The sequence below is a fragment of the Astyanax mexicanus genome, chromosome 1 (assembly GCF_023375975.1).
Source record: "Astyanax mexicanus isolate ESR-SI-001 chromosome 1, AstMex3_surface, whole genome shotgun sequence".
In the NCBI taxonomy this organism is placed as follows: domain Eukaryota; kingdom Metazoa; phylum Chordata; class Actinopteri; order Characiformes; family Acestrorhamphidae; genus Astyanax; species Astyanax mexicanus.
Genome location: NC_064408.1, coordinates 110,775,746 through 111,064,103, shown reverse-complemented (window position 1 = coordinate 111,064,103; position 288,358 = coordinate 110,775,746). Strand labels below are relative to the sequence as shown.

Sequence of the window (288,358 nt, the reverse complement as noted above, 5' to 3'; positions counted from 1 at the left end):
TCACTTTTTGTACTTGTACTTTTTGTGTTCAAACTGATCATGCTGGTTCACCAGCTGGGTCAAGCTGGTCTTACAAGTTGACTAATGTGGTTGTGTTGGTTGGGCAGTGTGTTCATACTGATCTGACTGTTTAAGGCATAGACTGTATATAAGTATGGACAGCACGACATGGGTAAAAATGTGAAGCCACTAACATCTCTTACGCCCTCTGGTGGCTGGCTCCAGTATAACTTTTAACCCCGCCTATTTACATGTAACTGAATGAAAGATGGCGGAATATTAAAATTACACATTCAGTTTTTGTTTTTCTTTGGAAGTTGGGTTCTGTACATTCTGCAAGCCCCCCTCCTGTGTTAATAACCCCCCAGTGTTTTTCTTTACAGTTAATATGTTTTATAGGAGTTATTTTTGCTTCACTTATCTTGAGACTTTGAGTTTGCTTTTTTTAAAAGACATTTTACTAAGAATTACTTATTGGCAGATTTTTTCGTCTATTTTTTTCTGGATTTTTTAAAGTGTGTCAATGTTTTCAGTGGTTTATTTATTTATTTGTTTGTTTTAGGGATGTTGTTATTTTTAACATTTCCATAATGTTAGTGTTCGTCCAGCTGGAAATACTGTGTGAGAAACATTCTAATAACCTTGTGATGCAAATCATTAACATGATATATTACAAATTTTTAAGACTGTCTCTGGAAATGTATTTCTATATTGTTACAGACTAATATTCCTGAAACCTTTTTTTAAATATTGTTATTTTTTTTATAAAGTTCTCTATTGGGTGGGGTGGTTGCATCTTAATACTGATCAGGCTGATTGAATACCTTGATCATGTGGGTGAAACTGGTCGACTATCTTGGCCATGCTGGCCATACTGGCTGTGCTGGTTGACTAAATTGAGTATGCTGGTTGAACAGCATGGTAATATTGGCTAGTTAAAAATCTTAAGCATGCTGGACATACAGTACTGGTCCATTAGCTGAGCCATGCGTCCAGAAACCCCAAAAGTGTCTCCTTTTTTCTACCTATCCTCCTGCTGTCCTCCGTGACCCGGAAACGGATTTTGTGACGCCATCTTGCCGCCTGTCTGAATACCAGAGGAGATGAAAGAAGCTGCTTAAAATCCTCCTGTAGGAGGCTTCCAACAGAGCGTACATAAAAGCATCCTACTCCTGAAGACTTTTAAGGATTTTTAATGACATCACTGCATCCACGCCCACAGAGCATGCGAAAACGGATGAATTAATGAGTTAATGAACTAGGTTCCTTATCTAATTAAACAGCCAGTAAAGCAGTAATATAATTTATAAGTTAGATAAGCTGTATGTTCAGTAAAACTATATTAGTGACCCTATTTGTAACATGCTATACATAAACATACATATATTATTTATATTATATATATAATTTTTATTTATCTATTTTTTAATTTATTTTTTACTTAGGGACTGATGAGGAAACTGAAACCCTCAGAAGGCTGAGGTCAGACAGGGCTGCCAGCTTCACTGGCCGGAAATGCGACCAAAAATGCGGCTGGGAGTAAACATGATTTTATTGGAATATCTGAATTTTGTGATAGTAATGTTCTAAAACATCTGCTGAAAGTGAGCATTGTGATTGGCTCAGTTCAACGGTAGTCAACTTCCTATCTAAAAGGGATCAGGGATCAGACCTACCCCGGAAAAAGGTGGAGGAATGGAGGAGAGGAGAGGAGAGGAGAAGAGGAGGAGAGAAGAGGAGGAGGAGTAATTGAGGGAAGGAGCTGTAATTGGGGAAATGGTACAGCTGATCCCATTTAGATAGGATGTTGACTACCGATAAACAGAGCCAATCACAACCCTCACTTTCAGCACATGCCGGATACTGCCCAGCCAATCACAGCTTCTGGATAGAGCTCCCCATACAAAAATAAAAATGAGAAATCAATAAACACAATTCCAAATTCTAGAGATCATAACTTTGACAAGCATATTAAGCTTCAAAGTACAGCCTGATTAGCTATTGATGAAGGTTGCATATGTAAATATTAAATTATTTTAAAAGTGAAATATGATTTCATTGAATATAATAAAACCAAAAACAAATATGAATAAATAATAAATATTATATTTCGCATACATGTCGAAGTGATGTGTACATGTACAACATGTTACACACTGTAAAAAGTGTAGCCCTGCTCAAATTAAAAAAATTGATGTCCATTTGTTGCATCTAAACTATTTGACTTCACTCAATCTAAATAAAGTCAATTGTTACAACCTGATTATTTTATTTTGACATAAACCATATTACTTCACTCGACCCAATATTAATTATTCACCTTGATCCAAGTTAAATTCTTTACATTTCAGTTTCGGAACCAAACTAATACATTTAAATTGAACCGAACTTAAAAAAAAAAAACATGGCAGCATATTCAGAAGTTCCAGAAGTTACTGTGGCGTGGAAGAGGACGGATTACCAGCGAGATTCGTTTCAGTGCTCTTTTACTCTTTTTATTTTGCTCTGAGGACACTAAGAGCTGGATTTACATGGGATTCCACTTTTGAAAGTGAAACTAACTACAGCTCCAACGCAGCTAACCCCACTCCCACACACAGAAAACACACAAAGGGTGAGGCACAAAACAACCACATAACTGATAACTACATGAATAATACTAGAACAGTGATAATAAAACATGACATGAAACTCTGGGATAAACAGTAACATAAACACGCAGAAAAACACCCACTTCCCCCAACAGGGTGAGCTCCCATAATTCCTTCCGCCCCCCCCTCCAGTCCCGACGCCACAATACCATAAGTATGCGTTGCTATCTCGCGAGCGCGTTCAGGCACTTTCTCCCTCTCTCATTCTCTCTCTCGCGAGCGCGTTCAGGCACTTTCTCCCTCTCTCATTCTCTCTCTCGCGAGCGCGTTCAGGCACTTTCTCCCTCTCTCCCTCAGTGCTCTGAAGCACTTCTCTACAACTTCTCCCGTACTCCACAGTGCGCATGCGCAATTCATGTTTGATTCAAATTAAAAATATTACATCCTTATCTCTTTTCTTCGAGTATGATTTCAGTGGAACCAAAACATTTGGTTTATTTCCTTCAGAATTGTAATTAATTTAGTCTGAATCAAAATTGACACATCAAAATTCAAAAAGGTTGAGTTTCACAATAAAGTCAATAATTGTACTATGTGTTCAATCATATTTATTAGCTTGAATGAACAGCTCCATGCTTCACTTTTTACAGTGCATATAAGGTCATTAATCTAGTTTTACTGAACATACAGCTTACCTAAACTAAACATTATATTACTGCTTTACTGGCTGTTTAATTAGATAAGGAACCTAGTTAATTAATATGTTTGTGACGTATATTTGTGCGTTGCCTTCTCCATTTTCACGTGCTCTGTGGACGTGGCTGCAGTGATGTCATTCGAAAATCCCTAAAAGTCTTAGAGAGTAGGATGCTCTCATGTATCCTCTGTTGGAAGCCTATTCAAGGAGGATTTTAAGCAGCTTCTTTCGTCTCCTCTGGTATTCGGATAGGCGGCAAGATGGCGTCATGAAATCAGTTTCCGGGTCACGGAGGAGAGGAGGAGGATCGGTAGGAAAGCGGAGACACTTTTGGGGTTTCTGGACACAGCCGAGGAGTAGGAGAGGAGGAGTAGAAAAAGTTTCTGGACGCAGCAATGCTGGTTATGCTGGTCAACCATCTTGATCATTCTGGTCATGGTCTGATGATATTTATAACATACTCTATGGTGGTCAAAAGCTAAGCTGGTCAACCAATTAAATCAGTTTTACCAGGTGATTCTTTTTCTTAAGTTTTAAACAGAGCTTACATTTGCAATAAACATGTGTTGGCTTTAATTCAGCATGTAAAACAAACATGTTACTATATGTTCTGTCAGAATGGATAGTGCACTATTGCAGCATGTGTCATCACTTATTCTCTCAGGGGTTTGTGTGTATCTGTTATTCCTCGTGTGTATGAATATGCTTTCCTGCCTGAGTACTTGTACACTAATGGATAATTAGCGTTTCTCTAAACCGCGTCCAAAAAGCAGCACATTTAAACCACGTTTAGTGACACCCAGCCATATGCTGTGCTTGTTTGAAGCCTTCCAGCATCTGGGATTTCACACTTCTACAGCATGTAGTTCAGCCCGATAACACAGCTGAGCCAAAGAACATATGTAAATTTGCTGGATCTGCTGAATCAAATCGCTTGTGAAATTCTTCTCTCAAGATGGTCTAGAATTTCCCCACGCCCTTGACTGAAAGAGAAGGAAAAGAGGAAGGGGGTGGAGTTCGGGGCAGCTTCGCTGGAAAAGCGTGAAACTGAAGCAGGTCTAGATTTTTTTGGGGTTTTTTTTATTTACATTTACATTTATGGTATTTAGCAGACGCCTTTATCCAGAGCGACTTACAACAATGCTTTAATGTTACTTCAAATATCCAAAGCTAGTTTGAAGACTAGGATCCAGAGATACACAGAGCTTGATCATGTTTAGAACCCTAGGAACCCTTTTTTTGGGATTTGTTTAGACAATTTTTGAAAAGATGTGTCTTCAGTCGACGTTTGAAGACCGCGAGTGACTCTGCTGTTCTGACAACCAGTGGAAGTTCATTCCACCACCTTGGTCCTGCAGCACAGAGAAGAGTCTAGATGTTTGTTTTCTGTGGGTTTTGAGGGATGGAGGTTCGAGCCGAGCTGTACTGGAAGCTCTAAGGGCTCTTGGTGCAGATCTGGCTTTGAATTGGATAAAATCCCCACCTGCTGAAAACTGTAGCTCAAGATTTGCTTTTGCTGGTAGCTGGTTTAGATGGTCTAAGTTTGTCTCGTAAGGCAGACTTCCCAATGCTCCTGAAAGTCGCAGAAGCTCATGCAAAAGAGAAAGGGTTCTGATTGGCCTGTTCTGTGCAAAGAGTCTGTGAGTCAGCCAACCAGTTTTTAGTGTGGGCGGGCAGTGTTTAAGGGAAGCATCATGGCTCACATTTAACTCATTTCTCCTCTGACTACTCTAAAGTATATCCATGTCTGGTAAAAGTATACTAAATTATTTCAAAATGCATGTACCTTAATGTGACAGGGGTTGGGGACTTGGGCCAAGTCCAGGTCTGGGGTGCCTCCCTGAAATTATTTTTTGCAGCTTGGGATATCTGTGTGAGGTAAGCAACCCCTTTTGATGCACGGACTTATTGCCCCCCCTCCCTCCCCCATTTAAAAAAAAAAAAAGGTTTAACTTCTTTTCCCTTCTCCCTTTTAATGTATTTTTCTTTAGTATATGTTGGTGTTGTTCAGGGTAAGTAATTTGTAAGAAAATAATATTAATAATTATTGTAATTGTATTGTTTTTGTGTGTGATATTGTAAGTGTGAATATTTCTCAAATAAAGGCTTTTTTCAAAAAAAAAAAAAAAAAGTAAGCTGGTTAACCAGCTCTTCACCACCATAGTATATGTTGCATTATATTTAGGTCTTGTAAGGTCTTGGCTGGTGAACCATTGTGATCTTTATCCCTTAGAATGAAACAGGTTCTCTGGGGCAAACTTTTAAGCCTGACATATGTTTAAATTATCTTTGCTTTGATTGGTTGTCTTGTATTGTGTCTTATTCAACAAAATTGGGGGCTAAACAGTGAATATACAGTATGTGAAGTATTGTATTGACATACACTTATAATACATATAATATTAAACATTTAAGACTAGTTACCATATATGGAGTCAACTCTTCAAACTCGTTTTAAAGTGAAGGAAACTTGCTTTCTATTACATGGGCTCTCAAAACTCCAGAGTCACCGATGGTCATCAATAGAAAACAGTTATTTTTTACGTTATTCCAGACTCCAACTGAATATGTATCCCAACAGAAGCATCTCCACAGTTATTCAAACATATTGAAATGAGATATTGTGATTCTCCTTCTCTACCCTGAAAGGGCACATATGCGCATCACCTACTGGGAACAAATTTCATGCCATCAAAAAATAAGTCAAGGTGAGAGATATTTATTGTATTTGTCAATTTTAGCTTGGAATGGGCTCCACATTTCCATCGAATACCTGCTGCCTTGAAATTCAGCATATAAAACAGATAGAGTCATAATTTAAACTGCCCGACAAGATGGATCCTGCAGCATTGCTGAATATGTCATCACTCAATTCTTGAAGAATGTTTTTCTCTTATTTCCTGACAGTGAAAATATGGGCGAGAAGGGACCATGACTCGGTTGAGGGTACAGCACGTGCATGTGGATGTGCATGTAATTCTAGAGCCATTACAGCCACACAGCTCGACAAACGAGGAGATGACTGTGCGTGGGTGTATGTGCCAAGGACATAACAATAATGGCTATGACCTGAACCCAGTCCATTAAAAAGTGGAGTGTGTAATGCACATGGAGACCAATTTGCTACATTTGCATCATTGCTTTCAAACCATTCAATCAATAAAAGCATCATAGTTTAGTTTACGTGAATTAACTGCTAATAGGATTAAGCTGTGTTAGTTAACTCCATCATCCCAGTAGGCCAATTCATTTAACAATGGCACATTACTTTAGCGAAACGTCTAAGTGACTTTGCTAAGCGACTGTTTGCTTGCTAAGTTATTTCAGTTAATTACTTGTGCATGCAAGTATTTGTGAGCTAGTAACTTTGGCTGTGTTCAGATTGCAGGCAAACTGGATATGCACTGCAAAAAATCCACTGGCAAAAACTAGATAAAATCTACTTAAATTGAGACATAAATGCTTAAATTAAGCAAAACAATCTGCCAATGGGGTAAGCTAAATTTCTTATAAAGTATCCTTAAAATAAGCAATGACAACGCCTCAAAATGAGTGAAGTAAGACTCAAATCAAGCAAACAAATTTCTACACAAGTATCAGAATAACTTGACTGGTGAATTTTTGTGTTCATTTTGAGTTCAAATGACTTAAAATAAGGTGAAAAGTCTAAGTAAGACTAAATAAGCTAATTATTCCTAAAACAATCTTACATTTACAATGCTTAGTAAGACTAAAACATTTTATCAGAGCAAGAAATAAAATTTATTGCTTTAAAACTAGGTAATTTCACTTGCGAAGATTTCATTTTTTGCAGTGTGTTTCTTAAATCAGCTCAGTTAGGTTAGAGATAATCCTTCTGCTAACTACAAATTCATATATCGTCGCTGTCCAATGAAAAACACTTATCTCCAAAACAGCAACTTTACAGGAGAGAGAAAAAACTTTGTCAACGTTTAATATAAAAAGTCAATGTAAAAAGAGTTTATTTCAGGTCATTTTCAAGAGTTTGTATTGGTTCGTTCATCAATAAATTTTGGCACAGTGTAAGGGACAGAGTTTGTCTGTTCAAATTATGTAGTAAACTAAAAATCAACAAAAATGGAGATAAGTGTTTGTCATTGGACAGCGACGATATGCATGATGTCTGAGCGTTGGTTGTGCGCATCCTCAGGAATTAACGCAGATTAACAAATACCAGTGGACATTTGTTGCTGCCCAGATTATCAAAAATCAATCTGTATATAATCTGGATAATCAAGTCTGGATTTGGGCTGGCAGTCTAAACCACTGTGATTTTTCTAAGTGGCTTATTTACTGTTTCTCTTGTCAATTGTGATTTTGTTTGCTAAAGTAACTGGTTAGATAAGTGATGTATTATTTACCACTTCACTATTATTTGCCAGGTGATTACTTGGTGAATTACTTATCCAAGTAACTATTTATCAGCTAATGATATTTTTTGCTTTTTTTTATTTTTTTGATTTGGTGGGGCAGATTACGATAAAAGTTGGGATCAAAGTTGGTGACACAATTAATTTCCATAAACAATAATAACATGTTACTGATTTCTAATTAAGTCCATGCGTAGTTGCTTTAACATTGACAGCCCTACATATTTATTCTGTTTCTCTACTGTTTTTTTTTTTTTTTTTTACAATATATGTTTTTAAGTGGCAGAGAAGTTTGTTTGTAAGATCAAAACAAATTTATATATGTTTTTTTACAGAATTCCAGAAAGCAACAGAACAGAAAACATGTAACCCCAGGAAAGCAGAAGTAAAAAAAACTCCTGTAATGCTGAGGGGAAGTAACCTTGGGAGGAATCGAGACTCTCAAGAGGGGCTCACATCCTCCTCTGGTCAAAATCACTTATAAATCAATAATGAATGGTGTAAATTCACCTGCACTCCACAGAAGTCTATTTGTGTGTTTTGGGTGTACTGATCAAATTGTACATACACCTAACAGTAGTCATGGTTGCTACTATTAATAATATGGTACCACTTTAAAATAAGACTACCTTTATAAAGCATTTATAAAGGGTTTACAATTAGTTTATTAATGGTTACTAATTAGGCTGTAAATGCCTTAAAAATCATTAATAATCAGTTATAACCCATACATGGAAAGGGCAACAATATAGATGGCTGTGAGTTTACTATTTGTCAAACAACTGATTATGAATGATTTCTGATTTATGATAAACTAATTGAAAACCATTTATAAACCCTTTATAAAGGTTTATAAGGTCTTATTTTAAAGTGGTACCGATAATATTAATATCAGGAATTAGCTGCTGGTGTGTGGTAGGTGCACAGACATGTGGGCAATCATTAACTTGGAAATGAGTAAATAGATTAATTTTGTATTTTTTTAATTATTTGTATTTATAATTATCAGGAGTAAATAATAATTCAGACAGATCTGACTATTACAGTATAAGTAAATAAAAGGGCCAGAAGGTAACATCCATCTACTCTACCATCCTTCATTACATGAAATGCTAAACCTCCCCCAGCACTCTTGCATGGCATGCATTTATTATTTCTCTTCGCTATTTGGGCTAATTGAAACCTGATTAGTGTAAAAAGAAATAATTATCTTTTTACATGATGTAGTTTCTGAGAAACATTATGTCCACATATGAGGACTTTAGTTCTATATTTCCACAGAACACAATGAAGTTGCAATTAGTAATGATGTGAAAAACATTTATTTTGTGCTTAAACACAGCAGCATTTTTTGTTGTTGTTGCATGAGTGCAAAACAAAAGTAGAAACAATGATTGTGCCCCTTTGATCAATATGGCTCATTTTAAGTGCTACTTCAACATGAAGATATAAGAAAGTAAAAATACATAAACGTTTATTGTATTAACTTTTCATTTAAAATTCTCAATAAAATTAACAAAACTGTAACAGGTTTAACTCTTTTGCCACCACTAGATGGCAGTACATTGGCCTCATAAGAGGACACCAGGCCCTTGTAGAGCAAAATGTAGTGTTGTGGTCTAGACAAAACAAAATGTGAGGTCCACACATGTGGACACCAGGTCCTACACTGAAAAAAATTATGAGTAAAATTTATTTTAAAAAAAAGTTTTGCAACTTTCTGCATTTGCTTTTTTTAAAGTAATTTTAATTTCAGATAAATTTAAGTAACTACAACTTGGTTTTAAGACTTAAATGTTACATAGAGTAAATAAGTGAACTGAACTTCACTCAATCCTTTCTTTTATTAAACTTTACTTAATTTCTGCATACAATATTACCTTATTACAATTACTTAATTTATACAATATTACTTAAATAATTTATGATACATAATATATTATAATTCCTGAATTTTAAAAATACTGTCTCAACACGTGGACTTATCATTTTTTTCAGTGAGACTTGGTCTGTTTACAAAATAAATGTGAATGTGTGTTTTAACTAAAAATATTTAAATTTCAGGAATTTTAGTGAGTCTTGAAACCGAGTTGAAGTTACTTTTTACATTTATCTGAAATTAAATTTACTTAACAAAAGCAAACGCAGAAAGTTGCGAATTTTACTCATTATTTTCAGTGTAGGAGGTTAAAGGAAGTACTGGCAGTCTAATAAGATAAGGTACCTAATGTGTTTAACAATCTTATATTTAAGAATATTAAAACAGAAACAAGATCATTTTTCTTTGCATTTCCAAACTTTCATGATATTCTTGTTTTTATCAGCGTTGCTTCCACCTGTGCTTTAAAGAAAGACTTTATTTTTTTTTTACACTTGATTATTTTTATGGGTTTGTGCTGCAGATTCTCCGCTGGTCTCACAGCTTACTTGATAACCGCTTTCCTGCTACAGCTCCCCTGAACATTCAGTAAATGGTCCAGTGGCTGAAGGTTGCTTAGAATTGAGAGGGTTAGAGGTACAAATCCTTCTGTCTGCGGGAGAGCAGCTTCCTAGCACAAAAGAGTGAGCCACAGAGGACACAAATTGAGCTTCTCTGCTCCGACCGTATTGTTCAAACGCTGAGCTAAAGGTGCAGTTATTCTCCTTCACTTGAGACCTCTCTCCTTTTTTACCTTTTGTGCTTTCGTTGTTGCTTTTCTTGCCTTTCGCTCTTCTCTGGTATCAAAGAATTGCAGGAGCACTCAGAACTCGAACTAAGCTGAGTGTCGGCAAAATTTTCTACATTTTTGGCATCAAAGTTCTCTCTCCCTCTTTCTCTCTCTCTCTTCCTCTCTCTCACTCTTTCTGTGCCAGGTGTCTGCTTGGAAGACATGCGGTGAAAAGCATTCTTACAGGATTAGTGTTCTCGATTAAAGTCGTCTGCCATTCTCTGAGTGATTTCCCCAGTGTGTGGTTCTCGCAGCGTCCTAACGAGCGCTCTAGAAAGTTCACTGTTCAGACAGATGTTTGGGCTGTGAGGGGATTAAGGAGAGGAGACAGGTGCCAGCCGGCCGACCAAACATATGGGTTACGGACTCAACCGCACCAACAGATCCCCCTGCCAAGCAGCATTTGTAGAGGCAGCAAAGTTTACAGCACAAGACAAATGTTTTAGCTAATCTCTAGAACATGTTATATTGTTGGTGCCAGCGCTCTCAGTCAAACCAGGTTTCTCCTTCTGTCTGTTCTTCTCGAGTACATACAGTTCACGAAAAGGACGTGAACTTAAAATGAGACGTTTGTTAACTGCCGGATTGTCTTTCATGTCCTTTGAACTATTCAGTTAATGCTTTGAAATGCTTTGAAACAAGCAAAATCACTTGCATGCACAATTTCTCTGAAAAAAAAAAAGAGTAACAGTGTTGCACGACCTTTTAGTACTTTTAGTTTTGTCATCTGAACAATTTAGTGGTGTGCAGTGAATATAGTGGGTACCCCTTCTGCAACCACCCCCCCCCCCATAACCCCCATACCCTCCCAGCCGACCGACACATAGATAAATATTACAATAACTACATATTCTCTGTCTTGACTTAGTTATATTAACTTAATACACATCAACACTCATTTGTATGTCTACAGTACGCCAGGGCAGCCAAAACATTAAGTACACACAAAAACTCACCAGTCAAGGTGGCCTTTTATTGTGAATAAGTTTCACATTGAAGGACAGCCTTTAAAAAATTTAAATTTTAATTAGATAAGACACAATATCTGTCTCATTTAACTACTGAATTAATCCAGCGTGAGCTCAGTTTATGACTAAGCAACGCATAGCACCTTCAACACAGCGCTCAGAAGGGGTTAGACAGCCATGGCCCTGCCCCCGCAGTGAAATTCATGAATCTGATTGGTTAGGCTGTCCTTCGACTTTGTTAATAGACTCATTACTTCACACTTCTCAAAATCAGCAGAAGGGGCACGCAGTCACGTGGGGGCAGAAGCCATTTTAAAAAGCTTTGATTGGTTAAAACCGCTGTCAGTCAGATAAGAGTCCCGTAGCAACTAAAAAAACACAGACCAATGCTTTGAATTAGTTGCTGTTCTTTTATTTTAGCTAATTTATCAAATAAATCCTTACACTTACAATAATTATAATATACAATTCCTGATGAAAAATTATGTTATTATTTACATGCATTTATTGTCACCCCTTCTTCACTGCTGAAACTGAGACTTAGTTCGATGTTGAGCTGAGCTAGAGGAACTTTTGCCATGTGGGTCAGCCAGACCTGACTCTACCTGTACCGGTTGGTTTTTACCAGTTTACAAAAGAGTCTTTTAAAGGTGTAGGAAACAGTAATTTCTCTAATTTCTCTAAAGGAAAGACATAATTCTAATAGTTACAGAGTTCTCTGTGTTTCTGTGTCTTTTTCTAGCTATTATGATGGGTGTGAATTTGCTGTGTGTAAGTGTGTAAATGCTGCAGTGGAGAGTTTAGCAACACAATCTGTTCCAGCTCTGCTTTATTACAGATAATTGACATTTTTGCATCCATTTCCAAAGCATAGGCCAGCTTTAAGTTGTTAACTAATGACTTGTATTCTAAAAAGCAACCCTTACACTTTATTCATTTTTATATTATTATGTTACAGAGGCCCTAGACAAGAAAACTCTCATCATCAGTGAGTCTTACTATCCAGTGCCCCTGCCCCTAACCAAAGTGCTGGACAAACCTCACTGAAAACTCATCCTTAGACATTATATTGGGAATTTAAGCTTACTGTAAATAAACGGAAGCGTTTTACTCACACAAATAAAACGTTTTCAGGAGAGAAATCTGTGTAGATTAACATCCAGCACTTGTTTGACTTTGAAAGAAACTGTTTGGTTTTTTTAGAATTACCGTTTTTTTTACTCAGTTGTTTCCCACAGCTCCCCCATCAGAAGGGAAACATGGTAACACCCTTTCTCACTTCAATAATAATAATAATTTAATAATAATAATACATTTTATTTGTAATGCACATTACATTTCAAAAACAACCAATTTCAATGTAGACAACCTTACTAGTGTCACTTAAAATGTGTCTTATAATCTTATGTATAAAAATAGACCAGAAAATAAACAGTCAATGAGTGCACAGAGTATTTTAATAGAGTGCACACTGGTGAGGTAAGTAATAAGATAAAAGGAATACTGCAAAACATCACAGTTTGTCAGTAAATCCAATTAATTCATTTAAATAAGCTTGGGTAATAAAAAAAAATGAGAAAACAAGTGAATATTGGTTTACACAGTTTACATGAGCCAGGCAAAAATCAATTTTTTGCTTTTCAACCAACCAATAAACTCACGGAATAAGACGTAATGTAAACATCATGTATTACACATAGAGCTGCAGTCTGAACATACAGAGGTTTAACTGATTTAAGTCCTTTAGTTTCAGCATTGCTACAAATCTGACAGGTGCTGTTTTATTAATTTTTTTGGGTTGTTTTTTTTTATTTTATTTCAAATTTTCTCTTGTTTTTCTCCCCAATTTAGCTAGGCCAATTTTCCATTTATCCATCCATTTATCAGCTGCTACTCAGCTGTATATCTCTCATCACTAGAGCTGCCTCAACACCAGGAGGGTGAAGACTTGCACATGCCTCCTCCGATACATGTGAAGTCAGACTCCGCCTCTTTTTGAGCTGCTGCTGATGCAGCATTGCCGAGTAGCATCACAGCACACTCGGAGAAAAGTGCAGCGACTCGGTTCTGATACATCAGTTCACAGCTGTTTTTTGCTAATCGACATCACCCTAGGAGTGATATGAGGAGAGAGCGCCATCTACCCACCCAGAGAGAGCAAGACTAATTGTGCTCTCTCGGAGCTCCAGCAGCTCAAGGCGAGCTGCATGACTGGAATTCGAACCAGTGATCTCTTGATAACTGCCCCAACAGGTGCTGTTTTTTAAACACTGTTTGCTTTTTCCCTTTTACTGAGCTAAAATCCAGCTCTCTTTATCTTTTTACATTACATTACATTTGGCAGACGCTTTTGTCCAAAGCGACTTACAATATTGAAGTGCAAATAATAGAAGAGGTTAAGTACAAAAATAATAGAAGTTAAAAATAAAGCATCTATAGACAGGGCCTTAAGGAGGTCAGAGGGAAATAATGGGATAGAGGAGTAGAGAAGAGGAAGAAGGAGATGAGGTTAGAATTAGTTAGTTAGTTAGAGGTGTTAGGAGAGTAGGTGCTCTTTGAAGAGCTCTGTCTTCAGGAGTTTCTTAAAGATAGCGAGAGATTCTCCTGATCTGGTAGTAGAAGGTAGTTAGTTAGAGGTGTTAAGAGAGTAAGTGCTCTTTGAAGAGCTCTGTCTTCAGGAGTTTCTTAAAGATAGCGAGAGATTCTCCTGATCTGGTAGTGGAAGGTAGTTTGTTCCACCATTGGGGAACTCTGTATGAGAACAGTCTGGATTGCTTTGTGTGAATGTTTGGCAAAGCGAGGCGGCGTTCATTGGAGGAGAGCAGCGGCCGGGAGGTAGCGTAAGCCTTCAGGAGCGAGTGCAGGTAGGAAGGAGCCTGTACTGTCATCACCTTGTAGGCGATTGTAAGCGCTTTGAATTTGATGCGAGCATCAACTGGTAGCCAATGGAGCTCAATGAGCAGCGGGGTGACATGTGCCCGTTTTGGTTGGTTGAAGACCAGACGTGCTGCTGCATTCTGAATCATCTGTAGTGGTTTTACTACACAGGCCGGGAGGCCAGTTAGTACGGCATTGCAGTAGTCGAGGCGTGAGATTACCACAGCTTGTACCAGGAGTTGGGTGGCCTGTTGCGTCAGAAACGGTCGAATTTTTCCGATGTTGTAAAGCGCAAAGCGGCAGGATCAAGCAACTGAGGCCACATGGTGCGTGAAGAGAAGCTGGTCATCAACCATGACACCCAGGTTCCTAGCAACCTTTGTCGGTGAGAGAGAGAGAGAGTCGATGGTTATGGCAAAGTTGTGTTGAATAGAAGGTTTTGCTGGTATGACCAGAAGTTCAGTCTTTGAGAGGTTTAGTTGGAGGTGATTGATGCGGATATGTCTGAGAGACACTGTGATATCCGTGCAGAGATTGAGTGATCATCTGGTGAGAACGACAGGTATAGCTGAGTGTCGTCAGCAAAGCAGTGGTAGGAAAAACCATGTGAGCGGATAACCCGACCTAGAGAGGTGGTGTATATTGAGAAGAGAAGAGGTCCCAGTACCGAACCCTGGGGAACCCCAGTGGGTAACGAGTGGGCTGGGGACAGCCGTCCTTGCCATGACACCCTGAACGAGCGCCCAGTGAGGTACGATCTGAACCATGACAGCGCATTGTCTGAGATCCCCATGTTCGAGAGTATAGTTAGGAGGAAGTCGTGGTTGACTGTGTCGAAAGCAGCCGAGAGGTCCAGCAGAATGAGCACTGAGGACTGTCCTGCAGCTCTAGCAGTTTTTAACGCTTCCGTCACAGACAACAGAGCCGTCTCAGTAGAGTGTCCTTTCTTGAAACCAGATTGGTTCTGGTCCAGGAGGTCATTTTGGGTGAGGAAGCCAGAGACTTGATTGAGAGCTGCTCTTTCTAATGTTTTAGAAAGAAAAGGCAGTAGTGAGACCGGTCTGTAGTTATCAACCTGGGCGGGGTTGAGAGAAGGCTTTTTAAGCAGTGGTGTGACCTGTGCTTGTTTAAAAGCAGTCGGGAACACACCAGATGTTAAAGAGGCATTAATTGTGTGAGTAATCTATCTGATTTATCTGATTTCTTAATCAGATTTTTAGACTTTACTCTTATCTAAGAATTCAGAGTGTACATACTGTTTAAATACTAACTGAATAATCAGATAACTGCAGTAATTAGATTATGAACATGCATTTAAACACACTCACTGTCCTACCAGCCTTAACCCTAATATCCCTGTTAATAAATTCAACAGATCCAGGTGTCAGTTCCTAACAGTGGTGGTGTAGCACTTCCCCTCAGGCAGGAAGCAATGTCCTTGTGGTGTCAGGATGACAGAAGTGAAGCGTGGTGCTGTAGAGGAAACCTGAGAGGGTAATGACACAGACCTACACCTCCACATTATTTACTGTACACAAACAAACAGTCAGGGCACAAGAACACGACCTTCAGCAGGAGATGGGAATTCTCTGCATGGTTACTCTTCAGAAGTTTGGGGGTGAGAGGATTCAACATTTTAATATGAGGACAGAAAGTGATGATTAAACTGCTGGAGGAGTTAAAAACATATTTAAAAACTTGTTTATATATATATATATATATATATATTTTTTTAACATTTAGCTATACTATTTGTTGCATAGCTCATTTAATGGTATTCATTTCTTACATAATATTCTTCCACACAGAAAACACATCTAAAAAAAAAGGAAAAACTACAAAATTAAGATTATTTTAATATTATTATAACATAACATTATGTCCTGGTATTTTGTATTTTAATGCAAAAGACTGAAAGAACAAAATGCATTTGTTTAAAGCTGTTTTAAAGCTATTATTTAAATTTTGAATTGCCTAAATTAAACCCTTTTTATTACTTCACGATTCAGTGTTTGCACACCTCCACAGTTTTAAACATCATTTAAAAAAGAATATATAATATTCAGTGCCATTCCGAAGGTGAACTTGCTGGTGTATTTCGGATCATTGTCCTGCTGCAGAACCCAAGTTCGCTTAAGCTTAAGGCCATATACTAATGGACAGACAGACAAAGAATTCATGGTTCTTTTGATTTAGTTCTTGGTTGTTTTGTGACCTCCAGGATGAGTTGTGCATGCCCTTTTGGAGTAAATTCGAAATGCCAGTCACTCCTTTGAAGGTTCACCACTGTTCCATGTTTTCTCTCTCTTCATTAATATTATAATAATATTAACAGCTCCCACCGTGGTCTGCTGGAATCCCAAAACTTTAGAAATTACTTTGTTACCTTTTTCAGACTGATATATGCCAATGACTTTTTAGTTGTTTATAGATTCTTCTATTTAACTGCTCAGTTGATTCTTCATGTCTCTTTTGTGGCAAGTGAAGTTATTTTTTTTTTCACACAGGGCCAGGTTGGTTTGCATAGCTTTTTTTTCCTTTTTCCCTTAACAAATGAAACCATCATTTAAAAACTTGCATTTTGTATGTACACAAGTTACCTCTGTCTGATATAAAACAATTTAATATTTGTTTAATATTTTAATTAAAAAAATTAAAACCAAAACAAATAAGTGAAAGGAATCTGCAAGGGGCAAACAGCACTGTACACGTCTGATGTACAGTAAGTGTCAAAAACTGTATAAAACTTTTGTACAAATTATGTAAATGCTCTGACGTTTGTAGACCTATGGCTCCACTGATTGTAACTATTTGTAAAGAAACCACTGAATGTATACTGTGGTGGTTTGTGTTGTTGGTGTGGTGCAGTGGGTAACACCACTAACTGCTAGTGCGCTACCCTGCGGGAGACTGGGGTTCACTTCCTGGTCTGGGTGACTGAGTGCTGCACCATTACACCAATTAGAGTCCTTGAGCAAAACTCTTAACACTACAGTGGTCCACCTCTGTAATAGAAATAACATTGTAAGTCAGTCTGGATAAGAGTGTCAGCTAACTGCCAAAAATGTAAATGTACTGCACATTATGATACTCTTTATATACCATGCATATGTCCATGACAATAGACATCATAGAGTCCCCTTAAAGAAGCTCATGTGACTGTGATGGTAATACAATAATGTAGCCTCTCATATAGCATCTTTAGCATTGAGCACCTTTAGCATTTCCAATGGAACTTATTAGATCAATATGTAGTGGATTAAACAGAGGATTCCTGCATCGCTTGGACACACACACACACACACACATACACACACACACATACTACCCCCACTTTATGGTCTATAAGGAACTTCAACCCCCAGAACACTCTAAAAGCCTTGGAGTTATCTTTTCCAAACAGCCTTAAATTTCAAAATGACATTTCCTGACTATTTCTTCACTCAGCCTCGCTCGAGAACCCTAAATGCAAGTCAGGGTAAACATTTTTAAATTCTTTTTTGACATTCCTTCAGACGCTGTCAGTCGTAAATCTGGATTTAGGACCGTTAATGTTTAAACATCTGGAACTGTGCACAATTGTGGTTTTGCCAACAGCACAATCACCAGGACAAGGACGGGACTACGGGACTTGAGAGAGGGTTCAAAACTTAATGAATGCCTTGGAAATTGTAAATTCACCAAATATATTATACCAATTTAGGGGTTTGTGCTTTCTGCAACCACTTAGAAATAAGATTCATGAAGTTAAAATGAATGCTCTTAGCTTGGAAATTACATTCCCAACACCAACTTCACCAACTTCCCCCACGGTCGTAAATTCCGACGACAGCCGCTTATCTAAACACAGCAGAGGGGAGGAATTTCTCACTAAGAAGATTTTGCTTAAAATACATATATATTGACTATATAAAAAAGGTGTTTTATAGAATGTTTACTAAATAATGGTATATGTGTCTGGTATATGGTATATGTGTTTGGATGTGTCCTGATTGAATTCTCCTACACATTCAAGTCTGAATCAACAAGGTTTAATTAGCATTTGATAATATAGCTTTATTTGGTTATCAGTGGTTTAATCATGTATTTTCTTTTAAGTGATTTAATTGGGTTTAAATAATATCATGACTCTTGATCTCTTTCTGACAGAGTACCATCCATCATTGTATTTCTAAGATTATCTTGAGTATTACAAAACTGTTTGTGGGCAATATATATATATTACATTTATTGTGATTCAATTGTAAGATTGTGTTTCCTGAATTTATCATCACAAACTGATATGCTGAAAAATGTATTTTGATCCACTGTTTAATTGAGTTTTCTTTTGGTTTGATCTATTAGAAAAATTCTGAAGCATGCTGACCATGTGAGCGAGGGGGGGTTTTATGGCCCTTTGTGAATCCCCACCAAAGTTTGAAATTGCTCCTAGACCAATCAAAACACAGACACTTGGGCCACAGAGCCAATCGGAGCTCAAGGGCCAAACAGGCCACAGAGTCTAATAGTAAACTGGGCAGACACAGTTTCCAGTTTAGAGTTGGAGGAGTTTGCAGTTCAGTTCAGTTTGGAGTTGAGGAAAACAGTTAGAGGAGAGAGGTTAGGGAGCCAGAGATGGAGAAAGGATAGACCGTTAGTTTAGTCATCTTAAGTTAGTTTTCTTAGACTAGTGCATTTAATCTTCAAGTATATTAATATTAGCTATCCTAGTTAAAATATCTAAGGTTATTTTACAATCTACGAAGCCAAGCATTATTCCATCTAAGTTTAGCTAAAGTACAGCTGAAAAGGAGATCCGCCAGATCCAACCCAGAAACCTGCGGTCCGGAGGCCACCAGCAAGCCACCTGAGAGCGAAGGGATTTCCCTGTGGGTTCTACTGGGGCTCCGTGCTGACACAGGAAGTCCACCCACCCTGCAGACAGGCTCACGTGATCCTTTTTCGGGGTGAAGCAGCAGACGACCAACCCAGGCGGACGTCACCAAGGCTCACTTCAACAACTCAGAGTAAGGCAGAGCTGGGTTTAATCTTTCGGCAGATGGTGTCTGTTGGTCATGGTTTGGTCGGGTCTTTAATAGAGCGTCTTTAGTATAGATGACTCATTTTGAGTGGCTTGGTTGGAAATAAGAATTGGTTTCGTAGACTTAAAATGCCTTAGACCCTTATTTAGAAATACTCACTTAATAGTTATATTAATCTTTATTCCTTTCATATCAGCATTATAACGTGTTTGTTGTTTATTTCTCATTTATCATTCTACACTATGATTTGATATCTAATGGCTACATTTATGACTTTTTAATGAATTATTTACTCATATATGTGTGATTTAATAAATACTTTTATTTTACAAAACCTGTCATTTCAGTGTGTTTTTCTGGATAACTTGGTTATGAAAATTTCTGTCACCTGTAGAAACCACACCCTGAGATGTCTTGTGTTATTAATTAATTTGATTAATTAATTAATTAATTAATTAATTAATCTAATTAAATTAATTTAATAACTGGCGCCCAATTAAAAAATATTTCAACATCTCAATTAGCACCAGGTATTAAACCACTGAGCCGCTACATAATTGGCTCGCCAACGTGGGGCAGGATTATATTCTTATTGGTTCTCCGCCGCGAGACCAGAATATATACACATTTCATAACCAGTTCCAGAAAATAGCGCTGTAAGTTGCAGAATAAAGTGTATTTTGTTGTTATTATTAAATGCGTTAGCTGCTGGCTAGCTGGCCTAGTTGGAGTTAACTGCATAAACCCAGCGTGTTAGAAACACACGCACATGTTCTACACGTGTTTTTGTTTACAATTCAGGACTGGCCAGTCCCCCGCTGTGTGTGGTATGCGAGCGCTCTTGAAAACATTACGCTTATTTGTAAAATAAGCTTGGTTGACACACCGCCGTGTGTGGGTAACCTTAAACCCGGGTGTATATACGTGTATATACGTGTGTACTTACATAAAGTTCGAACTGTTTCCGGTAAAATAGACATATTTTGCCAGTGTTGATCTGATAAGGCCTTCGCGCAGGTCTGAGTCGCGGATCTCCGGCTCATCGACTCCGCGCTCCAGTTAAAACTGCCGGTTTTTGCGCGAAATCCGTAAAATCCTGCAGTACTGGACACTTCCACGTGCGTAAAAGAGTAGCTAACTTTTACGTAACACCACCCTGAGTGGCAGGAAGTCTATTGTGTGCGTGATTAAACTAACCACGCCAGGATGTAAATCCTCTTTGCTCATCTTGTGAAGTGTGTTGCTGCTGTGTTAAACTTTAGGACAGCCGTGCCCTTCTCCTCTGCTATTCACAGTCGACTGAGTCAGTCAAATCTGCTGACCAGGTCCCAGACCCAAGGGGCGGTCCTTAACGTGGCATCATCAGTGGGCGTGACCACTCCCACCAGTCGGCCTCTGCCACCATCTGGTGGACAGCCTGACTATTTACACTCAAACTCAAAGGGTGTTTTACTACCCCTCACCACTAGGGGGGGTACACTGCCACATCGCCATCTGGTGTTTGATTTGGTTAACTGCATACAGTGCAGAAAGGTGCATTTCATTTGTTTGACCACCAGAGGGAGCCACTTAGCCATATAGCTGTGTCGCCACCTGGTGTTGTACTTGTGTAATTGCTATCATCCTGTAGAGTGCATTTAGAGTTTCTGTCGCCAGAGGGTGCCAATTTCAAACAAACTTTTCGTTAAGTTAATAAAGGGAATTTGCATTGTGGTTTGGTTAAATGGTTTCTAAATAAGTAAACAAATAACTGCATTCATTTAATCGGTTAATATTAAATAGTTAAATTTAAGTTTCAGGTCTGCTCTCTCAAACATTACTCTTTATGTTACATTGAACCAAGCTAAATAGCTATCTCCATTGAGTAACTAATCACAACATAAAATAATTAACTGGTCATTTTAATCAATTTGATTAAGTAAAGTTAATTAAATTTTTGTTAATTAATTATTTTCAATTTAATTCAACCATCTTCAAATAAATTAAGCTTAATTATTGATCGATTAAGATCAATTATTAATAACTGATTGAAATTAATTAATTAATTAACCATTAAAAAAAAAAAAAAAAAAAAAAAAAAACCTATCCAGTTATCAGTTACTCAACCATATACCCAGCACACCTGTGCTTAATACATAGTTAAATTCTCCCATCCTGTACATAGTTAATAACTATACCCATATTTAGATTTAGACATTGTGTATAGTGCCCTACAGTTATTAAACTGTTCACTAGCATCACTGACAACAAATCTAACTATTCTTTTAAAATTAATCTACTAATTGTAACCTTAGGTCGCCCACTTTTAACAGATTTTCTTCTTAGAAAAGGCACAATGCTAATTGACTCGAACATAAAATAAACTTGTTTGTCATCAAAATTGTTTGATTCCACGTGCTTTACGTAAATCAAAATGTGTGCCACCGAAAAAGCTCTTTTAGAGCTTACAGCTGGTCTACCCCCAGGACTTACCATCCCAGTCCAACAAATGGACAGTGGGGGTCTCCATGCGCTAATTGCCAAAAGCCTCAATGAGTGTGTATCTAAAATCCTTGAGGGCAAGCAACAAGTGGATCCGATTTCCCTAATACTGTGGAAACAACTGCTGTTGTCACAGGATCAACTTGCTGCTTCCTCCAAAACCATTCAAAATCTCCAAGCAGAGATTGTGACTTTAAATGATAGAGTTGCAGACCTAGAGAACAAAACTGTACAGTCTGAAATTAACCAAAGAGACCTCAAAACCGAAGTGCAGCTGCTTCAAAAGGAAGCCAACATAGCTACCCAACTTGCAGCTCAGTCACAGGAAAAACTAAAACATGCTATTGCAAGACAGGTTGAGCTACAAACTGAATTAGCACATGCTAACAATGCAGTCAAATTAACTCAAGACCAAACAGAGTTAACATTTGAGCTGATGATGGAGGGAGACTCCCCCATCAATCTAGCTGGTAAATCAGGAACCCCTGGGGTTCCGGATCCTAAGCAACAACCATCCACAAATACAATCCCTCTAATCTCCCTTAAAGGTGCTGAAGCGCCAGTAGAACCAAGGTTCACTCAGCGTTCCCAGCCACATGGGACCTCTGTGCAACCTCAAGCACCCTCTGATAGAGATTTGGACAAAATTGCGCGTAACATCCCACGCTTTGAACCAGAACCGGACGGTTCTAATGATGTCCACCAGTATCTTCGCGACATTGACTTCTTCTTACGCCGTTTCCCCAAGGCCACGGTAAATGATAAAATCTACCTCATTAAGGTGTCCTCTAGTCGGGAAGTTGGACGTTTCATTGAGCGCCAACCACCCCAGGTTAAGAGAGATTATCCTGCTCTTTGCAAGGCTTTGGAGAATGAGTTCTCCAACCACCTTGTTCAAACCGGCCTTGCTGCAGCTCTTGCAATTAAGCAGAGACGCCAGGAAACACCCCTACAGTACTATCACCGCCTCAGGCTAGCTTATTTCGGCTATAGAAATGAGCCTGGAATGGAGGAAGAGGAAGTTTTCAAAACATTGTTCGTGAGAAACCTCCATCCCTCCACCAGTCACTCTTTTGGAGTCGCAGCCTGCCCTCGTACGCTAACAAGCCGGCAGCTGCGTGATTTGGCTCTCAGAGGATTTGCTAAGTTCCAACAAAACATTAATAAAAAATCAGAGTCAAATGACATCCTGATAATTAATGAGCAGTCCTCCCACGTCAAGCAAAAAGGGGCACACAAGGCTCCGATGCCACCTAAGACCCAGTTAAACCACAAAAACCAGAGAGTGTTCCACTCTTGGCGTCGCTCGTCCCTACATTGGGCCAAGCAAAGTGACCAAAAGCCCTCCTATCGAAAGAAAGGTAGGATAAAACGCAGTTGGAATGGCAAACACTCACAGCACCATGCTCGAGCACAGAGCTCCAGCAAACTTCAATCTCCGCTCAGGAGAAGGAGCCCAAAGCACCACAAACGTTGGTGTCCACCTAAAGGGCACAAGCATGAGACATATCCAACTAACCTGAGCACTAAAGACGGCAGTCTGCTCAGACAATTTCGTAACGAAATACGCAAGCAGGACAATGCTGAATCTGAATTCTTGCCAATTGTCCATGCTCCAGATCAACCTGCTTGGGGGGGTGCGAAATCCATCCACTCCAATGCAGCCTTGGTTGTACAGCCAGACGCTGAAAACAACCACACTGAGGAAGCTTCTTTCCTCAGCCTGGAGGATCCACCACCTAAACAATTCTTGGGTTTCTTAACCGAGAAAGGTTCAACACCAAAATTCTACCTAGCCACCTGGCTGGAAGATGTGTTCGGGTATGAAGCTCTTTTGGACACGGGGTCAGACATTTCTCTGATGTCAAATTCACTTTTTGACCAGGTGAGGGCGACAGCCCGCCGAAACAACAAAAAGATACCTCTGAAAAAGTGTGCTCTTCACCTTCAACCATATTCGCACACTGGTATCACTCTGCATTCTGCAGCCCTGGTGCACGTTGCCATCGGTCCAATGAGCCTCACCCATCCAATTCACATTTCTCCATTGGAGAACGTCCCATTGCTCTTTGGCAAAGACCTCCTTGACCGGTTCAAACCATTGATTGACTTTCAGCATCGTAGAATCTGGGCACAGGTTTGCGAACCCCTGCCCTGTCCTAAGGCACAGGATAGAGTTCAATGCTATCATGTTGCTAGCAACATTGAGCCACACAAGCTCATTGAACCTTCAAATTCCACGGGAATCAATGAGAAGCTCACTGTCAGGGTTCTGAAACCACCATCCTCAGAATCCCCTACCATGATTCTAAAACAAAACACCTGTTCATGGGCATTGACTCCCTCTACGGCTGTAGATGAGTACAACCCAAAAGCTGGAAAGTCATTCACTCTTAACACAACGGTCAACGGTGAAATCTTTGTTCCATGGGCTGACAAGTCAGCTGTTCACAGACCACCTGCAGGTTCCTTGCCACGGACTAACTGTGATCCTCTGTTCGTGCACCAAAAGGATTGTTCTCTTCTTGTTCCTGCACCAGTGGTTCCAGACAAACACAGTCCCTTGGATTCTTATGAATGTAAAAACATTCCCACCATCTACACAGATGGATGTGCTTTTCGGAATGCTCAGATCAAATGGAAAGTTAACATGACAATTGGTGCATGTGACAACACTTCTTTCAGAACACTGGCATTTCACCTTGATCCACTTGCCACTTACTGTGCGTCTTTCAGGATGCTCAAGGGCCTGTTTGTTTATGCCCCAGATACACACGCTTCATCTTCATTCGTGGTGCCTCAGAGCCATGGGGGGGAGAGCCTAGCCCAGGCCCTCGATCACCCATGGGTGGACCACAAAATGATGGGGAAAACACACCGAGCATTCCCACAATTGACATATCTGCCACTTGTTGGAAAAAGGCTAGTGTGTTTTCAGCCCCAATCTTCAGAAGATCTGTGTGGTGTATGGCCAATTCCACAAATGGATTGGGTCGAAAGACTCATGAAATTTGTTCGAAGGAACAAACATCTCATCACCGTGGCAGGTGCATTTGCCAGATGGGGGGGACGTCCCCCAGACCCTATTGAAATGGCTCAGGCCACAACTTTTTCGCTGAACCACACTTTCTCAGGTGTTGGTATATCTCACCGTTCTAGGGGTGAACTGCGGAAACACCCAAAACTGGGAAAAAGCACGCTTGGATACCAACCATTGTGCTACACTGCTGACAAGCTACTGGTGAGGTCCCAGCACAGCACTGGCAAAACAATTCGCGAGCTCAGGTCTCATTGGTTTGGTCCTCATGCAGGGGCAGACAAACTGCCTCGCATCTGGAACCAAATCCCGCATCGTCAGTGTTTTATTAAACCGATTCTCAAACAAGTTCACTGTAACCCAATTAAACTATGCAAAAGCCCCATGGGACAAGTCGGGACCAATAATGCCCTAGGTTAAATCATAATACGGGGCTAAATACCTAGACACACTGAGTGTTCATTGTCCACCATATTCTGACCTGACGCAATTGTTAAATTGAGAACGTACCACACATTCACTGTCTGGAACTCACCTATCCAAGTAGCATAACTCACAACAAATTGGATATTTTGTTAAACCTAGTGTTTGAATCACCATTTCAAACCATTAGCATAGCAGTATAATAAATACATGGAGAAGGGGGGGTGCCAATTTTTTTTTTTCTCTTCTCTTCAGGTGCCCAAAACATATTTTGTTTCCCTTCTGACTACGTTTGCTCCGCTATATTGTTCTCAATTGTTGACTAAGTAGTGGCTAATTATTGAAGCATACCTTATGGGTAGGTTGTCTTGATAAAGTTATAAAGGAACAAATAGCTAGCAAACTATTTGTGACCCTTTCATATGCTTGTTGCCACACTATCACATTAAATCAACTATTCTATTCAGAACCAAAAGCCAATAGCTACAACAAAAAAAAAAACTGATCATCAGAGAAATTGTATATCCATTAGACCAAAAACTCTGTCAGCGACCTTGTAGTAGATTGTCTTAAGAAAGCATGACCAACAGGACACCAATTGCATGAAAGATGTACCCTACCATGCTCTGTCTACAGAAATCCACGTTGACATCGACCGATGACCCAACGTCCAGTGGCCCATCGATCGATGGGGGGGGAATGTAGTGGATTAAACAGAGGATTCCTGCATCGCTTGGACACACACACACACACACACATACACACACACACATACTACCCCCACTTTATGGTCTATAAGGAACTTCAACCCCCAGAACACTCTAAAAGCCTTGGAGTTATCTTTTTCAAACAGCCTTAAATTTCAAAATGACATTTCCTGACTATTTCTTCACTCAGCCTCGCTCGAGAACCCTAAATGCAAGTCAGGGTAAACATTTTTAAATTCTTTTTTGACATTCCTTCAGACGCTGTCAGTCGTAAATCTGGATTTAGGACCGTTAATGTTTAAACATCTGGAACTGTGCACAATTGTGGTTTTGCCAACAGCACAATCACCAGGACAAGGACGGGACTACGGGACTTGAGAGAGGGTTCAAAACTTAATGAATGCCTTGGAAATTGTAAATTCACCAAATATATTATACCAATTTAGGGGTTTGTGCTTTCTGCAACCACTTAGAAATAAGATTCATGAAGTTAAAATGAATGCTCTTAGCTTGGAAATTACATTCCCAACACCAACTTCACCAACTTCCCCCACGGTCGTAAATTCCGACGACAGCCGCTTATCTAAACACAGCAGAGGGGAGGAATTTCTCACTAAGAAGATTTTGCTTAAAATACATATATATTGACTATATAAAAAAGGTGTTTTATAGAATGTTTACTAAATAATGGTATATGTGTCTGGTATATGGTATATGTGTTTGGATGTGTCCTGATTGAATTCTCCTACACATTCAAGTCTGAATCAACAAGGTTTAATTAGCATTTGATAATATAGCTTTATTTGGTTATCAGTGGTTTAATCATGTATTTTCTTTTAAGTGATTTAATTGGGTTTAAATAATATCATGACTCTTGATCTCTTTCTGACAGAGTACCATCCATCATTGTATTTCTAAGATTATCTTGAGTATTACAAAACTGTTTGTGGGCAATATATATATATTACATTTATTGTGATTCAATTGTAAGATTGTGTTTCCTGAATTTATCATCACAAACTGATATGCTGAAAAATGTATTTTGATCCACTGTTTAATTGAGTTTTCTTTTGGTTTGATCTATTAGAAAAATTCTGAAGCATGCTGACCATGTGAGCGAGGGGGGGTTTTATGGCCCTTTGTGAATCCCCACCAAAGTTTGAAATTGCTCCTAGACCAATCAAAACACAGACACTTGGGCCACAGAGCCAATCGGAGCTCAAGGGCCAAACAGGCCACAGAGTCTAATAGTAAACTGGGCAGACACAGTTTCCAGTTTAGAGTTGGAGGAGTTTGCAGTTCAGTTCAGTTTGGAGTTGAGGAAAACAGTTAGAGGAGAGAGGTTAGGGAGCCAGAGATGGAGAAAGGATAGACCGTTAGTTTAGTCATCTTAAGTTAGTTTTCTTAGACTAGTGCATTTAATCTTCAAGTATATTAATATTAGCTATCCTAGTTAAAATATCTAAGGTTATTTTACAATCTACGAAGCCAAGCATTATTCCATCTAAGTTTAGCTAAAGTACAGCTGAAAAGGAGATCCGCCAGATCCAACCCAGAAACCTGCGGTCCGGAGGCCACCAGCAAGCCACCTGAGAGCGAAGGGATTTCCCTGTGGGTTCTACTGGGGCTCCGTGCTGACACAGGAAGTCCACCCACCCTGCAGACAGGCTCACGTGATCCTTTTTCGGGGTGAAGCAGCAGACGACCAACCCAGGCGGACGTCACCAAGGCTCACTTCAACAACTCAGAGTAAGGCAGAGCTGGGTTTAATCTTTCGGCAGATGGTGTCTGTTGGTCATGGTTTGGTCGGGTCTTTAATAGAGCGTCTTTAGTATAGATGACTCATTTTGAGTGGCTTGGTTGGAAATAAGAATTGGTTTCGTAGACTTAAAATGCCTTAGACCCTTATTTAGAAATACTCACTTAATAGTTATATTAATCTTTATTCCTTTCATATCAGCATTATAACGTGTTTGTTGTTTATTTCTCATTTATCATTCTACACTATGATTTGATATCTAATGGCTACATTTATGACTTTTTAATGAATTATTTACTCATATATGTGTGATTTAATAAATACTTTTATTTTACAAAACCTGTCATTTCAGTGTGTTTTTCTGGATAACTTGGTTATGAAAATTTCTGTCACCTGTAGAAACCACACCCTGAGATGTCTTGTGTTATTAATTAATTTGATTAATTAATTAATTAATTAATTAATTAATTAATCTAATTAAATTAATTTAATAACTGGCGCCCAATTAAAAAATATTTCAACATCTCAATTAGCACCAGGTATTAAACCACTGAGCCGCTACAAATAACAGTCTGAAAGTATAGGATTTGCAATTTGACAGATTGTCTGTGTTTGTTTGATTGATTTGTGAGTGAGAAATCATACTGAATTATTTGAAGCTTTTATAGCGAGGTTCTGAAGACAGTGAGCTACAATGGAAACACGTCTTATTGAGTCTTGTGAGATGCTAATCACGAGTGAGCGGCAGTGAAAAGGGTGGCTATAATTTGTTGAAGTAGTGTGTCTATAAGTACCTTCGGAAGTGCTGCTATAATTCTAAGAAGCACACCTTCTCTCTCTCTCACACACACACACACACAGACACACACACACACAGACACACACACACACAGACACACAAACATTCATGTCTAAAAGTGGCTCTCCCATGGCGCTGGCATTGATTTCATGACCGCTTAGGGCAGATTTACATGATTATAGTATTGAACATGTCCTGCCCCCTCAAACGTCCTCTCTCTTCTTTTAAGTATTCCTCCCATAATTCCTTTCCCCTCTGAGAGAACCTATTAGTTATACAGCCTCTGAGCTGCCTTCTGTAAAGATGGGATATGAATTATTCATTTGTTTAATTTCTGGCAGTGTGTGTGTGTGTGTGTGTGTGCGCGCGCGCACGTGTGTGCAATACAGGAAGCTAAAGGCTTAATATTTGACGGATACAATACATTTGATCTTCTCAGTGACTATTTGTCTTGTTTATCTGTGTCCCGTGACATACAGAGTTGCATCAAGTAGGAAATCAATTTATTACTATTTTTATTTTGTGTGTGTGTGTGTGAGAGAGAGAGTGTGTTTCTAAAGGGATAGCTTACTACATTCATCTTGTATTTTATTTATTTATTTTTTATATTTTTATTATTTTCCCTGTGGTAATATTCTAATAGTATTTTTGTTTTTCTACAGTTGCTCTCTCTGTCTCTCTGTCTCTCTGTGTCTCTCTAATTAACAGCCTGTTTTCTGATGCTTTGGATTCTAATTAAATTGCTTTATTTATGTTGTTTTGTTTCCCATCACCACCACAGTAAAAAAGGTCTGTACTGTAATGAGTTAGTGAAGAAACTGGTAGAGGTGGGTGGATCGATCCAAATATCGGTAATATCGATACCAACGCTGGTATTGATATTGATCAATGTTTGTGTAAAAAGGTCGATACTCAAGCTTTTTTTTTCGTAGCACTGACTGCTCTGCTGCACACGCAGATTCATCAAAGTCTACTGTCTGGAGGACTAGGGTGAAGTCAAAAAGCCATGCAGGTAGGCTCAGCCTGGCCCCGCCCACTCAGCGCTCTCCTCCAGTCCACACGTCACAGTATGGAGAGAGACACCACCGGAGTATTTTTTATATATATATATTTTTTTTTTAACTGTTTCTACACTCTGTTTATAACAAAAAAACAGAATTGCACAAATTTTTTACTGTTTTTCATGATAACAATTCTATTTGAAAAAATAAACAAAAAAATAGAAAAGATAGGAAGTAGTGAGGTGAGAATTTGTATTTTATTTTTGTATTGTGGCTGCTTCTTTTCTACCTCAAAAATATTTATTTTCCTAATGTTAAGGCAAAGTTTGGTCTAAACAAATATGTTGATTGTGATAAAGTATTTTGTTGTCATGTATAATGTTTGGCAAAATTTTATCGTAGGCCTTTTGGATTCTTTGGATCTATTAAGCTTAAAAAAATTTAAAATATTGGTATCAGTATCGATATCGGCAATATAGGCTCTGCATTTACTTGGTATCGGATTGATACCAAAATTCCAAGTATCGCCCACCTCTAAAAACTGGTATAAACTGGATAAAAAGAACACTTTTCAAAGCAGGTACAAAGAGCAAGCATGGGGGCAGATTTTATTATAAACAAACTGAAGCACGCCTAAATTCACTTGTTTAATCAGTTGGCCAGTCTTTAACCCCTTAACAGGCCTTGGGTTCTTTACACTTTTTGAAGCTTTGAGGGCTTTGGAGACTCTTCCTACAAGAACATTGGAGAAGCTGCTTGTTTACTCTCTACTCCACTTAATAATTTCAGATCAATAACAGGAATCAACCCAAATTCTGCATGTTTAAAAGTAAACATAGAAACTAAACTATGGAATGAAAGGATTGGAGAATATAACCTGTTTGATTTGTATTTACTAAAATATTGAATTTATTTTTTTTGTATAATTTTCTCCCAATTTAGCTAAGTCAATGGTCCCACTCATTCGGCTACTACTCAGCTGTATACCCCCATCACTAGTAATGTCACAACACCAGAAGGGTGAACACTAGAACATGCCTCCTCCAATACATGTGAGGTCAACCACCGCCTCTTTTTGAACTGCTGCTGCTACTGAGCATTGTCGAGTAGCATCACAGCGCACTCAGAGAAAAGCGCAGCGACTCGGTTCAGCTCACAGACGCCCTGTGCTGATCGACATCACCCTTTGGAGTGATGTGGGGAAAGAGCGCCATCTACCCACCCAGAGAGAGCAAGGCCAATTGTGCTCTCTCAGGACTCTGGCAGCTGATGGCAAGCTGCATGACCAGGATTCACACCAGCAATCTTCTGATCATAGTGGCAGTGCCTAAGTCCTAATTCCTACTAGTGGCATCATTACAAGATTTTATATGTTTTTTGTAATGTAAGTAGATAATAGGGCTTTACTGATTCACAGTTTTTTAATATGACAAGAAGGTTTACCAATAACAAGCTTGTGCAAAAAACTGAAAATAAGAGCAACACAGTAACAGATGTTTGTCCGAACTAAAACAGAAACCATAGAGCAGACCAAAGACCAAAGCTATTCTTTTGATCAAATACAAATATGAGGCAACCAAAGCAAAGGGACAACCTAATAGGTCTAAACTGAGAGATAAAACAGACCAAAAAACCTGGACAGACGAACAGAAGAACTCAGAATGCAATAGGAATAGTTGGCAATACTTTGCAAAGATATAGCAATACAGGTTTATATACACAATGATACGTGACTCGTTATTATATATACATGATCATAAATGGCTACATTACAAATGGCTACACAAGAAAACCATAAAAAGTGCCCTTAATAAATCTCAATCAAACAATTATGATCTAAAATCATATTTAAGGACTTGTTATTCTAAGGGTTTGTTGTGTTTAACATCATTTGTATGTTTGTTTTTGTTTTTATCTTAAGATTATTTACAAGTTTTTCCAAGACAAGTGTTTGGGAACCCATCCACTCATTGACATATGTAAATCAAAACATATGTAAGTTTTGATTGGCTGCTCTGTTGTAATCTTGACACTACTCAATAAATCTCTAATTGTCATATATTATATATGAAGTTGATTATATTTAAAGATCTCATTCCATCGTTTTTTTATGATTTAAAATGTCTAGTTTTGGTTTCTAGTTATGAATAACTGCCATGTGAGCCGTTGTTTTTTGTGAAAAAAAAAGTGCTCAGGTGTTTCTGTATAGCCCTGCTTTACTTCACTCAATTAGTGGTCTCTGAAGAAAGACTTTGGGAAGTTTTTGGCTCTTGCTAATGAATATTCATACATGCAAACATATCGCCTCTGATTGGCTAAGAGCACTACAGCGGAGAGTGCCTGCCTGCCTTCCCCCACAGTCAATTTTACAGCTCTAAAACTTAAAGGACAAAATGTTTTCAGAGATACAGCCTTAGTTATAAAGATATATAACTGAGAACTAGGTGAAGTTATTCCTTAAACTTCGCTAAACATCAGACACTCAGCATCGCTAAGCGCGGAACGGCCCGTGGCCGTGCTTCCCTAGTGTATATTTAAGGTCTCGATGAAACGGAGAATCAACCGGAGATCCGATTTAAACCGACAGTTACTTACACAAGATAGCTAACGCTAACCATCTGTGTAAACAGAGCTGTAAGCTCCACCTCGGATCAAGACCGCCTGTGGGCAGCCCCGAGTCGAGGCCATGAAGTCACTGGTTGACGTAGACACCTAACATCTCTCTGATCAACTTGTTTTTCTGAGGATTTTCTTTTCTTAGCTACTGCAGACAATGGAGGCTGAGGAACAGTTTCATGTGCAGCATGCATATATATATATATATATATATATACACACAACTCAGAAAGACCTATTGTATTATACAAAGAACAAGAATAAGGGGATTTTAGTGGAAGGAGACTTTTAATATATGTGGTGAAACAGTATGTGATAATTTTGCAGAAAGACAATGAGGAACAATTGTGGCTGCCTTCATGGATTACCACATTATATCTTATCTTTTCTCATCAAATCTCATTGTCTCAATTGTCTCATCTTCTAAAACATTTCCTTCTCTTTCGCTCCTATACTTCTTTTTTATTTCTTTTTTTTTAACAAAAAAGGACATTTCAGTTATCTGTGAGAAATAATGAGACTCTAGACACGGTAACAGCTCTAAATCATTCTGTCTGCATTTAACGTTTAATGTCTCACTACAAAGGGCATTGAATGAATACCTGTCAGCAGAAAGAATGAAATCAAATGAGCATTAATAATTTTGGAGAGGAGGCTCTTGCTCAGGGTCGTTACAATGACAGAAAGATTGGGAATAGAAGAGGAACTGCAAAATTGAGTGGGCATGGAAAACATCAACAGCCACATCTCTCCGAGCGATGAGTAAAAACTGTCGGCGTAAAGATGAGGCTGAAGACATCGTGGAAAGAAGTTTTAATCAAAACCCCTGCAGCACTAAAAGATGCTTCTCATCACTTGATGTCTATATGTCACAGATACTGTATGATACATGCTCATCTTAGCCAGACCCAGGTGGGGTAAATTAAGTTTGCTGACGGAGTGCTTGGTTTCATGTACTTGTAACATACAAAAATCACACTCACACTCAGAGCTCCCCATTACAGCATTAATGGGATCATAAAGTTTTGATTGTTCTGATTGTACAATTTTCATTGGAAATGTGATGTCTCATGCCAGTTATATACACAAACTGCTGATCAATTGAAGAAAAAAATCAACATTTACATTTACTTCAATTGCATTTAGCATATTCTCTTATCCATAGCATTTTATTCAAGTTGGTAGTCATTCAGAACATCCATAGCTACTATCAACAGCTGCACACAGGCTTGTTGCAACCAGGTAAGCAAACCAATCAAATATCTAGAGTCATAACTACTTCATAGCCATAACCAATGCAACAACAAACTGCGTGAGCACCCCTTTAAATTCTGTGGTGGTCAACATCACAGGAAAAATACACAAACATACGGGACATTCCAGGATTTTGGTACATTTCAGGGGTGGTCACTTCTGAAAATTTGATCTTCAATTTGAACATTTTTAGTCATATATTTTTTAAATACAGGTAATAGACTTTCAAAAAGATTAATTCATCAAGCTCAGGTATCAGAGCAGTTTTTTAATTAGATTATGCAATATATTTGGTAATTTACAGTAACAGGGTTGCGAGTAACAGGGTTGCAAATCTAAGCTAAGTTGTGGTTTACCCCAGGAACAGATGCTAACTGTGAAATTTAGCTATGTATACAAGATCAAGGACAAACATGGTTATATAAGTATATAAAGTAAATTTTGACTCAATATTAGTCTTACATTATGAGTAACAGGGTTGCGCTCACTGAGTGACACACACAACTTGGACAAACATATTTGGGAAAAAAACTTGAAAATTGTTAGAGCACTTACTCTTGGTCTTGCCATGTGGGCAGAAAATGTCCTTGTGATGTAACTTCCTTTGTGCCAGTAGACAAATATTTTTAACTCTTTCTCTGCCAGGTAAAATTCCTTATGGTAACAGGGTTCAGCGCATGTTGTGGGACACAACTTAATAGCATAAAAACTGTAACATGCAGTACAATGTAGACCAAAGAAGTTGTTTTCATAAGTAAAGGAGATGCATATCAACAATATACAAGAGGAAGTCATTTATTTAGAGCTTATTTTAATTGTTAAATTTGCCAAAGGAGCTGGTCACCCAATGTGTGGGACAAGAGAAAACGGCCATTTTTTGAGGTGCTTATTTATTTATTAAGGAGTTTATTTTTCCACCATATTTTACAGTTTGTCTTATAACAAGTAATTTTTTTTTACAAAAAAATAGTCATTTAGATATTTTGGATATATGCACATTTGAAATTTAAGTGGTGGGACAGGAAATGTACCAAAATCCTGGAATGTCCCTCACACATTCTTCCATGTCTCACAGCTTCTCCTAACTTATAGTTGAGTTTTGGCACAAGGCTGGTTCTTTTTCTTCTTCTATTGTTTAATAGGTGATTATAGTCTGACTCAGCTTGGTGTAATTGATCCAAAAGTCTATAGTGTTTTCACACTTCCAAAAAACAATCTGTGATTTAGTTGCTCCAGACAGAGACCACCTCTGTCCTTTATTCTGGACTGTGGTTTGTGTCAACTTTCATACATGCATACATTTGGTTTGAACCAAACAGAAAAGTCTGTTTTATTTATAATTATTTATATATTTTACAGAGAATGGGGGTGTGTGTCAATTGATTAATGATTGATCTAAAACAGTGGTCACCAACCAACCCTGCTGCCCTTCCCAATTCCAAATAATACACCCAGTTCAACTCAACTCAACTTCAGCTCAAGCTCAAACTCAAGCGCATCTGGAGGCATTAATTAGAGCAATATATTCATAATGATTTCTAGTCATGCGTTCTGTTTTTCTTTTCCTTTATCTCCCATCTGTCCATTCTTTGTTCTGATCAGAGACTGTAAAAAAGAAGGACGCCGTGTCGCTGTTCCCATTCATTCAATGAATATGAAGCCAAAATCTTCCTCCATGTTGGTGATCCTGAAACCCGAGTCTGCGCAGTGGAGACCAGAGGAGGGAGAATGACTGTGGAGAGACAGCCTACTCATTTAAATAACCCCGCCCCTGAGAGCTGCCTCTACAGAGCTATACACACAGTCTATGATCCCACCCATACATTCATTGGTCCCATCCGGCTAGGTGTAGCCCAGCCCTTATACAATAACCACACCTTTTTAAATAGAGCTGAATAAGAGCTAAATTTGACAATATAAGCAGAGGTTACACTAGCTGTTGCATTTAAATAAAGGAGGTAGAATTACAGTATATTGGGGGGAAAAATGTGATTGAAAGTTGTCTGTTTTGCCATTGAAACCTATGGGAATGGGTGGGGTTACACAGCTTTCTGCAACCGAACAACAGGGGGCGCACGACCTGTGGTAGCTTCACTTTTGAGAGACTCTCGATGCTCTGTCCAGCTATACACAGTCTATGCTTCTTCTCTACTCTTCTCAGAAGAGTTTGCCTCCAATGTCAGTGACAAAGACATCATCATCATCATCCAGATCAAATGCATCGCTGAGATTACACTCCTCCTTTGGCTTCTTTGTTCTTCTGTCTCTGGTTTCAGCATCCCCCCATCTCTTCATTTCCGTCACTTCCTTCGAATCCTGCACGTCCGTCAAGCGACTTGTTCTGCTGTCAGCAATCAGCTCTTCGATCTTCTCCAGGAGCTCCGTGACCTGAGTGCAGCTCCTCTGGTTCTTGTTGTTGAGGACGTGGTACCTGTTTCCGCACTTCTCAAGGAGCCACTTCAGAGCCTCGCCTTCACTCTCAATGTTCAGCTCCAGGCTTCTGTCGCCCAACCAGTCTCCACAAGTGAACAGCACCATGGTCTGGTCCCAGACTCGTGGGCCAAAAAGCTTCAGATGGTCCTCCACACTTCTTCGTTCCTCCTCCTGGAAAGATGCGTCCAATCGCAGGACCAGAAGGAACGCGATTGGACCCGAGGAGGTCAGCTGCACGCTCTGGGCGATCTCCTGTTTGTTCGGTTGCGGGGTGTGTTCAGCTGCCAAGCGCTTCCACCATCCTGGCGTGTCCACCACAGTCAGCAGTCGTCCTGCTACCTCTCCTTGTCTCTTCACACACTGGGAGGTTCTTTTCCATCCAAACTCCGCTGTGCCCAGGATGGTGTTTCCTGTCGATGTTTTTCCAGCTTCGCCATAACCCAGCAGTACAAGCCCAAGCTCGGAGAGATGCTGTTCAGCACCTATCAAAAGAGATATCACTGAAACAGTAAATTCATAGAAGATTGAGAGGAAAACAAATCATCTTGTTTGTTTATTATGTTGTCAGGTTGTGTTGTGTTCTGTAGCACAGCATGCTACATCCCTCAGCCTGGCTGGTTTGACAGAATGTATGATTTTCTATAATTTCCATTTCACCATGTTTCCATTCACCATAATTGTCATGTTCACCCACAACAATACCCAGCATGTGTTACACAATCATACAGCTACATATGGTAAATACATTCACAGCTATAAATGGAATCCCTGTGGTGTAGCCACTAATCTGTAAGTGAATAAATACAATAAACTAAGCAACACTACTGCATAACACATTACATTAATTAACAGTACTTATGGCAGTATGTCTCAACTAATTGTTCATTGACTCTAGTAAAGACATTACTGATCATTATGCCACAGTAAGTTCCGACCCTGCAATGTGATTAGCTGAGAGGTGTTCTATGAGTGCCGTTAGCAGCCGGTAATGCACTGTAACCGAAGCTCTCCGTGTATTACTCCACCACATACAGATAACCTAGCAACGATGCAGCGCTTACAAACCAAACAGAGAAGCAATGGAACTATTTTAACGTGCGAGTGTTTATAACCCAATCAATTTTGGTGTATTTTCTTGTCCTTTAACTCAAAATTTATTGCTGATTGTGTCTTTAAGACATTATTAAACAAATAATTAATGCTTGAAAAATAATGATAATAAATAAATAAATAATAAGAAATTCAGACATTAGTTTAAAATGTAGTAATTAAGCAATATATAATAATACACAAGAGGGAGTGCTATGACATGTATAGCACGATCTATGACCGCAGCACAGCAGTGCCACTGTTAGATGTTACAGCACAAACATTAACATTTATTAAAAGATTTTGAGTTAACTCAAAATCTTTTAATAAATGTTAATGTTTGTACTGGCACATACTCACAGCCGAGTATCTGGTTCTGTCTGTCTATAAAAAGCGTTTTTCTTGCTTGTGTCTTGTTTATTCTGTGTTTGACCATTTTTTTGTTTTTCAACTTTAATTTTGCCATGTCCTTCTACACTCCCTTACCTTGTTATTGACCTGGACTGTCTCACCATTTTTGGTGTGTTCTCTGCCTTTTGCGTTTGTTTTCTGGTTGTGACCTTTGGATTACCTTTATCCACTCTTGTCTGACCCCAGCCAGGCCCCAACAAAACTCTTGTTCTCATGTTGAACAATGTCAACTACACACTCGTTACCTACACTAACGAAGCAATAGAACACACCTAAGTAATCATAAACACATGTAAAGCCTGTCCCAAATATTATGGAGGGCGCCTAAAGTTTGTACTGTAAGTAATATCGTTTTTCTACATTAATTTAAAGCCCTGTCTAGACGGGATTAGTTTCTCAGGGGGTCCTGGGGTAATTTTCTCTTTTATGGGGGGTCCTCTGGTATTTAATTCCCGTCCAGATTGACCATAGATGTCCTCTGAGAAAATTACAGGCAGAATTATCTACTGTTTTTTGCTGAACTCCGTGGTCCTCCGATAATTTTAGTCCTGTCCGGATCCACATATCTGAGTTTCATCTCCTCACATTTAATAAAATAGCTATTTATCCACTGCCATGCACTGCAATTACACGTTGGAGATCCATGTAAACACAACAGCGAGTGAAAATGGAGGAGCTACTGAACGTGATGTCTTGTGACTGAGAAAGCCTAAACACTCACTTGTCCTTCTGTTTTATTTATTTCATTTATTAATGCAGGAGTTTTATCATTGAGTAGAAGTGCGAAATATTTTTCGCAGACATCCCCCTGAGAAACTAATCCCATCCAGATAGGGCTTTGGATTTACCTCTTTTTGAGCTCATAATCCCCAGTCGTTTCTTCATCTTCCTCCTCATCTTGGCCTTTTTCTCCACCAGCTTCCATTTTCGCATCATGTCTTTAGAAGTTCTTTGGTCTATTTCGTAATGAAAGCCCCCATTTTCTGCTACCATCTCCTCCACCTTCTCCAAAAGCTGTGTGACCTGAGTGGCATCAACCAAATTGTTGTTGTTGAGAACGTGATACCGGTTCCTGCATTTAGCAACAAGCAGCTGCAGGTCTTTCCCCTCACTCTCAATATGCTGCTCAATAGTTACGTCCCCCAGCAAGTCGCCATGGGTGAAGAGAAGAACAGTGTGCTTCCACACTCCCTCGCCCAGCAGATCCATGTGCTCCTCCACCGATTTCCTCTCCTCCTCTGTGAATGCTATATCAGAGCGTAAAGCCAGAAGTACGGCATGTGGTCCCGGGGGACACAGAGTCACGCTGAGCAATATCTCTTGTTTATCCAGCTCTGGAGTGTCTCTTGCTGGAACGGTCCTCCACCAGCCTGGTGTGTCCATCACAGTGATCAGCTTCCCTGCCATCTCGTCCTGAATCTTCACACACTGAGCGGTTCTCCTGAAGCCACAGATCTCTCTTCCAAATATAGTGTTGATAGCTGAACTCTTTCCAGACCTCCGGGAGCCCAACAGCAGCAGCCGTACGCTGGACATGGAGCAGCTGTGGCCTGAAAAACAAACAACATACAACCTTTACTGCTATATAAAAGCTTTAGATAATTAACTAATATAGGTTTTTTATTAGATAATGATGTATCACTTTATTTTGGATGGTACATTACAAATGATGCCTGTACAAATGTTACCCTGACATTCAACTAACATTCAACAGAATGTCTATTAAAAGCAACTGACTTCTGAGTTGAATGTAAATGATTTTCTGTCAAATCTAACCCTACCCCTAAACCTAACCCTAAACCTAACCTTAACCATTAATTAATCCTAAAACCAAATCCTAAAAGTTACATTAAATTTAAGTTTAAATCTTACCCTAAACCTAACTATTAATCAACCCTAAAACCAAATATTAATGATAACCTTAACCATAACTTTAAATCTTACCCTAAAATTAACCTCAATCATTAATCAACCCTAAAACCAAATACTAATAATAACCTTAAAGTTAAGTTTAAATATTACCCTAAACCTAACCCTAAACTTTACCCTTGTGTGGTGTTCATATTTTTGTTACTTGTATTTAATTCAGCAAAATTAAGCAATTTTACATTAAAATGCTTTACACATGCTTGCTTCACCTAAATTGCAAGCAATATAAACAGCTTACATGGTTAATATTTGCCCTTTACCTTTCTTATGTTACATTTCTTTCAAAAAGTGCTACTCTTTTTTTATTAGTTTTTAATAAAATGTAAAAGAAAATGAATTTAACTCAAGATATGAGTAAAAAATTTGTTTAGTTTCAAATTTACAAATGAAGCAAAGTTTATTAGCCCTTGGCCAAACATACTGTATGTAATATAAATGTGTAGGAGGGGTGTACAGTGTGTGTTTATCGAAAATGTGTTTTGATATGTGTTTTTCACAAAAAATGAGCCAATGCCAATGAGTTTGAGTTAGAAAAAATATTTTTTTTAGTATCATTTGATGAAAAATGAAAACGGGTCCCACAGACCCGAACACCACATAAGGGTTAACCTCAACCATTAATTAACCATATAACCAAATTCTAAAAACAACCTTAAATTTAACTTTAAGTCTTACCCTAAAACCTAAATGTGTTGGTTAATGTTGGATATACAGGGGTTGGACAATGAAACTGAAAAACCTGTCATTTTAATGTGGGAGGTTTCATGGGTAAATTGGAGCAGCCTGGTGGCCAATCTTCATTAATTACACATTATTGCACCAGTAAGAGCAGAGTGTGAAGGTTCAATTAGCAGGGTAGGAGCACAGTTTTACTCAAAATATTGCAATACACACAACATTATGGGTGACATACCAGAGTTCAAAAGAGGACAAATTGTTGGGGCACGTCTTGCTGGAGCATCTGTGACCAAGACAGCAAGTCTTTGTGATTCATCAAGAGCCACGGTATCCAGGGTAATGTCAGCATACCACCAAGAAGAACCAACCACATCCAACAGGATTAACTGTGGACGCTGTAAGAGGAAGCTGTCTGAAAGGGATGTTCGGGTGCTAACCCAGATTGTATCCAAAAAACATAAAACCACAGCTGAATTCAATGTGCACCTCAACTCTCCTGTTTCCACCAGAACTAAATTATTGTGGTCTTTCAGTTTCATTGTCCAAACCCCTGTATAACAGTTTATAATAATCAGAATCAGTTTATTTATTGGCAAACTTTTAAAATCCTGATAAAACCTTACCTTCATGAATTCCTCTTTGTTCCTCCACCATCATCCTCCTCTTGTTCGCTCTCTCCTCCGCCACCTTCCTCACCTCTTTCACTTCATGAAGGCGCTTTCTGCCCATTTCAAAATGGCACCCACCGTTCACAGCCACCACCTCCTCAATCTTCTCGATCAGCTCTTTGACCTGGGAGCTGCTGTAGCTCTCGATGTCCAGAACATGATACCTGCTCCCACATTTACCCACAAGCCACTGCAGCGCAGCCTCGCCCTCACCTCCGGCGTACTGCTCCACCACCTGATCCTGTAGATGATCGCCGTAGGTGAAGATGACTATGGTGTGCCTCCAGACGTTCTCCCCAAGCAGCTCCAGGTGTTCCTGGGCTGATCTTCTGTTTCTGTCTCTGTATAAAGTGTCCACACGTACGACTAAAAGCAGAACATGAGGTCCAGGAGAACAGTGAGCAGCGCTGAGCACCAGCTCCTGTTTCTGATACTCTGGAGTCTCATTAGTGCTGTAGTTCTTCCACCAGCCTGGCGTGTCTACCACAGTGACCAGCCGCCCGGCCGCGACTCCGCGGATCCTCGCGCACTGAGCCGTCCTCCTGGGGGACATTGTCGTCGGTCTAGACAGGATCATGTTTGCTACAGAGGTTTTACCAGCTCCTCTGTTCCCCACCACCACAATCCTGAACTCAGAGATGAACTGCAGACCTGCTAAAACAACATTCTAAATTACTGTCTGCTGAAAAAAAGGAGCTGCCACGGTTCAAAACAGAACACTTCACCCCATGTCTTCTTACACTTCTGCAGACTTTTACTCTGAAAAAGCTTTAATCGCAGTAATAAAATCCAACTCACAGCCCAATTCTTTAGTCATTCCAACAAAGACTTTGAAAAATGGTCATTTTAGTCCAGAACATGGAGGATATTTAGATTTCAGAGGCGAGGATTAACTGCTTGAACAGTGCAATGATATCTAACCTACACCTCAAAGCAATATGAAGTTCAAAATTCATATAAAACTACAGCCTACAGGCTTTTAAATACAAAGTTGTTATAGACAGAAATTTCACAGACATACGTTTACAAAAAAATAAACATTTGATAAACTCATAAAACGTAAACTCCACTCCAAAGTCCAAAGTCCACTGTGTTTTCTTCTAGTTTTCTATTGTTACTTTTAAGTCCACTGTTCTTCTTCCACTTCCCTATTGTTACTTTTAAGTCCATGGTTCTTCTTTTAGTTTTCTATTGTTACTTTTCAGTCCACGGTTCTGTTTCAAGTTTTCTATTGTTATGTTTTTAGTATACTGTTCTTCTTCTACTGATCTATTGTTACTATTAAGTCCACTGGTGTCTTTGTGGTTTAACTGGTTGTACAGCATGTAGCATGAAATTATCACCTTGTTTCTCTCTGACTCACCAATTTTACACTTGTTTTTCACTTACATAAAATTATACTTCATTTCTAAATGACAAATAAACAGATTTAAAAAAATATTTTTGACATTAAGTTCCCATGGTAAAGTTCAAATAAAATAAAATAGTCCAAATAAATAAAAAAACACTAGATGCTTAATTAATCAGCATTCATTTTTAACATATTATGTTTTCTGCGATTAATGAATTGTGTTAAAGTTATAGCTCTACTAAAAAATAGTAAAATACCGTGCATCACTATAAACAACGTAAAACAATAAGTATTTTTGTAATATCCAATCTGTTAAACACTGTATTGTTGGACAGGTAAAGGCTCCTGAGTGAAACCTGTTTCAGGAATTCACCTCATCATCAGGGGGTCATGTGCTGTGTTCAAATCCCTGTAAATAATAACTAAAAATGCTCTCCTTATCTGAGATTCCAGAACTGTAAATATGTGTCGGCTCCACACAGATTATCCCTCATATTATGTTTACAAATCAGTGAGATTACTGCTGGAGATGTTTAAGATAAATCACCTCAAATCAATCAAAGAACAAATAGGACTGTCATAGTTTTATCGTTTTTAGACGTAATTGTACAAATCTCAAGTTTAAAAGTGTATCTGTCATGTACACAGTGGATCACTATACAATATGTTTGAGTAAAATGAACATTGTTGTTTTATTCTATAAACTACGGACAACATTTCTCCCAAATTCAAAATAAAAATATTGTAATTTAGAGCATTTATTTAAAATGAGAAATGGCTGAAATGACAAAAAAGCTGCAGAGCTTTTAGACCTCAAATAATGCAAAGAAAACAAGTACATATTTATAAAGTTTTAAGAGTTCAGAAATAATTTGTGGAATAATCCTGTTTATTAATCACAGTTTTCATGCATCTTGGCATGTTCCCCTCCACCAGTCTTACATGCTGCTTTTGGATAACTTTATGCCTTTACTCCTGGTGCAAAACTTCAAGCAGTTCAGCTTGGTTTGATGGCTTGTGATCATCCATCTCCCTCTTGATTATTTTCCAGAGCTTTTCAATTTGGTAAAATCAAAGAAACTCATCATTTTTAAGTGGTCTCTTATTTTTTACCCAGAGCTGCATATAATAATAAAAATAGGCTGTTTTTATTATTATTTGAAACATAAAAGAGGCATTAGTTTTAAGAACAAAATATATTTTATAGCATTTTGTTTTTTTATTTGGAATGTGTATGTAGGATTAATATATCACATTTACTATTATCTTATTTTGGCATTATTTTGTCACAGTTTATGTTACACGTCAGAAATTAACATTTTAGTACTAATCACAGTAAGAATCGTGTTTATGTAAAAGAAAAAGGCAAATAATGTGTCTATACTCACCATGCTGTACCATAACTTGCATTTTATGTCTATTTTACTCAATTTTCCCATACAAGCCAAATATTGTGATTATAAAGATTATATTTATACTATGGTCTTGGTTTTCTCTAGGCTGCTTTTGACCTCAGTCTCGACTTGGACTCAACTAACTACATCATTTTGATCTTTTTATTTGTAGCTATTTTTTTTTTGTTTTGCAAAACATATACACACATAAGAAAGAAAGAAAAAAACTCATAAAGTCTTGCATTTAAACAAATCAATATACAGAACAAAAAGGTATAGGCTGAAGCGTAAGCTTAATTTTAACTTAGTCTTGTTGTGTATGATCAGTCCATATTTCAGTCTGGACTAAAACACTGATTTAAAGTGTAACCTTATACATAATTAGACTGCTAAAAGCAAAATATAGCATTTGGAACCAATTTTGTCTGCAAAAAAATCTTAAAAAAAAAAATAATAATAATAATAATAAAAGGGTATTTGAACTTACCATAGGGAGAACTTGAACCACATGTAGCCATGGCTGCTCTCTGATCAGGTATCTTTAATTATCTCACAAATCTGCACAAGATGAATATTATAAATAGAGATAAAAACAGCTGTGTTTATTTTAACATAGGAGGCTGTACATAATGGATAGGTAAGAAAAAAGCTTGTTACCTGTGTTTGTCGCTGCTCTACACTGTATGTAGGTGTGAAGTGAAGCTCACAGTGCTTCAGCACAGACTGGTTAGACGACATGTGACTGTGTGTTTATGCTGGACTCATTTGACCATTGCCAAGGTCAGTACAGGTCAGACTTGTTTATAGCTGTAACAAAGTGCCTCAGCCATTACAATACAAACTGTGATTATTACTGCTCTGTTTGTTGACATGTAGGCATTCAGGTGTAAGTATGAGGTTTGTTTTTCATTCAAATTTGCATATTTTATTTATTTTTTATTTTCCCCTTGAGGTTCACTTATGACATTGGTGTAGTTCTATAACAAAAACAAATTAGAAAAAGATGTAATTTTTGTCTAATTAACCCTCTGGGGTCCAAAGAATTGCCAGTGCATTAACTTTGCTTCAAATGTTTCCCGCTGTTTCTTTTAATAAAACATTTGCAATAATACAGCACAGGTGAGAAACCCCCTAAAAAATTATACTGCAGAAAAAGCAAAATTGTTTAAAAATAAACTTTTATTTTGAAAGCGTGCCAAAATCTGCACCCCCGCCATGAAAAGCACCCACTCTTTGGAGCACGTTTCTAAGACGTGGGTGTGCGCTCCCGAGAGGGGGTGCTACTTTCGGCACAACACTGACTTTACATGCAGTGATGAGAGCAATGAATTGTAACAATAACAATAAACAGCAATAAAAAACAACTTTGAGTAATGTCTTGTTCTGCTAACAGACTAGAGGGTTTGGGTTATCTAACGTTTATATTAATTTCTGCCAAAAATCTCTATGAAATGTAAAGTTACATTCTTTTAATACAAGAACTCCATTGTAAGCAATGCAAACAATTAAAAACACAGTTAAAAACAGCTTTATTGTTGGAGTCAGCCTCCCCAGCACCACGAACATCTACACCTCCAGATGCAGGAAAAGGGCCACCTGCATCAAGAAGGATCCCACCCACACACCACACACACTTTTTGTCCCGCTCCCTTCAGGCCGTAGGCTGCGGAGCATCAAGTGCAAAACAACCAGACTGAGAAACAGCTTCATTCCGGAGGCTGTAAGACTCTTAAACTCCACCTAAACAATACACTGCACTGACACACAAGGACAAATTACTGTTTACCAACACTGTCACTTTAAACCGCACTGAGACACTTTATCTTCTACTGCTCTAATTCCATATCATGCTGCTATAGCAAAACTCACACTCTGGATTTCATATTACTCTATTTCTTTGGTGTATTTTGCTTGATATCTATTTGTTCTATTCTATTTTTATTGTGTTATTTTATTTTGTTATGTATTTTATCTATATGATCTATTTTAACAACTGCACTTGTTTATAATCTGTGCTACTTTCCAAAATGGGTATTACTAATCACAGACCATAATAGACTAGCGGTACCTTTGCTTGAGGCCCTTCGTTTCATATTTAATCAAACCGTAATGCATGGTTATTAAATCAGATAGCATCGCTGAGCACTTGTGGCATTTTGTGCTGTTGTCTCTTTTCGAAATGAAAGGAAAAACACTGTGAATCTGATAGAGTGAGGAGGAGAGACAGTGTGACAGAGAGGGAGAAGATATGAGTGGTGTAATAGATGCATGAGATGATTGTAAAAGTTTGTCTTGTGTTGATGCTCAGCACTCAGATCAGTGCATGTCTGTCAGGAAATGAAATGATCCTATCAGCTTCCAGACAACCAGACTCAGACTGTGGATCCACAACATCAGGCTGTGTTGTGTGTAAGTGTGTGTGTGTGTGTGTGTGTGTGTGTGTGTGTGTGTAATGATAACGCAGAAGGCAGAGTAAGTCATCTGGTGAATGGGCATTACATTTGTATGACAATGTAGGCCAGTTTCAAGTGCCAACAGACTAAAACTGATGTTGCAAAAGGAAATTTCAATGTTTCTCAATCCATTTCTGCTCCAATTCAGCACAAATTCAATAATCTATCCTTCATGCATTCAATATTTATCTGAAAAGCAATCATCAGGCTGATGCTGCATTTTACCAGCATATGTTTTATTGACGAACAAGAGACTGCTCAAGAGTGCAATCCATATGCAATAGACTACAGATGTCCTATAATTACAAGTTTCAATGTAAACTTGTAGCTTGAGTTACTCAGTTAATTTCTTCTACTTTGATTTTATTGTCAATAATGACCAGTGTTAGGCATGTTACTTCGAAAAAATTTTTATTAGTTATAGTTATTAGTTACTTCTCCAAAAAAAAGAGTTACTGAGTTACTCCACTATAAAAGTAACTAGTTTCTAAAGCGCTGCCACTATGAGCGGGAGGTCGCAGGTTCGAACCCCGGCTCATGCAGCTTGGCCATCAAGCTGCTGGCCATGCTCCCTCCGAGTGTGTAGATGGCGCTCTCTCCCCACATCACTCCTAGAGTGATGCCCGCAGCACAGGACGCCTGTGAGCTGATGTATAAGAACCGTGTCGCTGCGATTTCCTCCAAGCGTGCTGGCTTATCGGCAATGCTGCAGCATCAGCAGGTCGAAAAGAAGTGGTGGATGACTTCACATGTTTCAGAGGAAGCATGTGCTAGTCTTCACCCTCCTGGTGTGTTGGGACATTAATAGTGATAGGGGGAGTCCTAGTGAGTGAGTTGGGTAATTGGCTGTGTGAATTGGGAAGAAAATGGGAAAATTTTGAAATAAAATTAGAAAAAAAAGAAAAAAAAGTAACTAGTTACCAGTAAAAGTAACTATTGCATTACTTTTGTGTTACTTGCCACTGTAACCTTCTCAGACTGTTTTTCATAAGCCAGATGAATAGAGTGCACGACAGCAAAGACAACAATCATTGCTTAGGCGGTTATCTCATCCTCCCCCCTTATTAAAAGGTTTATTTAAAGTAACGTGCAGTAACGGGGTGTCGGAAATGGTAACGGCGTTATGAGTCAGAGTAATTAATTAGTTAGATTACTCGTTACTGAAAAAAGTAACGGTGTTAGTAACGCCGTTATTCCCATCACTAACAATGACAATTTTTTAATATATTTTATTTCTTCTTTTTCCTATTTTCTTCCCAATTTACACAGCCAATTACACAACCCACTCAGTAGGACTCCCCCTATCACTAGTAATCACTATCACTAGTAGATCTTTGAGATCTTTCAGCTGGATTGGCCACCTACTCATACCATTAAGACCAGAGCTGGATGTCATGTTTCCAGGAAAACCTGGTTATGCATCATCATGCACGGCTTTTGTGATGTTTTGCAGTGTCTTTCAAAATGAGAAAGATGTGTTTTTTGGAATCAATAACATTAAAACACTTTCAAACTGTGAGTACTTCCTGCAAGAGTCTAGAATTTTTGTGTAGAACTGTACCGTTTGGTCTGGGCTGAGTGATGTACTCTGGAGAGGAGTATCTGGTTAGCTTCCCCTTATAGCTTCCCCTATGAGATACAGTATGTTTACATACTGTGTTTGACAAATATTTGACTTTGTGTCAGATATTAAAATATGTCTGGACCTACTTGACCTCAATTGTTTCTGTCTTTACCTTTCAACATTGACTGTGCTCTAGTTCAATTTAACGTTCACAAAAATTACGAACATGTTCAGCTATGTTTGGACTTTCAGAATTGAATTACCATCATCAAGAGACCATGTTTTTTTCAATGGCAACCTACAACAGTAGTGGACCAACAGTACTGGAAGTATTACAAAGCATTGTCTGCATATCCAAACTTCAGCTCCACATTTCTCCTGTTCTGCAAGTTTAATACTTTTACAACAGTAAAGAACTGGCCATCATATCAGACTGTGCAGCACTGATTCACTAAAACTATTCAAATCCAAAATATAAATTAACATCATCCCTTATAATCTGTCCTCATGATTTGTATGCCTCTATCTGCATTGTATCAGCCACAGAATTTGCATATCAGGCCCCCAGTAACTAGTAAATCAATATTTGCAGCCATATGCTGCGTGATAAAAAGTGTAATTGAGGACAAACTAATGAAGTGATTTGCACAGGAACACCTGGAACTGGTGGATTGGTGGGTTGGTGCTTCATGCCAAGGACTGCACTGTAGTGGACCCAGTGGGTTCATGGCTACATGACGTCCAAGGCTGTTGATGTTGCGCTGGAATTAAAACGTCCTCCAGTTAATCACAGCAGCACCCTTGAGGAAAGCACTTAACCTGAAGCCGATCCAGAGGTGCTGTAACATTTCCCCTTCACCTCTAACCACCATGAATACATTAAATACTTAACCTATAGCAGCAAAATTACAAAATATGTTTTTATTAGAGTGCATAATATACAGGTGGATTTAATATTATTATTTGTATGATACTGGATAAGAATGGTAAATTAAAGTAACCTGATTATTAAATTTAAATTCAAAATAGCAAAAAAGGAAACTGATCCTAAAGTATTGAACTAAAGAAAGGCTTTTGGTTGTGAGGCACTATCTGGTGAGTAAGGCTAAACACTGACCAGTGCGCTTATGGCAAGGAAACAAAAATGATGGAAGTTATGGAAGACCGTGCAGTGGATAGAAATTATCTGGCTAGAATTGTTAATGCAGACAGATTCACATCCACAAAAAATAAAGTTTAGCTTCCCTGGGACACAATGCTCTGAACCTTTAGAGTTAAGTTCTGCAAACTTAAGTAGAGTTAAGTATGCAATTTTTTTTAACGTCATTTTTAATACACTTGAAGTGCATTGTAAATGCTACTGGAAAGACAACAACACATGTATTTTCTATCAACACAACGTACAATTTAAAGCATATTGCTTAAAATAACATTTTATGGAAATACAGAGAAAGTATATTAAATAGAAAATGCACTTTTAGTATTCTTTACCTAAATGAACATACTTTTAATGCTTTTAAGTATACATCTTTTTTTTGGATAAACCTGGTTCATAATCATAGTTTTTATGCCTCTTGGCATGTTCTCCTCCACCAGTCTTACACACTGCTTTGGATAACTCCTGGTGCAAAAATTCAACAAGCAGTTCAGTTTGGTTTGATGGCTTGTGATCATCCATCTTCCTCTTGATTATATTCCAGAGGTTTGAAATGTGGTAAAATCAAATGGAATTGATTATTTAAGTGGTCTAATTTTTTCCAGAGCTATATATAAGAACATACAGGGGTTGGACAATGAAACTGAAACACCTGGTTTTAGACCACAATAATTTATTGTCCTGACGGACAGTTCTGGTGGAAACAGGAGAGTTGAGGTGCTCATTGAATTTTGCTGTGATTTGAGCAGCCGTGGTTTTATGTTTTATGTATACAATCCGGGTTAACACCCGAACATCCCTTTCAGACAGCTTCCTCTTACAGCGTCCACAGTTAATCCTGTTGGATGTGGTTGGTTCTTCTTGTATGCTGACATTACCCTGGATACCGTGGCTCTTGATACATCACAAAGACGTGTACCAACAATTTGTCCTCTTTTGAACTCTTTCTGAATTTGGAGCAAAACTCTTACCCTGCTAATTGAACCTTCACACTCTGCTCTTACTGGTGCAATAATGTGCAATTAATGAAGATTGGCCACCAGGCTGCTCCAATTTAACCATGAAACCTCCCACACTAAAATGACAGGTGTTTCAGTTTCATTGTCCAACCCCTGCACATGTGTTTTTTTAAATGGGCATAAAAAGTAGAAGAAGAGAGATCTGAAACCAGTATCTTTCCAACAAATGAACAGACTCACCACAACAGAGCGAGAGCAAGAGTAAAAGCGAGAGCAATTACGCTGTTCTGAACTCCCAGCCTTGGATTGCTTCCATGCCCTTGTTTAATATTTTATGAAAGACCTTTCCAGTTCTAAATGTTTCTCAAACGTTTCCTCATTGCATTTTGTGCCAAAGTAAGGGAGTCTCTCTCGTTAATTAGCATTTAGCAGCACAGCTTATTTCACATATAGCTCCACACTGAAGTCTGGCCTTAAAGACTGAAGTCAAGCTTAGAGGCTTTCGGGTCTCACAGCGACTATTGGTGTTATCTGCAGCTCTCAGAGGAGTATTACTGCTTGTAAAACATGAAAAGTGAAGGTTAAGAACACAATGAGGAGATTAGCATCAGCTCTTATCTCTAAGCCATCCTGTAGGCATAGCTCAGCGTGTTTATACGCAGCCGTATCAGATAATTGAGAAGTTCTGCTCTGCTGGAACACTTTCAGCCTCTGGGTCTACCGGTCACACGCATTACTCTCGCTGCGGATGAGTGCAGGTTGACCCTGAAGGTGTGAAGTCTTCCAGCGCTGATAAGGGAAGAACAGCCTTTACTTTTTTATAGCACGCAATCTCCAGATCATCATCTGTTTACAGTAAACGCTTCTGAGAACAATCTGAATAGACCATGTTCTCCTCTCTCCTCCTCTTCCTCCTCCTCCTTCAACTTTCAGAACAGCAGTAACCTGGAGCCTAATTCACATCCTCGGATCTTTCCGGTCGAAGACAATTTTCCTGTTCAGCCGACTGTGAATTCTTCAAAGCGGATATTTTCACTTTGTTCCCCATTAAACCGGGGAAGAGCATGAACGTGTGGTTTTAACTTCCACCTTAAACCTCAGTCCTTTCACTCCCTTAAATGTGTTACCATGTGCTAGAAATCCAGATTTTATAAGCTCTTCTGAAATATAAGTTGATATGTAGCTCATGAACAATACCAGCCATTCAATAACATTTCAATTAATGGGGAACAAAAAACAATAAAAAAACTCATTCCAGATTTTTTTTAACCAAATTATTGATTCAATCCTCCCCAAGTCAAAAAAAGTGTCTTCTACATTTTCTTTGTTTTTTTTACTCAATTGCACACAGCAGAAAGTGTTAATATTTAGTACAACCCAAACCAGAAGACACTGGGACAAATGCAAACAAAAATAAAATACAGTGTTTCTTTAATTTTTTGTACTTTTTACTTTATTGCAGATCGTGTGAAGAATTAGTGTTGGTCTCTAGTATGAATTAATGCATTTCAGGCTGTTGTAGTTTGGTAGAAGATTAGTGGGCGGGGAAGAAGGACAGGATTTTGGCTCTTTCTCATGAATATTTATGACATGCAAATGCATCAACTTTGATTGGCAGCACTGTGGTTGCAGCTCCGCAGTTGGGGGTCCAACTGTAGCCAATGTGGGCAAGGCTATGAATTCTAACTTACGGGTTGACATCAGTTGTGGGGGCTTTCTTTGCACTTTATGTGGTCTATTGCTTGTTGTTCCATGTTGCACCATGGTTCTGGAGGGACGTAATTTCAACAATAAAAGCCTCTTGACTCTTGACTTGACTTTTCCTGATTTTTCTCTTAATGCAGGCAATAAAGGTAGAAGAACAGTTTCACATGCAGCATGAATATACAAATAGGAGTGACCTACTGTACTTTACAAAAAAACAGAACTAAATGCTGTCTAGTGAAAAATCAGCTTTAAAGGTACAACCATAATTGGTAAAGACAAGAAGAAATGTATCATACAGTCTCTTTAAACTTGAAGCCGTTCCCCAAAGTCAACCAAATAAAGCAGTAATGGTCTGAGTATGGTTCTACTCTTTAGTTCATTTAGTAGTTAACTCTCAGGAGGACGCTCGCTTTTCCAACAGCTGCAGCGCTGCTAAGATCAGTTGCTGAAAATCGCATTAGACTTTGATTACTTTCCAATTTGACCCCCAAAGCCTCAGCTCTTAATTACATTACGCGGGCTGGAAATCAAAGCCCTATTGTCTTGGCAACCTTTTGAAGAAAAAAAAAATAAAGCAACTCTTTGGAATAGCGAAAGACGGGAGACGATGAATAAACAAAACAAAAAAATAAAAGAATAAACGACAACAATCAGTTAAAAGCAAAGAGCTATTTATTACGTCTCGCTGTTTGTAACAAAACAGAAACAAAAAGGCATCAACTTTCCAAAGGCAAAGAACAAAAGCAGGGAGCAGAGAGGGTGTGATACTCATTAGACTGGATAATTAGACACTCATTTTCCCACAATCACCAGCCCTTTCTCTTTAATTCCTATTGTCGCTCCATTCAAAAACAAAAACAGGGCGCCGCTGTTGTCGGAGGCGGCGGGGTGTTGGTAATTAAATCTCTGGCAGGTCTGCCTCTAAACATTGATCCTTTTTGTTTCCCAAAGATTGAATGGACAACATCATGCTGCTGCCACCTGAATCATCATTTACTGCTTTAAACACGACACAGTGTTATTTACACAACCATTCACCAGCGCTTTTCAAACTGAGGTCTATCAGCCTGAAGATACAAGATAGATAGTAGTCAGGAAACTGAACTTGAACCATACCTCAGGGAACGGCTTTGGGAACACCCACATCTGTATAAGTTGTGTATAAGTTGCGAAGTATCTTGTGAGTAAGATTGTACATTGGCCAGTGTGCTCATGGAAAGTGTGAGGGAGATCTCACTGGAGATAGTAATGTTCCACTGATGCTGTATAAACTAATATTTTCTCACTTCAACATCTATGCAAAATGTGATGTTTCTTATTGTAATCTAAATTACATTCAATAAAAGATAAAACGAATAAAAAACGAGCCTTTTGCTGATGCAGTATGACTGTCTCTTTGTTATCTAAAGCAAGTCAGTTATTAATTGATTCACTTTGGGTCTCCTCTATAAGTTTTTTTTTTTTATCTACATCTTACTGGCAGAATGTTCAGGCTAATCAGGCTGTACTTTGAAGCTTTATATGCTTGTCAAAGTTATGATCTCTAAAATTTGGAATTGTGTTTATTGATTTCTCGTTTTTATTTTTGTATGTGGAGAAGCTGTGATTTGCTGGGCATTATCCAGCATGTGCTAAAAGTGAGCGTAGTAATTGGCTCAGTTCATCGGTAGTCAACATCCTATGTAAAAGAGATCAGCTGTCCTAAAAGAGAAATGGCTGAAATAACAAAACAGAGGCAAAAGCTTTCAGACCTCAAATAATGCAAAGAAAACAAGTTCATATTCATAAAGTTTTAAGAGTTCAAAAATCAATATTTGGTGGAATAACCCTGGTTTTTAATCACAGTTTTTTCATGCATCTTGGCATGTTCTCCTCCACCAGTCTTACACACTGCTTTTGGATAACTTTTTGCCTTTACTCCTGGTGCAAAAAATCAAGCAGGTCAGCTTGGTTTGATGGTTTGTGATCATCCATCTTCCTCTTGATTAAATTCCAGAGGTTTTCAATTTTTTTAAGTGGTCTCTTACTTTTTTTTTTCCAGAGCTGTATACAGAGTATCACAGAATCACAGTATTGTGGGAACACCTATACTGTGCATAATGTATCATTGATACATCAATGATTCAGTGATTCACACCCCAAGTATCGACATGCTTTCTCCTGCTAAACTTTTGTCCACTTCTCCAGCGCCGGATGCCATCTCATTACAAATCCCCCCGGCCTGGTCCTGCTTTATTTAGCCGGTGCTCAGCTCTCCCCATTATGGCCTTATCGCCCAAGAATCACGATAAAAGGTCATTTCATTCAATCTGCAGCCGGCGCTCAGGCACGGTCATTAGTCTTATGGGAATGTTTTTATATGCCAGTGAATTATGAGAACACATTGCCCCCTGTGCGCGCCGTGCCGACCTTGACGTTGTTCCGAATAAATGTTTATCAAAAACACGCTCTTGTTCTGTTTTGTCTCTCTCTCTCTCTCTCTGTCTGTCTCTTGCTCTCTCACACAAACAGCCAGCCCTCTGCCTCAACAATGAAAGTGTCTTCTTAATGGGCATTTATCTCCAGCGGTGCCTTCAGAAAACAAAAGTACCACAAGCACGCTTCGTCTCCTCAGCTTCCACTAATCATCCGTCCTAAACCAGTGCAGGTGTGTGTGAACGTGCCGGCAGTCTTTTGAAGGATGTAAAGAGCAGAGCTGCAGACGGAGAGCACGCAAGCGATTTTGTCTGGCCTCAGAAACGGCCGCCGTTCACCGGGGAATAATAAGCGCGGTTAGGCTGGGTGAATTCAGGCCTTGAGAAAGCTCAGCTTGGAGAATGATAATGAGAGGGATAATACAGCAGTAATTGACTTCCTGCAGGAATTCTCCGCCTGATGATCCCACTGGGTGCGTCCTCTCCATAATTTCAGCTTTCCTTTTTTAGCTTAGGCTTCCCGTGGTCATGCTCGGAATATCTTATAAAAGAAAAGATTTGGTGTGAATTTCTTTATTATGGAAACATTTGAAACACAGTGACACACATGGTGCCCTATCTTATACCCTGTATAAAAAGTCGGCATTGATGATGGTAGAGTCTGAGCTCTGCACAAAGCTCTTCTCCAGCACATCCCAAATATTATCAATGAGGTTAAGATCTGGACTCTGTGGTGAACTCTCTCAATCCATGTGTGAAAATGATGATCTCATGCTCCCTGAATCACGCTTTCACAATTCCAGCCCCATTAATCCTGGTATTGTCTGTATCTTGGAATATGGTCGTGATCATCAGGGAAGAAAAAAATCCATTGATGGAATAACCTGGTCTATATTCAGTAAATTCAGGTAGTCAGCTGACCTCATTCTTTCAGCACATACTGTTGCTGAACCTAAACCTGCAGACCAACTGCAGCATCAACCAACCAACCCCACATCATTTACTTACTTAAATCCAGGTGGAGACTTTTGTTTTGGCCAGGCAGTGTATCGTACATCCCATCAATGCCATTTTTTCTATTTTTAAGCCTTAAGCCTCTGCATCGTTTAAATAGCGATAAATAACGATGCTGGTGAATATATATCAACACTGATGGGCGTGGTGGCCTGGAAGTGAGGTGTGTTCAGGTACATTTCTGGCATGTTGTTGTCAGTTGGCAACGAAAATAAAAACAGGTGCACCACTGACTGATTTGAACCCTGACAACAGTCAAGTCAACAGTCAGATGTTCATAGCTATCTTGGCTGTGCAGGTGCGCTGCACACTATATGCTCAACGTGCACAGAGACTTTTACATCCAATAATAAACAAAACACACAATAAAATAACATTGCTGTTCCCATAAATGACCTGATTGTGCAGCTTCACAGCGTGAACACGTAGGTCAGTTTCCTCTGCTGAGAAGCACATAAGCTCTGCGCTGTTGAAAAAACAATCCGCCAAAGTCAGAGCACACCTGCATCTTAAAGGGAATGTGAGGCAAGTGACTCTCTGATTGGTTTATTTGACGTTACACCCAAAACACACCCATGATTAATTAATAGAATTAGTACAAGACTTTTGCACATTTTGAAACGCACATAGTGTACTTTTCCTGTTGTTACGATAGAAAAGATACACTGATACTGAGACTGATACTGTATTAAAATACTTAAGATACTTCACTACTGTACTTAAGTACTAAAATGCTGTATCTGTATCTACTGGAGTATTATTTTACTTCACTACTGTATTTAAGTACTAAAATTCTGTATCTGTATCTACTGGAGTATTATTTTACTTCACTACTGTATTTAAGTACTAAAATTCTGTATCTGTATCTACTGGAGTATTACTTTAACTCACTACTGTATTTAAGTACTATAATGCTGTAACTGTATCTACTGGAGTATTATTTTTACTTCATTACTGTACTCAAGTACTAAAATTATTTTTTTTCTCCTACTTCTATTTTTAACTTACTATATATTTTGCACACGTTTAATACTTTTACTCTGGTAATTTCTTTTTTATGTGCTGCCATCGTTTCTAACTTTTAACTACATAACACAGTACTGTACTTTTTCTTTTAGTACTTAAGTACTACATTATACAATAAAGTACTCGCAATACTTTTGTACTTCCACTTAAGTGTGGAGTTTAAAGAACACTTCAGCTTTTACTTAAGTCACTTTTTTGAGAGAGTGCTTGTACTTTTATTTTAAGTCTGGGACTTTAGTACTTTATACATGTCTGGCTATTGGTTGGCTAATTTATACAATAATTGTTGGTGCTTCCTGGCACCAGCTTGTGTATTTTACAGTTTTTTCCCCTCACTCTACTCCAGTCAGAAATGTGTTTAGTAATATTAATATTAGTTTAATATTAGTAAATTAATTCACAGCCTTAAAGCATAATATATTGTATAGAGCAGCGGGACTGACACTGTACAACACATTTTCTAGCTCCAAGACTAGAAAAAAAGAACAAGGACTCGACAGCCTGAGATTTAATCCGATATTCACATGAGATATCAGCATATGATGCCGATATTATTAACTTCATGCACACCGCAGAGAGGAATAAGACGACGCTGGCATTTGACTTAAAAGTCATTTTTAATCCCTAATGACATTTCCATCTTATTACATACAGCCCACAGCAATCACATTTATAATATGATTATAAAACACAGGGGGAGTCTGGGGGAGAGGGAGGATAATTGAAAGGCTGAAAGGTCTGGAGCAAAATGTCATATAAACACTCCAATTCTTTTATCAATGGACTGTTGTTAGAGCCGTGTTCTTGTCTTGTTCTCACCGCGAGGACATAAAGCAACATATACACAGCGGGTTCTGGTACAAAGGATAAAAGGCACTTGTTTTGGCCAACAAAACAAACGTATTAAGAAAATGGCTACTGGTTGATCCTGAAAGAGAAAAAAATAACAGAGATAGATGAGAGAAGAATGCAGTGGACAGATGTGCCCTGAAACAGGGTTTTAACCTCAGAAGCCTCTTCTCAAATTATAACCATCAGGACATGATAATAGTGGACTTTGGGTTCGTGTAGCCCTTGAATTTAGGCCCTGGGTTTAAAAAAAAAAAGGAACAAACAAAAAAAACAATAGAAAAAATAGAATAAAGGTTGTGTAGAGAAGGGTGCTTTCAGTGCTCCATGGCTTCATCCTCCTCTTCATCCTCACTGCTCTGAATGAAGTCATCTCCAATGCCGTCTATAGAGGGTCCAGCTTCATCATCACCATCACCTTCAGGCACCAGCTCTCCTCCCAGTTCTCCAAGGAGTTGCTCCGTGTGCTCCATCATGGGCGGGTCCTCGCAGCGCAGCTTCACGTAGAGCTGTAATACAGAAGATAAAACAGTGATGAAGATGAGATTAATAATAATAATGGAAATGAGTTGAAATAACGGTTTCTGCATGTTTAAATCTTAAATCAGACACTTGCCTCAAACCATGTAAAGTTGCTTTACATTCAACCAAACCCTTACATTTATGTACCATATTTTTTGCACTATAAGGCGCAAATAAAATCCTTTAATTTTCCCAAAAAGCATCAGTGTGCCTTGTAATCCAGTGCGCCTTTTGTATGAATTTTACCAGTCAGGTTGTAAGGAGCAGTAAAGCCAAGAACAGAACTGAAGTACATCGTTATACAGGAGATACAGGGCAACACTTACTCGCACCAACCATGGCTAGTGCTAATGCTAATGCTGCTGCACCTAGCCTTAGTGGAAATCTGGAAATCTAAGCTTACTTTAAATAAACTGAAGTGTTCACTCATCCAAATGAACAGTTTTTCTGAGAGAAATCTGTGGAGATTTACATCCAGTGCTCGTTTTACTTAAAAAAAAAATATATATATATATATTTAAATTACAGTTCAATTACAGTTTTGTTTAGCTTTACGTCTTTAGTTAACCATTATCCCCCACCTTCACTCAGCGGCCAGACCTGCTGAATTAGAAGGAAAACATGTCAATACTCTTGTTCCTTACTAGTGTCACATTATGGGTCTTGTAATCTGGTGGCCCTTATGTATGAAAATAGACGTTTATTAATACTGTGCCATATAATGTAAAAAATACGGTAAATAGGCATGCTTGTGTGGATTCTGACACTATGAAATACTGTACCAATGAAAAAATCTCATTAAATGACTGGTTCAGTTGAAAGTCTCTTAGTCTCAGGGATACAAGTGCAAGTTAAATCTCTGCTGAGTATCTATGTCTGAATAAGGTCTTAAGGTTCTGAAGTATTTCAGAAGAGTTAAGTCTTGAGTTTTAGGGGTCTGGGTCTGAGCTGAGTCTCTAGAGTCTAGTCTCTGGGGGGTGAGTCCAAGTCAAATCTCTGGGGTCAATGCCTAAATACAGTCTTGAGTCTCTATCATGTATTCCTGGGTCTTGAGTATAAGTGGAGTCTTGAGTTTCATGGTTCTGAGTCTGAGCAGTGTCTTAATTCGTCTTGAGTTTTTAGTTAATGTGGTGCAAGTCAATATCCAAACTCTGGGGTGCGAGTCAAGTCTTAGGTCTGAATGCAAGTGTAAATTTGTGTCTTATGGACTTTAGGATGTGAGTCTGATCTGAGTCTTGAGTTTCTAGCATATTAGCTTGAATCAAGTCTTGAGCTTTAGGATATGTGTCTTGGTTGTGAGTCAAGGTTAGTTTAGTTTTTGGGTCACCTCGAATTCAGGCTGAATTGGGTTAATTTTACTTCTCTAGAGTGTGGGACTGAGTTGAGTCTAAAATCTGCTGAACTGTAGACCAAGGTTGAGTCTATAAGGTCAAAATCAGAGAAGAACTTTGGGGTGTAAATGAAAAGTCAGGTCTAAAATCTTAGGTTTGAAGGCCAGAGTCAAGAGTCTTGGGTTTTAATCCAAGTAAAGCAAACTAGCAATGCTGTGTAAATTTGAACAAGAAATATTCTATATTTTACTCCATATTTAAGTCCAGTCAAGCTGCCAACTTGATTATTCAATGCTTTGTAACAGGAGCCATTATGAAGCCTAATTTTGTACACCTGTGTGTCTGGTTTCATATATAGCACTATTTTATACAACGTCAGAAATCTAAGAATGTCTATCTGATAGTACTTAATGATTTAGGTGATTCAGGCCAGCATGTGTGAAGCTTTAGGCATGCAATTTGCAAAATTCTACAGAGGTCTAAGAAGCTTCAGTTACGTAATCTGATTAGTCTGATTAGCCTTTCACTTCAGCATAGAAAACTAAAGAAAGAAATTTCAGACTCCTGTTCTGGCTGAAGAGACAGCTGTAAATGAGATTTTTGGCTACACCACTGCGTTAATGTGCATAAACTGAGATTAATCACACATCACCCAAAGACTGCAGTGCTGCAATAGATTAAAACGCACCATCACAATCTCCTCCCATCACACTCTGACACACTTCAGCCGCTCTACACGTCTTTTATCTCATTCTCCTTCTTTCACAGAGTTGCCGGTGGAGCAGAGGAGTTGGCAAATTCCACAAATTAGCCACTACTTCCCCAGCACAAATGAATTGGGTTCCGCATCAGCTGGAAAGTGCACAGTAAGTGACTGAGCTCTTGCCAAAAGAGAGAGTGAATTCATTTCCCCCCCTTTAGTGTCTCCTCCCTTATCACTGTAAAATATACCCTGGAAGAGTGTGATAAAAAAGCAATTCTCAACCAGACACAATACAACCTGTATCGCCCCGGACTGCTGCTGCTTAGTTTATGTTTAAAATATAAAAAAGTTTAGAGGAACTGACTATTCCTCTTTGGGAGTCAATTCACATTAATTCCACATTCCACATATCTCTACACAATTATCAAATACAGAAGTTCCTAATAAAAAGAGAGAGATCTAAAAATCTCTGCTTTAATGATAAATCTGGCCACTGTGTTACTATAATATTAAATAACCTACAGTACTAGCAATATAATATAACACTAGAAAAATACATTTCCTGAAGTAAATGTAGCCAAAATTGCTCCCACTGTTTGCTATAGAGGTTGATACGGTGTTGCCTGGTGGACGCTAATGTGTTGCTATGGTATACATCTTGGTTGCTATGTTGTTTTTAAATGGTTGCTAGGTGGTTGCTAAGATGTTGCTATGGTATCCATGGTGGTTGCTAAGGAAAAGCAGCAACTATTGTACAGCAGCTCAGGAACTCCTTCAAGACATGGGGAAAACTAATTCATAAAGCTGATTATTCTTCTTTGGGAGTCAATTCACATTAATTTCACATTCCAAATATGTCAACATAATTACCAAAGTTCCTAAAAAGAGAGAGATCTAAAAATCTCTGCAGTAACGACAAATCTGGTCTCTGTGTTACTATAATATTAAATTATGCAGGCCAGTCAGGTTCTTACGCACCAAACACCAAACTTGCTTAAAAATAGTCACAAATTGGTGGGATTCACTTTCACGTTCTGTTTTCTTTTCCCCCCTAAATACGGGTATTAATCAAATGTACATGGTAGTGCTGGGTGATATGGGGAAAATCATATATCACGATAACGATATATATCATGATATACCACATTTAAGTATGTTTTCAGTTATTCTTCGGAAACATATGACAAAATAATATCATTGCTTACTTTTTTTTCCAACTTTATTTCAAAGTGACATTAAACCAAACTTTCACAAATGAGAATTCCTATCTTTTAGTGCAGCAATATATATGTATCAAATGAAAACAGATGAGGGAGATGCAGTAGCTAATTTTCTTCAAAATTATACAGGTATTTAAATTGAGTTATTAAAATAAACTCAATTACAATTTTTAAAACTGTCCGTCAAATAACATAAAGCAGCGTCATGTCGCAAAACCACATTATGAAGCTTTTTTTTTTTTTGCGAAGATTACTTTATTATCACTTATATAAACCCAGTTTTTGCAAAGTTACCACGCCAATATATATTTGCATGAATAATTGATGATGAAATTACTGTAGAAACGATAGGGACGATAGAAGGTAAGTATCACGATAGACACTTTTCTATCCATATTCCCCCGCAATATTTATCGTCATATCGCACAGCACTAGTACATGGTATAAAAAACATCACATTTTATACCACGGTATTGTCACGGCCTCGCTCTGTTCCCCTGTGTTTCTCCCGTCACGTGTGTCTAATTTGTAGCTCCGCCTCTTCCCCAGGTGTTCAGTGTTTTATGTTACTATATATAGTACCCTTTTGTCTATGTTTATCCGTCGGTCTTTGCACCTTCCTCTGTCATTTGTCTCGCCACGTTTGCTTAGTTAGTTCACGGTTTTTCGTCACGCTACGTTTATCTCTTGTTTATTTCTAGTTCTCTGTATTTCACGTTTATTTCCTGTCACGTTTAGTTCCTGTCTGTTTCCTTGTTTATTACCTGTATACATTTACGTATTTATTCCTTGTATATATATCCCTAGCCCTGTTTGTTATTATCTGTTTTACGTTACTCCCTGTTTGTTTGTTTATGTACATATATATTTGTTATTCCCTTATTTGTTTATTTGTTATTTATTAAAGTCTTGTACTTACCCGCGTTTAAATCCGCCTCCCGTCTGCTCCCTACGTTAAAGGTATACCTTTACAATTACATACCGCAGCAACTCTAACTGCAACTATTCAGAAGTTCTATTACTCAGAACTTCTGAAAAAGCTGTGAAATTCTCTTGTAAGGTCAAAAGACCCAGCCTGCTTTAACGATGTCCGAGAACAGCCACTTATTTCTGCGGAGAGACTCTGCCCAACTGAGCATCTCCAAGAACTGCATTCACACAGCTCATTCATTAGAAGCTGTAGATGATAGTGACACAACCATTGCAGCATTTCTCCAGCCCTCATTACTGAGATTAAGTACTGGATAATCTTTAACTCCACTGGGAAGACTCCTTACCACTCCGAGTAACCAGGTCATCACACACACAAACAAACACACACACAGGTGTGGTGGGCAGCTTAGCGCCCCTGGATATGGGCTGGAGTGCCGCAGGAGCAGTCGCTAAGCAACAGTGAGCGGTGGCGGCCTTAACTGGGCCACTGGGGAGCTCATTTAAGGACCGGCGAGAAAAGCTCCGGAGAGTCTGAGAGTCCGGGCAGGACTAATGTACACCATATACACACACACACACTCACTCGCACGCTCATCCGCACACACTGGTAGCCTACGCTCACAATCACTTACTGTTTTAGTCACTTACGCATGTACACGTGTACGTATCGCTCAACATATACGCGCCTGGTGGTCAGGTGAGGTCCTGCCCAATAGTCTAGTCCAGGTCTTGAAGGAGATCTTCAGCTGGATTTTGAGACATTGACCCAATTATCCCATAATTCCATTGGAAAACTGGGAAAAAACTCTCTTGGGGTTTTACTGGTGTGGTCAAGACACCCAGGTTGACAGGAAGTGATGGTGGCCTCAAGGCTCGGACAGTCTTCCCTTACTCTAGGATCTCCAGGTGTGAGACAGTCCTACCCAGCCACTATCAAAATGAGTTGGAGCCATGTTACACAGAAGTATAAATTGTTAGAGGTGATGACTCTAAAGTGTCCATGTCTAAGACTGGTGATAAAGTGCAGTAAAGGTGTTTCTAACTCATGTCCACCTCATCAAAGGACATCCTCACAGACGCTTCTATGGCATAGTATGAAACTATTAGAAGGAAGTGAAAAGTTCACAAAGAACTAGCATAGGGTATCCCTATGAATGAAAGAGTAAATGAACGAAGTTTATCCACTGAGAAAAAAAACTAGACAACATACAGCTCTGGAAAAAAAATAAAGAGACCGCTTCAGTTTCTGAATCAGTTTCTCTGATTTTGCTATTTATAGGTTTATGTCTGAGTAAAATGAACATTGTTGTTTTATTCTATAAACTACAGACAACATTTCTCCTAAATTCCAAATTAAAATATTGTTATTTAGAGCATGTATTTGCAGAAAATTAGACATGTTTGAAATAACAAAAAAGATGGAGAGCTTCCAGACCTCAAATAATGCAAAGAAAACAAGTTCATATTCATAAAGTTTTAAGAGTTCAGAATCCCTGGTTTTTAATCACAGTTGTCATGCATCTGGGCATGTTCTCCTCCACCAGTCTAACACACTGCTTTTGGATAATGTTATGCCACTCCTGGTGCAAAAATTCAAGCAGTTCAGTTTGGTTTGATGGCTTCTGACCATCCATCTTCCTCTTGATTATATTCCAGAGGTTTTCAATTTGGTAAAATCAAAGAAACTCATCATTTTCAAGTGGTCTCTTATTTTTTTTTTCCGGGCTGTATATGTAAATTGAGACATATATGCTCATACTAATCATAAAAAATGCCAATGGAGTGAGCAAGTAAGAAATCTAAAAGTCTCAAAATAAGTGAAGACTTCTGAATCTGAATTTTTGGCTTGAATTTGAACTCTTTTTCTGCTTATTTTGAGTTCAAATTACTTATATTAAGGAGATCAATTTTTTTTTTCATAGGGTTTGATATGATGCTGGTCCACGCACGCACGCACGCATTCTTGGGCATTCATAGAAAAATGTTAAAAAATATTTGCTATGCTTCTGTTCTTGACACCATGGGCCATATTTTAGCTTGATTTAAGGTGTGTCAGTGTGTCTTTGCTTGTTAACTATGGGAAAAGGTCACCTTGGGCAGAGTCCCCTTTTTGCCAAGATAGCAATGAACGTCTGACAGTTGACTGTTGCCAGGGTTTAAATCAGTCAGTGGAGTACCTGTGTTTTCTGTTGATATAAATACGCCAAAAATGTACCTAAACACACCTCATTTCCAGACCACCACGGCCATCAGTGTAAGTATATTCACAAGCATTGCTGCTATTTAAACGACGCAGGCGCAAGGCGTGAACATTGACTGTTGGCGGGGTATAAGATAGCAATAAGCATCAAGACATGCCTTCCTCAGGGTGTAAGATGGTTATTATATCAACTGAACCATTCAGATTTTAAAAGCTTCTCTATAACTAACCATTTCACATTAAACTCAAACAATACTTTTCTTACATCTCAACCATTTAATTATCCAGGACGTTTAAACAATCCGAGAAAATCAACTTTAAGGTAAAATTACAAAGAATGTTTTAATGATAGATGAGAACAGCCACTTGCAGAGAGAGATAATCAACTGAACACCTGGAAATAAAATCTCCTTTATTAGACACTGCAGATGATTGTTATCCAACAGTTTCTGAACATTTCTCAAGCCCACATTAAAAAGATTAAATATGGAATGAGTTTTTAAATCTGCTGAGATTTTATCTAAATAATCCCATAAATATCTGAAGATTTCATGGACAGATGGGGGATTGATAACAACTAGCACAGGACTTTATTTGGAATTTCTGCAGGGCCTTTCAAATGCAGCTGGTCAGAAGAAGAACCAGCATAAGAAGAATCAGAAAAAGATGATGAGAAATCCTAAAATGAATCATAAGAAGCATCAGAATAGTAAAAAGAATCAAAATCATAAGAGAAATCTGAATTATATGAGGAATAAGAATAATCAGTACATGAATAAAGAAATCAGAAAAAAAATATGACAGTCAGTCTTTTCTTTTGCACTAATTGAAAACTGTGAATGGTTTCAGCACACATGTATTAGATGTCTTAATCCTTGGATGCACTGCACAGCTTTTACAGTGGGAGCAGATTACATTACATTACATCACATTATATTTGGCAGACGCTTTTGTCCAAAGCTACTTACAATAGTGAAGTACAAAAGTAATAGAAGGTAAAAACATCTTTAGACAGGGCCTAAAGGAGGTCAAAGGGAAATAAAGGGATAGAGAAGTGAAGGAGGGGAAGAAGGAAATGAGGTTAGAAGTAGTTAGTGTGTTAGAGGTGTTAGGAGAGTAAGAGCTCTTTGAAGAGCTGTTGAAGATTTTAAGTAAATCTTCTTCAGAGAAATATTTTATGTAATATTGGTCAACTGCAACTAACAATGCTTAACACTAACACAGGTAGTGACTGATTAACAGCTCAGGCAGATGCTGAGGATGACTTCAGAGGAGTTTATTATGCTTAATATACTTTTTAAGGTTAATTTTCATTGGCTGGTGATGGAGTTGGTTCAGACTCAAATTGGTGAATTGTTTAAACTACCTGTTTCCACCCAAAATCTGGTTAAAAAAAAACAACAAACAAACAAACAAAAAAAAAAAAACGCTTGATTTTATGCGACTGAAGTCAGATGCAAGGTTGAGGCTAAAAATCACTACACAACTTTCGGGCTAAAAGTCGTGTAGTGTTACTCCAGCTTTAGAAAGACTGGGCTCTTAGATTTAACACAGGTAGTGACTGATAAATTCATGGGAGCTTGTTACAAAGAAATATCTGAATATATGAATACACTCAACTATTGTCAGAGCGGGAATTTTTTATGAGGCAATTTCTAAGAGTTTAGTAGTTTATAATTTTATCTTTATGAAGCTAATAAATTGCTGCTTATCAGGATAAAAATAAAATTGGCCCCTCGGAAATTGGCCAAACACCGCAGCTATACCAAGACCAATTTGTAGAGTAATAAACTACCAACTTAACCCTTCTTTTATCATTTCCATGTTAAAAGGTTCTAAAAAAATTGTTTACATTAGTTTTGTGATTCAAGTCAAAGTCAAAGTGTTTTTTATTGTCATTTCAGCTATATACAGAGTACACAGTGAAACGAAACAACGTTCCTCCAGGGACCATGGTGCACATAAACACAGTGTAGACAGAACAATAGTGCAACAGTACAAAAGTGCAGACAGACAATACAACACAATACAGACAAAGAATAATAAATAACAAGACAGTGTGCAAATTATGCAGTGTGCAAAAAAGACCAGGTGAGGTAGTAATTACTCTATTACACAGTGTGCAATAGAGTCCAGTGAGGTAGTAGGGTTTTTAGTGCTTTCCATTTTCTGGGGTAAGTGGGGTAAGAGTGTGTGTGCATGTACAGAAAAACCATCAGTTCAGTCTCTGCAGTTGAGGAGTCTGATGGCTTGGGGGTAGAAGCTGTTGCAGAATCTGGTCGTGCTGGACCGGATGCTGCGGTACCTTCTTCCCGAAGGCAGGAGGGAGAACAGTTCGTGTGAGGGATGGGTGGGGTCATTCACAATGCTGGTTGCTTTGCGGATGCTGCGGGTGGTGTAAATGTCCGTGATGGAGGGGAGAGAGACGCCGATGATCCTCTCAGCTGTCCTCACAATACGCTGGAGGGTCTTGCGGTCAGAGACGGTGCAGGTCCCAAACCAGGGAGTGATGCAGCTGCTCAGGATGCTCTCAATGGTCCCTCTAAAGAAGAGTGTGAGGATGGGTGGAGGGAGACGGGCCTTTCTCAGCTTCCGGAGGAAGTAGAGACGCTGCTGGGCTTTCTTGGCTGTAGAGCTGATGTTCAGGGTCCAGGTGAGGTTATCTGCTAAGTGGACACCAAGGAACTTGGTGCTCTTAACAATCTCCACAGAGGACCCGTCGATGTTGAGTGGAGAGTGGGTGTGTTGTGCTCTCCTGAAGTCAACAACCATTTCCTTTGTCTTGTCCACATTCAGGTGAAGGTTGTTGACTGTACACCAGTCTGTCAGCCGCTGCACCTCCTCTCTGTATGCTGACTCGTCGCCTTTGGTGATGAGACCCAGCACGGTTGTATCATCGGCGAACTTGATAAAGCTGTTAGAACTGTGTTTTGCAGCACAGTCATGAGTCAGCAGGATGAACAGCAGAGGACTCAGGACACTGCCCTGGGGGGCCCCAGTGTTCAGTGTGATGGAGCTGGAGGTGCTGCCCCCGAACCGGACTGACTGGGGTCTCCCCGTCAGAAAGTCCAGGATCCAGTTGCAGAGGGGGGTGTTGAGGCCGAGCGAGCTTAGCTTCCTTATCTTTTTTTAATTTGATAAAAACAATAAATAAAAAATATAATGTTTCAAATGTTTCAACTTTAATGTCTGTTTTATTAGGGCCGTTTTATTGGCATAAAACATAAAAAATATTATTTTTCACATATTTGTGTGGTAATAATGTTAAGGTCACTATTCAACATTCAGTTTTATAATCTTTCTCTAAATGCCCCTTCACTTTAGCCCCTGACTTAACAACACAATATTTCTAATACTTATATAATACTTATAATAATGAACAATGACAGAACCTCTGATAAGTTATCATACAAACATAAAAAACTGGAGACTAAACTTTGCTAACATGTTTATCTTTAATTATCTTTTCATTTAGTTTATTTTTTAATTTCCTAGAGGTTTGAATAGCTGGGATCATATTGAACCAGAGAATAAAAGTTTGTTTTGTTACTAAATTTGAGGATAGCAGGAGAGTTAATTACTAAAGGTCACTGTTTCTTCTTTTACCTCTTGAACTCTGCAGTAGGGGTGGGCGATATGGCTCTAAAATAATATCACGATATTTCAGGGTATTTTTGCGATATCAATATACTTGGCAATATAGGAAAACTAAAATAATTAATTAATTTCAGAAATATAGTATAGTAGTATAACAGTATAATCATAATGTGGCAAAATAAATAATATAGCATAAAATAATATAATGCAGCAAATAATATTGCAGAATATTTACATGCATATAAACTGCAAAACAAAAACTGTAAACCAAAACAATTATACAATAAATACACTTAAAGCTTCACAGTAAATAATAGACTACTTTTAAGACAAACGATATCACGATATGGATTTTTAATATCATGATATTTCTGTGTCACGATATATTGTATACGATATTAAATTGCCCACCCCTACTCTGCTGAACCACTAGAGGTTCTTTCTTAGCTTGGCTAGAGAACAACTCAACAGGCAGTTTGTATTTCTTTGCATGTATTTACTCATTATTAATTCATAGGTTGTAATAACAATAATAATAATAATAATAATAATAATAATAATAATAATAATAATAAAAGTCAAAGAGCGTACGGGGGTTAACACTTATCTCACAACAGCTGAGTTCAGAATGCTTTTTTTTTCTAACTATACTTCAAAACCAACTAAATGTCAAGATTAATAGCTAAGATAAGCTTATTTTTCAGCACTGGGCCCAGAGTGCCTTCCTGGGTAGCAGCTGCAGTAGCTAAAGGATTCGTAAAAGATTTGTTATTTATTGTTAAATGAAAAACTGCAGTCAATAACTGCTGTGGACCCCCCAGAGCAAGTCATTACATAAATCTGCACAAGTTCACTACACAAATTAATAGAGCCATCCATACCGAAGGAACATATTTATAGGGAATGCGCTGTGCTGAAAAGGCTAATTCACTCACCTGCACCGAGAGCCACACACAAACAACACAACGCCCTGCAGCAAACTCACGCAATCGATGAGAAATAGCTCTAATTTAGAGTGTCCGTTAATTCTTTAGCTAGTTTTTATTGGCTGCCGTTCTCTCGAGTCCCACAGTCACCGTTCACGCTCATAGTGTAACGAAAAGATACAGCAAAAGTAAAGTGGGAGAGTAAACGGAATGATAAACACTTGATCACATTATTCCCAGCCTCAGATTGGAGTTTTATGTTTTAATCTGCTCTGCCGTCCACAGAGGATACAGCTTTATCAAGAGGGTGTGTGTAAATGTGTGTGTGTGTGTGTGTGTGTGTGTGTGTGTGTGTGTGTATGGTAACAGGCACCATCTGCAGTTCCCACTCCTGTAATTACTCAGATCTGATCTCCGGTCCTGATAAGATTGTACGCGTCCTGATGCCATCGTGCCCACATGGTTTGGCACTGCGCCAAAAAAAAACACCAGCCACTAACAACATAAACGCCCGAGCCATTATCTCCCCGCCCGCTCCTTCATACCATCATCTTCAGATACAACAGAAATCTGCTGTAAACATATGTGACGAATGATTCGTCCAAATAAACGCTTAAGTGCCCGAACTCCTGCAGGAATTACACTCCTCCCTCACTTCTCCTCTACAGATCCACAGCAAATCTGCAGCTTCTAGATCTGCTTTAGGAATAAAGAAGCTGTGGGTTGGGGGGTAAAGCTGAGAGTTTGGCTGGTTTATAGTAAGAGCAGGGCTGTTTCAAGTCATTTTGGGGGGCCACAAGCAAAATGAGCATTAGTAGGCCCCCACACAGATACCCGCGAACCACAGCAAAACACCCTACATCTCACCATCAGCTCCGCCCAAACCCTACAGCAGGGGTATTTAATTAGAGGTCAGTATGGTGCGGTTAGAGAAAATTTCGGCCACCACTAAGTTTGACCCCAACGTCCTTTAAAATACCTTGTTTAAAAGCGCAGCGGCAAATATTCAGCGTACGGACGGACGGATATTTAACTCCTTTTTTAAATCAATTTATCAATTTTTTTTAATCTATTATCAACTCCTCTCAGCACAGCAAACTGAAGACTCTGTGACACTTTTTCATTCTGGTAACTCTGGCCACACCATGGACACACCCTCAGCTATGGTCACACTCTCTATCTATCCATCCATCCATCCATCCATCCATCCATCCATCCATCCATCCATCCATCCATCCATCCATCCATCCATCCATCCACCCACCCACCCACCCACCTATTTCAGGCAGTTTATAAAAGTGCCGAGCCCTGTTACAACATTCCATCCCAAAAAAGAAAACATGATTATAATGAAGATTCATTGTTATTATGAATATAATAATGGTGAAGTTGTACAGAATGCCCAGCCTCTTTATTTTTACCAAAAACCTACCGAACTGTAGGGTTTATACCGAGGTGTGAAACGAACTGTGAATTTTCTGAAATGTTTCACCCCATAGTGATTATATGTAATTAGTAATTAGATACTACAAGATCATGTATTTACAGTACAGGACAAACTGTGTGTGTGTTCCTTTTTGCCCTCGTTCCCTGCTCTTATCAGTCAGATTATCACCAAGGACTCATCCCCCCCTCTCCTCTCCACCCTAAATCACTCTCTCCAGCCTCTTATCTCTCTCTCTCTCTCTCTCTCTCTCTCTAACGTCCTTCCCCTGCTCTTCTCCTCTCCCTCGCTCCGTCTCTGCCCCTGATCATCCGCAGGCCTGGACCAGCCCCATCCACCACTGACCTTAACGTCCAGCTGACAGATAGTCATTTATATCTGAACACAGCATGCACACACACAGACAAACACCCCCCCACACACACCCTCTCTCCCTGTAAATCACACTATACTGATACTGGAATTTGAAGGAGGGTTATCGTGATGCAGCAAAATTCCACATTCAGTTTAGTGTAATTTACCAGAGTCATAATTCGAGCAAAAATACAAAAATCACTTACAGTGGCTTAGCAAATAGTTGTGAAGTGGAACTAAAATTTAGATCAGAGAATATTCATGTGTTAGAATGACCCAGTCAAAGTCCTGACCTAAATATTACTAAGCTTCTGTGGAGAGACATGAAAATTGCTGTTCACAGACGCTCTTCATCCAACCTGGCTGAGCATGAGCTGTTTTATAAAGAAGAATGAGCAAAAATCTCAGTCTCTAGATGCACAAAAGTAGTAGATATATCACAAAAGACGTGCAGCTGTAAGTGCAGTGAAAGGTGGCTCAACGATGTATTGATACAGGGGGGCTGAATACTTTTACACATCACAATGTTCAGATTTTTACTTAATTACACTTTTTTTATTCTATGTTCGTTCTACAGGGGTTGGACAATGAAACTGAAACACCTGTCATTTTAGTGTGGGAGGTTTCATGACTAAATTGGAGCAGCCTGGTGGCCAATCTTCATTAATTGCACATTATTGCACCAGTAAGAGCAGAGTGTGAAGGTTCATTTAGCAGGGTAAGAGCACAGTTCTGCTCAAAATATTGCAATGCACACAACATTATGGGTGAAATACCAGAGTTCAAAAGAGGACAAATTGTTGGTGCACGTCTTGCTGGCGCATCTGTGACCAAGACAGCAAGTCTTTGTGATGTATCAAGAGCCACGGTATCCAGGGTAATGTCAGCAGACCACCAAGAAGGACCAACCACATCCAACAGGATTAACTGTGGACGCTGTAAGAGGAAGCTGTCTGAAAGGGATGTTCAGGTGCTAACCCGGAATGTATCCAAAAAACATAAAACCACAGCTGCTCAAATCACGGCAGAATTCAATGTGCACCTCAACTCTCCTGTTTCCACCAAAACTGTCCGTCAGGACAATAAATTATTGTGCTCTAAAACCAGGTGTTTCAGTTTAATTGTCCAAACCCTGTAGTTCACAATTGTGTGCTATTTTGTGTTGGTTTTATCACTTAAAATCTTAATAAAATACATTTAAGGTAGTATGAATACTTTTGCAATCCACACACACACACACACACACACACACAGTCAGGGCAGGTTAGAAACAGCCCCCTGTATCAGCACAAAAAGGCACAATTAAGCACTCAGGATGGAGAGATAAGGAAACAAAGGCTTAGTTAAACGACAGCGGGCAGAACGGAGAGCAGAGGACTTTGGTGAAAGAGTCTCTGAGAGCAGATAAACACCGCTCTCTCAACAGCTCACCTTTTTAAAGAAAATGAGTATCTGTGTCCAGACTAAGTGATTCCTCACACTGCGCCGTTAAACCCACCCTCAGCCTCAGGGGATAAGCAGCAAAGCTTAATACCTCACACACCTGCATAAAAGATGCCTCATCCCCGACACTCTGACCTTCAAAGGGCATTTAAATCAATTCACAGCACCGTCACAGGCATTAAGACATGTTAAGATACGGCCCAGAGGTCGCGCATGAGACAGTTCATTCAGTTCAACAGTAAACACTATTAAAAAAGAGAGAGAGGCTACAACGGGTTATTTAAGTGATGCAACAGAAGAAGAAATGTTTATGGCTCTATAAAGAACCAATATTTATGAGTGAAGCACATGTGGAAAAACATACTGTATATATTATTTATATATTATATTAAGGCACACTATCAATGAACATCTATTTTCTGGTCGGATTATAAAGTGCTTAGATTTCCAATAGTTTGTCTAAGGGTGAGTTTTCAGTAAAACAATACTATTAGCATTAGCCGCTAACCGCAGCACTAGCAGAACATAAATGCCACCCGATAGCGCTACACTGAGGAATCCTGAGTGTTCCAGCGAGCGGTTCGTCCCATGTAGCTTGTTTTAACATGGTAAGCACGCAGACTGCAGTCTAATATTCTCATCCCTGAACGGCGAGAAAGCTAGTTAGCGGCTAATGCTGCTGCACCCAGCCATAGTAGTGCTGGAGAAACTTCATGCACCCTTATAACGCTGCACTTCAGCAGAGTGGCTTTACTGTTACTTTTTAGTAACAAGTAATCTAACTAATTACTCTGACTGTAACTATAACGCGTTACCATTTTCGACACCCCGTTACTGCGCGTTACCATAGCCGCTCAATGAACTTTTTTTTTTTACTTTGCGCATACAGACAAAGGCGCACGTGTGTGTGTGTGAGTCACAAGGGAGAGAAGGATGAGATAAACCAGGGTTTCTTAACCGGTGGGTCGCGAAGCACACTCTAGGGGTCCGCAGGCTCATCCTCAGAGGAAGACAGTAGTCTGTAGTGAGCACTTTAAATGAGGAATCTCAAACTCGCCGGCCCGCAGAACAATATTTTGTGGCCGGCGACTTGAAATTAAATTTTAGTGTTAGTGCTGCGCGCCCACACCCTCTCCCCGTCCACCAGCACAGCGTATCCTATTCATTTCAATAGAGAGAGCGGCTGCATATGCGCAGCAATAGTTACTTTTACTGCTAACTAGTTTCTTTTATAGTAGAGTAACTCAGTTAGTAACTACTTTAAGTAATGTGTCCAACACTGTTCATAAATAAGGCGCTCTGGCGCAAATGTTCTACTGGCGTGTGTCAAACCTAGATTAATCCATCAGACAGACAGATAAGATAAAGATAAGTGTGATTCATCACTGTAGAGAACATTCTGTAGAGTTCCTACTGCTCCAGAAGCTTGGAAGTGCAACTAGTGATTTTAGCTTTATTAGCGACTGGTTGATGTTGCATTCAGAGGTTGTTTAGATCTTTATAGTAAAGTAAGAATAGGTGTTTTTATGTTTTATTATTTTTTGCATTTCTATAATGTAATCCATGAAGTTGAAAAGTTTTTGATGCTCCTAGAGGCTTCAGTTTAACAGCAGTACTTACAATTGACTGAGGCAGATCTGGTGGACTCCTCCTTGTTTAAAGAACGGATAAAGCGTGGAGTTCTTCAGTTCTGTTCCTGGGTGGCCATGCTCCAGCACAGTCTGCAGCGTTCCCTGCTCAAACACACCTTCTAAACCTGGCAAACTAACAGAGCAGTTCAAACAGGAGTGTTTGAGCAAGGAAATCTCACAACTGTGCTGGACACCAGCCCTCCAGGACCAGAGATGAAGAGCCCGAGGCTACAGGATGGAGAATGCAAATCGTGCATTACCATTTAGATTGGCTACAGTTTCTAGCTGTGAATCAGCCAGGTGGGCCTACAGAGGGGCTCGGACAGCTTTAGTGGGTGGTGAGTGTATATATATATATATATATATATATATATATATATATATATATATATATATATATATATATATATATATATATATATATATATATATATGTCAGCAGTGTAAATGTTTGTATAGTATTCATCTGTCTCTGTGGTATTTAATATGGGAGTGCGAGCGTTTCCATCACTCTTAAAAAGTCCTAATTGACCATTTGCACATGAGCAATTTGCATGGTAATCTGCAAATCAGTGCCAAGCAATCATCTCTAGGTAATACGTCCTTCAACAAGCTGTGGAAATGTGTGATACAGGGTGGCTCCGTGCCAACGGTACTTTAAATGATGAGCTGTGAATGTTAAATGAAAAGCTCACCTTGTAGAGAGAATCAGTTATTGCTGCTTTAACTGTTTTAACTTGTAATAAAAAAAATAAATAAATAAAAAAAATCTCATGTCTGTGTGGGATGACTGGAAATGGACATGAACCTGATTCTACCTGTTTTTTTATGCCGAATGACTTATTTATTGTGTATATATAACATAAATAATTAAGCCATGAGAGACCATGCGTCACACTGATTTTACCATGGCAGGTACCCTGAGATGCTGCATGATGCAAACTGTGGCAAATGCAGTTTGATACATTTATATTCACAAAAATTCAATTAATTATTTACTTCAGAGTTTTGGAATGATCACAATAAACAAGTCCTACACCAAGCAATGTAATTTCATAGGATACTGTTGCTAGGAGACAAAATGATGGAAGCATCTATCTATCTATCTATCTATAGCACAAACTCATTAGAATATCTATAAACATACCGGTTAACGGTATTTATGGACAAATATAGCTCCCTGAAGACGACCTATTTCTTTTTTGTGGAGTCAACTAACAAATAAATGTGTGGAGACACTGTACTGTGGTCGGCGCCAGAATTAACAGTTTATTGTCACATGTCACATGTCTAAATCATGGTGTCAATTTTGTACGATGCTGGATCACCTTTAGGCCCAATCCCATTTCACCCCTTGGCCCTACAACATACCCTTACCCCTTCTTTTCAATGGGAAGGGGTAAAATCCTGCCCCTAAAAATTGGGACAAACCTTCAAGCATCTGATACGTCATCAGGAGTGCTAAAGTTCAGTAACCTAGCTAGTAGCTGGTTAAATAGTGAACTTTAGGGTTTATTGTATGTCTTTAGAAAGGGGGGAGATGGTGCAGAAATGAATTATTATTTTCCATTCCTTAATTCCTCTGTGATAGGGAGCTGAAATCAGCTTTTTGTTTTTTTTTTTATTTACATTTAGATTTAAAGTATTTAGCAGACGCCCTTATCCATAGCAACTTACAACAGTGCTTCGATGTTTCTTCAAATATCCAAAGCCAGTTTGTAGACTAGGATCAAGAGATATACAGAGCTTGATCGTGTTTAGAACCCTAGGAACCTTTTTTTTTTTTTTGGATTAGTTTAGGAACTCTTTGAAAGGTTCACAGCGTTTGAAGACCATGAGTGACTCTGCTGTCCTGACAACCAGCGGAAGTTCATTCGACCACCTTGGTGCCAGCACAGAGAAGAGTCTGGATGTTTGTTTCCTGTGGGTTTTGAGGGATAGAGGTTCGAGCCTCTTGGTGCAAATCTGGCTTTTGATCTGGGTTTTAAATCGGATGCGAGCGCAAACGGGAAGCCAGTGGGGGGAACGCAGCAATAGAGTCACATGACTGAACATCGAAAGATTGAAGACGAGTCGTGCTGCCGCATTCTGAATTAATTGTAGTGGTTTGGTGGCAACTTTACAACTGATGCTCTTAAACACATTAAGAGACAAGAGATTCATGTAATTAACTCTTGATGAGTTCAGAGCACAGTTGTTAACTGAAAGCCTAAATTCCAGGTGACTCTACCTCATTAAACTGACTAAGAAAATTCAGCCAAAATGTGTAAAACTGTCATATAAGCAAGAGATGCTACTTTAAAGTCATAGTTTGGATGACTTTAGTATTAATCTACAATACAGAAAATTGTATTATAATGAAAAACACTGAATTTAATATGTGACCAAACTTTTGACTGGTACTATGGACAAACACCCTACATTACGTACCTATTTATTTGAGAAATGATGGAAAGAATACTCACAAAATACATTATAAGCAAATTATTCACTTTATTTTCACTTTATGGAGCTGAATCTGTAATTCCAGCAGCTGTGTTTCTGAAGCCACCTGGACTCAAGAGAAGGTGGCAAGTGTCCAGTTTTACCTACATTATGCACAGTCTGGACCAAGAGTTTACTCTCCTGGATGCTTTTAATGTAAATATATGCTTTAAGGAGTTTTAATAGCTCATGAAATTTGAACATAGTTTCTCACAGAAGAGTTCTGCTTATTTTTGCTTCTTCCCACAGTTTAAAACGTGTCTGATTCCATCAAAATATGAAACATGACGTGTGGAATTATACAGGGAACAAAATAAACCTAAACTATTTTCACTACTTCAAAGTTACCCCGCTTTTGCCCTGGAGCGTCTTTACCCACTCTCAGCATCATTCTCTCAGGCAGCTTCAGGAGAAACCACATGGGATTCTACTCCAACCGGATTGAAGAAGATACACATCAGAGACAGGGACCTGAGCATGTGACTCGAATTTGAGTGATATGTTGACTGACCTGTGAATCACTGCCTCCTCGAAAAACTAGAGATTTAATCAGCCAAAAAATCAATCAACTTTACTGCAATAAATTAATACAACCTTCTAATATTGCAAGTAAGTTTAGCACTGACATGGGGAACTATTTTGGATATTGTTATGCAATAGCAACTCACTGGTCACAGTCACTGGTGTAAAAGCAACCGGCTTTTATACATTTTTTTTAGTTTCTCAATTCTGCATATTATTTGCTTTATAAATCAATCAATCAAGCACATGAAATATATGCCAAGTAATTAAACACTACATGTTACTGTATTTTTCACACTATAAGATGCACATAAAATGCTACATTTTTTTGCAAAAATCCTCAGCTTTTCAATCTGGTGTGCCTTATATATGAATTTTACCTGTCAGGTTGTAAGGAGCAGTAAAAAAGCCAGTGCGCTGAAGTACAGAGTTATACAGGAGTTTCAGTTTAGATCTCCAGCATTCGAGAGACTTCAGATTACAGTATTATTAGAATTAGTCGCTAACAACGCTAAGCGCTAGCTCTTTCGCTGTTCAGAGTTAAGTATTTTCGGCCTGCAGCTTTCTGCTAACTGTGGCTAGCAATGCCAGAGAAGCATTAGCATTACCCACTAACCACGTTAAGTGCTAGCTCTTTCCCCGTTCTGAGGTGAGTATATCGGACTAAAGTCTGCGTGTTTACCATTTTAAAACAAGCTATGTGGGACAAACCGCTAATGCTAATAATGGCCCTAGCTAACTGGAACACTCAGCGTTCCTCAGTGTAGCACTGTCGGGCAGCGTTAGCCACTAACCGCAGCTAGTCTAAGTGGAAATTTAAGCTTTGAGTTTACTTTAAGTTTACTTTAAATCTAAGTTTTGTTTACTTAACTCAGCTTAGCTTTACAGGTCTACAGACCTGCTGAATTAGAAGGGAAACATGGCAACACAACTGTTCCTTACTAGTGCCGAATAAAATGCGCCTTATGATTATTGATAGTGAGCCTTATAATCTGGTGGGCCTTATAGTGTGAAAAATAAGATCAATTATTGTCAAAAAAAGAAAAAGTTTTATTTAGATTTAGAAAGTTTTTTTTTTAGGGTGGTGCAGAGTAGTGGATAACACCATCACTTTTCTAATGGAAGACTAGGGTCTGATTCCCCTGCTGTTTAGTTTTACCATGGTCCACTTATAAAATACACTTCTAAGTAACATGATTCAAATGTTAAAAACTGTCATTTTGGATAAGAGTATTACCTATATATTTCATTATAAATTAAACCAAAATCATATTGTCTACAGGAAAAAAGAAATAGTCTGAATCAAACATCTACACCCAGTAAACACAGTGCTTTAAACTGAGGCAAACAGCTTAGAAAAGCTGCTACTCAAGGTGATTGGGTACAAATTATTGGGTACACAATCTTACAGTTTGTTCCAAAATATGAAGATAAAATAAACACTGCAGGTACAGTGTGTAGCACTATTCCACTCTGTTCCACTGTGACTGCAGAGGCTCAAAACAACACAAAATGCTTCCCAAAAAATTACACCCTAAACGCGTAAGACTCAACTGAAATTGGACTCCCCTTAAGTCAATTATAAAAAAAAAATACATGTTTTCCATTGACACAAACACTAAAATCTGCAGTATAGGGGTGGGCGATATGGCTCTAAAATAGTATCACAATATTTCATTTTAGGGTATTTACACAACAACGATACTCTTGGCAATATGACAAAACTGTGAATTAAAAAAAGGAAAAATGTAGAATACACTACTGCAACAAAATGGAATTTAAATTATATGATATGGCACACCCTTTACTAAGATATAAAAAAAATAAAATAAAATAATTTTATCAGATTTGTAACAGAATAATAATGCACTCCAAATATCTCCATATATCCAGGATTAAAGTAAAATAAATGATACTGGACAGATATAATCTGTCTCTAGTAGATTAGATGAGAACAGTGTGAATTTTTCTTTTGCTAAAAACATTTTTAAAAAGTAGTACTCAATGTGATTATAAGGGGTGGGTGATATGGCACAATATTTCAGGATATAATATTGTTCACGATATTACAAAATGTTGGTGATATTATTGTGTACAATACGATATGGCACACGCCTGCTGCAGTTTATAATTAATAATTGTAATTTTAGAATACTTACAGATGCATGAACATAGCTGGGGAAGACCTGGTCCAGTTCGTTACTGTAAAACACCAACTAAAGGATGCTCTAGAGTCTAGACCTAAGAACCCTAGATTTAATATTCAGTTATAGCTCCTAATGCAATAGCCGTTATGTATAACTGGATAACAAATTAGTATAGCACATCTTGTGGAATCCCACAGGGTTCTGCTTTAGGGTTGGTAAAATTCTATAAAATACTAATTTTGTCAGTATTGCACTCTTGACAGTAGGGGTGTGCCATATCATATCGTACGCAATAATATCGCCAACATTTTGGAATATCGTGAACGATATTGTACCCTGAAATATGGTGCCATATCACCCACCTCTAATTAACACATCAGGGTACTACTTTTTTACAGTTTTTATCAAAAGAAAAATTCACTCTGCTCTAAAATTTTATTTTGTTGCAAATAATGTATTCTTGATTTTTTTTGTAATTCAGTGTTTTGTTATATCGTCAAGAATATCGCTATAGCGAAAATATCGCCCACCTCTACTTGACAGTGCACTAATTGAGGTCTGGGCCTACACAGAGTTTAACAGGTTAAACATGAAACTTTTCTTTTTATTTTAAGAAAAATACTGTGTGTATCTATTACAGTTTCAAAAAAAAAAAAATAACAAAAAATGTTGCATCCTAGAAGATACAGTACATAATAACGCCCCACTTGGCTAACATCACAGCCTGTAAACACTTTTTGTAGAAGCCGACAGTCTTTTAGTCCTAGTATGTTTGGTCTTATAAAAAGCATCTCTTTTTAATTTGAACTTCTGATGCTGAAATTTTTGGCGAGGACATAGGAAAGGTTTTTTTTCTCAAGACTGTTCCACTACATTGAAATGGGGGGTATTGATTTGATCCATGTCAAAACAAAGTGTACTACATAGAGCAGAAAAAAGTCATTTGGGATAGTGCCATTAGCCTGTGGTCGTAAAAAAATATATGCAAACACTGTTCTGGCCAATGTTCTAATAAAAAAAAAACAAAAAAACAAAAAAAAAAAACAGGTGCAAGTTGTCACAGGAACATTTGGAGACATTAATGATGACTGCTGATGGCCATAGAAAGAAAAGAGATGTTGTTATGTCTTTAGGACACAAAAACAGTCCATGATGGAACAGCAAAGACCTGCTCAGAAATTACTCTTCTAATAAGGTCTATGTTTGATCATTTAGGGAATTTTTACATCTGAAAGTCTGGAACAGAGTCCGCACCAAGGTTTGTGTCTTTGTCTTATACATATATATATATATAAAGGTCGAATCATCAGGGGTCACGGTTTGCTTAGCGTAAACGCACACAGAATACAAGGTACACAGGCAGTCTGTAGGAGACTTGTGGAACCAATGAATGTAATGAGGAAATAATGATCACAGGAGCGTTGCACCTGTCGCTGCGCTGAAATTGGACCCTGCCATAGGAAATGAATGGTCACCTGTTGGCTTCCAGTGTGAACACAGGGTTAGGCGCTCGTACTGTCTCGCTCTTTCTCTGTCTTGCTCTCTCCCTTGTGCACTCTCTCTCTCTCTCTTCAAGCATTCAATAAAAGAGCTCGAGCTCTGTTACAACATTCCATCCCAAAAAACAGAACATGGTTATAATGAAGATTCAGTGTTATTATGAAGTTAATAATAACTTGGCTTTTGTCAGTCAGGAAATCACAGTTTAACTAAAGCTACTGGAGCTCCATTTCTGACCACACTGCATTTATATGACATGAACCCCAGCTTCACAAGTAAATCTATACAGACAGAAAGCAACAGAGACATCAACCGGAGAGAGAGAGGCTGGAGAGGTGCAGGCTGGGGTATGGAACGCTGGATGTGGAGGGGAGGGCAGGAAATCAATGGCGAATCGCAGCTGAAGTGGGATTTGAACTGTGCCCAGAGCCACAGAGTGTGACAAAGAGCACAGAGAGCACAGAGAGAGAGAGAGAGTGAAGGCAGGAAGAGAGGGAGGAAAAGCAGAGTCAGGTGCAGTGATATGTGGGGGGGTGCTGGGTGAGATAGAGGGGTTATTAGAAGCCGTAGGAGAGAAAAAAGAAAGAAGAACAACAGAGAGGAGTGATGGACAGAGGGCCTGCTGTTATTTGGTGGGGGGCCGGAGAGTCAGCTGGTGCACACAGCAGGCAAACATGAGGAGAGTCAATATATTCAAAGAATACAGACATTGTTACCACACACACACACACACACACACACACACACACCAACAATATATATACGTGGACAGTATTGTTGATACCCCTCCATTAATGAAAGAAAAACTCACAATGGTCACAGAATTACTTGAATCTGACAAAAGTAATAATAAATTAAAAATGTATGAAAATGAACAAATGTAATCCGTCAAATCTGTAATTCCATCAGTATCAGAATTTCAGCTCGCACCATCCGTCGTTGTTTAAAGGAGAACTTTGATGTAAAATGGACTTTTGGTGTAGTAAAACATGATGAAATGTACTTACCTTTGTTGAATAGCACACCTCCACTTTCCTGCAGCTTTCTGAGATCCAGTAATTTTGTGCTTTTTGCCTAGCACTCTGTACGATCATATCAGGGCATAGTTTGCTCAGATAAATCACTTTTTCCACAGGTATCCAGGCCTAAAGTAGCTCCACACCTCATTGGTAGAATCCAGTGAGCTCTGACATTTAAATCGAGACAATAATATCTTTGTAAGTGCACAAGAAGCTTAATAAAAAACGCTGTTTACATCCCATGCCGCTAGCTGGGCAAAAAGCACAAAATTACTGGACCTCAGAAAGCTGTGGGAGAATGGCGGTGGGCTTTTTAACAAAGATAAATGCTTTTTATTGTCTTTTACTACACCAAAAGTCCATTTATACCAGAGTTCTCCTTTAAGCCAAAGTAGACCTAATGGGCCAAATGACATGTTGACAAGCCACAATGCACTACAAAAGTTATTTCTGTGATCATTGTGGGCTTTTTTTCTTTCTTTGTTGGCGTCCCAACAATTGTGTCCACGTGTGTACAAAAATGCATACATACAAAAGTCATGGAATAGCAGTGCATTAACTGATCATGAGGTGCTACCTCACGAAATAGCATGGAAACACCCTAGACTGTTGTATACAGTTGTGAGGTGCTATCTTGTGAGTGATGTTGAACACAGGACAGCATGCTCATGGCAAGGCAATGTCAATCATTAATCTAGGGCTGGTAGTGGGTGCCACATGGATGAAGCATTTGATTTCAGAAGTTCTTCAGGCATCTAACATTCCCATAGTGTGGACAGTGGATAGCGCAGTATGTGGTAATGATCATGACTGGAAGCATCTGGCTAGAATTACTAATGCAGCTCTAGAATTAACTATGTCCAGTGTTTATCATCAACATTAGCTTTGCATCTCCCCTTCTGAACTCAGACAGCAGACATCACTCAGCAGACATCCCAGTGATGTTTTGACTGATAAACTGCATCTGCAGTAAATGACAAATCAATTAAACTTCAATTTAAACTTCTCCCATATTCAAAGCGATGAATGTGGACTAATAACAAATAAAGAAAGTCCACAAGGCCTTATTTATGTGTAATATCCTGTGACAAATGTATTATTTATCCAAACACATGCTGATGAAAACACTTAGGAGAGATATTTTAAATATCTAATGTATTTAATACGCAGGCTGTACTCTGCAGTTCTTGTGATCTGTAAGAAATATATTGTCGCTGTCCAATAATCACAAGCATCTTCAAAACAGCAACTTTTGAGGAGAAGGATTAAGCCATCCTAAATTTGAATGGAAGTCATTGTATAGAGAATTTATTTCATGACCATCATGACCACAGAGAATTTTTATTAGTCCATTGATCAAGAAATTAGGACTGTATTTTTGGCACTATAAGGCGCACTAACAATGAATATCTATTTTTTTTTGTGGTATTTACAATAAGCTTAGATTTCCAGATTTCCACTAAGGCTTGGTGCAGCAGCATTAGAATTAGCAGCTAACAGCTAGCGCTAGTAAATCCTGCCCGACAGAGCTACACTGAGGAACCGGTGAGTGGTCCGGTAAGACAGGGAGATATTAGCTAGCGGTTTGTCCCACGTACTTTGTTTTAACATGGTAAACACGCAGACTACAGTCCAATAATACTGAAGGAGCTTTATGACAACATCAGCTCGCTTCAGAACATGCATCCGGACGCGTTCTACGTGGTAGCGGGGGATTTTAACCACATAGAACTGAAGAACACGCTGCCGAGGTTTTACCAACACGTGAACATTCCAACGCGAGGTAATAACACGCTGGACCTTGTTTACTCCTCAGTGAAAGACGCTTACAAAGCCTTCCCCCGCCCCCACCTCGGGCTATCGGACCACATCTCCATCATGCTGGTCCCCGCATACCACCCCCCACTGCGACGCTCAAAACCCACACAGAAAACCATCACGGTGTGGCCCAGTGACAGCGCCGCTGTGCTGCAGGACTGCTTCTGCTGCACAGACTGGCAGGTCTTCAGGGAGGCTGCTGAGTGTGAGGGGGAGCTGGATCTGGAGGAATACACATCTGCTGTTCTCGGGTACATCAGCAAGTGTGTGGAGGATGTCACTACTACCAAGACTGTGACTTGCTACCCGAACCAGAAGCCCTGGCTGAACGCAGAGGTGCATTCCCTGCTGAAAGCCAGGGATGCTGCCTTCAGATCTGGAGACTCGGATGAACTCAGGAGGGCTAGAAGAGAGCTGACTGCTGGAGTTAAGAGGGCAAAAGCTGCATATACTCAGAAAATCCAGGGACACTTTTCCTCCCAGGATCCACAGAGCATGTGGAGGGGCATCAAGTGCACCACGGACCACAAATCTAACGTTGCACAAAGCTCCAAAGACCCATCCCTGCCTGAGGCTCTCAACACGTTCTACGCCCGCTTTGAGAACCCTGACACACCCCCCAGCACCAGACTCCCACACTCACCAGGAGAGGAGCCCCTCAGCGTGACACCAGCAGAAGTAAGGAGGACGCTGAGGAGGATTAACCCCCGGAAAGCTGCCGGCCCGGACAACATCCCCGGACAGGTGCTAAAAGACTGCGCAGACCAGCTCTCGGATGTCCTGGCCGACATTTTCAACGCGTCCCTCATCCAGGCAGCTGTCCCCACTTGCCTGAAGACCGCCACCATCATCCCGGTCCCCAAGAGCTCCACAGTGACAGGTCTGAATGACTACCAGCCAGTAGCCCTCACTCCGATAGTCACAAAGTGCTTTGAAAGACTGGTTCAGACCCACATCAAAGCCACCATCAACATCACTGTGGATCCACACCAGTACGCATACAGGAAGAACCGATCCACAGAGGATGCCATTTCCTCCGTGGTCCACACTGCCCTCACCCACCTGGAGCAGAAGGATTCCTACGTTCGGATGCTCTTTGTGGACTTCACATCTGCTTTCAACACCATGATTCCTCAGACACTGATAACCAAACTCTCCTCACTTGGACTGAGCTCTTCCCTGTGCAACTGGGTCCTAGACTTCCTGACTAACAGGCCGCAGTCTGTGAGGATTCACAACATCTCCTCCCCCTCCATAATCCTCAGCACTGGCTCCCCTCAGGGCTGTGTGCTGAGCCCCCTCCTGTTCACACTGCTCACATATGACTGCACACCTCTCCATCCAGGCTGTCATATTGTGAAGTTTGCGGATGACACGGCAGTGGTTGGATGCATCACGAACAGAGATGAGTCCAGCTACAGGCAGGAGGTGGAACACCTGGAGGATTGGTGCAGAGAAAACAACCTCTGCATCAATGTAAAAAAGACAAAGGAGATGATTGTGGACTTCAGAAGGGGCAAGCATGCCCACCTCCCCCTGCACATTGGAGGATCTGCGGTGGAAGTGGTTGACAGCTACAGGTACTTGGGTGTGCACCTGACCAGCAACCTCACCTGGAGCAACAACACTTCCACTCTGGTCAGGAAGGCACATCAGCGGCTCTACTTCCTCAGGAGGCTGAGACGAGCTGGACTCGGGAGCACAGTCCTCACCTCCTTCTACAGATGTGTGGTGGAGAGCGTCGTGTGCTCCAGCATCAATGTGTGGCATGGAAGCTGCTCTGCTGCAGACAGGAAAGCACTGCAGAGGGTGGTGAAGGCTGCACAGAGGATTGTTGGAGTTAGCTTCCCCAGCACCACAGACATTTACACCTCCAGGTGCAGGAAAAGGACACCTGCATCAGGAAGGATCCCACCCACCCAGCACACGCACTTTTTGTCCCACTCCCCTCAGGCCGGAGGCTGCGGAGCATTAAGTGCAAAACAACAAGACTCAGAAACAGCTTCATTCCGGAAGCTGTAAGACTCTTAAACTCCACTTAACAAACACACTGCACTGACACCAAGGACAAATTACTGTTTACTGTTTACCAACATGGTCACTTTACTTGCACTGAGACACTTTATCTCCACTGCTCTAATTCACATTATCATGCTGCTATAGCACACTTGCACTCTGGACTTCATGTTGCTGAACCTTTTTACTCTCTATTTATTTTTTTTATTCTTTGGGATATTTATCTATCTATTTTGTATATTCTATTTCTTTTATTGTATTCTTTTTTATCTATATATCTATTAATAACAGCTCTTTGGGTGTAAAACACAATTTCGTTCCACCTCATGTACCACATGTGATGCGAATGACAATAAAATCTCCTTGAATCCTTGACTCCTTCAGTCCACAGCTTGGACATTTCGCTCCCATTCCACAGAATGCTTCACATTGCAGAGAGACAGCCTTCCAACAGCCTAATTAATAAATAATTACTGTTTGCCTTTTTATGGCTGTATTAATGGCAGAGCCAACAAAAGCCAGGCCGACACGGGGCACTGATTAAAGAGCCAATGAATAATTGAGACATTTCATGCGACGTTAACGAACATGATTAAATATTCACCAGTCTGGACCTCAGCCAGGAGCCAGGAGCAGGACTTTTTGGGCCTTATTTACATATTTTGTGTGGCTGTGCAGTTTTAATATCCGAAAGTCAACTCAAACTCAATTTTATAGATGAAATAATGATGTTTCTTTGAAGAGGCAAAAAAGAAAACGGCGTCACATGACTTCACATTGAAAGATATAAAGGATATAAAAAGACATGGAGTTCATGTGGCTGAAAAGAAGTGAACTTCAGTCTGAATGATATAAAAGCAGAGGAGCATCAAACTCCTGTACATATCTGATGAAAAGGAAGCAAAAGGAAAAGCCTTAACCCTTCCCAGCCTACTCTGTTATCTAACAGCTAACTTTGTGAAGTTTGCAGATTTGCAGATTGATGCCAACCAGTCTCTGCTAGTTACACTGATCAACAGGGCAAATCATGCATAAGACCTGTACCAGTGCCTGACTGACCCCAGAACCATCCATGCTTAAAACACAAATCAGTGTGTAACTATTCCCAGTACTGCAGCGGCGGAAGAGGCCATTTTATACAGCAGAAGCGCAGAAACTAAGATGGGCACAAGCGTGGAGCATTTTTAGCTTTTTTTTTTTTTTTTTTTTGAATAAAATACAGATATCCATTGTGAATAACCGGGCAAGCAAGATAAACTAAATCTCCCAATTTAATGCCATCTCCCAATTTTATCAGCCCTGCCTAAATTAAAAAAATAAAATTAAAAAATAAATAATATGTAGTCTATGGAGCCCATTATTTCCAGGGTAGAGCAAGAAAATATATATATATATATATATATATTTACTTTTTTTTTTTTTTTACTACTGTTTTATTTTGGTCTGTACTGTCTCATCTTCTCCTCTATTCAAATTATTTGTTTCTAAAATCCATTTTCATGCCTCAATTTTACAATTTTGTTAGTTTTCTCAACATTTCAGAAAGCATAGGGCCATATGTTGCAGTCTGTAGTTACAATTTACATAAAAAAATCACTTATTTTCCAAATTTTAAAAATGCCTACATACTTATATTCTTGACATTATGACTTTCTGACATCTAAAAAAAAAAAAAAAAGCTCCTATGATTTTGACTCACTTAATCTGCATAATCAATTATTTTCTTGGGTTTCAGACCTCATTTATCTACGATTTTGACTAATTGTTTTTTTAGATATGACCTATTTAATTTATCTACCTTTTCTGGAGATTTTCTATTCTTTTTCGTGTGTCATGTGACTGGGTCTATGCAACTGTGCTTTAAGTTATTGGATCCCAACTTTTTCTTTTGGGTCAATACAGTATGTCTCTAAATATCACAAATAATTACTTATTTTGTGGAGATTTTTTACTTAATTTACCAAAAATAATCAAAGTTCTTGGAGATTTTGATTGGTGAACAGTATACCCCTACCAAGAAAGCTAAATCTAGCACATTCAAGTGCTGGAAGTAGACAAATAATACAATTTGCTCTGGTCACCTAGACAATGAAATGAGATAAGAATCTGTATAAAGAGTATTTTTTTTTTAACAAAATGACTGGATATGGTCTGGGAAATCACCACAAAGTCCTGTACCTGTGTACCTGTGTCACTTGATTTATTTACATTTAAATATACTGCATTTAGCTGACACTCTTATTCAGAACGACTTATTGGGTTATTTCTATTTTAGAGTTGGCCCAATGTAGTAGGGGTGCAGGAAAAAATCGATTCGAGCTCGAATCTCGTTTCTAACATTGAACAATTCAAAATCGATTCTCATTTTCAAAAAAACGTGGAGCTCTTTAACTATACCGCGGAGCTCAGCTACTGTCGCACGGAGCTTACATACTTTCGCGCTGAGCTTACCTACTGTCGCGCGGAGCTTTTTAACTGTACCGCGGAGCTCACATACTGTTGCGTGGAGCTTTTAACTGTCATGCGGAACTCAGCTACTGTCACGCGGAGCTTTCTAACTGTACCGTGGAGCTCACATACTGTCGCATGGAGCTTTTTAACTGTACCGTGGGGTTCACCTACTGTCGCGTTGAGCTTTTTAACTGTACCGCGGAGTTCACCTACTGTCGCGTGGTGCTTTTTAACTGTACCGCGAGTTCACCTACTTTCGCACGGAGCTTTTTAACTGTCATGCGGAGCTCACCTACTGTTACGCGGAACTTTTAACTGTACCGCGGAACTCAGCTACTGTCGCACGGAGCTTTCTAACTGTACCGTGGAGCTCACATACTGTCGCATGTAGCTTTTTAACTGTACCGCGGGGTTCACCTACTGTCGCGTGGAGCTTTTTAACTGTACCGCGGAGTTCACCTACTGTCGCGTGGTGCTTTTTAACTGTACCATGAGTTCACCTACTTTTGCACGGAGCTTTTTAACTGTCATGCGGAGCTCACCTACTGTCACGCGGAACTTTTAACTGTACCGTGGAACTCAGCTACTGTCGCGCGGAGCTTTCTAACTGTACTGTGGAGCTCACATACTGTCGCGTGGAGCTTTTTAACTGTACCGCGGGGTTCACCTACTGTCGCGCGGAGCTTTTTAACTGTACCGCAGAGCTCACCTACTGTCGCGCGGAACTTTTTAATTGTACCGCAGAGCTCACATACTGTACCGCGGGGTTCACCTACTGGCGCGTGGAGCTTTTTAACTGTACCGCGGAGTTCACCTACTGTCGCGTGGTGCTTTTTAACTGTACCGCGAGTTCACCTACTGTCACGTGGTGCTTTTTAACTGTACCGCGAGGCTTTTTTACTGTAGCACGGAGCTCAGCTACCGTCGTGCGGAGCTTTTTAACTGTACCGTGGAGCTTAGCTACTGTTGCGCGGAGCTATTTAACTGTTTTTTTTTTTACTGTTTTTTTTAACTGCTATTTAACTGTACCACGACAGTAGCTGAGCACAGTACTACGCGTATTAGTGTAGTACAGCATAGTCACCCAGACCAGGAATTTAACCCTAATCTTCCACATGATCTAGTAGCTCACTGACTGATTCAAATATATTCAAATACCTTTGGGTAAGACCTCAGCTAAATACCATGAAAGTAAATGCAAGAAACAAAAACGTGACATTGATAAATATTTCGGAAAATGAGACATTTCTGCATAAGCTGTACATTTTTATTTTGTTTTAGTTTTTCTTTAGTCTGCTGGTGTGAGCTGAGCTCGAGCGCATTAGTAAAGGGTGTGATATTGTGTGTGAAATCACTGTTTAATTTTACAGAGAGGCTCCTGCATGTTTGGGAAGTGTATGATTTGTGAAGTGGTGAGAGCTTTCTGCTACGCACATCAGAGCATGTCTGTGATCTTCCTGCAACACAAGCCAACAAGCAGCTTTAGAAAAGCAGGGTTTTCACAGCTGGAGACTCAACGTGTGCTTCAATAGCTCTGACAGAAAAACAGTGAAATCATTATTATTCAGAAAAACAATGCTTTTCTTTTTCATATACAGCTCTAGAAAAAAATAAAAGAGCACTTATAAATGATGAGTTTCTTTGATTTTACCAAATTGAAAACCTCTGGAATATAATCAAGAGGAAGATGGATGATCACAAGCCATCAAATCAAGCTGAACTGCTTGAATTTTTGCATCAGGAGTAAAGGCATAAAGTTATCCAAAAGCAGGGTGTAAGACTGGTGGAGGAGAACATGCCAAGATGCATGAAAACTGTGATTAAAAAAAACAGGGTTATTCCACCAAATATTGATTTCTGAACTCTCAAACCTTTATGAATATGAACTTGTTTTCTTTGCATTATTTGCGGTCTGAAAGCTCTGTATCTTTTTGGTTGTTTGAGCCATTTCTCATTTTCTGCAAATAAATGCTCTAAATAACAATATTTTTATTTGGAATTTGGGAGAAATGTTTTCTGTAGTTTATAGAATAAAACAACAATGTTCATTTTACTCAAACATAAACATATAAATAGCATTTGTAGCAAAATTAGCAAAATAAAAAACAGCATGCAGTCAGTTCTTACTATATACATATTTTTATTAATGACCCACTTGTACACCTCATTGTATTGGATTTTGATATGCCTTGCAACATTATATTAAAAATAAAATAAATGGCATGTTAAGGAATTCCATTGAGGATTAACACAAATAACAATCTATTTTAATCCTGTTCAATGCCAGTTGTAATGTGATTATCAGTGAAACAGTCTTTGCGTTCATTCAGTTTTTTTTTCTTTTCTTAGTTAAGCAGCCAAATTGCTTGCCAACCAACTGTGGCTGAATTTGCTCTCCACCATGTATTCATGATCACACCTCAAGAAACACAGGTGGCCCAACAAAAACTGAATCGAGGACTTAAAATTCTGTGTGGTTTAACAGATGATACAAGTTGTAGTCGTGTTTTTTGGTGTGAGAAACTGTGGAAGAAAATATCAGACAGTGCATTGAGTTCAGACTTCAAGGAGAAAGTATAAAAAAAAACAATAAAGTACAAAAACTAAGGACTGCAAAATATTTTCTTTCTCAACTAGGTTACTTATTAAACGTTTGCACAGGAACAAATGTGGGTATATAAATAAGTGTGTGTCACCCGCATACTGATTTAAAAAAAAAATCTTCAAAAGCCACATTTTCAGCCTAATATGATTAAATGCTTCGATTATTATTGATGTGGTTTAGTTTTCTAGTTTCCTTTCTTCTCTGTCCTCATATCCATGTCCCTGTTCTGTGCTGTGCTGGTTGGGTGGTGCTGGTGCTTGCCTACCCACTGGATCAGACTCCCTCACTGTGCAAAGCAATATTTGCCATTATCCATTTCTTTCTTTAATTTTCTGTTTTCCTTTCTCTTTCCCATGTACTGAGATTCCCACTGACACTACTCTGCTGCCCACTGTGATACCACCCTGTTCTTGCTGTTCTACAGAAACTCCATAAGCATTAGTGTCCTCCCTTCCACTGTGAAAAGGTGTGGCTGAAAAGTAGGAGCTGAAAAGCTCAAGGATTCAAGGAGATTTTGTCATTCCCATCACATGTGGTACATGTGGTACATCTCACGATCCAGTTTACACCCAAGAGCTGTTATTAAAATAGATATATATAGATAAAATAGATAAAATAAAAGAATACAATAAAAATAGAATATACAAATAGATAAAGATAAATACCCCCCAAAAATATAAATACCTACTGGGAAAAGCAAACAGACAAAAAGGTAAACTTCTGCAAATCTGAAGTCTCTGCGGCTCTCAGAATCAAGGCCAGACCTCAAGATCAGTAATCATGTTTGGAATGACTTGATGAATGATGAGCAGCAGAATCCAGAGAATTTGAAACTTTAAAGGTATGAAAAAAAAAAGAAAGTGAGTTTCCTGAACGAACATAAGCAGCAATAAAAGTAAGAATGGACTCAAGAAATATTAAAACGTTTAATATTTTATTTAGCTGTTGAAGCTTCTGTGTGATTTAAATTGTAAAATATTGCAGGTTATCTGCATGTTGTATGTAAATGCTGCTGCTGCTGCTACATGCTGTAGAGCACTGTAATTACATATGACTCAGTGCTAAATGCTAAATGGCCGGTTGCCTCTTATTTCCGGTGCAGCTTCTTATTTGAATCATGTTATTTATAAACAGGCAAGTGATTTTTATTTGTCAAGGGTTTAAAAAAATTGTTAAAAATTAAAAATGTGAGACTCATATATTATATAGATGTATTCAACACAGAGTGATCTATTTTAAACATGATTTATTTCTTTTATCGTTGATTAAAGATTATGGCTTACATCCAATGAAAAACCCAAAAAACAGTGTCTCAGAAAATTTGAATATTATATAAGACCAATTGGTACTTTTGGCAGTGTGGGCAGTGTGCCAAGTCCTGCTGGAAAATGAAATCTGCATCTCCATAAAAGTTGTCAGTAGCAGAGGGGAGCATGAAGTGCTGTAAGATTTTGTGGGAAAACAAAACTGCACTGAATTTAGACTTGATAATAAAACACAGTGGATCAAAACCAGCAGATGACATGTCTCTCCAAACCATCACTGATTGTAGAAACTTCACACTAGACCTCAAGCAGTTTGGACTGTGTGTCTCTCCACTCTTCCTCCAGACTCTGCTCCCCTTGATTTACAAATGAAATGTAAAATTTACTGATGATCAGTGATGGTTTAGAGAGACATTTCATCTGCTGGTGTTGATCCACTGTGTTTTCTTATCAAGTCTAAAGTCAGGGCAGTTTTGTTTTCCCACAAAATCTTACAGCACCTCATGCTTCTCTCTGCTGATGACTTTTATGGAGATTAGGATTTTATTTTCCAGCAGGACTGCCCACACTGTCAAAAACACCAATTGTTCTTATATAATATTACAATTTTCTAAAACACAGGTTATTGTTTTTTCTTTGGCTGTAAGCCATAATCATCAACAATAAAATAAATAAACTCTTAAAATAGATCACTCTGTGTGTAATAATACATCTATATAATATATGAGTTTCACATTTCAAACTGAACTACTGAAGTAAAGTAACTTTTCAACGAATATTCTAACTTTTTGAGAAGCACTAGTATGTACTGTATGTGGATACAGTTTAAGACATATTGGTCTAAAGGTATTTAAACAGAGAGAGTAAAAAACTCTGAAAATTGTCCATTAAAACTCATTCATCATTACAGGAAAAGAACTAGGACAGCATTTCAGTAAGTAATGAGGTTCTGTATTAACACAAAGTTCAGGGACGGTGAGAGATTTCTGTGGGCTTGGGCAAGAAAAGGTAGAATTCACACAGGTGACAAATACTCTGTGGCTTCCAGATCAGAGAACGGAACTGTCCCACAGTGTTCACTGACTGGAACTGGAGTAAAATATATTTTTTATTTAATTTCTATGCACATTAAATCCAATTAACAGCACAGTATTCATATTAGAAAGAGAAAACTTTTTTTTTTTTACACATTTTTTGTGTGGTTTAATCAGATCTAGAATGTTAAGTTTCCACAATTCTCCTTACAATGATCAACTTTCTTACTTGAACAGATAAAATATATTAGAACAGACTCACCGATTTAAAGTCTTACTGTGGAATGCAAAAGTTTGAGCAGCCCTGTTCTAAATTACTGTTACTGTAATCAGTTATTGTTTTAAGAAATATCACTTGTGCAACTTTATATTGAAAAAAAGGGAAGGAGTAACTTGCAAAAGTATGGGAACCCTAGGAGATTTAAGCACTCGGATAACTTTGATCGATGTCTCAGACCTTAATTAGCCTGTTAGGTTTCATCACAATCATTGTTACACACTAAGAAAAATAAGTACAGATTTGTACTTAAAAGAGTGTAAAGCTCGTCGCTGGGGCTGTACCTTTTATTGAGGTACAAAAAAAAGTACCTTTCAGTGAAAGTCCTTATTTGTACCCATGTTTTTTTTTATAAACATTATCATCAACTGAATATGTGTCAAGAACCTGATGATCTAAAATTGTCTGGCTTTCAAATAAAAAATGGGAAATTAAAATAAATATTGTTTATTAGTACAGTGATACAGTCTACCAACTACACTACCCAGAACGCACCACCTGCTGACATCACACACACCCCCGATCACATGACACATCACCTGCTTCCTCCAGGAAGTCCTGAATACTGATTACCTGCCGTATAAAAGAGCTCTTCACGCACACACCTGTTCCGAGTATTGTTGGTTTATCCTCATTACAAAGCGTTCTATCTCTAGTCTCTGTTTTTCGTGTATGACCTTGTTCTTTTTTGGCGATTTTTGCCTGCTCCTCTGTTATTGGATTTACCGTGTTTGACCTGGACTGTTTATCATCTCTGCCTTTTTGTCTACCTCTGCTGCTGGCCTTCCTGTGTATGATTCTCTGGACTGTTCCTGTTTATGGTATGGTTTTGTCTACGTGGCTCCTGTCTGCTGGTTATTTACTGCTTCTGTTTTTGACTACTCCTGTACCGCTTTATTCTTTAATAAAGAACCAAATCTGTATCTGCGTGAGTCCTGTCCCAAATATGACAATCTGTACTTATTGCGGTTAGGAAAGACTTCGTACTTCAGAGGGAACAAATCAGACCCTGTATAGACCAATATTATACCTCTAGAGGTACACTTATGAAGAGTGTACCTTTAAGTACTTATATTGTTCCTCTGTTGTTTTTTTAGAGTGTAGAAAAGGCCAGGTAATGTCAATTTCAAAGCTTTATAGACTCCTCTAACAGTGCCTACCAAAAACAGCAGCTACGGGTTCCTCTAAGCAGCTGCCTAGGACTAGCATAAAGATGGGTGAGGACCACATAACAAAATCCACAGTAAACTACCTCAAAAGGCAACACCTTATCTTCTAGAGCTTCTGAATGAAAGACAGCCCAGAACAATCGCACAGAACTGGAAAAAATTTACAAGAATTAAAAGACTCTTATTTGGCTAGCAAAGGTATTTACAAGGTGTGATATTTGCTAAAGGGTTGCTACTACAGTAGGTACTAACCACAGCAGGGTAGCCAAACTTATGCATCTGGTCCCTTTCCTATTTTTTGCTATTTTAAATATGTTTGTGCTTAAAATATAAATGGAACTGTTTCTTTTGGATATCAATTCATCTTCAACTTGCTTAACTGTTCCTTGTTATAGTAATTTTGACAGGGGTGCACAAGAATTTCTAGAATTTTCCCTCGTGGATTAATAAGGTCTGTCTGTCTGTCTGTCTGTCTGTCTGTCTGTCTGTCTGTCTGTCTGTCTGTCTGTCTGTCTGTCTGTCTGTCTGTCTGTCTGTCTGTCTGTCTGTCTGTCTGTCTGTCTGTCTGTCTGTATGTATGTATGTATGTATGTATGTATGTATGTATGTATCTATCTATCTATCTATCTATCTATCTATCTATCTAAATGTTTGTATGCTGCTCTACTATTACAATTTAAGTTTTCTTAAGGTATTTTCATTAATAATAATAATAATAATAATAATAATAATAATAATAATAATAATTTGAGTGAACAGTCTGTGTACCAACTCTTACTTACAGTTTTGCAATTATGTCACATTACTCGCTGCAAAAAAAAACATTAAAACTGGACAATTTTATTTTTTAAGTCAGCTTTTAGGAAATCTGTCATTTTGAGTGAGAAATGTTGTTGTCACAGGTCTGCTAGTGTATGATGTTTGTCATTGTGTGTTGTACTGTTTTTTTTTCCTTCAAGAATCTTTTTCCCTCTTGCCAGGCTGCCATTATAAATAAGAATGTGTTCTTTATAACTGGCTAAATAAAGAACAAATAAAACATATATATATATATATATATATATATATATATATATATATATATATATATATATATATATATATAAACAAACATATAAAGGAAACTTTTTTCTACTTTTCAGTCTTGTGCTGCTTTATGTGCATCAAAACTTCTGATTCGCTTAGAAAACCACATGGCTCCTCAAATCTGGGACAAAGTTTGAGAAGTTAAGGGCATTTATGAAGTTTTGAAATTTGCACAACCTGACCTTTCCTGCTGAAGACTGTGAACAAGCCATAGCGCTAACAAGCTAATTAAGGTTTAAGACCCTGGTGAAAGTCATCCGGGAGCTCAACACCTTGGGGTGCCCCACTGTTTGCTTTATTTCATTCTGAAACTGTGCAAAAGAAGAAAAAAAAAAATACAGCAACCTTAAGCTTAACATGTTAAAAATATTATTATATAATTTTTAACTCTGACTTTTGGATATGAGTTCACCTTTAACTCACATTACTTTTCACAGTCACAGAAATTTTGACCAGAAGTGCAGGACCTATGAGGTGCACTACATGGTAATATAGATTCACTCATGTTGAATATTCGATCCTTTTAACTCAAGCTTTCAAACATCATCAGTCAGTCTTGGGTAGAGCTAAGATTTGGCCCAAAGTATCCAGCCCAAACCGACCCAAGCCTAGGGTTGTGCCGATGGAAGATATCATTGTCCATCGTCATTTATGACCCACCGTAGCGATGGATGGTAACCATTGCGATGCCGCGCCCACTTTTTTGTTTTTCCAGAAACATGAACTGACCTTCTTTAGGTGTTCTTCACCTAAAACTTTAGCAGAGATTGTACAGAAAATGATTAAATCAGGTATATAACTTAAATGAATTAGAGTCAGGGACGAAAATTAAAATACCCTACTGCTACATCCTAATTGGCATATTATTCTATTATTTATTATTATTCTATTATTATTAGGATATTATTATTTATATCTAGGTTACAGCTTGAAAAACTTTGAAAAAGTAATTAGTTATAGTTACTAGTTACTTCACCAAAAAAGTAACTGAGTTACTAATGGAGTTACTAACTCCTGAAGACAGAGCTCTTCAAAGACCACTTACTCTCCTAAAACCTCTAACACACTAACTACTTCTAACCCTTCCGGCCTCTTTCAGGCCCTACATGGGACACAGAAGCCCGCACTCAGCGAAAAGAAAGAGTTTTGCTGCTTAAATCTCTTTATTCTAAGGCGGACATGTTTGAATATGTTAGAATAAAGAGATTTAAGCAGCAAAACTCTTGCTTCTCACTGAGTGCGGGCTTCCGTGTCCCATGAAGAGTTTGTAACTAGTTTGGATGGCCAACGCACCGTTAAGCTTCAGAAAGAGCGCATTTTTGAAGGTTCATTTTTGAATTTGGTCTCTTTCAGGCCCTGACAAGATGTTTTCCTTTAGCCTTGGATTTTTCTGTCCTCTATTGTTTAGATACCTCATCAAAAGTCATAGGTACCTCATCAAAAAGTCACTTTTGATAAAAGAACCAGATAAATACATTGTAATGTATTGTAATGTAAAGAAAATGAAATGATGCTGGCACTGACCATAAAGAGTAATCTCCTCAAAACCGACAATTTTGTGACTTTGGCAAAAATAAACCACACTTACAACAAAGCTGTCAATTATGTAGACTACTTACACACGCTCGCAAAGAATATAAAAACGCACACACTATTTAGCTGTGCATTTTCTAGGCACGGAAGAAGTCAAGTGCCAAGTGCTTCACTGAAGGGTGCTGCTTTAAAACTGTTTTCAATGCCATTTTTGTAGCAGCTCAGGTGAAAATAGCACAGCACTGTTACTCTCGCGCCTCTCCCCTGCCCCGCATTCACAAAGCTAACTGTTTACTTTCTTATTTGCAAAAAGCAAAAAAAAAAAAAAAAAGTTAGCTACAACAGATCAGGCAGCAAAGCAATCCTGCGCGAGTCGGCGCATAACTGTGGTGAGATGGGCTCCTGTGATGCTCTGCCTATTTGGAAACCAAATATAGCTCCCGTGTATGAAATGGAAATGAAAGTGCTTTTACCAAGTCTCAGTGAGAGTCTCGTCTGTGCTTTAGAAGGAGCGCGGCTGAGAAAATCTATCGCTTACGCCACGACGGCTGATTTCACATTCACAACATTACCTCTCCATTATATGGTTTATATGCTGTACGAGGACATTACAAGGCTTTCTCCAAAAGTAGGTATGAAAGCATTAAAGTACTTTGGTTCAAGAGTGACTAAAGCAGGATCACGCTGTCTACAAGAAATTCAGTGGATTTAAAACTGCAGCTCGCACGATGAGGACAGATTTGGGGACAGAGATGAGAGGAATCTGCGTCAATGCAGAGCTAAATGAAGCGTGTTGAAGGTCTCAACAGTGGTAACTACTTAAATTCTGCTCTAATAATGCTCACCGAGGGCTCTTGTGTTAATAACTGTTTGCATTATTGGAACAAAAAGAAATTCAACTAAGGGTGTTTTCACACTAGCCTTTTTTTATTTCCAAATTTGTGAGTTTGGAACTTCAGGTCAAGTGTTAAAGCTGCTTTTAAGCTCAGGAGATATCCAGAGTCCTAATCTTTGGTCTTTATGAAGTACAAGTTATAGGGTTCATGAGGTTCGCTGTAGGTGTGTAAGCTATTCTCTCCCTTTGCTGTGTGTAGGGTTACGTGACTGGTTCATTTTTGTAAACTGTGATGCGTCTCTTTTATCTTATTTCCCTTTCAATCAGTCTTTTCCAATAAACACACACTGTGATAGGACTAATTTGAAGGTACTGTAATAAGCTCAGCTATGTGCTGCACTGGCCTACATTAATCCCAAAAGCTCTATTCCTTGACACTTGAGTGATTGTAGCCAAGAAAAAGTAGCAGTATATCTGTGCAGTGTGAAGCTGCTTTAACACAGAATGCTGAAATATGTGCTGCTGCACTTTTAAACATATTGTTTTTTTAATAGGACGTGCAGCGCAGAGTGGCAGACTGGCAGAGTGGCGTGGCTGTGAGCAGTGAACGCTGCACATACCACGCTCTTAGTGTGTAAACAGCAAGAAGCAGCAGCAGAGACAACTATTGTTCATAGAAGTACATTATCTGGCTGGTGGAAGATAGGATCAAACTTGGTGGTGTAATTAATTTGCGTAAAAAAATATAATAATAACATGTTACTGATTCCCAATTAATGCCATGCATTATAATGCTTTGACGTTGACAGTCCTAGTATAGAGTTTACAAACGTGTGTAGTCATTATTTAAATGTATTTGAGGTTTTTGTTTGTGTAACTCTGATAGTTGGGTTGCTCTTGAAAACTACAGCAGCTAATGTACAAGGCATCTTTAATAATTTGCTGCTGGAATAGGCAGAATGCCTTGTAAAAAAAAAAAAAAAAAGTGCAGTTTTTACATTGATTCTTTGGGCCCGGCACACTGCTAACTGACTATGTAACTTTGGTGAAGCAGGCCAGACAACATTCACAAGAACTGTGTAACGTGGGTCGTATTTGTGCAAAATTATTTTGTAACTTTTAGTGATGACTTTAGGTGATGAGTTCTGTATCTTTTGTAAAATCCACATACCATAAGAGACGAGCTTAAAGCACAGTTTTCTCCACCACAGTAAATTACACTCTTGTTCTTAGGGAAAGTCTATAAGCAAAACAGAACAATTATCCTCAATAAAGCTGCTATTCCAACTCACTGCAGTTGGGTACCTGTTCATAAAGCTTGTCACTCTGTTGCAGCTGGCCCATAATGCACCTGTGAGGCTCCTGATGGCATTTTGCCTGTAAATACCTCGGTGCACTGGCCAGCAGTCATTTCATTGTTTGGTTTCAGAGTTTTAAATGGCATGGCTCTGAGCCATAAACACACCTGTTTATTCTCCCATGCATTCTCCATTGTCTTGACCTGGTTCATCTTCCTATTGTTTCGCTCCTGTCTTTTGTCTTTTTACTGAATGAATATTTGATTATTTGTTTTCTTATTTTTAGTCATTTCATACTTAAGGTCATTTTTGCACTTTTTTTAAGCAAACGGTTTGTCTTTTGCCGTATTAAAATGCATTAATATGCAGAAAATAGTTGTTGATAAATGTTGGTGCTGTAAACATACAGATATAAATTCATATAAAATTTGTTCTTATTGAAAATCATTTGTAGCGTTTTTCATATTCAATTATTTGAAGTGCGAGGTCATGTGGCCCTCCAATGGTCATGCTGAAAAAAATGTGGCCCTCTCATCATGGAAGTTGCCCATCCCTGCACTATATGTTCAATACAGCAAGACACAATAAACATACGTAAGACAATAGTGCAATATTGATGGTGATTGAGATGGAATGACAGTAAAAATAGTAAATAACAGTAGTGCAAATACGGTATATGGTATATAGCTTAAGGCTGGTAAAGTGAATGGGTGCGTAAGTCCTTAAAGTTCACAGTTTAATTAAGTGGAATTAAAGTGCGTATTGACAGTGCAAGTATATCAGTAGTGCAAGTCCGTTTGGTAGGGACCAGTACTTTGTGCATTGTAGTGCAGAGTTTCAGTACTTTATTAGTGGGGGGGTCAGGATGCTGAGTGAGTGTGTGCTGGGGGCAGGATTGGGATGGGGGGTAGAGCAGGAAGAGAGTTCAGCATCCTCACAGCCTGATGGATGGGGCTGTCTCGCAGTCTGCTGGTCCTCGCCACGAGACTCCGCAGTCTCCTCCCTGATGGCAGCAGGATGAAGAAGCTGTGTAGTGGGTGAGAGGGATCTCCTGCCAGACGGAGGGCTTTCCGTGTGAGGCGGGAGCTGTACAAGTCCTGAAGGGAGGGGAGAGAGGTGCCAACAATCTTCTCAGCTGCTCTCACGATGCGCTGGAGGGTCCTGCGGCAGGATGCTGTGCAGGCCCCGTACCACACGGTGAAACAGCTGGTCAGTATGCTCTCGATGGCCCCTCTGTAGAAGGTGGTCATGATGGGGGTGGGGGCTCCAGCTCTTCTCAGCTTGCGGAGAAAGTAGAGACGCTGATTTGCCTTCCTGGCCAGTGACGCTGAGTTGGTGCTCCAGGAGAGGTCCTCTGTGACGTGCACACCCAGGAACTTGGTGCTGCTCACCCTCTCCACAGCAGTTCCGTTGATGAACAGAGGTGTGTGCAGTGTGTGAGTTCTCCTGAAGTCCACAACAATCCCCTTGGTCTTCTCTGTGTTCAGAGAGAGATTGTTGTGTTTGCACCAGGAGGCCAGGTGGCTCACCTCGCTCCTGTAGTGTGACTCATCGTTGTTGCTGATGAGACCCACCACCGTCGTATCATCCGCAAACTTGACGAAGAGGTTGGAGGTGTGTGCTGGTGTGCTATCGTGGGTCAGCAGAGTGAACAGAAGGGGGCTCAGCACACATCCTTGGGGAGCCCCTGTGTTCAGTGTGGTGATGCTGGATGTGCTGCTGCCAACCCGCACTGCCTGTGGTCTTCCAGTCAGGAAGTCTAACAGCCAGTTGCACAGTGAAGTGCTCAGCCCCAGACTGTCCAGTTTGTGTATGAGCTGTTGGGGGACGATTGTGTTGAATGCTGAGCTGAAGTCAACAAACAGCATTCTGACGTAGGTGTTCTTCTTGTCTAGGTGTGTGAGGGCTGAGTGGAGAACAGTGGAGATGGCATCATCGGTCGAGCGATCTGACCGATAAGCAAACTGGTAGGGGTCCAGGGAGGGGGGGGGGAGCAAAGACTTGATGTGATGCATGACTAGTCGTTTGAAGCACTTCATGAGGATGGGGGTGAGTGCAACTGGACGATAGTCATTGAAACAGGATGGCGATGCCTTCTTTGGGACAGGGATGATGGTGGTGGCTTTGAAGCATGTGGGAACCACCGCCTGACTCAGAGAGGTGTTATAAATGTCAGTATAAACCTCTGTGAGTTCCCAGGCACAGTCTCTCAGCACACGGCCAGGAATGTTGTCAGGCCCAGGAGCTTTCCGAGCATTGATCCTGCTGAATGCTCTCCTCACACTGTCTGGGGACAGCGTCAGCACCTGGTCACCAGGAGGAAGGATGGATTTCTAGGCGGGTGTGTTGTTGAGTGGCTCGAACCTTGCGAAGAACCCATTCAGGTCGTTCAGCAGAGATGTGTCACTGTCGCAGGTCTGTGGATGTGGTTTATAGCCTGTGATAGACTGGATACCCTGCCACAGGTTCTGTGTGTCTCTGCTGTCACTGAAGTGTTGGGAAATCTTCTTTGAGTACAGCCTCTTAGCTTTCCAAATCCCGCGGGACAGGTTGGCCCTGGCTGACCTCAGGCCTGCCTGGTCACCTGTTCTGAAGGCTGCATTTCTAGCCTTCAGGAGCTTGTGGACCTCTCCTGTCAGCCATGGTTTCTGATTCGCTAGAACAGTGACGGTCTTGAGGTCGGTTACATCATCAGTGCACTTGGTGATGTAGGCAGAGACAGTTTCTGTGTACTCCTGAATGTCTGTGGAGTTGTTGTGGGTGGCAGCCTCTCTGAACATATTCCAGTCTGTTGTGCTGAAACAGTCCTGAAGTGCCTCTGAGGAACCCTCTGGCCATACTCGTACCTGCTTAAGAACTGGTTTGGTGACTTTAACCAGTGGTCTGTAAGCTGGCATTAGCATAATGGTGAGGTGATCAGAGGCTCCCAGGTGGGGGAGGGGGGGGGGGGGCTCGGTAGGCTCCTCTGTGTGTAGTAAAGACCTGGTCCAATATGTTGTTTCCCCTGGTTGGAAAGTCTATGTGTTTAAAAAGTCCAGAAAACACACTCTTTGGGTCTGCATGGTTGAAATCTCCAGCCAGAATGAGAAAAGCATCTGGGTGCGCTGTCTGCTGTTCACTGATGTACTGGTACAGTTCATTCAGTGCTTCACTCCTCACGCTGTTGTTGGAGGTCGGAGGGATGTAAACAGCAGCGATCAGCACGGCGGAGAAATCTCTCGGTAGATAGAACGGACGGCATTTGATAATCATCAGTTCCACTACCGGTGAGCAGTGTTTACAGACCACAACAACGTTCCGACACCAAGCATCGCTGATGTAAACACAGAGCCTGCCGCCGCGGCTCTTACCTCCGTCAGCTAGCGCGCGGTCCGCCCGATAGCATGTTAGCCGCTCCAGCTGAACGGCGTGGTCCGGGACGCTGTTGTTGAGCCAGGTTTCGGTGAAAACATAAACACAACAGTCTCTCACGGTCTTCTGAGTTGACTGAAGTAAGCGGATGTAATACAGTTTATTGTCCAGAGAGCGTACATTGGCCAAAAGTAGGGTGGGGATAGCTGGCTTGTGTGGGCTAGCCGCTAGCCTCGCTCGGATACCCCCCGCGCTTACCCCGTTTCTGCCTTCTCGCCTGCCGCCTGTGGCGCTTCCATTGTGGGCGAGCTGCAGCGATGGGGGTCGGTGGGGGTGCGGGTGTCCGGAGCACGCCGCAGACTCGCAGTTCTTCTCGGAGTCCGCGGTTTAACTCCAAAAGTGAGTTTCTGCCGACTCCAAGCAGAAACTCACGGCTGTTAGTGCGTTTCAGGACGTGAACGCACGACAAAGACGTACAAAAACACTGCGACTTACGAGACAAAAAACACGAAAACGCTGTTTCCTCGGGGGGGAGAGAAGCCGCAGCGTGTGCACGCGCCGCCATCTTGGATCAGAATACAACACCATACAGACAAAGAATAATAAATAACAAGACAGTGTGCAAATTTTGCAGTGTGCAAAAAGGACCAGGTGAGGTAGTAATTACTCTATTACACAGTGTGCAATAGAGTCCAGTGAGGTAGTAGGGTTTTTAGTGCTTTCCATGTTCTGGGGTAAGTGGGGTAAGAGTGTGTGTGCATGTACAGAAAAACCATCAGTTCAGTCTCTGCAGTTAAGGAGTCTGATGGCTTGGGGGTAGAAGCTGTTGCAGAATCTGGTCGTGCTGGACCGGATGCTGCGGTACCTTCTTCCCGAAGGCAGGAGGGAGAACAGTTCATGTGAGGGATGAGTGGGGTCATTCACAATGCTGGTTGCTTTGCGGATGCTGCGGGTGGTGTAAATGTCCATGATGGAGGGGAGAGAGATGCCGATGATCCTCTCAGCTGTCCTCACAATACGCTGGAGGGTCTTGCGGTCAGAGACGGTGCAGGTCCCAAACCAGGCAGTGATGCAGCTGCTCAGGATGCTCTCAATGGTCCCTCTATAGAAGAGTGTGAGGATGGGTGGAGGGAGACGGGCCTTTCTCAGCTTCCGGAGGAAGTAGAGACGCTGCTGGGCTTTCTTGGCTGTAGAGCTGGTGTTCAGGGTCCAGGTGAGGTTATCTGCTAAGTGGACACCAAGAAACTTGGTGCTCTTAACAATCTCCACAGAGGACCCGTCGATGTTGAGTGGAGAGTGGGTGTGTTGTGCTCTCCTGAAGTCAACAACCATTTCCTTTGTCTTGTCCACATTCAGTTGAAGGTTGTTGACTGTACACCAGTCTGTCAGCCGCTGCACCTCCTCTCTGTATGCTGACTCGTCGCCTTTGGTGATGAGACCGATCATGGTTGTATCATCGGCGAACTTGATAAAGCTGTTAGAACTGTGTTTTGCAGCACAGTCATGAGTCAGCAGGGTGAACAGCAGAGGACTCAGGACACTGCCCTGGGGGGCCCCCGTGTTCAGTGTGATGGTGCTGGAGGTGCTGCCCCCGAACCGGACTAACTGGGTTCTCCCCGTCAGAAAGTCCAGGATCCAGTTGCAGAGGGGGGGTGTTGAGGCCGAGCGAGCTTAGCTTCCTGGTGAGGTTCTGTGGGATGATGGTGTTGAATGCTGAACTGAAGTCTATAAACAGCATTCTGACGTAAGTGTCCTTCTTGTCCAGGTGGGTGAGGGAGAGATGAAGGGTGGTGGTGATGGCATTGTCCGTGGAGCGATTGGGACGATACGCAAACTGCAGGGGGTCCAGTGAAGAGGGCAGTTGTGTCTTGATGTTCTTCATGACTAGCCTCTCGAAGCACTTCATGATGATGGGTGTAAGTGCAACGGGACGGTAGTCATTGAGGCAGGACACTGTGGACTTCTTTGGCATGGGGACGATGGTGGTGGACTTGAGGCACGTTGGGACAGTGGCGCTGCACAGGGAGATGTTGAAGATGTTCGTGAGAACATCTGTCAGCTGGTCTGCGCACTCCCTGAGCACTCTGCCGGGGATGTTGTCTGGTCCTGCAGCTTTTCGTGGGTTGACTCTGCGCAGAGTGTTCCTCACATCCACTGCAGTCAGGCACAACACCTGCTCGTCCGGCTTGGGCATGGTCTTTCTCGCCATCGTGTTGTTTTGTGCCTCAAACCGTGCATAAAAGTTGTTTAGGGCATCAGGGAGGGAGGCATCACGTTCACAGGACGGTGGCATTGTACTGTAGTTGGTGATTGCCTGGATGCCCTGCCACATGCGCCGCGCGTCACCCGTGTCCTTGAAGTGGCTGTGGATTCTCTGGGCGTGTGCACGCTTTGCCACTCTGATAGCTCTTGACAGGTCAGCTCTCGCTTTCCTCAGGGCCACCTTGTCACCCACTCTGAAGGCGGAGTCGCGGGTCCTCAGCAGCGCACGTACCTCAGCAGTCATCCAAGGCTTCTGGTTTGGGCGTGTGGTGATGGTCTTGGAGACAGTGACATCATCAATACACTTGCTGATGTAGCCAGTGACTGATGCTGCATACTCCTCTAAATCAACAGAATCGCCTTCAGTAGCAGCCTCCCTAAACATGTCCCATGCAGTGCACTCAAAACAAAAAGGGCAGAGATGGAGCCTGCCGGCCAGGTTTTCACCTGCTTCTGAACTGGTCTGGAGCGTCTGATGAGTGGTGTGTATGTTGGTGTCAGCCAAACACACATGTGATCTGAGAAAGCGAGGTGGGGGCGGGGCTCCGCCCGGTATGCGCTGGGGATGTTTGTGTAAACAAGATCCAACGCGCTCGCTCCTCTCGTTGCAAAGTTCACATGTTGGTGGAATTTAGGGAGCACTGACTTGAGATTTGCGTGGTTGAAATCTCTGGCGATAATAAACAGTCCGTCTGGGTGTTTGTTTTGCAGATCGCTGATAGTCCGATAGAGTTCACACAGAGCCTCTTTAGCATTAGCACCAATGCTAGCGCTGGGTGGAATGTAGACAGCAGCTATTAGCACGGCGGAGAACTCCCGTACTAAATAAAAAGGTCTGCACTTGACTATCAGGAACTCCACCAGCGGAGAGCAGTGTTTGGCGACAGTCACAGCGTTGTTACACCATTCCGTGTTGATGTAAACACACACGCCTCCACCGCGGGTCTTCCCGGATAGAGTCGCGCTTCTATCGGCTCTGAACGCGGTTAGCCCAGCTAGCTGAATGGCGCTGTCCAGAATGTTGTCGTTAAGCCACGATTCCACAAAAACCAAAACACAGCAGTCTCTGAACTCACACTGGGTAGTTCGCTGGAGTCGGATGTAGTCCAGTTTATTGTCAAGGGAACAGACGTTTGCAAGAAAGAGCGATGGTATAGCCGGCCGGCTAGGACTAGCCATTAGCCTCGCGCGGATCCCGGCTCTCTTTCCACGCTTCTGCTTACGCTCGCACCGCTTGCGATGGCACTTCCGCTGGGCTCCGGCGTCAGGAAACACCGCGGGCTGGCGGCCTGGGTCTCTTAGCAGGCTAAGCTCAAGTAGCGTCTGCAGAACCTCGTCCGGTAGCGTGTTTTCTGGCTGGTTTCTCCACTGTAGCAGGGTCTGGCGGTGGTAGAACATGTGCACGGGTGTTCCGATGCACATATTTGCAGGAAATAAACGGAAAAAACGACAAATAGTAACACAAAAGCACCATTTAACGGACCCGGAGCGGCCGCTGCGTGTTAACGCGCCGCCATGATGTGTAGAGCTGATCTGTGTGCATTGCAATATTTTGAGCAGAACTGTGCTCTTACCCTGATAATTGAACTTTCACAGTCTGCTCTTACTGGTGCAATAATGTGCAATTAATGAAGATTGGCCACCAGGCTGCTCCAATTTAGCCATGAAACCTCCCACACTAAAATGACAGGTGTTTCAGTTTCATTGTCCAACCCCTGTAACTCTGTGTTGACGTATTTGCTATCTCAAAATAGCTTTTCTCTATCGAATGAAATTGCATGACTTTTCCAGGTTTTTCATGACCGTATGAACCCTGTATATATTTCAATCTCTCCTTTTTATGGCAGACAATACTTTGCTTTAGCTATTTATTTAAACAGAATTTGTAAACTCTTTGTGTTTTTCCAGCAGCAGCTTTCAAGAAAGTTCTGCACTCTGAAGGACGAACACCTCTGCTAGCTCGCCAGTGGTTTGTGTTTCCATTAATCACTAAATCTACTTTCTTCGCTTTGCTTTTCACCTGCGATTGGCTTCTTTTTGTGGCTAAACTGCAAAGGCAATTTGGTACGGTTGTGCTGGAGGGTCAGCGCGCAGTAAAGTGTGTTTAGCGGCAGTGTATGGAGAGTTTTAATCTGAAGGCCTTGAGGAGAATGCCAGGATCGATCAGCGTGAGAGCTTAGCAATGCTGCGGCCCGGCCTCTCTATTGGATTGCTATAATTACACATCAATAGTGCATGCTCAAATCAACCATAACTAATGAAGTGCTGTGCTCCAGAGGAGAAACTCCAGCCACGAGACCTTTCAGAGAGAGGAAAAATAAAAATAAAGCAGCGACTAGTAAAGGCGGCTGACTTTGAGTTAGCTGTGCACTGTGAAAGAAGATCTTTTTTTTATTTAAAATCACAAAAAAAATATGTAGGGAAATTTTGATCCAGTTGGCTAATTACAACATTTTGGTTTTTGAGCTTTTTCCTTTTGCATGACCCATTGATTATTTGACCTAACTGATTACAAAATATGTTGACTGCATTAAATTTCTGCCTCAATGTCTCGTTAAATATTAACTGGATCACAATACACAGCCTGCTCGAGGCAGTCTGACACAATTGAGCAGCCTGTAGCTCAGTCAGGCTGATCAGAGAAGGGCTGATCAAATGATTGACCCAGACATCAGGTAACAAGAAAAAAAGAACCAATTCTAAAATTATACTGAAGGAAGGAAAATAATACGGATACTAATCAAAGAAATGAATACGTACATAACATAAAATAATTATAAATAATAAAGGACATTCAGTTTATATTGGACTGTCAACTATTATGAAGTACAATCAGTCTAATTATTATAAAAAAAATCACAATCTTAGACAAGAAAACAGTATTTACCATACGTAAGCTATGCACAAATGAGAGGAAAAAAAGAAAAAAGAGCACAGCCAACTGTGCTCGCTCTGACTCCGGCTGTTGATGGAAAGCAGTATGAACTGGGATTCAGACCAGTGGTCCCTTATTACAGGGGTGTCCAAACTACGGCCCGCGGGCCATTGGCGGCCCGTTTCCTGTTTTGGAGCGGCCCGCGAGGTATTTTAGAAATAGAATGAAAGTTGGCCCGCTGTTAAGCAGGTTTTTATAATATGAGATTCAAAGTTTGAACGCTTGGTGTCAGAAACGGGCCAAAGAGTCTAAAAGTGGAGAGAGTGAAGTTGTAGCGCAAAAAACGGGCCAAAGAGTCTACAAGCGGAGCGAGTGCGCATTTCTGGTGCAAAAAAACGGGCCAAAGAGTCTAAAAGCGGAGAGAGTGCGCATTTTTAGTGCAAAAAAACAGGCCAAAGAGTCTAAAAGCGGAGAGGGTGTGCATTTGTTCTGCAGAAAAAGGGCAAATGAGTCTAAAAGTTGCCGTAATTAAGGAGTTTAATATTAAGAGTCATCATGAAATGAAACATTAATTTGAAAAATCTTAATTTACACAACACTGTCAAAGATAAAGATAGTTAGTCAAGTAAAATGGTGTGTAAATGAAAGTAATCAGTAAAATGTATTATTTAAAGTGGTATATTTCATTATTTGTTTTATTACAGAGTCTTTGGCCCGTGACTTCAAATATATTTCTCCTTCTGGCCCCCAACAAAAAAAGTTTGGACACCCCTGCCTTATTATTTTAACATCCAAACAATTTTTGGATTAATTAAGGTAAATTAAGCCATCAAACCATCCTGCAAACCAGGATGAGTAAGCGGATGAGTATGAGATATCACTGAGTCTAAGACGAGTTCAAGTATACACATCATTGATCCCAACACAAATTCAAGTACATTTAGAGTCTAAGACAAATCTGAGTACACATAAGTACACTGCAAGACAAGATGTACTACAGATACAGAACTAATGAGTCCAATAGAACTTCAAGTATGCATACTATCTACAGCAGGGGTTGGCAATTACTATTATATTTTCCAAGCCATTACATTACATTAAAAAAAATGTTTTGCAAAATGAAGTGTAATGGGATGGAGTGCTACAGACTAGTAGCTCTCCAGCCCAGAGGGTTGTTGAACCCAATTGCAGAACAGCTGATCTCAAAGCAGGTGAACAAAAGAAAAGAGGAAAAATAAATAAATAAACACACCGCTCCTTACAGGGGATCGAACCCGTGTCGTCAGGGTCGCGGTCCAATACACTACCGCTGCCCCGGCTAGTGAATTGGCACATGAATGGGAAAGATGCCCTTATAAGGAGATAGGGAGCCCAAGATCGGGCGGGAAAACAAGAACGGGCGGAAACAAAGTCACGGCGAGCGCGACAGAAAGACAGGGGAGTAAACAAAATGTAAACAAAAGCTCGCCAGAGAACCATTTTATTTTCTTAATTATCGTTCATTATAGTTCAAACAACCTCACCGGCCAGATGTTTCATGCTTGTGGGCTACATCTGGCCCGTGGGCTGCCTATTGCCAACCCCTGATCTAGAGAGTAAAGGTACGATCAAAATCAAGACTAAGTACACATACGATCAAGTACAAGGCAAACTAGAGGTCAGACACTCTCAAGACCAAGCCAAGTCTGAGTGAAGGTCTCAACAGGTGTAAAAATTAAATCAAAACTCATCCATACCTGCAATTTTGGGACAAAAATGAAGAAACATAGAGAGTTGGGTTGATTAGAAATAAAATAAGAGAGAGGACAGAGAGAAAGGCAGCATATACACAAGCTCAAAAAGCTTTAAAAGCTAGAATGACAGTCTCCTTTTAAAGCATGACCTTAATCCAATGCTGTATATGAAGAAAGCTGGAAAAATAAAGCATTCAAATACTTAATAGAGGAGTTTATATCTATATATGTTTAATTAATTAATTTTTAAACATTTCAATGGGTCCATTCATTACAATATAAAATGGGCAGCAGAAAAGTTTAAATGGTATAAAATCAATAGACGTGATTCAAGGTTCTGATGGGACTTTGGTGAAGCGAATAGTAAAATAAGTTCAGACATTCGAGCAGCTGAATTGCCACAGCAATCCCTGGTTGCTAGATCGCCGGAGAGAATGTGTGTGTGAGTGTGTGTGTGTGTGTGTGTGTGGTGCCAAACAATTCATCTTCCATGACCATGCCAAGGACAGAAGGTAACAAATTCTTTAGTCCTCCCTCAAAGGAAAGGACAGGAGCTCATGGGGGTGGGGGCTGTGTGCGGTAGGGGGGGCTGTGAAGGCCAGAGCATAACAATAAGTACAAAGAAAGAGAAAGAGAGAGAGAGAGAAAGAAAAGAAGTAAAAAGGCGAGAAAGAAAAGATTAAAAAAAGAAATGAGAAGTCTGCACACAGTGACCACAGGCGTTCTCCGGGAGGAAGCCGGACTCTAATAACTCGAGCAGTGAAAGGCCACTGGAGATGATGGAAGGAGGAGAAGGAAAAAAAAAGAAGAAAAGGAGAGGACAAAAAGCTGGAGGGAATAAGGAGTAAGACAAAGGAAAGAAGGGAGCGGACAGTGAGGATAGAAGAAGTTAGACACCGTCTCCCCTCCCTCCTCGTGCTGGATGTGCTCTCCTCCCTTTCCCTCGCCTTTCATTTTCCATTTCCACAGACCCTCGACCGCCGGCGGTGTGAGAGAAATTCACCCCGGCGAGAGGAGAGGACATGCTGAGAGAGCGCTGTGCTGATGAAAGAAAGAGTGTGTGTGTGTGTGTGTAGCAAAAGTCCTGGCAAGCACCAGTAACTCCCATACTGAGGAGTAAAAAAAAAAAGTGATGGTGATTTAGAGCTGTGTGTGTGAGTGTGTAGAGTGTGTGTTTGTCTGTGTGTGTGTGTGTGTGTGTGTGATGACTTTGTAGTGAAAGCAGAGACCCGAGAAAAACAGGGTTAACCTACAATGTCAGGACTGTCAACCATCACCAGCACATGTCAAGGCCTGGGATGTGTGTTAGACAGCTGCTGAACAGCTGGTTCTTGTATTTGACATGCTGAACGCTGGTGAAATGGTCTGGTGTGAGAGACTCTGACATGGGCAACAATATTATAACGTCCAGAAAACTGTGCATCAGCAGAGCATCTACAAAACGCTACCGTTTGTTGAGAGCTCCTGGTTTATTATGGTGAATAACTAACGGAAGTAGACCAAGTAAGGGTTTGTTGGGATGCCAAGACTCTTCAATGAAGTAATAAAAGCTGTCAAATCAGGTTGGAACTGACAAAAAGGCTACTGTGGCACTGAAGTGTCTCAGAAATGTTTAAGAATAGAAGAAGTTTGTTCTCAATTGCTCTCTATTGTTTTTGGTCTTTTTTTCATACATAACGCAGTGCGCATTTTAAGTGACAATAGTAAGCAACAGGGGTGTTGCCATGTTGTTAATCTACACAGACTCCTCTCCTAAAAACTGTTTTTTTTTTTTTTCCGGGTGAGTAAAGTGCTTCTGTTTATTTTAAGTAAGCTTAGATTTTAAATATTTTCAACAGCACGGTGATCAGCAGCGCTAGACACAGTTAGCAGCAGCGCTAGCCATGCTTAGCAGCGCTTAGCGCTAATAAATGCTGCCTGAAAGTGTGGAAGCCTAAGGGTTCCGGTAAGCCAGGGCATTATAAGCTAGCGGTTTGTCCCATGTAGCTTGTTTTAACATGGCAAACATGCAGATTTCAGTTTGAAATAATTGCCTCTGAAAGGTGAAAGAGCAAGTGCTGCAGTTAGCAGCTAATGCTAATACTGCTGGAGAACTAAACTGAAACTCCTGTATAACTATGCACTTCAGCAGAGTGGATTTACTGCTTTTTACAACCTGATTGGTAGAATTCATACATAAGGCGCACCAGATTATTAAGCGCATTGTTGATTTTTGGGAAAATGTAAGGATTTGAAGTGCGAAAAATATGTTTTTTATTTTTTGTTTGTTTGTTTTGTGGAGTGTGCCGTATTGCTGCTGCACACTCAAAGCTGATTGGTCACCACCTGGGGGGAACCAGCCTTAAAATGATACAAGAACAGGAGGTGCTGTGGTTTGCTTTGTTTTCAAAATGGTTCCTGTGTGTTCCTGGTTTCCTGCCACATGGTTCTTGTAGTTGACAAACCCAACTCTGGTAAAATGGTCTGGTGTGAGAGACTCTGACATGGGCATTGTAACATCCAGAAAACTGTGCATCAGCAGAGCATCTTCAAAACGCTACCGTTTGTTGAGAGCTCCTGGTCAATTATGGTGAATAACTAACGGAAATAGTCCAAGTAAGGGTTTGTTGGGATCTCAAGACTCTTCAATAAAGCAATAAAGACTATCCAATCAGGTTGGAACTGACAGAAAGGCTACTGTGGCACTGAATTGTCTTAGAAATGTTTAATGATGGAACAACATTGTCCTCTATTGTACAGAACTGGGGTCACTGGGGCTTTTTTTATTTATTTATTTTTTACTTTGCTTCTGAATTAACCACCGTGGAGGACCAGCCTTAAAATGGCACAAGAACAGAAGGTGCTGTGGTGTTCTTTTAGTTGACAAATCAAACACTGGTGAAATGGTCTGATGTGAAAGACTCATGGTTTGTGCCTCGGTTAAAAAAATGTACCTGTACTATACCATTTTCCTTAGAGTGAATGAACATTGAAAAATGTCCAGACAGTCAGGTCCAGACTGTATCCAAAGCTGCAGTAAAAGAAAAACGGCTCTACCCACACATGATTTTATTTGGATATAACCTTGACATTACCTGGACTCTGAGTTACCATGCATGTGTGAAAGTGTCCTTGGATGGTCAATAGACCATTTACATATGGAATGGGCTAGTTTACAACAAATCAGCAATGGATTTAACTGACATCTGACATAAGTTGTTATGATAAAATCCAGTTTTATCTTTAGAGGTCTTGGTGGCGGTTTTATTATTATATACAATATAAGTGTATTTACTGCATTAAAAACATATTTGTATATATGTGTGTGATATTACCTTCTTGGCCTTGGTGAGGTAAGTTCTGGCTGATTTTTTGAGGCTCTCTGGATCCTCAGTGGTCTCTGGTTTGTCCAGTTGTAGATAAAACAGCCACCCCAACAAATACCACACCTGAGGAGACAGAAACACAAGGGCATGAAAAAACTAAATAGATTTACTCTAATGACCTAAAGCTGTAAATGTATTTGCTTTTGATGAATCTGTATAGACATGTGTTAAGTGTTTAAAGCTGTTGTGTAGAGATATGGAATTCTTCTTTAACTGTTTTACCTTTGAGGAGGCTGCACAAGTCTGTCAAAAACCTTGAATCTCCATTTCTGCAGTTTTTTACTTTCTTACATAACGAGAATCGTCCAGTTGCTGCACGTTGCTATTTAATGATGAATGGAGCAATAGAAATGCTTTTATTATTAAAATTTAAATTACTTTTATTATCAAAAATATCTTATACACTGTTTCCAATAAAACTTAAGAAGGTTTCTTTTAACTTAAACAATCATAATCAGTACCTGCCAAAAGTTTGGATACACTTTATCATTCAATGTTTTTACTACATTGTAAATTAAAACTGAAGTCATCCAGACTATGAAGGAACACATAAGGAATCATGCAGTTTCTGAGGCTTTAAACTCTGATGAATATATTTTTGTGCAACAGAGGTGTCTACTTATGAGAGCCAGTTTCATCATAATGTTTCTGATGGTCGTTCTGATTGCACTTGATGATACTTTCAAAGTATACTTTCAAGAACTGCTTGAATTTTTGCACCAGGAGTGGCATAAAGTTATCCAAAAGCAGTGTGTAAGACTGGTGGAGGAGAACATACCAAGATGCATGAAAACTGTGATTAAAAACCAGGGTTATTCCACCAAATATTGATTTCTGAACTCTTAAATCTTAATGAATATTAATATTAAATATAATTATTTGAGGTCTGAAAGCTTTGCATCTTTTTTGTTATTTCAGCCGTTTCTCATTTTCTGCAAATAAATGCTCTAAATGACAATACATTTATTTGAACTTTGGGAGAAATGTTGTCCGTAGTTTATAGAATAAAACAACAATGTTCATTTTACTCAAACATACCTAGATATAGCACAATCAGAGAAACTGATTCAACTAAAACTGAAGTGGTCTCTTGAATTTTTTCAGAGCTGTACATTGAAATGAAAAAATGAGCAAATTAGATTTAGATTAGATTCAGAGTTATATGTCAGTGTGAATCGCTAAGGGAGGAAAAAAATGACCTGATTTCCAAAGGCATGAAGTTAAAGATGACCCATTTCATTAATATTTTAAGCGATATTCCTTTTTTATTTCCATCTATTACATTTTCAATACAACAAAAAATGAAAACAGCCCGAGGCGAACGTCTGGGCACCCTGCTTGGTGGGTACTTAGCAATGCCCTCCTTGGCAGGTATCAGAGTCTGTAAACACTTCTTGTAGCAGCTGAGAGTCAGTCAGGGTTCTTTCTGAGGGGGTTTTGCTGATTTTTAATGCTGAAGACTTGTAGTTGTAGTTTTAGTCTTGTGAGATATATTCCCATATTTACAGGGATGTTTAGGTGGGTGATTGAACTGCCTCCAGATTCCCAAGCTGAAGATTTCATTGTGGATTTTGAGGTGTGTTTAGGATCATTATACTGCTTAGGGAACATTATACTTCCTGCTTCAGGTTTCTTTGGTAAAAAAAAAAAAAAAAGGAAAAAAAAAAGAAAGTGTGATGTTTTCACCCATAATTTGCTGTAATTTAAATGAATCCTACTCTATTCTTTCCTCTTTTATATCATTTTTCCCATACCATTCAAACTGGCGATCTGTGAATCATAGTAAAAGTGGCTTAGCTAACAACTAGTAGACAAGAACATACACTAGTCACGTCAGGAAGGAGCTAATGATTAGTCAGGAGAAGAAAAAAAAACAGCAGCAATTCACTTTATTTGAGCCATACTACACAAAACTATCATCACCCTGCTGTAGAGTGCTCTAAAACTGAGGACCCTATTTTAGCGATCTATAGCAAGATGTCAGCAGTGCACCACAAAGCTTGATAAAGAGTGTGTCGGTGTGTGTTTGCTATCGTAACGACAGGAAGTATGCCTTGCGTGGCTCGAAACATGCAAAAGGCATGTGATAATTGTCTTAATTAATCATGGGTGTGCTTTAGGCATAAAGTGAAATAAACCAATCGGTGTGTGACCTGCCATTCCATGTGATCTGACTTTGGTGGATTAATATTTTAAAGGCGCAGAGCTTCTGCATGTCTCATCAGACGAAAATGACCTGAGCGTTTATGCTGTGACAGTGTGTGATCAGCTCATTTATAGGAACAGCAATGTAATTTTAGTTTCTGTTCAGGGCTGATGTAAAAGTTGGGTTTGTGCACTGCTGTGTGTGTGTGTGCGTGTGTGTGTGAGTGTGTGTGTGTTAATTAGCAAAAGGTGTATGAGCGTTAAGTGCCTGCATTGCCAAGATAGCAATAAACATCTGATGGTTGACTGTTGTTAAGGTTCTAATCAGTCAATGGCACCTGTGTTTTCTGCTGACAAGACAGCAGACTTCTACCTAAAGTGGACACTTAAAAATGATGAGTTTCTTTGATTTTACCAAATTGAAAACCTCTGGAATATAATCAAGAGGAAGATGATGGTCACAAGCCATCAAACCAAGCTGAACTGCTTGAATTTCGCACCTGGAGTGGCATAAAGTCATCCAAAAGCAGTGTGTAAGACTGGTGAAGGAGAACATGCCAAGATGCATGAAAACTGTGATTAAAAACAAAGGGACATTCCACCAAATATTGATTTCTGAACTCTTAAACTTTATAATATGAACTTGTTTTCTTTGCATTATTTGAGGTCTGAAAGCTCTGCATCTTTTTTTTTTGTTATTTCAGCCATTTCTCATTTCCTGCAAATAAACACTGTAAAGGACGTGTTCTTTAAGCTCCACACTTAAGTGGAATTATTAAAATATTCAACATTCTTTTTATTAAGTATTGCAAGTAGTGTCAGTGTGTCTTTGCTTTCATAACGACAGGAAAAGTAGACCTTGTGTAGCTCAAAACACGCAAAGGATGTAGTAATTCTCTTAATTAATCATGGGTGTGTTTTGGGAGTAACATAAAATAAACTTTAGTACACAATTGGGTGGGGGGCACCCTTGATCTCAAAGCATTAGCCTGCTGATACTCAATTAACAAATACAGGACAGGCAATGCAGCATTCTGAAATGCTGAACAATAGACTGAATCCAGGCTAATAAACAAGACTTCACAAGCTAAACGCATGACAAGAAGGAGCTGAGGCAATATTTGTTTTTATATCTTATTCAGATAACTTCACAAACACCGCTTCTTTCTTTACACACAGAAAATGACAGACATAACCACAGTCTCAGTAATAATAAAAAAACACACACAGAGAATAACAGTTCAATCAGGCAGCAGAGGCTGCAGGGAGACGCACGGTGTGTGTAGGTGTGTGGGTAAGTGTGTGTGTGTGTGTGTGTGTGTGTGTGAGTAAGAAAGTGTGTGTGTGTGTGTTGCAAAGTGGTTGTGTTGTCAGGCGTGGGTGTGCGCTGTAGTTTTTCACCTGTAATTACGCTATAAACACAGCACTGAGTTTCCAATAAAGCGTCATCAAAAGTTCATGCGTCAGAAACACTTGCTCGCTTCTCAACTTTTCTCTCTCTCTCTCTCTCTCTCTCTCTCTCTCTCTTTCCCTCTTTCCCTCTCTCTCTCTCTCTCTCTCCTGGACAGAGTTAAAAGTTCAGATGCTCCGTAACTGCTCTCAATCTGTCACACACGAGGCATCGGGGGGTGTATATCGGGGGGAAAGCGGCATCATTCTGTCACCAATAAGAGCAGATGAAGTCTCTAAGGTTGATGCACTCTCCCCCACCCCACCCGTGTCTATCTATTAGTGAGTGCCCCCTCTACTGTTCTTAGCGGGGTGTGTAGTGACTGTACTCCTGCTGTGGAGTGTGTGGGAGGGGTCGAGGTGCGCTACAAGACTCAGAATTAAACAGGTTCAGAAAACATACAGGAAGAAACAAAAGAAATGTATTATTAAGGCATATGACTGGGTGGAATGGTGTCTTGGTGGTTTGCATGTTTGGCCCTCAGCACGGGGGTCTTAGGTTCAAGTCCCTGTCTGTGTGGGATTCCTTCGGGGACTTCTCCTCTGGAGATTGTCCCCCACAGTCCAAAAACATTAAGATCAGGTTAACTGGACACTGTAAACTGCACTAAACTTGGTAGCTCTGAAACTGCTCTTATGTGACAATGTATGTATGTCTATTATATATATATATATATATATATATATATATATATATATATATATATATATATATATATATAGCTCTGGAAAAAATAAGAGACCTGCTATTTTGCTATTAATAGGTATACTTCATGTAACCCAATATTTTAAATATGCTTACAGTAAAATTAGAATACATTTAATGAGTATAGTATCAAATCTGTTTTACTATTATACACCAGGAATATATATATATATATATATAGAGAGAGAGAGAGAGAGAGAGAAATGCACTAAGAATTAATGTTAAATATATTTACATTACAAATATGCTGCTTGTTTCTGTCTTTTGTAAATAGCACACCTCTAGTATAATTCGTTGGGTATAAAAATATAGATTTAAATATGATGTACTACTTTAATATAGATTTAAATATACTGTACTACTAAATATACTTTGTACGTATATGTGTATTACTTCTCTATGCTATAAGGGTGTAGATTAGCTGATTTTGTGTTTTTGTGCTGCTGTCTTGGCCGGGACTCACTTGTAAAAGAGATTTAATCTCAATGTGACTACCCTGGTTAAATACAGGTAAATAAATAAATAAAAGTACTACAATTTTAGTGTGTTGCAAATTTACTTACATTTTTTTATTTGACATTTAAATGTGTTATTTAACATTGTAACCTATAATTTACTAATATTTATATTTTTCTCATTATAATTACAGAGCATTGAAATACATTTTAACTGTCATATTAATGTAATATCTAAATATATTTGTAAAACATTTTACCAAATGTAGTAATTTAATTTATTTTTTTTAAATGTTATATGATACATTGTACTAACAGTTGTTTTTAACACACTTTGCTAAAAATGTATAAAAGTATATTTGGAAATAAGTCTTTTAGAAATATGTTGAATTACATTAAACTAAAAGTTAACTTCATAGTAGTCTTTTTTTTTTTAAATATTACTATATTGTACTATTTAAAAAGTATGATCGGATTTTACTTTCAAACATTTGATGAAAGCATAATATTAAAGCACATAAATCTGTTATATTTCTCAAAATATGTTTTAAGTACAATTAAGTATATACTTTTTTATCAATGAAATTGTAAAGGAGTTAAACTGATTTATTGTAAAGGCACAGTATAACAGAGTTGTCTTAATGCTAATCAGCCGCATATGCGTGAGAACGCAGTGCTGGAACGCTGGAGTTATTAAATCAAAGTTTTTATACAGTTTTAAAAAACACAAGAGGCCTTTTACACCAGCGTTTGAACGCACTTTCTGCTGAGCTGCACATCTTAATTGCCCCTCTAAATGTGTGTTTGTCTGCGTGTGTGGGCAGGCCAGAGTCAGACTAAAGGAAGGAGTTAGAGGAGATGAAATGATGGAGAACAGAGGAAGCTGAGAGGCGCTGGGTATGAACAGAGCGGCTATGGAGAACAGAGGCTGATTTATGAACAGGGTGGATTAGCGGCAGTTAAAGAGGAGGCAGAGACACAGATTTTACAACTTGTTACACATGACCCACATACACACACACACACACACACACACACACACACACAGCCAGACACAAAGCCAGATCAATCACCAAACAGCGGCCCTGGCTAAACTTCTCCCGACAAGAGTGCTGCCTCATTAGCACGACAAAACAGGCGCTCAGGGAGACGCCAGACAGACAACTGACACTTCTAATGCAGCCGTGATTTAGCACAGTGAGCGGCTGAGCCATTCATCAAATCTGCATTAAAGAGGTGGGCTAGGTGTGAACCCCTGACAGCATTAGCATTAGCCTCACATCCAGGACAGCCAAGCTTTTGGCACAGCTCATACAGGGGGCTGCTGAATAATGTTTCTGTTGTCCGTATAAATGTACAGTGGCCTGGATTTAACTAAGCAAACAGGTAAGAGCATCCCATTATATAATTACTGCATGGACGATTAAACAACTCTGGAAAACATTAAGAAACCACTTCAGTTTCTAAATCATTTTCTCTGATTTTGCTATTTATAGGTAAATGTTTGTGCAAAATGAACATTGTTATTTAATTCCATAAACTACAGACAACATTTCTTCCTAATACCAAAAAAGAATATCGTCATTTAGAGCATTTATTTGCAGAAAATGAAAAATGCCTGAAATAACAAAAAAGATGCAGAGCTTTCAGACCTTAAATAACGCAAAAAAAAGTTCATATTCATAAAGTTTTAAGTGTTCAGAAATCAATATTTGGTGGAATAACCATGGTTTTTTATCACAGTTTTCATGCTGCATCTTGGCATGTTCTCCTCCACCAGTCTTACACACTGCTTTTGAATAACTTTATGCCTATACTCCTGGTGCAAAAATTTCAAGCAGTTCAGTTTGGTTTGATGGCTTGTGATCATCCATCTTCCTCTTGATTATATTCCAGAGGTTTTCAATTTGGTAAAATAATAAAAAAAAAAAACACATAATTTTCACATAAAGTTCTACATAGAGCTGTATTTCAGCTGGGAACAAGTTATTTAACCCTAACTGAAGCAGGGAGTAGCTTCTCATTTGTTGAGAAAATATCCAAGGAGATACAGGACAGGACAGGACAAGGCAAGACAAGACAAGGCAAGACAAGGCAAGGCAAGACAAGGCAAGGCAAGGCAAGGCAAGACAAGACAAGATTATATACCATACTGGTAAAACAGACTCATATCCCACAGGTCTGTGGAGCTTTCTTTAGCTTCTATGGGCCATGACAAAAGTCATTGGACACAACACTATGCATTAATGTATCATTTTATGTAGCATTCTTTACCAAACCACTTAATACCAAACTGAACATCACAAAAATCACTATTTAATTGTGTGTTTGGGCTAATCATGTTATGGTAATTGAACCTGTTTTGTCATTCACACATTTCCAAAAGTTATGAAATATGAATCTTCACCCGATTCATGAATCGGTTGGCCTGAAGGAGACACGGTGAATAACAACAGGCTGTTTTGTCATGGTCCTGTGTTACACAAAGCCAGAGAGTGAAGATTTGAATGAAGTGAGCAGAGGGTGAATATGTAAACGAGTTTTGTTTTGCTTAAAAGTGCGTACGTGAATTATTTTAGCATGGTGCGCTGCATAATGTGTCAGCAGAGCTGTCAGCCGCTTCTGGTACAGTATTCATAATTTCCATGGCTGATGAGTTAAAGCGAGGAGCCAGGAGCTTTCACACTAACTCTATTCCAGCAGGTCTCCGTACATACATTATTTATCCAGCCTTCTGCTTCACTGAATGTCAGCACCACTTGTCAAGCTCACTGAAAATAGAGGCCCATTAAAGGAGCGGCTGCCAAACTGCAGCCCCAACAGAACGAGATGACACATATTACTTAATCACAGATTCCTCCATCCCTGATTCCAGCAACTAATCAAACCTGCGCTCGCTAGCACATGCTAACTCACACCCCGTCAGCGTTATTCCGGCCCTCCATCACATATATACATATACGTGCATACGCATACAGCAGGGTGTATGACCAGAGGAAGAAGAGTGATGCGCTGTATCAGTGACACTGTGTGTCATAGTAGTATGGAATATACTGAGTTTTCTTGCTGGATTATTTTTATAAATGGAATAAAATGGAAATTAGATATTGTTATAATGAGAAGAAATATACTGAATAATTCAATCCATCAATATACAAGAGGGGATTGGTACGATCTTGTATCTTCAAACCAGCAACTTTACAGGAGAAGTAATAAATCTTCTTCAATTATAATGGAATTCAATGTAAAGCAATTTTATTACAAGGCATTTTGGAACAAAAGCATTTCTATTGGTTCATTCATCATGGTATTTTGACATATGTTAAACAACCGCCAGATTCAAATTGCCATATTTTTCACACTATAAGGTGCACTTAAACCACTTTAATTTTCCTAAAAATCATCATTGTGCCTTATATATGAATTTTACCAGTCAAGTTATAAGGAGAGGTGGGCGCCCAGTGGTCCAGCGGTCTAAGGCGCTGCCACTATGAGCAGGAGCCTGAAAATTGGCCCTGCTCCCTCTGGGTGGGTAGATGGCGCTCTCTCCTAGGGTGATGTCTGCAGCACAGGGCGTCTGTGAGCTGATGTACCGGAGCCGAGCCGCTGTGCTTTCCTCCAAGCGCGCTGGCTGATCGGCAATGCTGCATCAGCAGCAGCTCGAAAAGAAGCGGTGGCTGACTTCACATGTATCGGAGGAAGCATGTGCTAGTCTTCACCCTCCTGGTGTGTTGTGGCATTACTAGTGATAGGGGGAGTCCTAATGAGTGGGTTGGGTAATTGGCCGTGTAAATTGGGGAGAAAAATGGGAAAAATTAGAAATAAAATGATTAAAAAAAAAAAAAAAGTTATAAGGAGAGGTAAAGCGGTATAAGCATTAGATGCTAACACGTGCTAATCGCTAGCTGTTTCGCTGTTCACAGGTAAGTATTTTGAGCCTGTAGCCTGCTGGTAACCCTGGCTAGCACTGCTGGAGCAGCGTTAGCATTACCCACTAATCGAGCTAAGTACTAGCTCTTTTGTCGTTAAGAGGTGAGTATAACAGACTGTAGCCTGCACGTTTTCCGTGTTAAAAGAAGCTACGGGGGACAAAGCTGTAGCTAATATTGCCCTGGCTTACTGGAACACTTAGGGTTCCTCAGTGTAGAACTGTTGGGCAGCATTTATTTAGTGATTAGCTGCTATTGATAATATTGCTGGTCCCAATTATTTTGGAAATCTGGAAATCTAAGTTTACTGTAAATAAACGGAGGCGCTTTACTCCCTCAAATAAACAGTTTTCAGGAGAGAAATCTGTGTAGATTACCATCTAGCACTCGTTTGACCTTAAAATACATATTCTATTTTTTTATTTTAGTTTTTTTTACTTAATTAAACTTTACAGGTTTACACCTGCTGCATTAGAAGGAAAATATAGCAACACCCCTGTTCCTTACTAGTGTTGCATAATATGCCTTATGATCTGCTATATATATACTGTACCATGTTCAACTTTTAACACTGCTCAATCCCATGTAAGCAAATGGAGCAGAAACAACATTTTCAGTAGATTTATACACTAGATTTATACATCCAGTGTTTATTGTCAGTTTGTCAGGCAGAGAGCTTTTCACTACCAAAAATGGGCAGTTTTAATGGTCACATTCCAACGGCGGCTTTTATTTATCTTTTTTTTTATTTGTTTTAAAATGTCCCAACAGGTGTGAACAGTTTACTGTATGATCAAACCTGACTGCCTCATCTTTTCTCAGAAGAAGCAAAAATGGTTTACTGTAAAAAAAAATACGTTAATTAACAGTTGTACCCAGTGTGTATTGTATTCTTGCAATTGTATGCAATGCTTTATCACTGTATTATTATTAAGGTTTTTAGAACATCAACAATTTGCATTGTTTGCATTCACTTTATTCATTAAATATATTTATTCACTCACCTGAACAACCTCATCATCCTCCTCTAACAGCCCCTCCAGCACCTCTGTGGCCATCTGTAAAAATAAGAAACCACATTTTAGTATCACCATCAAATATACTGTTTACACAAGCATACTAGGACCTATTATTTTTAAAATAAATGTATTTTAACATTTGTTTTCCCCCATTTTTTCCCAATTTACCGATCCCATTCAGTAGTAATTCTACAACACAAGGAGAGTAAAGACTAGCATATGCCTCTTCTGACACATGTGAAGTCAGCTTTCGTCTCTTTTTAAACTGCTGCTGCTGCAGCATTGCTGAGTAGCATCACAGCACAGCGCTCGGAGGAAAGCGCAGCGACTCGGTTCTGATACATCAGCTCACAGACGCAGCCTTGTGCTGATCAACATCACCCTTTAGATTCATGAGGGGATAAGAGAACGCCATTTACCCACTCAGAGAGAGAGCAAGGCCAATCTGGCAAGCTGCATGACCGGGATTCGAACCAGAATTTTCCTGATCAAGACACTGCTCATCAAGGGGATGATGGAATGGGTTGAGGAGTGTAGAAGTTCACACCGATTTAAGCTCCACAGAGGGACTGTGTTGGGAAATGTGTGAGCAAAGTGGAGAAGAAAATATCCACTATAGAAAGTCTGAGAAATGTGTGGGAAGAAGTTTGTTTAGGTTATTTTAGAAAAGCATTACGAAAACATGAAAAGTTCTTTTGGCTGCTGGTGCACAGCTCCAATCCAAGCTGTTCAGGGAAAGTGTGGAAAGCTGGTTGAAGCTCGGACTGCTTCTGCTTATGTAAAACACCCACGAGTACACCCAAGTGAAGTACAAGGAGAAGAGAAGTCAATGCTGCTGTCACTGAACATCGGACAACTCTAATCTATAGCCCTGATCAGTACCACACTTCCACTGTCAACAGCTCCACCGCACCATCAATACCTCACGCGATCAGAACCGTACAGCCCGTCTGTCACACGCTCGATACCACCGATTCTCATTCACCAGTCCCTGAACCTGTAATCCCTCCCTGTCTCAGCCCTCATGTTTTTTCATTTTCATCAACGCCGATGATCCATTTATCTGCGGCGCAGGAGTAAAATCCGTTAGCAGCGAAGGCCGATTGTCAATGTTACACACAGCTTATCACTCCTGTACGAGCCTTGAGATCCAGCTGATCAATTTTAATGATCTCACCGTTGTCGATCGGCTTGTCAGTCTCGCCTATCAGGACCAACCGTCCACTTTTTTTTGCACGTCCACCTGATTAAGAGGCGTCAATAGCACTGCTGACTGGCAGCACATCAGCTAAATTAATTCAGCCAATCAGAAACCAAACCAAGCCAATCCAATGACTTTATACAGAACTCAAATCAAACAAACTCAATCTGTCAACCTACCAAACACACATACATACATACACATACACAGAACCTACAGCCTCCATCTGAGCACACACACACACACACACACACACACACACACACACTCACCTACCACTTATGATTAACTCTGTTTTTACACAGATAATCCCATCTGACTAGTCGTCAGCCTTTCCTGACATTTAAAGGTCACTGTTCATTACGGCTGTGTTTATAATTATGTTTATAAATAAGATTCCTGATCAATTTAAAGTTTCTTCACACACACACACACACTTTTTCACAACCATGATTCTATGATTATAAAAAACTAAAAGCATCCTGAAAAAAAAAACATTTTTAAAACATGAAAAAAAAACTGACTGTGTGGTTTTACTTTATTACGTTACTATCTGTGGGTTGGGAGCAAATTAAGATACAGCAATGATGGTAGAAAGCATGGATGCTGTGGTTCTATTCCTTTGTGTACAATAGAAATGAAGCTACAAGTGTCTGCCATGTTGTCAAATTTGCAAACAGTCTGAGTCTCAGTGCAGTAGAGACCAGAGGTAGAGTCAGATTTAGTCAGGTAGTCAGTACTTAGTTAGACCTGCCTCTTTCTCCCAGAACAAGTGTCTCAGACTGCCTTCATTGAGACTAAATTACCAAAATCCAATCAGATGTTTGTACTGAATAAGCAGTTTGCCCAGTAAGTGTAACGTTCCAACAGTAGAAGTGCAGTTAATGTATTTTACTACCAAACCATGTCCATTTCCATCAAAATGTGCATGAAATGAACCAAATGCCATGACTTTTAGCATGTTAATGTAATAGCCCTTTCTGACAGGAAAAGAAGCAGAAGGAAGCCACTTCAAAACCTTATCAGCTTCCAACCCTGTCTCCTCCATTCCTGCTATCCTACAGAGAGAGAGAGAGAGAGAGAGAGAGAGCTAAGGAAAAAGAGAGCGAGAGAAAGAAAAGCAAAGAGAGCGAGAGAAAGAGAGTAAAGCACAGAGAGAGTGAGTGGGGTAAGAAAAGAGAAAGTGAGATAAAGAGAGAGAGAGATAGAGAGGGAAGGAAAGAGAGAGAGGAAAGGAAAAAGAGAGTGAGAGAAAGAAAAGCAAAGAGAGAGAGAAAGAGTAAAGGACAGAGAGAGTGAGTGGGGTAAGAAAAGAGAGAGCGAGAGGGGTAAGAAAAGAGAAAGCGAGATAAAGAGAAAAGAGAAAGAAAGATGAGATAGAAGGGGGAAAAGAACAGAGTGAGAGAGAAAGAGGGAAGGAAAGAGAGAGATGAAAAGAAAGAAAGAGAGAGATAGAGAGAGAGAGAGGGGGAAGGAAAGAGAGAGAGCGAAAGATAGTAAAGAACAGAGAGAGAGTGAGATGGGTAAGGAGAGACAGAGAGTGAGAGAAAGAGAAAAGGAAAGCGAGGCGAGAGAAAGAGGAAAGGACAAAGAGAGACGGGTAAGGAAAGAGAGAACTAGAAAGAGGTAAGGAAAGAGAGGGTAGGAAAGAGAGAGAGCAAGAGAGAGACAGAGAGCGGCAAGGAAAAAAGAGTGAGAGTGGGAAGGAAAGAAAGAGCAAGAGTGAAGTGGAAGTAAGAGAAAGAGAAGGAAGGAAAGAAAGAGAGAGCAAGAGAGAGAAGGAAGAAAAGAGAGAGCGCGAGAAGGAAAGAGCAAGGGGGAGAGAGAGGGTGGGGGGAGAGTGTAACATACAGCTACAGAGAAAAGCAGAGAGAGAGAGAGTGAATATCAGGGATGAGCTCGAGTTGAAGAGCAATAAAGAACGAAAGCAAGCCAAAAAACTAAAAAACAAGGCAGAGAAAAAGAAAGAGGAGAGAGAGAGAGAGAAAGAAAGTGAGAGTGCAGCGAGCGCATCACTCAACGGACACGTAATTTAAGGAACTGACCAACCAATTTACGATCCTGCGGGGCCATAAAATTCAGCCTGAACTTAATAATAACACATTTAATGTGACACCTCTGACAGTTCCAATCTACCACAACTGCACTCACCTCCACCCCATCCACTCTACACCCCCCCAACCCCCCCGCCCGTGTGTGTGTGTGTGTGTAAGATTTAAGAAAATGTGCACAAGTAAACCGATACGCTGCGGCGGTATGAATTTTATAGCCGCAGAGTTAATCAACGCCAACATGGCTGCCACAGGGAGCTTAAAACTTCACTTAAATTTAGCCTTTTTGGAATGAGGAGGAGCTGAGATAATTACTTTAGGGATTGATGCTGACGTTCAGAGGATGCAGCAGATAAAAGTGAGATAGAACCAAAATGTGTGACTCAAAGGAAGATAAAAAAAGGCAAATGGAATGAGAGAGAGAGAGCTCAAATTGAAAGTTTAAATTTATTTTAAAGTCTTGCAGAAATTCATGTAGTTATACACTCAGCTCTGGATTCAGTGGATGTGGTGGTTAAAGCCAGGCTTAGGTAATTAGAGGGTCATGATTTCTCTAGAATACAGTGCAGTAATATTTACAGGAGGTTTCTGTAGAGAATTTCCCAGTTTTACAGAAGAAGCACATGTAAACCATGGTCTGGAATTATTTTTTAAAATAAAAAATTGTTAAACAAACCAGAAATCACCCATCTCAGTTGGGTTTAGGTCAGGGGATTTTGGAGGACAAACACTTTTTTTCCCCCATACGTTTCCTTTAACTGTAGTTATATTTTATATAATACATTAAATATAGAAAAACACTGAACAAAAAGATGTGTCCAAACTTTTGACTAGTACTGTAACTCCTACAGTCTTTAAGGAAGATAAACATGTGCACTATAACAACATGTGCAGCGTATATTTAATAAATACATTAAACAAACATAGTAGATTAAGATTCATAGCATATAGGTCTCAATGTGATCAGTATTAGTTCACTAAAAACAATATTTACATGTTCTGTAAATGTTGTTCTAGGTTATTTTGTGACCTCCTGGATGAGTTGTCCATGCCCTTTTGGTTTAATTTCGGTTGGCCGGCCACTCCTGGGAAGGTTCACCAGTGTTCTATGTTTTGTCCATTTGTGAATAATAGCTCTCACTGTGGTTCACTGGAGTCGCGAAGATTTAAAAATGACTTTGTAACCTTTTTTTAAACTGATAGATCATCAATGACTTGTTTTCTCATCTGTTTTTAATTTTATTTGGCATAATGTGTTGCTTTTTAAGATAATTTGCTTCATGTTGTCAGTCAGGTTCTATTTAAGTGGTTTCTTAATTCTACACATCTGGGAATAATCAGGCATGGTTGTTTTTAGTAGTGAAACTGAGCTGAGTTTTTCAAAAAATTATGGTAAGAGGCACTTTTTCACAAAGGACTAGATTGGTTTGAATATTTTTTTCTCTCTTAATAAATATTAATATTAAAGTTTGATTGATAATCTGAAAAATGTAAGGATGACCAAAATGCAAAAACAAATACTTTTTTTTTACATTTTTTAATCAGTACAGACAATCACTTGAGAAATCACCAGTGAAGGAACATACTGAAAGAAGAGTTTGTGTTTTATATTGTTGAAGTTGATAGTTTGCTTTATTAAAATGTGTTTGGCATGAATACAGCTCTGGAAAAAAATGAGAGACCACTTATAAATGATGAGTTTCTTTGATTTTACCAAATTAAATTAAAAAGCTCTTGAATATAATCAAGAGGAAGATGGATGATCTCAAGCCATCAAACCAAACTGAACTGCTTGAATTTTTGCACCAGGAGTAAAGGCATAAAGTTATCCAAAAGCAGCATGTAAGACTGGTGGAGGGGAACATGCCAAGATGCATAAAAAAACTGATTTAAAACCAGGGTTATTCCACCAAATATTGATTTCTGAACTCTCAAAACTTTTAAAAGAATATTAACATGTTTTCTTTGCATTATTTGAGTTCTGAAGGCTCTGCATCTGTTTTGTTATTTCAGCCATTTCTTATTTTCTGCTAATAAATGCTCTAAATGACGATATTTTTATTTGGAAGAATTTAGAAGAAATGTTGTCTGTAGTTTACAGAATAAAACAACAATGTTCATTTTATTCAAACATATACCTATAAATAGCATAATCAGAAAAACTGATTCAGAAACTAAATTGCTCTCTTAATTTTTTTTCCAGTTGTATAGCCATAAATAAACATAAATGGTATTGAAAAGGAGTTAAACATTTAAAATCACTTTTTTTTTATCTTTACTATAAAGTATTTTTTTCAGTTTCTATCTGTCTAATGAGTATCTGACTACATTGGAATGACTGCTTGAAGATACATTATGGAGAAGCTACAGCATCTTTAAAGAGACGGATCTAAGGCTCGATATGTTCCTATCCATTATCCTCATCACACCCGCTCTGCTGCTGTGTATATAGTAATGTATTTCACAGAACACACGTTTACATCCAGGTGGGGTTTAAGCAGTCCGCAGACGACTCTTCTTTTAATCTGTGAACACACCGAACTCAAAGAAATGGGATAAAGGAGAAAAGAAAGAAAACACAGCTCTATGGATGTGTAATTTAAGGCACAATAGAACAAGATGGGGAATAAGAGAGAGAGAGAGAAAAAGGAAAAAGGAAGGATAATCGCTTTTCAATAAACAGGCTCCCGCCTGCGTACGAGCGCATTATATTAATGAAAGAGTTCTCTGACTCAAAGCTCAGATACAGCTTCTTTACTCGCCCTAACAATCATAAACACAGTACACCAAGAACTGTGAGCTATTTCACATTTCTGTTCATTTCTTGCTTGGTCACCTTCCATAATGAAGATCCGCAAACTGGGCTTAGAATTTCAACCAGACATTAAGGAGATCAGGTCAGAATGCAGCTCGTATAGTAAGAGATGTATTGAGAAATACATTACATTACATTATCTGAAGGTGTTTATAGCTTACCAAGCTTTTTACACACTCATGCAACATCGTAAGCAGTATAGTATAGCTATAAGGGATGGCTTGGGGGCTCCCACACATGTATGCCCATATTTTTTCACAATATAAGGCGCACTTAAAACAATTAAATTTTGCCAAAAATCATCAGTGCACCTTATAATCCGGTGGGTGTGGGCAGTGTTGTGCATGAATGAGTTCAAAAGATCGCAACACATTTTTTAATAAAGCACTTGAACGTTCACATTATGTATCATGAACGGCAGCATCCCTGTAAATGAACGTTGGCTAGTTAATAACATACTGGCTACTGCACGACGTTACCTGTGATGAATCGCGGAGGGCTGGAGCGCGGAGGGCTGGAGCATGAGGGCGAGGGCGAGAGAGAGAGAGATACAGAGAGAGAGAGAGGGGTACAGAGAGAGAGAGATAGAGATACAGAGAGAGAGAGAGAGAGAGAGAGAGAGAGAGGTACAGAGAGAAAGAGCTGCAATTTAAAAAAATGGCTAGTGGAAGGGATGCACGGAGACAGACACCGATTCTCCTTATGAACATTTTCATCACCTGGTATGAAACCCACAATTGCAGTGTCATGAGCAAATGTCTACAATGAGAAGTTTCAAAGAACGTATAGTGATTTCTAGCTTGTAGTGTGAAAAAAAGTATTTATTTGAAATCGTGCCGACGTGCTTCAAGACGACCACCATCGTCCCTGTGCCGAAGAAGTCTCAAGTGTCCTGCCTTAATGACTACCGTCCCATTGCACTTACTCCCATCATCATGAAGTGCTTTGAGAAGCTGGTCATGAGGCACATCAAAAACCAGCTCCCGTCCTCACTGGACCCTCTGCAGTTTGCGTATCGTCCAAACAGATCAACGGATGATGCCATCTCTACTGCGCTCCACCTGGCTCTCACCCACCTGGACAACAAAGACTGCTATGTTTGAACGCTGTTCATCGACTTCAGTTCAGCATTTAACACCATCATCCCTCAGCATCTGATCGGAAAACTGAGCTTGCTGGGCCTGAACTCCTCCCTCTGCAACTGGGTTTTAGACTTCCTGACTGAGAGACCACAATCAGTCAGGATTGTAAACAACACCTCCAGCACCACCATACTGAGCACCGGCGCCCCCCAGGGCTGTGTGCTCAGCCCACTGCTGTTCACTCTGCTGACTCATGACTGTACTGCAAAGTACAGCTCAAACCACATCATCAAGTTCGCTGATGACACAACTGTAGTTGGCCTCATCAGCAAGAACGACAAGTCAGCATACAGAGAGGAGGTGCAGTGGCTGACGGACTGGTGCAGAACCAACAACCTATCTCTAAACGTGGATAAAACCAAGGAGATGGTTGTTGACTTCAGGAGGAGCTCCAGGTGTCCACCACCCACTGAACATCAACGGCTCTGCTGTGGAAATTGTGGAAAACACCAAGTTCCTTGGTGTTCACATTGCAGAGAACCTCACCTGGTCCCTCAACACCAGCTCCATAACCAAGAAAGCCCAGCAGCGCCTCTACTTCCTGCGGAGACTGAGGAAAGCACATCTCCCACCCCCCATCCTCACCATGTTCTACAGAGGGACTGTAGAAAGCATCCTGAGCACCTGCATTACCGTCTGGTTTGGGAATTGCAACACCTCAGACCGCAAGACCCTACAGCGGATAGTCTCTCTACCCTCCATCTCCGAGATCTACACCACACGCTGCATCCGCAAAGCCACCAGCATTGTGGACGACCCCACCCATCCCTCACACGGACTCTTCGCTCTGATGCAGTCCGGCAGAAGATACAGGAGCATCCTAGCCTCCACTACTAGACTCTGCAACAGCTTCATCCACCAGGCAGTCAGACTTCTCAACGCACAGAGACAGAACTGAACCCCCACCCCACCCACCACTCACCCAACACACTCACACTAACTAAACTGTACACCCCCCTTTACACACACAAAGAACTGAACTTCACCCACACACACACACCCAGTCAGCACACAGAGGCTGACATGACTTTATTCCCTTCAGCAATATTTGCTGCACTCTTAAAAACTATAAACTCTACCTCAGTAACTGCTGTGATTATATTATGTTCTATAGGTCACAGTATGTCACACATCTCTGCACCTTATCCCCACTATACACTTTATTATACCGTATCGGTACTGCACTGTCCTGTCTTTAAATGGTCTCATCTTTTGTATTTATTGTATTTAGTGTTATAATTTTATAATTTTATGTTGCACTGTCGTCACTCCTGCACTTTATGTTGTCTATTGCTTGTTGTTCTATGTTGCACCATGGTTCAAGAGGAACATAATTTCATCACACTGTGTACCTGTACTCAGATGTAATGACAATAAAAGCCTCTTGACTTGTTCTTGACTTGATCTCATGAAAAAAGTAAAATGTTCAGAAAAGCTATGAACTGGCACAACACCGGGTGTGGGTGTTATGTATGAATTCTACCAGTCAGGTTGTAAGGAGCAGTAAAAAGACACTCTGCTGAAGAACAGCGTTATGAAGGAGTTTCTGTGAAGTTTCTCCAGCACTAAGGCTGGAGCAGTGTTAGCATTAGCCGCTAACCGCAGCGCTAGCTCTTTCGGTTCAGAGTTCAGAGGTGAGTCACTGTTCAGTTTTTGCAACATACTTCGGACAAGTTGCTCACTCTCTACTACTGGTTACATTGAAGTTCACATTAACTCTAGATGCTTCTATTAGTGGCGCTGCTAAACTCCTGAATATATTATAGCTATGTGGATGTAAAGGGATTTTTTAAAATTTATTTAAAGGTTATATTCCATTGTTTTTTTCCATTAATTTTAAAAAGTCTAGTTGTGGTCTCTAGAATAAATAAATGTCATGTGAACTGTTTTTTTGTGAAAAAAAAGGAGGGGGCTCTTACTCATGAATATTCTTACTTGCAAACATAGCAGTGAGACAGATAACAGTGAGAAACATTTTAAAAAGAAAGAAATTTACATTTACACTAATAACAGTCTTTGTAATGTTACATGTTACTTTACAACATGTGTAATGCCCTGCTAAGTGCAGTGGAGCCACTGACCTAGTCTTAGAGTCTCTGTAAAACGTAAAATCCACCGGAGATCCTATGTAAACCTATAGTTACTTACACACAGAGGTGGGTAGTCCATTTGTTTCTCAGCTCTGAATTACTGGGTAAAGCATTAAACACTGCTGTGTTATTCGCACAAATAATACAGCAATGAACGGCCATGCTGTTCCTAGTGCTGTTAGTTCCTGTCTGATGAGACGTGTCGCTGCGTGGCTTCGGCGCTGACTGTGGGCGGTCACGAGCCAAGGTGGACAAGGCCATGAATACTAATTCACGGGTTGACAGAGACCTACAGTATTTCACAAAGAACAAAAAATAAGTGGATTTTAGCTTTTTATTTGTGAGTCTTGGTCTTCCTCGAGTTGTGAGGGAGTTTTTATAGCCTCTGTTGCTCACTGAGGGCTCTGTATTCTGTATTTTTATGTTCAACGTTTTGTCTGATTCTCTATCCTGTGATCACATTTCTGTAAAGCTGATTTGTGACAACATCAGTTGTTAAAAGCATTAAACAAATACATTTGATTTGATTTGATCTTTGATCAGACCACACTTATATTCAATCAATCATTCACTACACTTCACGATACATTTACACACTTCTGGCATGTCAGTGCATATATCCAAACCTGTGCAAATCCTGTATAAAAACCAACATAAAATATTAAACACTAAAAAAAACAAACTAAATCTACTGCAATCATTGTGAAGTCTGCGGTTTACTCGTCAACAAGCTGCTCAGCGGTGAGCAGCATCAGGTACACACCTCACACAGGGTGCAGGCAGGTGCACGTCCCTGCAGGCACTGATTAGAGCAGCTTCTGAAGCTGATTTCACTGCGTGCAGCCCTAAAGGAAAGTGGGTGCTATCAGGGGTGCAGGGCTTTAATGAGTGAAAATAACACAAGTGGTCAGTCTGAGGAAGGTGTGTTATAGAGCTAGCAGAGTGGCCTTGAACAACATGCTGTGTGTAAGTGTGTGTAATGAGGCAGCCTGGAAACCAGCAAGTGACAGACAGAAGAATGAAGAAATCCAATGAAAAAGTACGAGAGAAAGAGAGAGAAAGAGAAAAAGGGAGAGAGAGAGTTTAAGCTAGTTATTATGTGGAACTAACCGTTTTTCTTTACAAGATGAATGTAGCGATAGAAATGCTCAAAAATAACCTGCAATACAATCTTTACAACGAATCCATTAAAAAGTTAACTTAGAAAAAATGTTATTAAATTGAAAGCAGTAGTATTCCTGAATAGGGAGGGCCAAAATATTTGAATCAATGGTTTCAGTGTTCTAGCACAATCATCTCTGCAAATGTCTAATATATTCGTTCAAAAAAAAAAAACCAAAATGAACAAAACAGTATACTCAAAAACATTACGCACATTAAGCTGTATTAAAAGTATTCTTCCGCACGGCTCAGTAAAATTACACATTCACATCAGACAGGTTGCCAAAGCCCTAAATCCCCAAAACATACAGACTGTCGCTTTAAGAAGGTTTTTCCCTTCTCCTGTAAAGTTTGTGGATGACCACAACAATATATATGAAGCCAAAATAAAAGTAATCAAACGCCACAAAGCAGGAATTAGCTTCAAAAAGAAAGTTTTCTACAGTGTGGAACGCTTTTAAGAAATGACAGTTTAGAGGAAGTGTGAACGTTAAGATGTCACCAAGAAGACAAAGAGACTTTGGAAAGAAATGCAAACACAAACATTTGCCTTAAAAACCTGCAGGAAGGTTTAGCTGAGTCACCACTTCATTGTACAGCGTTACTTAAACAATTTTACAAAAGAAGGAAACGTTACCTCTAAATCTGTCACAATGCCTAAAACCTTCTAGAAAAGCCAAATGGGTCCATCATGATTTTATCTCATTTTCTCCCAAATTTAGAAGCCCAATCACCCAATCCAGTCATTTTGAATCCCCCATTACCAGCAATGCTCCCATGGCCAGTTGTGATCTCTTGGACTCTGGCTGCTGATGCACATCTGTGCAGTGTGAAGCTGCTTTATCACAGAATGCTGAAAATTTGCCGCTGTGCTTTCAAACATAGTGTTTTCAATGGGATGTGCAGCGCAGATGTAGTAAACACAGTGTAGCAGTTGTGAGCAGTGAACACTGCACATACCCGCGCCCTGTCTCGCGTCCGCAGCGATCAAGAGCTGAGTCCGTGCTGAGCACTCAAAACCCGAGCAAAACAGCAAAACAACAGTAATCGACCCTTTAATCAGGCATTTACATGGATTTTTAGAAGGTAAATAAGAGAGTTTTTCTGCGATTAAAAGTGTGAATTCAGCTGTAACTGGAAACATCTGCACCGCAAAACAGTGCTGGATTGAGGTGCATAGCTTTTGACCAGCCATGTGGATGGAGGCCATGCAGTTATGTCGTGTTTACTCCTAAACAACGTCTTCCAAACAACCCAAGAAAATCTCCAAACTAGATACCTTCTGCAAAGATTAGAGCGAAGAAAAAAACAAGTGCAGGGACTGAAAGAATTTTAGCTGCTACTAAAGTGTTTGTAAGCTGTGAAAAGCTTTTTTACCCCATCCTGACTCCTTACACAAGAGGCCAAAGGTGTCCAAACGTTTCATGGACAACTGTCTACAAAAGCAGAAAAAAAGAAAAGTACAGAGAAAACAGAGAAAGAGGGAAAGAGAGAGTCCATCAGGGAAAGAGAGAGAGCGAGATAGACGAAGAGAGTCTGAGCTGAAGTGAATAAAATGAACACAACCCAGCAGGGTGACAATGAAAGACCTAAAATATGGACCTGCCACAAAAATCCGAGGTAATATTCTAAATTGCGTACTTAACTTTAATACAGCTCTCCCTGCAGTGTGAGCCAGTCTGACCCCAGCAATCAAAGAGCCCACGGCCCCGTTCTGTTTAAAGCTGGCCTGCACAAACCCCCCGTCACCACATCGTTACGGTAGGACAGTCCGTAGTGGCGATAAATGACCTTTAGAACAATAGAGGAGTCTTCAGCCTGTCTAAAAGCCTGTCCAATAGAGACGAGCCAGTCTTCCATTAGCTGCAGAAACCTCCGGAAACGAGAACTTGGAGCGGTAATCAACACGTGAGCTATTGTGTGCTTTTTCTGTCCAGTTGCTAGGAGAGGAAGAATGTATGGACGGATGAATTTAATGTAGTGTATGTCTTTAGAACTATCTGTACTGTGAAGAGATGAACAAAATGAAGAGTATAAATTAGGGATGCAACGGTACAGTGTGGCTACGGTTCGGTTCGTATCGCGGTTCTTGGGCCACTGGATCGGTTAGGTTTCGATATATATTAATATTAAAGCTTAGATTCTCTGCCCGAACCCGTCCCGACCCGAGGTTTGGGCTCCAGGAAATAGTCTGTGACATAGGCATCTGTTTTTAATGCTATTTTTATTTTATATAAAGCTCTGCCGTGATAATCACAATAAAGCCAAGTAACTAAGTATTATCATTAACGAAAAAAAAACGAAATAACGAAAACTGAAAGATAATTTGAAACTAATAAAAACGGTAATTAAAAGAAAAAAGGTAACTAACTGGAACTGTATTGAGAGTTTATAAAACTAACTAAAACTAACTGAAATTACAGATAGAATACCCTTCATTTTTGTCTTTGTTAATTTATTTATAAGCACTGTTTCCACTGCAGCAGTTTTACAGCGGGCGGTGTTGTGCCGAATCTGCTCACGAAGCAGAGTCAGATTCTGCGGGGAGTCGGATTCGGCACAACAGCGCCAACACCTCGTGGTCCGTGGGGTTAGTTCTCATTCATAACGCTCGTGCTAGCTGCAAAATAACGACAGAAAACCCTGAGGAAGCTGCAGAATTATATATGGGATTACAATATGAGCGCGAGGGAGATAAAACAGGAAATACAGTTGTGAGTATCTCATACACCAGAACACCCCATGCGAAGGATAAACTGATAAATCTCTCTCTCTCTGTCTCTCTCTCTCTCTCATAGTTGATCATCTACCCACCCAGAGAGAGCAAGGCCAGTTGTGCTCTCTCAGGGCTCCTGTAGCCGTTGGCAAGATGCATGAACAGAATTCGAACGGGCGATCTCCTGACCATAGTGGCAGTGCTTGTGCCGCTGGACCACTCGGAGTTCCCACCCCTCCCATTTTGTAGCATTTTTCATATTTGGGCTGAGGGTGAGGTCAGCTAAAATCAGGAGGTTTAGTGAGCCTTTAAATGCCATACTTAGCTTTGTTCTATCTAGGTTTATAGGATGAGGCACCTTCAACAAAACCTTCCCCATCTTCCACTCAATGCGATCCTGGCTAATGTAGACGTCTGTTAGCTAGCAACTCAAATGGGCAACAATTAAAATTCTTTCTCTTTGGGATATCTAAACCCTATGCATTGAAAGATGCATTTCTTGGACAAGCAAGGCAGTAAAAAAGCCAAAAAAGCTGTGTTAAAATATGCCAAATAAAACACAGGAGTAAAAAGATCTAGCTATTGCCTTTCCAGCCGACCATGAAGAGGGATTAGAGTGACCGTGAACAATGGCATTTTCTACTGGCCCAAAATTGCTTTCTATTGTGCGTTTACTAAAGCTGAAGATGAGCATTCGCTTTGGAACACATACGTATGAACAGGGCTGATTATTTCTCCAGTGCTTGCGCTGCTTGCTGAGAATCAGAGCGGGCTGTGGTGCTATTGATTTTTTGGCTGAGTCATTGTGAGCGGTGAAGGTCACAGTGTAGGCCTTAAATCAGACAGGGCCGAACCAAAAGTCCTGCAACTCTGGAAACATACTGCACTGTGTCAAACTAGATGACTCGAGGTGCATTCCAAATCGCCCTACAAGTTCCCTGTGACTTTAACAGAGGTTCTAAAGCACAGAGAGAGAAAATGTTAGGCTGGAAGAAAACTTTAAACTAGAAAAAGTTAACCCATCAGTTATTGCATGTCTGTTTCATGATAGTCAAGTTAAATGTGGCCAGTGCTTTGGCTTGTCTAGAAAAAAAAAAATCAGCCACACCGGCAGAAGTCACGTAAGATTGGACAAAAAAGCAAAAAAGCCAAGCAGTCAGCAGATTGCCAAACTGTTCGAATCCTGTTCATGTAGCTTGCCATCGACTACCGGAGCCCCGAGAGAGCACAATTGGCCTTGCTCTCCATGGGTGGATAGATGGCGCTCTCTTCCCACATCACTACAAAAGGTGATGTCGATCAGCACAAGGCTGATGTCTGTGAGCTGATGTATAGGAACTGAGTCGCTAAGGCTGGGCGATATATCGAGATTTAAGAAATATCGATATATTTTCATATGCGATATAAGACGAGACAATATTGTTTATATCGATATAGACTACGCTGCGTTACAGTGAGCCCCGTCAGTTCTCCCGCTGTCTCTCTGTGCAGCTTCACTTAGCCCCGCCTCCCTCACTCACTAAACACACTACCCCTCCCCCACCGCTGTCAGCATCAGGCAGTGAGAGCATGAGAGAGAGAGAGAGCAGGCAACAGAGAAACCTCACGTTACAGCTCATTTCCAGATGGTTTGGATTCAGCGAGTCAGATGAGCAGCAGAATAAGGTATTTTGTAGAGTGGGGCGTCAGTAATAGGCGGACCAGGTCCACTATTGAGAACTAGTTCATTTCGACAGGGTTTATATTTAACTTTACTAGTCGTTGACAGAGATTTTGCAGTGCAGGAAACTCAAAGACCAATCGCCTGAGTTCTAAATAAAGTGTGGCGCGCACAGAGGAGAGATACGAAGCTCATTCTGATGCTGTTCTTTATAAAAACACACTCAGTGACGGCAGAACCCGACTTTTCAGCGAAAAAAAATATTAATTTGAGGAATTGTTTAATATATATATGTCATATGTTTATAATAAGTATAATTTGAAATGACTTTCAGTTGTTGAGGCTACTTTAATATACAGAATACGGCACTGAATTTTACCAATATAAAAATTGGAACATGTAGCTTTGTCTTAAAAGTATCTTTTTGATATTACCTTATGGGATTAAAAAAATATTGAGATATATATTGTATATCGCAATTCAGAAAAAAATATTGAGATAGTTTTTGATCCATATCGCCCAGCCCTACGAGTCGCTATGCTTTCCTCTGAGCGAGCTGTGATACTACTCAGTGGCAGTTTGACAAGAAGTGGTGGCTGACTTTACATGTATTGGAGGAGGCATGTGTTCGTCTTCACTCTCCTGGTGTGTTGGGGCAGCACTAGTTATAGGTGGTGTCCTAATGAGTGGGTTGGGTAATCGGGGGAACAAATTAGAAATAAAATTATTCAAAAAAGCCAAGTAGAACTGAGCAGTGTAGGAAGTGGAACATGTACTGCAACAGCCTGCACTGTAAAAAACGTCAAGCTAAAAAGGTTTTTCCCTGCTTTGTGGTTATCGATCAAATTCATTTTCAGATCTTTAGAAAGTTTCTAAGAGGAGCCAAAGGTTAATGAATATTAGTACAAGATTCAGTATCAATGTCTTCTTGTTCTACTCTTAAATGTGTTACTCAACTTGATTGGAACCACAATCGAGCATGTGTTAAAAAAAAAAAAAAGTACCTGGTTCCAAAGAGCTGATATGGCTGCAGGTTTTCATTCTAAACAACCAGCAGCACACCTGATTAATCACACGTGTTTAATCAATTGGCTAGTCTTCGAAAAACTGATGGCATGAGCTTCTGCTTGTCTAGAATGAAAACCTGCAGCCATGCTGACTGTCTTTACATAAGATTGGAAAAAAAAAAGCAGAGCAGCGCCTCTTATGAGCAGCAGCACAGAGATGCCAATTTTATGGTGACACAGTGGCAAGGAAAAACTCCCTTTAAGAGGAAGAAACCTTGGAAGGAACCAAGACTCAGTCCGAGGAACCCATCCTACTCGGGTTGACCCGCTCAGTACAAACAAACAACAAACAAATAACAGAACAAAAACAGTACAGAGAATTAATGTGAACTATGGCTAATATAACAGGTACTAATTTATGAATATAAGAATGTGATGGGCACAAACTATAGAGCTATGGCTAATACAGAAACAGATACTGAGTGTGCTAATGGTAATCAGTGCAGGGTTGCAGAGCCGGAGAACAACACAGCGGGCAGTGGAGAGCCAGGCTGGGAACATCAGGAACAGGGCATCTCAAACATAAGATTTAAAAGCCATTTAAACGTGCAGATGTTCTTTAAATGTGGAAAGTACTAGTTATTAGTGAGTAAATGTGTAATCTGTTGTGTTTGGGCACTTTTGGAGACAGAGACTAAGTTGAGTGTAAACTGTGTGAATGAGCCATTTACCCATCTTCCATTGCACTTATTATGATTTTTAATTATGATTGGTCAACAATGAAATTTGTAGTTGACAAATAATGAATATTATCGGTTGTATCGACAAATTACTGCAGCCTTAATTGATCAGAGTCTCTGTAAATCAGCAGAGATTGATCATAAAGGACAGGGAAGCCTGAAAACACAATAATCAGCTTTTCTTCTATGCTTTTTTTTTTGATACACTATGTTGAGGACATGTATCAGGCAAACACCTGCTCTCTGATTGGACAGACGTATTGTGTTGCACAGATTTATTTGCATAAAGTTCACCTTGGTTCAACTTTTCAGCGCATCTCATCCCCAAACTCGACGCTCTAGACCCATAATGCACCATGGGACTGTGTCTGACGGAGCTGACGGTTACCAATAAAAATTAATAGGATGCCTTTGCAGTGGATAAGCAGTATAAATATGCAGTATAAACTTTAAATATGTTACTAAACTGCTTTGTTTCCCTCTAAAAATACATCCCAATGCTGTAGGCTGGTGTAAGTTAAGTATTGGACAGTGAGAAGAAGTGATGAATCATGACGTCCAGGAGTATATCTGCTTTGTCTCTATAGAGCAGACCCCTCCACTGCTCAATAAGCAGAAGGCGTGTTTATTATTCTACCTCCCACCAACACCAGCCTGGCACCCCACATGCAGTCTGGGCCTGTATGGGGATTCCATAGAAATCAATACAATATCTTATGTTTAACCTCAAGTGGGAGGAACTGTCTGTTGCTATAACCTTGCAGAAACCGGTATGCTCAGCCACTTCCTCTGCACAAAAAACAGGAGAAAATCCTATACACCTGATAGTTTTTTACCTGATGTAAAAAAAATATCATATATGTCATCACAATTTACAAACGCTGCCATCTTCTCTGAGCCGCAGCTCATTTAAAATGGACTCAGGCAAAATGGAAATGTTGTGTCTGTGTTCTGTGGTCAGATTTATCAAACATTTAAATTATTTTTGGAAACCACAGAAGCCATGTCCTGTGGACTCAAGAGAAGAGCTTAATACCAACACACAGTTAAAACAAAGCCTGCATCTTTAATGGTATGGCGTTGCATTAGTGCCTATGAAATGGGCAGCTTTCAAGCTTGCACATCTGGGAAGGCACCATCAACGCAGAACTGTATATACAGGACTAGTGCATCTCAAAAAATTTAATATCATGGAAAAGTTACTGTTTTTTCAGGAATTCAGTTTAAAATGTGATGTATTACACACAGAGTGATCTATTTTACCCAAAAAAATCAGTGTCTCAGAAAATTAGAATATTATACAAGACCAATTAAAACGTTTGGCAGTGTGCCAAGTCCTGCTGGAAAATGAAATCCGCATCTCCATAAAAGTTACCAGCAAAGGAGAGCATGAAGTGCTGTAAATTTTTCCTGGAAAACTCTGCATTGACTTTAGGACTTGGCACACTGCCCACACAAATATACCAATTGATCTTATATAATAATCAAATTTTCTGAGACATTGATTTTTGGGTATTCATTGGCAGTAAGCCATAATAATAATCAACAATAAAATAAATAAATGCTTAAAACTCTGTGTGTAATACATCTATATAATACGGTGTATTAGTTTCAAAATCTGAACTGAATTACTGAAATAAGGTAACTTTTCAATGATATTCTAATTTTTTTTTAATTACTCTCCCAGAACTCCATGAACTGGTCTCCTTTCTTTCCAGATGTTTACAGACTGTTGTTAACAGAAAAGGAGATGCCACACAATTGCACACATGGTAGAGCTTAGATTCTCTGCCCGAACCCGACCTGACCCGAGGACCGTCCCAAAATCGGGCTCCTATTTTTATTTAATATAAAGCTCTGATGTGATAATCACAATGTTGCTTAGTAACCAATTATTATTGTTCACTAAAGCGAACGAAATAGCGAAAACTGAAAGTGAAAAACATTTGTGTTAACTGAATCTAATAAAAACGGTAATTAAAAGGAAAAAAAACATAACTATCTCGAACTGTATTTTGTGTTTATAAAACTAACTAAAACAAACTGAAATTACTGATAGAATACCCTCATTTTCGTGTTTAATTTATTTATAAGCGCTGTTGTACAGCGGAGTTGTACAGCGGGAGTTGTTGTGCCGAGCGCGCGGCACCTCGTGGTCCGTTAGTTCTTGTGTAAAGCGCTCGCGCTAGCAGCAAAATACGACAGAAAACACTGAGAAACTGCAGAATTATGTATGGGATTACAATATGCGTGTGAGGCAGATGAAAGAGAAACAGGAGATACAGTGTGTGAGAACATTTACCTGTGAGTAGCTTATACCAGAACACGCAAATCTCTCTCTGTCTCTCTCTCTCTCTCTCTGTTTCTCTTTCTCTCTCACGTTTCTTAGATTGATCTCTCTGATGAGATGTGTGAAAACTAATAAAAATTAGCAAGCCCACCCTAAAAACTTACTCAACAGAAAAAAAAAATAATAATAAAATTAAACTATAATAAAAATGAAAAATGTAATCACGTAGCTCTGGGCGCACGTGAACGCCTCCGCGTTTGACTTGCAGCACTGTGTTTAGCTGTTCTTAAAAATCATTTAAATTAAATAATAGTTCTATGCTTTTATGTTACAGTGTTAATTAACATAATTTTGATTATATTTCGCTTATTCAATCAGCCCGAAAACAGAGTTTATGAGGCGGATCGGGTCGGGCTCGGGCTCATAATGACAGTTCATGGTTTGGGCTCAGGCAAAACGTGCACGGGCTCCGGCTGGGTCGGGTCGGATTTTTTGGGCTCGATCTAAGCTCTAACACATGGTCCTGTCTCAACTTTTTTGAGATGTGTTTTTTGTAAAATGGTACTAAAAACTGTTCTATTGTGAATAAAACATGAGTCTATGCGATTCGCAAAGCATTGCAATCTTTATTAATTAACATTTATTTATATTTCACACAGTAGCATATTTTTGTTGGCATTGGGTTTGTAGAATTGTACCCTCAATTGCAACAAATAACAATCTCTCCCCTCTATTAAGAAGATGTTCCACAACATTTTAAAGGTTGTCTGTAGAAATGTGTGCCCTTTTAGACTAAAAAAAACAAAGCAATTGTGAGGTCAAGCATCTGCATTGTCCAGCATATTCCTGAAACTACTGGAACTGGAGTAGAGTTTGTAGAACTAAATGTTAACATGACTCTACAGGTCTATACAGCACTGCTGCCTGTGATTGCACACACACACACACACACAGTCCTTTATAAAGAAATGGGCAAATTGTCAGGCGGCGGCTGTGGCAGCAGGTTATCAGAGGAAGGCATTATTAAACCCCTCATTAGGGCTAAGAGCTTCCGCTCCTCCCCCCACCTCTCCACCTCTCCACCGTCGTCTAATTTCACTCTCTCGCTTCTTTACAGAGTTCTCGCAAACTCCGCTAGACCTGCCGGACCTTAATTAAGACCCACTCGTTAGGACGTCGCTCAGGCCGATAAAGCTGTTGGCATGGCGACCGCCTCCTAAGAGGTGGCACTGACTGAACAAGAAAAAAAAAGCACTTAGTGATGTCACTGCAACACACCACCTATAACCCACACCAGCAGCTGGGCTGAGCCTGATAAAAAAATCTTAATTGAAGAAAAAGAAGAAAAGAAAGGCAACTAATCACTTCATTCCCTTACCTGAAATAAAAAAAGATTATATGTCATTGATGGACTAAAACCAGAAAACACAGACTTGATATTTACTTTACAATATTCTTTTTAGATTATTCATTATCCTAGCTTAAATTTCTTCATAATATCACAAGAATAACAAATCATAAACACAATATCATAAATGGAGTTCAATCAGACCATATCAAGTAGGGTTATTGAACAAAAATATTGGAAAAAAAAATATATATATTGCCATGTTTTTTTTCGACTAATATATATATATAATCAGCACTTTAGAGTCAACAGAGCACTCAAAACTCAAGTAAAACAGCAAAACAACAATAATTGTCTCTAAATCGGGCATTTAAATGGCCGATTTAGCAATGTTAGCAATGCCAAAAGCAATGCTACCCAGCAGCAGTTAGCAGCATTTACCAGCACTGACTAGCAGCATAGCCAGCCCAGGTTAGCAGTGCTAGCCAGCCCCAGTTAGCAACATAGCCAGCTGCAGTCAGCAAAGCTAGCCAGTCCTGATTAGCAATGCTAGCCAGCTATTTTCAGCAGCGCTAGCCAGCCATAGTTAGCAACATAGCCAGCTGCAGTTAACAATGCTAGCCAGCCACGGTTAGCAACATAGCCAGCTGCAGTCAGCAAAGCTAGACAGTCCTGGTTAGCAACGCTAGCCAGCTGTTGTTAGCAGTGCTAGGCAGCCGCAGTTAGTAACATAGCCAGCTGCAGTTAACAACGCTAGCGGCCATGGTTAGCAACACAGTCAGCTGTGGTTAGCACTGCTAGCCAGCCCCAGTTAACAGCGACTCCCAGTCTTGGTTAGCAGCGCTACCCAGCTACGGTTAGAAGTGCTACCCAGCCGAAGTTAGCAGTCCTACCCAGCTGTGGTTAGCAGCAGTAGTCAGCCCCGGTTAGCAGTGATTCCTAGCCCCGGTTAACAGTGCTACCCAGCCGCAGTTAGCAGTGCTAGTCAGCCCCGGTTAGCAGCAATTCCTTGCCCCGGTTAACAGTCCTACCCAGCCATGGTTAGCAGTGTTATTCAGCTCCAGTTAGCAGTGATTCCTAGCCCCGGATAACAGTCCTACCCAGCCATGGTTAGCAGTGCTAGTCAGCCCCGGTTAGCAGCGATTCCTAGCCCCGGAAAACAGTCCTACCCAGCCGCAGTTAGCAGCAATTCCAAGTCACGTTAGCAGCCGTGCTAGCCAGCTGTGGTTAGCAGTGCTAGCCAGCAACGTCTAACAGTGATTCCCAATCTAGGTTAGCAGTGCTTCCCACCTGCGGTTAGCAGCGCTACCAAGCTGCAGTTAGCAGCGCTACCCAGTTGTGGTCAGCAGTGCTAACTCCCTTATACTCTTATATACCCTTATATAATTCATTTGCTCCTCACAACCTGACTGGTAACATTTGTACATAAGAAGCATCGGATTAAAAGGCGCACTGACCATTTTTGGGGAAATTAAAGGATTTTAGGTTTTTATAGCCCAAAAAATATGGTAGCCTTGTTTTTTTTTAAGCTATAAAAATATGCTACAACTAGCTGCTGAGGACATTATCTGATCATCATCATCATCATCATCATCATCATCATCATCATCATCATCATCATCATCAGAAAAAAACACATTCAGAGTGAGCGAGAAACATTGTGAGAGTGAGTAAGAGAGAGGGAAGCATTGTACTGGAAGTCAGCATGATCTACAGCTTCACTCAAAGTGCTGATGTCTCCTGTGGCGCTGTATAACTGAGCCATGGTCAATCAGAAGTTCATGCACTTTAAGTATCTATAGCTACTCAGCAAGAGCTGTGAGACACTGCCATACGCTCCCTCCTGCCAAGCTCCCTACTTCTGTAATGCAGTAGCTGGACTGCAGTCTTAATGGTCATTACAGCCTGACAGGCTGGGCCCAGTGGAAAAATGGAAGTGGACAGTTAAAGAGCTGTTTCTTCCACCGAACACCACATCATTCAGCGTTTCCTCCAGGTACAGAGAGAACGCCTCGCTGGGTGAACTCCAGTTTAACCCGCCATCCCATTACAGCGCTGTAAACACCTAACACATACGCATGTATCCTTTAAACGCGAGTGGAAGACACTTTATGACGCTTTTAACCTTCAATCAGTAGCGCTGTGATTTTTTACGACAGCGGATGTGGATGAAGAGCGCTTCTCGGGGTGCGACTGCGGAGAGAGAGGAGCCCCTCGCAGGGATCAGACACATTAGCATCTGCTTTATGACACAGCCAGGCCCCAAATAAATAAGCACATAAAGAGCCGGGCTACAGCTGAGGAGGCTGACAGGCCCATTAAAGATTAACACAGGGAGCGCTGAGGAATTCAACCGACACAGGCCTTTATAGCAGCCTGACAATATGCTAAATTGCGGATGCGTGCACGCACACGCACGTGTGCCATCTACACATGTACAGTGGCATGAGAATGGAAAATAGGACAAGGACAGAAACATGATGGAACAGATGTACACACAGTAGAAAAAAAAGAAAGAAAAGATATCTATCAATAGACTCATGCCTATTGTTGGAGAGTCGCACAAAAGACATGAAAGTTCTCATCATTTATGCAAAATTTGACACAGCAGAACAAGTTCAACTCAACTTCTCCAACACAGCTCTGTTTTTCTGAACAGCTTTTAGTTTAATAAGAAGATGAGCAGTGTGACAGGTCAGTAGAAACAGTAGAACACAAATAAACTCAATACACACAGTATTATATCAACAGCTAACAACAGATGTAATTACGCTATACCAAGTTTAATTATTATTTATTAAAAAATTACAGATTTTTTTTTTCTTTCTTTCGGTAGAAACAGAACAGATTAAAGGAAAAAACAGAAAAAGAAAGAGAAGACAAAAGAAAAGCGAAGAGAATAAGAAAGAAGAGAACAGAAAAGAGGGGGAGACGGAAGAGAAGAGAAAAGAAGAAAGGAAGCGAGAAGAGAGGAAGAGAAGAGATGAGAGAGAGAGAGAAAAAAAACAAGAGGAGAGAAGAGAAAAGAGAAAAAGATAAGGAAAAGAAGCAGAAGAAAGGATTAAAGACAATAGAAAAGAAAAGAAGAGAGAAGAAAAGAAGGGAAGAGAAAAGGAGAAGAGAAGATAAGAGGAAAACAAGAGAAGAGAAGAGAAGAGAAGAGAGGAAAACAAGAGAAGAGAAAAGAAGAGAGGAAAACAAGAGAAGAGAAAAGAAGAGAAGAGAGGAAAAGAAGAGAAGAGAGGAAAATAAGAGAAGAGAATAAGAAAGAAGAGAATAGAAAAGAGGGGAAGACGGAAGAGAAGAGAAAAGAAGAAAGGAAGCGAGAAGAGAGGAAGAGAAGAGATGAGAGAGAGAGAGAAAAAAACAAGAGGAGAGAAGAGAAAAGAGAAAAAGATAAGGAAAAAGAACAGAAAAGAAGCAGAAGAAAGGATTAAAGACAATAGAAAAGAAAAGAAGAGAGAAGAAAAGAAGGGAAGAGAAAAGGAGAAGAGAAGATAAGAGGAAAACAAGAGAAGAGAAAAGAGAGGAAAACAAGAGAAGAGAAAAGAAGAGAAGAGAGGAAAAGAAGAGAAGAGAATAAGAAAGAAGAGAACAGAAAAGAGGGGAAAACAGAAGAAAAGAGGAAAGAAGAAAGGAAGGGAAAAGAGAGGAAGAGAAGAGAGATAAAAACAAGAGAAGAGAAGAGAAAAGAGGAGAAGAAAAGGTAAAGGACGAGAATAGAAGAAGAAGAAAGGAACTAAGACAACTGAAAAGAAAAGAAGAGAAGAGAAGAGAGGAAAAGAAGAGAAGAAAAAAAGAGAAGAGAGAAAAATTTGAGAAAAGAAAAAAAAGAGAAGAGAGGAAAATAAGAGAAGAGAAGAGAATAAAAGAAGAAGAAAGAAACAAAGATAACAGAAGAGAAGAGAAGAGAAAAGAAGAGAAGAGAAGAGAAGACTTGTTATAAAATAGTTTGCACAGCTGGTAATAAAGCACTGTAAGAACAATTGGGATGTGATGGAATAAATGCATGGCAAACTTTTTACATTTTAGAATATTGATTAAATAAATAAGTAAACGAAACAATGTAATTTGCAGACGGTATACTTAATTTTGTTCAAGAGATTTATAATTGCTAATTTAACACCTGAGAATTTGCAACACTTAAATTAAACAACACTGGAAAAGGGTAAAAATATGCAGTCAGAGAGATTGTGAGGTGGGGAACAGATTGAGAAGCACTAGTGGAAGTAGATTAGAAGTATTAGTTCTACTTGCAGTAACTAGTGTGCGTGCAAATGTAATGTACTGTGACAGTATAGTGCAACATTGTGAAACCAGAGGCATTCTGCATAACTCAAAGACCTCTAATGGACCTGCAACTGCAACCTACACCTCAAGACACGGTGGAATTATTTCTAGGATGGAAAGAGAACACTGCATAGTCACACGGTCCTTGGGTTCTTTTGCTGCTTATAAATTGCCCATAATATGGAGAGTAAAAAGATTCTTTCTGTGTTTCAATTTATGTGCGTTTTACATTCCATACGTGTCATTTCTTCATACACAAACACGCTCCTCCTCCTCACGCAGCACACACACAGATTTGATTATCTCTAATATGCATAATGAACGTGAGTGTATGGCCAGGTATGCATGTCTCCAGGCAACCTGAGTGCGAATAAAAGCTCCACGTTTCAAAAGAAAGATGGCCAATGAGTTCCAGAGGCAAATTCAATTCGCTGTATGACTCTATTTTCATGATTTAATGCACACTCTAAGCTCTTCACACGCACACTCCAATAAAGACCAGCACAGCAGCCCTGCAGATACAGCAGCAGGGCTATAAGCAGAGAGCTTTAGGAGGGTTCTGGGGCTGTAGGGGTTGATAAAGCTCAAGGTTGATGTAGAAGTTATGCCAGTACTGCACTCCATACACAGCAGCGTGATGAGCAGAGCATCACCATCCCAGATCAACACATCTTTCATTCACTACTCATACCTGTGATCTTAAAATAGATCATGACATCATGAATTTCTTTCTTTAAGTAGAGAAGAACAGATAAGATAGGATATGAGAGAGAGAAAAGAAATAGAAGAAAATAGAAGAATGAAGAAGAGAAGAGAAGACAAGAACACAAGAGTAAAAGACAGAAAAAAAGAAGGGAAGAACAGATTAAAGAAAGTGAAGAAAAGAGAAAAAGAATGAAGAGCAGAAGTGAAAAAAGAAGGTCAGAGAAGAAAGGAAGAAATAAGAAAAGAGAAAGAAAGGAACAAATTAGACAGAAGAAGTAAGGAAGAAAAAAACAGATTAGAGGAGAGAAGACCAGAAGAGTGAAAAGAGAAGAAAAGAAAAGAAGAAATGAAAAGAAAAATATAGGAGAAGAGTAGAGAGAAGAAAGAGTAAGAAAAAACAGATTAGGGAACAGAAAAAGAGAAGACAAAGGAGGAGTGAAAAAGAGAAGAGAAATAAGAAGAAAGAAAAAGAGAAACACAAGAACATATAGCAGAAGAGAAGAAACAAAGAGAAAAAGGAGAAAAGAATAGAATAGAATAGAAGAGAATAAAAAAGTGAAAAAGAGAAGAAAAGAGAAGGGAAGAACAGATTAGAGAGAAGAAAAGAGAAAAAGAGAGAAAGAGGGAAAAAGAAAAGACAGGAAAGGAAGAGAAAAGAAGAAAAATAGACCATATTAGAAAAGTGAAAAAACAAAAAGAATAGAATAGAATAGAATAGATTAACCAAAGAAAAGGGAAGAACAAATTAGAGAAAAGAAATGAGAAAAAGAGAGAAAGAGAGGAAGCGAAAAGAGAAGATTGGACGAGAGAAGAGAGAAAGAAAAGAACAAATTAGAGAAAAGAAGTGAAAAATAGACCGGAATATTGAAGAAAACACAAAGGAAGAACATATTAGAAAAGAGAGAAAGAAAGGAAGAGAAAAGAAAAGAGAAGACAGGAAGAGAGGGAAAAAAAGAAGACAGAAAGGGAAGAGGAGACACTAAGAGAGAACATAAGAGAAGAAGCAGGAATGAGAAGGAAAGTAGTGTAAAGGAGATGAAAGGAAAGAGAAGTGATGAACTCTAATGCTATCAGGAGTAGATGTTGAGAAGCAGTACAGAGTTTAAGGAGAAGAGAAGAGTTAGTGCTCTGTTCCTCCTCTGTTTTATTCTGAGAGATGAAATGAAAGAATAACCGAGGCTCAGCACTGACCTTCACATCTCTACTCACACTCTGCAGTGTAAAGCTCAGAATGAGACGGAGGTGTGTGTAGATCACTCTGAAACTCATACACTGAAGAGATGCACAACAGCAGAGCGGACACAAGAGAAAAGACCCAAAGTTACGCTTTATAAAAGTATTAAAAGCCTTTGAAACAAGATAAAGCAAAAGATAAAAAAAAAACACTCCAATATCCAAGAGCTTCATTTCTTCATGTTTTGTCTTCTCAATTTATGGCTCCTGTTTATGATCACACATAAATCCAATCAACTCTTTAATGGCTTCATTTAGACCCTAACAAAACTTAATGTATCATTCCAGTACATCATTACAAATGTGATTTCAGTGTGATTTTAACTGGAATGGATGGATTTGTTGGAGCTGACAGAAAGGCTACAGTAACTCAGATAACCTGTATAATAGCAGGTACAATGGATAAACCACAAGTTCAAGTTCGTTTTCTTGTGTTCAGCATCACTTGTCACGCTTGTTATCAGTTTACTCAGTTCCCAACTTTTCACAAGCTAAAAATTTTCAAATGGTCCAGAGGACTAAGGCACTGCTACTATGATTGGGAGATCGCTGGTTTGAATCCTGATCATGCAGCTTTCCATCAGCTGCCGTAGCCCTGAGGAAGCACAATTGGCCTTGCTCTCTTTGGGTGGGTAGAGGGTGCTCTCTCTCCCCTCATCACATCAAAGGGTGATGTCAATCAGCATAAGGCATCTGTGAGCTGATGTATCGGAACCGAGTCGCGGCTCTTGGAAAAGAGCCGGTGGCTGACTTCACTTGTATCAGAGGAGGCATGTGCTATTCTTCACCCTCCTGGTGTTTAGGCATTATTAGTGATAGGGGGAGTCCTAATGAGTGGATTGGGTAACTGGCCTTGTAAATTCGGGAGAAAATGGGATAAAAAAAAATAATAATAATTATTTGTCTGTGGTTCTTAATGAGATTTAGCCAATCAGATCTATCTATTTTATCACACTATAGCTTAAGTAAGAAAAAAACAAGCAACCCTCAAAAAAAGGGATTCAGACACAAACAAATTTCAACATGTATTCCAATCACACTGTCTATCAATATGTCGGAAGGAAAACAAAGAACATAAAAATTGATCCAGTGAATACTGGAATAGATTTAACAGAGGCAGTAGAGCTGAAGAGCTCCTGGTTTAAACCCAGAGTGGGCACTAGGCCGGAATGATATTGACAAAATACCACATTACAACTGTACTGCTACATACTACAACCACAAAAAGTCTAATACAGCCCTTAATAACACATCTGAGAACCCTTAAAGAGTTATTCCAGTGTTTTAGAAATGCTGCAGATGCAGCAGTTTAGAAGCTTTGGAGAGCAGTAAAACAGAACAGTAAAAAGCAGCTCCAGACATTTTATTTTATAAGATGTTCTGTTATCCCACCCACATCCCTGTGCCAGTAACTCCCTACTACTAATTTTCCTCCTGTGAAAATTAGGCCCAGTTATGGCTGCATAATAAGTCACTTTTTTTTTATCACGGCAAAAGTTCATGTGACTGATGCATCATTAAAAGCTGTGATGACAGTCTCATCTCTTAATTGCCCAGACAAGACATGGCTAGGTGTGAACCACACTTAAAAAAAACATATGAATACAATGTCCACCCTAAAGTGCTTCAAATGTTGGTTTAAACTCTAAGATTATTCAGATAAACTGTTATCCATTCTAAACTTCCTTTATACTTACTAAAGCTAAATTCACAAGGCACTGTCACAGTTACTTACATACAACTAAAGTAGCCTATCAGAGCCAGCGCTGTACCTGTCAGTCAGTTGATTCTGATGTATCCGACTTAAACTTTTAAACATATTTGTAGGATGTGTAAACCTAATGCACATAGTGGTAAAATAGCTAAGTCTTTGAACACTACTAACCATATACCCCTCTCAAGAGAGCATGCCTCAGCCCAAAAAAATATATAAAAAGGCCACACACTCTAATATTTTGTGTCCCAAGATTTATTTCAATTGAGTGTTGTCTTCATTTTTCACCAAGATCTTGCAGCATTGATCATGGTAGAGTCTGACCGCTGCTCAAAGTCTTCTCCCAGCACACAGGGAAGAAAAAAATCCATTGATGTAATAACCTGGTCTATATTCAGTATATTCAGGTAGTCAGCTGACCTCATTCTTTCAGCACATACTGTTGCTGAACCTAAACCTGCAGACCAACTGCAGCAACCCCAGATAATTTGTTTAGTTAAATCCAGGTGGAGCCTTTTTTTTGGCCAGGCAGTGTATTATCAGAGCACAGTAGAGCTAACAAACACCACTAACCACACCAAACAACTAATGGTACAACCACTTTGAAAAAACAACACCAAAAGCACAGCAACATTCAGAAATCTCAAGTAGAATATACAAAGAGCCACAGACAATGCAGAACATTACAGAAGCCCTGCACGATGATGCTTTACCAAATTTGCCTGGAAAGTGTTCCCTTCAAACGTTTTTATAAATGGGCCTATTGTACTAAAATACAATGGGTAAAGAAAACAGATTAAGCTATTTTTCAGTTAAAATATTGCTTTAATGTGGAATGAAAAAGTCTGACATCCATTAAAATGAACAAAATGACTGGTAATGTTTGGTAACTCATTTAGAGAAGACAGCAAATATTTGAATGCAAAATGATAAACAAACACTATTATGCCTGAATATCAACACACTCAGTTGCTTGTCATCACTTTAACAAACTACTTTAAAAGGTAAGACTTTATTATTTACCACAGGAATAAGATAACTGCCAATTATTCATCTAAAGGAGCTTTCTCTCATTAGCAGTACATGAATAATGAGAAGGCTGATGTAACGTAGGGGACAAAAGGCTCAATCCAATCCTCTCTAATTAATTGGGTTTAATCTGTTCAATTTCAAAAACGTCTAATTCCAGGACAGAAGTCATCAAACCTTCAGCAAAAATTAACTCTGACTTAAGCAGAGTCCACCAGCATTCACAGCATGCTCTGCAGGATATCATCACTGCAATATAAAACTGACAGATGGTCAAATTCAACAATAGCTAAACACAATTCAATTTCAAATGAAGCGTAATAGAATCATCCTCCTGTATTGAATGCAACAAAAAAAGATAAAAAAAAAAAAAAAAAAAACAGGCAAGCCAAGTTCTGCTGCCTTGCCATACACGTCAAAAGACGCTCATACCGAGATATAGATGTCCAAGATCTGCTCAAAAATGAGCATTTAACCTCCTGAAAGAAATTCAGAATTATTCTTTATGTGGAACAGTTTAAAGATGGCAGCCAACCTAATGTCAACATTTCAATTAGAGATGGACCGATCAGTGTTTTTGGGGCCGATTCTGATCGCCGATCATCTTTCACCTCGATCGGCCGATCCCCGATACCTTTTTTTTTGCAGGGCCAAATGCCACATTAATGCCACACAGGTGCCAGGCAAACCTGGTACAGATTCCCCTAATTACATCCACGCCTAAGCAAACACTGGTAATTTACGCTGCTAGTAAATAAACACGAGTGTTACTGACCAAAATAAACGCTTTTCAGGAGAGATATAAGTAATGTGTAAATATTTATAAGACATCAGAATTTTCATATTTATATGTCAATAACGCAGGAATGTATCCCAACATCAGCCACCCCACAGCCTGTTTTTCACAGTCAGCTTACTGCTTAAAATATCTCACTTACTTTTAATATACAGATAACAATACAAGATTTTAATAAGAACAACAGTAATCCATCGCTCCAGCTAGAGCTTAGATTGGGCAAAAAATCCAGCCTGACTCTGGCTGCCCTCATAAAGTGTAATTAAGAGCGCAGACCTAATTTAAACTCCATATTTTTAGTAAGTAAGGTTACAGCAATAAAACAGAGCTTTAACTAAATTTCCAAATAGTTGGACAAAACTAAATCTGTTTTAATGATCTTAATAAACAGTACAGCACGGAACAAAAATGCAGGAGAACATGCCTGGTTCAATTATGCCAACTAAGAACAGTAAGCTGAGTGTGCAGTAAAACTGGCTGCCACTATAATCGGGAGATTGCCGGTTCTAATCTTTATTATGTAGCTTGCCATTGGCTACTGGAGCCCTGTGAGATCACAATTGGTCTTACTCTCTCTGGGTGGGTAGATGACGCTCTCTTCGCTTATCACTCCAAAGGGTGATGTTGATCAGCACAGGGCATCTGTGAGCTGATGTATCACGATGGCTGGCTTCAGATGTATCGGCGGAGGCATGTGCTAGTCTTTATCCTTCTGGTGTTGGAGCATCACTAGTTGATAAGGGGAGTCTTAATGAGTGGGTTAGGTAATTGATTGTTAAGTAAATAAAACAATCAGGTATGGTATCTTTGACGAAAGACAATCATAAAACATAAGAATTCCTTTGGTATATCCTGTGTATTGTTAACAGCAAAATGTGGAAAACCAGATGCACAATGATCATTAAACAAATACAAATTCTCACTACAATAGTTTTTAAACAAATAGCATGTGAACTGAAGAGACTCTTATATTAATAAGAGTATTATATTATATTAAATTTTCAATAGTATAATACCTTGTTATTCGATTTTGATGATTAATGATGTATTTGTAAAATGTTATACATACTCTGCTTTCTTGATTCGATGTGTTTTGTATGATGTGATTATGTAATGTCTATTGAAAATGATCAGTAAAGTTTATTTTAAAAAAGGTAACTGATTGTGTAAATTGGGGAGAAAATGGTAAACAGAATTAGAAATAAAGTTACATAAATTAGAAGAAGAAATAGAAAGCGAACAAACTGATACGAGCGTTATTACGGATGCTAAATGCTTTATCCAAGGGTAAATATGGAGAGTATGAAGGGGGAAATGTAGGCCTGCCTCGACTGCTAAAATAATCCAAGAGGAAACACTAAACAGAAACCCATTAAAAGCCATAAATGAATTGAAATGAATGAAGTGTTCCAGGAAAGTGGATATGGTCTCTTTAAAAGGGGTCTCATGACTCAGCTCCTAAACTGATGACCAAAACTTGACTCTGCGCGAAGCAAAAAATCATCACGTTCAAGAACGCTCATTAGTGGACCCTCATTTGCATATGTGCGGGATGACATTTAGGCAGGCCTATGGAAATGCCACTTATGTCACATTGCGCCGGCTGTGTGACGGACAGTCAGGAAGCGCGAGGCTTGTGGGCGTCGGCTCCTGTGGGAATAGATCAGTGGAACATACTAGAAAAATCACACACACACACACACACACACACACGCATACACACACACAAAATTACAGAAATTGTTTTACACAAAGCGCATTTCCTTGTCTCAGTAGCGACGATCGGTGATTGGTCGACTCAATTGATCTTTTAAACAGGCTGCAGTTTGTGCAAGGTTAATAAATGTCAGAGAGAGAGAGAAAGAGAAAGAGAGAGAGAGAGAGAGAGAGAGAAAGAGAGAGAGATAGAGAGAGAGAGAGAGAGAGAGAGAGAGAGAGAGAGAGAATGACTAAAGTCACTACCACACTCAGAAGTCTACAGTGTCTAGGGATTTTTCTGGAACTTTAAGCATCAAACTTTTAATTGGCATTTCTTATTTTAGTCTGATAAATCCTGACTCACAGGCTAATAATTAACACACACACACATTCAATCATTCAAGCATCTAATATTATGACTCTAGGGCTGAAATCTGTTCCGTATTTCTGTGAGGCGTATCACATCGAGAAATCTCCAAAACGTGAGACTGAAAATGATGAGGCTCTTCTCGAGAGCGGCTCAGAGAACGGCAAGTAACATTAAATTAGTCTTCGAGTACTTTATTAATTTTGATAAGTGAGAGTTTAATAAAGCAAAACGCCACGAGAGGTTGGTGCTCTTAAGCATGAAGCAAATCTTCCTGAAGGTCTAATGCAGTCAAACAAGCTTTTTACAACAGTTCTACCAGAATTTTATTGCCTTTCAGACCTCAATTTGACCTCTACAATTCCTGATTATTACTTTATAAACTGATGGAATAGCATCTGGAAATACTTATTTACCATCTTCTTAACCATTTACCATTATGCCCAACTTTATGATAGAACACATTTTTGTTTTCTTAACCATTTTCAATTTGTGTATCATTCTGATTTGTATTTAAAATATATTTTTGCGACCCCTCTCCCCTTTCCTCCGCAACACACTGACCTATACAACATAATGACATGTAGCAGTACTTTCTAAAAATACAAGACTACAAATTATACAGCTTGGGGGGTCAATAATGAACTTTAAAAATTAGCTTGTAAAAGTGCACTAATAACTGTAAAAGAAAATATATTTGCTGCCTCTCCCTTTCCTTTTGCTGCCGCTCCTCTCTATCTGCAGCCTCTACCTCTCAGTCTGCTGCCTTTCCTACTCCTTCTGCTGCCACTCCTCTTCTGTCTCCTGTCTGCTCTCTCTCCCCCTCTATCTGCTGCCTCTCATCCCTGTCTGCTGTCTCTCCATTTCTTCTTCTGCTGCCACTCCTGCTCTGTCTGCTGCCTCTCCTCTTTTCCTTCTGCTGCCTCTCCTCCTCTGTCTGCTGCCACTCCTCCTCTATCTGCTAACTCCTCCTCTCTATCTGCTGCCTCTACTTCTCAGTCTGCTGCCTCTCCTCCTCTGTCTGCTGCCTCTCCTCCTCTGTCTGCTGCCTCTCCTCTTCTCCTTCTGCTGCCACTCCTCCTCTGTCTGCTGCCTCTCCTCCCTGTCTGCTGTCATTCTCCTTCTCCTTCTGCTGCCACTCCTACTCTGTCTGCTGCTTCTCCCCTTCTCCTTCTGCTGTCTCTCCCCCTCAGTCTGCCACCTTTTCCCCCTCTATCTGCTGCCACTCCTCTCCATCTGAATTTCTTTTTTTTTATTTTTATTCAGTGTTTTGTCTTATCGCCAATAGTATAGTTATCATGAAAATACCATGAAATATCATGATTTTATTTTAGGCCCATATCGTCCACTCCTAATTAAGATGTTATTTCTTTGAAAGCATGCACAACTTGATTCGCTTTTTCAGAACATTGATTTAATTGCTCAGGCTATATGCTATTTTGTAAGCGTCTAATATAGCATATATAGAATTGAATCGTTCACAACTCTGTAGTATTGAACAAGCATTGAACTTTCAATGCCTCATGTCTCAACTTTCGTTTGTTTACTATTTTTATTTAGCATTATTTGTCTGCAGTCTGCCAGTAATGCATAATATATGCCAAGCCTGTGCTTTATCAGTTTCACAAAATTAGGACAACTCCAATAAGCTTTAAAAACAAATACAGAAACATCAAAAATGTAGATTTAATAAAATGTAATTTCGTCACATCAGATTTTATCATACCGTATTTTTCGGACTATAAGGCGCACCGTATTATAAGACGCACTATCAAACAACGCCTATTTTCTGCTATTTTTCCATATATAGGGCGCATCGCATTATAAGGCGCGTTAAGTGACACTAGAAAGGGTGCCTATATCAAAGTGAACAGGGGTGGCGCCATGTTTCCCTTCCCCCACCGGGGGTGGTCGCTTGCCGGTGGAGCGTCTCCGTATACAAATCTAGCTCTTTCAAAGTCAAACGAGTGCTGGATATTAATCTACACAGATTCCTCTCCTGAAAACTGTTTATTTGGGTGAGTAACGTGCTTCAGTTTATTTACAGTAAGCTTAGATTTCCAGATGTCCACTAAGGCTTGCTGCACCAGCGTTAGCATAGCTATCCGCTAGCACGCTAGCTAGTCACCTAAACTAGTAAAGTTAACACAAACTTAAACGACAGCGTTACACTGAGTAATCCTGCGTGTTCTGGTAAGACAGTGAGATATTAGCTAGCGATTCGTCCCCCGTAGCTTGTTTTAACACGGTAAACAAGCAGATTACAGGCTGATAAAACTCACCTCTGAGAGAGTTAGCGCTTAGCATCTAGCTAATGCTAGCCAGGCAAAGCAGCACAGACTTACAGGCCGATAACTCACCTCTGAACGGTGAACGCTTAGCGATTAGCATCTAACTCTAATAATACTGCTCCAGCAGTATTAAAAGTGCTAAATTTAGAAAATACTGATCTCTGAACAGTGAAAAAGCTAGCTAGCTAAGCGGTTAGCATCTAGCTAATGCTATTGCTGCTCTGCACGGAGTGTGTGTTTACTGCTCCTTACACCTGACGGGTAAAATTTAGATAATACTGATCTCTGAACAGTGAATAAGCTAGCTAATGCTATTTGCTGCTCCAGCCTCGGAGCTGCACGGCTCTGGACTCTGTATAGCACTGAAACTCTGTATAACGCTGCACGGAGTGTGTGTTTACTGCTCCTTACAACCTGACGAGTAAAATTTAGATAATACTGATCTCAGTGAATAAGCTAGCTAGCTTAGCGGTTAGCATCTAGCTAATGCTATTGCTGCTCAGCCTCGGAGCTGCACGGCTCTGGACTCTGTATAGCACTGAAACTCTCTATAACGCTGCACGGAGTGTGTGTTTACTGCTCCTTACAACCTGACGAGTAAAATCCATACAAAAGGCGCACCGTATTATAAGACGCACTGTCAATTTTTGTGAAAATTAAAAGTTTTTAAGTGCGCCTTATAGTCCGAAAAATACGGTAGTTTAAGATAGAGATCAAACCTATATGACATACATTATTGCACGAGAATGTAATCCTTTTCTCATCGAGTTATCCCAAGAGCACTAGCTGCCACGACACATAGTGCTGTAAGACTCACCAAGTGTGCAATCGCTCAAGCATTCCCATCCACTCACATGCACACACACACACACACACTGCATAAATTAGCATCGGAATGTCACTCCCACCAGTGCAGGACAATGCAAGGTCAAGACACGACAATCTCAGCAACAAAGCTACACTCAGCGCTCCTCTATCTCCACCTCTACAGCATCATCTGTGTGAAGAGCTCTAACAGAAGAGCAGTCTAGCCTCCAGGAGATGAGCGCACACTTTGCTGCGGGCACCTTGTAAACTCGACGCTATAATAAGATTAACATCTAATGTGATATCGTCTCTGCACAAGCAAAATAAACGAGAGAAAATGAGGCCTGGGGCTGGATTTAACTAGGCCAGGCTGCTCCCAGGTTTCAGCAGTGATCACACTTCATTCACCACTAAAGGGAAAGGGTCAGGCACTTTGTTGAGAAAGTCATCAAACTTTGCTCGTGCTGGGAGTAAACATGTTAATGCGGTCATATGTGGGAAGCTTTAAAGAGGACGTAAAATGATACCTCTTTTTACACGTTACAAATTAGAATACACAAAACATGCTCAAGTTCTTTGCAGACAATCATTCTCACATACAGAGATCGCACAGCTCAGTTTCAGTGCCTTTCAGAATGAGATATTTAAGGGCTCTGTCGCTTTTATGCAAAGAAGTTGTTGCTGGCCACTTCTCTACTTCCTTCCCACTACTGACTTGCCAAAGACAGTAGATATAGAACCCTCATTCAGAAGAAGTCTGCTGGCTAAATCTGCTGTGTACTGTCTGAGGTTTCTTACATCGTCTTATATCTCTTGTCTCAGGTATGTCTATATCTGTGACCTTGTTGAATCGTACATTTAGTGTCTCTCATTCTTTTATATTTATATTTTTATCTTGCTGTTTTGTTGTAAGGAGAGTAACGTAATTTCAACATAAGCTGTATTGACAATAAAACTACTTGACTTTTTTCCCAATATTTATTTCCACTCAGTAATACATTGAGGGTGACCCTCATTTACAAGGCAGCCGAGAATTTACAAAATGAAAGGGACTCAAAAATAAGTTTAAATTATAAAAACAAGCAAAAAATCTAAGATTTAATTAAGAAGAAATTAAATAATTCAGAATAAAAGGGTAGGCAGACAGGCAAGTTTAAAAAGTATATAAAAATGAAAGGATGAAATAAATGAATTAAAAAGGTAGGAGGTAAGATTAAAAAAGGTAAAAGGCCAAGCAAAACCAGTAACAAAATAAATAAAAGGATGAAACGAATAAAATAAATAAAATAAATAAAATAAAAGGGCTAAAAGGTAAAACATAAAATTAGATAAATAAAAATCCAAAATAATAAAAATACATTTAAAAGTAAAATAAAAAAATCAACTAAAACAGTTACAGGCTATCTGAAGGTGGCTAGATATTAAAGCCCAAGCCCATTCCTTATGGGAAACGGCCTCAAGTTTACTATACTGTAATTCTGGGGTTGCTAAAACTCATATAACTTTTTTTTTCCCACCAAATCCCAACAAAGATCGTCTATGGGGTGTAAGTCTGTGATGACCACTCCAGAATCTTCCAGGACTTCTTCTAAAAACCAAGCCTTACTTACTTAAGGTATGCCTAGGATCACTGTCCTAATGGAATGTCCACTTAAAGGAGAACTCTGGTGTAAAATGGATTTTTGTTGTAGTAAAACATAGTAAAAAGGACTTACCTTTAATGAATAGCACACTACTCTATGTAGACTCTGCATAGCGTAGCAGCCGGTGCCAGGAGTAATGGAGGCGCTCGGAGTTGAAGCTCGCGTTATAGGATGTAAACAGTGGTTTTTAATAAACTTATAGTGCACTTTTTAAGTTATTAATGCCTCATTTTAAATGTCAGGGCTCTCCGGATTCTAGCAAGGAGGTGTGGAGCTACTTTGAGCTGGATAACAGTGGAAAAAGAGCGATTTATCAGGGCAAATTATGTCCCGTGTCACCCAGTCTGAAGGTGTTTGGGCAAACTGTTTCAATTTCTGGATCTTGGAACACTGTGGGAGAACGGAGGTCATCAAAGGTAAGTACTTTTTATCATGTTTTACTACAACAAAAGTCCATTATTCAACAGAGTTCTCCTTCAAGGGTGCCCAATCTTCAGTTTTATCACAGCAGCCACGGGGTTTTCTCTCAGGATTTTCTGATACTTGATTGAATTTATCTTATCTTTCTAAAGCTGCAGGTTTTCAGTAACAAAGGAAGCAAAGCAGGGCCAGAGCATCACCAAATCATTGCCATGACACTGTGAACGTGGTGTTTTCCTCAGGTTAGGATTCATTCTTCCTAGTGCTGGGCGATTTTCACAATTAATTTGGTTAATTTAAATTTCAGTTTTAATGCGATTTTCAAAATGGAGTAATCACGATTTTACCTACAGACATTAACAGACATTTTATCTTTTTAATATGTTTTAAATCACTGATTCACTCAATGAGTCGACTCAACCTAAAGCATCTAAACATAAAAAAGTTCACATGATTGTTTCATAAAATATGTCAGCAGAGTTAAAATCGAAAATCCTTGTTAAAAATAATTTTAATTTAAATTTAAAGTTAATGTTTTAAAGTACTTATTATTAAATTATTATTAATCCTTTATTTATTTCTACTTGTGTTTGCAGTTTGGAATTGTATGTTGTGAATTTAAAAATATAACTTATCTAAAAAAAAACAAAAAACAATTTGTCATTCATTATTAAGTGGCATGTCTTGTTTTCTCTTGTGTATTTTTAATGACTTTTTAAGCAAACAAATAAGTTTTATCCGATTACTCGAACCGATTTTTCAGTAGAGTACTCGACTACTAAAATAATCCATAGCTGCAGCCCTGGAGCATAGTGCTACCTATTAGCATATTAGCATTTTATCCTTTTACCAAACCAATATTGCAGACATATGTAATATACAGAGGATGTTCTTAACTAGTAAAGTCTGATTTAAAAATTATAATGACATCACCAGGTGAGATATGAAAGGTGCAGTGAAGATGGGTGTGAAAAAGCATCTCTCACATTCTGTCATGTATATTTACAACACCCCAAACATGAAAAAAAAAACAAACAGACTAACACACACACACACACACACACACACACATTATGACCGGTCCATAACGCTCTCCACCACCAAAAGGTCTGCATTCCACACTCATCCATTATGGATCTGGGTTGCGAGTTGGGTGAATAAATCTTTAACATTATAACGCCGCGCTGTCAGATCAACTTTTCCCTGTTATGTATTTTTCATGACCGCTTGCGTTGTTTTATTCATCTTTATTTCTCATGATGAGGTCCTGGAGGGCGCGGACACTATGGAGGTCACACCCGCTAAACGGCCTTAGTAGTGGCACACAATTTCGGAGATTATACGCGCTAAGTGAGGGGGAAGGTGGGTGGCTGGTGAGCTGAACGAACTCACACAGTCAGGGTCAGCATGAGTCAGTAGCATTTTGAAGCACTGTCCAGAGACCAGGTCCTGTTCTACTGTAATATTTGTTCATTAGTTCAGTCAGGTTTGATGGTTTCTGAGCATGGACTGAGATTTTAAATAATATTCAGGTCTGGGGACTGAGATGATCATTCCAGCATGTTGTACTTGTTCCTCTGCATGAATGCTTTAGTGCTTTAGTAGATTTTGAGCAGTGTTTACAATGTTAAGTGTTTAGGGTCGTTGTCTTGTTGAAGTATCCAGCCCCAACGCTTTAACTTCAACTTTCTCACTGATTCTTAAACATTGTTCTGAAGAATCTGCTGATATTGACTGAAATCCATGTGACCCTCAACTTTAAAAATAACCCACAGCCCCACAGCATGATGATGAACCACCAACTAATTTTACTGTGTGGAGCTTTAAGTGTTTATCTTGAAATGCTGTGTTCTTTTTCCACCATGCATAAATATCCCCCCTCCAAATAACTGATGAAATTTTAGTTTCTTATTCCAAACGGAAGCTGGCTTGTCTAAATGTGCTTTAGCTTTAGCATACATCAAGTGACTCTGTTTGTGGCGTGTGCTCAGAAAAGGCTTCTTCAGCATTAATTACTCTCACATACAGCCTCTCCTTCAGTGCAAAGTGCACTGAATAGCTGAACGATGCACAGTGACTCTATTATCTGCAGCAAGATGATGATGTTGTAGGTGTTTGGAGCTCTGGAGGTCTGTGGGTGGTCTGCTGGAGGACTATGGCTGTTCTCATCATCCTTCTCCTCTGCTTATCTGAGATTTGTCTTGTTTTGCCACTTCAGGTCTTAACTGGAACTGTGTCAGTTGTTCTTCCATTTCCTCACTATGTTTCTCACAGTGGAAACTGACAGCTGAAATCTCTGAAAGAGCTTTTTGTATCCTTTCTCTAAACCATAATGTTGAACAATCATTGTTTTAGGTTATTTGAGGCTGTTGTTTTTTAGGCTCCCATGTTGCCACTCTTCAGAGAAGATGCAAAGAAGAGAAAAACTTGTAATTGGCCACATTAATCCTTTCTTATAATTGGATTCACCTGTGTATACAGGTCAAGGGTCAATGAGCTTTTACCAAACAATTATTGTGTTCCATTAATTAGTGCTAAAGGTATTTAAATCGACAATTTAAAATGACAAGGGTGCCCAAATTTATGCACCTGCCTAAGTTGGTTTAAAGAATTATTGCACACTTTCTGTAAATCCTATAAACTTCATTTCACTTCTCGAATATCACTGTGTTCATCTGCTATATGACATATTTAACTGAAATTACTAATCTGAACAACCAATGATTTATAAAGAAAAATCATGAAAATTACAAGGTTTTTTCATTTTTTCAAACTTTTTCATTCCACTGTCTATATAGTGTAAATACACAGTGAGGTAAGACTAATATGGAAAAATGTAACGTATAATCAGTAATGATTTTACAGTGCTGATAATTACACTAACCAATATTATTGGATGGCATAAATTGAAGGAGAATAGGAGGTCACGCTTGCTGAGCTTTGGTCATTACCATTAGTAATTTCAGTGAAGGTCTATGCAGTATATTTCCATTCACTTGCTCTTTTCCTCAAACCCACAGCCATTAGAGAAACAGCCTTTTCAAATACTGGGTCTGAAACTGTACTGTAGGTTAGATTCACACAGAGACATAGATAACTGTGTTACTGAGAGTTTGTCATACCTTTGTTATATCACATGCCTTTAAAGGAGAATTTAACAGTGTCAGTGAGTGGATTGACACCTCAGTGTGTAATGAAACTAAGTCAGAATTTAAAGTAGTACATACACTGGTGGTTAGTAAAATGTGTGGTCTAAAAATTGTCAATGCCTCTAAAACATAGATCAGAATAAGTTGTTGCGTAAAAAATAATCATGAATATTGTATCATATTCAGCATTACAGTTACATGCTCTAAAATATCCTTCAGGATCAATAACTGCTTGAGACCCTGTGCCCTCATATGGGGCCATTACATCTCTGTTTTCCTGCACCATAATACTTAATGTTTTAAAACACTGACCCTTTGGCCTGGAATGGAGACACTGCCAACATTGGTCACATGACAACATTATACACAACTGACCAGTGATGGGAGTAACGGTGTTGAAATTAATGATTAACTTAACTTTTTTTTCAGTAAAGAGTAATCTAACTAATTACTCTGACTGTAACTATAATGCCGTTACCATTTCTGACACCCCGTTACTGCAAGTTACTTTAGCAGCTGAATAAACTTATTTTTTAACCTCGCAAATACAGACAAATGCGCAAGTGTGCGTGTGATTCACAAGGGATGAAAGGATGGATTTATGGTCACTCTAACCCTATAAATAGGGGTAGTGGCAGGGTTTAGGAAGTTGTTTGCCCTGGTTAACCCCTCCTCTTTCCGGTGAACTTGAGCTTCTGGCCGCTGTGCCTGTAGGGTTACATGGTTTTGCGTGGTGAAGTGAGGCACAATTGTGACGATTTGCGTGCTCTAATCAATTCAGTGATTGCCATGGACAGGCCAGGTTCCGGTTTAAGGATGCTAAGCTCTTTTTAGCTGCTCTGTGTTCTCTTTTCCTCCTTGGTGAAGCTGTTTGATCCAGCTGTTAAACTGTTATATTAATACCATTTCAACAGTCATTCAATTGTTGTTTTTGTCCATTCTTTTGTTTTGTTTATATATACATTTTTTCCGTTTTTTTCAGTATTACAAGTCTTAGTAATTTTCTTTGGTTGTGTGCAGAATTTTGTTTTTTTTTCTTTTTAATTCGTTAGATTATATTTTTGTCAACATTTTGGGTTTATTTTCGTTTGTTATTTTTCTAATAATAATAATAGTAAATACATCATTTTCTTTTGTTATTTTTTTTACGGGCGAATAAAAAAAGTAACGCAATAATTACTTTTACTGGTAACTAGTTACTTTTATAGTGGAGTAACTCCGTTAGTAACTCAGTTACTTTTTTGGACGAGTAACTAGTAACTATAACTTTTTTTTTTTTTTAAGTAACGTGCCTTACACTGCAACTGACTGAAAAGAAGATGATGGGAATGCCAGATTAAAGTTTATACAGCCAATATGGGCAAAGTAAAAATTCTTCCAATTTTATGCTTAAAACTAATTGATTTACTAACTGTAGAAAGCTAAAATTTAGTGTTTGGACTTATTTGATTCTTCTGATCCTAAATGACAAGAATCATTTCTAAATGTTAAAATAACTACTGCAGTTTTTTTTGTTCGTATTTTGTTTGTTTAACAACATCTTCCTGTACAAAGCTTTATATGACAAATGCACACCATGCGAAAGTTTGGTCTAAAATTGTCTGTGTGAACAAAGATCACATCCACCTCTAATGCTGGAGACCCAACACAAATATCCCACAGTCCAGCATTCTTAAGCTTTAGCAATTGAATTTATCCTCACTAGTGTAAATAAATTAGTCTATAAGTTTCGCAACAATTTTTATACACTGCCTGGCCAAAAAAAGTCTCCACCTGGATTAAGTAAGTAAATGATGTGGGGTTGTTGCTGCAGTTGGTCTGCAGGTTTAGGTTCAGCAACAGTATGTGCTGAAAGAATGAGGTCAGCTGACTACCTGAATATACTGAATATAGACCAGCTTATTCCATCAATGGATTTTTTCTTCCCTGATGATCACGGCCATATTCCAAGATGACAATATCAGGATTAATGGTGCTGGAATTGTGAAAGCGTGATTCAGGGAGCATGAGATCATCATTTTCACACATGGATTGAGAGAGTTCACCACAGAGTCCAGATCTTAACCTCATTGAGAATCTTTGGGATGTGCTGGATGGAGAAGACTTTCTGCAGTGGTCAGACTCTACCATCATCAATTCTGCTGCAAGACTGGTAACGACGCGGCTTTCCTCTCACTCATTCCCGCAGCTTCACAGCGCTGCTTTAAACAGTGCGGACGCTGAGCATCCACAGACTTCAATAGCGGAGCAAAGCGCGCGGCGAAACGAGACAAGTCATTGGATAAATGCTGGGCTTTATCCCGCCCATCGGACGCTCAGCTTCTGCATGATGATTGGATGATCTGTCTTGGGCGGAGTCCCTTTTTGATTGACAGCGAAATGAGCGAATCAGCGATCTCTGGGTGTAAACATGCGCTCTGGGAGCATTTTCATTCTGTTCTGAGTTGAACCGGAGACTTTCCTAATCCTTTTAATGTTGTGGACTGGATTTTGGAGAAGCCATTTGATAGTCTTCCTTACGAAGAAAAAACTTAAGATTTAAACAGCAGGGCAGATCAACTGCTCAGATTAATTTGGTGTAAAAGGTGGGGAAAAGTAACAGGTCTTTTCAGCTGTTCTGGTATGATAAAGTGAGCTGGCTGACTGGAAGTGCTGTAACAAATTAAATGTACTGATGGCCATTCCTCTTGATGAAACTATCTCAGGACATATATTAACAGGGGCCAGTATTAAGTATTGTGTTATCATTAAAAATAATTAAAATAATAAAAAATAATTTATTCAAGATTATTCAAGGAAATTAAAACTGTCCAAAAGGGAAATAAATTTACCTGCATTTTTCCTTTACCAACTTTAAAGATTTTGTGTAATGTTTTTTTTTTACTGATCATTTTATGTTTATTCATGTCATAGCGTCTTTTTTATGTAATTGTTCAATGTAAAGAATGGGTCCCTTTTTGTTGTGTAGTGAAAACATGAAAATAATGCCTTCTGTTTACAAAAAAAAAAAAACATCTCAGGGAGAGTAGAATTTACGTATAAATAAAACTACATATGTTAAGATGTAGGCCGAAATTGAGCTTCCCCTCCTTGAAAGACCAGCATCCGGCACTGGTGAATGTGTGCTGCAATCAAAGCTAAAGGTGGCCCAACCAAATATTAATGTGTGTGACTTTTTTTTGCCAGGCAGTCTAGATTTCATGATTTCATTTCTAAACCACTCTGAATTATTTACATCTCATCCACAGAGACAGTGCATTTCCTTTTTGGTCTATTCGTCTTTTTAACACAGAGAGATGATAACTAACGTGTGTGTGTGTGTGTGTGTGTGTGTGTGGTGTGCCTAGGCTGGTCAGGGTGGGCCAGGAGGTGTCAGCACTGATTTGTTTGCAGGGTGGTCCTAAAGACGTGACTAAAGAAAGCCGATGTGTGAAACAAATCTTGCGGGAAAGGAAAAGGTCATAACAGCAGACTCCCGCCGGACGCAGACAGCCCATCATCTCTCTTTTGGAAGGGTTACCATGGGGATGGTCACAGGTAGAGGCTGCGGAGGCTTGAGGGGGACGCAGGGGGTCGAGCCAATTAGCATCTTTTAAACAGCTGGACCAATCACAGCAGCCAAAGGCCAACAGAAGCATGTGGCCATGTTTATTAATCCGCTCGCTGCCTGTTCTCTCAGTCTCTCAGTCTCGCGCTTACAGGGCGTACCAACACGTGTTGTTCAGCATGACTCCACAGCCAGACAAGCACCGACACACACCCAAACTTTTTTTTTTTTTACGACAACACACACTCACACACACACACACACAATTTGCATTCACATACAAGCACACACATGCATTGCAATGCACTGTCCATCAAAACAATAACCACAACTAATATCTCAAATTGTTGCTGAGAATAATAAAGTAATGACATTATTCTCTGTCTTAATGTAGTTATATGAACTTAATACACCTTTACAGCCCACAAGCTAAGCTACAATTAACAAAAAAGTACAATAGACCACAGCAATCAATGCTTAATTTTCCTACAAGTACTGCCTACAGTACACCAAGGCAGCCGAAACATTAAGTATTATTATTGTGAATTAGTTTCACATTAAAGGGCAGCCTTGAAAAAGTTTTTAAATTAGATATGACACAATATTTGTCTCATTTGCAGCCGCAATTCCATGATATTTAGCTAACTATCGAACTAATCCAGCATGCGCTCCGTTTTAAGACTAACCAATGCGTAGACCCTTCATCAGAGCACTGAGAAGGGGTTAGACAGCCATGGCCCCAGCCCCAGAGTGAAAATCAGGAATCTGATTGTCCTGTAAATTTGCTAAAAGCCTCATTACTACACCCTTCTCAAAATCAGAAGAAGGGTCACGCAGACACAAGGGGGCAGAAGCCATTTAAAAAAAAACAAAAAAAACAGTTTTGATTGGTTAAAACCGCTGTCAGTCAGATATGCGTCCTATAGCAACTAAAAAAACAGACTAATGCTTTGAATGCTTTAATTTTTTTTCTTTAGTTAATTTGTGAAATACATGCTTATTCTTACAATAACTATAATATATATTTCTTAATTAAATATTATGCAATGATTTGCATGCACCTATTGTCACCCCTTCTCTGAAGAGTTGGAAGGGTCTTACCACACACCGATGTTTAGATTAAATGTTGTAATTCTGTGTGTGGTGTGCTGTGAGACCCTTCTAACCCCTCAGAGAAGGGGTGACAGTAGGTGCATGTAAATCTTTACATAATATTTAATAAGGAAATATATATTATAGTTATTTTAAACTATAAGCATATATTTTATAAATTAACTACAATAAAAAACAGCAACAAATTCAAAGCATTAGTCTGTGTTTTTCAGTTGCTACAGGACGCATATCTGACTGACAGCGGTTTTAACCAATCAAAGCTTTTTAAAATGTCTTCTGCCCCCACGTGACTGCGTGACCCTTCTGCTGATTTTGAAAAGGTGTAGAAATGAGTCTGTTAGCAAAGTCGCAGGACAATCTAACCAATCAGATTTATGATTTTCACTACGGGGGCGGGGCCATGACTGTCTAACCCCTTCTCAGTGCTCTGCTGAAGTGGCTACGCATTGCTTAGAGTATAACGGAGCTCATGCTGGATTAGTTCAATAGTTAGCGAACTATCATGGAATTGCAACGGTAAATGAGACAAATATTGAGGCCAGGTCAGCCAAAACATTAAGTACACACAAAAACTCACCAGTCAGGCGGCCTACTATTGTGAATTAGTTTCACATTGAAGGGCAGCCTTGAAAAGTAATATTCAGTAATATTCAAAAACTTTTTCAAGGCTGCCCTTCAATGTGAAACTAATTCACAATAGAAGGCCGCCTGACTGGTGAGTTTTTGTGTGTACTTAATGTTTTGGCTGATCTGGTGTCTGGTAGGCACACAAATGAGTGATATTTGTTGGCCAGCTGTACTTGTAGGAAAATTAAGCACTGATTTTGTCATTTGTAGCTGTTGTATTTTTGGGCTGTTAATGTGCATTAAGCTCATATAACTAAGTCGAGACAGAGAATATGTAGTTTTAATATAAATCTACGTGTAGGTCGGAGGGATGGGTGTGTTGCAGAATGGGGGTACCCACTATATTAACTGCACGCCACTGGTAAACAGATGTACTCCTCTAGTTCAGGTAATGGAAGCTGCTGCATGTAGCTGCTTGTTGTGGGGTGAACTGGACGTGTGGAGCACGGCTTTACAGAAAGGTGAAGGCCGGGACGGAGAAACGCTCGATACACTCCAAAGGGAGTCCGAATTTCCAGCACAGACTTTGTGATGCTTCTCACACGCGTGCACTTTGGCCAAATTAAAAATTGATCCACTTAGCTTGAGGTCTATTCTCTCTTCTTTCCTACCTCACTCGCTCACACGCCCTCTCTCTCTCCTAATCTGATGTTCAGTTAAAGCCTGCTCCAGACCCCTGCAGTGAAAATCTGGATAGATTAGCTTAGATCAGACACACATATACACACAAACACACAAGACACACACACACACACACACACATCATGCTCTCACTTGAGGGAGAACTTCAGGAAGGGCTAGATAAGATAATGATGAAAAACATACACACTGAGGGACGACCTAGGGGAGAAAGACGATCAGGAGAACATGATGAAAATACACACGCACACACTCTCACACACACACCACTTCAAACAGGAAAAGATAAGTACAAGATGTGGCGGATCACACATAAAACACTTCATATGTAACTGGAGATCTGTACGAAGCTTGAAGGGGGAAGATAGTATGACAATTTCCTGTTTTATCAGAGAGCAGATTTATCATGTTTTACTGTGTAATTGCAGTGCAGAGGCGCAATGATATGAGATTTTACAGTATGATTACTGTCTCACTAAATATTATGGAATCACAGTATATGATATCCCACGGCTATCACAAGCAACAACGACCGAAACCAAAGAACGGAATGAAAATAGAATGTTTTTTTGTGTTTGTTTTTTTTAACAATTATTTTTAACTGTATTATAGAATTACTGTACTTAGGACTGGATGATATGGGCAAAATTTATATCAAAATAAGTTTCTTAATTTCGGACAATGCAATATAAATCTGATATCGATATGAAGAGTTGGAAATAAAAAATCCATTGCTTTTGGTATATATCAGGCAGGGGTGTCCAAACTACGTCCATTTCCAGCCAGTTTTCTTTTGTGGAGCGGCCCGCGAGGTATTTTAGAAATAGAATGAAAGTTGGCCCGCTGTTGAGCAGGTTTTTATAATGTGAGATTCAAAGTTTGAACGCTAGGTGTCAGTAACGGACCAAAGAGTCGTAAAGGAGTCGGAAAGTCTAAAAGCGGAGAGAGTGCGCATTTCTAGCGCAGAAAAACGGGTCAAAGAGTCTAAAAGCGGAGAGGGTGCGCATTTCTAGCGCAAAAAAATGGGCCAAATGAGTCTAAAAGTTGCCGTAATTAAGGAGTTTAATATTAAGAGACATCATGAAATTAAACATCAATTTGAAAAATCTTAGTTTACACAACACTGTCAAAGATAAAGATAGTAAATCAAGTAAAATGGTGTGTAAATGAAAATAATCAGAAAAATGTATTATTTAAAGTGGTATATTTCATTATTTGTTTTATTACGGAGTGTGGCCCGTGACTTCAAATATATTTCTCCTTCTGCCCGCCAACAAAAAAAAGTTTGGACACCCCTGGTACATATAATGACACAGTGATAGAACTGCGTGATATGGTACAAATATTGTATCGTGATATTTAAAGATATTTTCACGATATACAAAATTTATCACATTATTTTGACACTTAAAAGGAAATATCATAGTGAGATCTTTCACATCAGTGTGTATATGTGTGTGTGTGTGTGTGTGTGCACTCCACAGCCCTGTAACTGCACTTATATCTATTTGCTTCAGTCTAAAGATAGATCACAAAATATTTTTTTATTTCGTTTGATGGTCGATACAATTTAATTCTGATATTAATATTAACTGCATAAAAGCCAGCAGTGGCACATTTTTAAAATTTAGATTAAGGCCTAGTAAAGTGTTTTTTATTTAATAAAATCATCCAATTAAACATTAATATGTTTATTACTTATTATTACTCTCTCTGTAATGTAATGTATAGTTGGGTCAGTGTTCTTTAAGAACTAATGATAGCCTCTATATGCTTCTAAAAGTATATTTTGTTAATATGATTAATACATCATGATATGATAAAATATCAGTTAATCACCCAGCTCTAACTGTACTTCATAATAATCATTATCAGTGTTTCTTCTCTCTAGAGGTGTGCCACATTTAATGAATATTAAATAAGGCCCAATTTAATGAATATTGCAGAAATACCCTGAAATACTGTGATACTTTTTTTGCTGTTTGTAGCAAACAAAAAAAATCACACTTCTCTCATTTCCCATTATATAATATCTACTAGAGACAGATTATATCTGTCCAGTATCATTTATTTTACTTCAAACCTGGATATATGGGAAAATGTATTATTAGTATCATAAGACATGTTGGATCATTGTTTTCTGTTCAAATCTGTTGAAAACCTCAATTAGGGATGTGGCATATCACATCATACGCAATAATATCGCCAATATTTTTACATATCGTGAATAATATTATACCCTGAAATATCGTCCCATATCACCCACCCCTAATTATCACACGAGGTTTCTATAAGGGTCCATTAGGTTTTTTGCTGTTTTTAGCAAAGAAAAATTCACACTGTTCTCATTTTTCATTATATATCTACTAGAGACAGATCATATCTGTCCAGTATCATTTATTTAACTTTAATCCTGGATATATGGAGATATATGGAGTGCATTATTAGGATCATGACATTCTGCATCATTGAATTTTGTTACAAATTTGGTAAAATTCTTATTTTTTAATATCTCAGTTAGGGGTGTGCCATATCATACCATATGCAATAATAAAATAAAATTTAAATTCTGTTACAGTAGTGTATTCTTGAAATAATTTGTCATATCGAGTATCGTTTCTGCGAAAAATACCATGAAATATCGTAATTTGATTTATTGTGAGTATTCTTAATTTTTTCTTTTTCCAATTTTTTATGTCATATCGTCATGAAAATCTTTGATATTGTTTTAGAGTCATATCTCCCACCCCTACTCCCCGCATTTAAATACTGTTACAGTTTCAAAACATTGACACACTAGTTATTCATACAGTTTATTTCAGCAAACTACAAAAATGACCAACTCATTTACATATCTCCACCTATTCAGCCTGCTGCAGTGCTGCAGGTGCAAAAGGGGTAAAGCTATAAGCCATCCACCCAATTATATGTTCCCAGTGAACATGGAGCATGGGTGGACGTAGCATCACCAGGAATCGAAGCAGGGCTTAGAATCACCAGTCCAGTCATTTAGCAATTAATCAATACATTTTAAAGCTATTGTAATTACTGACCCACATATACTGAATACTCTGACTGATTAGGTACTGAATGTCATTGCTGAATGATATGATGATGTTTTGGTCAGTATGGCGTTTCATATCCCAGCTCTAGACCCATCCTTCCCAGTTCACACACAAACACAACACACACAAACACACACACACACACACACAGCTGAAAGGCAGAGGAAAACAATGGCCTAGTAATGGATTAATTCCCAGCAATGACAGTGACAGCGGCAGACTTTCGGCTCGGTGACAGGTTTTTGCCTCGGCGATAGCTTGGCATCGTGACAGGTTCACCACGGCGACAGTTACCTGGCGACAGGTGAGTGCTCTGCAGGGATTGGTCCCTGGGGCCAGGCTCAACCAAGCCTCGTTTATCACTGACACACACCACATGGAGCAGCAGATGCCTGAATGCAGACACCAGCAGGAAGCAGTTAAGAGAGAGTGTGTGTGTGTGTGTGTGTGTGTGTGTGTAAGAGACACAGAGAAAGAGAGGGAGTCTGAATGTCTTTGCATTTAATGAGGAGAAAGCAGACATAGAAAAGAAAGAAATTGCAAAACTTCACCATCGACTCCCACATGCAGTTATTTTGCACAGTTTCAGCCTTAAAATCTCATTTTCTATCCTATTTCAAATAAACGGTTCATTTTTTGCATGTTAAAGAATATTCTGGATTTTACCACCATTACCATTAATAAATGATTATTTTAATGAAGAGACAGGCATCATTATCTTACACCCTGTGTAAGGCGCTCTGCAATGCTTATTGCTATCTTACACCCAATCAAAAACCTATTTTCATGACATGCACCTGCGTCGTTTAAATAGAAACAGAGCTGGTGAATATATCTCTGCTAATAAATGTGGTGGTTTGTAGTTTGAAATTTCTGGCGTATTCCTTTCTGGGCAATGGAAAACACCGGTGCACCACTGACTGAAATGAACCTAGACCTAGACCTTAGAAGCGCAGAAGCAATGCACTGTTAAAATACCAATCCGCCAAAGCCAGAGTGCCCCTGGCTCTTAAAGGGAATGGCAAGTGACTCACTGATTTATTTATTTCACGTGAAGCCCAACACACACCTATGATTAATTAAGAGAATTAGTACGTCTTTTGTGCATTTCAAATTGCACAAGGATGTACTTTTCCCGCTGTTATGATAGCAAAGACACACTGACACGGCCTAAATCAAGCCTATAGATCAATAAATAAAGCCCTATGTTACAAAACTATTTTTTTTAAACTAATTATATTTTTTTTCGGTGAGGAAATTAAATGTAATCAGGTGACGTTTGCTAAGAAGCTTTGTTAGATGGCAGCCAACACAGAATGCTAAAATAATAGGATGGACGGATGGACGGATGGATGGATGCTTTACTGACATTAATAGGTATGATGGCATCTTTCTGACGTTGCTGTAACTTTGGGGAAGCTACACAAAACTTCTGGTGGAACTGTGTGGAATTGAGACACTGGACTTGTAGGATCTTGTGTAGTATTGGTCTTAATACACTTTGTTCCACATTATCATTTCACTTCCTATACTGCTTCTGGATCTTTCAGCTTGTCCAGAAAAGCATACTCATATGCATTCCATAACGTAATTTGTATTTACAACAGTGGTGTGACAGTAAAATGCACTCCCCAACTGTACAGTGAGCCAAAGAGCAACAAATACTAGTGCTGCTATAATTGTAAGCAAGTGAATGCATAGTGAGAGCACAAAGAAACATAGAAAGCAACAAAAAGAGTCAGAGAAAGGAAGATGGGGTTTAGCTTGGAGAAAATCTCACACACACAAAAACGAACCGATGACACCTGAAAGGAAATATCCTACTAAGGGCTTTCACATCAGTGTGTGTGTACGATTCTTTACTCCACAGCCCTGTAATTGCACTTATATCCTTCCGCTTTTGTCTAAGGAAACATCCTCCTTTCATTTCAATTCCCCCACTTTAGAACATATCACAGGCTTCTGGAGGGCTGAGGACAACAAATCTTCCTGAGAGATGGTGTGTGTGTGTGTTAGAGAGAAAGAGAGAGAGAGAAATGAGCACATACTCACAGGACTGATAGCATCTCTCCTAGTAAAGCAGAGAGAGAGGGAGGGAGAGAATTGGAGAGGGAGAAGGAATCTTAGCAGGCTGTCTTAACACACTGACAGATGCCCATACTAATGAATGCTCCTGCACTGGATTCCCCCCAGCAATTCACCACCATTTAAAAAAAGTAGGTGGAGGTGTGTGTCCACTTTCCTATCAATTCCCAGGACTTTACTGACCACAAAAGATACATAAATGTCCAGCAGCAGCAGCAGAGTCAGCTCTCAAACAGTGAGGAAAACTGTGATCGATAAGAAAAGTGGAGATCTCGATGGGGATTGTTGGTAAAACTTTTAAATGAAGATAGTCTGAGATATACAGGTGCATCTTAAAAAAATTGAATATCATTGAAAAGTTACTTCATTTCAGTAATTCAGTTGAAAATGTGAAACTTATTTATTATATGATGTGATCTATTTTAAGCGTTTATTTATTTTATTAATTATGATTATGGCTTACAGCCAATTGGTATATTTGGCAGCGTGGGCACTGTGCCAAGTCCTGCTGTAAAATGAAATCCACATCTCCATAAAAGTTGTCAGCAGAGGAAAGCATGAAGTGCTGTGAGATTGATTTTGGTCTTGATAGAACACAGTGGATCAACACAGCAGATGACATGTCTCTCCAAATCATCACTGATCATCAGTAAATTTTACATTTCATTTGTAAATCAAGGGGAGCAGAGTCTGGAGGAAGAGTGGAGAGACACACAGTCCAAACTGCTTGAGGTCTAGTGTGAAGTTTCTACAATCAGTGATGGTTTGGAGAGACGTGTCATCTGCTGGTGTTGATCCACTGTGTTTTATTATTAAGTCTAAAGTCAGTGCAGCGTTTTCCCACAAAATCTTACAGCACTTCATTCTTCCCTCTGCTGACTTTAACTTTTATAGAGATGTGGATTTCATTTTCCAGCAGGACTTGGCACACTGCCCACACTGCCCATACTGCCAAAAGTACCAACTGGTATTATATAATATCCCAATTTTCTGAGGCACTAGTTATTGGGGTTTCATTGGCTGTAATCCATAATCTTTAATCAACAATAAAATAAATAAACTCTTAAAATAGATCACTCTGCAAAAAGGGCAAAAAGATGCCCATGCAAAGAAATGACAAATTTCTACACCATTATCAAGCTCTTCATTTCATTGGAAGAGTTCTAAAGGGCTCTGACATTTTAAACGAGGCATTAAGAGCTTTGAAAGTGCGCAGGTAGTTTATTAAAAAAACTGTTTATACACACACCATCTTAAGGTAGTTTTCCAGCAACCGCTATTTTGAAATGAAGTCACAATCACGACAAGCACGAACGAATAGGTAGGATAGGGAAACAGATTTTAAAATTAATTCAGTGAAAATGCATGAATTCCAGCTGTTGCTAAACATATCTTTATAATATTTATGTGTGATCCGGTTGAGCCAGTGTGAGCTAATGCAGCAGTAGTTGTTATGCAGAAAGCTAATCCTGTGTAGTGTAGTTAGACATGCTGAAATCAATAGTATTTGCATTGATTTTACATATTGGAGTTAACAATTAAGTTGGGAATGTAGTAGTTTGGCTCATCTCAGCACCAAACTAATCAAACAGAACTGAGCTCTGGTACTGTATTTTGATGGAAATCTGGTAATAGAATACATGAACTGTACTTTCACTGTTAAAAACACTTACTGGACAAAATATCCTGGGAATAATCCGCTAAGCACTTACTCATTAAGGCTGCACAGTTTGAGACTCAATGAAGGCAGTCTGAGATGCTTGTTCTGGGTTTACCGAATGAGTAAGCTGCGCTCCTCTAATGAACGTCGCCTCGCTTTACCAAACATTCACACAATCCAGACTGTTCTCATACAGAGTTCCCCAATGGTGGAACAAACTACCTTCCACTACCAGATCAGGAGAATCTCTCACTATCTTTAATAAACTCCTGAAGACAGAGCTCTTCAAAGAGCACTTACTCCCCTAACACCTCTAACTAACTACCTTCTACTACCAGATCAGGAGAATCTCTCGCTATCTTTAATAAACTCCTGAAGACAGAGCTCTTCAAAGAGCACTTACTCTCCTAACACCTCTAACTAACTACCTTCCACTACCAGATCAGGAGAATCTCTCACTATCTTTAATAAACTCCTGAAGACAGAGCTCTTCAAAGAGCACTTACTCTCCTAACACCTCTAACTAACTACCTTCTACTACCAGATCAGGAGAATCTCTCGCTATCTTTAATAAACTCCTGAAGACAGAGCTCTTCAAAGAGCACTTAATCTCCTAACTCCATAATTTAGCCATTATGTAGTCACATTTATCAACTTTTCAGACCCCTCTAGCAATCGATTGACTATTGACAATTTATTTATTTATTTATTTTTTACATTTAAGGCATTTAGGACCCTTTTCCAGAGTAAAATACAGAAGTACTACATCTACAAAAACCTAATTCCTACAGAGGAGAATAGCCCATATGTATATGGCTGTGACACATAAAACTATGGCGTACACCTGGACACAATAAAGTTTTGTGTCCACTTTATTTTGGACACAAAACAACATTTATCCAAGTTATCACTCAAAAAATCTCTGGTATGTACTAAAGCAGTGGTTTGCTTCACGCTCGTTTAAGAACACAGCTCCACCACTGGTTCGGGAGATAAAGATCTCCCAGCGATCCTTTCAAAGGTCAATTTTAAACCACAAGCAGTGTGTCTTACACAAGATTACCACTCTGTGTGCGTTTTCCATGAGAAAACAAAAGAAAGGGCAAAAGCAGCACATAATCCAGAACACAATCGAGATGGTAATAAGGTCATAGGGGATGAAACATGATGCTAATATGTAATTAACCCACATAAAACAAGACGACGGGTAAGAGTTCCCCACTTGACCAGACCGGCTGAGATAAAGGAGGATTTAATTAGAAAGAAGTGCACGTTTATAAGTGGAGACAAATTCCACTACCTGGGTTAATTAGGGGCACGTTCCTCATCATCCTGTTTATACATGCACACAAACAGAGCAGCTTTTTTTAAGGCCTTTGTTAAAGAAGAAGACAAAAAAACATAATGCCTAAAAAACATACCTATTTAACTAAGATCTTACTTATAACAAGCAAAAAAGTAATAACATGAAACCTACCTTTGAACAATTAATAGAAACTGTTAAGCAAATCTATTATTATAAGATTATAAGGTGCACTATCAATAAATATCTATTTTCTGGTCCATTTTCATACAAAAAACGCAACAATTTATAAGGCGCATTATGTGACACTAGTAAGGAACAGGGGTGTCACCATGTTTTCCTTCTAATTCAGCAGGTCTGGGAGAGTGGGAGAGTAGGTTAACTAAGCTAAGTAAACAAAAATGTAATTAAAAAGAAAAAAAATAATTTAATTTAATTTAAAAGACAAATCAAGTGCTCTGATGCTTTAATCATTCTCTCCATTACTATAGAAACACAAGCAACAAGCCCACAAGTTAAATGCGCATGCATAAATGCTATTTGAAAAATGCCGTATATAACTTCTGTGGACTTAATTAATACTTTGGTGTGGACTTATTTGGTAAATTATGGACAAGACAGAGATAAGAGCCGTATTAAAGATTGACAGAAGCCTTAATGAAATAAATAATTGCTCGGAAAACCTTCCTGACCCGCAAACTTTCTCACAAAGCTAAATTGCTTATGCGCTGCCAGCTCGAAATGCAGATATACAAATGCAAAGTTAACACAGAGACCATAAAAAGAATTAAGTTTTGTCAATTGCAGCATGTAAAAAATAAAGAGGCTCTGGCAAGCCAATCAGCCTTCAGAGACAATGGGCAGATGCAGAACACAGAACAATGGGCCCGATATAACCCTAAAAACAACCGCGCTTGAGTGACAGCAGCGATTTACCCTGTTTCTGATTACCATGCAGGCTAATTACAATGGGGCTTTGTGAAAATGCAGAGACAATGGCAGTCAGTCACTCAGCCTCTCTGATAAAGCCTCCCTGTCCATTATCTCCCCCACCCCAGAGAGAACATCCACAGCAGCCTCCTGAAAAACATGGAGGAGAAAGAGAAAGAGCTGTTGATCAAACACGGGATTGCCTAATAGCAGCATTTAACGTTCAGTGAAACAATGCTGCTGAATATGGAAGAGGTGATGTCCTCGAACAAAACTGCAGCTTCCTCCAGACGCAGACGCAAAAAAAAGCAGAACTTCAAAAATCAACTAAATAAACCAAAAGATTTGCTTCTTTTTTTTTGCCTGTATATAGACCTTCCTTACTGTATTCATTATGCTGGTTTTGTCATTGTTAAAGTGGAGGGACATACTGCACACTCTTTATATACAAAAAAAAAAGAAAAAGTATAGTCATAGTGTCAATATGAAAAATACAAACAAAAACTAAAAGAACACATTATTTCTTCTACTTATTTAATTATTTATTTTTATTTATTACTCAGTAGAAACTCAAGATATTGTATGTTTTGTCTGCATCCATTCCTGCATTTCAGGCCTGCAACACATTTAAAAAAAAAACGGTTGGGATGGGGCAATTCAGGATAGTAATGAGGTAAAAAAAAAACAAAAAAACAACTAATAATGTGATTTCAATCAATACGAAACCAGAATTCAGTGTAAGACAGAATCTTTGGGGAGCTAAGCTGAGGATGGGCAGATGATCTCCTGTTTGTAACGACTGTGTGTGTGTGGGGGGGGGGAGTATTAAAATGTTTTTAAAAAACAATGTTCCTCAAGGAAAATATCTGGTTCGAATCCCGGTCATGCAGACTGCACAAACTCTTGCTTTCTCTGGGTAGGTAGATGGCACTCTTTCTCCTCATCTCTATAAAGGGTGATCAGGGTGTCTGTGAGCTGATGTATCAGAACCGAGTCGCTGTGATTTCCTCCGAGTGCACTGTGATGCTACTCGACAATGCTACATCAGCAGCAGTTCAAAAAGAGGCGGAGTCTGACTTAACATATGTCGGAGGAGGCATGCGCTAGTCTTTACCCTGCTGGTATTGGGGCATCACTGGTGATAGGGGGAGTCCTAATAAGTGAGTTGGGTATTTGACCTTGTAAATTTGGGAGAAAATGGAATAAAAATTTGAAAAAACAAATGATAATTTGGAAGGGCTTGGCGTATTTCTTTCTCACAGCTCATATCATCATTAAACCATTCAAAGAATCTGAAGGAATTACAATGCATACAGGGCAAGGGCACATGCCTAAGCTGAAAATCTGCGATATTCGATCCTTCACAAAAACAATAATTCAACAATAGCTGACAGAACCTCACAAACAATAGATTAATTAAGTAAAACTCTGACAAGCACTAAAATATGAGGTTACAATAAAAAATGCTACATAAAACTTTAACTGTACAAAAGTTGTGAATACTTGTGTTAATCATGTTACATTACATTACATTACATCACATCATTTAGCTGACATTTTTATCCAAAGGGACTAGAAGTCGCATTGATTACAAGTTACTATGGTATACAATGATGATGATGTTGCTATGATGATGTTTATTGGTTGCTTGTTTGTTGCTATGGTTTTCTATGTGGGTGCTTTGATGTTGCTTTGTGGTTGCAAAGTGGTTGCAAGACTGCAAGTTGCTATGGTTTCCCGAATATTATCATGTTATCTCAGGTGGATGCTCAGGTGTTGCCACATGATATCCCTTTGTATCATATTTATATTTATATCATATTAACAACTGTAGGTGCCTAATGAATGGGAGTCTATGCCATTTCTGAGAAAATAGTCAGAATATATCCAAAATATCTGATCATAAGTGTATTGATTTAGTTTGAACCTAATGTAGGAGACTAAGACACCACTAAAGCCAACAATAAATACTGCATACCATAATAAGCTCCATAGCACCTGAAGTAACTGGAAACTGTAATCCTAATGGCTTTCTATCCTTCTTTCCATTAGCTAGGGTTAATAGTGTTTTGAACAATTTACAGTATGTACAATTATGGGCTAGAGAAAATGATAACCTTTAGAGGGCCAACAACTGAGCCTTGTGGGATGTCATAATAAGGCATATAAAAACAGGAGACGTAAACCCCTGCAAGGAGCAGGAGGTGAGGAGAAAGGGGCTGCAATTAGAAAAATTACGAGGAGGAAGCCAAATGTCAGGTCAAACATAATTAGACAGGGTGATAGGGAGAGCGAGAGGGAGAGCAAGGAAAATAGAGAGAGGGAAAGAAAGACTGAGGAAAGTGGTACAGCAGGGGGGTTGCTAAGCAATTTCTTTAAAAAGTAGAGAGAGTATGGCAGAAACCTGCTAAAAAGTACCTAGAGAAAGGTGTTATGAAATGTAATGTTGTGCAATCCTATCATCAGACACACAAGTACACAACGTTACTTAGTTCTACAGAAAGAAAGATAATTTCAGTTCTTATTTCATCGCTTTATTGCAGATGGCATACAAACAAACCATGCAAATTTGACTGTTTATCTCTTAAACAAGTATAAGACATACTTAAGGATTTGAGGAGTTAGTATTGCAGTGTAACAAATTACATGCTGCCTTCTGGCTCAATTTTTTGTAGCTAACTAAGTTAACTAAAGCTAAGCTAAGTAAACAAAACTGTAAAAAAAAAAAAATAAAAGACTTTATTTTAAAGTCGAACGAGTGCTGGGTGTTAACCTGCACAGATTTCTCTCCTGAAAACTGTTTACTTGAGTGAGTAAAGCGCTTCTGTTTATTTACAGAAAGCTTAGGTTCCCAAATTTCTCCAGCAGTAAGGCTGGAGCATTAGCGGCTAACCGCTAGCAGTTAATTCAATTCAATTTTATTTATATAGAGCTTTTTACAAGTTTTTTTTTTAGAAGTTGCCACAAAGCAGCATTACAGAGGAAAAAAGCAGCTAATGCCGACCGACAGAGCTACACTGGGGAACCCTGAGTGTTCTGGTAAGCCAGGGCGATATTGGCTAGCGGTTTGTCCCACGTAGCTTGTTTTAACATGGTAAACACACAGGCTACAGTTCGATATACTCCCCTCTGGATGGCAAAAGTGCTAGCGTGTTTAGTGGCTGATGCTAATGATGCTTAAGCAGTATTAGCTAGGGTTAGCAGCAGTCTACAGGCTGATAATACTCCCCTCTGAACAGGGAAATAGCGGTTAGAGGCTAATGCTAATGCTACTCCAGCCTCTGTGCTGGAGAACTAAAGTAGAGTGGCTTTACTGCTCCTTACAACCTGACTGATAGAATTCATACATAAGGTGCACTAGAATAAAAGGACCAATGTCGATTTTTGGGAAAAATTTATAAAATAAATAATATAAAAATTATGTGTGCCTTATAGTGCGAAAAATACGACATATTCAACGCTGAACTGAAGTCAATTAACAGAACCGGGACCAAATTGATGGGATGAAAAAAAATTACACAGCCCTGTGTGTTGCCCTGAGGCACGAGCAGGTCAATAGGAATCATACAGACAGTGAGCATGATCTTTAGAGTGTATAGATTTACGACACACTACCACAGACTGCAGGCCTGGCCATCCATTCATAAAGAAAAGCTGGTGGAAATTCAGTGCCTGACACCAGAAGCTAGAGGTAATGATGCGCATATGGCATGTTATCATTGTTAGCACAGTACATGCACTGTCAAGAACTGGGTCACAAATTTGGACACAGCCAGTCAATGTTTTCCATTTCTCACCGGTTCCCAGACACAACATGTGACAAACCCGCTTATTAATACTGAAAAGAGCATAAAGCTACATCAAGTCACCACTTGCCTTGTCACCCAACACACACACACACACTTCCTGTCACTCACTAAACAGATTCTCACTCACACACACACACACACACACACAAACACCACTCAGCCTAATGTATGCAGTGAAAAGTGAGTTTTCAGCTCTACAAAGCACAGAGAAAAGGGTCATTTATCACATTTGCTGCCAATGGAAGTCCCTGTCGTTACACACGCGTCACTCACAGAAACACAAAACACACACAAACCAACAGTGGAGCTGCATTTTCCCCTCAAACAAAGCAGAGCCATCCCTTATTATTAGTAGTAGTGCATCGTATTTGCAAGCAGCAGACACAGTCTAGCTATTTGTGTATAATTTGAACAGTTAAAACTAACAGTTAATTTTGTCTGATCAACTTCATTTCATTTTTTTTAAAGCTATCCTTCCGCTAAAATCCATTTTTCTTGTTTTTTGTATAATACTATTGGTCTCTCTGAGTTGTATATTCATGCAGCACATGAAACTCCTTATCCACCATTGTCTGCAGTAGCTAGTAAAAGAAAATATTCAGAAAAACGAGTTGATCAGGAAAAGCACTGTGTCTACATCAACTCGTGAATTAGTATTCATGGCCCCGCCCACCTTGGCTCACGATCGCCCACAGGCAGAGGCACGTCTCGCCAGATAGGAGCTTTAGGAACAACATGGCACAACAAGTGTGTTCCTGTGTTATTTGTGCAAGTAACACATCAGAGATGGATAGATGTGCATGTTTAGAACATTTATAATTGTTGTGCTATGACCCAGTGCTCTTTTAAATAAGGTACCTGAAATTCAAGCCATAACTCGATAGACAAAAATTGAATTCAGTAAACAGTGTAAATTAGATAATTATTAAATATTTAGAGCTTCATATTATCTCAGAGTTTTATTATTTACTCATGAAATAAATGAAACAGTTCTGTTTACACTATCTAGTTAGCCATCCAGAGTATCCAGTAACTATAGGTGTACATCGGATCTCCGTTGGATTCTTTGTTTTTCAGAGACTTTAGGACTGGGGACCAGGAAAAATCAGACGAAAGTAAACAGTGGGAAAATGAACTAATCAATGGGTATTTAGAGTTTCCCCATTATCTCAGTGTTTTATTATTTAATCACAAAATCAATGAACGAGTTCTGTTTACACTTGTTGCTCAGCTAGCCAGCTATCTTGTGCAAGTAAGTAACTATAGGTTTACATAGGATCTCCGGTGGATTTCTCATTTTACAGAGACACGAAATCCAATCTATCTAAGGGCTAATCTGTGCCATGCCCAAGGACAATTATTCCTTAAAATTATGGCTCAATTGACTAAAGTGGTCGTTCCGAATCGTGCAAGGGGCACGCTATGCTAAACCGTGCCCTGGCCTGCTTGAAAAGGTGGGAGGCAGCTAGACTCACTGTGTCAAAGTTAGCCAATCAGAGACGATATGTTTGCATGTATGAATAGTCATGAGCAAGAGCCAAAATCCTATTGTTTTTCCCTGTCCCTACTACACTCCTCCACTGGACTAAAGCAGGGTTATACTGGCTCACAAAAGCACTTTTTTTCACAAAAGCCAGCTCACATGGCATTCACTTATACTAAAGACCACAACTAGACATTTTAAATAACAAATTAAATAGATTACTTGGAAACGCTTTTTTTGGGGGGTATACATATATACATACACATACATACACATAGACATATTTAATAATGTGTAATATATGTAATATGTATATGTTGATGTCAGGGAGCTGGTTACCAGGTTTTTTTTCTGTTTTTTTTTTTTTTAAACACCTCGTTATTGTGTTAATGAGAAGCCTAACATTAACCGTTTCCAAAAGTAGCTCATCTGAACACCAAAAAGGCAGCTGTGATTGGTCAAGAGGCTCATAACAGTGAATAAAACATTCAGTAGTTGGTTTCAGAATAATCTGCGTATTGCAAACACTATTATGGTGTCAGTATTCAAAAGGCCCACAGTTAAGAACAGTTAACACATGAGATGTTTTGATGTTCTACTTGCAGCAGGTTCACGCAGGGGTTAAAGACGCAAAATCGCTCAGATATTCTCCAGGCTAAAGCACGGCATTTCAGAAAAAAAGAGAGAATGAATAAACAGAGAGATATACTGAAAAAAAAGAGAGAGAAAGAGAGAGAAAGATCGATTTACAGGGCGAGGGGATAGAGGGGAGACACTATAAGTGGCTTAGAAAGAGAGAGAGGAAGCCAGACAACAAGAAAAGGATAGACAGAGAGAAAAGTCAAAGTATTCATTACAGGGAATAATTAATTAGCGGGAGCTGAATAGGAGGCGTAATGGAGGCTGGCCTCATTAAAGCTCTATGAGGAGAGATCTTCAGCTCTGCTCGGAAGCGCCAGACCCCTCTCTCAGGGCTGCTGCGGGTGCCGTCACCACAGCGTGTTATTGTGGGCTTGGTGCTGAATAATTTGCCAGTGATTGGGCAGATCTGCGGAGCTTAAACACAGCTTTCTCAGAGCAGCCACCACAACAAAAGAAGACTAATGACTTTACACCAGCAGATGACAACGTTACGCACTGTTACTGAGAAATATTCTACAGCACCATCGGCCCAGAAAGAGCCTTCACTACACACCAGCAGACCAGAGGGAATAAGATATGACAATACAAATAAATAAATGTTGTGATTTAGTTTCAAAACAGACTTGTATCATGGAGGTGAAGCCACAACTATTAACATACTTAATGCTTACACACAGGGCTGGATTATACGTCCAAACTTTATATTTTGGATATATTGGAATTCACTGCAAACAAATCTAAAGCTGGATTGTTTTATTCCCAAATCGTTTTTTCACAGAAATTTTAAATGAGAAATGCTGTTGTCGCAAGTCTGATACTGCCTGATATTCTTTAAATTGTCAGTTGTGTCATTGTCTGTTGTATTTTTTGTATTTGTGTTTCAAGAGACTTTCTGCCTCTTGCCAGGCTGCCATTCGGAATTCGGAATGCACTAGGCTCCCTGTTTCAGCTGCATATACCGTATTTTTCGGACTATAAGGCGCACCGTATTATAAGACGCACTATCAAAGAACGCCTATTTTCTGCTATTTTTCCATACATAGGGCGCATCGCATTATAAGGCGCGTTAAGTGACACTAGAAAGGGTGCCTATATCAAAGTGAACAGGGGTGGCGCCATGTTTCCCTTCCCCCACTGGGGGTGGTCGCTTGCCGGTGGAGCGTCTCAGTATATATAAATCTAGCTGTTTCAAAGTCAAACGAGTGCTGGATATTAATCTACACAGATTCCTCTCCTGAAAATTTGGGTGAGTAACGTGCTTCAGTTTATTTACAGTAAGCTTAGATTTCCAGATGTCCACTAAGGCTTGCTGCACCAGCGTTAGCATAGCTATCCGCTAGCACGCTAGCTAGTCACCTAAACTAGTAAAGTTAACCCAAACTTAAACGACAGCGTTACACTGAGTAATCCTGCGTGTTCTGGTAAGACAGTGAGATATTAGCTAGCGATTCGTCCCCCGTAGCTTGTTTTAACACTGTAAACAAGCAGATTACAGGCTGATAAAACTCACCTCTGAGAGAGTTAGCGCTTAGCATCTAGCTAATGCTAGCCAGGCAAAGCAGCACAGACTTACAGGCCGATAACTCACCTCTGAACGGTGAACGCTTAGCGATTAGCATCTAACTCTAATAATACTGCTCCAGCAGTATTAAAAGTGCTAAATTTAGAAAATACTGATCTCTGAACAGTGAAAAAGCTAGCTAGCTAAGCGGTTAGCATCTAGCTAATGCTATTGCTGCTCTGCACGGAGTGTGTGTTTACTGCTCCTTACACCTGACGGGTAAAATTTAGATAATACTGATCTCTGAACAGTGAATAAGCTAGCTAATGCTATTTGCTGCTCCAGCCTCGGAGCTGCACGGCTCTGGACTCTGTATAGCACTGAAACTCTGTATAACGCTGCACGGAGTGTGTGTTTACTGCTCCTTACAACCTGACGAGTAAAATTTAGATTATACTGATCTCAGTGAATAAGCTAGCTAGCTTAGCGGTTAGCATCTAGCTAATGCTATTGCTGCTCAGCCTCGGAGCTGCACGGCTCTGGACTCTGTATAGCACTGAAGCTCCTTACAACCTGACGAGTAAAATCCATACAAAAGGCGCACCGTATTATAAGACGCACTGTCAATTTTTGTGAAAATTAAAAGTTTTTAAGTTCGCCTTATAGTCCGAAAAATACGGTATGCTCATTGAAAATGATTGTATTTAATACAATTTAAATATAATAAAGAAGCTTAGAAGCTTAGTTGGACATTTGTCTGGAGTTCTCTTGAGTCTCTGCTCAGATCATCTTCATACTTCACTACATACATCTGCTATGTTCGTGCTGGAATATGGGCAGGTGTAATAGATTGTATACACCAATACGGTGTCAAAACACCGAGAAACACATCAGAGAACACTGATTCAGAGAGAAGGTTTCTCTGATATTTCTATTTATAGATAAATGTTTGAGTAAAACAAACATTGTTGTTTTATTCTATAAAGTACGGACAACATTTTTCCCAAATTCCAAATAAAAATATTGTTATTTAGAGCATTTATTTGCAGAAAATTAGAAATGGCTGAAATAACAAAAAAGATGCAGAACTTTCAGACCTCAAATAATGCAAAGAAAACAAGTTCATATTCATAAAGTTTTAATAACCCTGGTTTTTAATCACAGTTTTCATGCAACTTGGCATGTTCTCCTCCACCAGTCTTCCACACTGCGTTTGGATCATTTTACGGTTTTCCACTCCTGGTGCAAAAAGTTAAGCAGTTCAGCTTGGTTTGATGGGTTGTGATCATCCGCCCTGCTCTTGATTATATTCCAGAGGTTTTCAATTTTGTCAAACCAAAGAAATTCATATTTTTTTAGATATCTTATTATTTCATTTTTTTTTTCTTTTTAATGATAAAAAGCAGAAATTAAATGGGAGAAATGAGGCTATTTTTAAATGTAAGGGGTAGAAGTAAAAAAATGTCTAAAAAAATAACTGCTCCAGTAAAGTTTAGACAACCAACATTTCAACTTACAGTGCAGTAAGTGGTAAAGATCATATTCAGTGACATCCAGCTAAAACTGTCTGTAACTTACAAGCAACTACAGCAGGTCAACGCAGTGTTCTTTAGCTTGAACTGGACATGGCAAAAATCATGGGACACTGAACAACAGTTACTGTCTCATTACACACTCTTTTATATCTATAAAAAGATTCAGGCCATTGGTAAACTGCAATGTTTGTTAAATGTGTAAGTTCAGTTTGGACAGCCTATCACTTTATACCTTGTGTCTCAGACTCGTAATTAAAATGTGAGTGGTGATGGTAGATTGAAGCCATCACTCTGGGGTGAGAAAATGTGTGTGTTTGTGTGTGTGTGTGTGTGTTTCAGACAGACAAAGGGCAGATATCACAAAGCAATCTCTCCTGTTAACTACTTTTTGGGCCAGGGCATGTGATCCGTCTCACCCAGCACTGATAGAGATATCGACTCAGAAAGAGAGATAGAGAGAGAGAGAGAGAGAGAGAGAGAGAGAGAGAGACACACACAAACAAAGTGAATTAGTCTGTCCTCTTGTATAGTAATGGTGTGCTCAGATTCACTCCTTCACTGTCTCTCCTCGCTTTATTCTAATGCACCCCTGGAGCTCCGCTGCGTCTACATGCCCCCTCTGCCCTCTGCCTGCAAGACAAATACATCCCCCTGCATGTATATATAAACACACACTCACACACACACTCACCCACGCACACACAGAGGACTTATTAAGGATATTATTGATGTCCTGTCAGCACGCAGCCTTAAATACACTGACCTCCACAACCTCGACACTGTGTCTTACTAAACTCACACTCAACATACAGGTGTGTGTGTGTGTGTGTGTGTGTATATGAGAGAGAGAGAGAGAGAGAGAGAGAGAGAGAGAGAGAGAGAGAGAAAGAGGTGTGTGCAGGTAAAAATGCAGAGCCAAGCTTTTGAACTGTAGTCAGATAAACATGCTGTGGTTTGTTCCCTTGGTATTTAAGCGGCCTACATACAGACGAGTGTATGTGTGTGTGTGTTTGTGTGTGCAGTTGGAGGTCAGCTGTTTGTGCTGGGTAGAGAATGGTGAATCTGAACAAGTCTACCACTCCCCAAAACACAGATACCAAACACAGGTAACCCACACCCCATCACCCCCTCCTATCTCCCCAGTCTGTACATTTCAGTGTTTACCTGGTTCTAACACACCTGATCTTGTCAGGTCAGTCCTCTCAGAGCTGAAGAGGTTCTGCAGGAGCAGATAAATACTCAAGATAACTGCTCAAGGTCAACCAATCAGTCTTTAGCTCAATATTTTGTGTGCAGTTAAAGTGGCTTTAGCTAAATTCTGCTCTAGCGCAGAGATGTGCACAAGTTACTTATGCAAGCCTAGTCACATAAGTGTTTAAGCTATAATTTAAGGTCTCAATGGATTGAAATCTGAGATGAAAATTAGGCTGATTAGCTGATATGCAAGTTAGAGTTTACATTTTAAGATTGTGATTCAGAGTAGAATTTCTGAAAGTGAGTCAGAACTGAGTCTCATGTCTCTGAAGTCCAACATCCCAAAATAAGACAAATCTTGAGTCTATGATGTAAATGCAAGTTCAGTCTTGCTGAGATTCAGGTGTTGGTTTTGCCGTGATCAATTCAGAGTTCAGAGTCTCTGGACGAGAGCCCAATTCAAGTACTAAGTCTTTGGGTTCTTGTACCCAAAGTCTTGATTCTAAGTGCAAGTCAGAGACAAGTCTGAGACAAGTCTCAAGTTCCTAATACGAGTTGAGTCTTGAGTGTCTGGTTGTGAGTCCTAGTTGAGCCTCAAGTCTTTTGATTTGATGTTAGAAGAGTCTCAAATCTCAAAACCATCCAGAAAAAAGTGGAGGTGGAAGTCCAACTCGAGACTCTCAAAGCTCTCGGTCCAAGTCTGAGACGAGTTACCAGTTGAGACTGGTTTTGCTGAATTTCAGGTGCTGGTTTTGCTGGTATTAATTCAGAGTAGAGTGTCTGGATGAGAGCCCGATTTAAGTCTGAGACAAGTCTCAACTTCTAATATAAATAATATGTTCTAATATGTTCTAATATCAAGTCTTAAGTGTCTGGTTGTGAGTCCTAGTTGAGCCTCAAGTCTTTAAATTTGAGTGTTAGAAGAGTCTCAAATCTCAACGCCGCCCAGGGGAAGGTGAAGGTGACTCTGGCTGCTAGTTTTGCTGAGTTTCAGGTACTGGTTTTGCTGGGATCAATTTAGAGTTGAGTCTCTGAAGAAGAGCCTGATTCAAGTCTGAGTTAAGTAGTACGTCTCTGGGTTCTTGTACAAGTTGATTCTCGATTCTTTAAGTGCAAGTCTAAGACGAGTCTCAAATTCCTAATATGAGTTGAGTCTTGAGTGTTTGGTTTCGAGTCCTAGTTGAGCATTAAGTCTTTAGATCTTCGTTAGAAGAGTCTCAAATCTCAACGCCGCCCAGAGGAAGGTGGAGGTGGGAGTCCAACTTAAGACTCTTGACTCTCTGGGTCCAAGTCTGAGATGAGTTACAAGTCTCTGGCTGATGGTTTTGCTGAGTTTTAGGTACTGGTTTTGCTGGGATCAATTTAGAGTTGAGTCTCTGGATGAGAGACTGATTTAAGCCTGAGATAGGTCTCAAATTCCTAATATGAGTCTCTAGGTCCAAGTCTGAGATGAGTTGCAAGTCTCTAGCTACTGGTTTAGAAAGATTCTGGTGCTGATTTTGCTGGGATCAATTCAGAGTTGAGTCTTTTAATGAGAGCCCAAATCAAGTCTCTGGATTTTGAGTCCGAGTTAAGTAGTAAGTCTCTGGGTTTTTGTTGAAGTTGATTCTTGATTCTTTGAGTGTAAGTCTGAGACAAGTCTCAAATTCCTAATATGAGTTGAGCCTTGAGTGTCTGGTTGCGAGTCTCAGTTGAGCCTCAAGATTTGTCAAGAGTGTTAGAAGAGTCTCAAATCTCAAAGCCACCCCAGGGGAAGTTGGAGGTGGAAGTCCAACTTGAGACGCTCAACTCTCTGGGTCCAAGTCTTAGAAAAGTTACATTTCTCTGGCTGCTGTTTTTTCTGAGATTCAGGTGTGAGTTTTGCTGGGATCAATTGAAAGTTGAGTCTGAGTTAGGTAGTAAGTCTCTGGGCTCTTGTACAAGTCTCGATTCTCTGAGTGCAAGTCTGTGACAAGTCTCAATTTCCTAATACGGGTTGAGTTACGAGAGTCTGGTTGCATGTCCTAGTTGAGCCTCATGTCTTTAGATTTAAGTGTTGGTAGCATCTCAAATCTTAATGCTTTTAAGGGGAAGGTGGAGGTAGAGGTGAAAGTCGAGCTTGACACTCTCTGGGTCCAAGTCTGAGAGTTTCAGGTGCTGGTTCTGCTGGAATCAGTTTAAAGTTCAGTCTCTGGATTTTGAGCCCGAGTTAAGCTGTAAGTAAGTAAGGATTCTTGTAAGTTAAGTCTTGATCTCTAGAGTGCAAGTTTGCAATATGAGTTGCCTACTAAGTGCCAGAAGTTTTGGATGACTCTGAGCTGTGAGTCTGAGGTGAATTGTGAGTCTACCATATGTGACTCCATGAGTTGAGTCTCAAATCTTTTTTTGCAAGCCCAAGTGGAGTCCCGGGTCTCAAGTCTGAGTGTAATTTTGAGAAAACATTAAAATTACGGTAAAGCATTTGAGTAAATTTGAGTTTAGTTATTAGTCTAGTTCATTCTTACATGCAACTTTTGTCTATGGTCTGTGGGGTACAGTTTTTTTGGGTTGTCTCGTGAGTCTCAAGTCTTTCTTAATGCCAGACTGAACGAACTCCAAAGGCATGAGTCAAAAATGCTTTTAAGTCTTGAGTCCCATTTAGTTACAGTAAGTTGTTTTTATTGTCCATATTCCAAAAACATGCAAATAATTCCTTTAGGCAATTTTCTAAGTTTGTGTTTAAAAAAACATGAATCTGAATTCAACCAAAGTTGAGTAATTTCAGCACTGGCTCATTCACAAGACTAATTGCAATGTAACTGAATGAATGTGAGGTCAACTTCATTACGAACATCTACAGCTATTTGCAGGGCTGCATACAAACAGCCAGTGGGAACAAAAATAAGAGCAAAACAGCAACAGTTTAAACTGGGCTTGCATCACATCACAAAACTCACCAGCAGGCGAAACCAAAAGAAAAGTAAAAATCTCAACACACTCTGGTCCCCAAAGCACAGCGAAACCAAAAAGGGCCAGACGAATGAGAGATCCATCGGCCTGAGCCAGACACAGAAAAGAGACGACAGGAGCGAAAAATAAACGAGCTACATCAGGAAACTTTTATGACTTAAGCCATCTTGCAGGCTGTGGCATCACTCAAACTAGCATCGATCGCCTTTAGCTTACAACAGCCCGACTGGAGTCCTTCTGGAGAAAGAGCATAAAGGACCCCAGAAGAAACTGCACTTTCTGCTTTTCTACTTCACTCGCTTGGATGTATAAACCATCGCCCACTGAGAGAAAAACTAGCTAGAAGGATCTAGATTGTACACGACTCACCCGTGTGTCGTGGCACAGAATCAATGCTGCTAATTTGAATCGATGAAGAAAATTGAGTTGAAATTGCAAAAGCTTCGGGACTTAATTCTTGGAAATGCATCTCTGTATACACAGAGTCCCTTAAGCGTATGTTAGTGTTAGGGATTTAGGAAATGTGGGATGATGCCAATATTTTTGATGCATATACAGTGGTTTTCAAAAGTTTTCAATTCTTTAAAAAGTCATTTGATGGTGAAGGACATTCAGATTTTTTTAACTGTATCATATTTTTATAAACATCTAAACTGTCTAAATTTATATAAATTAAATAGTTTAAAATGTTTTTATATTAGAAATTATTCTCTAACAAAAATACAAACTGAAAAATGAGGCTACATAAGTATTTAGCTCTTCTTTTATTTATTTTTTTTAGCATTTTGTCCAACACACTTGTCTGGCTTGTCTAAAAGTTCTTATGACTAGATTACGCCTAAATGTTCTTATGCCATTCTCAAATTTCCACCAAAATCCACTTTTTTTTTGTTCTTTGTATAATAATATAGGTCTCTGAGTTATATATACACAATGCTGCACATGAAACTGTTCTTTAGGCTCCATTGTCTGCAAGAGGTAAGAAAAGAAAAGCCTCAAAAAACGAGTCAAGGTAAGGAAACGCTCTGTGTCTACGTCAACCCCTTGAGTTCATGGCCTTCCCCACCTCGGGACTCGGGCTCGGGACCGCCCACAAACAGAGCTGAAGCTGGGCTGCAGCAGAGCCGACACTGTCTCATTAGCTAAGAAGGAACTTACAGCTATGTTTACTTTGTTCACACCAGCTAGTTATCTTGTGTAAGTAACTCTAGGTTTAACTCGGATCTCCGGTTGATTCTGTGTTACAGAGACCTTAAATGTACACTAAAGAAGCACAGTTGGACAAAGGCAGTGCAACTCGACAGAACACCAATCAAAGCGAGTGCTGTTTGGGACGGATCTTATAATATAGAGCAGACTTAAGGGCTTTAATGTGTTGAAACTCACCAAGCACAGAATCAAAATAAAGCAGGGTTAAATAGAAACACCTGAGCACTTTTTCCTCTTTTCACAAAAAACAGCTCACATGGCATTCATTCATACTAGAGACCACAACTACACTGTTAAATCAATGAAAAGTCAATGACAAAACGATGGAATAAAACCTTTAAGACCTCTGTTTTGCGCAAAACACACAAAAAAAAAAAAAAAAAAAACAATCTTAACCATGTCTAGAAGTGGTCTAACTTTTCTGGGCGTAGAGGAATCCGAGATGGACCTTCCCCACAGTGGAAACGTACTGTTGTCAAAAAAATAAATAGTCTAAGCGTTTTTTTTTTTTGTTTTTTGTTTTTTTTATGGATGCCAAAAGAGAATGCTCATGGCCGAAAAAGAAAAGGACCAATCTGCCTTCAGTTTTCAGCAACAAGTGCATAAGCAAGGGCCTGTCATATATAGGGTATAGGGTTGTATGGGTACACTTTGTCTGGTATCAAAGTTTGTTTGCTAATCAGAAAAATATATCAGTATGACAAAAAAAAAACACTAAGCAAAAACTAAAGAAATCTGTAATGGGGCAAATATCTTTCACACCACTGTATGTAGTATTGAAAGAATAGTATGACTGAAAGCCATTAGCAGTAGTTTAGCTGGTGCTGTATTATATGACCCAATATTCCCTGTGGAGGAAAACAAGCGGAGAAGAGAAGAGCAGGGCTTCTTATACCGGCTCCTTCCAAACTCTGGAAAATGACTGACAGCTTCTGCAGGAAAAAACATTTCAGAGCGTTCCAGTGACAAGCCGTCAGATACTGAATAACACTGGGAAAGTGCGGGCTGTTCCAGTTTGAAGAGCAGATAAGAACCAAACAACAGTCAATACAGATAGAGAGAAAGAAGACGCAGCCACACACAAACACACACGCACCTGTGCAGGAGAGCAACAGGCAGATGATTACATCTCTTTCATTGCAGAGCTGAAGGACGCAGACAAGAGAAAGTAATTAATTCCCGAGCTGAAGAGTTACGCAGAGCAAACAGAAACAAACAGAAGCCCACACGCTGTGAACACACATATATCTGCACATATATCTAAACTGAAACACACACTTATTGTTAGGGTTGGGGTTGGGGCACACTGAAAGATTGACAGCAATAGATAGTAATACAAAAATATTTTATTAATTTCAGGAATATACTAGTGTTTCAAACATTTAACAGAAACAATGAAAAAGCAAACAAATGAACAAAATACTGAAGCAAAACAACTACAAAACAGCCTGCAAGAATACTGATATTATATCAATATGAATTACTGTGTCACAATATGCTGTGTATGACACAATATGGAACACCCCTAACGGATCAAACAGCACTGTGCAAAAGTTTAAGGCACCAAAGCAAATTACACTAATCCATTTATCAATTTAAGCAATTTGAGTGTTTTAACCGAAAAAAAAGCACCACATATGATTTGAACAGATGCAAATAATAATTCATACAGTAAAATGTAATAAGAATCATTAATAACTAAGTATATTATATCCTGTGAGGCAAGCTGAAGAACTGTAGAAGTGTAGTTCCAGATTTCTCCTGGATGCTCCTCAGCCAGCATGTGTATATTATGTTCAGTTCCATCAGCAGCTCACCTGATTTAACAAATTTAGGTGTTCAAGGTGTTGATGTGATGAGAACTAAAAAATAACTCTATTAAACTCAGATGAGGAGAGATTAGGAGATGTTTTTAAGGAAAACAGTGCTGTAGAAAAACTCTGCTTTTTGTAAAATTGCTGTTTGTATTTATTGTAATACTAGTGTTTTACTGAGCTAATAAACACTTATTTATTTACTAACATTCCCACAGGTGCCTAAAACTTTTGCACAGTACTGTATATTTTGACCAGCTCTCAGGATGGCTAATTGTTGGTTGATTGTCAAACCTCACATTTAGGCTGAAGATCAGCTGGAACTGAAACATACTAGTGCTTTTTTTTTTTTTTTTTTTTTTTTGCATGACTGGGCTTTTATATAGGTTTGTGACTTACTGTACTGTTAAAAATATTTGTAATATCAAGCATTGAGGCTTTAAAGTAAGGCTTTGATTAGTATAGGGTTTAGTTTGTCCCACAAAATGACACAATATATGAATAAAACAGACTTTATTATTAGAAAAACAGCTGAAGTATGTAAACAATAGACCTATAGAAAATAGATACACCAACAACTTTAACACGGCTTACTTTACAAATCTAAATATTTTAAATAGTTCCATAAACACTATAAATGGACATAAAATACTTAAAATGTAAGTATATAAAGAAATATTTCTCAAAAGTAAGAAAAAAGTAAGTTTAATATACAGTTTAATTTACAACACGTTATTATTGAAGCCATTAGAGGCATTAAAGTATTAAAATCAGCCACAATTCCCTTCTTTCTCCAAATAAATAAATAAATTCAGTATAGTGTGCATTAAAATAATCCTTCACACTACAGTATTAATATATTTAAACAAGGGCTACTGTAGTTACTGCTCTTGAAGTTTATTTTCATCTCATATCCAGAGTTTTAGGGAGTTTTGTCACTTGTGCTGAATAAATAATACTATCCCCAAGACCGATTCTGGGTTTGTCTGAGGGATGAGAAGAATTTTTCTCTGAGCAGTGGATTAATTGCGCAATTTCATTTGTCTCTTTTCTGAGTTTGCTGTAGTTTTTCTTTTTTACCTGGATGAACGCTCATGCGGTGAGGAACAGAAACAGGAGCTCCTCAGATAAAGTGCTATTTTTATTTTTCTTCAGGCAGGACAAAGCATTCGACTCCACAGAGCTGAGCTACCATCACTCCAGTGTATTAGCTTTATGCTAACTGGCTAGGGTTAGCTAGCAAAATGTATCTGCTTCTTTGGAGGTGCTGTTCTACACAGCGCTCTGCAGTGCCTCTAGTGGTATGGGGGTATGTAATAATATCCATAGCCTATTGATCCTTCCATCTCTAACACAGAGCTCCTCAATAAGCCTCCCAAGAAGTTCTATTACTTGAAAATTATGCTTTATTTGGTTTTAGATGGGTGTTTTAAGAAGACAACGTGTGATTTGTATATTAGTGTTATATAAAGTTACATTTCTAGATCTTTTTAAAACCCATCCCAGAACTTTCACATACTGGCAGACAAGTAAGCAATGCACTGGTGTTACTGGGCAGTTCCTGTGGTATCCCTGGTGGTTGCTAAGTGATTGCTAGTATCACTTAGTAGGTACTATGGCAATGCTAAGTGGTTGCTATGGTTTTGCTTGTCACTATTAGGAATGTACAATTAGAAAATACTTTTTTGCATCCAAGGTGATCACTATAATGTTACAAGGTGCTTGCTGTGGTATCTGAGGTGGTTGCTATTATCACTAAGTAGGTACTATGGCAATGCTGGGTGGTTGCTATGGTTTTGCTTGATGGTTACTACTAGGAGTGTACAATAAGAACAATTTTCGCAACCAAAGTGGTCACTATAATGTTGCTAGGTGGTTGCTGTGGTACCTAAGGTGGTTGCTAGGTGTTACTAAATTGGGTTGCTAAATTAGGACAAGAGTGGTGCTAGATGGTTGCAGTGGTGTTGCAAGACGGTTGCAATGGTATCCCAAGTAGTCAAAAGAGTGTAGTAAATTGGCCGATACAGTGTTGTTAGTTAGGTGGTTGCTATGGCATTTCAAGTCTCTCCAATGATGTTATATATTATTTTAATGAATATTATTACCGCCTAGTATGATTTATAATTCAGTTTAGATTTTGTTTTCCGTACAGAGAGACAAACTCTTAATGTTCTTCTTTCTCGAAGGTGAAAGGTGGTCTTTTATTTGCACCTATGCACACGTGCACGCAAGCCCACCCAGACAGCACTGATCAGCTCATTAAGCTGAGTAAACAGCACATTAATGATTCATTAGAGCCAGTGCTGTTTATAATTACACTCAGAGCGAGAGACAGAGGCTGTCTGATTCTTCCCTTCAGAGATACACACACACACACACCTTCTCTGATAGTGTATACTCACGCCTAAACACATTAAGCAAAACAGAACAGGCAGGCCCCGGAGGGGGGCGTCCAATAAAAACTGCGGTGGTGCAGCATTACAGCTGCGAGTGTGAGTCCCAGCTGTGCGCTGTGTGTGGAGGGGGGTGTTTGTTACAGTTTCCTGTCGTGGTAAAGCACTGACTAAAAACCACAGCTCACAGATTCATCTCAGATTTATCCTTGATTAATCCTTGTTTAAACAGATCTGATACAGTTCTCAGGTGGTGCAACTGTCTAAGTGCTGGCCTTATTATCAGCGAATCACAGGTTGTTGCACTGCTGAAGATACTTCCATCCCTGTATGGTAGTTAAAGAGAACACCTCTGGTTGGGTAAGATTGTCCTCCATCTCCCACATTACTTTGAGTGTTTGAGATGACGTGATAGAACTGGCTATAAATTAATTTATGCCACAAATTCCACAAATTTTCATTTAAATCACAAATTACTTGCCTTAAAACAAAGATAAGTTAAGCAAAAAAATCCTGCTTTTCCTCATAAAAAACACACACAATTTTCCCATTCAGAGGTGAGTATTATCGGCCTGTAGCCTGCTGCCAACCCTGGCTAGCACTGCTGGAGTAGCATTAGCATTACACGCTACACGCACTAAGCACTAGACCTTTTGCTGTTCAAAGGTGAGTTTTATCAGCCTGTAGCCTGCTGCTAACCCGCTGGAGAAATTTAATAATCTAATCTTACTGTAAATAAATGAGTGCTCACAGAAATAAACATTTTTCAGGAGAGAAATCTGTGTAGATTTACATCCAGAATTCGTTTGACATTAAAATAACTTTTTTTTAATTACAGTTTTGTTTACTTAGCTTAGCTTTCCTTAACTTATTTAGCTACACCCCACCCACCACCCAGCGATGAGACCTGCTGAATTAGAAGTTAGAAGTTCCTTATAGTGTCTCTTTAAATGCATCATATAATCCGAGATTATATAATCCTTATGCATGAAAATAGACCAGAAAAAAAAATATGTTCATTGATAGTGCGCCTTATAATCTGGTGCGCCTTATAGTGAAAAAAAATACGATAGTTGCCAGGGTTGCTGCTACGGTGCTGTAATATACTGCTGTAATATTTAGTTTAAACACAGAAACTGTGAATATTAAGCTGTAGCAGTAGACAAACTGTCAAGTTGTCAGCCTTGAGTTATAATTGCCACTAATGAAATGCAAAAAATGAGAGATATTCATTTATTCTAATCTTATGCAATCCTCGAGCTGTGGACATCATAAAGGACAAATTACCCAGTGAGGATATAAAAGCTCTATAGAGTGCACAGCACATTTCTGCATATTGTCAAATAAAACAGCAACTTTTCATGTTAACTCTTTTGCCATAAGTGTTATAAAGAATCACGTTTATAGCTGTAAGCTGCCCCGAGGCTACTGGGAATAAACCCTGCCTAATACGCATAGGTACTCTTAATTTACACAACCAAACTCAGCATGGAGGAATCTGGATTTATACACAGTTAACATTCAGTAAACAAACTCTTTCTCTCGTGGATGTGTATTTGATAATGCTTGTTTTTGTTTTTATTCGTTATTAGATTCTGCAGTACGTACTCTGTCCTGAAAAGCAATGTTCACCATGTTCTGCAAGGCAGAGACAATAACAAGCTTCAGGTACACTTAAAGACAAGCCAGACTGCAACAATAATGACATTATTACATTGAAAGAGAAGACATTACAAGATTTAGTAGTGTTTTTTAGACAAGATGGAACGGGGGAAGGAACGCACCAGAAACAATCTAAAAAATAAAAATAAATAATATTAATAATAAGAAGAATGATCAGTTTTGGAAAGACTGTCTGAAAAACAAACTACTTAAGGAGGAACAGCAGGAAAAAAATACAGAAGTAAGTGAATAACAGGGTAATAACCAAAATACCATAATGGCCTGCTGATATTCAATCAGCTACTGCTACCAAACAGCTCACGCTAGTTGCTGTTGCTAACTAAAGCTAAAACTCTGTTTTTAACTGAATAAAAAAATCGAAAAGCTGTTTTCAACTAACTGAAGCTAAAGCTCTGTTTTAAACTTACTAAACCTAAAAGTCTATTTTCAACTAACTGAAGCTAAAGTTCTGCTTTTAACTAATTAAACTTAAAGCTCTGTATTCAACTAACCGAAGCTAAAGCTATGTTTTTAACTTACTAAATCTAAATCTCTGTTTTTAACTAACTAACACAGGGGTGCCCAAGCTACGGCCCGCGGGCCATTTGTGGCCCGTTTCCTTTTTTGGAGCGGCCTGCGAGGTATTTTAGAAACAGAATGAAAGTTGGCCCGCTGTTAAGCAGGATTTTATAATGTGAGATTCAACGTTTGAACGCTAGGTGTCAGAAACGGGCCAAAGAGTCTAAAAGCGGAGAGGGTGCACATTTCTAGCGCAGAAAAACGGGCCAAAGAGTCTAAAAGCGGAGAGGGTGCGCATTTCTAGCGCAGAAAAAACTGGCAAAAGAGTCTAAAAGCGGCGAGGGTATTATTTAAAGTGGTATATTTGATTATTTGTTTTATTACAGAGTGTGGCCCGTGACTTAAAATATATTTCTCTTTCTGGCCCCTAACAAAAAAAGTTTGAACACCCCTGAACTAACACTAAAGCTGTTTTTAACTTACTAAAGCTAAAGCTCTGTTTTTAACTTACTAAATGTAAAGCTCTATTTCCAACTAACTGAAGATAAAGTGCAGTTTTTAACTAAATAAAACAAAATCTTTGTTTTTAACTTACTAAATTGAAAGCTCCATTTTCAACTAACTGAAGCTAAAGTTCTGTTTTTAACTAACTAAAACTAAATCTTTGTTTTTAACTTACTAAATCTAATGCTGTTTTTAACTAGCTTACACTAAGCTGTTTTTAACTTACTAAATCTAAAGCTCTGTTTTTAACTTACTAAATCTAATGCTGTTTTTAACTAGCTTACACTAAGCTGTTTTTAACTTACTAAATCTAAAGTTCTGTTTTTAACTAACTGAAGTTAATCCTCGGTTTTTAACTAACTAAAGCTAAAGCTCGGTTTTTAACTAACTAAATCTAAAGCTCTGTTTTTAACCGAATAAAACAAAGGTCTGCTTTTAACTAACTAAACTTAAAGCTCTGTATTCAACCAACTAAATGTAAAGCTTTGTTTTCAACTAACTGAAGCTAAAGCTGTTTTAACTGAATAAAACAAAAGCTCTGCTTTTAACTAACTGAACTTAAAGCTCTGTATTCAACTAACTAAATCTAAAGCTCTGTTTTCAACTAAATGAAGATAAAGTGCCGTTTTTAATTATAAATTGAATAAAACTAAAGCTCTATTTTCAACTAACTGAAGCTAAAGCTCTGTTTTAACTGAATAAAACTAAAGTTCTGCTTTTAACTAACTAAACTTAAAGCTCTGTATTCATTTAACTGAAGCTAAAGCTGTTTTCAACTGAATAAAACTAAAGCTCTGCTTTTAACTAATAAACTTAAAGCTCTGTATTTATTTAACTAAATCTAAAGCTCTGTTTTCAACTAACTGAAGCTTTAAAGAGAAAGATAGTGATAGAGTAGGAGAAAGAAAGAGAGACAGAGCTAAAGCTAAAGCTCTATTGCAGGTCCATTTATGTTTATTTTCAGCAAGATGTATTGGTAGTCGCAGCCCTGTAAAACAGTTTGTAAAAACTGTTTGAAAAAGTTGTTCTAAATATTACTATTCAATTCCAAAAAAAAAAAACACAATCTTTTGTGTAAAACTCATCACAATATCAATACCATTATCATACTATACACTACTCAACTACTGTAATCTTCCAGCTGAAAATTGACGTGTAGTGAAAATGGCCATTCTAACAATAGAGAACCGTCCGTTTGTCGCACTGTGACGTCTCCCTGACAGCATTATAGAGTGTAATCTGGAGGTCCAGCGCTGGCTTAGCTGGACACGGCCCATGCTGAGCTAATGTGTTAATGCGCTTCAGGCCCGGCAGCATGGAAAATGGCTGTGGGAGCAATTCAGCCACACACCCACTTTCCCAGGAAAGTGGGCACAGCACGGGTGAAAAAAATTGCCCCACAAAAGAGCTAATGGTCCGTCTCGGCTCCACCGGGGACTGTGTGAAAAGGTTACCCACACACACACACACACACACACACACACACACACACACACCTCTGTTAACCTCAAACGAGTGACCTTAAACCAGGACGCTCTGGATTCTATCGAGACATTATGTTATATGCACAGACCCGAAGGCTATGCTTTAAAACAGAAAAAAACATTATTAGTATTTTTAAACTGTATTTAAACATATGTTTAAACTAGGGGTGTCAATCAAATAAAGCATTTAATCAGATTAATCACAACAATATTATGTAATTATTTTTGAGTGAAAGAGTAAGAGAGAAAACGAAAATAAGCGAGAGAGTAAAAGAGAAAGAAAGAGAACAGAACGAATTTTAAGGGAGAAATAGTGAGACAGTAAAAGTGAGAGAGAGAAAGAGTGGGAGCAAAAGAGAGAAAGAAAGTGATAGAGGAAGAATGTGAGAAAGAAAGTGATAGAGGAAGAATGTGAGAAAGAAAGAAAGAATGTGAGAAAGAAAGAAAGAATGTGAGAAAGAGAGAAGAGAGAAGAAAGAAAGAAAGAAAGAAAGAAAGAAAGAAAGAAAGAAAGAAAGAAAGAAAGAAAGAAAGAAAGAAAGAAAGAAAGAAAGAAAGAAAGAAAGAAAGAAAGAAAGAAAGAAAGAAAGAAAGAAAGGAAAAGGAAGGAAGGAAGGGTCAATTATGAGATTTAATCCACATTTCAGCATAAAGTGTATGCTGAAAAAATCCATAGTAAAACCACTAATACTTAAAAGTTAATTACCATTAATATTAATAAACCAGGCCCAAGATTGGAATAAGATCATGTGTTTTGGCCAAATTAATCACATGTATAATAAATATAAATAAGGCATCGGTAAGAGTTTTAAACTGGATGTGTTTTTTACAACCATGGGGCATTAAAGTAGCAACTATAACTGCCTTAACTGTTCTGGGAAGGTTTTTCATGAGATTTTGTGCTCATTCTGTCAAAGCAGCATTTTTTTAAGTCACAATTGCTGTTCCAATTCATTCCAAAGACTTTCAATTGGGATTTTTTTTTATGTTGACGCTAAAATCCTTTTTTTTTTTTTTTTGTTCATTGTGAAATACAATAGGTCTCTCCGAGTTTTATATGCATGCTGCACATACATAGTCTCTAGTAACCTGGGTACTTACCTCTGTGTGTTTACATAGGTTTAAATAGGAACTCCGGTGGATTTGCTGTTTTACAGAGACTCTAAGACTAGGTCAGTGACTGAACTGTATTTAGCATGTTGTAAACATGTTGTAAAGTAACATATGAAATCGCAAAGACTGCTATTAGTGTAAAAATGTCTTTATTTTAAAACGATTTCTAACTGTTGTCTGTCCCGCTGGTGTCGCAGTTTGCATGTACAAATATTCATTAGTAAGAGCCGACTATTAACACTCCCCACCCCCCCTCTGGACTAAAGCAGCGTTATACTGGATCACTGGAGCACTTTTTTTTCTCACAAAAACCAGCTCACATGTGATTCATTTATTCAACTGAACGAAAAAATGATGGAATGTGATCCTTAACACAGCTTTGTTTAGGCCAGACAAAATCATCAATCTATGCCTTTATAGATCCCTCCTACTACACAGGGGTTTAAAATGATATAACCTTTACTATTACTAAGAGAACAAATCCTGAAAAAAAACAGCCTCAGCTCATTATCCCCCCTCCACCAAACTTTAATATTAACACTATGACGAATGTTCTTCTCGATCCACCGGCCCCAAATTCAGATACCTCACAAACTTCCTGATATGGATGCCTCCTTCATCACTTCAGAGAACATGCAGTGCCAGGCTCTATTCCAAGGCAGCTAAAACCTGAACTGTGCATAGTGATGTCGGCATTGTGAGCAGCTGCTCTTTCAAGGAAACCCATTTCCCCAAGCTCCTGATACACAGTTATTAAAGGGGGCTAGACATCTGTAATGAGCAATGCAGCAAAAAGCATACACATTCTATAATATAACATTCTATGAGTCTTAGCACTCTGTGATCCTAAGTTCTAAGTTCTGTTCTAAAGTTTGGGTTTACATTAAAAACACATTACTGTTTTTTTCACACTATAAGGCACACTTATCAGACTGTGGTGTCCAGCTGTCTTTTCTATGCTGTGGTGTGCTGGGGAGGAAGCATGAAGAAGAGGGACGAGATGCGTCTGGACAAGTTGGTCAGGCGTGCGGGGTCCGTGGTTGGCGTGGAGCTGGACTCTGTGGTAACGGTGGCAGAGAGGAGGACACTGCAAAAACTACTCTCCATCATGGATGATGATGGTCACCCATTACATTCCATCATCATGGATCATAGGAGCAGTTTCCGTGGCAGGTTCTTGTCACAGAGCTGCTCTACGGACAGACTGAGAAGATCGTTCGTTCCGAGAGCCATCAGACTCTTCAACTCCTCCCAGTGGAGCCGGAAGAGAGAGGACAGATGAGGAACGAGTCTCATATGTGCTTTCTTAATCACAGCTTTTTTTTTTTTATCTGTACTGGAAAAACACCATACACATCTACACCCTGAGACTCTTTTGCCTCTTTACTGTACATCCTGTACACTTGCACTCCTGGACACTTTACTGTACATCCTGTACATTTGCACTCCGGGACACTTTACTGTACATCCTGTACTTTTGCACCCCTGGACACTACACTACGCACCTAACTTAAATATAATACTTGCACATGTTTACGTTTATGTTTAATAGTCATATCTACTAATACCTCCTATACTTAGTTTATTCTTTTACTGCACTACCTCATATCTACGACTGTTTACTTCCACACTTTCTATAGTTTTTTTTGTATTCATATATTTATGTATATATTTTTTTAAGTCTCAATTTAGAATTTTATCCCTCAATAAGTGTATTGTACTACACTTATTGTTTGTTTCTACTGTGTTGTGTAATTGCTACTGGCTGCTAAATTTCCTTCGGGATCAATAAAGTATCTATCTATCTATTTATCTATCTATCTAAAATCCTTTGATTTTCCCAAAAATCGTTAGTACACCTTATAATCCGGTGCACTTTATGTAAGAATTTTACCAGTGAGATTGTAAGGAGCAGTAAAGCCACTCTTCTGAAGCACAGCGTTATACAGGAGTTTCAGTTTAGTTCTTCAGTAGTATTAGCACTAGACGCTAACCGCACTAAGCATTAGCTCTTTGGCCGTTCAGAGGTGAGTATTACTGGCCTGTAGCCTGCTGCTAACCTTGGCTAGCACTGCTGGAGCAGCATTAGCATTACCTGCTAACTGTAGTAAGTGCTTGGTCTTTGGCTGTTCAGAGGTGAGTATTATTGGCCTGTAGCCTGCTGCTAACCCCAGCTAGCTCTGCTGGAGCAGCATTAGCATTACCCACTAACTGTACTAAGTGCCAGCTCTTTCAACGTTCTGAAGTGAATATATCGGACTGCAGCCTACTGCTTACCTCGGCTAGCACTGATGGAGCAGCATAAGCATTACCCACTAATTGCACTAAGCACTAGCTCTTTGGCTATTCAGAGGTGAGTATATCAGGCTGTAGTCTGCAGGTTTATTGTTAAAACAAGATATGTGGGACAAACTGCTAGGTAATATCGCTCAGGGTAACCAAAACACTCAGGGTTCCTCAGTGTAGCCTTGTGGAAAACATAGCAACACCCCTTTTCCTACTATTAGTTAACAGTGTTGTATTAAAATGCACTTTATAATCCGGTGTGTATTATATATGAAAATAAACCACAAAATGTATTGATAGTGATATAATCTGGTGCGCTTTATAGCTAAAAAAAAATACAGTACTTGATCAGGGGTGTACACATTTTTGTATTCAATACCCCGGTCATAAAAACACACACACACATTAATCATGAGCGGGTTTATTAGGCCTGTGTTCTCCACGGTGGACTACACCTCCCAGAGGCACATCTGACCCCATCACATCACAGACATTACCAGCTCAAACACACACACACACACACACACACACACACACACACACACACACTCTCCTGCTGAAGCGCATCGTTTCTCCTTTGATCCCATTACCTACCCCTGGCCCTAATGGAACGTTACGAACCAAATGAGCTTTCTTCCTTAACCGTCGCCAGGGACGCCAGAGACGAGCGATAATTAATGATGGGGGGCCGGCTCGTTTTATTAACGAGGCCTCGCTGGGACGAGATATTCAAATGAAAATTTATGACTCATCAGCAGCTTCTAATTACGCCAGAATCCTGCATTATTCATCACCTGTTTATTATAAAGAGACAGCAGCGTGTGGGTGCATTCACTAAGCATCTGAATTATCATTAAAAAGACGCTCGCCGTAGACGCAGGCCTGATATCCCGGCACGTCGCGCTCCCTTCGGTGCCGCGGGGAAGCGAGCAATGCTGTCGCATAGCACAACAACAGTGTTCTCTAAGCAGCAGTGAATAAACTGCACGTGAAGCCTGTTAAAAGTTTGAGGACACCTTGCAATCGTTTGAATATGTACCTGTAAATTGATTCCTTTGATTCCTGCGGTTATATTTCAGGTTCAGTCCAAGATATCATGGCAGTTCTAGCTGTACAGCACCATGGGAGAACCTCCCTCCCTGCTTTAGCATCTACAAATCTATTCAGTATTACACAAGCTGAAATAGAACACCACATTCAAATAAAGGACATCCTAATTACTAGTAGTAATGTATTGTATTTTTCACACTATAAGGCGCACTGTATTATAAAGCACACTGTCAATGAACATCTATTTTCTGGTCTATTTTCATACATACAGTATGGTGCACTGGAATATAAAAGCATTTTAAGAGACAGTACAAGGAACTTCAAATTCAGCAGGTCTCACCGCTGGTTGGTGGTGGTGAGGGGGGGTAGCTAACTAAGTTAAGTAAAGATAAGCTAAGTAAACAAAACTGTAATTTTTAAAATGTTAAAATGTTTCTTTTCAAGTCAAACCAGTGCTGGATGTAAATCTACACAGGTTTCTCTCCTGAAAACTGTTTATTTGGGTGAGTAAAGCACTTCCGCTTATTTACAGTAACCTTAGATTCCCGAATTTCTCCAGCACTAAGGCTGGAGCATTAGCATTAGCGGCTAACTACTAGCAGATAGCACAGATCTACACTGAGTAACCCTGGGCAGGGCAATATTAGCTAGCGGTTTGTCCCACGTAGCTTCTTTCAACACGGTAAACACGAAAACTACAGTCCGATATACTCACCTCTGAATGATGAAAGAGCTAGCACTTAGCACAGTTAGCAGCTAATGCTAATGCTGCTCCAGCAGTGCTATCCAGGGTTAACAGCAGGCTACAGGCTGATAATACACACCTCTGAATGGGGAAAGTGAGGTTAATGGCTAATGCTAATGCTACTCCAGTCTCGGGGCTGTAGAACTAAACTGAAACGTGCACTGCTAATTTGTGGAAAAATTAAACGATTTCAAGTGCACCTTATAATGCAAAAAATACAGTAATAGGGTTAAATCACAACAATACTCTGTGATTATTCACGAATAATTCAAGATTTGAGCATTTAATAATAGATACTTTAAATGTAAATGTAAGAATAAATGCAAAAAATATATATTATATTTATATTTGTTGTTTCAATTACTTAAAGAAAGGCTTTTTCAAACATATCTATTTATTTGTTTCTGTTTTCAGGGTATAATATCGTTCATGATATTCTAAAACATTGGCCATATTATTGCATACGATATAATATGGCACATGCCTACTTAGGTGTGTAATCAACTTACTGTGGCCGATGCCCTCCCATGACTTTTGGCATGTCAGTGTAAAGAGTGGTATGCGCATAAAGACGCTATTAGAAAATAAACATATACAGTGTATATGCTTAATTCTGCTTGTAATAAAGATCATTTAAAGCCCTGCAGTAGACGAAGAATGGTGAATTGTAGAACGGTGCTGAATTGGTTTAAACACCCTTCAGTCTCTGCAGTGTTCAGCATGCAGAAACACTGGTGTGTGCACAGACATCTTTTCCTAGTCTCATCTTCACTCAGCCACAGATGCTGGCTTGAAGTCTTGTAGAGCATCAGCATTCAGTCAGCTGACGTCTCTCGCTCGGGTCCAGATGACTGGGTTCAGAGCTAGTCAGAGCCGCTACACTGGGTCTGTACTGTACCTGTCGTTCTGTGTGTCATCAGGAGCTCATCTGCCTGTCTGTCTGCTGGACTTTACAGGAATATTCTGCTGACGGAGAGCTTCAGAAAGCAGGCCAAGAGCATAACAGAACCAAAGAAAGCATGCTTATAGTATGTAACATTTAAAGTGACGCCCAGGCTCTTGTTTCTTTTTTCAGAATTTTTTTAATAATAGATCTTTTTTTACAAACAGTAAGCAGCCTTAGGCCTTAAGTAAGTTATACCTGCTATAATGACAAAGATATTTTGATTCTGATTCTTTGTGACAAAAGCAAATGTCTATTTACTGAGATTCCATCTGGTAGCTTCTATATGTATAGATGTTCAATGTCCATTATCTCATTTTGAAAATCGCGTTAAAATATTAATTTAATTAAAGCTGATATCCGTAAGTTTTAGAGAATAGGTAAAGAGAGAGGGAGAGAGAAAGAGAGATACTTCACCCCTTAGTTTCTTTGTTTTTGTGAGTGAATGAGCTTTTGAGCTCTGAGTTTCCCCTTCTGAAGTCTCCATTGCTCCACCTACAGCTTGCGTTCAGTAAAACTGAGCCGTATCCTCTTTTAGAGGCTGTACGTGTGACGTAAGTACATAAGAACTCCTCTGAAAAGCGAACCGACACCCCAGTTTTTAGAATGAATATATTAGGCTTAGCAAGGATGATCGATCCAGCACACTGGTACCATTAAACACAATATTTTATCACTTCTCCACTCAGAAATGCTTCTGCTTTCAGTTTAGAAATAAAATAATACTGACTGCCACTTTAATCAAATGAATTCAATTAACCGCCCTGCCCTATTTTCATTATATATAATACAACCCCAATTGTAAAAGCTATATTTTGTGCTGGAGATGGTGGGATAGTCTTCTGAAATTTGAACACATTTTTAAAATTGTACCAATTTTTTTAGGCACAGCTATTTGAAGTTTAGTGAATCCCTGCCCATCTGTGCTTTTGAAGAACCTTGAGCTTGAAAATGCTTTGTTTAAAATTGCTCAGTCATGTGACAAAGTTGCAAATAGCTCCTACTGCAACTATTTTTCAATAGTGCCACAATGTCAAAAAAATGTCTCAATTTTAACGTGTTCTATATATTCTAATTTGAAAATAATTGCATTCTAATTGTATTATTATTTTGAAGTTTGAAATAGTTTTTTTTTGTTTTTTTTTTTTTACACAAAATGACGTCAGTTCAGGGTCATGACCCTTCTGTGTGTGTTTTCATCCAGCTATTAAAGAATGTCTATATTATTCAGATCTTAAATATGAATAATGTTGTGATATTTCCAAATATCCCCTGGGTGTCATACTCAGAAATTCATTTTGGTTAAGATGAAAAACACTGATCTAGCTTATCAGACATTCAACAGACAAAACTGCAATATGAATGAGTCTCACAGCGGGAGTTTAAAAGTTGAATCTTTCTTCAGAAACTTCAGATCTGTCAATAAGAGCCCTGGAACGACATTCAAGCTCATTACAGAAATTACTGCAATCACACTGATCATCAGGTAACAGTCCATAGCCTTCATACTCTGAATCAGCCTGTGTGTGTGTGTGTGTGTGGTCTCCTCCCCCCTCCCTCCCTCCAGCTACAAAGTCAAATCAAAGAGAAGTTTGCATTCTAATATGCAGTGGCAGGGCAGAGTGATGGCTTTATTCTTTTAATTAGTGAAAAGTTCCTCTAATTACTGCAGTGAGACAGAGTCAGTCACCCCGCTGAGCGGCTGAGAGGCACAGGAGCGTCTCTATTACACAGCAGTCCGGGGCGGAGCTCTGCAGAAAGCCCGCTCAACGCTTCTGCCTTCACAGCTGCAGCTCAGGACACAGCAGTACAGACTGTACTCTGTGGGGTTAAATATAAAGAAGATGAAATATGATCATCCACACATTCACTGACATTGCATAAAAAATCCCAAATGTCAGAGATCAGCCTTCAGTTAAGTACAAATTGCTTATTTTCACTATAAGAAAAACTGAAAATACATACAACTCTGGAAAAAAATAAGAGAGCACAAAATTATGACTTTCTCATATTTTACCAAACTGAAAACCTCTGGAATATAATCAAGAGTAAGATGGATGATCACAAGCCATCAAACCAAGCTGAACTGCTTGAATTTTTGCACCAGGAGTAAAGGCATAAAGTTATCCAAAAGCAGTGTGTAAGACTGGTGGAGGAGAACATGCCAAGATGCATGAAAACTGTGAATAAAAACCAGGATTATTCCACCAATTATTGATTTCTGAACTTTTAAAACTTAAATGAATATGAACTTGTTTTCTTTGCATTATTTGAGGTCTGAAAGCTCTGTATCTTTTTTTGGTTAATTTAGATATTTCTCATTTTTTGCAAATAAATGCTCTAAATGACAATATTTTTATTTGGAATTTAGGAGAAATGTTGTCCGTAGTTTATAGAATAAAACAACAATGCTTATTTTACTCAAATACTGTATATACCTATATACTTGTATACACCCCTTTTCCCAGAGCTGTATATCTAATAGATAATCTCAACAGAAAGGCCTTAACAACAAAACATATTTGAGACTTTAGTGAATCCACACTATTATAGCTTTAATTCCTTTCAAAATACTCAATTTCACTGTCACCTGAAATTACTGTCAGTGTTGTCAAACTTCTAATTGTTTCTAATCATTCCTTTTTAGAAAAGTAGTTCAAGTCTTCTTGAAAAGACACTAAATGTCTCCAGATCATGTAAAATTCATTTTGCATACTTGTCATGTCATTTACAAGAAGTGTCAAATGCTGTCAGTCCTTATGTCTTGTTTAGAAATGGACTGATCAGTGATTGAAGGGCCTATAAGCAATCGCCGATCATCTTACAGCTTGATCTGGCAATCACTGATATTGCTTGATACTCACTGTACAGGCTGAGTGATGGACTTTTGAGAAGGGAATCCGGTCAAGGGGTTAAAAGTCTTTGTAAATGTGCTGTTTTTTAACAGTTCAATCTGCATATCGTCACTGTCCTATGAAAAATAAATATCTCCAAAACAGCAACTTTCTATTGGTCCATTCATCAAGAAGTTTTGACACATTGTAAGGTACAGTTTGTGTGTTCAAATTATAAAGTAAACTTAAAATAGACAAAAATTGAGATACTATTTTTTTTATATATATATATATTTGACAGCGACGAAATGCAGCTCATTGGGCTAAGTATAATAAGTATTTACCAAAAAAAGTATTTTATTTTAAAATGGTAGATTCTGGGTGCCTGGTGGTCCAGCGTGCTATGCGGTGCCACTATGATCGGGAGATCGCTGGTTCAAATCCCAGTCATGCAGCTTGCCATCAGCTGCCAGAGCCCTGAGAAAGCACAATTGGCCTTGCTCTCTCTGGCTGGGTAGATGGCACTCTTTTCTCCTCATCACTCTAAAGGGTGATGTGGATCAGCACAAGGCTGCATCTGTGAGCTGATGTATCAGAACCGAGTCGCTGCACTTTCCTCCGAGTGCACTGTGATGCTACTCGGAAATGCTACATCAGCAGCAGTTCTAAAAGAGGTGGTAGCTGACTTCACATGTATCAGAGGAGGCATGTGCTTGTCTTCACTCTCCTTGTGTTGTGGCATCACTAGTTAGTGATGGGGGATTTACAGCCGAGGAGCAACTGAATGGGTGGGACAATTGGCCTAGAAAAATGGGTGGAAACTACAAATAAATCATTCGTAGTGTATAGCGGTCTTTCTAGGAAAACTGTCTACTTTTCTTACCAAATAAGACACTCTGATGAAGCTTTAATCAGTGCTTTAATAAGTAAAAATAAAAATCAGGCAATCAAGCAAATATCCTCATCAAACTTCTGAGAGGCATTTTCAGCGTCCCAGAGAAAGGAAGGAGTTATTAGCTGTAGAAGGAGGCCAATATAAAGATGTGGACTAGACGATCCCAGTGTAATTACTGCTATAGTGAAGGAAGGAGGGGGAGGCAGAGTCCATGACTTGGAGATGCAGCCTGAGTGCCTTCAGTTATCAGCTGGAAAGTGAGGAATCGATACTTGTTCCTGGAGAGAAAAAGTCTCGCGCATCATATCGCATTATTCTACAAGTATTCTGATCGATACGCTGAACAGAGCGCGCTCAGTTCCTCTCTCGCTCGCCCCCTCTCACAGCTCTCTCTCGCTCTCTGCCCAGTTTTTCACATACAAAACGACGGGCCTTAATGGACTAAATGAATGCGGCAAAGCGCTTCCAGCTACCATCAGCCCTGCTGAAAAATTCCCCAACAGCATAAACAAACAAGACCAACTGGCACCAGAACATCAAACTGGTTTCCACAGCCGTCTCTCTCTGTCAAGGGCGCACAGATTGAGATACAGGCTTAACAATCAGCTCTTAAATAAGGAGCTTTCCCCAGCCTCCGAACGAGCCGAGGTAACCGAGCATATCCGTGCGCATTAGCATTCCTGCCAGACTCTCTGCTGGATTACTGCTGACACTCCCTCTGAAGTCTAGCACACGCAGAACAAAAGCGAGGGATGAGAGAGAGAAAGAGAGAGAAGGGGAGAAGAGAGAGAATCATTTGTTCTCACGAATGATGTGGAAATGTCTTGCAGCTTTATCGTGTTCCCCCTCCATACCCCTCCTCCCCACCATGTTCTTCCCAGTTTAGTCTGGACTGGGTCGATTTACAAATGTGCAAACTGTCAATATATGTTAGTGATGGCAGTACACCAAATTTCTGAGCCAACGCGAGAACAATTAACACCTTGTTGTGGGCGAGACAGCTTTAATAACCCACTAATTTCAATTATTCATTATTATTATTCCTAACCATTTTAAAGATAATTGGTAAATATACGTGTCAAATGTTAAATACACTATTTTACGTGATTAAATATATCTCTTGTACAAAGCTTTTCATAACAACAAGTGAAAAAGTTAGTGAAAAAATTTAATTAATGTAATTTACTTCACTGTTGGGAGTCCTAACGAGTGGGTCGGGTAATTGGCCATGTAAGTTGGGGAAAAAAGGGGAAAAATTAGAAAGAAAAATATATAAATAAAAATATAAATACAAATTTACATAATAATATAAATACAAATTTATACATATATATTTTTTATGAGAAAAAATATAATTAATTAATTAACTGTATTAAATCTTCAGTGTTGTTGAGCTCTACTAAAGCATGAGTAGACTGATAAATCACTGTGTCGAAAAGCTCGTACAACCCATTGAACTGAACAGTATTCTCTATAGCAAATGTGTTCATGTGTTCCAGGTGAGAAGTTTAGAATTTCTCTTGTATCGGACTTATCAGAGTGTTTTACATTCTGTATCTCAAAAAAAGACCAGAGTTTGTAGCTTTTATGACAGTTTGACAGTTTTCGGTGTTCTTGCCAAAAGCTCTCTCACTTTTGTTGAGTTAAAGTGGCAGGTGCCAGTCCTGCCCTCTGGGGATTGTGGCAGCAGCAGTGGACTGAAGCAGGTGATCTAGAAGGACAGGATATGGTGAGAATCCTTGATGGTGATTTTTTTAAAAGCATATTAAGAAGAATAAAGGCCTTTTTAATGTTATTTTTGGGAAAAAACAATGCTAGAACGTTTCAACGTTTTTTTTTTTCCATCTGACTACAGAGCAGTTTTTTTATTTTGCCTCAGTCCATTTTAAATGAGCTGAGCTTTGGCCTAGGAAAGACTAAGCCATTTCTGGACAATGTGTTGACATATGGTTTCTTCTTGCCATTATACAACTCAACTTTAATTTGTGGACTGCACGGTAGAGCTGAATGATTAATCATTTTTAACTGAAATCGCGATTTAAATGGACGCGATTTTTCAATCGCAGGACATGCGATTTGAATTAGCCAATAGCCTACAGGTGTGTGCGTGAGTGTGTGAGTGTGTGTGAAGACGCAACTTGTTCTTCTGAAGACGCACCACGACATAGCGGCATGTGTGCCGTAACATCATCGCATTTGTAGTCCTAGAGTGCTGGGACTTGTAGTCTTTGGGCTCATAGTCACTCCCATGCTCAATGGGAATAATGGGAGGCGCAGAATGAGCTCTAAATATTATTTTTTATTTTTTTATTTTTGTTGTTCCTTAAAATTTAAAAATAAAACTGACAACTGCATTTAATCTGAAAACCCTGGGAATATTTAATATAAAAAGAAGTTTATAATTATATTTGATAGATATGTTAACCACTAATACAGGTTTAGGGTTTAATGGATTAAAAATCATTATTTTAATCGCAATAGTCTGGGGAAAAATCGCAATTAGATATTTTGCCCAAATCATTTAGCTCTTCTGTATGGCAAACTGAGTTCACAGACAGTGTCTTGAAGTGTTCCTAAGCACATGCAATCTGAGGGCCTGAAGATCACCAGCATCCAGTACTGACTTTCAGCCTTGTCTCTCGCACAGATGCTCTAAACCTTTTAATGATATTACTGTATGTACAGTAGATTGTGGGATATCCAAAGTCTTCACAATGTTTTGTGAAGACACAATGTTTACATGCAGCTCTTCACAGATTTGTGAATCTTTGCTTCTGCAATACCTTTATTAAAAGCTCTTTTAATACCAGGTCATGTAAGATAGTTGCAAACAGCTTCTGTTGCAATGGTTTTGTATTAGTACCACTTACTGTACTTCAAGTACTAAAGAGTTCTTGTTCGTCATGAAATGGTAAAATGTCTCAATTCTACCATCTGATATGTATTTTATATTATCTGCTGTAAATAAAATGAGGACCTATCAGATTAGCCACTTGTTTTAATTTATGTAATTTAATTTATAAATCGTCTCAAATCAATTTTGGAATTGGGGATGGGACATGACATTCTTTTATATTTTTTTAAGGGTATATCTGAAAAAAAGGTTTTCAACTGCTGTAATTACATTAAACAACAGCTGACAGACTAGTACTGGAAAAACTACCAGGGGCAGTTTACATACGAGTGTAATTTACACACTTCTTCCAAGTTAATCCCAGTAGCGCAGTGTATCACACAGCACAGCCATTAAGAAGACTTACGTCTCACCATTCTGAGATCATTAGCAGCACACAGCAGGTACACTACCACAAGATATAACACTCGCAAATGAAAATGCTGCACCGGTGGGCTGACGGATGTCCTGGGTGTGCATGTGTGTGTTTGTGTGCATGCTGTGTGTGTCTGCGGCCTCAAATGAGTCTTTTTTTTCTTAATTAAATACCCCTCTCTCTGTAGAGATAATGAAGTCCCTTCAGTTTCATTACAAACAAACATTTTATTATAGTTCATTTAAGTGGTGCTGAGAGGTACTTCTCACTCCCTCCTCCACTCTTTCTCTCTCATCCCTCTTTCTTCTCTCTCTCTCTCTCTCTCTCTCTCTCTCTCTCTCTCTCTCTCTCTCTCTAAGGAAGACATCAATCATGTGCTGTCAGTGTGTGTGTTGGGCTCTGACCCTGCTGAAGCGTTGAGGGAAAGGGCCCTGCTAATATTGAGTTAGCTCCCGTTACACACTCTTGACATCCACACACACACACACATACACACACACACACACACACACAGGCTCTCGAGTCCACACAACTAATTTGGATTGGCACAATCTGACAGTGCATGCTCACATAACCTCTCTGGGGCCTAGATAATACTCAGAGCGCTCAAGTAAGACATAATGGCACATTTACACCCCACCTCCCCCTAGAAACACACACACACAAATAAAAACCATGCACAGAACTTCTAAATTTCTATGTACACACATTCTGTTTGCAGTAAGGCCACTTATTTCATACAGAAAAATTGTCTTAATATCCAGTTCAATGTCCAAATGTTTGTGGACACCCCTCATAATCAATGCATTCAGCTACCATACGTTGCACCCAGCTAGAAAAGTACAGCCAATAGAACAGAACTTTCTAAAAGCATATACCTACGTATATTTTTTAGAATATAAGGAGCATTATCAATAAACATATATATTTTCTGGTGCACCGGATTATACGATTAAACGTGTGCTAGAGATTAATCTACACAAATTTCTCTCATAAAAACTGTTTATTTGGGTGAGTAAAGCGATTCAGTTTATCTACATTAAGATTAGGTTTGCAGATTTCCACTAATGCCGCCCGACGGCGCTACACTGAGTAACCCTTAGTGTTCTGGTAACCCAGGGCATTATTAGCTAGTGGTGCATCTGGTACATCTTCTAACAGGACAATGCTTGTCCACATACTGCTCCAAGATCTTAAGATCTGGCATTAAAGACACAGATACTAGGACATGGACAGACACACTGCCACACCAATCCCCAATTAAAAAAGTGAGGAACATGATAGGACACACAATCAACATCGACATCTGCATGGGATCCTTATGCTGTTATTACAGAACACCATAAGGATCCTCTACAACTCCATGGCGAGTAGTCTGGTAGGGCTGCACGATATATATATCGTTTAAGCATAGTCATCCCAATGTGCGCATGCCCAATAGTCAATGTCTCCATGTCACCTAAGGCAAAAAAAAAAACAAACACGTCCTGCTGCAATGTTCTGATTCTTGACACAAGAAATAGATACACAGTATTCTGAGTGAGCAGTGCCATCAGGTCTGCTGCTGAGAAGGACGAGAGGAAGGGGGAGGGGGAGCATGAGAAGGAGGGGGAGGGGGGCGTAAACACGAGGTTATGGTATGGCCTCCACATGGGTGGACACGTGCTTTTAAGCAGCGGCAGACAGCCTGTTCAAAGATGTGCACCTCAGTTCTGCACAGTTTTGCGCAGGTATTTCCAGCTACAGACGGATTTCACACATTTAATCAAAGAAAAACGCTTATATTCACCTTTTAAAAGGCCATTTAAATGCTTGATTATTGTTGTTTTGCTGTTTTCCTCGGGTTTTAAGTGCTTAGCTGACTCGCCGCCCGGCGCCACCTTTAAGCGTGATGGGGAGAGAGCGCCATCTACCCACCCGGAGGGAGCAAGGCCAATTGTGCTCCCTCTGAGCGCCGGCAGTTGATGGCAAAGCTGCATGAGCGGGGGTTCGAATCTGCGACCTCCTGCTCATAGTGACAGCGCTTTAGATCGCTGGACCACTCGGCACCCCGCAGGTCCTGCATTGTTTAATATTGTGATATTAATATATATATATATATTGTGATATATATATTGTGGCGTGAGGAGGCGGGGGAGTTGGGGGTCCGCCCCACGCCAGAGCGCACAGCTCTATGTGTCCCAGCTGGCCCGCATCCGGACTGATTAAGCAGCCAGCTGGGACAGGTATAAAACTCAGCCTCAGCTCACTGAAGGGAGGACTCTTGACTGGGGAGCTGAGGGCTGAGGCTGCGCGGACCTTTAGAACTAAACTAAAGCTCATTCTACAGACTCTAGAGCCCCACTGGGCCGTAGTATGTTTATTTAAGTTATTTTGGGTGTGGTGGAGGGCATTTTCAAGCTAATAAAGGTACGTTTTTGAGTTCATTTACTCCCTGTGTCTGTGTATCTCTGTGAGCTTCCTCCTTCCGGGTCACAGTGGTCACGCCCCTAACCCCAGGGGCCTACCACAATATATATATCCAAAAACAAAAACAATGCGATGTCAATTTTTTCCAATATCATGCAGCTCTAATGTCTGGTATGATGCTTTACATAGAAATAAGTATTAATAAGTATATATTATAAGTATATAATATATTTTTTTATTGTTTATTCTTCCTTGTGATCTATATCTTCCTTCTAAATAGTAGTGCAATTTATTTTGGAGCAGTGTAAGCTATAATTGTGAAATACCTCCTCATCTTTAAATACCATTATCATTATCATCATCATATGATGCCTGTATTTCCTGTTAACTCCAGTCCAAATGCAAGGACCAAAATAAAATCAGAATGCTAAACATGCTAATGAGAGCATGCAACTGAGTACAATTAAGTCTGTATGTCTTGGTACTGAACAGGATGAAATTGAATCAACAATAGGCTGGTTGTGAGAGAATGTTCTCTGATTGGCTGTTCAGATCAGAGAGTACATGCAGGACAACAGAAAGAGAGCTAGGCAAGCCACCAGAACTCTCAAGTGGAAGCACAAAGCGAGCAGCACTCGGATTATTATTTTGGAGAGAAATTGCTTGTTAGCGTTTCAGAAAGCAGGATAGGAAGCTTTATGTCCCACAAACATCACTATAGTAATTCTGACAACCACCAACAAGCCAGCCAGCCAGCCTAGCCCTTACACCCAGAGAGTAGAGAAAATGAAACTGCTGACCTCACACTTAACTGTCATTATAAGAGCTGACACGCACAAGACAAATCACCCACAGCTAAAAACTGGATCAGGACATCCATAGATGACACTGAAAAAGTGTTCTGTGCCTCAGAGTAAAAGAGAGACAGTATAAACTGACGGAGGCATACAGGCCTTAAGCAATATCTTCACCAGCACTTTTGCTGGGGTCTTTTGTGAGCAGTCAAACTAATCTGAAGGTCACAGACAGCCAAAAATGTCCAATATTTAATATAAAAAATATACACAGCTCTAGAAAAAAATAAGAGACCACTTAAAAATGCCGAGTTTCTTTGATTTTACCAAATTAAAAACTTCTGGAATATAATCAAGAGGAAGATGGATGATCACAAGCCATCAAACCAAACTGAACTGCTTGAATTCTTGCACCAGGAGTGGAATAAAATTATCCAAAAGCAGTGAGTAAGACTGGTGGAGGAGAGCATGCATGAAGATGCATGAAAACTGTGATTAAAAAAACAAATATTGATTTCTGAACTCTTAAAACTTAATGAATATAAACTTGTTTTCTTCGCATTATTTGAGTCTTTTATTTCAGCCACTTCTCATTTTCTGCAAATAAATCTTCTAAATGACAATACTGACAATAAATGACAATTGGAATTTGGAAGAAACTAATACAATTTTTTTCGTTTTACTCAAACATATACCTATAAACAACACAAAATAAGATAAACTGATTCAGAAACTAAAGTGGTCTCTTCATATTTTGAAGAGCTGTACATATTAAAATAATAACAGATCCAAGAGCTTTTAGTTTAACTTAGTTCTCTTTTGTATCAACTTTAAAGAAGAAATCTGGTGTGAAATGGACTTTTGAAACTTTTGTTGAATAGCCATGCATCTGCATGCATGATTATTTTAGATCTATTTTCAGCAACAGCAGGAATTCAAGCATTTCCACACAATTACTTTTTCAATCTGTTCCCCTATCCTACCTTTCCATAGGAAATAGCAATTTCTTTGCATGGGCAACAGTATGCCCCTATTTATAACATTGTTAGCGTGTTTGAGCATCGGCTAAAAGCAATGTATTTCAGAATGCTGGTGAGCTATTCAACAAAAAGTTTGTACTCGTTATCATGTTTCCCTACACCTCAAGTTAAATTCACACCAGATTTCTCCTTTAATATGTGGTACTAAAATCTGATACATGACACTGATTTGCAGGCAATGCAAACCTGTCTGAACAGCCAGATCAGAATTTATGTCAACTTTTACTTTTATGACAAGGAGAAGAAAGAAAAAAAAAAGATGTGAGTAGACAGAAAAATGAAGGCATCAAAGGGATAACAAATAGATAAACCTGAAAAACATGCTGATTAGCATGTCCTTTTTCTCTGTGATAAGCCCAGCTGCAGCCTGAACTCATTCATAGCGTCCGATAAGGATAATAGTGAAACTTAACGTGAAGCATCGCTCTATACCGCATGTGTGTTACAAAGAGCAAACTTTTCAGACAGATGTGGTTCACAATCAATGACTACGTGAACAACCAAAGCTATAGTTGGTCTAAAAAATAGAATTGGGACAAATCAGATTCGTATTAAGTTCCTTTTGGGAGCTACTTATGGTGTTCTTCCAACGCCACAAAAACTTGGACAGTGGGTGGGTGAGGATCTAAGTAGCATGTGTGAGAAATGGCACGCTGAAGCAAATTTTGTAGTACAATATTTTACTATAAAAACTAATAAAACCATGAACGTAGTGGCTAGATGAACATAGTGGTTGCTGTGTTCTGCTCACACAACCTTAAAGTGTAAATTAGTGTGTGTTATTGTGCTTGAGTAGTGTGCTGTGGTTGGTCATTGTTATGGCTAAAGGAAGTGAGCACAGACTGAGGAGTGTTTTCAGTTTGTTCTTAAGAGTACTCAGCATAGGTTTTTTCTGTGGGTCTGGATACTTGGCAGTTGAGGCAATGGACCATGAACATAGTGTAGGCTGTGCTTCTGGAGCCTTGTTGAGCCAGTATCAGATTGTTGTGGTTGCTGTGGTTGCTGTTGTTAGTTGGATGTTAGGTGAATAACAGATCCTGGCTGAGCCCTACGCACAACTCCAGTTGTTAGCTGCAGGATTTATCATCTTCCAGTATTATTATACTAATTACATGTCAGTTGACTTGATTATTTGATTATTTTTGTTTAATTTTCAATTTACAGTCCAATTCCTGTGACTCATCAGATGGAGTTTGGGAAAGATGTTATGAATTATAATTTATATTTTCCCCCAAAGTGTTTTTTTTTTTTTTTTTTTTACAATCACCCTGTCAAACAAAGTGGCAGAGCACGTAGTTTATTTCTGAATTAGTTTCACGCTCCCCTGCTGAAAAACTCTCTTAAAAAGCTGACTACCTGACTTTCTCTCTCTCTCTCTTTATCTATCTCTCTCTGCGCTCACCTTTCCCCCAACGACCAATCAAAAGGCCTCGCGGCAGGGGGGCTTGGCTTCTGTCTAAGCGACTGCTGTCATCGAGGCGACCTCTCAACCTTTGGCGCGGCTTTGACAGGCGGCCAGGTGACTAGCATTAATATTAATACCTCCCCCCCAGCGCTGCGGACGGGGGGAGCTTCGCTCGGTGTCCAGCAGCCATAGAGGCTCTTTCAACAGTCATACTGCATAAAGTCTTCTGCTGCGCTCCACAGGGATGGAGAGAACAAACAGACGAAAGAATGAAAAGAACGAGGGGAAAAAAACTGGCTCCTCTCAGCTGTCAATTTCTCCCACATTCTTTCTTATGCTGACTCACTCCTTTTCTCCTAACCTCTCTCAACCATTTCCTCCTCTTTCTAAATCCTTTCTTCTCTTTTCTATTCTTCTCTTTCTCTCTCAGTGGAAGCCAGACAGGACTTTCACACTTTATACCATCACTCTCTTTCTTTTCCTCCTCTTTCTCTCTTTCACACACACACACACACACACACACACACAAACACACATACACACACACACACAGAAAAGGTCAAGTGCAGACTAAAATACCATTCCTGAATTATTCAAAGCCAACCTTCCCTTTGAGAGAAAGAGAGAGAAATGCTTTAAAAGAAAAAAACAAAGCAAACACTCTCTCTCTCTCCTCTTATCATTATTCATGCATGCCAAACACACACTCATCCAAAGAAGTTAGGAACAAAGCTCTTTAACTACCAAACACACAGATACACTGAGGACCACAGCAAATGGAAAAACTCTGCTTTAGCTTACACTCTCACAACACAACTCTGCAGACTCCTAATGCTTATTGCTCTCTTTCAGGAACTGGACTTCACAGTAACCAGAATTTCTCTGAATAAATAGATGTTTCCATTATTAACTATTAAATAGCTAAAGAAATCACTTCACCGAAATTAACCTGATATTACTTTTTGTGCTTAACCTACATGGTTCACCCAGGGGCGTCAGACGCATATTTAATTTGGGAAGACACAAAACATTTCCTGCATTCTGGTGTATTTTTAACGGGTTGTTAAACACCTAATTTCAACTACAATGTGACTTCATTAACAATTCCACAATCCATATTTCACTAGTCACTAGTAGAGTTTGGATCATTTTCCTGAGCCTCTCCGGTTGGGTCGGACCGAGATTTCCCACCACTTTCCTCGGGTCAGGCTCAAGAAAATGGTCTGTGAAGTTGGTGTCTGTTTTTTAATGTTTTTTTTATTTTATTTTATATAAAGCTATATGGCATGATAATTAAAATATAGCAATTGTTGCACATGAGCTCCTTCACTTCTCCACATTAAGCTCTTGACTGGCAGTACTATGTTTAACTGTTCTTCTTCTGTGTTCTTCTTCTGTGTGTAACATATTTCTTAAATAATAGGTCTGCGCTTCTTCAGTGTTGCAATGTTAATTACCATCATTCTGAACAGCTCATTAAAAAGCTCAGTTTTAATGCTCTAATTCGGGCTCAGGCACATAATGACAGTTTATGGCCGGGTCAGGCTCAGGCTAGATTGGGCTTGATTTTTTTTTGTCCCCGATCTAAGCTTTAGTCACTGGTAGATAAATAATAACTGCTCTAGCTAATGTTAGCTAGATAATAACTGCTCTAGATATTGTTAACAAAAACTAAGCTCTAATGTTAGCAAGACTACTCCTTGGCTGACTTGGTGTGTAAGATAATGAGCCCAGTACAGTAGCTCTGTTAGCACTTTATTTTTCCATTTCAGAAGATGAAGCCTCTATTAGTCACTTGACATTAAATCCCACAAATTGCCCATAGCTATTTTTGAGTAATAACACACATTTTCAAATGCATTTCTCTGAAAGCTACTAAATAGCTGTGGCAATGGATGTTTCGCCTCCTAAAACCAAGGAAATCACCATAATATAAGCCTACAGCATTGCAGTAATATTGTCTGAAGTTCATGTTTCTTTGTTCTGTTGATTTTTCCATTCCCTGTGGTTTACAGATCACTCACTCATTACCTTCTAGAGTTAGTGGAATATCGCATATCCCCAGAGCACAAATTATTACCTAGCTCTTCTTACAACTGATGTTATTGCAAAGCAGCGTTAAAGAAAACATATAAAACATTAAACCCTCTAGTGATTTTGTTCCACGGTAAATGAGATGTTGTTACTTATAATTTACCTTTATAAACATTCCACACAGGCATGCCTGAATTTATACAGTTATGAAGATGTGAATGCAAGGTTTGCTGGGATTGACACCAATGTATAAGGAATAGAAATACTTGAACACCTTAAAAATAGAACAGATAACAGAGTGGGAACGCATTTTCTCATATATAAGGATTACCAACGTGCTTTACCGTTTGCATGATACACAACCGTACCACCCTTCATTTGTATGTGCTGCCAGCAATACAGAACGGAACATTATCCTGCATAAATACCACCTGGAGAAGTCAAGCTGTACATTTCTTCAGTAAGAAGCTTACATATGTTGAATAATGTTTGATCACATATGCAAGTCATTTGCTGGCTTTCACTGCTAACAGGGGATAGCTAGCACTGCTAACCGAGCTGGCTAAGCGCTGGTAACCGTGGCTGGCTAAGCGCTGCTAACCGTGGCTGGCTAAGCGCTGCTAACCGTGGCTGGCTAAGCGCTGCTAACCTGGACTGGCTAAGCACTGCTAACCGGGGCTGGCTAAGCGCTGCTAACCGTGACTGGCTAAGCGATGCTAACCGGGACTGTCTAAGCGCTGCTAACCTGGACTGGCTAAGTGTTGCTAACCGAGCTGGCTACGCGCTTGCTAACCGAGCTGGCTTAGCGCTGCTAACCGGGACTGGCTAAGCGTTGCTAACCTGGACTGGCTAAGCGCTGCTAACCGGGGCTGGCTAAGCGCTGCTAACATGGACTGGCTAAGCGCTGCTAACCATGACTGGCTAGCGCTGCTACCCGGGACTGGCTAAGTGCTGCTAACCGGGACTGGCTAAGCGCTGCTAACTGAGCTGGCTAAGCCCTGCTAACCGGGACTGGCTAGCGCTGCTAACCGGGGCTGGCTAAGCGCTGCTAACCGGGACTGGCTAGCGCTGCTACCCGGGACTGGCTAAGTGCTGCTAACCGGGACTGGCTAAGCGCTGCTAACTGAGCTGGCTAAGCCCTGCTAACCGGGACTGGCTAGGCGCTGCTAACTGAGCTGGCTAAGCGCTTGCTAACCGGGACTGGCTAGCGCTGCTAACCGGGGCTGGCTAAGCGCTGCTAACCAGGACTGGCTAAGTGCATGCTAACTGCTAACTGTAATTCTAAGCTTACTGTAAATAAACAGAAGCATTTTACTCACCCAAATAAACAGTTTTCAGGAGAGAAATCTGTGTAGATTAACATCCAGCACCCTTTTTACTTTAACAGAATATGTTTTTTTTTTGTTTTTTTTTTAAGAATTATAATTTTGTTTACTTAGACGTACCCCCTCAGCAGTGAGACCTGCTAAATTACAAGGAAAACATGGTGATACCCTTGTTCACTTCATGTGTGCATTCTTACTAGTTTTGCTTAATGCGCTTTATAATCTGGTGCATCTTATGTATGAAAATAGACCAGAAAACAGACGTTCATCAATAGTGTCTTATAATCTAGAGTGCCTTATAGTGCGAAAAATACAGTAAAATGTCTTTAAACGCATTGAATGTATACATATTTACATAATATATAATATGTATTTCACATATCTACAACTAATGAACCTGCAACCTAATAAGCAAGAATTAATAAGCAGTTCACCAGTTTCTTTCAATAATAAAACGCTAAACAATGCACTGCTTTATATACTGAATTTGCAGTAAATCCAACACTGTCCATTGTAATACAAAGTCCTGCACCACCAGCCACTGTCCACTCTGACAAAGCACTCAACCACACAGTCTGCTCCAGGGTACTGCACCTTTACTCACTCACCCAGCATCACTTGCAGTCTCAGATATGAAAAATGCTAATTTCAAGATATTGAGCAATAAAACTATACTTTGCTTAAAATGCCGTGAGCTTAAAACTTAAAAAACTGCTATCTTAGTCAAGATCAAAACTGTAAACTCCAGTAAAACTCAATTAAAACAATCCAGTGGCTTTAAATTAACTAACATGCTTTTGTTTAGGGCTAGATGAATAGGAAAACTGTCACCTGTATAAACTTAAATAATAAAAAGAAAAAATCTATAATTTTTTATTACAAATACAGTACCAGTCAAAAGTTTGGGCACAGCTCCTCATTCAATGTGTTTTGTTACTTTTTATGATTTTGTGCATTGCAAATTTAATATTGAAGACATTAAAGTTATACAGAAACAAACAGATGTGGAACCACATTTAGCTTTGATGTCAGATGTGGGTTTCAGTGTCTTTATGAGGTAGAGTCTTCTGGAATAGTTTCCTCAGCATCTTGAAGGAGTTTCTGGAGGTGCCACTGTATTTTAGTCTTCTTCTCACAATGCCCACAGTACCTAAAACTTTGTATAAACACTAAAAAACAATAAAGCTAAATTGCGGCACCCGATGGCTGTTATCGACATCGCTAAAAATGACTGCGGTTAAAAAATTATCGCACGATAAGTTGATAGCGTAATTATCGCGACAGGCCTAATTCTGATGGGTGGCCACCTATATGTAACCCTGCTTGTTCATTAGATTCTACTGTGTAAATGTTGTTTGTCTATGGTTGCTTGTCATTAGATTTCCTGGAGAAATCAGGTTCTGAAGATGATGTGACAGAATTATTAGGAATACATGTCATACACAAGTCCTTGATTTTGTTGGTATAGGCACCCAGACCTGTCACATTTGCAAAAAAAAAAAAGTATAAATATACATATATATTCACAGTGTTTGTATGACCCCAGTGGTCTTCCAAATTCAACAACATATTGTTCTATATTGCTCAATTGAGACAATAGTAAGATAAATGTTTTCTGTACATACAGCTCAAATCAGGTGCCATTGTGGCTCCAGGATCTTTTTAAGAAAGCAAATCAAAGGTTTCAACCTGTAGAAAATGAAAGTGCAACATTCTTCTCCTGCATTTCTTTCCTTTTGTTCCATTCAGTCTGCGAGTGACCTTCTGTTCTGCACATCCACTCATTATATCAGACTCCGCTGAGTGGAGCTCACAGTAAAGCAAAATATATCGTGTTTTCATAGTGCAAGATGTACCAGACACAAACAACAAGGCAGAACAAGGACATATGCTTCAGGGTGAACCACTGTTTCAGCATGTGCTGCAACAGCCGTAATGCATAGCATCCAGGAAGATCAATACACTGCATTGTGACCGTAAGCTCAGCCTGTTAAACATCCAACAAAACTTCAAAGAATTCCTCTTTAGAACATCATCACGGCATCCTCGCTTGACGGTCATTCAAAAGAGCCTAGTTTCCGCGCTTTCAAATGAATATAGCTCGCCGTGAATAGGCCATGGACTTAAACAAGGCCATATAGTCGTCAGCTGTCAAACTTTAGGAGGTCAATCTGCAGTTTCAGCTTACCTCGAACTCTTCAGCTTCTATCAGCAGTTTGGCCGTGGTGATTCGTGACTCGTACGGCGGAATGGAGTTCTGAAAATGAACAAAAAGCCAGATAAGGTCAGTTTCAAGTTTAAACCTCACACTTTTGTTCACAGTAATGCTCGTATTCTTGTGCAATACACCGAAGAGACCGGACATAACAACAGATTTTTCTTTTGTTTTCAGGCAATTTTTCAAATACGGGGGCTCAGGTTCATTTAGAGTTCATGTTCTAAGGAATAACTGATTTACTGTATGTAGGTGGGTGTTTGGGCGGATGTATGGGTGGATGACTGTTTGTCTTTCTGGACATGACATTGCCTCGCCCACCATCAGTGTGTAGTCGTCTCCTCCAGGCTATACCTTCCACTACCTTCCACTTTGTGTTTATTTGTAATATACAGCTCTGGAAAAAATTAAGAGACCACTTCAGTTTCTGAATCAGTTTCTCTGATTTCACTATTTATAGGTATATGTTTAAGTAAAATAAACATTGTTGTTTTATTCTATAAACTACAGACAACATTCCTCATAAATTCTAAAAAATATTGTCATTTAGAGCATTTATTTGCAGATAATGGAAAATGGCTGAAATAACCAGAAAAGATGCAGAGATTTTACACCTCAAATAATGCAAAGAAAACAAGTTCATATTCATAAAGTTTTAAGAGATCAGAAATCCTGTATCTTGGTATGTTCTCCTTGACCAGTCTTACACACTGCTTTTGGATAACTTTGTGCCACTACTGGTGCAAAAAAAAATCAAGCAGTTCAGCTTGGTCTGATGGCTTGATTATATTCCAGAGGTTTTTATTGTGGTAAAATCAAAGGAACTCAACATTTTTAAGAGGTCTTTTATTTTTTTCCAGAGCTATAGAAAGACACTTGCACAGTTTTCCAAAGCATAAATTCTGAGCTATTCATTGCAACTGTTTTATAATTCGTAGTCTGTTTCAGACTGAAGAAACAGCAAGTCCAAACCTTTTTAGACTGATCCTGATAGCAGTTTTTATTATATAAAAAGGATCATGCACCCAGCAATAGTATTATTTATGCTGAGTGCATACATCACTTGACAGTTTTCTTTATTTCTTTCACTGTTTGAAGAAAAAGGAAATGCAGGGTGTTGAACTTTCGTTGCATTTTGACCAGATGCTTCCCTCAGGATTACATGTAAAATACTTGCTGGCAGCTGAGGGAAAAAATGCCTAGTGTGAAGCCAGCCTTATCCTTATTTAGGTGAATAATACTGATGGCAGAAACGAGGGAGGAAAAAAAATACTTCGATATACTCGTACTTGTATAACAGAGGTTTTAAAAGAGTCTGATGTCCTTGCTCTCCGTGTCATTAAGTATTGAATGCATTTGAGGGTTAAAGTCCAATCAGAAGTTTTCACACTCCCCACTGCTGTTTCTGTCTGGATGACCCCATTACCCAGAATGTATATTACATTTTTTTTTTGGTATTTGCTCATAAAGATAACATTGTGTTCCAGTGAAGATTTGTATATGAGCAGGCCTAGCAATAAAAATGAGCAGGCAACTCCCCTTGAGGATCTCAGACAGAAACAAGCCTAACAAATCCTTGCCAGGACAAATCGATGATGCCCTAGAGAAGCAGTGCCCAATCCCAGCCCTGGAGACCTACCACCCTGGAGACCACAGATCTACAACTTCTACACCATAGATGATTCTAAAGCTCTTTATCTTTTGGATCTGCCGTATTAGATCCCATATTTTAGATTTAAAGGTTAAAAAGATATTTTTTTATTTTATGTTTTGTCCTCCCAACAACATTCATGAAGACAGCATTTTTGGTCACTTTTTAAAAAGCTCTATTAAGTGGACATTTCTTGTGCAAATTCAAAAGCAACAAAAGTGAGCTTTATGAAAACACTGGCACCACAATACATGCATGATTCTGACCAAATCTCAAATTCTTTCCTACTCCCTAGAAAGTGACCTGCTGTACACAAGGCAAAACTACAGAGTCTTTGAGCAGATAGTCCTACGTTTCATTTGTAAACACTGATCTATGGAATTTCTGGGAAACCCTTGCTGTGTGTGGGTGAGCATTATCCTGCTGAAGAATGTCAGTTTAAAGCCCTTCCATGAGAGGCAGCACATGTGATCACAGCTTTCCCAGCAATAATTTTAAAGAAATTAGTCAGTGGAGTCCCAACCCACTAATGCAGAGATAAATCTAACTCTTAAATTGTCAATTTGTCTAACACCTAAAAGTGTATCTCCTTTAAAAAGAAGATCGAAAACAGTTATAAAGAGCTGATTAAAAAAAAACATCTGAAGAATTATTGTGGTTTGGTCACTTTTCAAACAAGCATGTTACTCTACCTTACTCCCTGTATAGTGAATTACATTAGATATAGAACTACAGCATCTACATTCAGATAGTAATAGATTTCAGATTTCCACCGGTGGATAAATGTAAATGGGTGTTAATTGTCTCAGTTAAATATAGGAGAAAACTATGCAACAATAATGCAAAAATTATCTGTATTATTATGTTTAATTTCCTGAGTTGAATTGGGTGTAATTTGGGATTAATTCTTTATTTTCTTTCTTTTTATGGGTTTGCTGATGTCTCTTTTTACCATCGCCATAAATAAGGCTAGCATGCTCATGGTAGTGCAAGTGTTGGTATCTGTGTGGATAAAAAGATGTCCAAAAACAGACATCCCTAGGGAAATCCCTAAAAAAAAAAAAAAAAAATCGGGATTTCAAAAAGCTCCGCATTGAAACTAGCATGCAGAAAATTATTTCCTATGCAAACACATTATGACATGGCAATTCTATACTGATTGACCGAACAAATTCTGAGGACCAGTCATAAACCCAGTGATCCAAGGCACCCAGTTTCTTCTATCTGAATATTTGGTTCCTATCAGCATTTAGTACTTATTCTCTGCATTGTGAAAGCGAGCGAATAGCCAGCCGCTCTTTCTTCTGTTTTCTTCTGGTTGGAGCTGTTCAACCATGGAAACCCATTCAATAAAGCTCTCTACATGCTACTCTTGAGCTAATCTGAAGTCCACATGACTGATGCTTCTCAGCATCCGCTGACCCCGCTCTGTTATTTTACTTTGCTTCCACTATATTATAATATCACTGACAGTTGACTGTGGAATATTTAGTAGTGAGGAAATTTCACTACTGGACTTGTTGCATAGGTGCTGCATCCTATCACCGTACCACAGTGCTGGAGTTCACTGAGCTCCTGAGAGCAACTCATTCTTTCACTAATGTTTGTAGAAGCAATCTGCATGACTAGGGTCTTGGTATTATTGTACACCTGTGGACATGTAAGTAAAATACTTTTGGCAATATAGTGTATATTGCATTTTCACACATGTACAGGGAAGATTTGAAGAACAATAAAGCATGTAAGGCAGTAACAGACATACTGTTTACATGTGCGGTATGTGCAGCGTTCACTGCTCGCAGCTACATTCTGAATTTAAAGTAGCTTCACATTGCATAGAGATACAGACAGGAACACAGAACCTTCTCACTATATTTAGTTTCTTGCTCCTGCGCCAGACAGCTCTGACCAATCAGAGGAGACAATGTGCTCACAGGGTTTATTGGTGCGCATTTTGGTGCGTTTAGGTTTATGCCTGTGTGAAACCAAACCAAACAGAGAGAGAAAACGCTCCAAGTAAAGTAACTTATCAACTGATCCGGACCATAGAAACCAACTACAGGTGTGAAAACGCTCTTTAATAATCAGCAAATAAAGTTCTAATTTAGAAATCCTTACAACCAAGCTGAGATGTTTAAAATAAAACCAATGTATCATGCATTCTCTATTCCAGCGCCCCTTGTTGGCTTTATCTCCCCTTAAACATATAAGTATATACTTTTTTTTATTGAAAAACTGATATAAATATAATTAATTTTATATTTCATACATTCATTCTTTTATTTACATTTAAATATGCTCAATAAAAACTTGCATCATAAGAAGAACAAGTACAACTAGATTGCAGTTCCTACAGAAACTGCGAGTGTGATTGCAGTGCTGGTAGGGGTACCCAAACTTTTGACCCGTGGCTCCATTACACACAGTACTGGAGTTCTAGCTGCCGTCCTTCGATCTAGCTGCCATCCTCCGATGGCCCCATTCATTCCTATGGGGCCACTTCGTACGACAATAGTACGAAATCCGTACGTCGTACGGTTTCGTGACGCATATTTTCGGAAAGAGCTCAATAAGTTCTACAGGTCCACAATTGGTTTCATCTTAGTATCTCAAAAATTGTGATTTACACGGCCGTGCAAAAAAGTGCACACTTACGAAGTTTTTACGAAAAACGTAAGTCCGAAACAGGAAACAGGAGTGAGTATACATGCCTGAGAATATGCATTCCATCCATGATATTTCGTTCTTGAAGAAACTGATACAGACAAGATAGCAGACTAAGTGCCAATACAAAAAGTGTTAAGATAACTGCAGAGATGCGCAAACCCAGTTCAACTCAGGTCTGGATGATAATCTCATCATCTTTGCATTTCCTCCTCTGATATTGCGAGACAAATGCATATTGCTTATCTAATGTGGTTTTATGGTTTGCGTCTGACTTTTCAAATGAAAAAATGTTATATTTCCTTCGTCTGTGAAACAAGACATTTCAATAAAACAGTGTGGCTCAAGATACCAAGCTGAGTTTAATAGGAGTTACATAAGAGTGTAAAAGTCATACGTTTGAAACTGTTAAACTCATGCACTCGTGAGAACCGAGCTGCAATTTCAAAGAAATTAGGCAGTGAAGTGTCAACCCACAAGTGCAGAGATAAATCCTCCTCCTAAACTGTCACTTTGTCAAATACCTAAAAGTGGCTTTCCTTTGAGTAGATCTAAAACAGTCATTAAAAAACAAAAGAAATCATAAAATAACCATAAAGAGCTGCCAAAAGTACAAAGACTTCAGAAGAACACTGGCGAAATCCTTTATACTACTAAAACTGCATTTCCCCCCAATCTTCCCATCCACATCACTTTAGCTGAGTGTCTTATCTTCAAAATAAGGTCATCTTACAAATGTTGAGGGGCTTGTGGGGATATTTAACAGTCAGTGTTTTTTTCCCCCCAATACTGCATGTTCTGTGTTCTGTCACAGTGGTATAAAAAAGTTTGGGCACCCCTGATAATTCTCAGATTTTCCTTTACAAATCATTGGTTGTTCGGATCAGCAATTTCAGTTAAATATACATTATACAGCAGACGAACACGGAGATGTTTGAGAAGTAAAATAAAGTGTATAGGATTTACAGAAAGTGTGTAATAATAATTATTTAAACAAAATTAGGCATGTGCATAAATTCGTGCACCCCAACAGAAAAACATCAACAATTACTAGATCCTCCTTTTGCAGAAATAACTGCCTCTAAATGCTTCCTATAGTTTCCAATGAGAGTCTGGCTTCTGGTTGAAGGTATTTTGGATCATTCTTCTTTACATAACATCTCCAAATCAGTCAGGTTTGAAGGTTTCTGATCATGAACAGCCCGCTTTAAATCACACCACAGATTTATAGGAATAATATTCAGGTCTGGGGACTGAGATGATCTTTCCAGAAGTTGTACTTGTTCCTCTGCATGAATGCTTTAGTGCTTTAGTAGATTTTGAGCAGCGTTTAGTGTTTAGTGTTTAGGGTCGTTGTCTTGTTGAAGTATCCAGCCCCGGCACAGCTTTAACTTCACCCTTATCACTGATTCTTGAACACTGTTCTGAAGAATCTGCTGATACTGACTGAAATACAGGCAACTTTCAACTTTAACAAGATTCCCAGTACCTGCACTTATCACACAGCCCAACAGCATGATGGAATCACCACCACATTTTACTGTGGGTAGCTTTAAGTGTTTACCATGCATAAATAACCACCCTCCAAATATCTCAATTTTAGTTTCATCAGTCCACAGCACCTTATACCAAAATGAAGCTGACTTGTCTAAATGTTCTTTAGCTTTAGCATACCTCAAGCGGCTCTGTTTGTGGCGTGTGCTCAGAAAAGGCTTCTTCTGCATTACTCTCCCATACAGCCTCTCCTTGTTTAAAGTGCGCTGAATAGCTGAAAGATGCACAGTGACACCATCTGCAGAAAGATGATGATGTTGTAGGTCTTTGGAGCTGTTGTTGGTCTGTGGGTAGACTATGACTGTTCTCACCATCCTTCTCCTCTGCTTATCCGAGATTTTTATTGTTCTGCCACTTCGGGTCTTAACTAGAACTGTGTCTGTGATCTTCCAATTCCTCACTATGTTCTTCACAGTGGAAACTGACAACTGAAATCTCTGATATCTGAGCTTTTTGTATCCTTTCTCTAAACCATGATGTTGAAGAATCTTTGTTTTCAGGTCATTTGAGAGTTTTGTTTTGAGGCTCCCATGTTTCCACTCTTCAGAAAAGATGCAAAGAGGGGAAAAACTTGCAGCTAGCCACTTTAACCATGCTGTAATTTTGTAGAAATTAGGCGGTGAAGTGTCAACCCACAAGTGCAGTGATGAATCCTCCTCCTAAATTGTCAATTTGTCTCTGCTTTAAGTAGAGCTAAAAGTCATTTAAAAACAAGAGACTGTAAAATAAAGAGCTGCCAAAAGTACAAAGACATCAGAATAACACTGGCAAAATTCTTTCATACTACTAAAACTGCATCTCCCCTGATCTTCACATCCACATCACTTTAGCCGTATGTCTTATCTTCAAGTGAAGGACATCTCTTATGAATTTTGGGAGGCAGTCTGTGGGCATTTCAAAGACATCCTTTCATACAGCGATGGACACATGGCAACACGAACTGTCCATTAACTGAACAAAATTCTAAGTCATAAATGATTTCTCATCATCTCTGCGGTATTCTCCACAATTCGTAGAGAATATGCCCTTTTATGCTCAACCTTTCACCGAGCACTCGCTGAACCTCTTTTGGCACATTAGCACTTCATCAGAGCCTTGTCTACTTCTCTGCTGACTACACTCTTTCCTGCAGTCTCTGGTGTCATCCCGTCTTCCACCACGTCTTTCCATTAACCGCTCAGGCCTCTCATCTTGCTGTGGGTGTTTGATGGTATGGGAGGGGGGAGGCGAGAGTTTTGTGTGTTACTTCATCAGCAGGTTTTTGATAATGACAGCACCAAACCAGTTTGATTCCAATTAGCTCCTGCCTTTCCGACGTTTCCACCTCTGTTGCTTTTTACGTTGCCTTCATGTTTTTTTGAAGAATTACTGTATTTGCAAGTTCATAAGAGGATGCATAAAATTGTCTAGTGAAAAGTGGATTTTTCAGAAAAAAAAAAACTTGTAAAAAGTTTAAACTTATAAAAGTTTCTGACTTGTTTCTTGTGGTGTAGCAATTTTTCACTATAGTTTCAAGATTCTTCTGAATCTTCTACTGATTTTACAGATTCAACATATCTGAGTTAATTTTTTTTTATACTTTTATACTTTAAAAAAAGGCAAGGCAAGAGAAAAGACAAAACAAGGCAAGACAAGAGACAAAAGACAAGACAAGAAACAAGACGAGGAAGGACAAGAGACAAGACAAGAAGAAAGACAAAACGAGGCAAGGCAAGACGCAAGACAAGAGGCAAGACAAGAGACCAGACAAGAAACAAGACGAGGAAGGACAAGAGGCTATACAAGAAGAAAGACAAAACGAGGCAAGGCAAGACGCAAGACAAGACAAGAGGCAAGAGGAAAGACAAGAGGCAAGAGGCAAGACAAGACAAGAGTAAAGATAAGAGTAAAGACAAGAAACATAACAAGAAACAAGAAAAGAGACAAAAGACAAGACAAGAAATAAGATGAGAAAAGACAAGAGGCAAGAAGTGAATCAAGACAAGAGATCAGACAAGAAACAAGACGAGGAAGGACAAGAGGCTATACAAGAAGAAAGACAAAACGAGGCAAGGCAAGACGCAAGACAAGACAAGAAGCAAGACAAGAGGCAAGACAAGACAAGAGTAAAGATAAGAGTAAAGACAAGAAACACAACAAGAAACAAGAAAAGACAATAGGCATGATAAGACAAGAGGAAAGACGAGAGGAAAGATAAGACAAGATAAAAGAAAAGAGGAAGGCAACCCAAAAGGCAAGACAAGGCAAGAGACAGTTCAAGAGACATCCCAAGAGGTAAGAGTAAAGACAAAAAAAAAAGAATTACAAGCGGCAAGACAAAAGACTTCGAAAGCCAAGAGGAAAAAAGCAAGACAAGACAAAATAAAAAAAAAACAGAAAAGACAAGACAAGACAAAAGATAAGACATGACAAGTGGCAAACCAAGTGGCAAGACAAGAGGCAACATGCAAAAGACAATACGCAAAAAAAAAACATCCAAGAGGCAAGAAGCATCACAAGACAAGACAAGTCAAAAGGCAAGACGCAAGATAAAACAAGAGGCAAGAAAAGACAAGAGGAAAGGCAAGACATGAGACAGGACAAAACAAGAAGCAAGACAAGTCAAAAGGCAAGACAAAAGGAAATACAAGAGACAACACAGGACAAGACAAGGAGAAAGTCAAGAAGTAAAACAAGAGACCAGGCAAGAGAATATGCAAAAGGCCAAAGAAACTAAATGCAAATGAAAATACGCAAGAGACAACACAAGAGAAGAGGCAAAACAAGACAAGAGACAAGACAAGAGACAAGACATCTAATGCATATATACACTATAAGTGTGTTTGAAACAGAAGAAATTTGGCCTCCACCTTTAACCCATCCGTGAACACACAGTGATACAGTGAGCTCTGAGCTCAGAGCAGTGGGCATCCATCGCTGCATCACCCAGAGAGCAGTGAGAGTTAAGAGTCTTGCTCCCAACAGATCCCAAGATCCCAACAGTGGCGGCTGAACACTGTAAATAAGGCATCAAATCTTCAAGTGAATTGTAGAGGCATATCTATCAATCAACCATTGCTCACCAAGAAGTGCACTACCAAAAGAAGCCTCTGAGAGCCACAGAAGAAGCACTTTCTCACGCTCATAATCATTCATAGAACTTAATGTAGGTCTTGTTGTAAGAAATAGCATATGCTAGTAGGGGTGTGACTAGGGTTGCAACGGTATGAGATTTTCACGGTATGATAACCGTCTCAGAAAATACCGCGGTATCACGGTTATCACGGTATCACAGTTTGTTACATATATTATTAAACTGACCCTTAAAGAAATTACAACAAAGGTTTTTTGTTCAATTAACTATTTATTGTAGAAACCTGGAACAACTATATAGATAATGTCTCCTTAAAAAAAATAAACTGTACACCATTAGGTGAAGGAAACCAGGTTTTTCCACTACTCTTAAGGTCATTAAGGGTGTATATAAAAAAAAAAAAAAAATATATATATATATATATATATATATATATATATATATACACACACACACACACACACACACACACACGTCACACATTACATGTCCTCTAAGAAGTAAAGATCCTATGTTTAAACTATTCAGTACATTATTTAAGTTTAAATTATTTAATATCTGATAAACTGAGCCTGGGTCAGTGTCTGATCAACAACTGTTGTAAACGTCCGTTTTACTGCCAAGTTGGTATATAACCAGATACTGCAGAACGAGGGGATTTATTTCTGACATGATCCTCACAATAGAGATTTCTATTTTAAGGCTTTCACACGGAGTCTGGTTTTAACATATGAAAAACAGGCACGTCAGAATTTGAAAATGAACGCATGTAAATGAATGGCGTCTTTCACATCCAGTCCGGCGAGCACCTTTACACGGACACGTGCATCCATCGTAGCACGCACTTCACGCCTGTACCTGCGTGCCCAAATTTCGGATAACTCAGCGCTTTTGCGGGCGCTTACCGCATGGGTTGTGCACGACTACAAAGAGGTATTATTTATGTTCAGATTAAAATTATAAACTAAACACATACTTTGCGCTGCACGGCGGGGTGGTGTTCTTGGAGATGGGAGAACAGGTTTGACGTATGTCCACCTTTAGCTGTGACTTTACGGCCACATTGATTACAAATCAGATAACCATCCTCGGGTGCGTTCGGCGGGTCTCTGAAATAGTCCCACACTGCTGATTTTAGTTTAGCCTTTTTTTAGGCGGACGGAGATTTGTTTATTCTGATGCACTTTCTGCTGTTCTCACCGCTGTGTGCTGAGGAGCTGAAGCGGAGCAGAGTTGCGCATGCGCGGGTGAGTTTCTCCGCTGGCTTGCGTTTTACCGGTAATAAGCAAACACACACGGTATGATAACCGTGCATTTTAATACCATGGTATACCGTGAAACCGGTTACCGCTGCAACCCTAGGTGTGACGAGATTAAAACGTGACAATATTTCTCGTCAAGCTTTAACCTGTCTCGCGGGGAAAAAAATAGTTTAGTGTGGACTTTTTAAGCGGGATCTGGCAACACAGCAGGAGTGCAAGTCCGGGGGGGAGGGGGTGGAGGAGATACTTTCTGTCATTACCAGCCCACCCAGCTCCACAAAACCAGCAAGCTGATTGGCTGTATTTGGGGCTTTCATTTGGCGCCCCCTGTAGTGCAGCGCCCCTATGCACTTCAAGCATAGTCTTAATATGACTGGTTATGGTTATGCATAGTTAAATTACAAGAGATTTAAGAAACAAAAACACAAACCATAGTCTTAATATGACTAGTTGTGGTTTGCAGTTTTTTTTTTTATTCTTATTATTATTTCTATTTCTTATAAAATGTGTGAGAGAAACCAGTCTGTTAAGTTTGCATTTTATGATTTTGTCAATTTTTTGATCTCGTCTCGTCTTGTTCTCGTGAACCCAGTATCGTGTCTCATCTCGTGATATTACTGTCTCGTCACACCCCTAAATGCTAGCGCTAAGTATCCAATTACTGCTTTATAAAGTCTGTATGTACGTAGCCTTTAAATAAAGTGTAAGCTATAACTTTAATAACTTGTACACAGGTAGACTTTCACATGCACAGTGTGCCTGCTACTGAAAGCATGTGGAACGATGGGTAACCCTCCTCCAACGATCCATAGCCTTGTGCATGTAGCAGACAAGCTTCCAAAAATCAATACAGAAATAAACAAGCACTTTTATTAATTTCCTCCTCCAGCGATTTCAGGTGAGCAGCGGTTCATTTCACGGCGCCTCTACTTTACAGACGAGACGAAAACTCATTTGGGTGACAAAGCCAAGTGCATCCTCTGAAGGAGCACAAAGTGTAGTAGCCTTGAGGAAAATGTTGGGTTTTCAAGTTTCATAAGAGACAGGCTGTCTGCGTGAGGACAGGGTCAGGGGGTGTGTTGGTGTGCATGTTTGTGTGTGTTGTTGAGGAGGGCCTGCCTTGCGGCGGAGTGCCACAGGGCTCGAAATGAAAGGATTAGTCTCTACGACTTCCGCTCCCTCTCTCCATCCGAGAACTCATTTCAAAGTTCAAGGGAGCTTCCAGCAGCGCCGCGGTTTTGTTTGGCCACCGTAACTTGAGGGGGGAGTGGATAAGGGGGGGGATCAGGGAAGGACCACCATCAAAATCTAATGTTCCATAAATCAAACAAAAACACGCCACAAACTCTCTCTCAATGCCTCTCATAAGACACTCACACACTAAATAGTTTTTATATGATACAAGGACATAGGTTGATTTTGTGAGGCATTTTCTACAGGCATATATCAGGCAGCTAAATTATACACTTATACATGTAAAAAAGCCAGTGACCACCTTTGTCTGTTTTACTAACGATACTGAGACATGGTAGTAGTAAGGTAGCACTATATTCATGGTAGGGGTTACTCATCTTCTGTGATGAGTCGTACATTTGTCTTGATTGAGACTAGGGCTGGGCGATATGGAAATAAATCTTATCAAAAAAATAGTTTTCCATATCAGCCGATATTGATATGTATCACGATATAAATCAAATTACAATTAAGGCTGCACAATACTGGAAAAAAGGGGTTGGGATATTATGCGTTGCTGTGAGGCATATCATCATCATCATCATGTATCAAGCAGCAAAAGCCTTATGAGTTTGATTAAATTTGCCCTATGTAACTTTTAACATCCTGTGACATGACTACTGTTTTATGCACACATTGTGATGACGATGCTGAAATGATATATCTTTTTTATAATAGATTACTTTACTCTGTTACACACCTGTGGCTCCTCATCCTCAGGCTGCTCCACACACGCTGAAGACTCTTCCTCCTTCTGTAGACTCGGTAACCATGACGACACACTCTTAATCAGGTAGTCTCGACCCTCCTGAAAAACAAAAAGAGCTGCGATAAACAAGTCAGGTCTCTTTTTGGTTGTTTTGTTTTTTCTCCACAAGAAGATGCAACCAGAAATATGAGGACTAAACAAGGAACATTTTTAGCATTTTTTTACACAGAGTCAGGCACAGATAGAAAGAAAAGGAAGTAGGAAGTATAATAGGCATAGTAGGCATAGTAGGTTAGTATAGTAAGATTTTTATCCTTTGAAGAAAGTTACAAACATTAAAAGGTTTTGTTTATTTGTTTTATTAACTGTTTCTTTTTACTCAGTGTCTTAAAGCACAAACATTTTATTGTTCTTTTGAACCACATGACAATAATGTTTGGACGTAGATATACACCAGGCAGGAATAATATTTAAAACATATATTTTCTTCATTCACTGCCTAGTAAATCAGCTCCAATGACCATATACTGTAGGAGCAGACACAGCAGTGCTGCTGAAATTTTTAAACACTGTTAGCCCCTTTTCGTATCTGATTTTGGAACTGGTTCCATTTAGACTGAACCTTGGTGCTTTTCAGTGAACCAGAACATGTTTGCATCACTTTAAGTGGAAGCCAGAAATCGTCACTTCCTTTATTTTCCTTTTAATTAGAAAATGACTGTAAACTGCTTGAGAGAGCCCACAAGTGAGTCCTCAATAAATGGGAGTGAATGGAGCTAAACAACTTAAACTATAATCCACTTAGTCAGAAGATTTCTTTAATTTTGTAAAGTAAAATGATGTATTTTGCTTACAATGGAAAGAAAACGTACCTGCATGTTTCCATTTTTCTACAACAAATGGTTTTATGCAGTAGATTTGCTTCGTATTACTGCTACTGGTGCGGGAGTTACACACAGAACACATTTAAGAAATCCTAAAACTGGAGTTAAAAACCTTTAGAAATTATGTCTTTAGTACTGAAACATTTGATGTTGCTCTGATGAGGAAATGAGAAGAATTCTCAGGATAAACACTTTCAAACATTTATAAACAATTATTTCACTCAATGGTTCCATATAAATCCATTTATTTAAGACTCATTCGAGAGCGTCCTCAGGTGGCCTGAGAAACTGTGGCTGGATTCTGAAGGGAGTGTTTTCCTCCCTAGTGATTCTCTGATTGCTCCTTGCTTTTGGACAACTAGACACACCCACAGATGTTGTGGTGAATAATCTATTAACCGTTGGTTGCAGGTAAGAGCCAAATACATACTGACTTTTGGCAAATGTTAGATGGGCCGTTGTGTTTTTTTTTGGTTAGCTGTGTTTTTTGCCATGTAACTCTCACATTGATACCATTTTCAACCAGCTCTTTCTAAATCATTAACACTGACCTTAACTGAGAACTGTCCTGTAGTTCTTTAAATGTTGTTCTGGGTTCTTTTTTGACCTTCTGGATGAGTTGTCCATGCCCTGTTGGAGTAATTCCACTCCTGGGAAGGTTCACCAGTGTTTCTTTTTTTTCTCCATTTGTGAATGACAGGATTCACAGTGGTCCGCTAGAGTCTCAAAGTTTTGGAAATGACTGTATACCCTTTTTCTGACAGATGATCAGTGACGTTGTTTTCTCATTTTGGGCATAATGTGTTGCTTTTTGAGATCTTTTAGCTGCTTCATGTTGTCAGACAGGGCCTATATAAGTGATTACTAGTCTGGCAGTCATCAGCTTTTTCAAACAGGGCTAGATTGGTATGAATATTTCATTTACTAAGGGAAAAAAATAATTTGAAAAGTGCTTATAGGCTTATTAAGAGGTTAAATTTTTCTGATATTAAACTTTGATTGATCATCTAAATAAAATGTAAGTTGTAAGAAACCTGTATGGGAAAAATCGTTTTTTTATGCCACTGTATACGACATTATATGTAATTGAATAAAATAACTGTATCATATTCCACAATTACAGTAAGAACTAGTAACTAATCACTTCCAAGGGTCTTAATAATGCTTGTATGTACAAAAGTGAGCATGTTGTTAACCAGTCTGGATCACTCTGGAGCTCGGAAAGCAAAGCGCTTCAGTGCTGCTGCACTCAAAGCTAAGCGTTTTCCTTACACCACTTTGCCACCTAGTGGCTAGCACAGGCATTGTGGAGCAAAGGCTTTACCTCAGGCTAAAGTGAATTGGTTATGTGATGTAATATCTTAGACAAGCGCTCTCAATTAAATTGGCTAATATATTCTCAGACATGACCCAGCTAACACTCTCCCTCTTGCAGTCTCTCACTCTCTCAGAGTTACACAACTCGATTCCAAGAGCTGCTATGGGGCCCTTTGCTGATTAAGGCTTTGTAATTAAAATTGCCCCCTTAAATTAATGAGGCTCAACTACTGCAATGCCATCCCACACCCATCAAAGCGCGGCAATGAGAAGAACTCACAGAACATCACTGATACTGACGCATAGTTAACGGCTGGATGAAATTTCAGCCACTTCTCATGCTAATAAAGCAGAGTGCACAGTAAAGATAAACACTCTGAGGGAGTGATGAGACAGTAAACATTTAGAATGGGAATTATGAGAGATAAAGATGTACCTCTGTATTGTCGATGCTGAACAGATAGCTGGCCATTAGCTGGAGTGCTTCAGGGTTGTGCTGGTCGTAGTGCAGTGCTTTCTCTATGGCCTCCTTACACTTCTCAGCTGCTCCCTCCTCCATACTGTCAAAAGAACATTGACGCAACATTACAACAACAGTTGAAGAACAATGTTGTTTTAGCAATGTTGGGGATTTACAAGTTTTTTTTTTTTTTGTAAATATATAAAGTAATTGAATCAATCAACAGAAGATTCAAACTCAGCTTGTGTGAATATCACCCTCTCTATTAAGTGTTTAGCAGACCACTCAGACCAGAACAGCAGCCACACTAACTTGGTAGTCAGTGTAACATATTTTTCATACATAAGGCGCACTAAATTATAAGGCACATTTTAAGAGACACTATAAGGAACTTGTGATTCAGCAGGTCTTAACACTGGGGTGTGGTTGTGGGAGGGTAGTTAATAAGTAAAGCTATGCTAAGTAAACAAAACTGAAATAAAAAAAAGACTTTATTTTAAAGTCAAACAAGCACTGAATGTAAATCTACACAGATTTCTCTCCTTAAAACTGTTTATTTAGGAAAGTAAAGTGCTTTTAGTTACTGTAAGCTCAGATTCCCAAATTTAGTCAGCACTTAGGAGTATTAGCATTAGCGGCTAACCACTAGCAGTTGGCAGCTAATGACACCCAACAGAGCTACACTGAGTAACGCTGAGTGTTCTGGTAAAACAGGGTAATATTAGCTAGTGGTTTGCCACATATAGCTTATATTTACACTGTAAATGTGCAGGCTACAGTCCGATATACAGTATTCACCTCGGAACAAAAAAAAGAGCTAGCGCAGTTAGCAGCTAATGCTACTGCTGGTCCAGAAGGCTATCCGGGGTTAGCAGCAGGCTACAGGCTGATAATACTTTCCTCTGAACAGGGAAATAGCGGTTAGCAGCTAATGCTAAGGCTACTCCAGCCCTGGTGCTAGAGAAACTGAAATTTTCTTTTAATAATGCTGCACTTAAGCAGAGTGGCTTTACTGCACCTTAATACCTGACTGGTAACATTCATGCATAAGGCACACAAGATTCACCTCTGAACGAAAAAAGAGGTAGTGTTGTGGTTAGCAGCTAATGCTATTGCTGGTCCAGCAGTGTTAGCCAGGGTTAGCAGCAGGCTACAGGCTGATAATACTCACCTCTGAACAGGGAAATAGTGGTTAGCGGTTAATGCTAATGCTACTCCAGCCCCGGTGTTGGAGAACTAAACTGAAACTCCTGTATAACAATGCACTTTAGCAGAGTGGCTAATGGGACTAGTATCTGGATTGTTTTCTGATAAGAAGCTACAGTATGCATTTACACTTGGTAGCCAAATGCATCTCTAGTTACCTTTGTAAGTGGGTTGTTTGTGTGATCACATTTGTATTCGTTTTTGAGTGCATTGTTGGGTGTGTTTTCACTTGCATATTTATGTGGCTTGGTCTTATCAAGATATAAATCCTAGCCAAGAAGTGAAAACAGCTAAGCATGGAGCAGCAGCAGAGACAGAGTTTGTTCATAGCTATGGTCATTATCTGGGTAATTAATCAGGTTCAAATGCACCTGAACAGCCATTTAGTTTATTTGATAGTCAGGTCAGATCAAGACTGGATCACATCCTCACCACAAACAAATCCTATTGGGGGTCTAGATACAGTTATTTTGGTCCACGTCTGAGTGCGATTACATGCAAAACATGCTCCCAAAGTAAATGGCACATCTAGATGTTTTATTAGCTCTAAACTAGAGACTATTTCCTTAAATAACTTGCCCACTCTGCCACATGGTACATGTTTTGGCTGTGCTCTGCACTTCAGGCACAGACTCATGTTAAGAAACATAATGGAAACAAATAGCTGCTCCTTTTAGGCCAAGCAATCACTTTTTTTTACCTGAGCACAAATTAGAAACAATTACCCAACCCATGATTAGTAGGAATTCAGAATCTGCCTCTACCCTGAGCTTTTGGCAGTGGAAAATGGGACCTCTAGCAAATGTGTTGTTGTGCCATTGCTGGTTATTTCAGACTGCCTATTGGCTATTTAATAAAAATTAACTACAGGATCACCAGTTATCATTTCATTGTAGCAGCTACAACACATTGTTCAAATATATAGAGAGTTTAGAGGAACATCTTTTTTAAAACACATCTCTGCTACTATATATAACTTCACATATGTGATTAAACTGTCTGGCAGCAGTAAGGATTCAGTCTGGTGTTTTATTTTTATGTCTGTTAGTACATCACTTAGTCCAGTACAGTGATTATCAGAACCAGATCAGGACCAGATACTACTCTCAAGAGTACTGAACTCAGCAAATAAACTAAGTATCAGAACACTAACTGGATACCACTCTCGAGAGTACATCGCTCACTCGTGTGCAATGTTTATTAGAACACTAATAGGACTCCCCTTTTGTACATCACTCAGTCCAACTTTTACAACCACCAATAGTACACCAATGCTCAGAAAACTATACTAATCTTATTTGATAATTCAGAAGTAATAAAACATATTTGCTGTTATTTTATTATCTTAACATCAGTAAACGTAACTGTTAACCGATGTCTGTAAAAGTTAATTACTGACAATTACTGATAATTACTGATTAAACATCCCTAGCAGCTAAATGATCAGTGTATAAAACAGTAGCATGAGCAGCTGTAAGCCATCACAACTTCCAATTAATCAAACTTCTCCTCCTCTTTCTCTTTCACTTCTGTTCTCTGCAAATCACTAGATTCTCTCAAACCAGCGCTCAGAGAATTTTTTGCAATTAGGCAAAAATCAGATTTAATTAGACAGATTCAAATATCAATGCTACTACTTCTGGTCCTTGATTAGATCAATTGCATATCACAATAATAATCTTCTCTCCAGTTCCTGCCTGATTACATTTTGTCCTAGACTGCAGTGGCCAAGGTGGCACAAAATGATGACTAAGAATATACAGCTCTGGAAAAAATTAAGAGACCACTTCCGTTTCTGAATCAGTTTCTCTGATTTTGCTATTCATAGATGCATGTTTAAGTAAAATTAACAATGTTGGTTTATTCTATAAACTACGGACAACATTTCTCCCAAATTCAAAATAAAAATAGTCATTTAGAGCATTTATTAGCAGAAAATGAAAAATGACTGAAATAACAAAAAAGATGCAGAGCTTTCAGACCACAAATAATGCTAAGAAAACAAATTCATATTCATAAAGTTTTAAGAGTTCAGAAATCAATATTTGGTGGAATAGCCCTGGTTTTTAATCACAGTTTTCGTGCATCTTGGCATGTTCTCCTCCACCAGTCTTACACACTGCTTTTGGATAACTTTATGCCACTCCTGGTGCAAGAATTCAAGCAGTTCAGTTTGGTTTGATGGCTTGTGATCATCCATCTTCCTCTTGATTATATCTAGAGGTTTTCAGTTTGGAAAGATCAATGAAACTCACACATTTTAAGTGGTCTCTTATTTTTTTCCAGAGCTTTATAATATAATCATGTGTGCAAAGGAATAGTAGGAAAAATAAGGACTGAAAGTGCAAGAGTGCGTGAGAGGAGAGAGAACGACTGGTAATACAAGTGAAAAAAATGCAATAGACAGAAACTAGAGATGATACTAATAAAACTTAAATACTGGCCAACATTAATACACATCTTATTTTTATTACTTTAGAAATGAAATGAATATTAACATTCTGAAAAAATATAAAACATGCTTTGCCTGCTGAAAAATCTAATCTAATCTAAAGAATAGTTGTAGCTGCTTTCCGCTGGTCTATGGTGCTCTTTGATCGTTAAGATTGTTTCAAATCTGCTCATCCAGATGAAATCATGTGAAGTTATGAATGAAGTTACATTCATACAGATCCTTTCAAGAAACCCAAGGTCACTTTACAATTAACACTCTCTTTATACTCAACCAACACACACACGCTCACACAGAAGCAACAGCCAATCACACACAGCATAACTCTTTAGAAACAGGGCCACACAGCAGTTTCCCAACATCATAACAAACCCAAACACACCACCAATATAACCACTGCCTTGCTGGGGAACTTAAAGATAAAATTGAGGGACTGGCCAAGTATCCAGTCTCTAGACCTGAACCCTATTGAGCACCTGTGGGGCATCCTCATATGGAAGCTGCAGCTCTGGTGAACTCCATGCCCAAGAGGGTTAAGGCAGTGCTAGATAATTATGGTGGTCACAAAAAAAAATACTGACACTTTGGGCACAATTTGGACACATGCACTCTGTGGTGTACTCACTTGTGTTGCCAGATATTTAGACAGAGGGGTCACTCACAAACATACACTCACAAACGCAAACACAAACACACACAGTGAATGTAGAGTAACCAATTCACCTTATCTCCATGTTTTTGGACTGTGGGAGGAAACTAGAGGAAACCCACCCAGACACTGGGTCGAACAAGGAAACTCCACCCAAATCAGGACTTGAACCCAAGACCCCAGTTCCACCCATACTATTTGCTGGTATGTTTGTGGGTTACCAGCTCTTGACCAACATACAGTCTATGTTGCATTTGATTTTGGTCGAGGATGGTCGTGCTGATGGCCTAGACTGGTCGGGTTGATCATGTTTGTACCAGGCGCACTGGATTATAAGACGCATTTTATGCAACTCTAGTGAGGAACAGAGGTGTGGTCATATTTACCTTCCTTCCTTCTAATTCAACAGGTTTTACCGCTGGGTGGCGAGATCTGTAAAGCTAAGCTAAGTAAACAAAACTGTAATTCTAAAAAATTAATAAATAAAACTTTAGACGAGTCAGACAAGTCAAACGAGTGCTGGATGTTCATCTACACAGATTTCTCTCCTGAAAACTGTTTATTTGGGTGAGTAAAGTACTTCTATTTATTTACAGTAAGCTTAGATTTCCAGATTTCCACTAAAGCCGGAGTATTAGCATTACCTCACCTCTAAATGACCAAAAATGCAAAGATCTAGCACTTAGCACGGTTAGTGGGTAATGCTAATGCTGTTCCAGCACCACTAGCCAGGGTTAACAGCAGCTACAGGCCAATAGTACGCATTTCTGAATGGCCAAAGAGCTAGTGCCTAGCGCAGATAGCAGCTAATGCTAATCCTGCTGGATAACTAAACTAAAACTCTATAACTGCCTTATAATCCTGAACACTGAAGTACAGTGTTATACACACTGTTGATTTTTTGGAAAATGAAAGGATTTTAATCGTGCCTTATAGTAAGAAAAATGTGGTACTCTACACTGGTCAGGAGCTAAGCTGGTCAAACAGCTATATCAGCTTGACCAGGATTTACAGTATGTGTGTGTGTGTGTGTGTGTGTGTGTGTGTGTGTGTGTGTGTGTGTGTGTGTGTGTGTGTGTGTGTATGTGTATGTCAGGATAGCTTTGATAAAAATGTATTTTTCATTAAATAAATTTTATGATTAACAAAGCTGAAAGAAAAAACAACATATTTACCAAAGATCAGTGAAGAAGATCTCAGCAATGGAACAGAAGGCCACAGATACGTCCTTTGCACTTATAGAAGGTTCTGAAGGCATGGCAGCTGCTCCCATATCACCAGCCTATAAAATATAATCAGAAACATGGAGGATTACATCAACATACTGCAGGTCTACATAAAATACCAGTCAGTTGTTTGGACACACCTCTTCTCAATTAATTTAATGTGTTTTTTTTGTGATTGTGCTATACAGGAACACTTGCAGAATGATACTATGAAAAAAAAAGTGTTAAACAAAGTGTTTATACTTTAGATTACTGGTCAGCAATACTCAGCTTGCAAGCATGAAACATCTGGCCTGTGTGGTTGTTTGAACTATAATAAAAAAATAAAATAAAATAAAATGCTTCTTTGGCGAGCTTTTGTTTACATTCCTCCCCTATCTCTCTGTCTCACTCAGCATAACTTTAGTTACCGCCTGTTCTTGGGCTCTCTATCTCCTTATAAGGGTATTTTTCCTGGCTCTGTCCCAAAGCCGAGGAAGCGCTATTGAATTGGGCCACGACCCTGACAACTCGGGTTTGATCCCGAGTGAGGAGCGGTGTGTTTATTTATTTATTTTTTCCTTTTTTCTTGGGTTTACCTGCTTTGAGATCAACTGTTCTGTAATTGGGTTCAACAACCCTCTGGGCTGGAGAGCTACTAGTCTGTAGCACTCAATCACATTACACTTCATTTTCCAAAACAAATTTTTTTTTGGTCCGCCACGTAATGGCTTGGAAAATATCTGGCCCGCGATGATAATGATTAAACCACATATCGCACAGCCCCAGCGTAGTGTGGTTAAGGTCCGGCAGACTAGAGCTTTTTTACTGTATTGCAATATCTCAGAGTAGACAGATGGAGAGATAGAGAGAGGGAGAGATAGAGAGAGAGAGGCCAGAGCAAGTGAGCGAGAGACTGCGGCGGTGTGTGGACAATTTGAATGATCTTTGTTTCTGTGCACACTCTCTGCTTGTGTGTGCCAGACGCCGTTGTTGTTTTTACCATGCTGCAGGCGCTCTCTGTATTTAACGCTTTAATGCACTAAATTATTATTACTGGGTAGCACCAAGACATTTTGGTATCAAATCAAATATTTTTACATGTCTGTGTTTGTGTATTTTTTGATGTCTGTGTAACAAGTTAAAATAAACAGAAGTTTTATTGTAGAATTCTGTATCTTCATTTCCCTGCACAGTAAGAATCACTGGTCATCTTCCTACAAACCCCACCGTCCTGCAGAGCAGAGGTCAGCTTAATCTCATACCTACTACAGCTAATCAAGAATATCTGAAGACAATGACAAGCTGGACCAGCTCACAACTGCACCTCATAGCAGCATAAAATCAATACTATCAAACTGCATAGCTTAAGAGCTTAAGAGCTGCAGAAGATCATGATATACAAGTGGATTATACAGCCTGACAAGTACAAAGCCAGGGTGCTGCTTCTAAACAGAGAAATGAAAAATAAAAACAGCACTCTAAACCAAAAGCTACACTGCTGCAACATACAGTAAGTGTGGGGTTACTCCAGGTGACTCTACCTCATGAAGACACTGATTTTATTTATTTAATTTTTTTAACAGTTATTGTAATGTGAAAATCTCACTGTTGCTCCAACCCAAACTGAAAGTGAAGAAAGTGGTTAGATTGAGGTGAAAGAGCAATTTTACAGGATTTCAGACAAAGTATCAGAACACTAAACAAATACTCTTCTCAAGAGTACATCACTCACTACAGTGAGTATCACAACACAGCAGAGCTATTAAAAACCACTAGGAAACCTCACAAAGTAGTAAGCAGAGTAGATTTAGCCAAAAGTACAATTTTACTTGACCATTTTGGAGTATTTTCTAGACAGGAACTAAAGATGATGTAATACTACATACTCCTAATACTAAAAAAAACAAATGTATATCCTAATTTTGTTTATCTTAAAATGAGTAAATAACAAAAGTCTGAAGAAATATGAGCATGCTATCACTACTGGAAAAACAACAGCTCCGGACCAGCTTTTGCTGGTAGCTGGTCTTTGATGTTCTAAGGTGGTCTTTGATGGTCAGGGTGGTTAAAGAGCTGCTCATCCAGATGAAAACATATGAAGTTATGAATTAAGGTACATTCATATAGAGCCTTACAAAACACCCAAGGTCACTTTTACAATTCTCAACGCTCTCTATACACACTCAACCAACACACACACACACATACACACACAGAAGCAACAGCCAATCAAACACAGCATACCCTCAAACACATTTTAGACACATACTGTACATATATACGTACTCACACACACAATCAACAGGTCAATTAAAATTACCAACTTCAAAAAACGCTTGTTTTAAAACACACACCTGCCAATATAGCAATATAGCGCTGTCCCATTTCTTACCACAGCCCAAACACTGCGATTATTATAATGTATTATTAATTATTAAGATCTATTAATTTGAGGGATTTTTCTACATGTATCTGTGGTCCCGCTCCCACACTCCTGCTCCCACCAATAGCAAATAAATTCTGTCCCTCGCCGCAAGATATCCTGACCTCTACATGGTGTCTCGTATGTTTTGCATGCTAGTGGGACCCTGCGTCGTGTCCCTTCTTACTTTTTTTTTTTTACCCCAGTCTGTCTAACAGCCTGAGGGCATCACTGTTCAGTGGAGCATCAGAATTTAGACTTTAAAGCTTTTATTTTCCCTGAGAAAAAGCTACATAGTGCTGCTTTAACCCTTGTGTGGTGTTCGGGTCTGTGGGACCCGTTTTCATTTTTCATCAAATGATACTAAAAAAATATTTTTTCTAACTCAAACTCATTGCCATTGGCTCATTTTTTGTGAGAAACATATATCAAAACACATTTTCGATAAACAGACACTGTACAACAGTATGTTTGGCCAATGGCTAATAAACATTGCTTCATTTGTAAATTTGAAACTAAACAAATTTTCTACTCATATCTTGAATTAAATTCATTTTCTTTTACATTTTATTAAAAAACTAATAAAAAAAAAGAGTAGCACTTTTTGAAAGAAATGTAACATAAGAAAGGTAAAGGGCAAATATTAACCATGTAAGCTGTTTATATTGCTTGCAATTTAGGTGAAGCAAGCATGTGTAAAGCATTTTAATGTAAAATTGCTTTATTTTGCTGAATTAAATACAAGTAACAAAGTAAACGAGTAACAAAAATATGAACACCACACAAGGGTTAAGGACTGGCAGAAAGTTAAAATCAATGTTTACCCTATAAAAATCCAAATATATCATACCTGCTGTTATTCATATTTTTTTCAGATCTGATACACACATGCTGTCAGACTCGACTACCTGATCAAACACTTTAATCCTCAAATCTGTGCAAGCAGCATTAAAGCTAACAGCAGCATTTTGAAACCTACCTCTTGGGCCTGCTTGTCTATGGCATTGAGCATGACCTTGATGCCTTTGCTGAAATACTGCACGGCCTCCATGCCGGCGTGAATCTGACCCAGGTACATGTACTTGCTGTGGCCTTCCTCTGGACTCAGCTCCACTGCTTTCAGGAAGACGTACACTGCCGTCAAGGAGCAAAGCAGTTTTATACATCGCACACACATCTCTGAAACAAACACAAATCACTGAAAAACTGCCCGGCCAGAGGCTTCACTCCCAGCCTGCTGAACAGCAGCCAGACCTGACTCTTTGTACACCTGGATAGAAGAGGTTGCAGAGTGTCAGCCCCACAGCCAGATGGAAAGGATATCTGTTTAGCTTTATCCACGTCCCCCAACTCAGCACAGATGTTTCCTAGCATGTTCAGAACGCTCAGGTTGGTGGGCTCCATGTCCAGGGCACGCTGACAGAACATCTTCGCCATGGGGAAGTCAAAGTTGTCCATAGACTCTTCTGTCTGAGGGAGAGATAAAAAAAAAAGTAGAGGCAGACAATTAAGGAAAGCAGAGATATACACACTTAATATCTGCGCTGATATAACCCAACATGGTACAATATATAGTGATATATTTGGTATGACCAAAAATGTATATCACAGTATTTTTAAAAATTCTGACAGTTTTTTATATATATATATATATTATATATATATATATATATATATATATATATATATATATATATATATATATATATGCATGACTAGGCTTTTAAGTAGGTTTGTGACTGTTGAGGTACATATAAAAAACTAATGCTAAATTAAGGCTGTGATTACTATTGGGTATATTTTGTCCCACAAAATTACATAATATCTGAAGACTTCATCAGACTTTATTAGCACAAAAACAGCTGAAGAATGTAAATAATAGACCTATAAAAAAAGATATGCCAAAAACTTATAAAACGGCTTACTTTTTAAAGCTAAATATTTTAAATAGTTCCATAAACACTATAAATGGATTATAAATATAAAACATTATACATTTTAGGGAGTTTTATCGCTTGTGCTGAATAAATGATTCTGTACCCAGGTACGATTCTGGGCTCATCTGGGGGAGACAAGAGGAACTTTTCTCAGAGCTGTGGATTGATTGCCCAATTCTAGTCCTCTCTTTTCTCAGTGAATAATTGCTGTTTGCTGTTGTTTTTCTATTTTACTCTATTTTACTAAAAAACACTCATACAGCGAGGAACAGCAGCAGGAGTTCCTCAGATAAAGTTTTCCTGGCAGGACAGAGCGTTTGACTCCACAGAGCTGAGCAACCTTCACTCCAGTGTGTTGGTTTGCTATGCTAACTCGCTAGTGTGAGCAAGCAAGCTATATACACGGTATTAAAGGACCATCAATGGTAACTCTATAAATCTCTTTTCTATGGTACTATATCATGATTGGGATGTATCATCAGATTTAAAGGAAGCACACTTGTTTAAGCACTGGCAGCTCTTGTCAGCAGAGCGTCAGCCAGTATGTTCTTATTTGAACCCTGTGGTTCACCGTGGTAATCTGTGTGGGGTTTATCCTCTGAATCTGCACACAGTCATTCCCTCAGCCCCATTTCCACACCCCCGTTTGCCAGGTATAGGACACAACAGCACACAAACAGTGAGCTGCAGCCTTTGAAACAGATGAGCTGGCTACTTTTCTCCTGAACAGGTAATCACTGAGCTTCAGTAAGGTTTGCTAACCATGGCTGGGTAATTTACCAAACCAATAGCATAGTAGGGACGAGCATTTTAAATAACTTAAACGTTCATGTGCAGCATTGGGTTATTAAGGAAGCTAGTATTTGAGATAGTTTGCTAAGGTGACATGAACTATGCTATGGACTATGAATGAATCATGCAGTAACTTAAAAGTGTTAAAATTTAAAAACAAACAAAAAAAACTCTGTTAAGATTTTAGGTGCTCTTAACTGGGGTGCTGTTAACTTGTGGTTTCTGATGTTGGTAACTCTGATGAATTTATCCTGTACAGCAGAGGCAACTCATGCTCTTCCTTTCCTGGGATGGTCCTGATGAGAGCCACTTTCATTATAATGTTTTTGATGGTCTTTGTGACTGCATTTGCGGATATATATTTTTTTATTTCTTTACTTAATCAAGTAGTTCTTGCCACAATATGGATTAGAACATTACTCAAATAGAGCTTTTTACTGTGTACCTGTAACTCTACCTCTTCACAACTTTACTACAACTGATGCTATCAAACACATTAAGAGACAAGAAATTCAAGTACTTAACTCTTAATGAGTTCAGCACAGCTGTTAACTGAAAGCTTGAATTCCAGGTAACTCCACCACATAAAAATGACTAAGAAAATCCAGCCAATATGTGCTGAAAACTGTCATCTAAGTAAAAGGTGCCATTTTGAAGAATCTAAAATATTAAATATATTCTGGTTTATTCAACACTTTTTTGTTTACTTAATAATTCCATATGTTTATCTTCATAGTGTGGATGACTTTAGTATTCATATATAATGCAGAACATTTATAAAAAAAAAATAAAAAACACTCCTAAAAAAAACTGCACTGTAACAGAAAGAATAGGCGGTTATATGTAAATGAGTTGTATATTGTGACATTAAAGAAGCAGATTTTTGCAGCTTAGTTTCCATTAATTAACTTTCTGTACTTTTAACATAATAATTTACAAAAATGTGATCATAGAGGTCATATCTTTTGGTTTCACCTCCCATTATAAAAGATGCTCAATATCTGGATGCTGGGTTTAAGAGGGTTTAATGCCAGTAAGGAGCATGTGTGCTTTTAGTGTCCCCTGCTGGAAACACATCAGAATGCAACACTGAACAATGAAAATGCAAAGTTTGAAATGGATTCCATAAAACTCCCAAATTTTAAAACCCAAATTCACTGGTTTCACATATTATAGAAAACTAAGGTGTTTTGTACTCTTACACCCTTTTAAATGTATCTACAAATGCCGCCCGTGAAAAAACATGAACTATTTATCTTAAGCATGCATCTATTAAACACTGAAAGAAAGGACCCCTCCTCAATAGTGGGGGTGTGCTATATAATATCGTACGCAATAATATCATCAACATTTTTTAATATCGTGAACGATATTATACCCTGAAATATCGAGCCATATCACCCAACCCTAATTATCACATCAGGGTACTTTTCTTACTGTTTTTAGCAAAAGAAAAATTCATACAGTTTTAATTTATATACCATTATATATCTACTTATTATATCAGATTATATCTGTCCAGTATAATTTATTTTACTTTAATCCTGGATATATGAAGATATATGGAGTGCATTATTAGTATCATGAAATTCTGAATCATTGACTTCTGTTACAAATCTGATAAAATTCTTGTATTTTTTAATATCTTAGTTAGGGATGTGCCGTATCATATCGTTGCAGTAGCGCATTCTCAAAAAATATATATATATTTTTTTATTCAGTGTTTTGTCATATCGCCAAGATGAAATTATTTTAGGGCCATATCGTCCACCCCTAATCAATAATATGTAAAAATGGCATTTATTGGTGTAGTATTCAAAGTACAGTAGCACGTGGTTTGGGATGCAGAATTTATATAACCAGGATATTACCCATTTTTCCACTAAACTGAATTAATCACATATCATGGCCTGCACCAAACAACTTTAAGGTAGACTATATTCTTGGTTTCACTTAGTGACACTGAGAGAGCAGGGGTGTAGGAATGAAATCACACTGAATTGTGAACCTGGTTACATAAATCCAGCTGTAATGTTGACAAATGTATTGCTATTATTAGGGAGCTTTCCCTGCCACCTTCTCCCCTTGTGAACAGTGATTAGGTGTTTAGACCTCCACTTCTGGGAAAACTGGAAACAACACCTCTACAAAGTTTATAGTTAATCAGTTCAGTTAAGTCAGTTCTTTCAATCTGATCAGCATTCCTGCATTACTTTGAGTGAAGCCGTGTTGTACGGCAGATGCTATACTAAGTTGGCCTCTGTCTTGGTGGTAAAGTATACAGTCAGTCAATAAATGGTTTGTCCACTGTGGCATCTAGTGTCTGTGACCTGGACCCATCTATTTTATACTATGTGGCTAAAGTACTATAGAATTAAATAATACCTGAAATTAAGATGCATACCTTCTCCAGTAACTGGTCAACAGTGTACTTCTCAGCAGTTTTCTTCTTGGCTTTCTCCTGCATCTTGGCCTTCATCCTCTCCTGGGGTGACATTAGTGTGTGACCTGAAGCTGAAACAAAAATGAAACCTTTCAGACCTAATCATATAAATAATTAAAAAACACCTCAGTAACCAAAATGTTCAGCCAATCAAACACTGCTAAAACAACTCAGCACAATCAGCTCAAGCGGGTCAAGGTGGACAAAAGGTTCAGCTATTAACCAGCATAGGCCATGCCTTTATTTGAGTTGGGTTTGATCAGAAGGACTATAATGAACCAAGTTGGATGATCAAAATGACCTAGCTAGCTGATTAACATAAACCAAGCTGGTTGATCAACATAAACCAAGCTGGTTAATCAGCAAGGACAACATGACCAAACTGGTTGACCAACATGACCAAGCCTAACATGACCAAGCCCAACATGACCAAGCAGGTTGACCAACATGACAAAGCTTGTTGACCAGCATGACCAAAACAACCAAGCCCAACATAAACAACTTGACCAAGCAGGTTGACCAACATGACCAAGCTTGTTGACCAGCATGACCAAAACAACCAAGCCCAACACGACCAAGCTTAATTTTACCAATATGACCAACTTGACCAGGCTTAATATGACCAAACCCAATATGACCAACTTGACCAGGCTTAATATGAACAATATGACAAAACCCGATATGACTAAATTGACCAAGCTCAATATGACCAAACCCAATATAAACAACTTGACCAAGCTCAACATTACCAAGCCCAACATGACCAACTTGACCAAGCTTAATATGACCAATATGACCAAACCCAATAAAAACAACATAATCAACCTCAATATAACCAATATGACCAAACCCAATATGACAAACATGACCAAGATGATTGATCATGACCAGCATAAGCTACATGACCAAACTGGCTGAACAACATGACCAAGCTGGTTGGGCAGTATGATCAACATGACCCCTCTATGCTGGCAAATAACTGTTATTAGGGTGCACAACAGCACAGGGTATGATTTCACCTAGATGAACAGCTTTTTAACCAACACAGAAGAGCTTAGACCATCCAAGACCAACAATTAAGTGACACAAGAAACTTTGCCCAAAGCAACAGAACTATATGGAAGAAGTGTTTTTTTTTTCTGCAGCTGTAAGCTGTGTGAATATTTATAATGTAGGCTATATTAAAGCAGTGTAATCTCAGTAGCTGAGCTGTATCTGAGTGCAGGTGTGTTTATCAATCAGTCAGTATCAGACAGTAACTTACCTCCTCCACGGTTCTCTTTCCTCTTAGCCTTGCTCTTCTTTTTAGCTTGTCCCCCCATTCTAATACTGTAGCTCCACTGGACTGGAGTGGATAATCACCCGGGTATATATCTGTGTCAGGTTTATTCCTGCTTGTCTAAGAGAGAGAGTTGTTGTGACTGAAGAGTGTGAGTGTGGATGTAAGCAAGCATGGGCAACAGCCCCTTCTTCTTCTTCTGCTTCTCCCTCACGAGCCACGCGTGCTGCTCCCCCTACAGGTTGGAGCTCTACAAAAGATCCTTTTCTATTACATAAATTAACATGAAGATAAATTAATAAAGAAAGTAATAAAGTGTGTGTTGGAGGTGTTGCCTGGGGTCTGAAGATGATCAAACAGAACAGAACTAGCTAAAAGACAAAGTAGACACCAGCTTTTATAGTCATTATAATATCTGCATTACAACAGACTAAACACCAGGTGGAGCCATTAAAAACTCATGTTAAAATGCATATAAGGCAAAAAATACTATGTTATTCCAATCGTTGATGCACAGTATCATGAGATAAATAAATAATTGATTTGCAGCAAAATATGATATTATTATTATTTTTTTTCTCAAATTGCAATTTATATTGCAGAGCAATTAATATCAGACTATAACACAGGGGTTCTCAACTGGTCTTGTCCCGGGAGCCTCATTTTCTCATGGTCATTAGGTCAAACCGCACTTTTATTGAATACAAACCAAACAAATGTATGCATGCAAACTGAATTTAAGAGCAATATTTAAGAAACATGAGGAGGAACATGAAAACTACATGTCTAAAAGTTACTACAATAAAATTTGGTAAATCAATTATTTTTTTCCATAGCCCCATATCAGGGAAATTTACTGGGAGCAGTGCTATTCGTACAGTAAGCAGTGCTGGTTATAATATTATAATATTAATAGTACAAAGTGTTATCAATTATGTCATGCTGCACCAAATATAATATGTACACACAACCTTACACAAAAATAATTCGATTTTATACGACAAATACAACGTTTTTTTACTTTCTTATTATTTGGTACCTAACTTTGGTAACTAATTTTTAATGATATTATTTCTTAAAGAATGAAAGAGCACAGCTGACATATTTAAACAATATAATAAATTTATTTTATTTATTTTTTGCATTCAGAAATTCAGAAAGATAATTTGTCGTCAAAATAAAAATCTCTAATTTTGTAATGTTTTTAATTTTATTTTATTGTCTGTTTAAAATCCATTTTAATACAGGATTTTAATATTTTTGTTTGTTTTTTTTTGTTTGTTTGTTTTTCGTTTTTGTTTTTTGCCGTTCTCTGTTGCTGTTTTTTTAAAGGTGGTTGTTTATTAAAACTTCAATAAAAAAATTGAAAAGATATTAAATCATTAAGCATAAACGCTTAACTTGTCGTCAAAATTAAAGTCTCTCATTTCTTAATGTTTTATTATTCTGTTTAAAAGAAAATCTATTTGTTTTGTGCAGTGAATAATAAATAATGTCCGTTTAAAATCTATTTCATTACAGGCTTTTACTATCTTTTTTGTTTGTTTTTTATACAAGTTTATAATGTTTTTTTTTTAATACAAGCTAATAATATTTTTTTGTTTTTAATACAGGTTTATAATATTTTTTGCTGTTCTTTGTTGCTGTTTCTGTTTTTATTTAAGATTGTTCTTTCTATTATAGATTCAATATTTTTTTAGTTAACGCTTTAATTAACGTCAACGCTTAACTTGGCGTCAAAATAAAAGTCTCTAATTTCGTAATGTTTTTTATTTTATTTTGTTTAAAATAAAAAAGATATTTGTTTTGTGTAGTCAATAGTTGTATCGTGTCTGTACACAATCTATTTTTTAAAACACGTATATAATATTTGTTGTAAAAGGTATTTAAATCCTATACATATAGATTTATGCCTATTACAAAACGTGTCGCAGAAGTAGTGACGTCTCACTAACCTTTACACTGCATCATGTGTGACGTGAATACTCGCGCGACCCTTGCGGGCTGCTCCATGTGAAAGTCGCCGGGATGTGCGTGAATGTGAGAGTGTGTTTGAGTTCTGGGATAATCTGTGTATAAACTCGTGGATCTGAAGAGGTAAGGCGGTGGTCTGTATTAAAATGTTGTGCGCGGGTTAGCAGTAGGGTGTTTGAGGAGGCTGGCTGTGTTATGTAGTGAGCAGTGAAGTCTGTGTGGCGCCTCCATAGCCGGCAAGGTCAGTGCCTGCTGAATGAAACATATTAAGATTTTACTTTAATCTTCTATTAAAGGTGAGCTTATTACAGAACAATGCCTTTAGCTAAGTGTTATCTAACGGCTTTCTTATGGAAAATCATAAAACCCTTTAAAGCTTGCTGAACTAGCTTGCCTAATTGTCTAATTTACTGATGCCCTAAATTTTAAAACATGTACCACCCACACTCAAACTAAAATCACCCACATGAACATATGCAAGAAAACTAGGGGTGACCAATTTGGCAAAAAATCAAATAAAAGCATGTTATTGAATATCCTGATGTCAATGTGAGATACTAACTTACATTATTGCTACAGATTGCAAAATAAATGCTGCCAAATTACTTTCATTTTGAAGTTCATGACCTTTGGAGAAAATGTTTTGTGAATGTTAATGTTTTTATCCGACAGTAATATGTCATTGTCTCAGATGAAGCAAGTTGTATTTCTAAAACTACAGAGATATAAACGGTATATTAATTAAGTTTCAAGAGTTCAGAAATCAATATTTTGTGGATTAACCCTGGTTTTTAATCACAGGTTTTTATGCATTTTGGCATGTTCTCTTCCACCAGTCTTACACACTGCTTTTGGATAACTTTAAAGCTAACTCTGGGTGCAAAAATTCAAGCAGTTCAGTTTGGTTTAATGGCTTATGATCATCCATCTTTCTCTTGATTATGTTCCAGAGAAACTCAGCAATTTTAAGTGGTCTCCAGGGCTGCATATTGCTATATGAAAAATACAGGATTTAACATAATATTTTGCTGGAGATCAGATATTCAACATGGGTAGAAACCATCTGTAATCTGGTTGTATGTCGTTGTCCTGAGCTGTGACTACTGCGCTCGTGTACACTGTGAAGAGAATGCTGAAACATTGTGTTGTGCTGTCTTACTATAAAATGATATATATAGTTTGGCCGATTCTTTTTAATAATTGTATTTATACTAAATCTATAAGGATATTATTCTGTATGTCCATTTCGAAACGGTCTTAATCTTTTTTGTTTTTTTTTGTCTGTTTATTTACATATTTATTTTTGTTTTCTATTTTTTAGTATTGAATTAGTTGTGTTTTATGTTCAAACAAAGAAAAGCAAACTAAATAAAATGTACAAAAAAAAAATAAAGATATAATGTGAACGGGACTCGGGGTGTAGTAAAACATAATTAACGTGAGTAAAAACTTTGGTCGAGTAACCCATCTCCGTTCACCTCCAGCACTGCAAAATACAGCGCTTTTAGCCGATTCTCCCAACAGGCTTACAATGTTAGTGATAGGGGGTATAGCTTGGGTAAGAGCTGTAGCTAATGTATCGCAGGGCTCTAGAGCAGGCTTGGTGACATATTGGTGATGTTTGCTATATAATCCAGGCCTAGTGCTAATATTGTCACAGTAGTTAGTTATGCTAAGAATTAGGAAATTAATGATGGTTAAAGATTATGATAAAATGTGTATAAGTAGCAATAAGTCCATCTGAGCTCTAATGTAGTTAGTAATGTGCAATGTGCAGAGTGGGTGAATAGTCTGAGGCATGTAGCTGGTCTGAGTTGGGTAGCAGAAAAAAGAGAGGCTGAAAGACTGGGAAACATACACTCCACACTATTAGCAAACCAGTTTTATTTGTTGCTTCATGTACCTAAAACCTGTTAAGCACTCTAATCAATGCTCTCTCTCTCTTTCTCTCTTTCTCTCTTTCTTTCTCATCTTAGGATTTTAATGAACGTGTGGATGCAGGTTGGTGAGTTGTGAATACGCTGTCAAGTTCAAAAGCCCCCCGAAATGACGGCCAGGCTTCTGAGCCGATGGGCTCTCCTGTTGTCCAGATGTCCCCAACCTTCTGCATCTACTGCCCACCTGAAAGCACTTGCTGCCCTGCCTGTGGAGCCACTGTGGTCCCAGGCCTGGATTCAGACCCCTGTCAGACCTTTTTACATGAGCAGAGAAAATGCCCAGGAAGAGAAAACAAAAACCACTTCCCAACAAACAAACTTCCATCTTCGTATTGATAAGGCTGCCACTCCAAAGGAAGTGCTGAATCTCTGGAAAAATCTGGGCGGCTCGACCAATCAGGCAGCCACGTGTCTGGTCCAGATTTACAAACTGTCTTTAGGGACAGGAGTGAAAAGTGACAGCAGTATTTTGAATGACCCTCGGTTTGCAGAAATGCTGAAGGCTGTGCATTCTCAGGTAATAATGTGTGTACGTCTGCTTTACGGGATTTCCAGACATTTATAACCCCCAGCTTGTAATTACATATCTTTCTCTTGCCTGCTTAGAGACCCATGTGGACAGTTTGTGGGTCATGGGTCATCTGTTCTGGACCTCAAGAGCTAATCAGTACATACAGTTTGGTTGCTCTCCTGCTCCGTTTGTAAGATGCAAAAAAAATTATTTGAAAGTTCTCCGTTCCTGACATCTGAAGAGTTCTGGGCCTTTAAAAGCTGTCATGCATATAGTAGTAGGGCTTGGTATTGTATTAATACAGATACCAAAACATTACCTTTTTTAATATTGTAACAAAAAAAAATAATAAGAAGAAAGTGTTAATTATTTATATTCAGCGTATTTATTTAACAGGCCAACATGAGTTATCTCATTCTCATACTGTAATCATGAGATTTTGTTGGAACAAACAGACAATTTGCATCTTGGTGGCACTTTACAAAAAAGCAACATTACTTGTGCTTAAACAATAGATTTTTTTTTCCTAAGCGTATTGCGGAATGCAGTTCAGTTTTAAGAGTTCTTTTAAGATTAAAAAAGAAGGTATTACCTGCTGTGGAAATAGAAATGGGAATTGTCGACACACCACAGCTGTGCTAAAATTTCACTCTGTTAATTCCCCTCTCTCTTTTTCTCCTTAGATATTATAATACAGTATAAAAGCTCTAGGATTTAAGGAGATTTTATTGTCATACCCATCACATGTGGTACAATTGTGATCTCATGATCCAGTTTACACCCAAGAGCTGTTGTTAAAATAGAAATATATATAAAATAGATAACAAAATAAAAGAATACAATAAAAATAGAATATACAAAATAGCTAAAAAAAAATAAATAAAATAAGAAGAAATAGTGAGAGTAGGCAGGTAGCAGCAACATGAAGTGCAGAGTGCAAGTTTTGCTATAGCAGCATGATAATGTGAATTAAGAGCAGTAAAGATAGTGTCTCAGTGCGGTTTAGGTGACAGTGTTTGTAAACAGTAATTGTCCTTGTGAAGTGTCAGTGCATGAACTAAACTACAGGTGCTGGTCAACGAATTAGAATAATTTGAAATAGTGCAATCATGAAATTCTTTGAATGCATTTTTTGTGTAGAAAGCAAATCAGGTCTTCACCGCACCTGTCCTACTCGTTAGACTAATCACAGAACTCGTTACCTGGAAAAAAATTTGCTCAGCTGAGCTTTCCAAAAGGCCCATTTAGGCCATTTAACTGTGACACTGTTGTTTTATTGAATTAGAATAATGGAGAAACCGTTTCATTGAATTAGAATAATTTTTATTATAATTACAATCATCACTTTCTCAGTATTTTGTGGCTGCCCCCTTGGCTTGTATGACTGCCTGAAGTCTCCGCGGCATCGATTTGACCAGCTTGTCGCAAGTTTCCGCACTCACAGCTTCCCAGGCAGTGGCGATGTTCTGCTTCAGTTGGTCCAGCGTAGTAGGCTTTCTGTCGCGAATTTTCCGCTTGACGATGGCCCAAAGGTTTTCAATGACATTGAAGTCAGGCGAGTTGGCCGGCCATGCCAAAACTTCAAGCTGTTTTTTAGTGAACCAATCTTTGGTCGACTTTGCCGCATGAGCCGGTGCAAGATCCTGTTGAAATATGAAGTCTTCTTCGCCGAACTGTTCCTCAACAGTCGGAATCAGGAACGTTTCCAGAACATCTTGATATACGGCAGCATTGACAGTCTTCTTGAGGAAGCAGAGTTTCCCTACACCTCGAGCGGACATGCATCCCCAGACCATAACGCTCTGGGGAAACTTGACGGATCTTTTCACGCACTCGTGGTTGTAGGTTTCGCCACCATGACGCCAGACACGAGGACCTTGGTCACCGAAGGAGATGCAGAAGCGTGATTCGTCACTGAAGACCACTTTCTGCCAGTCTTCAGCAGTCCACTCGCCGTGTTCTTTGGCCCACTTCAGCCGTTTCTCCATTTGTTTCTTGTTCAGCATCGGTTTTACTGCTGGAACGCGAGATTTGAAGCCGAGTTCGCGCAGACGACGGTAAGTGGTTGATCTGGAGACGTCAGCGCCGGTCTGCTTGTTCCACAAGTCGGTGAGCTCAGAAGTGGACTTGAACCGGTTGCTGACTGCGATCTTTCTCAGCTGCTTGTTGTCGCGAGCAGAAGTTTTTCGGACGCCGGAACAGTTGGTGCGCTTGCTGCAGTTTTTCTTGAGGGCTTTGCAGACGGAAGACTGGCTGATGCCGAGCTGCTCAGCAATTTTAGTTTGGGTCATGCCTTGTTGGCGAAGGGCTTGAATTTGAGCCACTATTCCGGTTGAGAGGTCGCGCTGCTTACCCATGATTGATTTTACAACTTAGAAATTCTACTCAACCCTGACTTTATACTGCACAGTGAACACTCTTCACAGAAAACAAAAATTAGAGCATTTATTCTAATTCAATGAAACGGTTTCTCCATTATTCTAATTCAATAAAACAACAGTGTCACAGTTAAATGGCCTAAATGGGCCTTTTGGAAAGCTCAGCTGAGCAATTTTCTTTCCAGGTAACGAGTTCTGTGATTAGTCTAACGAGTAGGACAGGTGCGGTGAACACCTGATTTGCTTTCTGCACAAAAAAATGCATTCAAAGAATTTCATGATTGCACTATTTCAAATTATTCTAATTCGTTGACCAGCACCTGTACACTACACTGTTATTGCTGCTCCCTCTCAAAAATACAGGGAACTAGCAGAAGTTAAAAAAAAAAAAAGTTTAAGTGATTTCATTTAATTTTGTCAGTGTAATTCTGATATTTTATTAGTAAGAACTCTTAAAACTGAAATGCATAAAGCAATATGCGTAGGAAAAATATTTTAATGATTTTTGTGCAGTGTTTGTTCCATCAAGATCCAGAAAGATGGAGTCTCTCATGGTGACACTATGAGAATGAGATTACTCATGCCGCTGTTGAATAAATACGTAATGTGAGAATAATTAACATTTTTTTTTGTGTTTTTGAGTACAAATTGAAAGTATCATATCAATATAAAATTTGCAAATATTGAAAAAACTGACCAGCCCTACACTTCAGACTTGCCAACCTTGAAAGAATTCTATAAATTCACAAATCTCACCCACAACCTCTCCCACACACACACACACACACCACACCAGAAATTAATTTACAATAATTTCTATAATTTTGACAATAACTATAATAACCAATATTTTGCATTATTAAAAACAGTCTTATATTTTACTGTCGCTTCTTAAAGAATGATAAGTTCTTTCTCAATATATTAAAGCTAATGTCCGTACGTTTTGGGATTTAGGGCCCTCCCTGGTCAGAAATGGTGGTATTTGCACAGAGCTTGCGGAATAATCATTTTAAACTGGGTGGGTGTGATGCGGTCTCCTTTCAGAGCGGATGAAACCGATTCCAGATTATGTTCAGTCAGCGAGAGAGCGTGCTCAGTTAGAAACTTCACTCCTTCGTTTCTTTGTTTTTACTATGAGTGTAGTTACTATGAGAATAGTTAGAGCTATTGAGCTCTGAGTTTCCCCTTCTGAAGTCTCCATTGCTCCACCAGCCGCTCGCGTTCAGTAAAACTGTGCCGGATCCTTGACTTTGGGTGTATAAAAACGTGATAAAAAGTACTTGCTATTGTTGAATAGCCCACCTCTGTTCTCCAGCAGCTTTCTGAGATCCAGTAGTTTGTGCACTTTTTGCCCAAACAGGCTTTTAGGCTTTTTTTTATTATTGTGAAATGCTGCTAATGACTTCTTTCTCTTGTTAATTCCTGTACTAGGTGTCGGTGATCCACAGTAATACACTGGTGTCTCTGCTGCGTGCTCTCTGTGTCCTGGGCGTGTCCCCCCATTCCAAAGTGCTTCAGTCTCTCCAGCACGAAACACTGTGGAGGCTTCGGCGTTTGAACGTTCGCCAGCTGACCCTCTTGGTGGACTGGACATCTGGACATCCTGATTACAAGTAAACCTCAAATCTTTTTTTTTTTTTTATAAATATATTCCTTGCTGTGATTAAACTCACACACCCCTAATAGTATTCGCTTGGTTGTTCATTTGATGAGCTAAACAGCCTGAACTGGAGACATTACATAAAAACTAGGCGTGTGTAAAAAAAAATAAATAAATAAAATAAAATAATAATAATAATAATAATGTGAATTCCAGTCCTACTCTTTTGTTATAAGAACTAGAAAAATAGTTTTTTAAATAGAACTGCAAAGAAATCCACGGTAAGCCTGTTCTCAGTTCTACAGTATTTATATGATTTGTTTTATATGATATTAATAATCTCAAAGATTGTATCTCCATTTTTGCCATTTTAGATATAGTAACATTATGTTTAGGCAGTCCACATATAACTTATAATACACAGTTGGGCTTTGAATCTACAGGCACCTTATGGTTGTATTCGATCATGATTTAACGGTCTGCGATGCGATTATATAAAAAATATATATATATTGAGGCCTCTTGATGCATCTTTCCTTCCATACAGGATTTCTTTTTCCTTATTGCATGACTACTTGGTACTTTTAAAGTAAAGCTCTTTGACACTATTTCTACTTACATGGAGAAAAAAAGCTTAATTATTTTAATATACAATCTATTAATCTATTATAAATGTTGTTAGGATAATATTAAACCAGCTACAAGGAAAGCCGAAATGAGTAAGTGATTATAATGTTATGGCTAACCAGTGTAATGCTTATTGTATAATGTATATAGTGTAATATATATTATGGGTGGTTGACATGTCTTGGCTGAACTGTGTTTGATCTGCATATAAATATTGTATTATGCCAAGCATATAATAATAGAGCTTTTTTTACTGTATTATAATATCTTAAGAACTACCTTCCACTACCAGATCAGGAGAATCTCTCACTATCTTTAATAAACTCCTGAAGACAGAGCTCTTCAAAGAGCACTTACTCTCTTAACACCTCTAACACACTAACTACTTCTAACCTCTTTTCCTTCTTCCTCTCCTTCACTCCTCTGTCCTATTATTCCCCTCTGACCTCCTTTAGGCCCTTTCAAAATATGTTTTTACCTTTAACTTCTATTACTTTTGTACTTCACTATTTTAAGTCGTTTTGGACAAAAGCGTCTGCCAAATGTAATGTAATGTAAATGTTATACTGTTATACTAAGATGCGTCTTTGTTCGGCAGGGAGGGGAATGAGCTTCTGACCTCAGCCGCACTAAAGAGTCTGGAGCTACGCTGGACAGAGCTGACCGAACCGCGAACGATACGTGTTCTAATGACCCGTGCTGTCCGTCATTCACCAGGGCTAATGGACAAACTGGAGGACAAAGTAAACGCATGCATCACAGAACTTCACACCACATCATGTCATGCCCAGTAATAATCTAAAGTGGCTTACAGAAGTGTTCATAGCCCTTGAAGGTTTTTAAATTTTGTAATCTTACATAAGTATAAATACTTTTGCAAGCCACAGTATATTTAAAAAAAAATAGTTTGAACATATCATGATGTAAATGTCTGTAATGTCCATGTCTTATGCTAATCTATCCCCTATCTGGACCAGGCTCTGGAGTTGGCTTGGAGGTTCACTGCTGAAGACATCCGCGTCATGTTACTAATTTTGGCATCACACCAGCGACGTGCAGTGGCGCTATTGCGAGCTTTGTCGTACCACCTGGACCAGAAACCCTCCTCTGAACTTAATACACCACTGCTGATGGACATTGCATACGCTTATGGTCAGTTCATTAAATGTGCATTAGATGTTGTGGGTTCACATCCCAGGACATTTTCCTATTCGAATTTCCTCTGGAATCAATAAAGCATCCATCCTTCCTTCCTTCCTTCCTTCGACTGCCGTATTTTTCACACTACAATGCGCATTTAAAATCCTTTAATTTTCAACATTATCTGCCAACTATGGCTAGCTAGCTGCTAATGCTAATGCTGTTGCACCCAGCCATAGTGGAAATCTGGAAATCTAAGTTTGTTGTAAGTAAACGGAAGGGCTTTAATTACCCACTTTTTAGGAGAGAAATCTGTGTAGATTAACATCCAGCGCTCGTTTGACTTTTAAGGAAAGTTTTTTTTTTTGTTTGTTTGTTTTTTTGTTAGATTTACAGTTTTGTTTAATTAGCTTTACCGGTACTAGTGTCACTTAATGCACCTTATAATCCAGTGCACCTTATGTATGAAAATAGACCAGAAAATTGACATTTATTGAAAGTGCGCCTTATAATCTGGTGCCGTTTATAATCCGGTGTGCCTTATAGTGCGAAAAATTTGGTAGTTGCAAGTGTAAATAAAATCATTTATATAGTAACTTAATTTAAAATAATTTAAATAATAACTATAGATGTATTCTCAGGAGGTCTGCTTACTATGTCGTTTCAGCACTCTTATCACAGTGTACATAAGTTGTTTTTTTTTGAAAGATTTTTTGCTGTTCATATTTTACTTGACAATATTCACCAGTTTACAGATGGCATCTACCCAGTTCCATTTTTATTACTCCTATCATTGATGTATAGATTGTCATAGTATTATGGGATGTTGAATAATTGCTTTCCAGCTAAATTTGTGTTAATTTCTGTATTTATTTTTTTATTGCAATGTATATCACAGAACAACAAAATATAATTTATATGTAATAGTCTGTAGACTATCACATTTTTAGAATAATATATTCTATGATGTCCTAAATAATTGGAACTTGATTGAAGTTGTGTGTGAGTAGATATATCTATCTATCTATCTATCTATCTATCGCTATTTTTTATTTTTTTGGATTATTTTCAATACTTTGCTTGAAACTCACGAACAGTATGCTTGGGGAAGACTGTTTGTAGTTTAAGCAGTTAAAGTAATGCTGTTGTTTTTGTTCTTAACAAATTGCTGGTCAAACATGCTCAGTTCAATTCAATTCAATTTTATTTCTATATCACTTTTTACAACAATATTGTCACAAAGCAGCTTTACACAGAAAACAGGTCCACGCCTCTTATGAGCAAAGATGCCAATTATTGTGGTGATACAGTGGCAAAGAAAAACTCCCTTATATTAAGAGGAAGAAACCTTGGAAGGAACCCAGACTCGGTCAGGGGAACCCATCCCACTGCTCACTGTTTTTATTCTCATTCTCATGACAGTATGAGAATGAGATTACTTATGTCGACTAATTGTGTCGTGTGAGAATAATTATCGCTTTTTGTTTATTTGGTTACAATTTAGAAAAAGGGAGTGAAAAATGTATCATTTGGGTGTCTGTATCGAATTTGAAGTATCATATCGGCACTGAAATTTTTAAACGATAATCAGCAGTACTGTATCATTAAGAATCACAAGTGGTACAAATGGTGTTTCCCAGTTTCTAACACCATGCCAGTGCAGCATGAGTCAGTTATTTAATCCTGACTGGTGATGATTCGGTGGTGCTGAAAGCAGCTGTTGTCCTATTCTTCCACAGGTAGGCTGAATTTCCAACACACCCCGATGCTTCAGAGGATTGTTACAGAGATGATCGCCAGGTTACAGGAACTGACCGCTAATGAAGTGTCTCGGTGTACAAAGTCACTGGGCTTTGTGAAGTGGCTCCACCTGCCTCTGTTTGAGGGATGCGCACAGGTACACACCACACACACAAACACACACCCAAAGAACCACAACACTGAATACGAAACACCACTGATCACACCAGTAAGCTCTATTCATATAGTGCCTTTAATCAAATTCAAGGATGTCTTACATCAGAGGTGTCCAAACTTTTTTTTTTTTGTTGGGGGCCAGAAGGAGAAATATGTTTGAAGTCACGGGCCACAGACTCTATAATAAAACAAATAATGAAATATACCACTTTAAATAATACATTTTCCTGATTATTTTCATTTACACACCATTTTACTTGACTTACTATCTTTATCTTTGACAGTGTTGTGTAAACTAAGATTTTTCAAATTGATGTTTAATTTCATGATGTCTCTTAATATTAAACTCCTTAATTACGGCAACTTTTAGACTCTTTGGCCCGTTTTTCTGCGCTACAACTGAACACTCTCTCCGCTTTTAGACTCTTTGGCCCGTTTTTCTGCGCTACAACTGAACACTCTCTCCGCTTTTAGACTCTTTGGCCCGTTTTTCTGCGCTACAACTGAACACACTCTCCGCTTTTAGACTCTTTGGCCCGTTTTTCTGCGCTATGGTCTGAGTCCATGCCTTGCACAATTTAAATAAATGGTGATGTACTTAATGTTTCCTTTAAGCCAGAACTTCACATTGCACCAGACAATGTGAATGTCATAGTTTATACAAGAAAAACTTTGACGGAGATGTTCCACATTGACAGAGATTCCAGAGGTTGGGATTGATCCCACAACCTGCAGTCTTTGCTAAATGTATAAGCTTGGCGTATTATACTTTTATGAAATATTACTGGAAAAAAATTAAGTTAATTAAGTTAATAAGTCCATTATTAAGTGGGCTACAGATGCAGCAGACAAAGGTTGAATTCTACTGATCAAGTGGTTGTTGAGGAATAGATATTGTGATGGTGGCAAATCAAATTTCAAAGTTTAATCAGAAGCTATGTTTGCCGTCTTTAGACATTTATGTGAACTAAGCTCCGCCCCAAGAGGAATAATTGGCAAGTCAGGCTGGGATCAAACTCACAACCTTGAGCATTTTAGCAAGATGCCACTTGGCATGCTGGTATGTTTTCAGGCAGTTCATTGTTGAGAGTAAAAAGGGACCCGACTTTTCAGTATTAGCATCGTTATTAAATATTATTTAAAAAATATTAAACATTTTATCCGTTATTTAAGAGGATTTATTGAGCAGGCATCTACATAACCAGTTAAAAAAACATTCAGCTGTTACTGTTGATTTGCTTTACTGATCATGTATTGTAAAAGCTGGCATTTGACCTTTTGTATTTTTTCTCTCCCTTTCAGCACTTCCTAAATCAGAGTCAACATTACACCACACAGCAGCTGTGTAATCTCATCCTGTCCTTCGCCAGGCTCAACTTCCAGCCCAGTAACATGGAGGAGTTCTACAAAAAGGTAATAAATCATAGAGCACTTTTAAAAATGAGCAAATGGTCATCTTAAAGTGCATTGGGGACACTGTAGTATTAACAAAAGCTTATAAAATTTTGCCTGTTGTGTGTTTGTAGGTTCATGAAAGTTTGGAGGGCTCCTGGCAGGAGTTGGACCCGTTTCTCAAGGCAGATTTAGTGTGGTCTCTCTGTGTGCTACAGCAGGCCAAACCTGAACATATCGCTGCTGTTGCAGACTGTGACTTTCAGACCAAACTTACAGGTAACACAAGCTGAATACGGTGGTGTCAGGGGACACAAGATAAAATGTTGACTGGCTTTAGATTGCTCTTCTGTCTGTGGCCACAAGGTGTCAGTGTATATCTGTTTAAGATCACGTTTATGCACAAGAATAGTCTCCACGGCAAAGTATTGTGATTTTGTAATGCTTAGGCCAGGTTCACACTACACTACTACTTTGAGGACTGTAAAATTTACAACTCATATATTTATAGAAAATATATTACCTGTTGTTTACACACTACACTACATACTACACACTAGCAATGCAGGGTCAGGAATTACGTTATATTCCATTCCATTACATTACATTACATTTTATTACATTAAATCACTTTCCATTACATTCTATTACATTACATTACATCACATTCCATTACGTTCTATTACATTACATTATATTACATCACATTATATTACATTACATCACATTCCATTACATTATATTACATTTCATCACATTCTATTACATTCTATTATATTACATTACATCACATTACATCATATTACATTATATTACATTACATCACATTGCATTACGTTACATTACATTATATTACATCACATTCCATTACATTATATTACATTTCATCACATTATATTACATTCTTTTACATTACATTATATTACATCACATTACATTATATTACATTATATCACATTACATTCCATTACATTATATTACATTTCATCACATTCTATTACATTATATTACATTACTTCACATTATATTACATTACATCACATTGCATTATGTTACATTATATTATATTACATTACATTACATCACATTCCATTATTTTTTTTTACATTACTTTATATTACATTCCATTGCATTATATTGCATTACATCACATTACATTATATTACAGTACATTATATTACATTACATTACATTACATTATATCACATTCCATTACATCACATTCTATTACATCATATTCCATTCCATTACATTATATTACATTACATCACATTCTATTACATTATATTACATAACATCACAATCCAAATACATTTCGTTATATTCATTACATTGCATTCCATTATATTACATTACATCACAATCCAAATACATTCCATCACATTACATTATATTACATTATTAAATACATTATATTACATTACATCACATTTACATTACATTACATTGCATTTAGCATATTCTTTCATCCAAAGCGACTTACAAATGATAAGGCAAAAAGTGCAACATTTAGCAGGGCCTGAAGGAGGGCAAAAGTGTATCATATTTTTCTCACTATAAAAGACATTGTATAATAAGGCGCACCATCAATGAACGTCTATTTTCTGGTCTATTTTCATACATAAGGCACATTTTAAAAGACTTTCTTTAAAAGTCAAATGAGAGCTGGATGTTAATCAACACAGATTTCTCTCCTAATACTGTTTTATGTATATTTAGGTGAGTAAAGCACTTCCATTTATTTACAGTAAGCTTAGTTTCCTAAAATTTCTCCAGCACTAAGGCTGGAGCATTACTGGTGTTCCTTTATCCGTGAGGATATGTCTGAGGGGCACTTTGATATCTCATCACTCCAGGGCAGGAGTAAGCAATATAGCTGAGTGTCATCAGCAAAGCAAATGGAAGAAAAAGTCATGTGAGTAGATAACATAGCCCAGAGAGGTGGTGTACATAGAAAAGAGAAGGGGTCCCAGTACAGAGCCCTGGAGAACTACAGTCTTTCACCAGGAGGAACCAACAAACAATCTGCGTGTTCTCCAAAAACTTTTTTTTTTTTTTTTTTTTTTAGGTGAAAACACACACGAGAAATGATGTGATGCCATGCATGAGACAGTTGTTTGTCATCCAAAAATGAGAGAAATTAACAATAATTACGAACAAAAGGACTACAGTCTGTCATTGTATGTCCTGTATGATCAGTTTTTCTGTAAAAAAAATACTGATTGTTTAAATTCTGTGATTCTTAAAACTATAAATCCATAATTCTTGGTATTTACTTATTTAGGAGGATTAAATCCTCTTCAGTAACAACATGCTGTGAAGTATCGTAGAGAATTGTTGCGATATATCGAGAATCGTGATGTGATATGGCTATCGTGGGAAATGTATTGTGATCAAGTATCGTATCGTGAGATGCCCTGTTGTTCCTACGCAAAATAAAGATGTGTGTAACTCCGTTCTCGACCCCCTTTCTCTTCAGCCCTTGGCTTTTGCTCTCTTTGGCTGTAGCTAGTCCAAATATTAAACCTGCCAGATATTTGCAGGTCTAAGGCCTAAAATTATGCATTGTAAGCTTGTCTTCACAGACTGACAAACCTGATAAAGTCTAACTCAAAGGACCATAGCTCGATTTCCATCTGTCATCTGTTTTAATTAAACAGACTCTTTAATGTACTCCATATTTGGGTCTGTGTGCATTGTCATGGAAGTGCTTAAAAAGTGTTTGTTTTAATTTTAAAACACTTTTTTTTTTTTTTTTTTTTTTTTTTTTTTTTTTTTTTACCTTTTCTATATATTGACATTCCAGGTGTCACTGCTGATCGCAGAGAGGGCTACAGGCTGAAGCTGACTCAAATTGCTGCTTCTGGTCAGCTGGAGTCTATTGGAGCATCATCTGTCTTGCCAACTATCCACATACCAGCTCTCCAGGGCAAAGCACCCGCTACGACGCCCCTGCAGAGCAGCCTTAGCACAGCCTTACAGAACCTAACCAGGAGCTTCCCAAACTCCCTTCGCACTGACGTCAACACGGTGTACGGCTGGACTGTAGGTGCGTAGTTCTGCAATTTTTATCAGTGTACTTACAAATTTATAAATTTTAAAGTAGCAAAGTAAAGAGTACACATTGTATTATATATATATATATATATATATATATATATACAGTTGTGGTCAAAAGTTTACATACACTTGTAAAAAAACATAATGTTATGGCTGTCTTGAGTTTTCAATAAGTTCTACAACTCTTATTTTTCTGTGATAGAGTGATCGGAACACATACATGTTTGTCACAAAAAACAGTCATAAAATTTGGTTCTTTCATAAATTTATTATGGGTCTGCTGAAAATGTCACCAAATCTGCTGGGTCAAAAATATACATACAGCAACAAAATTGGTCAATTTTGGTGATGTAGCGAGTTGTGTCAATCAAATTAGCTTCATGTCATGGCCTCTTCACTTCTTGTAAGTGATTCTGATTGACTACAGCTGTTGACTTCTCATGAGCCCATTTAAATAGGGCTCATTTGACCCAGTGATTAGACTCAGCTACAAAAGCTACAATGGGAAAGTCAAAGGAACTCAGTGTGGATCTGAAAAAGCGAATTATTGACTTGAACAAGTCAGGGAAGTCACTTGGAGCCATTTCAAAGCAGCTACAGGTCCCAAGAGCAACTGTGCAGACAATTATACGCAAGTATAAAGTGCATGGAACAGTTGTGTCACTGCCACGATCAGGAAGAAAACGCAAGCTATCACATGCTGCCGAGAGGAGATTGGTCAGGATGGTCAAGAGTCAACCAAGAATCACCAAGAAGCAGGTCTGCAAGGATTTGGAAGCTGATGGAACACAGGTGTCAGTCTCCACAGTCAAGCGTGTTTTACATCGCCATGGACTGAGAGGCTGCCGTGCAAGAAAGAAGCCCTTGCTCCAGAAAAGGCACCTTAAGACTCGGCTGAAGTTTGCTGCTGATCACATGGACAAAGATAAAACCTTCTGGAGGAAAGTTCTCTGGTCAGACGAAACAAAAATTGAGCTGTTTGGCCACAACACCCAGCAATATGTTTGGAGGAGAAAAGGTGAGGCCTTTAATCCCAGGAACACCATGCCTACTGTCAAGCATGGTGGTGGTAGTATTATGCTCTGGGGATGTTTTGCTGCCAGTGGAACTGGTTCTTTGCAGAAAGTAAATGGGATAATGAAGAAGGAGGATTACCTCCAAATTCTGCAGGAAAACTTAAAACCATCAGCCCGAAGGTTGGGTCTTGGGCGCAGTTGGGTGTTCCAACAAGACAATGACCCAAAACACACATCAAAAGTGGTAAAGGAATGGTTAAACCAGGCTAGAATTAAGGTTTTAGAATGGCCTTCCCAAAGTCCTGACTTAAACCCCATTGAGAACATGTGGACAGTGCTAAAGAAACGGGTTCATGCAAGAAAACCATCACATTTAGCTGAACTGCACCAATTCTGTCAAGAAGAGTGGTCAAACATTCGACCTGAAGCTTGCCAGGAGCTTGTGGATGGCTACCAAAAGCGCCTAGTTGCCGTGAAAATGGCCAAGGGACATGTAACCAAATACTAATGTTGCTGTATGTATATTTTTGACCCAGCAGATTTGGTGACATTTTCAGCAGACCCATAATAAATTTATGAAAGAACCAAATTTTATGACTGTTTTTTGTGACAAACATGTATGTGTTCCGATCACTCTATCACAGAAAAATAAGAGTTGTAGAACTTATTGAAAACTCAAGACAGCCATAACATTATGTTTTTTTACAAGTGTATGTAAACTTTTGACCACAACTGTATATATATATATATATATATATATATATATATATATATATATATATATATATATATATATATATTATTTATTTATTTATTTATTTATTTTGGCTTATTTGTGCTTCAACCAATCAGACGCGGAGTTGGTGGTTGATTCGGAGAACAAGCCTATTAACTTGGAAAAGCTTGTAGCTCCACACTTGCCTGGAGGTGGTGGTTCAGAGCAGTTACCACAGGGAGCTTACAGGTGAGCCCAAAACAATTTGCCTTCACTGAACGTAACCACGTATTTAACTTTTAATATAAAAGATCAGAAACCATATGACCAGTTCTGCTGGAGGAATTTAAACATGTAGTTTGCATTTCTTTGTCTTTGGTGTCTAGCTTTTATAACATATAATCAACTTTTAAGCATTTTAGCTCTTATGTAAAACTGACAAACTAGGGGGGCGGCAAGTGGTCCAGCGGTCTAAAGAGCGGGAGCGGGAGGTCGCAGGTTCGAACGCCAGCTCATGCAGCTTTACCATCAAGCTGCCGGCGCTCAGAGGGAGTACAATTGGCCCTGCTCCCTCCGGGTGGGTAGATGGCGCTCTCTCCCCACATCACTCCTAGGGTGATGTCTGCAGCACAGGGCGTCTGTGAGCTGATGTATCAGAACAGAGTCGCTGCGCTTTCCTCCAAAAAGAAGAGGCTGTGGCTGACTTCACATGTATCGGAGGAGGCATGTGTCAGTCTTCACCCTCCTGTTGTGTTGGGGCATTACTAGTGATGGGGGGGGAGTCCTAACGAGTGGGTTAGACATCAAACATTGGACAAACATTTGGAGAAATGTTTCTCATTTCTCCCCCTCTGTTAATTATGTTCTACCCCTGATCAAAACTGAACACTGCTTCAAGAGGTGGATTCAATTTTAGACCAAGCTTAGCTGTACTCAAAGATTAATGGTGTAATTTGTCTGTCTGTCTGTGTAGGTTGGCGTTCCTGGTGTGGGATTACAATCATTTTCTCTCCACTGGTAAAGAACTGCTGGGACGCTTTGTCATGCAGAAGCGCCACTTAGAGCTGGCTGGATTTCTGGTAGTGGAGGTATGTCATGGAGACTGAGCTTTCAGACCTCAGATAGTGCAAAGAAAACAAGTTCATATTCATAAAGTTTTAATTCAGTTTAGAAATCAATTTTTGGTGGTATAACCCTGGTTTTTAATCATAGTTTTTTTTTTTGTTTTTTTTTCTTCATCTTGGCATGTTCTCCTCCACCAGTCTTACACACTGCTTTTTGCTTTTGGATAACTTTATGCTACTCACTCCTGGTGCAAAAATTCAAGCAGTTCAGCTTGGTTTGATGGCTTGTGATCATCCATCTTCCTCTTGATTATATTCCAGAGGTTTTTAATTAGGTAAAATCAAAGAAACTCATAATTTTAAAGTGGTCTCTTATTTTATAGCTGTATCTGTCAGTTTAGGACGACAACAGTATTAGTAATATAACAGAGCTGCAGACAAATACTATACTACTTCTACTGCAAACCATCAGGCATTTGCAACTGATTCAGAAGTAGCAGGAGCTCGACTCGTCCTCAACCTCCCATCAGTTCCATTTTGTCATGTGACTCCTTTGCTGTGTTTTCCTGTTCACTACTGGATGTCTGTTGTGGCTCGCATTAAATTTAAAACTCTGATGCTGGCCTACAAAATAAAAATGGACCAGCTCCTTCATTCTTGATGGCAATTGGCAAAACCAGATCTGTCCCAAGATCTCTTTGATCTTCCGGTATGGCTCTGCTCAACCCACTGTCCCTGAAGACTCACAGAAGACAGACACCTTCAGACTCTTCTCTGTGCTAGGACCAAGGTGGTGGAATGAACGTCCACTGAGTGTCAGAACACCCATGGTCTTGAAACGCTGAATGAAGCTTCATCTTTTCAAAGTGTCCCTAAACCAGTTATACTAACCAATTTTCTCATAAATGTCTAAACATACCGCTCTAAAAAAATTAGATCACCTAAAAATTATGGGATTCTTTGATTTTACCAAATTGAAATCCTCTGGAATTAATCAAGAGAAAGATGGATTATCACAAGCCATCAACCCAAGCTAGACTGTTTGAATTTTTGCACCAGGAGTGGCATAAAGTTATCCAAAAGCAGTGTGTAAGACTGGTGGAGGAGAACAAGCCAACATGCATGAAAACTGTGATTAAAAATCAATATGAACTTGTTTTCTGTTATTATCTATAGTTTGAGGTCTGAAAGCAGTTTTTGCAAATAAATGCTCAAAATGACAACATTTGTATATGGGAGAAATGTTGTCTGTAGTTTATAGAATAAAACAACAATGTTAATTTTACTTAAACATTTTACCTATAAATAGCAAAATCAGAGAATTCTGATTCAGAAACTGAAGTGGTCTCTTAATTTTTTCCAGAGCTGTATCAAAGTGTGATGTATCTCTTGATCCTAGTCTCTACAAACTAGCTATAGATGTTTATCCATAACTATAAGTAATCAATAAAGCACTATTGTAAGATGCACTGGATAAGGGTGTCTGCACAAAAAAACAAAACCCTAAATGTAATGATGTAAGGATTAGACTGCATAATCACATGCTAGTTTTGCTAAATCAAGCTCCAGATATAGAGTAATAGTGACAGGAGACTAGTTATGCTCTGGAAGCAAATTACTGACTGCTAGCATACGGTCGTTACTGTAAGCCGCAGTACACACACTTGTCTGTGTCATTGTTGATCAGGATGCTAATGTAATGTTAATGTGATTTTAATGCATTCCTGTAGCATGGCTAACACAGATTAGCCCTGTTCCTATTGCAGTGGCTGGCATGGCAGGTTGTCCCACGCTGGCTTCGAGTTAAAAATAGCAGCAGAAGCACAGGGCTGCAGAACAGGATAGAGGCTCTGTCTGCAGCATATAGGCCAATCCTGTTAGCCTGCAGCATCCTGGGTTGAGCTAGATTGAGTTGGCTGGAATCTTTACGACTTTAAACTGAGATGGACACTACAGTAAATTAGCATTTTTCTTTCTTTCTTAATGTGTATCAAGTTCTCCCAGGATTCAGTGGTCAAACACTATTTGTAATGGATTGCCCTTTGGTCTGTTAATGGTTCTTTTAGATCATGTTATACGGATGTACAGGGAGTGGAAAAAATAACAGAAACACTACTTTAAAGGAGAACTCCAGGGTAAAATGGGCTTTTGGTGTAGTAAAACATGATAAAAAGTACTTCCCCTTGATGAATAGCACACCTCCGTTTTCCCACACCATCCCAAGATCCAGAAATTTTAAGTTTGTTCAAACTCCCCTTCAGACTGGGAGACACGGGGCATAATTTGCCCCGATAATTCGCTCTTTCCACCGTTATCCAGCTCAAAGTAGCTCCACACCTCCTTGCTAGAATCCGGAGAGCTCTGACATTTAAAACGAGGCATTATTAAAAGCTCCTTAAATTGTATTAAAAACTTCTGTTTACATCCTATACGCAAGCTTCAGCTCCGTGCGCCGCCATATTTGTATTAATAACGTCATAGACATAATAATGTCATAGACATTGCTCAAAATATTGCAATGCACACAACATTATGGGTGACCTACCAGAGTTGTTGGTGCACGTCTTACTGGCGCTTCTGTGACCAAGACAGCAAGTCTTTGTGATGTATCAAGAGCCACAGTATCCAGGGTAATGTCAGCATACCACCAAGAAGGACCAACCACATCCAACAGGATTAACTGTGGATGCAAGAGGAAGCTGTCTGAAAGGGATGTTCAGGTGCTATCCTGGATTGTATCCAAAACAACATAAAACCACGGCTGATCAAATCACGGCAGAATTCAATGTGCACCTCAACTCCTCCTGTTTCCACCGAAACTGTCGATGAATGAATTATTGTGTGTATATATATTAGACTCCACAAAGCGTAGCAGCCGGCACCAGGAGACATTATCAATACAAATATACAATACTTTTTATCATGTTTTACTGCATAAAAAGTCCATTTTACACCGGAGATCTCCTTTAAATTCTTATAGGCTAGTTAATAATGTGTAGTTTCTGGGTTTAAAATGAACACATTAAAAGATTATTGCCCGTTCTGATCAATTGATGAGCATCTTGGTGTAACACTTCATAAAAGAAAAATTAGTCCCAGTCCAAAAATAGCTTTGCCAGTTTATTCAAAGTATCTTCTCAGCAAAAGAGGGTTTTTGGTTAGCAATGGATAAAAAAATAAAATAAAGGAAAGGAAAAATAATTCAAAGTTCAAAATGGAGAATTTTTTATATTTTTTTTTACTTCAAAGTTTTGAAGAGTTCTGCCTGCTCGAGCTGCCTGCTTCATCTGCCTGGAGACTGTCTGCCCTCTCAGGGTTGCCAGCGCATACACTCTGACTCCCCTTTATACCCTAACTCAGACATTATCAACCCTGGGCACACACTATCCCCCCCAATCAAGAGTGATATATGATCGTAGAAGGTGTCTCGACCCTCTGACCTTTTTACATTTCTACCCGTCTCTCTTTGTCACGCTCGGCGTGAGTTTATTTTCTGCCCGTTCTCGTCTTTTCACTCGTTCCTGGGATCCCTATCTCCTTATAATGGCGTGTTTTCCTGGCCGCGTCCCAGTTCACTAGCCGGGGCAGCCATAGTGTATTGGACCGCGACCCTGACGACCGGGGTTCGATCCCATAATTTTTTTCCCTTCAACTTGATTATTTTTTTTTTTCATTCCTAATGTAATCCATCTGCTAGAGGTGTATAAAGCCCCTCAGTATTGAACTGCGGAGCAGTGGAACTCTAAAATGATGCCCAGCTGGTCTATTAGATTTGTGATGCTGTTTATGCTGGTCAGTCAGAATGAATAGAATCACCAATCCGGAATATTACACCAGTATAAACACGAATAACCAAAAACACATAGCTAACAGGGAATCTGTTGGTACATTTACCAAAACAAATGACCAATTTTCAGCCCCTGGTCACTTTGCTCCCTTACTAACTTGCCTGTGTTGTGTGCATTTACAGGTACCTTACTATGAGTGGCAGGAGCTGAACTCTGATTGGAAGAAAGAGGCCTACCTAAAGGATAAGATCGCGAAGGCGGTGGCTGAGGACAGGGCCAAGTGAGCCAATGAACTGTAACATATTCTCAGACCAAAACTTCGCCTCAGTACAGTGATCAGACGCAAGCAGAGTGTGGTGAACGTGGTTAGAGGATTATCAGCAGAACGAGATTTTGTATCTGAACGTCTCCTCCAAGAGCAGTGTTGCCGTCCATCTGCATCTCCATCTGCATGCATAAATAAAAACAGAGACAGCACTGGATGCTCTTCTTGAACAGGGGTGGATTAAACAGTAAATCATTTATGCTATTAAACATAATTAAGCCTTCAGGTGTGAGTTTGTGGACTTGGAAGTGAATGGAAAGCTGGCCTTGGTGGTACAGTATATAAGAACATACAGTAGTATTTGTCATGTCACTGTGCTGTACTTCATCAATAATGGAAATATTAAAACATTATTTTGTATTCTTACATGCTGTAAGAAAACTACAAATATGAATATTTTAATATTTAATCAATTGTTTCTTGTTGCTATTGGGCACCATCATGGCAGTTGGAAGAGTCCTTCCAATAAATAAATATACACAGGTCAGGTGTAACATGACCACTCATTGTCTCAACTCCTGTTGTCCATAAATCTCCACTGAGCATATAGGAACACTCTGTAGACACTTTGTCCACTTGTTTCTCTGCATACTTGATTTCTCATTTTACTCTGTTCTTCAATGATCAGGACCCCCCAGGACCACCACAGAGCAGGTATATATATGTAATGATTTTGGGTGATGGGGCATTCTCATTCTCAGCAACAGATTCAAAGCTATTAACTTTATCTCTTAACTTTTATTGTATCTACAAGGTGGAGCAGCTGTAGATGGGAGTGTCTGATTTACTCATACCATTGAAGAACATGAAAGGTGAAAAGAAACAGAAGGACTGTAGTCATTAGTAAGTATAGAATTACCAAAGAGCTTCTTCATGCTGAGTTGAGTTTAAAAAAAAAGAAAAAGGAAAATGGGTGTGGACACGAGGTGGTTGTAATGTTATGCTTAATCCGTTTATATTATATACTTTTTAAAAAACATTTTAACAATAAAAAAAATTTGAAAAATAACTTCTTGGAAAAAAAAAAGGTGAAATGGTTGATAAATGGTTATTTGTTGGGTGTGCTCAGTTATGGACCTCAGCTCATCACCTGTGACCCATATTCAGCTTGGAACATCATAATAATAATGTTGCTTATCAGATATTAGGGCGTTTTATCCACCACCTACACCTAAACCCGCTTGTAATTGTTAGCAGTCGCAGCAGATCTGTCCGCACTATTGGAGGCTCAGTTCAGCAGGTCTTTTAAAAACTGAGCGAGATGCTCCTCGGAGAACTCTCCCACTACTAATAATAAACGCACACTTTCTAGCAGCAGTCTTAACACTGTTGCCTAGACAACAGTATGGGGCTTTCCTTGTTGCCAGGAGACAGTCGTGGAGGCTGAAGTGATGCTTAAAGATTAGAGGGTGGTTGCTCAGATATGAAGAGTTCAGAACATTAGAAACACTTTGAGCGATGCAGTGTGGTGGGTTCCAGTCGTACTTGTGAAGTTCTGCTAATGTACAAAAAATAAAAATTAAGTGGGTGTTTAAGTTACTTGTTTTTACGATGTTTATAAATTTGCAATCTATTTCCCGTTATTAGGCTTACATATTGCAACGTATATATTTAGTTTATATGTTCAAGGGTTTGTGGAGACTTTGTTGTCATTCGCATCACGTGTGGTACATGAGGTGGAACCAAATTGTGATCTCACAATCTAGTTTATACCCAAGAGCTGTTATTAAAATAGATATATAGATAAAATAACAAAATAAAAGAACACAATAAAAAATAGAATAGAACAAAATAGATACAAATAAATAGACAACTTTTTTTTTGCTTTAGCAGCATGATAATGTGAATTAAGAGCAAGAGAGTAAACAGTGCTAAACTTACTCATTACAAAATAACACAAAGGCAGTTAAACTTAAGCTATATTAAACTGTCTGTTTAGGAAGCATAGAATATTGTGAATCATGTTCTCCTGCATTGGTGCCAATGAAAGTGACAACAGGGACTCCTTGTTGAGTTCAGATCTCATCTAATTTATCCTGATTTGTCTACATTACCTATTTGATTGCAAAGACAAGACCTAGGTTCCACTATCTTAGTGTTGCCAAAAGACCCGGGGCAACGTGTACTAAAGTTGTACAGTGAAAACAGTGAAATGCAGTTTAGCTTCCTCTCTAAGGCAGCGTTAAAAGCAAAAACAATAAGTCAAGATATATTAACACTATAACAAAATGTGAAAATTATAAATGTAGATGCAAGGTTTTTGTATGCAAATTACAGAATTTTTTTTCAAAAACATTTTTGCAATGTTTCAACTTTTGATGTTATTTGTTGAGAATTTATTTATTCTGATTTTGCTCAGTTGCAGATCTAAATTTTTAGTTATTACTTACTAAATTTCAGTCCCCTCCAAAAGTAAAAGGAACAGTAAAGCTGATCCCTTTAGTTCTTCTATAGACTAAAAACATTTGTCTTTAAAAGACATTAAAAGACGAATATGAGAGAAAAGATCAACATTTCAACTTTTATTTCCAGGTATTTATATCTGAATCCGAGACACAGTTCAGAAGAATCTGTCTAAACCCACACATTTTTCTTGTAAGAAAAAGTATTGGAACATGTGACTATTGGGTGTGTTTTGTTGCCCAGGTGTGTCCTGATACATTAATTATTCAAACAATAAACAGCGCTGAATGTTTTTGCTCAGTTTCAGATTTGGGTTTTGCCTGTGCCTCCTTTCTATCAAATGATCTTGTATGATAATGACAGACATTCAATTCTGACAAATTACCATCAGATGTACCATCAAAATTTTATCAGTGCAATGACGTGCATAAGTTCAATTTCTGGCAGTTTCTAGGGATTTTGCTGAGTACAGACTCCTGTTAACAGCTGTAATCGAGCACTTCCAAAAATATTACTGTGCCGAACACTGGTTTTAGACCACAATAATTTATTGTCCCGACGGACAGTTCTGGTGGAAACAGGAGAGTTGAGGTGCACATTGAATTCTGTCGTGATTTGATCAGCCGTGGTTTTATGTTTTTTGGATACAATCCGGGTTAACACCCGAACATCCCTTTCAGACAGCTTCCTCTTACAGCGTCCACAGTTAATCCTGTTGGATGTGGTTGGTCCTCCTTGGTGGTATGCTGACATTACCCTGGACACTGTGGCTCTTGATACATCACAAAGACTTGCTGTATTGGTCACAGATGCGCCAGCAAGACGTGCACCAACAATTTGTTCAATAAACTTTTTTGAACTCTGTTAGGTCACCCAAAATGTTGTGTGCTCTTACCCTGCTAATTAAACCTTCACACTCTGCTCTTACTGGTGCAATGTGCAATTAATGAAGATTGGCCACCAGGCTGCTCCAATTTAGCCATGAAACCTCCCACACTAAAATGACAGGTGTTTCAGTTTCTAGGGATTTTGCTGATTACAGACTCCTGTTAACAGCTGTAAACGAGCACTTCCAAAAAAAATTGGAAGTTGGAATACATTTTGACACTCAAGGTAGAAGAAGTACATACACACAGCAGTCCCTTTCCTAAAGTGAACCATGGAAATACAGAACAGAGTGCATCACTGAACTCAGTCGGCCGGGACAAACACTCTCTGGCTAGAGTTCTCAGGCCTCCTGGCATCTTCAGCCTGCAGGACAGCTCTGACCTGCGTTTGGATCGACTCGGTCAGACCATGTTATGCAAGGACCCTTCAGAGTGCCTGAAGGAATGATAAAGAGATTAGCTCTGAAAGAAAGCAGAGGAAGCCGTGAGAAGGAGAGGGGAGCTTTTCAATTTTCTTTTAAGTTAGACTTGAATGCAGCTTGTAAGCCTTATGAACATTTCAGAATAGAACAGAATGTGTTTTGCATATTTGCATATGAAATCATAAGAAGTGTTGTTACTGTAGCTGTCTGTAAAATAGTGCGGGACAAGTAAAGAATGAAGCTAAAGCATGCTACACTGTGGGATATGTTTGTGTGTTTGTGGTCCCCTGCATACATTTTCAATATGATTGTACCATATGAACCAGTACGATGTACGGTTTTCATAAAATTGTCATACAAATTTCTCAGATAAAAATTAACATGGGGTTCAACATTTCATCCCACACGCCAGCTGAATCTGTGCATGGCACATTTTCTCTTTGTTTCTCTCGAGTACTCTCTGTGTATAGAGGAGCTGCTGGATAAACCAGCTATTGCTCAAACGTTTGGACACCTCACACGTCAACAGCCTAGCTTTTGAGCTTTTGAGAAATTTCAGCACAGAAACCACACTTGCAATTTCTGCAGGAACTGCAATATAGTCCTCATTCACAAGATAGCACTTTACATCTTATTCAGGTGTATTACATTTTATTCCATGACATTTTTCTTTAACAGTTTAATCCATGATGTCATCTTGAACATTTTTTTAACTACAGAGGTTAAATCAATACAGCCGTTATGGTAAACCATATACAGGGGTTGGACAATGAAACTGGAACACCTGGTTTTAGAGCACAATAATTTATTGTGGTGACGGACAGTTCTGGTGGAAACAGGAGAGTTGAGGTGCACATTGAATTCTGCCGTGATTTGGGCAGCCGTGGTTTTAAGTTTTTTGGATACAATCCGGATTAGCACCCAAACATCCCTTTCAGACAGCTTCCTCTTGCGTCCACAGTTAATCCTGTTGGATGTGGTTGGTTCTTCTTGGTGGTATGCTGACATTACCCTGGATACCGTGGCTCTTGATACATCACAAAGATGGTCACAGATGCGCCAGCAAAATGTGCACCAACAATTTGTCCTCTTTTGAATTGTGGTATGTCACCCATAATGTTGTGTGCATTGCAATATTTTGAGCAAAACTGTGCTCTTACCCTGCTAACTGAACCTTCACACTCTGCTCTTACTGGTGCAATGTGCAGTTAATGAAGATTGGCCACCAGGCTGCTCCAATTTAACCATGAAACCTCCCACACTAAAATGACAGTTTCAGTTTTATTGTTCAACACCTGTATGTACAGTATGTACATATGCCACTTAGGGACATCACAAGGTAAAGTCTAGGAGTGTAATAAGAAACCGTCCACATCTTTAATGATTATTTGTAACATACACAAAATCATTAATTTTATAACAGAACTTTAACGCAACACCCCATTCATAATGTTTAATCTGTCCCTTCGAAGATGATCACTTGGTCATCTTCTTTGAGTGGTTCTTTGTTTGTTCTCTATTACTCTTTTTTTTTCATTTTCTCCTAAGCAATTCTCTCCAGGCTTCATCTGAAATCTGCTTAGCTCACCCACTTAGTCGAAGCCCTGCGTCAGAAGGACAGAATGGAGGAGTAAGATGAAAGGACAGATAATTAAAAGCATTAAGAAGTATCGTATGCTATGGCAACCTAAACAAAGAAAAGACCCTTATTAGATTTTCTATTTTAGGACGCCTGTGCTGTCGTCAGAGTGAGAGAGAGAGAGAGAGAGAGAGAGAGAGAGAGAGAGAGAGATCATTTCAAAGTGACCTGCACTGCTGCCACAAGCATCAGGAAAAGTTCAAATAGGGACCTTAAAAACAACCTGCAGATGTGGCTGTTTGTCTCTAGTGGGCAAAGGTAGCATCTACACAATGTGGTGGTAATGTGGCAGTACAAATGTGTTTTCCTGCCTCTCCAGCCAACATGTTTATGTGGGGCATACTTGGGAGCAAGTGGGTTCCAGGTGGCCATAGGCACTGATTGGGCTTCCCAACTTGGCCCCACTATTACAGCCCATACTAATTTCACACAAGCCATCAAGGCCATATGTGCAGTGTACAATCTATCGTCCATGTTTATCCCTTCCTGGTCCCATCACTGACCCTGACAAAACTATCCAGCTCCCAGCTGGGATACCCATGCAGACCCCACATGGGCATGTTGCTGTATATGGATGGGTCAGGCACTAGACAAACTGTTGCAACCAGAGACTGTAAAAAAGATGGAGGCCGTGTCTCAGTTCCCATTCATCCATTGAAAATTAAGCCAAAATCATCCGCCATGTTGGCGATCCTGAAACCCGAGTCTGCGCAGTAGAGACCAGAGGAGGGAGAAAGACTGTGGAGAGACAGCCTACTCATTTAAATAAACCCGTCCCTGAGGGCTGCCTCCACAGAGCTATACAGAGTCTATGGTCCTACCCATACAGTCATTGGTCCCACCCCGGCTAGGTGTAACCCAGCCCTTTTACAATAACCACACCTTTTTAAATAGAGCTGAATAACGTTTTAAAAAACGAATTCTGTAAGGATATAAAGATTTGACAATATAAGCAGAGGTTACACTAGCTGTTGCATTTAAATAATGGAGGTAGAATTACAGTATATTAGAAAAAAAACTCATTGAAACCTATGGGGATGGGTGGGGTTACACAGCTTTCTGAAACCGAACAGCAGGGGGCGCCCTACCTGTGGTGGCTTCACTTTTGAGAGACGATGCTCTGTCCAGCTATACACAGTCTATGGCTGCAACTAATTAAATAAATTCTATAAATTCTTTTCTCCATCCGTTTATCTTATTGGTTTCTTCTTACCCAAGAACATTGGGTGCTGAATCCTGATCTGTATTAGGGAATGCCAACATACAGTGAATTGAAAAAGTGTTAATACCTCTTGATCTTTCCCACATCTTTAATTAACTTAATTGGGAGTTTATTTGGGAGGAAAATAAATGTTTTAAACAATAAAAATCTGGAAATTGTGGTGAACCGTGAAACATGGTGGTGGCAGCATCTTGCAGTGGAGATGCTTTTTCAGTTTGTGGGTATTACATGAAAACAAATGTGAAAAAGTTCAAGGGGTATGAGTATTTTTTCAAGGCACTGTAGACCATCTGATTATTTGTTTTACACTGGTCTAGTTAAAGTTGTATCTTGATCCCAGTAGGAACAACATAGCAAGGCTTTAAAAAATATATTTTTAGTTTTACACAGCAGTTTAGTGAGCAGACTAAAGAACTTTACTACATGCTGTCGACATCAGCTGCATGGACAGAGTCTCTCTGTACTTAATATTAATTGGTTTGTAGAATGTTAGTAATGAGTTTGGCGAGTTGCTTTGCCAGGTGTTGTGTAGAATTGTAGCTCTCTGTCAAAATCCGACTCCCCTTTGTGCACATGTGCTCCCTGCAGCAGAATGAGTGTAAAAAATTATTCTCACATTAATTTTATTTGTTCATAAATAATAGTTAATCTACTGTTACAGCAAATAAATTAATTCCTAGTCTAAAAGTTTATGTCCATACAGCTGCATGACGCACCTGAACACCAAGGGGCGTCAAAATTCAGCACAACACCAATTATTTTTGCCTCAGGTTTGTCAAAAGACTGACTTAGCTTCCTTCAATTGGTCTGAAAAACCAAACCATCTAGAAAAATATTTTCACACAGAAACTAGACTATGGGTCAGTAGATTCAGACTGAGAACACCTCTTTGGGTTGAATTAAACTCTGATCCTTTGGTTTGGGTTGTTGTAAGCAGTTTATTCACATCTGCTACTTTGGTCCGAACTAAACAAGTGAAGTAGGCGTGAAAGCCCCCTAAACTGTTGCCCTAAACTGAATTTTACTTGAACTGAAGTTAATCAGAACTGTGTTAAATTGAGTTGAATTGAACATTTGTATTGAAATCGAATTAACCAAAAAAAAACAAAGATAAAGAGTGTGTGTGCAGGTGTGTGTGTGTGTGTGTGTGTGTGTGTGTGTGTGTGGCATTTCAGTAAAACAGAAACAGTGCAGCATTACAGAAAGCTGGCTCACTCCCTGAGATTCGGCTGAAAGGCTGGAGCTGGAGAAAAGGAAAGTGAAAGAGATGAGGAGAAAAGGATGAAAGCAGGAAAGCCCCATAATTCTGCCAACGCCGGAACCTTCTGGGTATCCAGTTTCTTTACTAGAGCATCAGCAAGTCCTCGGCAGCCCATATATATATATATCAACCTTTATTTTCACTCAGGGAAAAAACATTGAGGGTGACCCTCATTTACAATGTTGCCAAGCCTTTATAACAGCAAAGGGATTGAACACATTTAATAATAATTTGGAAATAATAAGAAATTAAATAGTAAAAAATAATACAAAATAAAAGAAGTACTCATTTTAAATCAACATTTAATAAAAATATATATGTAAAAAGAAAATTCTAAAATACCATAAAAAAACACATAAAAAGTAAAAAATGTATAAAATATAAAATAAGTAAATAGATAATAGTAAAAGTAAAGTAAAATGTTAAAAATGATAAGTGATTAAATGAATAATAGAACTAAGAACAAGAATGAAAAAATAAAAGTAATAACAAATAAACAAAAAAATAAAAATAAATAAAATCAAATAAATAATAATAAAAATATAAAAATAAGAAAAAAAGAAAAACTAATAAAAAAGTCATTTAAAACAGTCACAGGCTTTCTGATGGTGATTAGAAACTAAAAGTTTAAAATGATTCAGTGATCCCAGCGAGCTGAGCTTCAGTGATTTCTGTAGTGAATTCCAGCTCGCTGGTGCACTGTAATATATATATATATATATATATATATATATATATATATATATATATATATATATATATATTCGAAAACTACAGAGGGAGGCATTGTAAGGAAAGTGAAGCACACTCTGGTAGTGACACATATTTGTTTCAGTTCAAAATGCTAAGTTTTATTTGTCATATCCAAAAATAATTGCTTTATTCACTGCCTGATCACACAGAACAATAAGCTATTACATAAAAATATATATAATGTAGAGCAGGTTTGAATCACAGGTCATGCCTCTTGCCAGAGCACACTGGCTACCCTGCAACTTTATTTTATTAAATGTACACAATGTAGGAAGAATATAACTGTAAAATGTGTCTGTATAATTCTGTGCTAGTGCTGTGCGATATGACAATAAATAGCGTGGGGATGATAGAAAAGTGTCTATCGTACTACTTACCTTCTATTGTCTCTTTCGTTTCGACAGTAAATTATTTATTCAATTATTCATGCAAATATATTAAGTAGGCTACGATGAAATGTATTGACATGGTAACTTTGCATAAACTCGGATTATATAAGTGATAATAAAGTAATCTTAACAAAAAAAGCTTCATTATGTGGTTTTCTACATGACGCTGCTTTACGTTATTTGACGGACACGGCAGTTTACGTTTACGTTATTAAACTCGTGAGAGCTGAACAATAGAGACGCATTGTTCTTTTGAGAAAATTAGCTACTGCATCTACCCCATTTGTTTTCATTTGAGATATATATATATATATATATATATATATATATATATATATATATTGCTGCACTAAAAGATAGTAATTCTCATTTGTGAAAGTTTGGTTTAAAGTTGGAAAAAAGTAAGCAATTATATTATTTTGTCATATTTATTAAAGAATAACTGAAACATACTAAAATATGGTATATCATGATATATATCGTTATCATGATATAAAAAATCCATATCGTAATATATGATTTTTCCTATATTGCCCAGCACTATTCTGTGCATAAAAATAATTCGGTCAAGAAAACATTTTTAGTTTAGTAGAGCGTTAGGATGCTTTTACACATACTCTGTTTGGTTCAAAACTTCAGTTTTTTTTGTTTGTTTGCTTTTTTCTGATCTGAAAGGTCATGAAGGCCATGGTCTAGACCAGAGGTCCAAAATTCAGTTAGAACAAAAGTGTTAGGGTGCTTTCATACTTGAAAATCCGGACCGTGGTCTCAACCAAGGTTCATGTGTTTGCTACACTGTATATATGTGGTCCGCTTATTTTTGTTTTCACACTGCAGTTTAGGGAGCGCACCAAAGACCTTTGTGTGATACTCCTACATCCTTTCATCATCACTTACGTATCGATGCGTTTTCCTTAACTTGACGCTGATTGGTTTTAGAAGGGTCATGCATCTGACGTTGGCGTGTTGACATTTCAGCGGGTGATTCATTCAGCGGGAACCCTTTCCAGGATAAGGATAAAATGAATGAACAGATTAATTTCGTCCCTATTGTAGTAGTAGTAGCAACTTCAGGCACAGGTTAGTTAAAATCCTCTAGGTTAGTTCAAATTCGCCAAACGAAGGTGCTTGTCCTGAAGCAACTGTATCGCTGCCGACAGATAAGGAGGAATAAATGGTTCTGTTTCTGCTGCTGTTGCTGAGGAACGCCTGCGCAGCTTCCTGTAATTGGTCCGAAAGTTCTAACCATTCAGAAAAGCGCTTTCACACTGCAGGTGAACCGGACCATGGTTCAGAAGATCCGGACCGAGACCACCTCTCTTGGTCGGACCAAAATCTGGTCCTTTGGTCCGGACCGTGGTTCACATGCCCTTTCACACCTGCTACTTTGGTTCGGACCAAACTGAAAAGTCTGGTCACGGTCTTGATCTATTTTAGGTGGTTTCCAACCAATCACAGAAGACAGGCTGTTGTCACTCATTAAAAAAACAGAACACTGTTACGTTCACTTTATGGCATGAAGCGATTCGGCACAACACCTAGAAAGGCATGTCGTCCAACAGAAATCATGCCATCATCTGACGCACATCCTGCAAAAACACAATCCATGTCCAGTATAGATAGATAGATAGACAGACAGACAGACAGACAGACAGACAGACAGACAGATACTTTATTTATCCCGAAGAAAATTTAGGAATAGTTAGACGCAGCCCATGTAGGTGATGAAGACTGAGGTGATGAAGAATATTGCAAAGTTCATTCGTTTGCTCATTAACCTGCAGTGTGAAACCAAAACTAACTGGTTCACAATGTAACAAACTCATGATCCGGATTCATAGGAAGTAAAGGTCCAGGCTGTTCTCAGTCTGTACAAGATTGATGCTGCTGGTTTCTCTTGTCTATTGAGCTTTAAGGGACATTGAGAGCTAAGTCATCTCTACACTGACTCGTCATGCCTGCTGATGACTCCCACCACGGCTGTGTCATCAGGGAACTTCATGATGTGATTCAAACTGTTCTTTACAGCACAGTGTAGTCAGCAGGATGAACAGAAGTGGACTGAGCATACAGCCCTGAGGGGCACCAGTCCTCAGTGTGCTGGTGCTGGATATGCTGCTGCTGATTTTGACAGAACCTCAGTCAGGAAATTCAGGATCCAGTTACAAAGAGGGCTGTCTAGATCTGGCAATTTGGCCGTGTCAGATTTCCAACCAGATACTGAGGGATGCTGTTAGTGCAGTGGTGTGCAGTGAGGCCCTTCTAACCCTTCAGAGAAGGGGTGACAATAGGTGTATGTAAATCCTTACATAATATTTAATCAGGAAATATATATTATAGTTATTGTAAACTATAAGCATATATTTTATAAATTATCTAAAATTAACTAATTCAAATTAGTCTGTGTTTTTCAGTTGCTACAGGACTCTTATCTGACTGACAGCTGTTCTAACCAATCAACACTTTTTAAAATGGCTTTTGCCCCCACGTGTCTGCGTGACCCTTCTGCTGATTTTTTTAAGGGTGTAGTAATGAGTATATTAGCAAAGTCGCATGCCAATCAGATTCATGATTTTCACTACGGGGGCGGGGCCATGGCTGTGTAACCCCTTCTCAGCGCTCTGCTAAAGGGGCTACGCATTGGTTAGTGTAAAATGAAGCATGTGCTGGATTAGTTCAATAGTTAGCGAACTATCATGGAACTGCAACAGTAAATGAGACAAATATTGTGTCACTTCATATTAAAAAGCCTTTTTAAAGGCTGTCCTTCAATGTGAAACTAATTCACAATAATAGGCCGCCTGACTGGTGAGTTTTTGTGTGTACTTAATGTTTTGGCTGACCTGACGACTGGTAGGCATACAAATGAGTGATATTTGTTGGCTGGCTGTATTGTAGGAAAATTAAGCATTGATTTTGTAGTTTGTAGCTGTTTGTTTATAACTAAGTCGAGACAGAGAATATGTAGTTCTACTATAAATCTATGTGTAGGTCGGCGGATGGAGAGGGGGGGGGGGGGTGGTTGTGGTGGTATTGCAGAATGGGTACCCACTATATTAACTGCATGCTACAGTGTTAGTGTAAATGGACAGGGAGACAAAAAACTCTGGATATCTGGATTCATGTGGATGGGGCCTAAGTCTATGAACAGAATTGTGTTGTAGATGGCTTTCAGCCCAAAACAAATGCTCTGTATTTAGTTGTGTCTTCATCCTCACATTTTAATCTGCTCCTACCTGATTGAACTCAACTGCTGTTAGTATCGCAAATAACCCATGTTAGCACTGAGACTCAAACCCT

General features: G+C 39.0%; 3 protein-coding genes across 4 annotated transcripts; 1 reads left to right on the top strand and 2 right to left on the bottom strand.

Annotated features, from left to right (window-relative positions):
- Nucleotides 1-33,793: 33,793 nt before the first annotated feature.
- On the bottom strand, nt 33,794-44,010 carry LOC103044191 (GTPase IMAP family member 8). 2 transcript variants are annotated; one of them, XM_022679472.2, is made up of 5 exons: nt 43,941-44,010; nt 43,771-43,841; nt 40,494-41,192; nt 38,112-38,813; nt 33,794-36,245 (listed from the first exon to the last, which is right to left on the bottom strand). In XM_022679472.2, exons 2-5 carry the CDS (start codon nt 43,799-43,801, stop codon nt 35,488-35,490), a joined length of 2,190 nt encoding a protein of 729 aa, XP_022535193.2. In that variant the 5' UTR covers nt 43,802-43,841; nt 43,941-44,010; the 3' UTR covers nt 33,794-35,487. The 2 variants fall into 2 exon arrangements, with proteins under 2 accessions (XP_022535193.2, XP_022535201.2); XM_022679480.2 differs by having other exon boundaries at nt 40,494-41,189.
- A 12,164-nt stretch (nt 44,011-56,174) lies between these two features.
- Nucleotides 56,175-252,848, bottom strand: si:dkey-12j5.1 (uncharacterized). The gene is made up of 11 exons (XM_022679489.2): nt 252,624-252,848; nt 251,321-251,430; nt 247,511-247,657; nt 247,167-247,316; nt 243,733-243,839; nt 238,227-238,350; nt 235,581-235,688; nt 223,417-223,485; nt 121,063-121,116; nt 111,324-111,437; nt 56,175-56,934 (listed from the first exon to the last, which is right to left on the bottom strand). The coding sequence occupies exons 1-11, from the start codon at nt 252,679-252,681 to the stop codon at nt 56,743-56,745; spliced, it is 1,233 nt and encodes a 410-aa protein (XP_022535210.1). The 5' UTR covers nt 252,682-252,848; the 3' UTR covers nt 56,175-56,742.
- A 1,751-nt stretch (nt 252,849-254,599) lies between these two features.
- Nucleotides 254,600-276,565, top strand: tbrg4 (transforming growth factor beta regulator 4). The gene is made up of 12 exons (XM_022679494.2): nt 254,600-254,735; nt 256,589-257,066; nt 260,870-261,051; nt 262,264-262,408; nt 262,643-262,817; nt 264,545-264,702; nt 266,025-266,135; nt 266,249-266,393; nt 268,921-269,163; nt 271,043-271,154; nt 271,879-271,993; nt 275,940-276,565. The coding sequence occupies exons 2-12, from the start codon at nt 256,659-256,661 to the stop codon at nt 276,039-276,041; spliced, it is 1,896 nt and encodes a 631-aa protein (XP_022535215.2). The 5' UTR covers nt 254,600-254,735; nt 256,589-256,658; the 3' UTR covers nt 276,042-276,565.
- The last annotated feature ends 11,793 nt before the right edge of the window (nt 276,566-288,358 follow it).

Excerpts from the sequence above, each read along its gene's own strand:
- LOC103044191 (XM_022679472.2), bottom strand. The coding sequence starts at position 43,801 with ATGGCTACATGTGGTTCAAGTTCTCCCTATG. Across the intron at positions 41,193-43,770 it reads TGGTTCAAGTTCTCCCTATG|CAGGTCTGCAGTTCATCTCT; the intron begins GTAAGTTCAAAT and ends ATGTTGTTTTAG. Across the intron at positions 38,814-40,493 it reads ACAAAGAGGAATTCATGAAG|GCCACAGCTGCTCCATGTCC; the intron begins GTAAGGTTTTAT and ends TTTGTTTTTCAG.
- si:dkey-12j5.1 (XM_022679489.2), bottom strand. The coding sequence starts at position 252,681 with ATGGGGGGACAAGCTAAAAAGAAGAGCAAGGCTAAGAGGAAAGAGAAC. Across the intron at positions 238,351-243,732 it reads ATCTTCTTCACTGATCTTTG|TATGGAGGAGGGAGCAGCTG; the intron begins GTAAATATGTTG and ends TTCTTTTGACAG. Across the intron at positions 111,438-121,062 it reads AGGATGATGAGGTTGTTCAG|GTGTGGTATTTGTTGGGGTG; the intron begins GTGAGTGAATAA and ends CTGTCTCCTCAG.
- tbrg4 (XM_022679494.2), top strand. The coding sequence starts at position 256,659 with ATGACGGCCAGGCTTCTGAGCCGATGGGCTCTCCTGTTGTCCAGATGT. Across the intron at positions 262,818-264,544 it reads GGACATTGCATACGCTTATG|GTAGGCTGAATTTCCAACAC; the intron begins GTCAGTTCATTA and ends ATTCTTCCACAG. Across the intron at positions 266,394-268,920 it reads CTTTCAGACCAAACTTACAG|GTGTCACTGCTGATCGCAGA; the intron begins GTAACACAAGCT and ends TTGACATTCCAG.